General features: G+C 54.6%; 26 protein-coding genes across 40 annotated transcripts; 11 read left to right on the top strand and 15 right to left on the bottom strand.

The window, feature by feature from the left end:
* Window positions 1–1,594: 1,594 nt before the first annotated feature.
* LOC117646510 lies at window positions 1,595–3,211 on the bottom strand. Its single transcript, XM_034387518.1, has 5 exons — window positions 2,883–3,211; window positions 2,665–2,785; window positions 2,387–2,522; window positions 1,979–2,231; window positions 1,595–1,708 (listed from the first exon to the last, which is right to left on the bottom strand). Exons 1-4 carry the CDS (start codon window positions 3,000–3,002, stop codon window positions 2,186–2,188), a joined length of 423 nt encoding a protein of 140 aa, XP_034243409.1. The 5' UTR covers window positions 3,003–3,211; the 3' UTR covers window positions 1,595–1,708; window positions 1,979–2,185.
* Window positions 3,212–3,440: 229 nt separating this feature from the next.
* Window positions 3,441–7,455, top strand: LOC117646508 (engulfment and cell motility protein 1). The gene is made up of 7 exons (XM_034387516.1): window positions 3,441–4,277; window positions 4,364–4,548; window positions 4,649–5,042; window positions 5,133–5,411; window positions 5,491–5,666; window positions 5,746–5,876; window positions 5,963–7,455. The coding sequence occupies exons 1-7, from the start codon at window positions 3,441–3,443 to the stop codon at window positions 6,124–6,126; spliced, it is 2,166 nt and encodes a 721-aa protein (XP_034243407.1). The 3' UTR covers window positions 6,127–7,455.
* On the bottom strand, window positions 7,441–9,219 carry LOC117646509 (dehydrogenase/reductase SDR family member 4). Its single transcript, XM_034387517.1, has 7 exons — window positions 8,906–9,219; window positions 8,572–8,752; window positions 8,415–8,492; window positions 8,191–8,337; window positions 7,971–8,105; window positions 7,812–7,867; window positions 7,441–7,733 (listed from the first exon to the last, which is right to left on the bottom strand). Exons 1-7 carry the CDS (start codon window positions 9,064–9,066, stop codon window positions 7,619–7,621), a joined length of 873 nt encoding a protein of 290 aa, XP_034243408.1. The 5' UTR covers window positions 9,067–9,219; the 3' UTR covers window positions 7,441–7,618.
* Window positions 9,220–9,531: 312 nt separating this feature from the next.
* On the bottom strand, window positions 9,532–16,461 carry LOC117646507 (COPII coat assembly protein SEC16-like). 3 transcript variants are annotated; one of them, XM_034387512.1, is made up of 14 exons: window positions 16,089–16,461; window positions 15,296–15,342; window positions 15,087–15,214; window positions 14,844–14,999; window positions 14,616–14,717; window positions 14,143–14,238; window positions 13,933–14,052; window positions 13,542–13,851; window positions 12,786–13,450; window positions 12,345–12,711; window positions 12,120–12,267; window positions 11,777–12,032; window positions 11,406–11,692; window positions 9,532–11,297 (listed from the first exon to the last, which is right to left on the bottom strand). In XM_034387512.1, exons 2-14 carry the CDS (start codon window positions 15,333–15,335, stop codon window positions 10,955–10,957), a joined length of 3,018 nt encoding a protein of 1,005 aa, XP_034243403.1. In that variant the 5' UTR covers window positions 15,336–15,342; window positions 16,089–16,461; the 3' UTR covers window positions 9,532–10,954. The 3 variants fall into 3 exon arrangements, with proteins under 3 accessions (XP_034243403.1, XP_034243404.1, XP_034243406.1); XM_034387513.1 differs by lacking the exon at window positions 16,089–16,461 and adding an exon at window positions 15,664–15,992; XM_034387515.1 differs by lacking the exon at window positions 14,616–14,717 and having other exon boundaries at window positions 16,089–16,460.
* Window positions 16,462–23,656: 7,195 nt separating this feature from the next.
* Window positions 23,657–32,652, bottom strand: LOC117646506. The gene is made up of 8 exons (XM_034387511.1): window positions 32,417–32,652; window positions 28,670–28,996; window positions 28,178–28,455; window positions 27,584–27,840; window positions 27,269–27,497; window positions 26,933–27,168; window positions 26,666–26,839; window positions 23,657–26,584 (listed from the first exon to the last, which is right to left on the bottom strand). The coding sequence occupies exons 1-8, from the start codon at window positions 32,580–32,582 to the stop codon at window positions 26,281–26,283; spliced, it is 1,971 nt and encodes a 656-aa protein (XP_034243402.1). The 5' UTR covers window positions 32,583–32,652; the 3' UTR covers window positions 23,657–26,280.
* A 4,655-nt stretch (window positions 32,653–37,307) lies between these two features.
* On the bottom strand, window positions 37,308–49,506 carry LOC117646505 (nuclear receptor coactivator 6-like). 2 transcript variants are annotated; one of them, XM_034387509.1, is made up of 13 exons: window positions 49,373–49,506; window positions 47,858–48,083; window positions 47,532–47,620; window positions 47,313–47,441; window positions 47,054–47,220; window positions 46,636–46,937; window positions 43,236–46,543; window positions 41,698–43,071; window positions 41,442–41,598; window positions 40,956–41,332; window positions 40,620–40,773; window positions 40,121–40,542; window positions 37,308–40,030 (listed from the first exon to the last, which is right to left on the bottom strand). In XM_034387509.1, the coding sequence occupies exons 4-13, from the start codon at window positions 47,437–47,439 to the stop codon at window positions 39,972–39,974; spliced, it is 6,447 nt and encodes a 2,148-aa protein (XP_034243400.1). In that variant the 5' UTR covers window positions 47,440–47,441; window positions 47,532–47,620; window positions 47,858–48,083; window positions 49,373–49,506; the 3' UTR covers window positions 37,308–39,971. The 2 variants fall into 2 exon arrangements, with proteins under 2 accessions (XP_034243400.1, XP_034243401.1); XM_034387510.1 differs by having other exon boundaries at window positions 49,256–49,464.
* Window positions 49,507–50,365: 859 nt separating this feature from the next.
* LOC117646504 (cytochrome c oxidase subunit 6C-1-like) lies at window positions 50,366–51,429 on the top strand. Its single transcript, XM_034387508.1, has 4 exons — window positions 50,366–50,505; window positions 50,919–51,085; window positions 51,154–51,271; window positions 51,344–51,429. Exons 2-3 carry the CDS (start codon window positions 50,919–50,921, stop codon window positions 51,266–51,268), a joined length of 282 nt encoding a protein of 93 aa, XP_034243399.1. The 5' UTR covers window positions 50,366–50,505; the 3' UTR covers window positions 51,269–51,271; window positions 51,344–51,429.
* A 274-nt stretch (window positions 51,430–51,703) lies between these two features.
* On the bottom strand, window positions 51,704–53,811 carry LOC117646499. 2 transcript variants are annotated; one of them, XM_034387501.1, is made up of 2 exons: window positions 53,469–53,811; window positions 51,704–53,389 (listed from the first exon to the last, which is right to left on the bottom strand). In XM_034387501.1, exon 2 carries the CDS (start codon window positions 53,318–53,320, stop codon window positions 51,773–51,775), a length of 1,548 nt encoding a protein of 515 aa, XP_034243392.1. In that variant the 5' UTR covers window positions 53,321–53,389; window positions 53,469–53,811; the 3' UTR covers window positions 51,704–51,772. The 2 variants fall into 2 exon arrangements, with proteins under 2 accessions (XP_034243392.1, XP_034243393.1); XM_034387502.1 differs by having other exon boundaries at window positions 53,476–53,811.
* A 156-nt stretch (window positions 53,812–53,967) lies between these two features.
* On the top strand, window positions 53,968–59,373 carry LOC117646500 (mothers against decapentaplegic homolog 3). Its single transcript, XM_034387503.1, has 9 exons — window positions 53,968–54,325; window positions 54,679–54,714; window positions 54,809–54,987; window positions 55,075–55,383; window positions 55,562–55,714; window positions 55,793–56,017; window positions 56,100–56,244; window positions 56,337–56,469; window positions 56,551–59,373. Exons 1-8 carry the CDS (start codon window positions 54,129–54,131, stop codon window positions 56,458–56,460), a joined length of 1,368 nt encoding a protein of 455 aa, XP_034243394.1. The 5' UTR covers window positions 53,968–54,128; the 3' UTR covers window positions 56,461–56,469; window positions 56,551–59,373.
* Window positions 59,371–61,544, bottom strand: LOC117646502. Its single transcript, XM_034387505.1, has 2 exons — window positions 60,695–61,544; window positions 59,371–60,475 (listed from the first exon to the last, which is right to left on the bottom strand). Exons 1-2 carry the CDS (start codon window positions 61,023–61,025, stop codon window positions 60,381–60,383), a joined length of 426 nt encoding a protein of 141 aa, XP_034243396.1. The 5' UTR covers window positions 61,026–61,544; the 3' UTR covers window positions 59,371–60,380.
* A 729-nt stretch (window positions 61,545–62,273) lies between these two features.
* On the top strand, window positions 62,274–89,426 carry LOC117646498 (DNA ligase 3). Of its 4 annotated transcripts, XM_034387496.1 has the most exons (21): window positions 62,274–62,475; window positions 74,206–74,585; window positions 74,991–75,248; window positions 79,697–79,803; window positions 79,914–80,125; window positions 80,228–80,305; window positions 85,032–85,233; window positions 85,315–85,602; window positions 85,674–85,753; window positions 85,833–85,920; window positions 86,003–86,080; window positions 86,163–86,286; window positions 86,360–86,472; window positions 86,547–86,651; window positions 86,734–86,880; window positions 86,967–87,050; window positions 87,134–87,202; window positions 87,431–87,505; window positions 87,773–87,864; window positions 87,956–88,040; window positions 88,957–89,426. In XM_034387496.1, the coding sequence occupies exons 2-21, from the start codon at window positions 74,243–74,245 to the stop codon at window positions 89,056–89,058; spliced, it is 2,730 nt and encodes a 909-aa protein (XP_034243387.1). In that variant the 5' UTR covers window positions 62,274–62,475; window positions 74,206–74,242; the 3' UTR covers window positions 89,059–89,426. The 4 variants fall into 4 exon arrangements, with proteins under 4 accessions (XP_034243387.1, XP_034243389.1, XP_034243390.1 ...); XM_034387498.1 differs by lacking the exon at window positions 74,991–75,248 and having other exon boundaries at window positions 62,301–62,475; XM_034387499.1 differs by lacking the exons at window positions 62,274–62,475; window positions 74,206–74,585; window positions 74,991–75,248 and adding an exon at window positions 77,862–77,914.
* On the bottom strand, window positions 62,920–75,741 carry LOC117646501. Its single transcript, XM_034387504.1, has 4 exons — window positions 75,407–75,741; window positions 64,839–64,921; window positions 64,476–64,755; window positions 62,920–64,293 (listed from the first exon to the last, which is right to left on the bottom strand). The coding sequence occupies exons 2-4, from the start codon at window positions 64,917–64,919 to the stop codon at window positions 64,214–64,216; spliced, it is 441 nt and encodes a 146-aa protein (XP_034243395.1). The 5' UTR covers window positions 64,920–64,921; window positions 75,407–75,741; the 3' UTR covers window positions 62,920–64,213.
* A 68-nt stretch (window positions 89,427–89,494) lies between the features above and the next one.
* LOC117646503 (prohormone-1-like) lies at window positions 89,495–97,775 on the bottom strand. Its single transcript, XM_034387507.1, has 3 exons — window positions 97,694–97,775; window positions 93,284–93,410; window positions 89,495–90,183 (listed from the first exon to the last, which is right to left on the bottom strand). Exons 2-3 carry the CDS (start codon window positions 93,404–93,406, stop codon window positions 90,019–90,021), a joined length of 288 nt encoding a protein of 95 aa, XP_034243398.1. The 5' UTR covers window positions 93,407–93,410; window positions 97,694–97,775; the 3' UTR covers window positions 89,495–90,018.
* Window positions 97,776–113,000: 15,225 nt separating this feature from the next.
* Window positions 113,001–122,090, top strand: LOC117646277. The gene is made up of 3 exons (XM_034387118.1): window positions 113,001–113,231; window positions 120,159–120,293; window positions 121,047–122,090. Exons 1-3 carry the CDS (start codon window positions 113,001–113,003, stop codon window positions 121,137–121,139), a joined length of 459 nt encoding a protein of 152 aa, XP_034243009.1. The 3' UTR covers window positions 121,140–122,090.
* A 1,674-nt stretch (window positions 122,091–123,764) lies between these two features.
* LOC117646001 (dynein intermediate chain 2, ciliary) lies at window positions 123,765–127,779 on the bottom strand. The gene is made up of 12 exons (XM_034386604.1): window positions 127,664–127,779; window positions 127,177–127,326; window positions 126,683–127,097; window positions 126,343–126,611; window positions 126,140–126,268; window positions 125,898–126,042; window positions 125,350–125,511; window positions 125,010–125,266; window positions 124,703–124,883; window positions 124,401–124,629; window positions 124,075–124,308; window positions 123,765–123,961 (listed from the first exon to the last, which is right to left on the bottom strand). The coding sequence occupies exons 1-12, from the start codon at window positions 127,694–127,696 to the stop codon at window positions 123,781–123,783; spliced, it is 2,385 nt and encodes a 794-aa protein (XP_034242495.1). The 5' UTR covers window positions 127,697–127,779; the 3' UTR covers window positions 123,765–123,780.
* Window positions 127,780–128,001: 222 nt separating this feature from the next.
* On the bottom strand, window positions 128,002–131,046 carry LOC117646457 (probable cytochrome P450 6a13). Its single transcript, XM_034387392.1, has 8 exons — window positions 130,761–131,046; window positions 130,439–130,661; window positions 130,081–130,368; window positions 129,703–130,000; window positions 129,562–129,629; window positions 129,243–129,464; window positions 128,896–129,147; window positions 128,002–128,819 (listed from the first exon to the last, which is right to left on the bottom strand). Exons 2-8 carry the CDS (start codon window positions 130,659–130,661, stop codon window positions 128,635–128,637), a joined length of 1,536 nt encoding a protein of 511 aa, XP_034243283.1. The 5' UTR covers window positions 130,761–131,046; the 3' UTR covers window positions 128,002–128,634.
* A 576-nt stretch (window positions 131,047–131,622) lies between these two features.
* LOC117646456 (prominin-like protein) lies at window positions 131,623–147,604 on the top strand. Of its 2 annotated transcripts, XM_034387390.1 has the most exons (18): window positions 131,623–131,964; window positions 141,370–141,819; window positions 141,906–142,070; window positions 142,154–142,284; window positions 142,391–142,414; window positions 142,892–143,057; window positions 143,147–143,276; window positions 143,388–143,540; window positions 143,630–143,884; window positions 143,976–144,210; window positions 144,300–144,383; window positions 144,459–144,683; window positions 144,766–144,924; window positions 144,996–145,117; window positions 145,235–145,285; window positions 145,373–145,588; window positions 145,674–145,802; window positions 145,894–147,604. In XM_034387390.1, the coding sequence occupies exons 1-18, from the start codon at window positions 131,697–131,699 to the stop codon at window positions 145,907–145,909; spliced, it is 2,979 nt and encodes a 992-aa protein (XP_034243281.1). In that variant the 5' UTR covers window positions 131,623–131,696; the 3' UTR covers window positions 145,910–147,604. The 2 variants fall into 2 exon arrangements, with proteins under 2 accessions (XP_034243281.1, XP_034243282.1); XM_034387391.1 differs by lacking the exon at window positions 142,391–142,414.
* A 61-nt stretch (window positions 147,605–147,665) lies between these two features.
* LOC117646461 (60S ribosomal protein L27) lies at window positions 147,666–149,110 on the bottom strand. 3 transcript variants are annotated; one of them, XM_034387402.1, is made up of 4 exons: window positions 149,003–149,110; window positions 148,262–148,490; window positions 147,971–148,107; window positions 147,666–147,759 (listed from the first exon to the last, which is right to left on the bottom strand). In XM_034387402.1, exons 2-4 carry the CDS (start codon window positions 148,478–148,480, stop codon window positions 147,711–147,713), a joined length of 405 nt encoding a protein of 134 aa, XP_034243293.1. In that variant the 5' UTR covers window positions 148,481–148,490; window positions 149,003–149,110; the 3' UTR covers window positions 147,666–147,710. The 3 variants fall into 3 exon arrangements, with proteins under 3 accessions (XP_034243293.1, XP_034243292.1, XP_034243294.1); XM_034387401.1 differs by having other exon boundaries at window positions 148,945–149,080; XM_034387403.1 differs by lacking the exon at window positions 149,003–149,110 and adding an exon at window positions 148,791–148,809.
* A 154-nt stretch (window positions 149,111–149,264) lies between these two features.
* On the top strand, window positions 149,265–154,021 carry LOC117646458 (equilibrative nucleoside transporter 1). Of its 2 annotated transcripts, none has more exons than XM_034387393.1 (12): window positions 149,265–149,650; window positions 149,798–149,976; window positions 150,610–150,691; window positions 150,773–150,951; window positions 151,029–151,123; window positions 151,220–151,270; window positions 151,352–151,584; window positions 151,658–151,780; window positions 151,897–152,011; window positions 152,087–152,172; window positions 152,263–152,462; window positions 152,560–154,021. In XM_034387393.1, exons 2-12 carry the CDS (start codon window positions 149,813–149,815, stop codon window positions 152,669–152,671), a joined length of 1,440 nt encoding a protein of 479 aa, XP_034243284.1. In that variant the 5' UTR covers window positions 149,265–149,650; window positions 149,798–149,812; the 3' UTR covers window positions 152,672–154,021. The 2 variants fall into 2 exon arrangements, with proteins under 2 accessions (XP_034243284.1, XP_034243285.1); XM_034387394.1 differs by lacking the exon at window positions 149,265–149,650 and adding an exon at window positions 150,159–150,303 and having other exon boundaries at window positions 149,840–149,976.
* A 329-nt stretch (window positions 154,022–154,350) lies between these two features.
* Window positions 154,351–155,975, bottom strand: LOC117646460 (myosin-2 essential light chain). Of its 2 annotated transcripts, XM_034387400.1 has the most exons (5): window positions 155,843–155,975; window positions 155,718–155,745; window positions 155,095–155,235; window positions 154,831–154,995; window positions 154,351–154,741 (listed from the first exon to the last, which is right to left on the bottom strand). In XM_034387400.1, the coding sequence occupies exons 1-5, from the start codon at window positions 155,843–155,845 to the stop codon at window positions 154,635–154,637; spliced, it is 444 nt and encodes a 147-aa protein (XP_034243291.1). In that variant the 5' UTR covers window positions 155,846–155,975; the 3' UTR covers window positions 154,351–154,634. The 2 variants fall into 2 exon arrangements, with proteins under 2 accessions (XP_034243291.1, XP_034243290.1); XM_034387399.1 differs by lacking the exons at window positions 155,718–155,745; window positions 155,843–155,975 and adding an exon at window positions 155,433–155,634.
* LOC117646459 (probable U3 small nucleolar RNA-associated protein 11) lies at window positions 155,657–157,841 on the top strand. 2 transcript variants are annotated; one of them, XM_034387397.1, is made up of 7 exons: window positions 155,657–155,793; window positions 155,878–155,951; window positions 156,444–156,559; window positions 156,675–156,950; window positions 157,034–157,168; window positions 157,244–157,403; window positions 157,526–157,841. In XM_034387397.1, the coding sequence occupies exons 4-7, from the start codon at window positions 156,696–156,698 to the stop codon at window positions 157,735–157,737; spliced, it is 762 nt and encodes a 253-aa protein (XP_034243288.1). In that variant the 5' UTR covers window positions 155,657–155,793; window positions 155,878–155,951; window positions 156,444–156,559; window positions 156,675–156,695; the 3' UTR covers window positions 157,738–157,841. The 2 variants fall into 2 exon arrangements, with proteins under 2 accessions (XP_034243288.1, XP_034243289.1); XM_034387398.1 differs by lacking the exons at window positions 155,657–155,793; window positions 155,878–155,951 and adding an exon at window positions 156,222–156,246.
* Window positions 157,842–158,051: 210 nt separating this feature from the next.
* Window positions 158,052–159,723, top strand: LOC117646276 (uncharacterized protein C1orf158 homolog). Its single transcript, XM_034387117.1, has 6 exons — window positions 158,052–158,207; window positions 158,386–158,611; window positions 158,877–159,047; window positions 159,148–159,302; window positions 159,406–159,591; window positions 159,717–159,723. Exons 1-6 carry the CDS (start codon window positions 158,158–158,160, stop codon window positions 159,721–159,723), a joined length of 795 nt encoding a protein of 264 aa, XP_034243008.1. The 5' UTR covers window positions 158,052–158,157.
* Window positions 159,724–166,862: 7,139 nt separating this feature from the next.
* LOC117645963 (guanine nucleotide-binding protein subunit gamma-e) lies at window positions 166,863–184,723 on the top strand. Its single transcript, XM_034386539.1, has 2 exons — window positions 166,863–167,015; window positions 183,191–184,723. The coding sequence occupies exons 1-2, from the start codon at window positions 166,903–166,905 to the stop codon at window positions 183,294–183,296; spliced, it is 219 nt and encodes a 72-aa protein (XP_034242430.1). The 5' UTR covers window positions 166,863–166,902; the 3' UTR covers window positions 183,297–184,723.
* A 101-nt stretch (window positions 184,724–184,824) lies between these two features.
* LOC117645961 (dolichyl-diphosphooligosaccharide--protein glycosyltransferase 48 kDa subunit) lies at window positions 184,825–187,350 on the bottom strand. Its single transcript, XM_034386536.1, has 7 exons — window positions 187,127–187,350; window positions 186,563–186,727; window positions 186,164–186,489; window positions 185,943–186,077; window positions 185,691–185,849; window positions 185,381–185,614; window positions 184,825–185,296 (listed from the first exon to the last, which is right to left on the bottom strand). The coding sequence occupies exons 1-7, from the start codon at window positions 187,299–187,301 to the stop codon at window positions 185,138–185,140; spliced, it is 1,353 nt and encodes a 450-aa protein (XP_034242427.1). The 5' UTR covers window positions 187,302–187,350; the 3' UTR covers window positions 184,825–185,137.
* Window positions 187,351–187,690: 340 nt separating this feature from the next.
* On the bottom strand, window positions 187,691–190,174 carry LOC117645962 (ribosome biogenesis protein WDR12 homolog). Its single transcript, XM_034386538.1, has 9 exons — window positions 189,876–190,174; window positions 189,557–189,642; window positions 189,250–189,463; window positions 189,032–189,172; window positions 188,771–188,946; window positions 188,573–188,670; window positions 188,209–188,455; window positions 187,993–188,125; window positions 187,691–187,896 (listed from the first exon to the last, which is right to left on the bottom strand). The coding sequence occupies exons 1-9, from the start codon at window positions 189,938–189,940 to the stop codon at window positions 187,734–187,736; spliced, it is 1,323 nt and encodes a 440-aa protein (XP_034242429.1). The 5' UTR covers window positions 189,941–190,174; the 3' UTR covers window positions 187,691–187,733.
* Window positions 190,175–190,401: 227 nt separating this feature from the next.
* On the top strand, window positions 190,402–192,183 carry LOC117645891 (DNA-3-methyladenine glycosylase-like). Of its 2 annotated transcripts, none has more exons than XM_034386433.1 (3): window positions 190,402–190,509; window positions 190,642–191,218; window positions 191,552–192,183. In XM_034386433.1, the coding sequence occupies exons 2-3, from the start codon at window positions 190,681–190,683 to the stop codon at window positions 191,995–191,997; spliced, it is 984 nt and encodes a 327-aa protein (XP_034242324.1). In that variant the 5' UTR covers window positions 190,402–190,509; window positions 190,642–190,680; the 3' UTR covers window positions 191,998–192,183. The 2 variants fall into 2 exon arrangements, with proteins under 2 accessions (XP_034242324.1, XP_034242323.1); XM_034386432.1 differs by having other exon boundaries at window positions 191,466–192,183.
* The last annotated feature ends 10,939 nt before the right edge of the window (window positions 192,184–203,122 follow it).

Below are 203,122 nucleotides of genomic sequence, written 5' to 3'. Positions count from 1 at the left end.
GGAGAGTTGCCACGCACCAGGAAGAGAGGAGTTCTCTCCACACTGGGCTTGCACTGTTACCGGGTCAGAAAAGCCAAAGAATCCAGAGAAGCAGACTTAAAAGTTATTTCGATACCCGGTTTCGGCACGTTTGCTGCGCTTGGGGCGAGTGGGGCTGCGGCCCCTTTCTCCAGACAAAAGACCGGGCCGATTCCGAGTTCGTCGCTCCGTCTCTCTCGCTCCGCGCCGGCACGCCCCGCGAGTGCGAGAGAGACGGAGAGGCGGCACTCGGAAGCGGCCGGCTGCCCAATGGCGCGGCGCGTGACGGAGAGCGTCGTAATGCCCTGCTCAGCGCAGCTCAGCGTCTAATACAGCGGCGAAGCGGCCAACACTCCAAGAATGCATTCTGATCGGCCGCCGCCGCCAGGGCCGGCAGGGCCGGCCGAGTCTCATCTTGCTAAAAGCTTCCTCCCTCCTCCCTCTCGCTCTGGCACTCCTCGTCCTGCTTCTTGCCGTCCGCCGCGCTGAGGGGGCACGGCAAGCGGTGCTTGGCGGTGTGTGGCGGACCAGCCGCGCAGTGGATTTGCCAGTGGACTGGTGGAGGCGGGCGAAATCCCACGGCAGTCGGCACTGCCGGCACTGCCGGCACCGGCAGTCGCTTCATGAATAAATGCAGGAGCGGAAGTGAGATTACAGCCGCTGAAATCGCGGTTGCTTGTACACTTAGACATTTCAGACTCGCTCGCCTAAAACGAGAACAAGCGCACCCCAAGGCCTGCCGCTGCCTGCCGAGAGTCTTCGGGGGTAGCAGGGGGAGGGGAGGGGAGGGGAGGGGCCGCTTGCACCTCCTGCAGCCCGATTCCGAGAGGCGTTTCCGTCGCTCTGTCCCTCTCGCACCTACACGGAACGCCTATGAGTGCGAGAGAGACAGAGCGACGAAAGCGACTCTCTGAATCAGTCTACTGGCGTGGCCTTGGCTGTGAAAGTCACGAGGAACGCGTCGCCCTCGCGGGGGGTCCCTCTCCGTAGAGAAAGGCCTCTGGACTCTCCTGGCAGGGCAGGGGCTCGTCCCGGTTCCCGGTTCCCATTCCAGAGTCCAGACACGCGCCGATGGCAAACAGAACCGATATGAATGGCGATGGATTCATCCCGTGCGGTATCTTGAGTGGCCTGGGGGAAGGGGAGGGGGAAGGAAGAGGGGGGGCTGACGGTGGGGCCGTTAGCACGGCTACGCCGCCCTGCCACGGCACACTGATATTCCGAGGTCTGTCTCTCTCGCACTCGTGGGGCGTCCCGTCGGGGTGTGAGAGAGACAGAGCGACGAGATGGCAGCGTTCGGAATCACTCTGCTGGGCCCCAACCCCGGACCCTTCACCCCGTCACGTTCACAGTACTCTCTTCGTCGCGTCAGCGGTCGCCGTGCCAAACCGTAATGGCGGCCAGGTAGACGACGAACAGGTAGACGGCAGGCAGGTACGTAGACGGTGGCCAGGTAGGCCACGCATATTGTAGAGGAGTTACATCGAGCAAAGACGTCGTTGGGGATGGAAATTGAAACTTTATTGATTTTGGCGCCGACTTGGAACTTGTCTGCAGGCTGCGCGGGCTGCGCGGGCGCGACGGCGGGCGGCTGACTGTTCTCGTGCCGAGTCTCGGACGACTCGGTATGAAAATGCTGTGTATACGCCGAGTCGTTGCCTCGCCCATCCGCCGGATCCGCCCCTGTCCGCTATCAGCATCAGCAGGGCAGATTGAGACAGAATCAGGGCGCAGCGGCGCAGCGCAAACATCTCGTTAGACGATCCTGGTCCGGGCCGTCCGGGCCTGCCGGAGGAGGGGGCGGGGTGGGGGAGCCCCGCTACCCTTTCTGCGCGGCTCCGCGGCCCTCCAGCCTCCTCATCCGAAGGATCGTCGCTCTGTCTCACTCGCACTCTTGCGGCACGCTCCATGAGAGTGAGAGAGACAGAGCGGCGAAAAGACCCGCGGCGCGCCCACCGACCTGCGGCCCTGCGGCAAGCGTGCGGCAGCGCTCCCCTTGTGCGCGCCCCGTTCGCCGACATTGTTGCCACCATCCTCGCCATCCTGGCCGCCGCCGCCGCCGCCGAAAGGGGTCTCGCTCTGACCGTCAAGTTGTTGCACCTGGAAATTTGGACGCCACTCGGCCACTTGGCGGGCCGGGCTGCGGGCAGCGGCCAGCGGCCCGGGCTCACATGTTGCAGAACTTGTCGACTCGGCGGATGTGGTCCAGGAACCTGAAAGCGGAGGCCCTAAATTAAAGCAAGACGCGCTTCGAAAACTGCCAGGCGTAGTGCACTGTTCGAAATCAGCCTGCACAGTGCCTTGCTGTGAGACGGCTGGCTTACGACGTAACAACGATCACACTAGTGCGACTGGCAACGACAATGACCTCGTCATCTCAGACCACGGCCACGGGCTCCGCTTGCGCACCTCCATCCAGTCCTCGCCCTGCAGGGCAGGGTCGTTGAGGAACCAGCCCACGTCCATGGAGGACAGGACGGGCGCCCGGTAGACATCCCAAGGGCCTGAAACGATGTTGAGCATCCAATTTCAGTTAAACAATGTGTCCTTGAATACCAGATGACGTCATTTGGACAACGCTGCCTGGTTGGTATGCATCCCTAGATCGGGGGGATTTTGCGCTGCCGTTGGCTAAAGGACGCCTACCATAGGGCTTGAGAAACTTCTTGTGTTTGATCTGCTGCAAAAGATGCTGGGAGCTGTACGAATACCCGTCCAAAACTGGGTCGTAGATGTCCAGTCTTTTGGGAAAATTCCATGCTCGATCCTAGGAGACATGGTCAATAATGCTTGGATGAGGCAACAATAAGTCAGCAGCAGTGGTATCACGAATACTCATTATCCGAAATTATTGATTCATCTACCTCAGGTTTCAGCTTCTTCGGTACAAAGCTAATGAGTCTCTCTTCCTTAAAATCGTCTCGTTTGAAACTAGCAATCGGCTTCTTGTATCCGTGCAGCGTCACCCCAAATTGATCCACCATCTTCCGGCTGTGTCACTTTGACTCAGATTAATTTACTCCAAATCCGACCGAGAAAAGATAAAAACCACGCAAGTGTGGCTGATGGAGATACTCAGCGGAACGCGTTGTCCAGCGCAGCGCGTCCTGTCGTTTTTTCGCGCTGGCACTGCTAGCGCCATCTGACGACCGATCTTCCAACTCGAGCGAGGCGAGGGGGAGGCAGAGATGCGTTCATGACGGCATCCTTTGCATCCGGCGCTGCCCACCATCTCTGCCCGACGGCCCGGCCCATCCCCAGTCAGTTCCCAAACACAAACAAACCCGCGGTGGAGGGCCTGGAGGGTCTGCTTGTTTATTGGGTGAAATTGCCTTCAATGTCAATTGTGTAGTTCCTGTTGAAGCCCTCTGCGGACCGCGTTTCATTTCAGTGACCAAGGAAGAGGACTGCACACATTCAAGATGCCTGCAATGAACGACACGGCTAATATCGTGAAGATCGCGGTGGAGATGGCCGAGCAAGTGCCTCAACTCATAGGCTTCAACCAGAAGCACTCGCTGGCCGCGATTATCCAAGATTTGTGCAACGGATGGCAGCTCACGGACTCTGAATTGTATGCGCTACAATTCACCGAGAACACCAACAAAAATTACGTCACTGAAAAGAACAGAAATGAAATTAAGAACGGATCCATTCTTCGCCTAACCTTCTCTCCATCTAAGACAGCAGAAGATATTTTATTTAAAGTTAAGAATGGGAACTTGGACGAGAAGACTCAGGCTCTTCAAAAACTGTCACAACTGAGCACAGACATGACTTTTGCCTTGGAGTTCATCAACAAGCAAGGGCTTGCGCTTATCATTTCCATGATCGAGGACGGCAAATGTCAAGGCGCTACTTTGGCTTTCTGTCTTATGTCGTTTGTTGAACTTATGGATCATGGCATTGTTTCATGGGATATTCTTGAATCTACTTTTATGAACCGGGTTGCAAGCTATGTCAACAACCAAGGAAGTAATCAGGACAGCAAAGTAGTCCAAGCTTCGCTGTCAATCTTGGAGAGTATTGTTCTTAACAGCTCTGCGAAATACGCTCATTTAGAGAAAGAACTTACATTTCCAAGCTTGGTTGTACACCTCCAAAGTTCTAATCCTGTAACTCAACAAAATGCAATTGCACTCATTAATGCCCTCTTTGTAAAAGCTGATCACATTAAGCGGAAGTCCATTTCAGCCACTCTTAACTCTCAAAAAGTACGCAATGTCATCCTAACAAACATTCAGGCTGCATCTGGCCAGGTAAATACATTAATGCTTTACCATGTGTTTGCTTCAAGGCCTTCTATCTCATCTGTTATAAGCATAATAAAATTTTCTATTTTTAGGTTGGAACAGAAATGGCTCATCAACTGTATGTCCTGCAAACTCTTCAGTTAGCTCTGTTAGAGCAAAGAATGAATACCAAAATGGACTTACAAGACCAAGATGCTCATGAAAAAATTAAAGAACTTCGCAGAATTGCATTTGACATGGATAATGCTTCATCAGGTGGAGATAGCACTGCAAGAAGGTATATGTTGCTTCATTCTTGTTGAAAAAATATATTTTTTCAATACTAATGGATTTTATTTAATTCAGTGCATGTTTCAATTAATCTGATCTATTTCCAGGCAAGTCGGATTTGCCAAAGATTACAAGAAATTGGGATTCAAATGTGACATCAATCCAGCCCTTGACTTTGCTGAAACACCTCCTGGGATGTTGGCCCTTGATTGCATGATTTATTTTGCTCGAAATCATGTGGAAAATTACACCAAGGTTGTACTTGAAAATTCTTGCCGTGCTGATGAACATGAATGCCCATTTGGAAGGACAAGTGTTGAGCTTGTTCGTTTACTGTGCGAAGTCCTTCGAATTGGTGAAGCACCAAGTGAACAGGGTCATCACTATCATCCTATGTTCTTCACCACTGACCATCCCTTTGAAGAGTTTTTCTGTGTCTGTATTGTTCTTTTGAACAAAACATGGAAAGAGATGCGTGCAACTAAAGAAGATTTTGTGAAGGTACTCATACACACTCTCACATCTCACATCTTATCAAATCACATTTTCACTCCAATAATGATAATAACAATATGCTTGTTTTTTCAAAAGGTATTCAGTGTGGTCAAAGAGCAAATTACTCGAGCTCTTGCTGGGCAGCCGTTGTCTTTAGACAAGTTTCGAGGCCTTCTTCAGGTACTCACCTATTCTGAAATCACAAATCTATGGCAGCAAGAGCGAACAAGCCGTGAAGAATGGGAGTCTCATGCAAGGCCCATTGTTGAATTACGGGAGCAAATCAAGCCAGAAATAATTGAACTAATTCAACAACAGCGTAATGGCTTTCTAGTTGAGGGTACTAGATTCACCAAATACTCTCCTCGTGGCCAGGTATCAAGTATAACCCTATTGATTTTCCATTCTTACAAGTTCTGTTAAAAGTATTCACTGTTATTTTTGTATTTTGTAGAGAATTAAAGACAAGTTTTGGTACATACGCTTGTCTCCCAATCACAAAGTGTTTCATTATGGAGATTGTGATGAAAAAAGTGTACCAGCACTAGAAGAGCTCTCCAGTAAGTTACCAGTTGTAGACATTAAAGCACTGGTGATAGGAAAAGAATGTCCCCATATGAAAGATGTGCGGTGAGTGTCCTCTAAATTTCTCTCAGTATTATTTCTGAACGCAGAGAATTGCTCTCATATTTAAAGGTGTTGATTTCAGAGGGCGGAAAACAACTCATCAGCTAGCTTTTTCATTGTTGCTTGACTCAGTTGAAGTCTCTTCGTTGGATTTTGTTGCTCCAGATGAACAAGTTTTTGACTACTGGACCGACGGCATTAATGCATTGCTGGGTAAGATTATTATATTTGTATTTCTTGTTTTTGTAAAGGGAGTTCTCAAATAAATATATTTGTGTGTATTCTTTGTGTACTTTCAGGCAGCAAAATGACCAGCAAAGAAGCCCAAAATGACCTTGACACACTTCTATCAATGGATATAAAATTGAGGCTTTTGGATGCAGAAGGTGTTGATATTCCACAGGATCCTCCACCAATCCCAGCAGATCCCCCAAACTATGATTTTTGTTATGACGGCAAATAAGCAAATGTTATCATTATTTCCATCCATTAACTTAACATTATTCACTCACTTCATTTGTCATGAACTTTTCTTTCCAAAATTCTTCACTTTTGTGTTGTTTTTATGTTGTAGCATTTCCTTTAGTTTCAATTTTTAGCCAGTCAAACTTTTTTACAACTGCAGAACATTTTTATTGTGTTGTTTTTATTTCAATTTATAAATGGTTTTTATTTCATTTTTGATTGTACTGTACTCACTTGTATACTAGTCATTTTGTTTTATATATTATTGTATGTAAAGTTTGTTTTGACATGTGTCATGAATTTATGCATCAATCCTCACATGGATTGATTGATTTTGTAGAGTGATTCAGTTCTTATTTGAATGCAATTTCATGTGTCTGTCTTGTACCTAAGTGAAACCCATGAGATTCACTTCAGATCAAATCGTAACCAATAATGTAAATCAAGTTGAACATATAATATTTGTGAAAGGAATTTGGTTGTTTTTTTTATCCATGTGTACTATGTATGAATACATAATGTTAATCAATTAGTCTTGTTGAGGGAAGGGAAGCCAAGCCACACTCCTTGAATTGACTGCTTCCAACATTTTTGTATAGGATAAGCTAATGGCTGGTTTGTAGAATTTTCTCATCTATAAGCCATGCTTGTTATGTGATCTGGAGGACCAAGTAATGTTTGTATCTCAAAAAATTCATATTGCTGTTTGAATATTCCAGTGCTATGCAGAGTTGATTGGAGTGGTATTTTATTTACAGGTGGTCTGAAAACTAATACTCGTGTGGTCTGAAGCAATAGTAATAGGTAGCAATATAATTCCAAGTATTGTATACTCTTGTGATGTTTCCTATTAAATTAGTTGAAATTTTGTAAGCCAGTAATAATGAGTGCATGTCCTTTCTGAGGCTTCCTCCTGTCCAGTGCTCCAGTGACTTGCTGCTACATAGAATGTATTACGATATCAAGTGCCAAACCCGAGCAGTATTACTAATATCATAGCACTCTATGGAGATGCGCCTTAAAATTATGTGGTAAGTTTTGACAGGCTTATGATCCTGGACGGTATCTTAAACATCTAAATGTATAAATAGTATTTATTTGTTTTACTATCTCCAAAAACTCAATTGTTCTTTGAACAATGTTCATGACAAACTCATTGACTCTTATTTAGTGACCTGACAAAAAATCTCACTATTCTTTGTTTTGTAAAATTACCCATACCATTTAATTTCTGTTATTGGGAATCTCATGATGTTATCAATTTTGTGGAATCCAGGTGAAATAGGTGTGAATGTTTCAATCAATGTAAAGCTTGTGTTTTAAAGTTTTTAATTGCCTTCCTTCATACCATATCACTTGTAAAAACAGTTCATTATAAAAATATTACTTTTAAAACTACAGTTGAGCAAAGTCATAAGCAATATGTTTGTTGAAAACTGGCCAACGGACACATAAAAAAATAACAGAGCCAAAGCCAGAAAGTGCGAGAACTACAATCTGGACTGCATTCCTCCTGAAGCAACAATTGTTTCACCAGTAATGTAAGCTGCATCATCTGAGCATAAAAATGCTACAACTCCACCCATTTCATCAGGGGTGCCAAACCTGGAATCACAACAATCGGTGAATAGGAATTCTACAGAAAGTTATTCATTTATGTTAGGTAACACTCTTTATGTTTACCTTTGCATTGGAATAGATTGCAGAGCCACATCTCTTGATGTTTCAGGTTCTGTAATCTAAGCATAACAAACAAAATAGTAAAATTCAATTTTTAAAAGTGTCTTGTTATATTTTCAAAATTTTCAAATATATAATAAAGCATTAAGAACAACCACTCACTGCTTGTGCAAATTTAGTTTTGATGACTCCTGGTGCAAGGCAGTTGACTCTGATGTTTTCTGAAGCCAAAGTTTGGGCAGCAGCTTTAGTAAGTCCAAGTAATGCAGTCTTACTGACAGAGTAAGCCCCAAGAAGCTGCAGAAAAGAAAACACAAACAATACAGGGATAAACCTAACAAATACTCAAATTATGAAAAAGGGAATTTTGATGGAATCTTACCGGGAAAGGCTGCAACCCAGCAATAGAGGCAACATACACAATGGAACCACCCCCTCGTTTACGCAGAAGAGGCAAAGCTTCTTGGGACAATAGGTAGGCAGATTTCACGTTAATGTCAAAAATTTTGTCCCATGCATCCTCCTCACACTGGAATAAAGATAGAGAGATGTGAAAACCGTCTTTACTTGCAACAAGTACTTCAAGGACTTTATAAAAATTCTTACATCAAGAACCGGACCAACAGTTGGGTTGGCAGCAGCATTAGAAATTAAAATATCAAGCCCTCCAAATTTTTTCTTGGCCTAAAGGACAAAAAATAAGGTAAAAGCAACAGCAGGAAGTTATGTTCTTCCACAATTCTTTTCAGAAAGCAAATCATACCTCCTCAAATAATTTAGATCTGTCATCTTTCTTGCCCACATGACAAACAATTCCGGTGACAGACTTCAAACCCTCAGTTTGGAGTGCTTTTACTGCTTCGTCAACATTTTTTTGCTTGCGACTAGAGACAACAACACTGGCTCCTTCCCTCAGAAGACGGCGGGCTATACCAAAACCAATCCTGTAAACAGAATTAAGTGAGACTTTGTGACGGAACAAGGACTTGTGTGCCAGTCAAATGTAAACTAGCTAAGTTTGTGAGGTTAGGCATAACAAGTTTCTCACTTATAGTAAAACAATTCACAATTAGCTCCAAGCACACTTGGATACTTACCCATCCGTGGAAGCTGTGACAATCGCCACTTTGCCGGCAAGCCTCGGATTGGCCATGCTTGCTGCAGTTGAGTACTTTGAAACACTTGTTGTCAAGTTGATGGCAGCTTTGGCGTTTCTGCCTGTCATCGTTGACAGTATGGACAACTTGCCAACGATCATCGCAACACGCCGAGGTCGTTGACAGCTAATGTTTGTGATTTTCGCTCGGAGTGACCAGTGCGAGTGCGATGCGATGCGGCAACCCCTCGGTGAGCGCAAGCGCAAGCGGCAGGGCGGCCGGTGGCCAGTGTCTTCCCCGACTTCCCTCTCCCCCCGCCCCCACCCCCGCCCCCGCCACTCCCACTCAACCCTCGGAACATCATATGAGTTGAGTGGCGCTGCCGCTGGGCACCGTCATCAGGTGAGGTGCTTCACCAGCCCAGCCTAATCTAGGGATTGGACTCTAAACCCCAGTCTCTGATGATATGAGCGGCATCAACAAATATTACCCTTCCTTATCATTGCACTACCGACCGGAACACCAAAGGCACATTGACCCATGGATTGTGAAAACCACCACTGGATTTCTTTCTGTGGTTGAATTGCTGTCCATTCAGGTAGAAAACAATGTATGCAAAACAAAAATTTAATTCTTATACACATTTATTATTATTATTAGGGGTTATTTGGACAGTAAACACACTCTAAGTTTATCACAGTCTGAATGGCACAGGATACAACTTCTCAGTCGTTAACATTATTTTTAAAGAAACAATATGCCATGCTTGTGTAGAATGTATAAACAATGTTATTTACAGATGACTCATAAAAATATATTTGAGCCGTGCACTAAGCTGTACTTATCTTAACTGAGGACCACTAACAACAAACCTTGGAGGGAAAGATTCACTTTCCTTCATTGAAGTAACTCATGATTTTATAATCTTTTTAAATGCCACTGTCTGAAATTATGTATAAGGGGCAGATATAAGACAAAGGATATCTACAAAAAAAATGCATTAAGTAGCACATTAATGGACACTGAAGTAGCACTTCATTACACCTACTAATAAAGTACAGGTAAATTTGTTCAAGAACTAAAGAAAACACAAAACCTAAGGGCAAAGAAGTTGATACTGGTTATCAGTAAAGCAAATACAGTACACATGAACTACAGGCTGTAGTTAATTAAACCCTAAGTTTGAACAACAAACGTAAAATATTGAAAAATAAAACAACAGTTGTATTTCTTGACACAAAATATGGTACACAAATTGTAGAAAAGAAATGTGGGTACTATTCATGAGCCAAGAAAATGAAAGTATACAGCAGATCATTAAAAAATATTTTAAAAAGGAAACACAACCATTTCCGGTAAATAAATGTAATCTCAGGATTACAAAAATACTGAAACAAATAAAGAAGATACTGTAGTGGAAAGCCACTTATAACTAACATAACCCTTTGGGAAATTCATTACTCATAACATCAAGCACAATTTAAAAATTGTGAGTTTAAAAGACACAAACACATATACTACTACAGAACCAAATTTGATGACAAGACAAAACGAGTTTATCACCTACACAATTTGCTCATCAGCTCTTAATATTTCTGAGATCACACCAAACACACAAATTGTACGAAGAAGATTCAGGTAATACAATATCTTAAGGCATTGACTTCAGGCCAAATTTGTGCAACACTTATACCCACAATGAATGAGTTAAGAAGACTTCTTTAAGTAATTTGGTGCATGTTATGGGGAGGAATAGATCTTCATTCTTAGTGATTAAAAAGAGCACTAAAATAAGTCAGTCAGATAACAATATGCAGACACAGAACCAGCTACCATTATCAAAATGTATATCAACTCATTTCAGTTATCACTAGTATCTTTTTACATAGGAACCTTAAAAGGCCTTCATCAAAGGCCTAAGTATTTAATGCATATTTTTTAAAATGTACTTTGTGGCAGTTTGCCTTCCACTGAACATTAAAAAAAAAGTAATACTTTAAAATTTTCTTTGGCATACTAAAAGGTCAAATTTTGACATAGCCAGTATCCTTACTTAGGGACAAGCTTTATAGGACCAATAGAGAGAACCCCACTAGCACCAAGTGATCGCAAATTACCCGCTGCTGATTGGCGGGAACCATCAATGGAGACAACAGGAAGTGAGAAATATCCGTTGGCCTGATTGCCGAGGCCAGACAGGGGGATGCAGTGATGAATGCCCAAAGAGCTCAATCTTGAAGCAACTCCTGGCTGTTTGAGATCTATGAGAGGAATGACCATTTCCTCCCCAGGGGCGAGAGGTGCTGTCATCCCTGAAGCCTCCTTGTGATATGTTTGGCGATGCTGTTGAAGGCCTTGGCTGGTAGGGTACTGTGCATTGCATAAATTACACCTGGAAATTAAAAAGCTACAGTTAATTGATTTGTTCAAAACTTAACACCATAATAAATAAAATGATACTATTTTTCAAAAATTCCACAGCTTTCATTTTGAGACTGACCTAAAGGGCAGCTTTCCAGGGCCACGATGCATAGCCATGTGCTGGTTGAGCGCTTCAGGAGAGGGAAACACCTTGTCACAAATTTGACATGATGTGCGGGACATATTGGAGGGCCTTCCACCCCTGCCTCGATTGTAGGTGAGCCCCATTTGCAGCCTTGTTGAACCTGGTGGAGGGCCATCTCCAGTGAGGTCAACAGTTGGAGGACGAGGTGGTCTGTCGACATTTGTGGTTAAAGGCTGTCTCCCCGCTGATCGAACTTGTGGCACAGCAAACCCTGAGTTGTTCTGAAAGCAAAAATAATATAGGATAAGTTCAGATGATCCACATATAATTCCAAGTCCGATCGTCGCTGGATATGACAAACTTACTTGCTGCCTGCCGTTCCCTGAGCCAGTGGTGGGTATGATGGAGATGGCCGAGTTGAGGTTGAGTGTGGTGACCGGTGCAGGAGGGGCTGGGGCTTGCATGTTCTGCCGCTGCCGTGCGTGAGCCACTTGCGCAGCGGCTGCACTGGCCACGCCCCCGCCTCGGCCGCCGCCAGCGCCACTGGCAGGGGTGACGGTGATGCCCCTCGTGGCGAGGATGTTGGCCACCGCTTTCGCATCACTCTTCTTTCCCGGAATGCTGCTCGTGGAGGAGACAACACATTGGCTATTAGCAATACAACCTTCATTAAAGTAAGACATCAAGACATAAAGTCAAGGAACGTACTTGTCTTGTTGGGGTGGCAACATGCCCTCCACTCTCCGCTGCTTGGCTGCTGGAGGCACCATTCCTCGTCCTGCTTGTGGTACAGGACCTGGCCGCTTCTGCCCACGCATGGGCATGGGACCCATGCCTCTCGGCGGCATGCCAGCACCTATTGGCAATGACAATTGTTTAAATTAGATTTGAAAAGTTAACAATTACAAAATTAAAACAGGAATGAAGCTGTACCTGGTGGTAGTCGGCCTGGTGCCGGGCCTCTCACTGGAGCCTGAAGAGCGTTCAAGGGGCGTGGCTGTATGCCCCCAGAAAAGCCAGGTTGTGGCTGATTTGGAGACCCAGGACCATAGGGTTGCCCTGGCAACGGCATCCGGTAGCCTATAGGTGGTCTTCTCTGAGGCATCTGACCTGGTAGAGGCCCTGGTCCCATCTGTTGCATCATTTGGGGTGGCATTTGGGGTTGCATATTGGGTGGCATTTGGGGTTGCATATTGGGTGGCATTTGGGGTGGCATTTGCATTTGTGGTTGCATTTGGGGTTGCATTTGCGGTTGCATTTGTTGCTGTGGATACTGGCCACCCGGCATGGGATATTGTGCCTGCCATGGAATAAGCTATTAGAAAACTGAACAATAATTGCAACTAACTTAACATCACTTCATGATGGAATTACCTGTGGGGGCATTGCAAGTCTTTGGACTTGTTGTGCAAGCTGCTGTACTGGGGGTGTGCCAGGGGCACCTTGAGGAGAAGTCTGGGGAGGAGTGGAACGTTGTTGTGGTGACTGCTGAGACTGCTGAACTTGGGGCTGGCCCAACCCATGAATTGAAGTCTGATGAGCTGCCAGTTCCCCTGATGTCCTCCATATTGTTGAGCCACATTCAGGCATAATAAGACATTTAAAGTGGCCTGCCATGGTACGATGCTCTTCCAAACTTCTCCGATCTTGAGCACGTTCACCACATACATCACAGCAGAAGGAAGATTCCGCAAGTCGATCTAATGACATGTATTCAGTCTCACCTCCTGCCCCTCGATCAACATCTGGAACATCTGCTGTTAAATTCTGTAGGAGATTTAGGTTATCTTGTTCCCCTTCAGCAGAACCAGCATTGTCTGGTAGAAGCAATGGATCACTTTCAAGCAAGTTTGAGGCGACATTGGTGCTGTCCAACACTGCTGCTACATCATCGTGTGTTGCTGGACTTCCATGAGTGTCCCCATTCTCGTTTGAGGCAACTGATTCATTACTTTCATGTCCTGTGGACTCCCCTACTAAATCTTCCCAATCATATCTTTGTTGAGCTGATGAGTCTTCTTCGCCACCTGACCCCGTTCCTAAAGAGAAAAAAAATTCACAATTTCAAAAATGATGAAAATTTTGAACTGATAGACACGCAAACAGCAAAGGGAAAAAAAGAGAACAAACCTGTAAAGGTAGCAGGCGATCTAGAATGCCCACTGTCATTATCAGATCCCCCAATGGCCGAAGTTGAGCTATTCATTTCCACCATTCTTGTAGGAGAAGCTGGAGAATTTGGGTAACAAGAATCGTCATCAACCACCTGCTCAGGCGCTAGGAAACCGTGTGGCCTAAGAACTTCACTGGGAGTAGGTGATAAGGGTGAAGGTGAGGGCACAGGGGGTGGACTCTCAGCTTCAGCTTCGCTGTCTTCTTCTTCTTCTTCCTCTTGAGAGGTTTCCTCTGGATTGTCCTTGTTCTGAGGGTGGTCTTCTTCCTGAAATAGAGCATGATAAGTTACAAGAATGTCCATGAACTTGTGTGAGTTCAGAGAGAGGGAGCTAGATCAATGTCCAACCTGTTCTCTTTGATGGTCCCTATCAACCCTCTCCTCAGTAGGTGAGCTCAAAGTGGGCTCGTCCAGCTCGGAAGTAGTAACTGGCTCCCTTGCGGAAGGCCGCTGAGGTTCAGACGTTATCTGTAGGAGGAACAAGGATTTGATTAAATCTGAAACATTTGAATCTAGAACAGACCCAAAGGCAAGAAGTGATAGGTAGATTTGGCTTACACTGTTCTCAAGGAACTCTGTTTTCACTTCTTCCTCAACACCGTTCAAGCAATATACTCCCCCTGGCCCCAACAGAACTTTTTTGGAGTGCACTACCTGTTAAGAAAAGGATTTGAAAAACATTAATTTTCTTCCTAATTATGTGATACAAATTTTCTTTTCTAAATAAAATTTCTTGTACATAAATTATAACTACAAAAAAAACAAACAGTGAAAACACAAAAAATCTAAGAAAAGGCAAAACCAAACATAACAACAGAATACCTCATAAGAGTACATGCCAAACTCATTTGCCAGATACATCATTCAAAGCAAGCACACATTTTTCACAAAATTTGATCTGCATCTCCAGAATGTTAAGAAGAAACTAATAAAACTCTAAAACGAATTTTAAAAATAGAATTGGAATGTGATTGACTAACTCACAATATGAAAGCACACAAATTCTACACAAGACAAATAGAAGAATTTACCTCATCGTAAGGAAAATCATTTTGAAACAACTGGTAAGAAAAGTTTGATCTCAAGTCACCACTTTCTTTCAATTTCTTAATCCACGAGTTAGTTTGAAACTCCTGGCAGCAACAAAAAATCATGAATAATGTATCTGTACAAATTAGCAAGTACAGAATATTCTGACTGAATCCGCCACTTCACACATTGTTTACAAAATAAAACAATGAATGGTAAAAAAAACTCACCTCAAATTCAGGTTTGTTTGACCCTGCCTGACTTGTCAATTTCAATCGAACCTTCAGAGGTTCTTGTTTTTGTATACAGGTGCTGGCCAAATTTAGCCTTTTAACATTCACAGTTGGCAATGTAATATGGGTCAAGAGATGATTATGATGTTGCGCCTGCAATTTTTAAAATAAAAGATAATTAAGTAAACCATTTTGAGAAAAAATCTAAAGAACTCTAGGATTAATTTACATATTACTAACTTCACTGCTAAACTGCAAATGTTCACAACCACGTCTGAGACAGAGGAGGCCAGGAAGTGGACGTTTCTCAGCGAACAAATTATCGCTTATGCCAGTCCCAAAACTTTTGATTTCAGTATGAGTTTCATCTGTTGGGTGAAAAGACATGAATTAGTAATTACATTAAGTGTTTGTCTAAAATAAAGGAGTACAGTACAAAAGATACAAACCTTGAATATCAGGGAATTCACTAGAATGCAAGTTGTTCATTGCCAACCTGCAAACAAATTAAAGGAAAATAGGAATGATTAGAAACATACCCAATTTAGGACTTATGCAACTTAACCTGAAGTCACTGGAAAGGAAAGAAAAGAAATGGTGCAATAATTTAGCATTAATAGCACCATTCAGAAAGACACCTTAAGTGGAGGACCATCAGAAAAAAATGTAAACAAATTGTTGAGGTTAATTGGTCCCCATGATGAAGAGTAAGCACGGTACATACGGTGCTTGAAATACCATTATTTATATTATTTGGCGATTAAATCTCTCAATTAGATGATAAAAATAAAGAACACTACGATTGCTACACAATTACCTCCATCTTTATAAACCCAAATATAAACTTCCAAAGTCTGAGTAGCTCTAAAACGATTGTTTCATTTCAGTATTTTATATTCAGTATATGTTGTGGTTGTTTGATCACTGCCGTGAGATAAACTGGCTTAACGGCCTGAGAACCGAACTGTTCCAGACTCCAAAAACACCTGCAGTTATTGTTTGGCGCCGGGTTTGACAGCAGTCAAGACTTGTCTTGACTATGGGGAGGAAATTGTGACGAATGTGGTCAAAACGCTTTCATAATACCATTTTATTCTGCTTTTGCAGCTTTCAGCTATTTCGGTAAGAGTTAAAAACGAGTGCTAACTGCTTGCCGAACTATCAAATCAAACCACCAAAATAAATCAAAACATGAAAGACACGAAGCAGCAAGGAATCGGGAATCCAGTCACACGTACGTACCACTGTCAGAAAGGCTGCATACTCTTGCCGCTGTACTCGGCGTCGTCGCATACCCGTTCCTTGAACGCACATAAGCGCACAACGCATCACTGGACCCGCACTAATCGTCTGTCTCGCTCCCTCGCGTTGAGCGCGGCGCGGCGGCGCGTCCTGCGTGCCTGTGCTTTCTCGTGACGTGCGTGACGGCCTGTGACGCGCGTGACAAGACGCTGCGGGGGGCGATCAGCCGCCGTCGCACTGGGCACTGCACTGCTAATCGCGGATCGCGGCCGATGCAAAAGCAAGGCGGGACCGCGCGGCGCAGTTCCAGCGTTCCAGCCTGCGGCTCTTGCTCGCGACTTGCTCCGGGGCTTCGGCTTCACTTGACTGGCGGGCGGCGGCGGCGCGGGCGCGTCCGACGGGCTGGCGCGGGGTAGCGCGGGGCGGCGGACCTACACGACGCCTAGGCCATGCAGGACGACGACGGAGTGGACGGGGACGGAGGCGAAGGCGGCGCGAACAGGCGCGGCGAAGGCGAGCGGCAGAACAGCTCGCTCCTGCTGTCGCTGTCTCTGCTGTCCCGACCCGCACCCGCCCGGCCAGCCAACCGCGCCGCGGCATAGAACGGTCTCCTACTCCCTCCTCTCCTCTATCCTTCTATCCTCAAAGCCCCTATCCCGGGGGGGAAAGTGGGGAGTGGCGTGGCGCGGCGGCACCGGTCGGGTCGACTTCGGCTCGGCTCGGCAGCCACGCGCAGCCACTCGGCAGCCACTCGGCAGCCACGGAACAGCCACGCCGAGCCATTCCCCGACCCGAAGGCTGCAAGGAGCACGGCACCGCGCAGGGGTGGGGGAAGGGTATGCAGGACACGGCCTCGTCCCCTCCCCCTCCCCTCTCCTCTCCCCGCCTCGCTCGCTGTGCTTTTGTGCCGCCCGAGCGTGTTCACGCTCACCAACGGAAACGGCGCACGGAGCTCTGAAAACATGAAACATGTTTGTTTTCGCGGAGGTGGGGTGGGGTGGGGTGGGGAGTCGCGGCATTTACATTTTTGTTTGTTTGGCCCGCGGGCGATTCGCCTGTTACCATTTCCCGCCACGTTGGAACAAACAAGCTCTGCAAACTTGGAGATCCGCCTGAGCCTCTTGAGAGCGTGCTCCGCCAGTCACGCTGAAGCTCGAAGTCAGCTAAGCGTTGATAAGCGCGCTGACTGATAACGCCGTGACTGATAGCTCAACCGCCAGAGAGAAACCGCCATTGGAACTGTAAAGATAGCACTGTTAAGCACTAGGGCCATTAAGCATTCTAAGAACGTTAAGCACCGTCGCCGTTAAGCACCGTCACCGTTAAGCACAGTCAAGTTAAAGCTGTTCCAAGCACGTCATGTAAGTGCACGCCGTTGAACACCACCACGTTCTAGGATACGGCAAGGTCCTCAAACATTAGCGACCGGATGACGCGCAGAAGCTAGACAAAAGAATCCGAGAGTGCTTAATTAATGCTTCAGAGGGGGAGAGTACATTCACCTTGTAGGGGCCGTGCCCAATGCTGGCTGGCGGGAGCACACCCTCTCTCTCACACACACGCACAAAAGAACTTTCAAAAGGCCTGGGCGGACGGCAGGGAGGCCTTGTACTTCTTGTCCTCGTTTTGTGCCCCGTCCTCGAGGATCCTGCGGCCAGCACGCTGCCAGCACGCTGCCAGCGCTGCGAAGATGAGGGGGAACGGGACGGCAGAGAGAATGGTGAGGCTTGTGAGGCTCTTGTGCAAGGCTCGCACGGCAAGCAGCCCCAGCCGGCCAAGCCGGCCCCCCACGCTGGTGTATCGTGCTGGCATCATGCTGGCGCTGCAATGCGGGCAGGAGGGAGAGGAGAGGACTTTGTGCTTCGAGAAGCAGCGAAGTATACGAAGCACCCCGCTAGCTCCGCTGGCCGGCCCCACACCCACGCCGACGGCCTGCCTCGCACCTCGGAGCCTCATTCCGGTCTCTCTCGCACCTAGGGCCGCCTCATGAGGGCGAGGGAGACAGAGCGACGAAAACGACTCTCGGAATCGGTCTGCTGCTCGCAGCTGTCGCGGCACGGCCAGGCACGCTCGCCCCGCCCCGTTCTTGAGAGCGGGCAAGAAATACAGCGCGCTACAGCGTTCTCAATTCGCCTCCCCACTCCGACTCACTCAGACTCCCCGACCCCGTTACCATTACCGGGTCCACCCAACCGGTCCCTCGCCCCGGTCCCTCCTTCACTTGGTGCTTCATTTTCCAGCGCGTCCGCCCGCCTCGCCCCAGCCTCAAGCGCAGCAGGGAGCGAGAGAGAGAGAGAGGGGGAGAGGGGGAATCGAATGGTTGGCAGGCCCGGCGTGACTGCCTGTGCCAGTGGGAATATGAATTAACCACATTCACTCAATTCCGAGGCAGCCGAAGCTTGGCTGCTTTCCCGTTCCCGGCTCCGCGGCCTGGCGGTAGACCTGGCGGCCGGCCTTCGGGCCTTCGGATAGAAGCGGGGATAGAATGGGGAGGGACGGGAGGCGCGGCCAAAGCCACGGCAAAGCGCAGGCCCGCAGGCCGGCCGCGCCACAGGCAGCCACAGGCCAGCGTCTCTTATCGGCGTCTCTCCTTCACACGGCTGTCCGCTTGGTTCGCCGCCGCACCATCAGCGCGCTTCCACTGTGTTCACGCTCCGTGCCGCTCCGCGCCGCGCCATGCTTTGCCCCATGCTTCGCTCTATCACGCTGTCCTTCTATGCCGCGCTCCGGCCGCTTTGCCTCTCGCTTGCCTCGCTCCGTAATACGAGTTACAGTGACTCATGCCGACTGGCGTAGACTGGCGACGCCGCGCTGCTTTTAGCTGCGGCTTTGCCTCGCTTCGCCCGGCTCGGCTCGGGCTGCCGGAACGGCCGGAGCGGCCATCGGCGTGCCTGCGCGGCTGCGGCTTTGCTCGTCTCGTCTCGCCCGTCACGCGGCGTCAGCGTCGGCGGCGTCAGCAGGCCGTCGAGTGAAGGAGAGGCGAAGGACGCGGCGAAGCGGGGCGGAGCAGGGCGAAGCGGAGGAGGAATAATGGGGAAAAGGTAGAGCTTAATGGCCAAGTGGAGGTTGGGCAGAGGCCGCGGGGCAACACGGGTATGTAATGCCGCGTCGTTACACCACAGCCGTGCCTGCAGCCTGTGGTCATCGTCTCCGGGACTGCCAATAAAGTGCTCGCTGTTGGAAGTGTTTCCACCGCACTCCCCTCCTTTCCGCCGGCCCGAAAGCACTCTCGCTCAACTTTGCCCGAGCGGTGGAACTAGTTTCCGCACTAGCAAGCATGTTTCTAATGCACGAAATAATCGACAAGTACGGCGGCTAAAGTGCGAGAGAAACGGCGGCGGAAAAACCGGTTCCCAAGTTTGATGGGCGGCGATTAACATGGAAAAGACTATATGTAGTACGGGCGTCGAAAAACATTTTGCTATCGCAGTACGCCGTACTGCGTCCAAGACGCTTCGTTATGTACAGTACGACTGGGAAAAATTCCCAATACTGAAAATATATGCCCAAAAATTAATTGCAGTACGGCCTACTGCGTCCTACAACTAAATTATTATGTGCGTACGGCCGGAAATTTCTATACTGCACTACATGCTGAAATTAACGCAGTACGGCCATACTGCTTCCAGTGGCCATTCCTTTTTCCCAGTACGAGCGAAACAGCGCTGTTTACCTTTGGGTTTGCTTGTTTGCCATATCCGCGCTTGATTCGCGTATCGAGATATTGGGGTGTCATTGCTGCAGATTCTTTAAAGCACCGCTGATGAGTTCCAGTAGCAATGACGGTCTTCAAGCTTCAGGGCTGCTTTGCTCATCTATCCGTCGGTTCGCCCTACGCGACCTTCAGCGTCACAGCCGTACTGTACTGCGATTAATTTTTTTGAAAGGAGATGTAGAAGAGTTTTAACCCGGGGCTGCACAGAAATTGTATAAGAAGCAGTAGAGCTGCAATTAAATTTGGATGTATGTGCAGTGTGGACATTTTCCAAGCCATATTGTACATGTCAGTCGTCTAACGCCGTAGCCTGTACGGCATTAAGGTTGCAATTAAATGTGCAGTATGGAATTTTCCAAGCCGTACTGCACATATAATTCGTCGGCCCGAAGCTGTCTGCAATTAAGTTTGGAATATGTGCAGTAGGAAATTTTCCAAGCTACTGAAATAATCGGTCGTAGTACGCAGTAAAGTCGCAAAAGCGTGAACGCAGTTTCCGTACTGCAATAGTCTTCGAGTTAACATAGTTGGGAAAACACGGAGAGAGCGTGGCGGCGTGGCGGGGGGAAGTTCTAGCACGCAGAGGCGGCTGGCACTGGTTGACATGGCACAGTGCGGCACAGCGCGCCTCTCTTTTCTATCCATTCACTCCGCCTCCCCTCCACCCACTCGACGCTCCGTGGAAGTAACAACAACGCTCTAATCGTGGATATAAATTCTACGACCTCCCACTCCGCCGTCCGCTCGCCCGGCCGTCCGCCCCACCCCGCTCCGTTTTACAGCGAGCACTTAGAAACCTATTTTTGTTGCCTGCCGCGCTGCGCGCTGCGGCCTGCCTGGCCGTCCTGGCTCGCAGGCACTACCACCTCTACCACCACGGCGCGATCAATACCCCGACACAACCTACACCCCCTGCACTGCCCGCACCGCTCCTGCCGCTCCCCGTTCCCGCCCAAAGCTCCCGACCAATCGGAAGTTGTCGACCTAACTTCAGCCCGGGGGAAGGGGGCTGTCCGGGGGAAAGGGAGGGGGCTGGGCTACAGTGTAGTTTGCGGGGCCGAGGTGCCCCGCCCGAGGGAAGGGGAACTTTCTCGTTCAATACCCCCGACCGGCGTGCCGACCGTGCTGCGTGCGCCGCGCGCTCGGACGAAGCAGGCGAAGCCCGAAGCCCGAAGCACCACCACGCCGCGGGCCGGGAAGCCGGGAGGGAGGGGGAAGCCCCTTCAGCCCCTTCACCATCGATCCGGGCGAGAGAGCTTGTCCAACTTGGCGCGGCGCGGTGTTCGCGGTGTACGGCCCGCACACCCCCGGAGCACGCGGAGGGTGTGCTGGGTGTGCGCGAGGGGAGGGTGTACACTCAGCCAGCCGCCGCGCCAGCGCTAGCCAGCGCCCGGGGCCCCTGACGACAAGCCCGCCGAGCCATCCCATCATCCAGCCATCCCCGCCAACCCCTCCCACATCCTCTTGCTCTTGTCGCCCGGCGCTCTCTGCTCTCGACTCCACTCCCCCCGCGACTCCACCCTTGAGGCCGTGCCCGCGCCCATCTTGCCGTGCTCCGTGCGCCGTTCCGTCGAGGGTGCCGCCTTGCCGCCTCTTACGTCTTCGGCGATGGGGCGCCGAGTATAGTGCGAAAACTCGACTTGGCGCAAGTTTCGCTGCCTGCGGTAGACGGCCTTTCTCAGCAGTTTTCCCCCATTCATATGACTCGGCGTTTCCACCACGGCTCTCCTCGGCGCCATGATGAAGCAGTGCAGGACAGTGTTGAAAGAGGAGGCGTCGAAAGTGCCGGCGGGGCGATCGAGCGGAGCCAACAACAACTTCCCACATTCATTGTACAAGATTTCAGGTGGCAAAAACGCCTGTAAGTAGGCAACATGGGTGGCACATACACCGCAACTCTTCTTGCTCATTCTAGCACATTCCTACAATAATTGTACGGACTCAAAATTTTACAGTGGGCCATCCCGCGGAGACAGCTACAAAAGGTAACGAACGTCTGCAGGGTTGCCTAATCTGGGGCAGGCAGGCGTGGGTGAGGACATCAATGGTGCAGATTCGGGAGGGGAGGGAAGCACCATTCATTATTCATTCCGAGTGTACACCCCCGCAGCCATCGGGCGGAGGGAAGGGAGCCGCCCGGGCCTCTCGCCCCTTCTCAGTCACACCCTACTTCCGGCTTCCGGCGCTCTTTGCCTATTTATAAAAGAGCGGCTTCAGGAAACCCGATTCCGAATAACAAAGAGGAGGAGGATAATTATAATGAAGGGGCCTTCCTGTCGGCAATGCCGAGCGACTGTAGACTGATTCCGAGGGTCGTTTTCGTCGCTCCGTTTCTCCCGCACCTCTACGGGAGGCCCCACGAGTGCGAGAGGGATAGAGCGACGGAAAGGACTCTCGGAATGAGTCTACACTCTTCACCGACGCACACCCGTGCCTCTCGCGTGCCTCCATGAATAATCCGTGTCCTCGTGGCGCAACGGCGAGGCGGGAGAGACTTGTACAGTACAGTGCTTGGCAGTTGGCTGGGCCCGCTAGGCCCGGCGAGCCAGCGGCACCTACATTTATAAATTCCATGCATAATGAAGGAGGAGTGTCGAGCGAGGAGAAGGCAATGGCATTCCGAACAGTGTTTTCGTTGCTCCGTCTCTCTCGCACTCGCGCGGCGTCCCGTAGGATTGCGAGAGAGAGAGAGAGAAAGACGGAGCGCGGTCGCGAGGAATGCTCGGAATCAGCCAGCTGTCTACAGTGCTTACGGACTAATAAGGCTGACGGGCTGACGGCCCGCGGAGGACGGAGGCATGAGGAGAGATAGAGAGCGCGGGAGCGGCGACAACAAGGCCGCGAGGATAGAATGGATAAGGCGGATAGAATGAAGGGGGTGGTATAGATAAGAGGGCCACGGGGGCATTAAGGAACGCATACAGTGGCTTTTCTATTGGCCTTTCGCTGTTACATATTCATGTTTCTGTATCCCTTCTTATCTTATCTCAAATTTTGTTATCTCGGGACTTTGGCAAAAATAACAACCACAAACCCCAAGGCCCGCCTATTTGCCTATTGACAGTATTTACAGGGGCAGTCGAGGCCTTTTTGCTCTGCTTCCTTTGATTCGTCTGCGTGGTCTGAACCTGAACCATAGGACAGCACTACTTTAGCTGGGAAAAAAGGCTGCATTATCAGCAGACCGACAACATGTTGTTGACGGTGGCGTGACTTTTATGTTGAGCCGTAACTCGCCGACGAGCTGACGTGGCTGCGGCTTCGGCCTCCGCGGTAAACAAAAAATAAAGAAAAGAAAAAAAGACAGACGGGATTGCCTACGCGCGGCGCATTCGCACTACGGTACACTGTAGTGCTTGGCAAATATCCCGCGCCGTTTCTTTCCGGCTAACGTTCTAGCTGTGCTCGAAAGGCCAGGGGGCATGAGGTCGGATATTGCGCATTTTTGTTTTATTCAGAGAGGGGTGCACCTGGGCCCGCGCGAGTGTGTCTGCCGCCCGGGAGGCAGGCAACCCATTCGGCTCGCCCCGCCTGGCCCCGCCTGGCCCTGCTGGTCGTGACGTCACCAACGTGTACTTAACTTCGCTGACGGGCGAGCGTGGGAACGTGTCCGAACGTGTCCGAACGTGGCACAGCGTTGGGGCAGTACAGTAGTCACGCACACGGATGCCCGTCACGCGTCTGTCATGCCGTCGAACGCGATGCGAGTGGCAGGCCATGGCAGGCACCACAAAAGAATCTTTTATGCATTTGAATTTTTGTAATTTAGATACCGGTCGGGATGTCACCGATTCTTAATGCTTTGACCAGAGGAATGGGATTCAGGTCGGGTCACAATAAAAAAGGCCATAGATAAATTCAGGTAAATCTTGATTTTTATTCTTTAAAAGAATAGTAACTAACTAAAATATATTGAGATACATTAATAGTTATTATAAATAATTCATACACAGTAACAATTGTGAATACATGTGCGAGGCACAGTAACAAAACCAATCATAATGTAAAGAGGATGATGGAACCTTAAAGATGACATCCATTTACTCCATGCCAGGGAGATTATAGAAAACTGAAAATTGGACTAATTTCAGTCACTGAAGGAGTATGGATGATTGAGCAGGATGACTATACGATAAGTTCGAACACATTCGGAATTTTTAAGTCCTACCTCCATAAGAAATTGAAATTTTAGGAGATATACATATTAGATACTTCCCAAGGGACATGCATGCAAAATCAGATTATTTGCTTTTAAGTACTGTAAAAAAAAATTTGGTCATTTGTTAAGTACAGAAGAGTAATACAGTAAAAAGTTTTCTAAAATAAAATTAAATGCAGGGAAGAGACTAACTGTGAGTTGAAAATATCTGATGGACTCAAAAGGACATCCCAACAATCACTTTAACATGGTTTGAAAATATGGTGGCAGCGACAAAAATAGACCAATGATGTATTACCTGAAGAATTCAAAACAGAACTGTCTCTTTCGGATCTTGCATAAAAAGCTTGAAAGAAATGGACTAGATTTAAGCACAATGCAGTCTGAGACAATTTTCATTATTTAATAATAATAAGGCAATGAGGGAATTCCAACCCTTCAAAATAGTTTCTACTGACTACCATTAAAATATTGCTGAGAGCAATTTTAAAGAATCAGACAAACACAAACAAATATCATAGCGAGCGATAGTATGTCATTCAACAATAGATGAAACAAAGGTGAAGCACAAACAACAGTCTGAACAGAAAACTAGGAACCAATCAGGCAGAGGAAAGTGCTTAAGATTGAATAACAACAAAATGTTTGAGCGAATAAATGGAGTTCGAACAATATCTTAAATGGTATCATGACTAGAAATGAGCGATAAACAATGTGCTCATACCACAGCTCTCACGACACCCAAATCAGACAGGACTTGTACAAACACTCTTTTCCCAAAAGTACCAAAGACAAAATCACAATTTTCATAAGTTAAAAATAGAAACTGACACAGAAAAAATTGAGCTAAGAATGATAATGAAAAATGCATATAATAGGTGTCTACTTTGCGCTATTTTCTAGCAAGGAAATACCCTAGAAGATACAGTTTCCTGGGTATCATGAGCAAAGAAGAGGGAATGTAATTGATAACTGAGTTTAAGTAGCAAGTTGTGAGTGAAATGATATAATCAAATATGAGAAAAACTATCACTGTACACAAGTAATATAGGATTCTACGGCTACCCATGTGTCAGGTCTAGAGTAGAGAAACAGACTAAAGACTCTAACCAAATATTGTTTAGATAAGAATTGAGGATTTAGACTGCTACAAATAGAACAGCACTGCAAAAAATATGGACAGAGGTTATTGGTAAATTACTTCAAGTTTTAGGATAATCCCAGACCTTGAGTTAGACTACAGTTGCATTTGGAATGCAATTGCTGTTGTGCTACAACAAAACACTTTTTAACAGATTGGATTTTTGCATTTTATAGTGAGTAATTGCACACTTTATGGAATTTATCACAGTTATAATAATGTATTAAAAAATTGTAGAGTATACCTACGAGAAACAACAGTCAACGTAAATCAGTAGGTTTGACTTTTCCTCAGTCTCAAGACAGACACACGCACACAGCATTCATGCTCAGATGTGCTCATGTGAACAAAATAAGGCATCTAGACACTAGTTGCAACAGGGCAACATTATTTCATTAACAATCCTAAAATTTTACAGGAACCCTTCATGGGTCCAGGCATCAACGGTCTTTAAGAAAGGTCAAAAAATTAATAACAATCAATAAAGCAACACTTTGTCTTGGCGAAACCGACTTTTTTGCCCTATTCTGTGAGGATAGGACAAAATAAATTTGATATTTCAGCAGCTCGTCACAGAGTCAAAAGGACTAGTTACAATATAATAAAAATAAAAACAAAGTCAAAGCAAGCTGCAATGCTTGGTAGGCAGTCATGAAAGAAAGGATAACTAATGAGAGTAGCAAGAAAAAAAAATGTGTGAAATATAATCAAGTGACCCTTGTATTTTGCACTGCCCTGAGATTTTGGATGAAAGTTTTACAAAAAATGAATACGCTTACTGAAATTATGAAATTACAAGGAATGACATTAAAAAAGTTTTAAAAACTGAGCAAAGTAATCACAATTTTTTGAGATAGATGGGAACATAGAGTAAAATAGATAGTGGCTCAATAAAGAGAGATTCAACAGTTTTCAAAGGTACACTTTTACAGAACTAAATAGCCATTGATGACCAGAAGATTTTGTCTATCAATTCATCTAAGATTCCACAAAATTGACAGAAAGAAAAGAATACTTTTCCGTAACATGAAAAACGACTAAAGAATTATGACTTTGAAAGACCTATTGATGCCCTGATGCATTGAGCACCTACCACTATAAAAGAGTATCAGCATGTTAACAAGATACCTTAGCTAGTTATTGTTTGAAGAGACTATGACTTGGAATAAACAGCAGCTCAGCTCACATTGCCATTATCTAAAGATTGGTACATTTCTTTCTGGGCCTTGCGGCAATTGCACAGCCACTTGATAATGCGGGCATTACGTTCAACTATGGATGGCTGTTCAATATTCTTCCCACTATGACCACTGCCCATCATCCCACCAGGAGTAACAGCAGTGCCTCCTGCACTGCTTGAAAAGGCATTAGTATGAGACGACCAAGGTGCACTCCATCCAGCATTATTTGAGTCAATTGAACTGACACTAGAAAAAAATACAGGGGAATCTGAAGAGCTCGACCGGGTGCGAGACACATACCTGAAACAAAGAAATCAAATTGTGAATACAGATGTCAATAGCTGGCATCAATTCTAAGTTCTAACTCCTCATTAAACTCACTGAAATTCATTGTTGTCTAGGCCCAGTTGTTCAAAGAATTGTTCTAATTGGGCTGGATCTTGCAATGGTGGTGATAATGGTACATTCACAGAGCCTGAATAACGGTGGCTTATATCTGACTTGGATCGTAATATGGGTCTGCGGGGTTCAAAGTTCCAACACAACTCAGCAACCCTGCCAGTAGAGAAAACAAGATTAGATTTTTAAATGTTCCATAGGTATATTATACTGTGATACGATTCACCACAGCTTTTAATATTTGTTTACCTTGAACACTGAGGAGAAGAATAATTTTCATGATCACTTTTATGGCTGCTACCTCTGCTCCCGAGGCTGCCACGACTGCCTCTACTTTCACGACTTCCCTCTATTTCTTCTGCACTTGCATTTCGCATATTGAGATATTGAGAAGCTGCTCTCGATCTATTGTACCTCGGAGACCATGACGACATGCCACTTAGAGCCGCAGAAGATCCACCACTTCCCTGTCGCATCAACACCTCCTGAAGAGAATCAGAACAATGAATTTTGAAAATATTAGAAAATTAGAGAAACAAACTCTCACATTTTTAGAGGCGGAGGTGGGTTGCAAACCGCACTTACAGAAACTGTATTGGCCCTCGAGCGTCCCTCAGGGTGGCTACGGTGAGTGCGAGTCCCTGAAGATGAACCTGAGCTTCCAATCCTCCGCAGTTCGCCACTGTGTTCTCTCTCTCTCGGCCCTGCTGGCCCTGCTGGCTGGCTTCGATGGCTTTGGTGAGTGCGACCGCCGGACGAGACCACACTCATGGCATCAGAGTAGTGCAGCGTCCTACTACCCCTTTGACTGCCACTGAGAGGAAAAATTTTAAAAAAAATTAGCAGGTTTATTCAGGACTACAATGGAAAAGTTCCAGTGCAGCATGCGATTTTACAAACCTTCTCCGATGAATGTAATCCATGTAGCCGCCACCCTCTACACTTTGACTACTAGCAGAGCTGCCCCGGTTGCTGCTGTTGTCGGAGGACCAGCGGGGTACAGAATGGCGCATGGAAGTTGGGCTGGTATGGAGATCTGGTAACGATTTGTGGAGCGAACCGGACGCTTGGTTCGACCATGTTCTAGAAGAGTAGGAGTGGTGTGTCTGGGAATTTGAGCGACCGTAGGAGCGCGCTAGAACCCTTTCACCAGCAGCCTGAGGAGAGTAAGAAAATAAAAGTAAGGACCAATTCCCCCTCTTTCTTTTTTTTTTTTGTTTTTGGAGCAGCTGCAGACACAAACATTTTCACTACCACACATTAAATGCCTATGGAATTTCTGTTCATAACTATTGCGACATTTGTGAACATGTAAGTTATGTACAAGTTTGTTCATGAATTCGGAACAATTTTACTTAAGCAAAATATGAGAATATTGTCCCTAATTTATGCATTTAATTGTACAGAGCCTCTGCATGCACAAATTTGGCAATAGCTATGGACAATAAAAGCCCACAAACATCTGTGCGACATGTGTACTGTGCACACACGCACCGAAAGAGCGTGGTCGAGATCGTCGTCCCCCGCAGCGCCGGCAGCGCCGGCGGGAGAGTCGTGGAAGACATTTTCCTTCGAGTCGGCGTTGAGCAACCGCCTGAGCTTGGTCTGCAGCCGGTCGGACTGCAGCTGCTGCGAGGCGGCGCGCCGCTGTGCCCACGTGGTGCTGGCCGTGCTGCCCGTCCCCGAGCAACTGCCGCCCAGGCCCAGGCCGCCCAGGCCCAGGCGGGGGCTCTTGGGCAGCAGCAGCGAGCGCGGCGACACCGCCACGGGGCCTGCAAACACCAACAACGGCTCATTTCACTACACGGCTTTCCGTGGCGCCCTCGGCAGCCCTCGGCCTGGCAGGCAAGCGGCTCACTGGTTTGGCACATCGCTCTGTCCTTCTCGCACTCACGGGGCGGGCCGTGTGGGTGCGAGAGAGAAAGGGCGCTGCGTGCGGCGGGTCAGTGCTCCGCCCACGCGTGGCCATGGTGGCGCGCCACTTACTGGACGACTCCTGCTCGAAGCCGGGCGGCGCCGGCGGCATGGGCTCGACGCCGAGGCCGGCCGCCAGCCCCAGCCCCGCCCCCGAGCACGGCGACGACAGGGGGCTGGGGCTGGGCGGCGGCGACAGCAGCGCGCTGGACAGCGGCACGGCGGGCACCGCCACCGACGAGGCCGTGGTCACGACGGACAGCGCCGTGATGGGCACGGGCGAGCACGGCGGCGACGAGGTGGGGCGCTGCAGGCGCTGCTGCCGGTCCAGCACGCAGTCCGACTTGACGTAGAACGCCTTGGACTCCTGGAGCAGCTCCACGGCGCTCTTCCGCTTGGCTGGAACACAGGGACAGCGACAGCGGTTAGGCACGCCGATGAGGCAAACAGGGCCAGTTGTCTGGTTCCGAGAGTCGGTTTCGTCGCTCCGTCTCTCCCGCACTTCCGAATTCGGCGCGCCAGAGAGACAGAGCGATCAAGCACAGTTTGCAATCCGCGCGCGGAGAGATAGGCCGGGCGGAGCCGATCGCCGCGCAGGTAGGCAGCACGAGGACGCGCCTGCGTGCAGCAAGCGCATTGCCTACCTGCGCGGCGCTCCGCCTGGCTCGCCTGGCTCGCCTAGCCCCGCCGGGACGAGGGCGAGGGCGGGGCAGCGCGGCAGGTGGGGGAAAGGGGTCATTAGACCTCACGGATAGGTGACGAGGCAAGCGGACAGACAGACGGACAGACAGATGAATGACCGGACGAAACCGGCAGGGAAAAAAAAAAGAGGCGACAGGACGGGCCGGCCGGCCGACGAGCTGTACTGATGCAAAGGCCGCTGCGAACGCCACGCCGCGCTCAATTGCGCCGCCGAATTAGTGCCAGCGAATCCTCCCTCTCTCTCGCACTCGTCGGGCCTCCCGGGGGAGTGCGAGAGAGACAGAGCGACGGAGCAGCGTCGAGGGCGGCGGCGGAGCGCATCAGCCTTGTCGATGCTTTAATTCGACGCGACGCGTTTCGTTTCCCATGCCCCAGTCGGCGGACTCGCGCCCCGTCTCTCTCGCACTCATGAAGCGTCCCGTAGAGGTGCGAGAGAGACGGAGCGACAGTCTACAGCCCGGCGTCCAACAGCGGCCCACACGCCGCCCGGGCGCCGCGCCGCTCCAGTCCACTCCAAACAGACACAATAACACACATCGCGCTCGGCCCATGCAGCGCCATGCAGCGCCACACAGAGCTCCGTCTCCCTCGCTCTCACGGGGCGCGCCGGACAGTGCGAGAGAGACGGAGCGGACGAGGCGCTGTGCGGAATCAGTACCGCACCGCACGGGTGACCCCAAATCCCACCGCGCCGCGGGATGCGTTCACAAAACAAGAGGTGCGCGTGTGTGCGTGCGTCTGTGTGTGAGAGTGAGTTTTCGTTATACGCAGCGCGTAGCGCGTCGCTGTGGCCGGCCGCGCGGGGCGCCGAGCTGCAGACCGATTCCGAGAGTCTTTCTTCGTCGCTCCGTCTCGCTCGCACTCGTGGGGCGTCCCGCATCGGTGCGAGAGAGACGAAGAAAGACTCTCGGAATGAGTCTGCCGGCCCCGCCGCGCGCACACAACACACAAAGCGGCCCCGCTGCCCCGCGCGCGCGGTCTGGGAAACTTAAAGTAGTGTGGCCGGCTGGGCGCGCGAGGCTGGGCAGCCCACGGGCTGGAGGCTGGCCGGGGCGGCCCGGCCGGTAAAGGGCTCTGCTTTATCACGCGCAGCATCTCACGCCGGAGTAAGGCTTTAAGGCCACGAGCCACCTGACAAGACGAAATGAGGCGGGGCGGGGCGGGGCGAGAGGTACCGCGGGGAGCCGGACCCGAACCCCGTCCCGTCCCCGGCCATGTCTGACCCACTCTATCCGTCCGAGTTTTCCGGCCCGCCCGGCCCGGCCTACCGACCCACCGGCTCTTGTGGTCAAAACAATGGCGGCGACGGCGATGCGGGGCGATGCGGGGAGGCCCTGGCGAGGCGCGGAGAGGAGATTCATCTTTGACCAATATCGCGGCCTGGCCTGCACTCGCCGCCTCGCGGGCAACCAGTGGAGTGGAAGAGGAAAATTTTGAAAACTTAACAACAAGGGCTCGGTCTTAAAAGGCAACATGTGTGACAAATGCGTTATGAATCTTGGACATGCCAAGCACTTTCTCACAATTTTCACACAAGATTTTACAGTGGGTCACCCCTCGGCTCGGTGGACACGCTTGGCGTAGGCTTGCCCTTATTCCATCTCATAAGTCGAGCGACTCCTCCACTGCCTGAAGCCAGTCGGCACGGGCCAGCAGCCCTGCTGGTGCCCTGCCGCGGCGCCGTGGGAGCGTCCACACGCCCGGTGTCTTGTCTTTTGTCTTCGTCCCTCTGCCGGCATAGCTGGCACAGCCACCCCTTTGTGCGCGGCTTCCTGGCCCAGCGATTCCACAGAGGCTTCCCGTCTCTCTCGCACCCTCCCGCCCCGCGAGTGCGGACAGAGACGGAGCGACGGAAAGACTCCTCGGAACCCGTCTGCAGGCTTGTCGACGCCGTCATGGAGTCCCTCGTCTCAATCGGCCCTACTCTGCATAAAGGCGTAAAGGCGGCGGTGTTACGCCGCGCACTTCGCAACGCGCCAGTGTGCCGGCCGTCGCTCCGTCTCTCTCGCACTCATGCCGGACGCCCTACGAGTGCGAGAGAGACGGCACACGCGGAATCAGCCGGTCACCGCACCTGGCGCGGCAGGGGCCGAGGCGCCTCCAGCATCCCCGCAACATTAGCGTTCGCTTTGCCGGTCGATTAGGCGCGCGGCGCGGCTCCAGCAGGCGGTGCATGCGTCGCTCTGTCTCTCTCGCACTCACGGGGCGGCCGCTAGGGCTGCGAGAGAGACAGAGCGACGGTTGGGCATCAGCCCGCAGATGCTTTCACTGTTAATTTCGAGGCGGCGACGGGACGGTCCACCACACGGAACGGCCAAGTCATCGCCTCCTCCACCCGCACGCAGCGCAGTCGTCTTCGTCGCTCTGTCTCGCTCGCACCCATACGGCACGCCCCACGAGTGCGAGAGAGACAGGGCGACTCTCAGTGTGCAGCAGCACGCGTCAATGGGCATGGGCGATGCGCGTCAAGTGAAAGTGTCAGCAGCGCCCGCGGCGCCGTCAGCCTTTCAGGCAGATAAGGGTATCGGAGGCAGGCGCGCTGGCGCGCTGCGACTGCGACACTCGCGACGCAACAGAGGCTGGAGCTGGAGCGCGAGCGCGCCGGGCCGATAGCGCTGGAGGCGGTGGCGGCACACTCATTCCGAGAGTCGCTTTCGTCGCCCCGTCTCGCTCGCACCGACACAGGACGCCCCACGAGTGCGAGAGAGACAGCGCGAAACAGTCTCCAGCGTCGCCATGCGCCTCGCCAGCCTAGCCTTATCGACGCGCTGCGGCCCGGCTTCCGGCCCTGCGGTCCTGCAGTCCGATTCCGAGAGTCGCTTTCGTCGCTCCGTCTCTTCCGCACCTGTACGGGGCGCCGCATGCGTGCGAGAGAGACGGGGCGACGAAAACGACTCTCGGAGTCAATCTGCAGCAGGCTGCACGGTGCACACGCACAGAGGCACTGCCCGGAGGCACGCCGGAGGCTGTGGCCCGGACCGCAGAACAGCGCAGCCCTGGAGCAGCCAAAGCCAAGCGCAGCGTAACGCGTCACACGGTACAGTGGGCCAGAAGACCGGTCGAGGCGGCCAAAACTCTACGCACGCGCCAGGCCAGGCCAGGCACCGAGTCACTCACCTGCGGACAGCGAGTTGAGGGGTCGCAGCGCGCGGTTGGCGCGCGGGGTGCCGCTCCACGCCGCCTCCGCCGTCGCCGTCCTGGTGGGGCTGGGCGCGGGGCTGGCGTGCTGCAGGCCGTGCTGCAGGCCGTGCTGGTGCTGCATGGCGTACTGGTAGTGCTGCATCTGGCCCTGCTTGGCCGCGCCCAGGCCCGCTTGGTTGCCGCGGCCGGTGTGCTGGTGGTGCGGGTGCCCCTGGGACGCCGGCCCGCCGTGGCCGCCGTGGGGCCCGCCGTGGCCGCCGCACATCTGAAGCCTCTCCGCGCGCACCGCCATGCTAGCTCATCTGCAACGACAACAAGACCGCCGTCAGGGTGGACCGTGGTCAGGCAAGGCAGGCAATCGGCCAATGGGCGCGCAAAACAAAGGGCTGCCGCGGCGCTGGAGGCGCTAGAGCGGCGCGCCTGTCCGATTCGCTCCGCCGAGCGGGCTTTGGCTGCGCCGGGCTTCGCAAAGCCCCAATGAGTAATTCCACTTTCACAACAGACACCACAAACTGTCTCCGCATTTGCAGGCCAGCAGGTTGCGGTGCGTTCTTCCATGACCCCCTCCTCTCTCCCTGTCTCTCTCTCTCCCCCGCACAACGGTCGCGCACGCGTCCACTTCCTGCTTCCGTTCGTGGCGCCGCGTGGCCGCGTGACGTCACAGAGTGGACGCCGCCGTGGCGTAGCGTGCCGCCGTCCGCCGCGCGCACCAACGCACGTGGAACGCATCGCTATTAGCGTGTCGCCACGCTTGCAGGCCCATCCCGGACAGCGCGTTCGCCTGCCGGACAGCGGGCTGGATGATGTGGAATTGGGCGCTCGCGGCCAAAGGCGCCAAAGGCGCCAAAGGCCTCCACGACCTGAAAGGCCAAAGGGCGCCCCGGTGGTCCTAGTCATCCTAGTCGTGTCGGCGAGTCAAGGGTCGAGGCCGGCACGCCCTGGGCACGCCGGCAGGCCGTCCCAGTTTCCTGACAGAGCATAAAGCGCCGTCCTAATGGTGTCAAACCGAGCGAGTGACGCTACAGCCCTACAAGGGTGCCACACTCGTGCACTCTGCAGCGGGCGCACAGTGGGCCAGAAGGCCGGTGGAGGTGGCCAAAATTATAGACGCGTTTTGAGCACCAAATTTATGCACAGTCTCTAAGTCGGGCCTTCCTCGCTCGTTCAATGGCCCGAGAGAAGCTGCTCGCAGCCAATGGCACTGCATTACCATGATAAGAACAGATTCCCCCGCAGCTCCACGACGCGGCGAGACGCCGCGTTCGCTTTTCTTCAGCGGTTTTGGAACACGCAGCAGCCACTGTCTCCGTCGCACCCTCGCTGAGCCCCACGAGCACGACAGAGACAGAACGACTTTCCGAATCGCTCGGCAGCGGCCCCGCCTTGGCCCCGCCGCTCCGCCCGCGCGGCTCTGTTCATATTTTCTTTTTTTGGGGGGTTGCCCCTTTTCATCAAAAGCTCCGCTGCTGCGTCGTGGCCGTGCAAATGGAGTCGCGGGCATCGCGGGTTCGCCGTGCCCGCGTCCGTGGCGGGCCTGGGCAAGGGCCTGGGCAAGGGCCTGGGCAAGGGCCTGGGCAAGGGCCTGGGCAAGGGCCTGGGCAAGGGCCTGGGCAAGGGCCTGGGCAAGGGCCTGGGCAAGGGCCTGGGCAAGGGCCTGGGCAAGGGCCTGGGCAAGGGCCTGGGCAAGGGCCTGGGCAAGGGCCTGGGCAAGGGCCTGGGCCATAGCAGGCTCATTCCGAGAGTCGCTTTTGTCGCTCTGTCTCTCTCGCCCCTATACGGGACGCCCATGAGTGCGAGAGAGACAGACAGGCCTGGGCACGATCAAGCAGGGCGTCGCGAAGCAGAGAGAGGCGCGGCGTGGCGCGGCGACCTTGGGAGCGGACGGAGGGAGCAGGCGTCTCGGGCGTCGCGGGGCGTAGCGTCGGATCGATGAAAGCAACGCGGCCTATATGACCACGCAGCCAGCCAGCCAGCCAGCCAGGCCGGCAGGCGGACAGCCCAGCAGGCAGGCGGCCAACCACACAGGCGGGAGGCCCATGGCCCATCCCATCCCGGCCACGCCGGCCACGGCGGCCACACAGGGCGAAATGAGCCAACGCGTTGGTCGCCACTCCACGCCAGCCATGAAGCCAGGCCTGTGTGTGGCCCTGGGATAGGCTCCACGGGCTGCCCAGGCTCCAAGGGCCTCCGTCCACACCACAGCCGGCTGACCGTAGGGCAGGGCTGGCTAGGGCTCTTATCAGCACGCGGCATTCACACCCTTCCACGGGCACTCCGTCAGTGCGGCCCAGACCCTTTCTATACCTCTCCGGAAGACCTGTGGGTGGACAATGATGGAATCTGAAGGGTGGGCCATACTATCTCTTTAGCCCCTGCAGGGTAGGCAACACTGTCTCCTTAGCCCCTGCAGGGTAGGCAACTGTCTCCTTAGCCCCTGCAGCGTAGATAGGCAATGAAGTCTCTCAGCTCTGGAGTGCAGCAGCAGGAGAACAAGACTGGTGCCAAGCAACTTTTTCTGCTTCTAGATTGCACCGAGCTTCATTGTGGACAAATCCCTTTAAGACATGTTTAAGACCAGTTTAAGACCTTTAAGACCAGTTTAAGACATGGCAAGTTTGGTGAAAAGGGAGCTTTCATCAAATCCCAACCTAAGCACATAGTCCTTTGAGAAGGAGAGTGACAAAATGAATGTGACTTAACTAACGTAAAGCATATTGCTGACATAAAAAGATACGGAAAGTATTCTACACCTGATTAAGGCTTTAAGCGCACAGGGCGAGTCAGGTCACAAAACTAAAACAAACAATGTTCTTGAAGACAATACAATAAAGATGCCAGAATAATCTGATTCCAACACCTCCCTTGATTTCATTCCATGACATTAAAATGATATTAAAATAATCTGACCACATCGTAACCGGAAAAACCCACCTAACATTTTCCTTCATTCTCACATTACAGTGCACCCACCCAAAAGTTCTTACCTGACCATACCATTCATCAATGAAGCACAAGTGACAACTCACTGATAACGTGATGGACATCCCACCCCAGAACAAGGACAACAAGGAGAGTGAGCCAAGGCAGCCCCGTCCGCGGCCCCAGGCGTCACACGGCTCACTGGACGACGACAAAGTCAATCAGCTGCTCGGAGCGGGGCTGCGGCCAGTGCTGCCCGCGGGTCCTGCGGGTACAGGCTATGTGTGTAACCAGTGTACCAGCGCAGGCAAAGCAGCAAAGCGATGCACAGCGGCGAATCGATTGGCTGCCGCCCCGCGACCACTGTGCCACTGCGCCTCTGCCCTGCCCCGAGACAGCGAGCCTCGTTTTTCCAGGAGACACTCACCGAATGAGGCGCTGCGCTGCGGAGGGCCACTCGGATTTTCGATTCACTCCGTCCATTCACTTGGGCGCTGCCTGCGCTGCCTGCGCTGCTGACCGCCGAGTCCGTCGCGGCACATCACTGGCAATCACTGGCCCGTTCCAGCGGGGCCTAGCCAGGGGCGGCGGGCTGCCGGGACAGGCTGGACAGGCTCCAGTCCCATTGGCTGGGATTCACACGCGCCTGTTCAGGGTAAAGATCCAGCGGGCCAGCGCAGCCAGGGCGCCATGCAAACCATTCTTCTCCAGCTGGGCTGGCTGCTGGCTGTCAGACTGCCGTGCCGCGCTGTCGCGTCGCTGCCCGCGGCCCGCTCCGTTGCCGTCTGCCGCTGCGAGGCTGCCAGCTCGGGCTTCTGCCCCGCTAGCCCCGCTCCGCCCCCCCCCCTCTACCGCCCCCGCCTGCCTCCGCCCCCTGGCCTGCAAGTGAGCGGAAGGCTAGCGCACCCGCGGAGAAAGGGGGTGGGGTGGAAAGGGAAGGGCGGGGTGCACTGCGTAGCACTGCGTACGTGGTGCGGTGTGTGTAGTGCGTGGCGTGGCTGCCACACAAGGTCCTCGAGCTCGAGTTCTCGAGGCGTTCACTTGCACTCTCCGCCTCTCGCTGTGGGAAATTAAAGCACGGAAAGGGCATGGACGACACTGCGCCTTTTCCTTTTTGATTTTCCAAGGGCTTCTCCTTTCCTTCCTCCTCGATGACACCAAGCCGGCTGGACTTCCGCTTTGTCTCTGCCTGGCGGCGTGTGCGTGCGGTGCAGTGCGGTGCAGCACGCACGCATGGTGTGGTGCATTGGCCTTCCCCCGCGCGTGCACTCGAGCTGCGACGGGCCAGCCTAGGCCGGGCCGGGCGGACGCTGGGCGGCCTTCTCACTCAAACCGAGCGGCAAGAAATGATTTAATTCGGATTCTGCGATACGCTCTCAGTGTCAGTGCACGCACGAGTGAAAGCCATTCTTGTCACCATTCAACTTGGAGTTTCTCACACGGAAGCTCAACTCGGGCAGGTCCCACGGCCACGCCACATCATTGTGCGTGCCCGGGGCCGGGCCCGGTGCGTGTCCTGCACACGGCCGCACCCCGCACGGATGGGATGGCCCTGTATTGTTTACCAGTATCATAACCGGGTGAGAGTGACACGTCTTCGACGTTCCCTTCCAACGGAAGGGAATCGAAGTGTCGGTCGGATCGCGCCCGCGCCGGGCATCACTCCCAAGCCTTAACAGGCGTCTTCCCGTGGTGATCGTTTCCTCATTTGTATTAAACACACAAAATGAAGATAAACAGCATTGGTTATCTTATCGGCAGTCCCTACAGCGGGCGCCTCGTAGCCACTGGATAATCAAAATAAAATAAACAAAACCAAGACAGACTGTCAAGCTGACCACGTCCCTATATGGAGTACCCGTCTCGGATGAGTTCTTCGAGCGATTCTCTTAGATTTTGCGTTGGAATGAGAGGACATTCATTGGATCAATGAGTGAAGCGTCGGGAATTCAATGGCTAAGGAAGAAAGCCAGTCAATTTTCAATTTAATGACTTCCATTTGACTCCAATTCTACAATATTAATGCAACATATGTATGTACTAAAATACAAAGAGCCCTATTGTTTCAATAATATCTGTACAATATACAATATTCCTTCTGTTTAGAGGCATTTACCTTTGTTCTTTAACTAAACATAAAGTATGTACAGCAATATATACATATTATCTCACAAACATTTTCTATCCTACAACAGTAAAGGCTGCTAATTACACAGGTATGAATAAAATAAAACTAAATGTGTTGACATGTATGCATTCATTTTGGTATAATGTATGTTCCTAAACCGCAAAATGCACAAATACCAACACCTCTTTGAGTTCACAACTGTGCATTCACAACTCATTCCAATTTTTGCCTGTAATTTCATTAAAAACCCAAAATCTCAACAATGATTTTAACATCATGCCTATAAGCATACCATGTTCCTTAACAATAAACTATCAGTCTGAACAAAAGCAAAAAGAAGAAAAAAGACATTTTGTTTCTCATAGCAGTACAAAAAATAGACACCAGTTTCAATAAATAATCTCTTCACAGAAAAGTTATAAAAAACCAAATTTTGGTTTTAGTCAAGTGCAGCATTGTGTGAGTTGATTTATCACACTACTGGCATCTTCATACATCCACACTTAAAAACATTCATTCAACACCCAAGAGTAATTAAAATATATTTATAAAAAGATAAAACGCTGTACAAACAACAATGAGCCCTGTGCCCAAAGCTAGCATGGCACTTGCTCCATTATAATTTCATTTTCTTTGAACTGACAAGTGTAGTGGGGCTTCACATTGCACACGCACACACACTAACACATACACACACATCACTCGGTGATATACAACAATTATTCAACAACATTCAATGGCATACAAAACACTTAATCACCCACACATAGACACATACACGCTACACAGCATTGATCCATACCCTGGCCTTTGTGAAAAGCCGCTCTTTCAATGAGTTCACCCACTTGCATAAAATTTCATAGACTTAAAAGGAAAACAGCATTTCCACTTGTGAAGAGTTCTGCAATAACAAACATACACCAATATGTTTGGTATTAAAATTTCTTTCTACTCTGCATTAAGTTGCCAGAGCGACTTATTTGTGTAGACTTAAAACGAAATTAACAATTAAAATAAAAGAACTGAAGAGAAGAACATAACTGTTGACTTTGTTTTCATTTTTTTCTTAAAAAAAAAGTAGCATAAATCCCAACAAGTTACTTTTGCTTTAAAGGTGTAATTATAACAAGTTATTTACACTATAAAGATATGAGAGCTTAAAAACAGATAGACAAGTAAGATTGAAATAATAATTAAAATATTAATTTAAAAACTTATTGGACGGACACACAGACAAACAGACAGTTGATACTGTGAAGCTCAGAAAAAGAGGCAACCAAAAGGCTTCTCAACATTAATATCAGGCTGTCCTTCAGTGCACACCATACTCTGCGACAAGACAAACTAGCTAAGCAAACCACCTAAAACCAAACATAACATGTTTCATAAGAAAACAGCCACAAAAAGCATGCTGCTAATTTATTGCTCAGTCTTAGGTGGTGTAATGATTACAGATTCTACAGCGGTATACAACAAGATTCATGAACAGACCCAATGGGCACAGATGAAATATATTGTCACTCTTACATAAATTTAATTAACATGTTCCCTTTCCAACTCATGAATTTGCATACTTAAGTCAGTCCTCAGCAGAGCTCTGGGTTTCAAAACCAACTTATACTAGTCTCACATCTGCTTTGTACTAGGAAGTGTTGAGCTAGTAGGAATCATTTTACCACGTTTTACCTAAATAGTGAACAGCCTAAAAGTGAGATACATTTGCACAAGGTCACAGTTTCTTCAAGGAAACACAAATTAAGTGCAGTAGGAAACTAAAGTGTCCACATCAAGAAGATAAGGGACCTCAAGTACGGAGATATATATGCCTTGTCAGTTAACTTTCTTGAATATTAGCTGCTCCATTATAGCTTTAGCACAAGCATAGTCTTAGCATTAAATTTAATCGATCAATTTGAGAAAGTTCATTAGTGTGTCAGTGTTGATGAAAAACATTATAAAATTGCTTGTATTGATTGAAAAGAAAATTCAGAGGCTTACAAACGGCCAAATAGATAATTACAAACCACAATATTCATTAAAAAGAATTTGAATAAAGAAACTAATATTCAAGACAGTTGCACTAGTCAATAAAGAAAATTGATTCTCATGTCAGCTCATGGTGTGGGATATATGATACAAGCCTCAGATGGTGTTAATCAAACATATTAAAGTCTTAAACTTGTACTGATTACTCACTCAATTGGCATTAAAACAAAACAGTTATCAACCTAGCCGTGGGTCCCTCATGGGGATGGAAGCCATTTTCCAAATCATTCTCACATAACCTAAAGGCTTAACACAGTCTGAAAATGTCTGTATCTGGTGTCAGCCACAAAATTGCACTGCCCCATCAGAGCCTTGAAGAGCGACTGCCAGCACTGATCCAATACCATCATCCAATATGTCACTATCACACATCGAAGATGACTGCACGGACTCAGGAAGTGATTGCGTGGGTGGATCCTCCTCCACCCAATCCGATCGTCACTTGCCATCTTTGGATGCTCTCCGTCTCTTGCTTCCTGCTGTATCAGCTTCAGATGCTGCAAAAAAGGTTGAAAGAAACATGTAAAAATACAAAATCAAAATAAATGATCAAAGTTATCAGGATAAAGTTTATTCCAGCCACATACCATTAGCTACACTGCGCGTTTTGCGTCTAGTTTTCACCTCTTCCTGAGAAAGAGTGGTGACACTTGCTGCTACCGTTACACTTGTGCCAGTGGTATTGGGTGTAGAAGGTCCTGATTTGACTGCAGCGGCAGCGGCTCCCCTAGTGCCCGCAGCAAGGCCTGCATTGTTAGATGCATTCGTCTTGTTGGAAGGGGCAGCCCCTGAGTTGTTAGTGGTTGGGGTTGGTCCAGACGCAGTAGTTTGACGTCCAGAGCGTCTAGTTACAGTAGTAGTTGTATTCGTGCCATTACTGTTACTAGCTGAGGAAGAATTAGATCCTGTAGATGCAGTAGATGAATTGCTGCCCAGGGGAGATGCCTGGCTTTTATTGGTAAGGTTTGCACTGGACCGTCCTGTTTTGGATACTGAACTACTATTTGACCTGCAAATGCAATGAGAGTTAATGGCTGAAAGAGGAGCATGTATGAATGATGAATTTGCACAATGGCGACAACTTACTTGGATTCGTCATCCTTTGCAGTCCTGCTAGAAGTGCTACTAACAGACTGTGCACCGGGTGACACAGCACCATCATCACGACGCACTTTTCCTGCAATCTCTATGAGTGGTTCATCATCTGAAGACTCCACATCCACAGATGCGGAACTACCACCTGAAATGAAACCGTTACCATTAGAAACAGAAACGGGTGACAGAAGTTCACTAACTTTGGTCCTTGCGACTTAAGGGAACTCCTATATGTGACATTGTCAAGAAAATTCTCTTGACGTAGTGGCCACAACAAGAAGTGCGATAAGCTTTGCCTTCAAATGCAAATGAAAGCAAGAAACTCACCTCTTCGAGACTTCCGCATGGTTTGAGGAGGCACTTCTGCAGGAGCATCTCCCGATCTCAGTCCATCAACACCCATACAGGCCTTGATGAGTTCCGCAGCATTTTCAGAACACTTTCTCTTTCCAGGTCTAGGGGTGGAGGATGATGACGTCAGATTCAGATCATCTGTGACACTTGATGCAGCACTTGAGTCGGAGTTCTGACGTTTTCTCTTCATTCTTGGAACTGGGTTGGGGCTAGGTTTGTTAGAATTATGCCTGCCAGTGACTATTGGAGATGAAGATCGATCATCAGATCCACGTAAAACTGGACCTCCTCCAGGGCTAGATTTTGGTGTTTTCAAACTCAAAGAAACATCTGGACTTGGATGACCCATTCTAAAAAAGAGATAAGAAAGGGGCAAAAAATTAATAAAATGATTAGGGGCAGGGAAGGGGTTGAGAACCTAGAAGCAGAGAAGTATACAGAGAATAGTGACATAAGTACCTATTTTGAGAGCGGGTGCTACGTCCACTTCCTCTTCTTTCCAAACCATCGGGAGGTATTTCAATTTGAAGTTGCTGTAGCATAGTTTTAGGAACATTTGCTGCTTTCCCAGTAAGATCATTAACAGTCGATGCAGAAGACCCAACAGCAAGCCCTCCTACAGAAACAAATTTGAATTAAATTAAAAAGATAACATAAGTTATTTCAAATGAAAAATAATAAAATTTATTAAAAAATAAATAATTTGAGTACATACCATCTTCTTGTTCATCACCAGTAGAGGAGCGAGCTTTCTCAATGTTTCTCATTAACATTCTGCGCTTTCTCTCTCGCCTCCTTTGAATAGCACTGCCTGATGCTCCTCCCGGTGAGGGGCTGTCGAGCAATCCATCCTCTGTGGTGGGATCTCCTTCCTCATCATCCAGATTGGTTGGAGATGGAGTTTCATCTCTATGCTTTTCGGGATTGGAATAAGTGTACAATGGCGGTGTAATCCTGATGGGTATAGGATCATCTAATGTTGGCGATGCTATGGGAACAGGTGTCACATCAGCTGATTTTGGCAAGGAAGGCTCTGTCTTCACTTCAACTTTTGGTTTTAAATCAATATTTTTTGTTGGGCTGGATTCCATAGCAGACTTGACTTTAGCAGCCATCGCACTGACCAATCCACAATCTTTAAGGGGGCTTATTTTAGAAGGAGTAAGAGGAGTTGCAGGCTTAGATGAGGTTGGAATCACGGGTTTTGTTGCTAATACTGTCGAGATGTTGGTCACTTCATCTTCACTCTTTGAACTAAGTGAATTTGACTTGACTGCTGTTTCCTTCACTTCACTGCATTCCACTTTAGGTTCAGAGGGAGTGGTGGGAGTAACACTAGGTTTCTTATCTTGAGTCACACAGGATGATTCCAATTCTTTCTCTTCTTTCCGACATGGAGACTCGCCCTGGTTTGGTGATTTTTCAGATAAAGCATCCATAGATTCTATTCCTGAGTCCTCACCCTGAGTGTTTCCTTGCTCTCCTGTAGCATTGGCAGCTGCCTCTGCCTCAGGAGCCGGAGGAGCTTCAACCTTTTCCAAAACAACTGCACTCTTCCTAGGGTCATCTTCCAGAAGACGTTGTTTAATTTTAGCTTCTGAAATCACCAAGTCACCGACAGGGAGCGAACTAGGTACCTTAGAGGGAACTCTTTCAGCAATTATTTCACCCTTCTCAGCCAATTTCTTCAGAAGACGCTTATCATCATGATTAGCTATTTTCTGAATTTGTAGACAGCTTTCTATGATAGCCTTTTGGTGCTGAGAAAAACTGTCTTGAGTCTCATGTAATTCTGGTAGCATATGTAAATTTTTACGATGATTCAGCATAGTCTCATTAATTACTGCCGTCTTATTAAGTGCAGACTTATTAAGTGAGTTCTGCATCTTTCTTCCGTGTCTCAAGTGGTCCACTCTTTTCACTTTTGAAGCATTGACTGTCCTTACGGTATTTATCACAGGCTTGTTGTCTTGCTCAGCAGGCTTGGCAGTGACACTGAGTGGAGCAAGATCCGAATTATCCGGGTTGCAGCCAGAATCTGATGGAGCAGGGGCAGGTTTCACCTTGGGAGGCAGAACTCCTGGAGAATCTGTAACAAACAAAAAACATAACTCAGTATCAAAAGTTAGACTCCAACAAACAACAAGGTAAGTAATTTTTTGAATATGCAAATTAAACATATTTCAACCATATTTTATTTAAAAAAAAAAAAAGCATTCAGAGGAAAAGGGTGGATTTTAATGTACCACATACCTGGAAAATTGCCATCCTTTTCCTGTCCAACTGTTCTATTTTTCTTCTCTTCATCCCCATTTCCCACACCATTTTGTCCAATTTCACACACCCCATCATCCTCAGTACCCCACCTAACATTGGGAGAAGTTGAGGGGGAGGCACCAACAGGTCTGTCCTCTTCGGGCATCTTGGCACTTTCCTGGGCTGGCAGTGCCTCTTGAAAAGTCCCAGAGTTGGGAAGCACCTTCTTCTTGGTTTCTCGTTTGCGACTTTTACCCATGGTACGCGCACCCGCAAGCTGTTCAGAGTTGCTACGATTGGTAACTCTCACAGCAACATCCTTCTCAGAAAAGGATTTAACAGGGTTGTTAGAACTACTTGCAGGTGTGTTCAGATTAACTGGAACAGTGCCACCACTACCCGCAATCCCTCCTGCTTTAAGTTTCCCTAGAGCAGGATTTGGCAAGACAATCTCCCCTGGTTCCAATGCCTTTGCATGCACTGGTAAGTCCTCATCAGAGCGTTGCCTTGCCACTTTCACTTTAGTCCGAATCTTCTCATTTACAGTGCTTGTTCTCATAATGTTAACAGCATCAGTTGATGGTGAACCAGGACCTGTTCCTGGAACTTGACCAGAGCCTGGAATAAGATGAGGCTTTTTCACACGCATGACGTTATCAGGTGACGACGAGTTTCCAGTTCCCATCATTTTGGCAGATTTTAACTTCTTGGTAGAATCTACATTTACAGGGGCAGTTCCACTGTTTACAGCAACCTCTTTAATCCACTTCTTACTCTCTTTGCGGGGATTGACAACCATTGGCCCTCGACCTCTTAAAGAAATATGGAGGGGTGGAACCCGTGGCTCTTCAGCAGAAATGCCACTACTTGCTGAACCTGAGCCAGGCTGTGGTGAAGAAGTTGGTCCTCCAAAGGGAACAGCACCACTTCCTCCACTCGGACCAACCACCTTGTAGGCTGGTTCACTTTTTTCTAATTTCAAACGAAGCTTTATTTTCTCTGGAGCTGGGCTGTTGTTGGCATCTCTATTAGTCTTGATGCGAGCACGTCGGTTTGTTGGTTCACTTGCATTTGATCTAACAGTTGCTTCAGAATCAGATTGGTCAGTAGTTGTAGTGTCAGCTCTTCGGGATATTGTAGAACTTACATCATCATCATCATCTGAGTAAACCGAATTAGATCTATCATTGAGAGGTGAGGGGAAGCTGAAGAAGGAGTCTTCTTTAAGGGTATCAATAGTTTTGTCAGTCGTCTCCACTTCAGAGTCAGAGCTAGATTCGCTGGGCATCGGTTCTAACATCCCTGTGAGAGGGTTGATGAGGAACTGTCGTTCTTTCCCAGAAGACGTAAGGGCTGGAGGAGGAGTCGGTGGACTAGTAGCATTAGCTTGCTTCAGTGGTTCATCCGCACTTTGACTAGTTTGTTTACCTTCCACTAGTGGTGTTACACCCGGTATTGTTTTTTGCTCTTGAGATGGTTGGGGCATCATCATTTGCTGCTGTTGTTGCTGCTGCTGCTGTTGTTGTTGAGAAGGGCCGACAACTTGACTATTTGCTGGGTAAGGTGAACTCATGCTACTCACAGGTCCCTGGCCTGTATTTGGAACCAAACTTGGATTTATACTTTGGGTTGAGTTAGGATTGAGGTTTTGAGGGTTAGAAGAAGAGTTAGGCCACATGCCTGGTTGAGGCTGCCTTAGAGGTCCAGACATTCCAACTCCCATCGGATGTCTGACACCCATTGTACCAGGAACTGCAGGCTGGGCAGCAGGATTGGAAAGACGAGGGTCAACACTAGAAAATCGTTGGAACTCTGGTTGACTATACTGAGGTACCATTTGTGACTGCTGAGGCTGGGTTGGTGAATCTGAAGGGGAGTTCATTCGAGGGGCCATTGCACGCTGTTGATGAAACCTCTGTTGTTGAAGTTGCTGCTGCATTTGTTGATGTTGCTGCTGTTGTTGGTGCTGTTGCTGTAACTGTTGAATCTGAAGTTGCTGTTGCTGCATTTGCTGGTACTGCAATTGCTGTGGTTGTTGCAAGGATTGCTGCATGGGTACCTGTCCAGGTAGTCTCTGAGGTTGAATTGCAGCTCTCGCTTGAGGCAGAACTTGTGGTGGAGGCACTAATGAAGATTGGAGCATTCCGGGTGTACCCACAGGGGTGACTTGATTTAGTGGAGGAGGAGGGGCCGATGCCAACGATGACACTTTGACCGGCATAACAGAGGATTGTGATGGTGACTGAGGCGGCATTACAGGTGAGGGTAAGGCAGTAGATAATGCAGGGGGCATGACGGGAGGCGGTTGGGGTGTAGCTGAAGCCATCGGGGACGTCAGTCCTTGCCCGCCGACGCCCGGTGCCACTGCATGAGGACTCTGTGTCCCAATTAAAGATGCTCCATTTGGATTTACAGGTTTCTGGGCTACAGGTGGTCTTTGCCGCATTGCTTGAGCAGGATTTGCCACTGTTGGCTGAGGGACATTGGCAGGGCCCATAGGTCGCTGCATTCTGAATGGGTCTGCCTGTGGAATTGAAGGTACCAGGCTTGGTACTTGTTGTTGCATCTGAGGCACTGCATTCACTTGCAGATCCGCCTGAAGGGGGATTTGAGGAGGAAGACCAACTTGATGCGGAAGCTGCTGCTGCTGCGACTGCCCTGGGCTCTGAGGCACTGCCTGATGGCTGAACACTGTCTGTGGAGTTGGACTCTCTGTTGATAGCCGTTGCCGTTGCAAAGCATCCGGAGGGGAAGGTACAGTGCTCACAAAAGCAGAAGAGCCCACATGATGTTGTAGGTGATTGCCCACAACATCGGGAGACACCATTGCTGGGGAGGATGGAGCAGATCTCTTCAATTCTTGAGCAATCTCTGTGACGGAAGTTCTTCTGCGAGATTGAGTATTCTTTCCTTGCCCTCGAACTTTTCCCACAGGTTTGTCTGATGTGCTCACTCCAGGAGGGAGCATCTTGTTGAGGTGGTTTCCAACTGGTGCAACTGGACTGCCATCGTTTTGAAGCAGATTTACCAGAAGAGGACTGGACTGAGCAACATTGGCAGGCAGAGCAGTTTTGAAATTTTGGCCACTTGGGTATGGTGGTGGAGGCGGTTGGGGCACTGCAGCTGCTGTGGGTACTCCTGCTGCAGATGGTTGTACTGGTACTCCAGCCACTGCTGCTACTGCTGCCACTGGCACTGTTGCTTGAGGTGCTGACGTTGATGCGCCCTGCTGGACGTCTCTTCCTTGCATCACTTGGGCAGCTTGGGTCATACTGTTGAATGGGAACGGTCCCTGTCCTGTTGGCCTGTAAGACAACAAGATAAGTCAGTCAAATTTGTTTCACGTGAGTGCAAAAATTACAAGAACAAAACTATTGTTCCACTGATAGTAACAAACCTTGATCCTTGGGCAGGAGGTGTGGCTGGATTGGACGGTGTTCCCACAGCGGCCACTGTGGCTACGGTAGGCTTGGGAGGTGGAAATGGTGGTATGGGGTCTCCATTGCTTGGGGCAACTACATTTGGTGCTGATGGCACACTGCCCATTGCTTGAGCCATACTTCGCATGATACCACCCAATCCTCCGGAAGGAGTAGATGAACTCGATGTGGAGGCGCCATCGGAGTTTGCTGGACCAGTAGCTACACGTATTTCTTGTGGCTCTGCACCACAACGACTGGCAATTGTCAATGATATCACCTGGAGCAGGATGATTTTACAGACGGTTAAAGAAAGAACAACAGTGATGCAAAACTGAGATTTGAAAAGTAGTTGCAGTTAATGGTTAAGAATAATTTGAAAATAACGAGATTTACCTGGTCGCCTTGAACCTGAACTGACAAAATACCAAGAGCAGCGAGTGCCTGGCTCCCCTCCTCTGCCAGCTGGCGAAGCCGCTGAGCAGCTTCCCGTGGAATGTTGAATGTCACACGTACTGAGTTCCATGGTTCCACTTTAGAGACTCGAAGACTCTCTCCATCCCCTGCACAGCCGCCAAACAATAACAATAAATTGAATCTGATGTGAAACCCTATTAATTTAAGTGTTGTTCTTCTTTCCTCACAACACACTCACCTTTGCAAAGCAAACCATTTAGTTTGTCAACAATCTCCTGGAACTTGGTTGGGAAATCTGGGTCTGTGAGGTCTCCCTGACATGTGACCACAGTCTCAATCAGGTCTCCATCACTATCTGCTGCCATGGCTGCACAAAAGGAAAAAAAAATTAAAATAAACCAATATGCATTCAGTAATAATTTAGAAAAAAGTAAACTCACAAACCAAAGATGCCTACCAGATCAGTCTCACATGCTCTTGCTCCACATCAAGAGCTCATCGCACTTCACAAAGACCCCAGCAGAAGATCACTGCACAGCTTTGAACCTGCACACACAAAGTAAATGAGGATTGTCAACTTCATTGAACAATAAGGCAGCACCGTCAGCCTTGAACTGCGAACAATTGCTTACAGACAAACCTAATACACAAGTTATCAAAGAAAAAACACACTAAAATAAGGATTTGAAGCAACTGACAAAAAGCAATCAAAACAATAAAACTAATTTGAGGCATTAAAAACAGAAACCTAACCTCACTGATTGTCACATTCAAAATACTTACAAATCACACAATCCTTGTGCATTCTAAATGGAGCTGAGATCTGCACAATGGCCGAGACAAGTAGAAAGAGACATGGTCAGTTTTCTTGATTTAGACCTAAGTGTTGACACAGGTTAGGAGAAAGCCAAGTCTCCCAACACCTTAAATGTCACTATTTTCACTGTACTACAAGCACAGGCACGTTGAATCTCTCTTCATGAGATAGTCCTTGTCATAGTATCCACACCTGGAGACACAAAAATACACAAATGTTAAACCACTGCAGCAAATTAAAAAAAAAAAGAACATTGTCACTACAAAAAGTTGACTCAACAAAGTTGGCATTTCAATTTCTTTTACAAACAAAAGGAAAGAGGGAAAACCCCCACAAATGTTGCAAAAAATAATTATTCGATAAAGTTACTTCATAGATAACCCTAGAATGAATGAATGAATGAATGAATATGAATCAGTCTACATGATAAAAAGTTGAGGTTAGATTGTCCAGGTTGTATACAGTATTGATAAGGTTGATTCTCATACAAAAAAAATATCTAAGTGATTAAATAAAAATTAGAATGAAGTAAAGGGAAGTGAAAGATTATGCCGTTAGATAAGCTGTTCTTGTTTTAAGAAGCATATTCAAAACTAAACTGAAGAGGTTTGGAAATATTGATATAGGATACCAATCTATGCAAGTTAGAGTCAATCGGACCAACAAAATAATTAGTTGGGAGATGTTAAGAAATTGACAATAACAGAAAGTAAAACCTCAACAAACCATAACAACAAATGAATGATTCCAGAGCATGTACTGGAGGTGTGTAAAACAACAACATAACAGATGACAGGAATAAAATATGACACACTGAATGAAAAAAAAAACATGACCTGACAACAACTAGTATACAGATTTCATTAGGACCTCCGAATAATTTGGGGAAGGCTTGTAAAACGCCATGGAACCGGTGAGCAATTTTGAGTGTTGGTCTGGTGGCCTAGCCCAGGCCCGCGCGGGCACCGAGTGGGACGGGGTTGCCATAGCCGACACGAACGGCGTTAGCCCCTTCAAAATTCGGGGGCAAATTCCGTGGGGCAGTTGGAGTAAACGACGTTACAGCAGAAGAACAGAGGGTCCCACTTTAAGCTCTATTCTGGCACTTTTCTCCGACCAGTCGGCCTCCATTTTGAGCTGGGGGAGTGGAGACCCTTCCAGCATGCTCCCTCGGCCGTCAGTCAAAATTAGGTTACGCTGTCTTCAACACTTGGATTGGGATGGAACAAAACTTAACAGCTCTGTACTTAAGGCAACCCATGCCTCATGATTCACTCCTTCCAATTATACGCTGACAACGACACAATTAATTAGATACCGATTCAAAAAGCGATCTCCCGCAGTTGAGTAAAATCGGACGGTACCTATTTTCAGTGTGTTGATTATCCGTCTATTCTGGGAGATGCACTTCCCTCACATGTATGGTGAGGATGTAAATATGTTTCCACTCACAGAGTCACCACATTGAGCTCACTTCTTACCTAAATAAGAGCAAATCGGAGACATATTTTGAACAAATTTACAAACGCTATGGAACAATAACAAGGGCCGCCATTTGCAATGCTTGTAACTGACATGCGCAAATCGATGCAGGGAATTGTGGGTAGACTTCCCGCCACCCCCGCAACCCCTCGTCCGAAGCCGCGTTTTCATTGGCTGGAGGTTTCCTACACGAGGCGCTATTGGCTAAGGCTAGCCATGGGCATTTATACGATTTCCGGTGAGATAAGGCGCACTCTTTGTATTAATTTGAGGTACAACTGCTCAAGTTACCACACCGGGCCCAAGTTTACTTCTTGCATCAGCCACGTTGGCACTGAACTGTACAAATTGCTTATGTAGTTTCGGCAGACTTTATGAAGTGCTCAAATCAAGCCCCATGTGTCATAATAAAAAATGTTAAAGAGGCAATGATCGAGCACTTTCAGAACCACAATGAAAATTCCAATCCTACGTGAGGATTTGTTAAGTCAGACGTGTGCCTTTGTAAGGTGCTATCAGCTGAGATTGTGCAGCCGTTTCTTTGCAGAGTTTTGAAAGAGGTGATTAAATCAAATTAATAAAAGCCCACCACTCACTTGATGCCCTGTCCACGTCACCCGACTCGCATTTGCCTATGCCTCGCGTGCATGTGATGAAGAATTATTTTGTGGAGTTTTGAAAATGAAAAAAAATCATTCTATTTTTTTTTATGTTGCATGGTCTTGATCTTGTTCAAGTTCAAGAGTTGTACAGTAAAGAAAGACCTCACAGAGTGCGCTTAACGATTCGTATTAGTCGCGGGATCGTACAACCACTTTAGCCAACACTACTATTGCATGCCCCATGTCAGCGTTTGCCTTTGACTTCCAAAACCCATAAAAATTGTGATTAAAAAGCCTTCAGTAGATGAGAAAGAACTACTGCTGTTTTCGAAATCAGCTTCCTGCCTTAGTTCATGCATTTACTGATAGAGGTTTGTAGGATCTGTTGGTATCACACATTCACCTCCCGTCTCTTTTACAGAAGGCGCAGGGTGCAGGTTACTTCTGCTGCTGCTTTTCGTCTCGAGTTGGTGTCGTCGAAAGTGCTTGAATCCTGCGTTTGACGCTCGGTATTCCCAAATTAAAGCAAGGTAAGCGTTCGTGATCATGTCTTTGCATTTCTAGAGTGTTCAACTCGCCCAAATCCATCTGCAATCCCTTGGTGTTACACATTTTCGTCATTTCAGTCCTGAAAGCTTTCCATTCTTTTCTCTCCCTTTTACGGCTTGAACACCTGTTTTTCCGATTCCTCAGGCCTATCTTTTCTTACTGAACGTAACTATTAGATTCTCCTCTGTCCGCTTGAATGCCATCTTCATTTCTTTGTCCTTCTAAGTCCGTATTTCGTAGGACACCATAACCCTTGTTGAGCGACCTTGATGTGCATTTGCAGCAAACCAACAGAATCAGCTGATGCCCCTTTTAATTTGCTTTGTGTCAGTGTGTGCCACTTTTCCCCTGAGCTAATAAAAACTGTTTGTTAACCTCTTGTGCTTCTTCTCAGATGTCGTCTGCAGTCACCAAACTGGCGAAGCCACAGCTCCGTGGCCACTTTCAGAACTACCTGAACCAGACCTTCATTCAGGCGGCTATTGCCTCCGCTGTCGTTGGAGTTGGCTTTTATTTCGGCATCCTTGTTAAGCACCGCAACAGGAGAGAGGAGTTCTATGCGTAAGTATGCCTGCTGTCAGGTCCATTGTGTTGTTGCAGTTATGATATGTCACCTTATTTGTTGGCAGCACCTTCAATGCTGAGAAAGAATTCGAACGCCTCAGAGACCTGGGCTTCTTCTGGAGTGTTCCCTCCAAGGATCCTTCCAAGAACCTTTACAACATGCAGGGAGAGATGCCATAAGCAGTAAGTTTTGTTAAAATTATCTGAAGCATTTGCACTGGAATGAATTGTCTTAATTGCTGTCTTCTGTTACAGATTATGTTAGGAACTAGTTCAGTACACACCTATTTGTTTCAATAATATCAAAACCTTTAATAAAGGTCATTACCTCTAGTGTGGTCTTTTTGTCTTTGTTATTTCAAAGTGGTTGCATGTACCTTTTCACACTTGTATCTTTCTAAAAAACTACAACAAAGAATAACATGAAATTTTTTTTTTTTGGAAAATCATTACTTTAATATCCTTAAAAAATTGGATAATTAAAGGAAAGCATTGGCCCTACTCCGCAGCTGTTTCTCACCAGAGCACCCAGGAGTAACCCTTGACAATCTTTCAGTACCACATGACAATGACAGGTGTTACGTGCCACACATTAAAAAAAATTGATGCACTAACTACCCCTTTCATCAAACAAGTTTATTTTGGATCATCAACAAAGTAAGGATCGTAATGAACACAATTCTACTACATGGAAGTTCCTTCACCATCTTCAGTAGAGCCAGCTTTGTCAGTAATCAATAAATCTTGCACTGCTCTTTCTAATTTGTCTAACAGGTCCAAAGCGTTTTGTCTTGCTGGGGACTCTGTCATTGATTCAAGGAATAATTCTAATCTTGACAATGTAGGAAGCACTTCAGTTTTGCTCATCAATGAGAGCGCTCCATTCAAGGCGCACACTGTATCCTGTTGGTCAAATGGGACACTGTCACTTTCTTCTCCCTCGTCAGCATGGGTGAAGTCTTTGCTGTTTTCATCAATGGAATCTTGACTCAACATTTCTTCAATTTTGGATACTTCCAAAATGGGACTAGTTACATTTTCCTTTGAACTCTTTAACACCAGCACCAACTTTTGGATCTCTTCTAATAATTTATTGTTTATTGCTTGGCATTGTGAATCACGATCGGTAAAAACAGTGTTGCACTGGAAACTGAGTTCAATTAATCTGGATGATACATCCTTCCATGCTGATTGTACCAACTTCATAACTTTAGACATAGGCAAATTTTTAACTTTAAGACCCAGTCTGTTCCAATGATTAAGACTAGAGGCTGCAAGTGATGACATGAGTCTCTGGCAGTACAGTAATCGATAGTTGTTGATGATTTCCTGGATGTTGAACATCCAGGGCCATGTTCGAATCTCAATATTGGACATGTCCCGTTCTATTTCAGCAGGAAATTGGCTGTCATCGACATACAGGAGGATTTTTCTATCTGACTGACCCATCTTCTGGTTAAGGACATTGAGAGAGTGATGATAAACTTCAAGTGTTGCTTGGCCCATTGGACTTGAAAAGCAAGGGACATTGACATTCCAAAGCTCTCCTTCAACACATGCATTCTCGCTGAACACAAGACCAATAATTTCTTTCTCTCCAGATGCACTGACACAAAAGCACACAGTAATGTGATCCTGACTTTTTTGCCCTATACAAGGTAAAGTCCGATGGTAAAGTTCTGTAATGCCAAGATGAAATACGTCACTCTTCTTAAAGCCACTCAGCAGAGGGTTTGCTGATTCACCAGGAGTGCCGGATGAGCTATCACAATCGTATGAAAGAGGTAAATCTACATTAAATTGTGCTTTGAACTTTAGTAGCCACTCGTAATCTGCCTCAAAATTGTGAACGTTGAGGGAATTTGCCACTTGCTTTGCTCTTTCCAGCAACATGTTCACTGAAACATCTATGTCATGAGTGCTGGCTTTTTTGTAAAAGTCCCACACTAAACTGTTGATTTCGGAAGTAGATACTGTTTCATGTATTTTGGACCAATTACCCCCTTTTCGAGAACGCTCCCATTTAGAGAGCCACAGATCCTTTTGAGTTACGAGTAAATGGATCTGCGTCTTTCCACAATTGTACTGTGATGCAAGAGTTCGTTGAGAGTAGCCCATCTCTGCTGCTCGAATGATTTGGATCTTTTGATCCAAGGAGAGTTTTCCATAGCTCCGCTTTTTCCTCACGAGCGTGCCTCCTGATTTATTTTCCATCTTGTTCGAGAGAAGCATAACCTCATAGATTCACATTAAGTGATACGTTAGTCGTGACAATTCAGTAGTCGAGGTTCGATACAAAATCTGGAACAAACACAATGAAGGAACGTATAATGATAAATAAGCTAAAGCATGACTAAAACAAACGTAGAACATTACGAACCATGTACCGGTTTCAAAAAGCAGACCATGGTTAGCGACGACGCAACTTGCAGCAGACGGATCCGGTCCAAAAACGTTTTAACAGATGGTTGCGGCGAAAAATATGGCCTACTTCCTCTAAGAAATTCGGACTTATAGACTTACAGAGACGGAGGGAAATAGTCTTTACCGAATGTTAAGTAATTCATTTTCACAAGTCCCTCTAACCACCCACCACATACAAACAAATACAGCGGATGAATACATGTGTGGGTACCTTGCCGAAACGTTTCTTCGTTTCTTTGTTTTAAACTCGAGTCCTTCTCGCATTTTAAATAAACGGCCGCTGAAGCAAGTAACATTGCATGCCAAGCCGTTAATCTAGTGAAACTATTGGGAATAATACCCTCCTTACAGATGTTTTGGAACAGATCCAATAAGTTTTTGACCATTTACTGTGGGACTATTTTGAGAGGCGGAAACCTCTCATTCATCTGTCTTCAGCTTCAGCTTCAGTTTTCAGCATCGGAGCCAACATGTCGGACATCGGAAGTGTCGTCTAGTGTTGTGTGCCTGTTGTTATTTTGCATCGGGGGATGTTTTGATCTTTAACTAATGCTACGTGCTGGAACTGGACGTGAATCGCCTCGCATTACCACTTGGATGCACAATCAATGTAGATATGACGTCTATGCTCCCCTTCACTCCCCCAGTTGTGAAACGGCTATTGGGCTGGAAGAAAGGCGAAGGCGAGGATCACTATAGTGAAAAGGCCGTAAAGAGTCTGGTAAAAAAGCTCAAGAAAGGGGGCGGCTTGGAAGAGCTTGAGAAAGCAATAAGCAGCCAGGATCCCGCCACCAAGTGCATCCTTTTCCCCAGGTACGCTGATAGTATGTTTTGCCGGCAGGGCAGGGCGGCTGGTAGGCTCGGGCTCGCCTCTCGGCCTAGGGGGCTCGCGGGGTTGGGGGCTGCTTGGTTTGGGACCCCAGACCCCCGGGTCTAACCTGAAGGGGGGCAATTTGAATCATGTTTGTTCTGACCCCAGTCGCTTGAGTTAAATCGTTCGGAGCCTCAAGTTGCCCTGGTTCGGCCTTTGAAGTTTACTGGCAGCAAGAAAACATGCATTCAGTATACTGTTGCATCGATTGATGTTTTGTCAAAAATTCAATATATAACACTCTTGAAGGCTTTATATTTACTCTTATTTACTAATTATTGTGTTTGCTTAACAGTTTTCGTGCTGATCGCCCAGGAGACGCCAGCACAAGGTACATACTGTTATATTTGCATTGGATTAAATACCTGTTATGACCAAACGTTAATGTTAATTTCAAATTTTCTTGCTGTTTTTCTTTTCTCTAGTCGGCTTCAGCCTCATCGTAAAGGCCTCCCACACGTGATTTACTGTCGTCTGTGGCGTTGGCCTGATCTTCAGTCTCATCACGAACTACGAGCTATTGATACCTGTCAATTTGCATTCAGTTTAAAAAGAGACGACGTGTGTGTGAACCCATATCACTACCAACGCATTGAGAGTCCTGGTAAGGGTGCATTTTCTGTTATTTTTAAAAATTTGTTTCAATCAATATTGTAAATAAAATTTCCCTTAACTTTTCCTTTTATTTCAGCTTTACCTGCAATTTTGGTGCCTCGGCAGCCAATATCAGACGATTACTCTCCATATCCTCCAACTACAATTCAGTGTGAAGATTTGAGTTCATCAGTCCCTGAAAATACATCATTTCCAATTGGTTTAGGGCAGTCTTCTATCTTACCAGAATCACCGCTATCTCCATTGTCGACACAGTCACAGTTCAGCCCTTTGACGGGCCCACCTTCAAACAACCTGGAGTCCAGACCTTTGCCCACCACGGAGACCCCTCCTCCGGGGTATATGAGTGAGGATGGCGACAATATGGACCATAATGACAATATGAGTGAGTACAACTAATCAGTACCTTTTGGCCGAATATCTTTGCATTCAATTGTAATATATTCATTTTCATTCTAATTTATTATCAGGAGAAAGGAATCTTTTAATTGACTTGTACCCAAGCTGAGGGTAATTCTGTTAGTGTTCGGCTAACATCATTTTTATGTTATTGAATGTTTCAGGCTTGTCTCGACTCAGCCCTCCAGTGGACTCTCAACCTGTGATGTATTGTGAACCTGCATTCTGGTGTTCGATTGGATACTATGAGCTGAACACTCGTGTAGGAGAAACTTTCCATGCTTCTCAACCTTCTGTGACAGTTGATGGCTTCACAGGTTGGATTTATTAAAACTTCTATGATCTTTGTTGTTTATAATTATTGGCTAAATCATATGTCTAATTTTTGTTCTCAGATCCCAGCAATTCAGAACGCTTTTGTTTGGGTTTGTTGTCAAATGTCAACCGCAATAGTGTTGTTGAGCAAACACGCCGCCATATTGGTAAAGGTGTTAGGCTCTACTACATTGGAGGTGAAGTATTTGCTGAATGCTTGAGTGATTCAAGCATCTTTGTTCAGTCTCCAAATTGCAACCAGCGCTATGGGTGGCACCCTGCTACAGTTTGCAAAATTCCACCAGGTAAATTTTATGACCTATCTTTGTGTACTTAATGCATTTAAAAGAAGTAATTAAATTATATTGTGTAAATTCTTTATTACAGGTTGCAACCTTAAAATTTTTAACAATCAAGAATTTGCTGCCTTGTTGTCACAGTCAGTTTCTCAAGGATTTGAAGCTGTTTATCAGTTAACTCGGATGTGCACAATTCGCATGAGCTTTGTCAAAGGCTGGGGCTCAGAATACAGGTAATGAAACTCAAATATGTTTTGATGAAGCATCCCATTGGGCTACACTCATCTCAATATACCTGCTTTACTGTTTTTTATTGCTCCCATAGACGACAAACTGTGACTTCCACTCCTTGCTGGATAGAGTTGCATCTTAATGGACCTCTTCAGTGGCTTGACCGAGTACTCACTCAGATGGGCTCACCTCGTTTACCCTGCAGTTCAATGTCGTAATGTGGACAGGTGAGAAATTGAAGTATCTTATGATAATATTTGATCTTAAATTTATTGGCCTTTTAACCAATGGTTGAACCCCTTCAACAGGTTTTGTAACCTGCCTCTCAGCCGTGCGATATACTAGCCTGTACTATGCCTGTTGGCAATACAGAGCAATTTGAATGTATGACTTTGTGAAGAACTCTGCATTGGATGATTTTAAAACAGAATTGATTTAAAATCATGGATATTTAGTGTTTACCCAGACCATGTCAGGAGAGAAGGGAACTTCTTAACATTTTCTGATTTTTGCCTGGCAACGATTATCACCTTGAACTTCCTATTTTGTTCTAAATTTAACTTCTATTTCTCTTTCTTTTGTTTTCCTGAGTGTGTTTCCTCAACTTGCTGCCAAATTTCCTGCCCTGTCTCTCCTGAATGTTAATTGAGGTCTTTAATATTTTACAACTTTGACTTCAAAGTTTTCTATCTATGTCTAAGAAGTTACTAAGTGTTTAATGTGAGGAGTGACAAATTTTCAATGCTTATCTCTCTCTATCTCTTTTATCACCTCAGGTTTTTCTTTTTGTCATGGTATCTGCCAATCCTAAAATTATATTGTAACCTTCCTAGATTTTCCCCTCTAAATTCAAGATGGCTGTGAGTTATAAAAGTATAGAATTTTCTTATCCTAAGTAAGAGATTTTGTGAGACTGGTTAGATGTGAGATGTCTTGCAAGCTGACCCTCTAAAGTGTTGGGTTTTTTCATTCATTAAATTTTGCCTAAGTTAAGATTGGAGATAAGTTTGAGGACTTTTTAAGAGAAGAGATTTTTCTTTCTTTTTTTATTGTAAGGACATTGATAGGTCCTCAGTAAAATAGCAGAGGCATTCATCACTCTGCTGTTGTAGAGTGTGGAATGTCACCTCAGGAGCTTGGTTGAAAGTGAAGTTCCTTCTACATACACATACAAGTCACTGTTGTTAATTTTATGTCTGGTGTGTTGCAGAACAATTATAACATTTGAGTATCAAAAAGCAGGTGCATCTGCTATGCAATGGACTCACAAGTTGACTCACAGTCTTGTTTGCAAGGTCAGGCTTTGTATTGACATGGCAGGATAATGTTTCCACTTGTATGAATGTAAAATAATGTTGTGAATGAACATGTGTGAGGTTTAACTTGCATTGCCACTTTCATTCATTTACATGTTTTCACTCACAGTTATGTCTGTAATGTAGTGGTAGAATGAATACCTACAAGTTAGGTAATAGCACCAAAGGACATCAAGTAAATATGGTAATTTTATTTGGAGTTTCTTTTTTCATTTTTTCTTAGAAATGCTAGTTTCAACGACCATTCTGATGTGTGACACATTAAAATATTCCTTCTGTAACACATGGAGCCATTGATTTTTGTAGAAATGTGGCTCTGTCACTTGCTTTCTTTTTGAGAAATTTTAATGTATTTCCTTTTTTAGGAAAGTTACTATGGATGAGCATATATTCAGCTAAGCTGAATATTTCTGGCTTACTCCTATTTTTTTAATTACATAATTCTTATGGTTGTTTGTGTGTTAATGATGTTCTTTTTAATGATTTTGTTGTCTACAAGTTATATAGATGTTACCTATTGTAAGCACCTCTCCTCACATACCCATAGCAGTTATATTTTTGATTTTATGGCAAATTGTAGTGGAATAACTCATTTAAGAGTCTCTACAAAGTATCATACCGTATTATGCCATATTTATTGGCTGGCAATCTTTTTATACTTTGTATTTGAAGGGGCCCGTATTAGCAGGCAAGTCCTGCTAATATTGACTCCCATTATAAAGTGCAGGCATACTTGTATTTCTTAACTATGTCTTCTTTCCAATTTTTTAGTATTTCTATTTCTGTTATTATTTTACTAGCCCCATCAACTCTTCCTAATTAGGCAGGTTTCTTTGCGTTGTGAGTGTGGCTTTGATCAGAAAGACACAGGTCAGCTCTAGCAGTTGGCATGTTAAATATATTCTTTCAGTTAAAGTCAGTAATCACTGTCATCTTAGTGCTGTTTGTTTCACTTTATTTTAAATTTATTTTATTGCGAAGCTACATATGGTTATGATGAAATTCGTTAAGCAGTTTGCCTGTTTTGCTTACATATTTTTATTATATCATCTGTTGCATTCATTGTTATTTTGAAACGTTCTTAAACGTTTGGATTACTTGTTATTTTAAGCAAAGTTTTAAGCATCCGTTCTCTGTTTTGATGTTTGATAATTTCAGCATTCACTTTTTGTGGCCTTGTGATCAAATTCATCAGACTGGCTTAGTAAAATGAAATGTAGTTCTTTTACTATTTTCCTCTTCAATCTGGCAGAGATTATGGACAACAGCAAACCCTACATATAATTTAAGCGTCAAGAACCCATCTGTGTGATACTGTCAGATTCAGCTGGTCACATACCATTTTCTCTCATTGTGCACAGTACCCTTACTGGAAGTAAAATTTTGTTTTTATGTTTTCAACCTTTTGAGTCTGAAGGTTTGTTGCTTGAATTGATTTTTCTGCTATTATGACAGCTCTCAATGAACCAGGCACGTACATTTAGACTGACCTTAATTTGCTCATTTTACCACATCTCTTGTATATTGACCATAATATTCAACTAAAATGTCAAGTGACATGTTTTTTTTTCTTTTTACTGTTTTGAGCAATCAAATCTGAAACAAATTATTATATGTTTGGTTGTTGCTTGTGAAGGGAAATTAGACCCATCTACTAGATGTAAAGTACGATTTTTTAAAATCTTTGTAGTTGCATAAGGTAGTAACATTTTAAATACAATGTTCTCATCTTACTCAGTGTTTTCACATTAATCCTGTTTCCCTTGTTTAAACAAGATTCTTTGGATTTTCTGGTAATAAATTGTGAGGAACTCAGTTTTACCTATATCTTTATTCATCAACAGGGTGCAGTTCCAGTTTAATTAACATCTTTTTTGAGAACTCTGCTGACAACCCAACACAATTTTGACTGTTGCTAAGAAAGTAGGTAAGGGTCAATGACCTTTGTACACATAAGGTAGAGAATTCTTACTTGTGGAGAAAGAAAACACAAGAATGTAACCCAAACCCGAATCAAAATCAAAGTACCTACTGAGAGAAAATATCTAAGTTCACACCCAATTTAAGACAACTGCAAACTCTGATCTTTCTATTCTTAATCCACGGTTTTGTAACTTGTCTTAAAATAGAAAAACAAAAATCACCAACATAACATATAAATATAAACTGTCAACAGTCGATAACGATACATACAAAATAACATATGATTAAATTACCAATAGTGTTGAACTTCAAAAGAGACACAAAATTTGAGTTTCAGCATAAAGTGGAATGTGGGAGAAGATTGGAAGCATATCAAAAGTAGTAAACACATAATGAATGGAAAACATTCCAAGCAAGCAGCAGATATTGAATTATAAAATTGACATAAGAGGCAGGTGCCTAGCTTTTCTTTTTATGCAATCCACACAAATACTGCTTCTGCATCATTACCTGAAGAACATGACAAAAACTATTATTCTCTAAATATTAAGTACATCTAGAACTTGTCTGTGGGAAATTGTCACGATAATCACTCAATTTAGGAGGAAAATAATTCCCTGCAGCTTTTTGACTCATACAATGGCAACCCTCCTTTTCAGAACAGCAATGAACATTTTGCTTTGAGCTTATTGGTACTGATAACTTAATCTCTATCCAGACCTCCATTGATAACCAGTCAGTGGACACTTCAAAATCAGACTTCTGAATTGCTCATGTCTCTCCCTTTTCTAAGATGAAGAAGTGCCACAGAGTAAATAAATTTGTTTGACCTTAGGAATGCATTTGGAACGGAATGAGAAATTAAATAGGAACCTGAAAAGGACTATACTCAAGAGTGACTACTTCCTCTTCTTCTGCATCTTCAGCTTTCTCTTTTCTTCTCGTTTGCGCTCCTTTTCTACCAGGCTGCGATACAGCTTCAGTCCAAAGAATACTGTCAAACAGAGAAGGACACAATCTTTAAGCCACACACAGACTGTTACAAAAAAAAGAAAAAATAATCAATGAGTATGTAAGAGTAAACTTAAACATGGCTAGAGAATTTCAAAAACAAAATTAAAAATAAGGTTTCAATAAGGATGGATAAGCAGTTGCTCATGATGGAAAGGGGTACGGAGAGGGGCTTATGATGGACAGGGAAGATAAAACTCACCAAAAATCAAAGCAATGATAGTCAGCAAAGAGAAGAGGACAAAACTTTGATTGGCAAGAAAAGACCCGGCAGGAATTTCCCAGGGATGTTCCATTCCTTCCTCAAAGCTGCGAAGTCTTTGTTGGAGGAGTTGCGACTTTAAAGCTTCTTTATCTTCCAGAGACAAGCCTTGCATTCCTTCAAGAGCTTCCAAAATTTTTTCCACAGATGGTCCTTCAAAACCACCATCAGCTCCAATAAAATCCTTGGGAAGCTCTACACCATCGGCTATTTCTCCCAAACCATCAAGTTGGTCTTGGGTATCACCATGGCTAACACGAATTTCACTCATTTTCACAGAAGTAACTACTGCCACGGATGCAAATGAGGTAGCAGCCAACCAGGCACTGGCTCTGACTGGACACACATCAAGACTGCACGGCCACTGCCTGCCACGTTAGAGATAAGGGCGGACTCAGCAGACAACTCATCATACCAGTCAGCGCTTTATCAGCAACCATCTAGATAGGCCTGCAGATTGATGCCACCAGTAGAACCCAAAGAAATGCACGGGAACTGGTAAGAAATAAGCATTGAAACCAAGGAAAGGAGCAACTGTCACCCACAAACCACAAAATATGAAGGAACAAATCAGGTGAAGCATGTAGTATGAATGAGCATGGACTAAATGATCCTGACCAAATACAAGAAAAGAATAAATGTGAGCTTGCTACCAGGCTTTCAACAATAATTTCTAAGAAATTCGTGAAAAAATAAACTCTTTTTTATTTTGATTTTAAATAAAAGGATAGGTGGTAGGCTTCGGACATAGGAATTACCTGTGAGTAGATGAAAGCTGCACCCGAATCCCTATGGTAGGATATTCAGCGTGCAGCCCTCCTAACAGCTTTCACGCATGCTATCTTCAATAAAAGCCAAGCCGGTATTGGTACCGTACCCACCTGACAGACCAACGACAACTATTGCCGGGACGATGAAGACACTGTTGCTAAAGCCGTGTTGGATCGGCCCGTCGGATAAATCCACCATTGTTGCGTGCGCTGTGAACTCGGCTTCAACGCTTGGAATTCCCTTAACGCCTGCAAGTGCCACACAAGTCGCATACAAGTGCCACACACTCAAGTGACACGCTGTCGTACACTTCGTGATGCTGGCAAGGCAAAGTAAATAAATAATAACAATAATAAACGTCAACAACAGACGACGGCCACGTCATAACCAACATACCGGACACAATGTTGCCGACTATGTTAAGCTAACCAACAATTTTTTTGGATGATTCCTTTTCAAATTCAGAAGCCTCTATTCGTTTCTACGACATCCTTGCACAGTTTAGGTAGAAAGTAAATGAAAGTCCTGAACGCCACATAGAAAATTGAAAATTCGTGAGGTTGGCGTTGCACACCGCCTTTGCCAAGTGACCGCGCGGAACGTTGCCAACAAGAAAAATAAAAAGAAAGATCTTAATGAGCGTTTCAGGATTATACGGCTACGTCATCAATAGCAAAATGATGAAAATCCTCTCATCGTAAATCTTCAAATTTACGGGGGTTATTAAGTTATCGACAGAAGGAATCATGCATGACGTGGGGGTATCACTGAGGTTGTGGCGCCACTGTGTATATCTGCGTGCAACCCGGCCGGAAGTCGCTGCCGCCAATTTCAAACCATCTTTGAAATTTCGCCTTAAGTTCAAAGTTGGGGTTGAAACGTGCCCCCAACAGCACAAAGTAACTCAGCGAGACGCAATTTTCGAGACTTCAAGGGCGCCTTTTCTAAAGGTACGCGTTTTTATGACTGTCATTCATATTCTATCCTTCTGTGGCCTATTGTCTATCATTTCATGGCCTAACCTTAAAGTGAGTTGAGACATTGCGCAGAACTAGTTTATTTTCTCTATGAGGTTTAGTTTTACATAGTTTTCTTTTGCCATTTCATCAATGTATGTTTTTCTTTGCAAGCATTATGTCTTCTCTTGCACTATTTCGGTCTCTAAAAAGAGGAAGGGCTCGTTCAGTCTTCTTTTGACCAGAAACTGCATCTTACAGTGCATTTTATACATTTTTCTTTGACTCTCGGAAAATCTTCGGCAAGCTTGAACAATCATTCTCTCTTATATATATCAGGTATATGCAAATCCAGGCTTTGGCCTCAATGCTGGATGGAGTGTTGATCTTGGTTCTTCCTCTAACTCGGGTTGTCATTTGAACAAATTGGGATAAGAATGATTGTTCATAATAGAAACAAAATTTTATTTTTACAATGTACAATGGTAGTATGCAACATATTTATGCCTTAAGCAAACTAAAATTATATTGACCGATGTATTGGTGAAATGATGATGATTTTCAAATAAAACAAACAGGTTTGGATTCAAACAATTAGAAATCTAAATTAAAAGCTAATAATGCATGAAACGAAGCGTAAAATATATTTTTCATTCTATTCTGAGCACTATCCCTGCACAATTTCATTTGCTTTTTATTTGCAACACCATGAATCAAACTATTGAAGAGGGAAATGAATGTGAGGCACTGGGCGAGGTGATTGAGAGAAGGTACACGAGGGAAAGAGAGAGATCTGTGGACTATTAACTATTTCCAGATGAAAATTTATATTCAGATGGGAGGATTGGGGTACAATTTTATGTATTCCTAAATTAATACTATTTGAAAATACCATTTGAAAAGGAACATAAGAGTTTTCAAGCATTTCTCTTCGATTTTATATTACAACATTCTTGAGTGTGGGCAATCCTCAAATTACATCTCACTTTTAATACTATTTACTGCATTTTTACCATGCATAAATAAACATTACTTCATCTTGAATGTACCAGAGGTTTTCTAGGCTTCTATTCCTCCCTGATCTAATTTTTTTTTTTTGTATTTTTTGTGTTGTATTTTGAATGACTTGGTACACTATTGCCTACTGAAGCACTTCCTTAAAACTACGAATATTTATGCATTACCATAGCAGTCTGTCATTAGAAAATTAATTATTGTACATATAGTGTAGTAGATACGAAGGTAAAACTATATAAATTAAACGTTATCAGACCCCTTTGAAAAGTGAGACCGTGCTTGGCGCCTGTCGCGGAGAGGGTGCCGTGGCGTGGTGGTGGTGGCGGGGCGTGCGCGGGCGTGCGCGGCGCGTGCGGCACGGCGTGAGGCGATGTGGCGATGTACGAAATGAAAATGCGAACGCTAATGCTGCTAATAAATACAAAGCTGTCTAACTTTGATACGACCAAGGGGGACGAAAATAAACGTAAATGGTAACATATATAAGGGGCGAACGGGTGCACTGGTTGGTGCTGCCGACTGAGGTGACTCGGTGAGCCGGCGGGGCCAGGCGGGGCCAGGCGGGGCACGAGTTCTCGCGCCGAGGCGTGGGCTGGTGCCGCACTGGTGCCGCGCTGGTGCCGGCCGCGATGCCCTGGAAGGGGAGGGCTAGAATGCGCGAGGCTGCGCGGTGCTGCGCGCGGAGGTGGCGCCGGAGGCCATCATGTGTTGGCGTTTATGGCAGATCCTGGGGCTGGATTCTGGGGCTTCGCTTGCGTCCCATGTTGCAGATCTTGAAGTGACACAGCGCCATGTCTGCAACAACACAGGGTCGGTTAGGAGGGCGATCACGGCGGCGAGGATTCCGAAACAGTTTCGTCGCTGTCTCTCTCGCACTCGTGGGGCGTTCCATTTATGCGCGCAAGAAATAGAGAGAGAAAGACAGCGACGAACACTGCGGAATGAGTGTGTGGTGGGCCGAGACGTATGGTACTTACAGTTGCCTCGCTTGGGTTGCTGCGGCACGACCAGGGCCTTGTTGGGCTCCTCGGCCTCGGGGGCGACGGGGAGGCGCGCCAGCTGCGTGTCGAGCCACTGCTTGAACTGGTGGAGCTCGCTGGGCTGCAGCTGGCCGGGCTGCCCGATGGGCTGGCCGTCCGCGTCCCGGCCCTCGCGGTCGTCGCGGTACTGCAGGTCGCGGTCGCGCTGCTGCAGGTCGCGCTGCTGCAGGTACCACTCCAGCACGGACGGCGGGATGGCCAGTCGCTCGCTGGGCTGCTGCAAGGAGAGAGGCTGGGTCAGTGGCGGCCGGCGTTGTTGTTGTTTTTGGGCCCGATGTGTGAGCCTGTCAGGCCTCTTACCTCGGTCAGCATCGGCATGGCGGAGACGCCGAGGCTGCAGAACGCCGCGAGCACTGCGGTCCACAAGACGATGGGAGCCATGCCTGCAACAGACGAAAGCGGGACGCTGTAGTGTCTCCGTTGACTGCGTGCACTGCGTGCACTGCGTGCCAGGCCGACTCTCCTAACCTGACGTGGCCGCCCGGGATGCCGACGACAGACGGCACTCCGCTGACCGCCTCCCTTGACTACCTAGGTCATTTCTGCAACTTGGGTCGGACCCAAGCTCGAAATTCTTTAGTCGCGGCATGCTGGGGCTGTGCCGATTTTAAGCAGCCACTGCGTCTGATCCGAGGCGGGCATTTTGCTCCCTCAACGGGCAACGCTTGGACCTTCCTTTAGCATGCCTTGTTACGGAGTGCAATTATCATCTTAGTTTGGGAGCAGTATTGTCTCAAAGTTGGCCAAAACGCTCAGAAATGTCTTTGAAAAATCGTGTTTTGGCCGATTTTAAGCAGCCACTGCGTCTGATCCGAGGCGGGCATTTTGCTCCCTCAACGGGCAATCGGTCTTTGGACCTTCCTTTAGCATGCCTTTGTTACGGAGTGCAATTATCAGTCTTAGTTTGGGAGCAGTATTGTCTCAAAGTTGGCCGAAACGCTCAGAAATGTCTATGAAAAATCGTGTTTTGGGCCGATTTTAAGCAGCCACTGCGTCTGATCCGAGGCGGGCATTTTGCTCCCTCAACGGGCAATTGGTCTTTGGACCTTCCTTTAGCATGCCTTTGTTACGGAGTGCGATTGTCAGTCTTAGTTTGGGAGCAGTATTGTCTCAAAGTCGATCAAAACGGTCGCAAGTGTCTTTGAAAAATCGTTGTGACTATTTTGGTCAACTTTGAGACAATACTGCTCCCAAACTAAGACTGATAATCGCACTCCGTAACAAAGGCATGCTAAAGGAAGGTCCAAAGACCAATTGCCCGTTGAGGGAGCAAAATGCCCGCCTCGGATCAGACGCAGTGGCTGCTTAAAATCGGCCCAAAACACGATTTTTCATAGACATTTCTGAGCGTTTCGGCCAACTTTGAGACAATACTGCTCTCAAACTAAGACTGATAATTGCACTCCGTAACAAAGGCATGCTAAAGGAAGGTCCAAAGACCAACTGCCCGTTGAGGGAGCAAAATGCCCGCCTCGGATCAGACGCAGTGGCTGCTTAAAATCGGCCCAAAACACGATTTTTCAAAGACATTTCTGAGCGTTTTGGCCAACTTTGAGACAATACTGCTCCCAAACTAAGACTGATAATTGCACTCCGTAACAAAGGCATGCTAAAGGAAGGTCCAAAGACCAGTTGCCCGTTGAGGGAGCAAAATGCCCGCCTCGGATCAGACGCCGTGGCATGTTAAAGGAGGGGTCCCGTGGGGTCGCGAAATTTTTCCTGGGGGTCGCGGAAATTTTTGGCTTTAAATTTGGGGTCGCGAGCCGAGAAAGGTAGAACCGCTGACCTAGGTCTCTGCGGACTCGGCGCTCGGCTCTGAGTTCACTCTCTATTCACTCGCGCAGACACGCTCGCGCTGTGCCCGATGCAACGTATACACGGTGTGGCGCGCACCGCGCTCCTCAGCAGACCGATTCCGAGAGTCGTTGGCGCTGCTCTGTCTCTGTCGCCCCTCCATGGGACGCCCCATGAGTGCGAGAGAGACAGAGCGACGAAAACGACTCTCGGGATCGGTCTGCTGGGCTCCACGCTGCGGGGCCGTGCCTGCCGTGTCGCAGCAGTGCCCCAACTGGACGACTCGCGGCTCGCCCAAGTCAGTCCCAAGGCAGCTGACGGGCAGGACGCTGGAGCGTCGTCGGCGTCGTCGGCCAGCCCATACACTGCCGTTTAGCGTCCTCGAGGCTCGAACCACCGACCGGGCCGGCGGAGACCTTTCCATCAAAAAGTACAGCCTGCTGACAGGCCGACGGCTAGCCGACGGGCGGACGCAGCCGCGGCCGGTGACAGTGACGGCGGCCTGTCAAGTGCGAAGCGGAGCGGACTCCCGGCCCCGGCCGAGGCGAGCCGAGAGCCGGAGCGCCCGCGGAACCCGGGGTAGGCAACCCGGCGCACGGCCGCGCGCCCCGGCGCACTGGTTGCCTACGCCGCCCCTGACTGCTGCCTGTTTCCACTCTGCGCTGTGTCTCTCTCGCACACTCGCACACACGCGTGACGTCGCCGTGCCCGGCCGGCCACGCCCCCGCCGCCCCGCGGCCAATGAGCACGCCGTCATGGCGGCCATGCCGGCCAAGGCTTGGCTTGCTGGCGCCGTCTCGGCCGCCATTGTTGTCCGGGTTCGCCGAGGTTCGCGTGCGGTGCGACCTGTGCGTGTCGCGTCGCGTCGCGGGCCGAAGGTGGCGGTGCTCACGCCAGCTCACGCCTGCTCACGCCACTCCCCCACCACCGCGCCCCGACCAATGGGCCGGACCGACAGGACACGCCGGACAGGCCGGCCGTCCTATCGACCCGTTCATCTTATTTGCCTCGCGTCACGTGACGTTCGAAGGGAGTGCCGAAGGGACACACAGTGGGGGCGTGACCTCCAGGCTGCACCGCGGTGCGGGACGGCCTCGACGGCCTCCTCGGCGTCCTCGGGGCGCCCATCGTGGCGGCGCCAATCATGGCCGCGCCTTGTGAAACCCGAGTCGCCTCCGCGCCAGGCCGAAAGCCAAAGGCCAAAAGGCGAAGGCGGACCAAGGTACCGGATGCGCTCTGCCCCGACTCGGCCCGGCGCGACGAAACAACGTCTTTTGGCGTCGCCCCGTGGCGCCCCGTGGCGGTGTCGGGTGGCCGCCGCGCCTTGCGTCGCCTCCAAGGAGGCCCAGGCGGCGGCGGTGGTGGTCAACAGGTGCCGCGTCGCCCACTCGTCCCGGGGCTGCGCGCCGCCGCGCTGCGCCTGGCAGGCCCAGGCGGGGCCATGCGGGGCCCCTTTGGGGGTCTGGGCGGCGGTGGCACGCAGGCGACGCTAAGGGCAGCGCTGTCCGAATATAAAGAGGACGGCAACGCATGAATAGCGAGCGTGTCGCCGCGCCCCACGCGCCCCCATAGGGCGTCCGCCTCATTTGGTGTACTCCCCGAAACACAGCCCCCTTTTTAAAAACGGCCGTGCGGAGAGACGACCGCCCGTCGCTTCAAGACGCCCACGCCCCCTTCCGCCCCCCTTCCGCCCCGCTCCGCCGCGCCGCCCCTGGGACACTGGGCCACCGACAGACCCCGCGTGGCGCGATATCTGATCTGTCGTCGCCTGGCTGGCGGATCGGAAACCCCTGAGTCAGGGTTCGAACACCGGCCGCGCCCGCGAGTTTTCTGTTTCTGTTCCCCGCGATTTGCCTGCCGTATTTTGCCTTTCCTTCCTTTTATTGCCGCGTGCGGCGCGAGGCTGTACGACCCGGCGTCCGTTTGATGCCATCGTAAATGCAGCGCAGGTGGAGCAAGCAATACCGGCAATACGTACGGCCATGCCGAGGCAATGCCGAGGCAATACCCCTCGCGGGGCCTCGGGACGCCCCGCCCGCGCACTCCGCGTGTGCCAGTCCACTCATCCCCCGAGTCACTTCGCTCTGGAGGCGCCGAATGGCGGGGCAGGGTCGGACCAGTATGCCTAGAGTGCTAGAGTCCGGCAGAGACGAGACGGCCATCACTTTACTGCTGCACATTAGTGGCTAAGCCCAAGTCTCTCATCATGATGCCTGATTTTTCTTTTCGTGCACTGCGCACCTGGGCGATGCATGCCGCCACTCGTCACTCCACTGGCACGGCGAAGTGACGCGGGGCGGACAGAGAGGCGGAGCAGCCGCCGCGAATCGCAGACATATTGAAAGGGAACTAAGAACAATCCGGAGGACAGGGAACCAACGAGGCAGGTCGACAGACAAATAAGGGAGCCTTCCCGCTTGGAGCCCTTTAGGGTTCGTCCGCAAATGACGTAACGCCCTCTGTCCCTCTCGCACCCACTGGCCAAGGCATAAAGAGCGACAAGGACAGAGCTATGAAAAACGTTTGGTGATAAGTGGGCGGCCTCTTGGGGTCGGAGGCACCCCGTCACTCCCGACCCCCAGAGCGTCACTCGGCATCACTTTACTCACCGCGAGCTGTGCTGGGCGGGTCGCGGGTCGCGGTGGGGCGGGTCGCTGCCGGCAGCGAGGCTTGAGACCAACAGAGCTGCGGCCCTCCGGTCCCGGACGCCTTTATACCCCCTGTTCCCGTGGGCACCCCGAACGGGCCCGCCCGCCGTCCTCACCGCGCCCCGCCCCGCCCCGCCCCGCCGCGCCCCCACCCCTAACCTCCGCCGCGCGGCACTGTCATCGCGCAGGACGCAGGAAGTAGTGAACCGCATATTGCCCCCCTCCCCCTCCCCGCGAATGCTGTGCGGTCTGCCGGTGGCCGGACCGACAAACGTCACTGCGGTTTGGCGGTTCGTCGGTTCGAGGCCCAACAGGTGCGGCAGGACGACAACGCAGCGCGTGGGCCGCCAGGGCCGCCAGCCAGAAGACCGGCGGAGGCGGCCAAACTCCTGGACGCGTTTTGGGCTCCTGAGTCGCTCAATGGGACTCGAATCGAACGTGTGACCCCACCAATGGATTGCTCGCCGAACGAGGGATCCATTGGTGGGGTCACACGCCCGGTTCGAGTCCTGTTTAGCAACTCTGGAGCCCAAAACGCGTCTCGTGTTTTGGCCGCCGGCGGCGGTCTTCTCGCCCACCGTGCAGCGACTGCCTCGCCTCTTTTCGGACTTTCGGAGCGCTTTTCTCACGGCGCGGCGGTTGCGTAATGGGTGCGTCTTGTCGCGTCGCCCGCGGCAGTCTTTGGCTGCTCGCGGCCGAGATAACCACTTTGGCGACGCGAGAACCTTCTGGTCGGGGGGCTTAGAGGCGCAGCGCGTTGTGCCCTTCGACAAGGACCCGGGGAAGCAGGCCGGGGGAGTCGCCGTCGTCGGACGCGGGGGCTTGCGGTCGGCGACGTGGTCAGTTTGGTTAATTAACGTAGCTGCCCGTACTGCTCGGTGCGCGGCCCTTGCTTTGGGCTCCACGCCGTCGTCGTCGCCGTCTTCGTGCCCGTCAAGACGCCCCGGGTTCGAACCCCCCGCGTCTGCCGAGTTTGTTCGTGCCCGCCGCCCGGATGAGGGGCCATTGTTGCGGGGAAACTGGGGGGTGCTCTCGGGGCCGGGGTAATTACCGTGGCGTGTAACGCGATGTTCCCCCCTCCCCTCCAAATCGGCCCTGCCCCGCCCGCCGCCTTGTCTGCATCCCTGCTTGCCGGATGGCCCAGAGCGCCAGCGCCGCCCGCTGCAAGTCTCCCCGTCCGTGGCCGTGGCCGGCCGGCCGGCGGTCAGACTACAGGGCCAAAACGCCAAAACGCCCCGCCGCCGTTCCAGAAGGGAGTCGTTGTGACTGACGTCACGCCTCGCCGGCAGACGATTCCGAGAGTCGCTTTCGTCGCTCTGTCTCTCTCGCTCCTATGCGGCAAGGCGACTCTCGCAATCAGTCCGCGGGTGGGCACCTTGACGGGCACCTTGCCGCGTGGCTGCTGCTTGAGCCTTCAATGAATATATTAGCCAGGCTGGCGCGGGGCGGCCCGGAGCACAGTGGCAGGCCCGGAGACAGGCCCGGGGGACACGATTTGAACTGGACCGTCCTGAAATGGACTCGAATCGAACGCATGATGCCTCCGACAGATCGGAGCACGTGTCCCTCCTGCTAGCCGATTCCGAAACGGCGCTTCTCCCCACTGTCTCTCTCGCACCCCTTCGAAAACGAGAGAGAGAGAGAGAGAGAGAGAGAGAGAGAGAGAGAGAGAGAGAGAGAGAGAGAGAGAGAGAGAGAGAGGCCGGGCGGTCTCCGCCTGGACTCATCGTCTTGGCCCCAGCCTGCCTCCGCCCGCTCCGCTCCGCCTCCGCTGGGACGGCCAGTTACCCCGACACGGCACTGCGAGGCACAATATGTGCCGCGCTGCTATTTGCCCACCGCACGCGCGTGTCTTTGGAAGGCAGCGCCTCCCGCGGGAAGGCCGGACACGCACACTGCGAAAAAGCGTTTGGACTTGGACGGGGCGATGACGCGGCGCGGCGCTGACCGATTCGGAAGAGTCGTTTCATCGCTCTGTCTCTGTTGCACTCATGGGGCTCTCCGTAAGGGTGCGAGGGAGACAGCGACAATCCGGCCAGGCCGACCGGCGACGTCAGCCCGTCTGCGCGAGGCCGGCGAGGCTGACGAGACAGACCCAGTTGCATCCGAAGCGTCCCGAACCGAAGCACGACCTCGAAGGGCACGGCGCGGCGGCGCGGCCTTTCGGCGGCCGCGTCACGACGGCGCCGTGCTGCCGCACCGCGGCCCGGTCCTCGTTATCGGCCGAGCCCGGCCCAGGCAAAGGAGGACGAGATGAAACAAAAATTAAAGAGCGGTTTGGGCAATTTGGGCCACTTGACGCGATACCGGCACCGGAACCGCGGCCGCCGCGCCTTATCGGCGTGCCCCGGGGCGGGGCGGGGCGGGGCGGGGACCATCACCCCTCCGACTTTGTTGTAATCTCGGCGACAAGAAGGCCGGCAGGAAGGAGGCCCGCTAGGCCCGCGGACCGTGTTAGCCGTCGGGGTGTGTCAGGGTGCCTGCAGGTGTCCCCGGAGTCCCGGTGTGATGTGCCACGGGGCGGCCGCTCTGCCGCTCTGCGCCGCTCTGCGCCCTCCCTGTCCCGCAGGACCGCAGGGCAGGGCCGCGGCAACAGCAGCCGGGCCTGGGCGTTGAATAAACTGCATAGCGCTCACGCCCACGCCGCCGGGCCGAGGCAGCACCAAGGCAGCCCCATGGCGGCGCCTACAGTGTGCCACACACCCCCGGCAGAGGCCCGGCTGGGGATGTCGCCAGGGGTGCGAGCCGGGCTGCCTCCGAACATTGCTCCGTCGCTGTCTCTCTCGCACTCGTGGGGCGTGCCGTATGGGGTGCGAGAGAGACAGAGACAGCCCCACTGCAGAGTGTAACGAGTGCCTGTCCGCGCCCCGCCCCGCCACGCCCTTGCCCAAACTGACATACTTTTGCAATCACCGTATCACTCAGTGTAAGATAAAGAGCCCCACACGCCCACTCGATTTTCATTTTCTTTTTCTACCGGAGGTCCTCATTTTTTCCCCGCGGCCTGGTGCTGCTGGTCTAGCGGTCGCCCTCTGCTGGACCGCGGCCCCGCCCCGCCCCGCCCCGCCCCGCCCCGCCCCGCCCCGCCCCGCCCCGCCCCGTTCTGGGCCGCCTTGTTCTCGATTGCCGCTCCATTCACGCTGCTAATCATTCATTCACGGTGGACAATGGCTGCGCAAAAAACCGAATAAAATGCAGACCGTTTTTTTTTTCTCGCTGCCTCTCTCGCGTCGGTGCGAGAGAGACAGAGCGGCGGGAACGACTCTCGGAATGAGTCTGCCACCACCGCGGCGGCGTTCGGGACGGTCCCGGTGACGGCGTGGGCCTGATTTACACCGCCGACGAGAAGCCCGACCTGCAGACTGATTCCGGGAGTCGGTTCCATCGCTCTGTCTCTCTCGCACCTATAGGGAACACACTGCTAGTGCGAGAGCGACAGGGCGACGAAAACGACTCTCGGAGTCAGTCCCGGCGCGCCCACGCGGCCCGACCGCGACCTCGGGTTTTGTTCGCCAGGATCAGTCCAGTGGGAGCACATAGCGGCTGCATTTTCCCCGTGCGGGGGTGTTTGGTGTTTAACGCGGCGGGTGGGGGGGGAGGGGGCGGGCCGCGCCTGGCCGCGCCTACACTGAGAGTAGCCGCGCCGAGTGTGACGGAGGGCTCGGCGGCCCGGATCAGGCCGCCGAACGGAGTGGCGCGCTGTCACCGGACACCCGGAGGACACTGTTAGCGGAAAGGAAGGCGCCGGGCCAAAACTCTAGACGCATTTCGAGCTCCAGAGTGGCTGAACAGGACTCGAACCGAGCCTGTGATCCCATCAATGGATTGCTCTCCGAACGAGGAATCCATTGGTGGAGTCACACGATCGGCCTGGAGCTCAAAACGCGTCTAGAGTTGAGATGGAATCGTTGCGGGCAGCAGCAACGCGCCGCCCGGCCGCCTGCTGTCTATTTGTTGTTGTTGGTCATTGACTTTTAGGCGTGGCGGCGGCGCGGCTGCGCGGCTCGGCTGAATTAACGCGCGATACGCACCCGATTCGCCGACGGCGGGGCGGGGCGGGGCGGGGCGGGGCGGGGCGGGGACATTATCTGGGGGAGCCTTGGGGAACCTAGGCAAGTCACGGCTCTGGAATGAGGGACAAAGGCCTTGAACTATTGGGAGCGATGGGAGTCAAGTCAGACGGACGACGCGGCGGCGCGGCGCGACACTTTGTCGATAAGAGTGGACGGCGTGGCCGCGCACGCGACCGCCACTTGCAACCTGCGTGATGGACGCACTGCGGATGCACTGCGGACTCATCGCCCTGTCTCTCTCGCACTCGTGGGGCGTCCCGTTGGGGTGCGAGAGAGACAGCTGCTCTGCACCGCGTCCTGGCCGGCCAGACTGCGTGGCGGCAGTGGCGGCAGTGGCGGCCGTTCCGCGGTCAGGACCCGAAGTGCAGTGTGCCGGTGGCACTCTGTCACCCACTCGACGGACGGGCGGACGGCAGTGCTCGGCCGATAAGCAGGCGGCACTTGGCCACTTGGACTAACGTCCCGGAGTTTTCCACGCAACCCTTGACAATGGCCCGCGGCCAAATGATAGCGACGAGGAAAAACGACGACTCTTTTTAAAATCTTTGAGGCGTTTTTTATTTTTTGTTTTGAGTGGCTGAAAGTCGGGGCGAAGTGAGTGGACGGACGCTGAAGTGCGGCAGGCGGCCAATATGTCCCCTGTGGGCAGTGTGGGCGACGAGCGAGACAAGCGGAGCGACTCGGCTAATGGCAACGCTTCTCCGAAGCCGCGACACTCGAACGCTTACCTCACCTCGCCGCACCGGCGTCACACTGCAGGCTGATTCCGAGAGCCGTTTTCGTCGCTCTGTCTCTCTCGCACCTGCACGGGACGCCCCATGAGTGCGAGAGAGACAGAGCGACGAAACGCCCCTTCGGAAGCAGACGGCTGGCGTCACACTGGCGTCACCCCTCAGTACGTACTCGCGTCACGGAGGGCCCATTGCACAAAGGGGTCCCGGGGGGCGCGCCGCTCGTCCTCGCCTTCGAGGCCCTCACGGCGGCGGCCTGGTGTGCGCGCACGCACGCGCCAGGCCCACGCATCGCCTGCCGAGCGGTTCGACGTCGCGCCGTGCTGTCTCCCTCGCGTCCCCACGGGACGCCCCATGAGTGCGACGGAGACAGCGACGGAAACGATATGGCTAACGCGGCACGGCTTTTGAACTGTTTCAGGAGTGAGGCGGCCCGCGGCCTGCCCCAGCAGCCAGCCATGTCCGACGAGCTGCCCGGCCCCGTCGCGCCGCCGGAGCGCCCCTTCGCGGCCGACCGGCCCAAGGACAACCGCGCCAAGAAGGCCAAGTGCAAGCGCTGCAAGGAGACGACGGAGCCCAACAAGCTGCGCATCGGGCGCTACGTGGCCAACGCCTTCAACGCGTCCGGCGGCTGGACCAAGGCGTGGTTCCACCCGGCCTGCATGTGGGAGGCCTTCGCCAAGCAGCGCGCCACCACCAGGAAGATCGAGAACCCCGCCGAGGACATCGACGGCTGGGAGGACCTGCTGCAGGAGGACATGGACGAGATCGTGGCGTACCTGCGCAGCACGGGCGTCAAGGGTAGGGATGCGGAGGCCGCCGCCTCGGCCGCCTTCTCCCGCGGAGTGAGCTCCTTTCGAGGGGATCGCGTGGGCGAGACAGCGGCCGAGCCGACGGAAAATATTTCATTAAAATGGTGATTGCGGCAAGAATGTTTGCACCACTAACGAAGTCGGTGGCCGTGCATAGGGCCTTGTGGGTCACTGCCGCCGCGCCTTGCCGCGCCGTGCCGCGCTCTGCCGCGCACCAACCGGCCATGCGTGGAGTGGCGCTGTAATTGATAGGCCGGGCCAGCGGACCGGAAACGGGGCCGGAAGTAGCGGCCTCGCCGGCGCGCGTCCTCCAATTTAAATGGAAAGAAAATGTGGGCCTTCCCCGTGGCGGCTATGGCTGTGGCGTCACTGATTGTTCTGCCCCCTGTTACAGTGGCGTCGCCCAAGGCGACGCGGCAGCCCGGCGACGCGGCCACCCCCAAGCAGAAGGCCAAGAGGAAGGGCAAGGCGGAGGCCAAGGCGGAGCCCTCGCCGCCCGCCGCGCCGCCATCGCCGCCCCGGCCGCCGCCGCCCAGCAAGGACGACTACTTCAGGGCCTTCCGCAAGCTGTGCGTGCAGCTGAGCGACGAGCCCAGCTACCTGGCCAAGACGGCGCTCGTCGCCAAGCTGTTCAAGGAGGGCACCGACGGCGGTAAGCGCTGGGACTTCCCCCCGCCGTGGCGGCCAGAAGACCCGTGGAGGCGGCCGAAACTCTAGACGCGTTTTGAGCTCCAAGGTCGCGAAATGGGACTCGAACCGAACGTGTGACCCCGACCCCACCAATGGTTTGCTCGTCGTCGAGGTACTTACTGGTTGACGGGGTGAGCGTGCCGGGGGTGGGGCTGCCGCTGCTCTTGCTGCACTTGCTGCTGGGTTCCGCTGCACTGTCGGTGCGATCGCGACACGCTAAGTGGCGGCGGCTCGCTCCACGTATCCGTTTCGGCGGGTCTGCGTTTTTATTTGCCGCTGCTCCGTAGTTCGCCTGGCGCGCGGCGTGCCGCTCTGCTCCTTTTATTGGTGTGGGTGCGGCGGTGCGGCGGTGCCTCGGTTCGGTCCGGTGCGCTTCGGTGCGGCTGTGGCGGCGGGTAGAGACGTTGTGACTTTGTTTCGGTTTTGCGCGCCGCTTTGATTCGCCTTTGATTCCTGCCCTGCCTTCTCCGATTTGTCTTCTTATCGTCCCCCTGCTGCCTCCCCTCCCGCTCCCCCTCTCCTCCGTCTTGTGTCGCCCTCCCCCTCCACGTTCTCCTTCTCGTCCGTCTCCTCCTCCTCCTCGAGCCGTCCGCTCCCTCCGCGTTCGTAAATACGGGGGCAGCAGAACGTTATCGCCTATCGCCTGCTTGGCCTGCTCCACGTCATGTATCGCTTCGATTGTCCGCGCTGCCTGGCTGTGCCTCCTCGCTCCTCAAGGGGTTTGAATGGCTGGAAGAGGTGCACGCCTGCCGAGGGGCTCCGTGCAGCACCGCGCAGCAGCCCGTCGACGGCACGCCTCGTTCGGCCCGGCCGACGCACAGCCGCGTCGCTGCCGCCCGGACGGGCCAGGGTGGCGGCAGGGCAGGACTCGGCGTGCGGGGGATGCGGCGCGTGGCGCGGGGTGCAGCGAGGCGAGCTCGGCGCGCGCCTCCGCGGCCCTCTCTTCCCCCTCCCTTCCCCCTCCCCTCCCCTCCCCGTGCCCTCCTTGACCCGGCGGCAGGGCAAGACCGGCCAAGACAGCAGATGCTGCATAATGAGGGTCAGGCCGGCCAGGCCATTCGTTATCGCGGAGGTGCAATCAGGGGTTTATCAACATGAGGCCATGTAAGAGGGACCCCGTCCACGCCTCGCCGTCGTCCGCCCGCCGTCCGCCGCACGCCTCGCCGCGGGCCGCGCCGCCACGCCGCCACGCCGCGGCCATACGCTGCCGTCCACCCCGCCCGCGCCGTGCACCGCCACGGGGATGCCGATGAAGTCACGAAAGAATGGGGGTATCGTCCTCTGGGCGCGCAGCCGCGTACGCGATCAGGCGTCCGATCAGGCTGCCGATCAGGCTCCCGCGCAGATTGGGCATCGCGTCGACGGCGTGCTGCGTGCGCCGGCAGCGGCCGGCAGCGCGGGGGCGGCGTGGCGACGGTCGCAACTTGCCGCGGCCGAGGCGCCCCCGAAGGGCACCGAGCTGCAGTGAAGGTTGACCGAGACACTTGCGTGAATCCGAGTTTCAGCTTTTGGCGTATTCCGCGCGCGCGTGGGTAATACGATCATCGATTGAGAGGCGGCGCCCTGAATGCCTCTCCCGTGGTGCACAAATAACGGTGCTGGCCGACTAGCAGACTGATTCCGAGAGTCGTTTCCGTCGCTCTGCCTCCCTCGCACTCACAGGGGACGACCCACGAGGGCGAGAGAGACGGAGCGACGAAAACGACTCTTGGAATGAGGCTGCAGCAGGCGCCGTGCCATGGCGACGGCCCTGGGGACTTGCTGCGGGCGTGGCGGCGTGCCTCGGACAAGGCGAAGGCCCCGGTGCCGTGCCTGGCCATGCCCTGTGTGCGGGTGGGGCGTGGCGGGGAAGGGGCGCCGCTGTTGTCTTGCCGCTGTGTTGCGGCGGGTCAGTTTGAAGGTGGCCTGTGGTGGGTGTTCCTTGGCGGCCTCCAAGCCGACCCACGACTACCGAGCTGAGCTGTACTGTTCCGCGTTGGCGGGGGCCTGGCCGGGCCTGGCTCCGCGCCGAGTGGGTGTCGCTTACAGAAAGTGTCGCTGCCTGTGCTCCGCGCTGCTTCGACTTGACTTCCCTCGCCTGCAGACTTGTTCCGAGAATCGGAGAGACGGAGCGACTCTCGGAGTCAGTGTGCTGGCGGCAAAGGGGCGCGTCCCGGCCCGCTCGGCCTCCAGTCAGGCGTATCCGGTGCGGTCGCTTCTTCTCACTTTTCGCCCGAACGCTGCCCGCGGCTTTCCGACGACCTTGCCGATAAGCGACCTCAATTTTTTTATTTTTTAAAGGCCACTCCGTCACATTAAAAAAAATTAAAAAATTAAAAAAAAGTTTAGAAGTGAGAAATTTGATGAACACATGATTAAACTTAATACTCCACCATGAAGTGCGTACGGGAGTACTTTCGGAGCTGCGAGTCGCGGTCGTGCAAACAATGAATGGGTCATCTTGCCGCTGACAAGCCAATGTCACGATGCTGTACAGTGGCTCGGTGATCCAGCCTTTATGTAACAAGAAGGAAACCCTCTTGGACGTAGCCGTTGCCATGTTGCCATCCACACTCCACTTTCGGCACTCGCCGTCCCGTGAGGTGGCCGCTCAAAACACGACGATGTGGATCAATGACACTAAGGAGTGTAAATAAACATCACGCGTCCATCTGCTTTTTTAAAAAGTTTTATGTTTTGACTTTTTTTCTTTGACCAGTTTATTTTTTTGCCATGCACGTCACACCGGTTATTTCCCACTGCAACTCGAGGCGCGGCATATCGGCCGAAAGTGTACCAGCAGGGCGCCCTTTTTTGCCCGCCAGATCCGAGCAAAAAGGCGAGCCGTTAATCTCGTATTGTGAAACGCCGGCTTCCTTTTTCCTTTTGTTTTATCGCTGGTATTATTGTACTTTGGGTCCTGGTGGGCCGCGGCTAGTATCAAAGGTGGCCGGCCGGCTGGCTGTTTGTCGGATGGCCACCGTGCTGCTCTGCAGATGCTCCGGCTAGTATCAAAGGTGGCAGGGCGGCCAGCTGTTTGTCGGATGGCCACCGTGCTGCTCCGCAGATGCTCGCTGATGCCCTCCAGGAGCCCTGCCGATGACCTTGAGATGCCCAGCAGGAGCGGTGCAGATGACCTTGAGATGCCCTCCCAGGACCCCACCGGATGTTTTGGGCCCAGGATGCCCCGCCGATGTCATCGAGGAGGCTGTGGGCGTTGTTGATGTTGACGAGGTGCTCCCCACGGCAGAGACACGCCCCGGGCGGTACTGGGTACCGGGGGTACCGGGCCCCTCCTCGCGGACAAGGTCGACAACCCCCTGCTGGCCATGCTGGCCATGCTGGCCATTGTCTCGCTATCTGGCCGCCTCTGACCCCGCCCAGCGTCCAACCAGCGTGCGACACCTCGACGGCCAATCGCGGCCCCCGAGGCCGGCGTGCAGGTGGTGGTGGTGGAGGCCGCCGAGCCGCGCCGAGCACCTCCCCGTCAAGGGTGAGGCCACCCCGACCCGTGCACGTCCGTTGAAATTACTTTGTTTTTCGTCGGGAACACTATCGTAGGAGAAGGAGATTGACGTGGGCCGAGGCGGTTGGTGACAGGCGGCGGTGCGGCCCTGCCGTGCCGTGCCGTGCCGTGCCGTGCCGTGGCCCACACTTTCACAATAGCCCGAGTGCTATCGGCGGATACGATAGCGTGTCATTATTAAGTTGTGTGACGGGTCATCTTTTTGGGTTGGTGCCACGTCGGCCGCGCGCCCCGGCCGGCCCCGCCCATGATAGTCCCCGTTCGGCCCTGGGAGGCCCTGCGAGCCCTGCCCGCCAATGTAGGCCAGTGTTAAGGGGGCTGCTGGCCGGTTATCTGCGGAGCAGGACGCCGGCGAGGCCCTGACTGCCCTGACGCAGGCCAGGTCAGCCTTGCCAGCCTTGCCCCAGCCACCTTGGCCCACGTCCGACGAAGTTCCGGCACCAGAGCTCTCTAGACGCCTCGCTGGATCTCAAAACGCGTCCAGAATTCAGGCCGCCTCCACCGGTATTCTGGCTCACTGTGCGTCGTGCGCAGTTCCAACTGCAGCGAGGCACTGGCCGTGCTCCGTGACCCTTCAAGATGACGTACTCGGTGACGGAAGCGCGCAAAAAGGCGACCAAAATAATCCGCGCGCGGTGCATCGGTTCATCGCGAGAAAGCAGAAGTACTTTCCGCGACTCGGTGCGACGTGACGCGGTCTCGATGCGGTCCATTTGGTCGGCGGCGACCCCCGTCCGCATGCGGCCGCCCCGCCGAAGATTCGCGAACGGGGCGCGCGGGGCTGCCTTCTCTTCCTTGTTGGTGGGGCCGCTTCCCCCTCCCCCTTCCCCGCCCCCGGTTCCACTTCCGCCAGGGCTGTCTATGCCTTCGTCGGGTACACGATGACGGTCTTCTTTTTGTTCCAGGCGGCTTCCGAGGGAACCTGGACACGTGGGTGCGCCTGCTGCTGCCCATGGTGCAGCCGCGCGTCTACAACCTGCAGAGCAAGCAGCTGGTGAAGCTGTTCAGCAAGGTGCGTGCGAGGCAGAGGACCTGCCCACAGTGGAGTGGGCCAGAAGACCGGTGGAGGCGGTAGAAATTCCATCCCTCGTGTCCTCAAACGCACCTATCCTTGTTGCACAGATCCTCCAAACCAGCGAGGAGGCCATGCTGGAGGACCTGAAGCACGGCGACGTGGCCCACACCATTAGCTCGGCCTTCGAGGAATCCAAGGCCGTCAAGGCCGTGTCCAAGAGCAACATCTTGATCGCCGAGGTGGACGAGTTCCTGGAAAAGCTGTCCGGCATGACCAGGGAGGAGGAGCAGGGCCACCACTTCAAGCAGCTCACGCAAAAGTAGTTGGCCGGCGCCGCGGAGGGGCGCCTCTGTCCGTCAGCCTCTCTGTCTCTCTCTGTCTCTCTCTGTCTCGCAGCCTAACCGAGTCTCGCTCGTTGCAGGTGCACGCCCAACGACCTCAAGATGGTGATCCGCCTCATCAAGCACGACCTACGCATCAACGCCGGCCCCAAGCACATGTACGTAAGTCGGGGCGGGGCAGGGCGTGCGGCGTCCGTTGGCGAGGCCTTCTTCGTCTCCGCGGCGCGCACTGGCCGTTGTATCGGATGGCGGGAAGGGTCCACGCCAATTTTCTCGTTACGCGGACCGGCCCGAAGACTGCGTGGCCGGGAGGCTTAGCGACCCTTCCAGCAGGCCTCCGGGCTGAAGCTTCCCGTCTCTCTGTCTCTCTCGCTCCCATGCGGGCCGCTCCGTGAGTGCGAGGGAGAGGGCGGCATCAGTCCGCCCAAAGCCGGCTCCTGGAGGGCTGACTTTGAACTCCGAGGCGCGCGGCTCGGCGTGGCGGCCGTAACTACCTCGGCCTCCACGAGCTCCACGAGGGCGGCGTTGTGTGTCCGAGGGGCTCCGGTGCGCGCGTCCGAGGGGCGCCGGCTACTAGCGGCTACCGGGGGAAAAGGCCAAGGCCCGGCAGCACCACGTGGGATCCGGTTATTTCCTCCTTTCCCGGTGAAACGAAAAACTGTGCGGGAATTAATTGCTGCCCGTTAGCCGAGCAGCCGGGCCGGTGGGGTTGTCCGGCCTGTTGGCCTCTTGCGTGCTATCCGCTATCCGCGCTGTCGCCGCGGCGCAGTCCGCGCAGTGCGGAAGGCCGGCAACCTTGACTCTGGCGGCCTGGAACGGGTTACCCTGCGCAGTCTGATGCCGACTCTCTCTCTCTCTCCCACTCCTGGTGGAGCGTTCCGCCGGTGTGTGAGAGAGACGGTGCGGCGAGAGCCCCGTTCGGATGGAGAGGTGTCCGCGCGAAGGACCGCTCGTCTGCTTGACGTCGGGCCGAAGTGCAGCCGGGTGCACGGGTCCGCGAGTGCGAGTGCTGCCGCGCCTCCGCCGGGCCCAGCATGCTGCCTCCGCCGTCTCTGTCACTCTCACGGGCCGTCCCGGTGGAGTGCGAGAGAGACAGAGCCACTCGGAATGGCTCGGCAGCGTGTGCCAAACATCGCGAAACGAGCTCGTATCGCGCGAGGCCGCCCCGATAATGAAATTTACTGCAGCAGTTTGAAATAATAATACGCGCGCGGAGGCGGGCCTATCGGAGATCGGCATCGCGGCGAGCCTGCCGAGCGTGCGCCTACGGCCCGGCCACGCCAGCCAGCCGAGTGGGAGTTTCTCTCTCGCACTCACGGGGCGTCCCGTTTCGGTGCGAGAGAGACAGACCGACGGGACCTCAGTCTCGGCATCAGCCCGCAGCGCGGCAGTGCAGTGCCGGGCGCTCCTACATGAACGGCCTAGCCGCGAGTGGCGCTCGAGTGGTCGCCTCTCCTCGTCTTTCGCTGGCAATTCGCCCCCCGCCTGGCCGGGGGCGCGACCCTCCTTGTTTTGAGTGATGCGAGGCAAATACGCGAAATCGCAAACCGCGATCTGCAATCCGACTCCCAGAATAAAGTCGGACTCGGCCGAACCGAACCGAGCCTTCTCCCTCCCTCCGCCTCCTTGCAGTGTGCCCGTCTTTTTCGCCCGTCCAGCGGCCGCCTCTCGCGTCGCCTCCACTGCGCTGCGCTACGCTGCGCGCGCGGCTCTGTTTGTTTTGCAGGGCGGTTTTGCGGGGGCCGCGTTAGTGGCGACGTATCGCCACTAACGTGCCTCACTCACTCTCGCTCGCGCGGTTTGTTCCGGGAAGCGGCGGAAGATTTTCTAGTGTAATCGATACGCGGGGTTATCGTTCACTGCGGCCGGAACAAAAGACCTCCTCGTCGTCGTGGTGACGCCGAGCCGTCGCACGTGAGGACCGTTCTTTAGCGTTTTTTTTGTTTTGTTTTGTTTGTCAAATTGGGGAGAATCGGAGCTAGCTGGCATCGTACGACAACCTTGCGGACGGCTGTGGTGGGCACGATAACCCCGGCCTGCCTATTCGCGCTTTTGCTCTGTGTGTGTGTGTGTGTGTGTGTGTGTGTGTGTGTGTGTGTGTGAGTGTGTGTGTTTATCAGGGGGTGCCTCTATTCGCAACAGATAACGAGCCCTGCACTTTTTTATACTGATTTTCTCGAACCAACGACGGCGGCGAATCCGGTTTCGAAAAGGAGAAGGAGGAGGAGACGTGTTGACGTGGGCCATGTGCGTTTGGTAATCTGATGAAGATCAAGCGTCGCGCTGTTAGTGTCAATCGTCGCGCAGAGGCAAGGCTAGGTTAGGACGCTTGGGCTGTAGCGGGACAGTGTGGAGGTTAATTAGATCTTTTAAAAAATGTTGATAATTTTAGAATAATAGTTGCTTGGGAACCATGAGAATGCCTCTGGAGAAGCAAAGTCGGCAGCCCGTTCTGTCAGTGCTGCGGTGAGTGGTGCGGTTTGCGAGGTTGGGACTGCGGTTGCCCGCGGTTCGTGGTGGTGCTGGGCCGTCGGCGGGGTGCGCGGGACGGGGGCCCGTTCGCCGCGCGCCCTGCGGTGCCCTGCGGTCTGTTGACGCCGCCGCTGTGTCTTAATGCGATTGCGCGAAATTTGATTTGGAGCGCGGGCAAGTGGGCGGCCCCGTACAGAACCGCTTATGCCTTCTGAGAAACCTGGAGGAGATGCGCCCTTGTGTCCGACGGCCGGTCCAGGCGTTGACCTTTTACAGCGCCTCCGACGCAGACGTGGAGGCGTTACAGTGGTGGCGACGCTTCTTCTCCTGGAGCGCCTGGGAGGTGGGCCGTGCGGAGGCAGCGCTGTCGCCGGGACGGCCTACCCTGGGCCGCGCGGGCGCTCCAGCCGCCAGTAGCCTCCAGCCCGCGGGCGGTGGGGTGGGGCCGCACCTGAGTGGCGGTGTGTTCTGGTTTCTTGTGTGCGGGCGGGTTGTGAGCTGCGAGTCCCAACTGCCTGTCTCTCTCGCACCCACACGGGCCGCCCCGTGAGTGCGAGAGCCACAGTCGCACTTTCCTCGTCGTGTTTACAGCGCCGCGTCCTTTCTGCGTGTGTCTGTCTCCTTCCCGAGGCGCGGGGCCCGGGAGTGGGAGAGAGAGCGCTGCTTCCGCGAGTTGTGCGCGTCGCCTCTCGCTCGCTCGCGGTGTCGCTTGCGAAACGGTTCGCAGAAGATGCGCACTAGAAGCAGAGAGGCATGGTTAAGGGAGCAAACGCGGGGGGGGGGGGGGGTGGGGGGCAAGGGCAGGACCCGGTTCGAGACGACGACGTCAGGCGCGGCGGCGGCGGCGACCTGGTGGCCCCGGAGTGCATCACCGCGGTGCATCTCCGCCACGCGGTGCCCGACCCGCCCCGCCGACAAAGGCAGCCTAGGGCTGCACCTCCACTGCAAGGGCACGGAGGCCTCGACGACGGCGGAGGCAGCCTCCCCATGGGCCGCGCTGTCCGAAGCCGTTCTCGAAGTACCACCGGGTTCTTCTGTCGTAGTGGGCAGTAAAATTAGAGGCACATCGGCGATGCCCCCCGGGGTCCCGCGGCCCCGGGCCCCGGGCTCATGCCCCCAGGCCGGCACGGCGGCACGGCGGTGCGGCGCGGGCCCCGTCCAGTGCACCGCCACGCCCCGCGCCACCCCGCATCACGCGAGCGGCCACTATCGCCGCCTTTGTTTCTGCCCTCCTCTCCTTCTGCCGATGCTGTCGATGCCGGCCGATAGTCGAATACGCAAATATTTCGCAAGGTTGTCCCTTCGCGCTTCGCGGCTTCGCGGCCAATTTGCCTCCGCGGCTCATCCGCGCCCAGATTAGCGGCGCGGCCGCGCGTCAGCCGCCGTTTCTCATTGTTTTTCCTTTCTCTCGTGTCCGCGAGACGCCGAGTCGCTCCGTCTCTCTCGCACTCCCTCGGCACGCGCCGCCCGCGCCGGCAGTGCGACAGGGACGGAGCGATGACGCCGAGCTGTGCAGCGCGGCAGCAGGCCACTAGAGGGGCCGTGGCGCCGCTGACACAGCGCTTCGCTTTCCCGGGACGATAGTGTGTTGCGGTTCTCGGATTAGCTCATACGGCGGCGACGCTCAATGCCTTCAATCGCCGCGCTGGAAAAAGACATTATCGAACTGAATTATCTATTCCGATGCGTTTTTTTCCGCTGACAAGTCGGATGACGGTTAATCGAAAGAACTATGTTGGTCCGAGGTTTCTTCACTTTTTTCTCGAGTGTGTCGGACACACACTACCCAGTTGGCCAGAAGACCGTTGGAGGCGGCCGAAACTCTAGATGCGTTTTGAGCTCTACTGACGCCAAATGGCGCACGAACCGAACGTGTAACCCCTCCCATGGGTTCCTCGCTCGGAGAGCAATCCATTGGTGGGGTCACACGTTCAGTTCGAGCCCTGTTTAGTGAGTCTGGAGCTCAAAACGCGTTTAGAGTTTCGGCCGCCTCCACCGGTCTTCTGGCCCACTGTGCGTTGACTGTGCGTAGACAAACTGCTCGATGGCGCCATCTGTGGCTGTGGCTGCGGGGTGACGGCGCTACCCCGCGCTACCCCCAGACGCCGCCGCGGGCGCTACTCTCGCCCCGAGAGACTGCCTCTGCCTCGCACCAGCTTCCCGCACCGTCTGGTCGGTCGGATCCAGGCGGAGGCCGCCAGAGGGAGCCAGCTGCACGTCGCTGGCTAGTTTGTGTTTTTCACCCCTTTTAGAGGCCAGGACACGCGCTTTTTCCCGGTCTCCCGCCCCTTTTCCAAGCGTCCTTTTTCTCACATTTCACAAGTTTTTGTCTATCTGCCAATTTTGGTTGATCCCGAAAGATGCTATGTTATTGGAGCACCTCGTTGAAACGAAATGTCGTATGTCGCCCAGCCTCGCCGCCGTGCACCCCGACGCCTACGCCGCCTACCAGACATGCAGGGACCTCCGCGCCGTGGTCCAGAAGGCCGCCAGCGACGCCGGCCCGGGGGCTGCCGGTTCTTCCAGTGGCGCGAGCCTCGATGCCGGCGGCAGCAGCAGTGGCGCCAACCTCAGCATCGCCATCAACATCATGACACCCGTGCTGCCCATGCTGGTTCGTTAAAATCAATATCCGAAAAAAAAGAAGCATTTTCTACAAACATAAGTTTAATGTGAGGATTTGTTTGTGGCGCAGGCCGAGGCGTGCAAGTCGGTGGAGCAGGCGATGAAGAAGTGCCCCAACGGCATGTACTCCGAGATCAAGTACGACGGCGAGCGCGTGCAGGTGCACAAGAAGGGCGACGAGTTCAAGTACTTCTCGCGCGCGCTCAAGCCCGTCATGGCCCACAAGGTGAACCACTTCAAGGAGTTCATCCCGGACGCGTTCCCCAGCGGCGAGGACCTGATCCTGGACAGCGAGATCCTCCTGGTGGACAACAGGACGGGGAAGCCGCTGCCCTTCGGGTCCTTGGGCGTGCACAAGGTAGGCCGTCTCTTTGTTCGTGTGCTATTTTGTAGCAACACAGATTTATCTATGGCTTTTTATTTTTTCAGCAAACGGGTTACCAGGACGCCAACGTGTGTCTGTTCGTGTTCGATTGCATGTACTACAACGGGGAGTCCCTTTTGCACATGTGAGTACAGTGTAGCTTGTCGCCGATTTCGATTAAGACGTGTGACCTTTCAGACGATAATGCTTGCTGTGTACTATAGGAGCATGAAGCGGAGACGAAAGATCCTGGAGAAGGTGATGGTGGAGATTCCGAACCGCGTCGTCCTCTCGGAGCAGGAGGAGATCCACGTGAGTGTACCCTGTTGTCCTTGCCGCCCCCGGCACAGACGCGTCCCAAACGCTGCGCCTAAACGCCCCTTTCTCGCCGTAGGTCCCCGCCGACCTGACCGCCATGATGGAGAAGGTGTTCCGCCTCGGCCTCGAGGGGCTGGTGCTCAAGAACCTGGAGGTAAGCCGCTAATTAGTCACTGGCTTAGCAGTCCAGGTGCGCGACGAGTTCCTTTTACTCTCTTTATGTGTCTCTCCTGCAGGGGCCCTACGAGCCCGGCAAGCGGCACTGGCTCAAGGTGAAGAAGGACTATCTGTTCGGCGGCGCCATGGCGGACACGGCTGACCTCGTCGTCCTGGGCGCGTTCTACGGCACCGGCCAGAAGGGTGCGTCGCCGTCGACCGTCGTCTCAGTTTGAAGAGAACTGTGTCTCCATTCCGTCGTTTGTTTGCTTTGCAGGCGGCATGAAGTCCATCTTCCTGATGGGGTGCTACGACCCGAGTTACAAGCGGTGGGTGACCGTCACCAAGGTGCACGGCGGCCACGACGACGCCACCCTGGCCAGGCTGCAGGTACGTGCTGTTCGTCACCCCGGCGCCGGTGGCCCAAACTCTAGACGCGTTTTGAGCTCCTTTGCGGTTTTCAGACCGAGCTCAAGATGGTGGAGATCAACAAGGACCCCGGCAAGATCCCTTCCTGGCTCAAGGCCAACAAGCCCATGTTCCCCGACTTCGTGACCGTGGACCCCAAGGTACGTGCGCCGCGCAGCGTGCTGGCTGCTCGCGCTTTTGCCGCGGGTTCAAATCCCACTGAGCGTATTTTTACCGCTTCAGGAGAGCCAGGTGTGGGAGATCACGGGCGCCGAGTTCACGCAGACGGAGGTGCACACGGCGGACGGCATCTCGGTGCGCTTCCCGCGGGTGACGCGCATCCGCGACGACAAGGGCTGGGAGCAGGCCACCTCGCTGCCGGAGCTCAGGGTGCGTCTCAGCGTCGTCACGGCGCACACGAAAATAAAATTGTTGGAATATCAAGTTAACGCGCGTGCCTTTGTGCCCTGCTTTAGGAGCTGTACAAGAAGTCCAAGGAGACGTCCACGTTCTCGCTGTCCGCGGCGGCCAGCTCGGCGGCGTCCTCGCCGACTAAGACGGTGCGTGGTGTGAATCTCTTTATTTTCCCTCTGTTGCGGTGGACGGCCGTTTGTGTTGACTCGCCCCGTTGTGCTGCACACAGGACTCGCCCACGCGTCGCGGCAAGAGAGGCGCGGACGCTGCAGGCTCGCCGAGGGGGTCGCCCGCCAAGGTACGTGCGGGGGCGTGCGGGGGCGCCGGCCGCGCCGCGACGTGCGCTGCATGCCTCGCAAACGCCCCGGCGCCCCCCTCCCCTGCCCCTCCCCTCACCCTCGCCTCCGCGCGCCGAAAATGCGTTCATTTCCGGTTTGCCGGATGGCCAATCACGGAGCCAATCGCGGCCTGTCGCGTTGTGACTGGCTGACTGGTTGGTGACGCAGCGAAATGTTGATTGTTTCAGCGCGGGGCGGCCGCGGCCTCGACGGACGACTCCGACTCCCACAAACGAGCCAGAGCTAAAACGGGCCCGGCCAAGGTGAGCGGAGCGGCGGAGCTGGAGCGCGCGTCGGTCTGCCTCTCTCGCACCGGTACAGGCAGCGCCCCACGAGTGCGAGAGAGAGACCTGCCACAGGGCCGCGCTGTGGCGGCAGGCGCCGCAAAGTTTCGGGGCGCTTCGCAACACGCGTGTGCTCTCAATCCGAAAAAAAATAATTAAAATTTGAAATTTATTAGTTAGGCTGGAGTTGGGTGCGCGCGCCGAGCCTGTCTCCCTCTGCTAACGAGACGTGTCTGTGCGTTCCAGCCGCTGCCTGACGTGTTCCTGGGCGTGCAGCTCCGGATGCCGCGCGGACTCACCGAAGAGGAGGTGTACCACTTCAAGCGCTACTTCGTCGGGTACACCCACTTTCTGTTTTGTTTTTTTTAAACTTTCCTTAATTCTTTTTTCTTTAATTTTAAGTAATGTTATTTGATTGTGGCTTCGCAGGTACGGAGGCAAACTGCTGGACCGCCGCTCCAAGGAGACGCCCACCCACGTGCTGCAGTGCCCGGACGCCGACGGCGCCTCCGAGGTGAGCAAGTCGTTGACGCCGCCAAACGGCGCGGCGACACGGGGAACGAGGTGACCGACATTTCAAATGTGCCCCTCGGTGGCCTCTGCTTATCGTCCTCGTCGGGCCTAATTGAGAATCAATCCGAAAAGGTCATCCGCGGCTCTGTCTCTCTCGCACGGGTCGGCCTGCGAGTGAGACAGATCGCCCGTTGGGAGCCAGCCTGCCGCGGGGGCACAGAGACTTGAGCATTGGCGCGGCGCGGCGCGGCCCGCCACTAAGGAAGACGCCAGTCGGACGTCACTCCGTGACTTGTGGGAAACACGCACGGGGTCGCGCGACTTATCTAGTCGTCGGCAGACGGACGGCCGCCGTGGCCGCTGGGCCGTTGACTCTGGTCCCGGGGGCGGCGCGGGGCGGCGCGGGGCCGCGGCACGTGGAGGAGGAAGACTAGCGCTGCGCGGCGGACGGCCGACGCATGGCGGACCCCTCGTCATGTTTACTCATCCGCGTCGCCCTGGGCCGAGCCCTGCCCAGCCCGGCAGGCTGATTCCGAGAGTCGCTCTCGTCGCTCTGCCCCTCTCGCACCCATCGGGACGCCCTGTGAGTGCGAGGCAGCGAGCGACGCAAGCGACTCTCGGAATCAGCCTGCGGTACAGCCTGGGGTGGGGCCTGCGCCAAGGCCTGCGGCGCGTGCAGCAACGGGGCCAGCTTGCGCCGCTTGTGCGGGCGGGGCGGGGCGGGGCGGGGGGCGCCTGCTTCCGGAAATGTGAATGCGAATACGTCACGGTCCAGCGCCCCTTCCCCCTCCCCCAACTGCCCCCTTTCCCGGCCAAGAGGTCGTCGGTCGCTGTTGTTCGCGCGAGGGGGACCTTTCTTCTTGAATTTGACTCCGGTTGAACCGGTTTCCTTACTTTATTTTGTTCTCTGCCCGCAGAACACTCCTCGGAACGGGGACGCCGTGGTCGTGGACGTCAAGTGGCTTTGGGACTCCGTGAAGAGACAGCGGCTCCTGGCCACGGAAGGCTACACACTGTAGACGCGTGTGTTTTGCTTTTTCTCGTGAGCTAGCCCGTTTTTATTTGCTGTGTTCCGCCTTACAAAAAAATACTGTGCAACCCGTTTGTCTATTGACACAATAATGTGTGTGTACCTGACCAAACGGAGGCCGTAAGACGGTCTCTCAATTCACCCTAATTATTAGTAATACATTCCTAACTCTTTGTGATATGTAACGTTTGCTTCCCCCATGGACGCATGCGGAGTCAAGACTGCTCCACTCTAAGAGTGCCCTCTGCGTAGGAGACAAATTTTAGTCATGGGTGATGAAAGGTATATGATTTGGTTCGTTGTAAACTAACAACGTAATTAACTTATTTTTTTTAATAAATCACTTTAAACCGGAAACCCGTTTCTTTTCTTTTATCCGTGATCACTTGGGCCAGGGAGAAAGAACGAAGAACATTCAACACAGATTCAGTAAAGGCAAGTGATTTAATGGCCCCGCTCCAGGGTGTGACTCTTGCAATCCCGAGATGAATAACTTAAAATGAAAGACTAATGAATGGTAATTACAATCCTGCGGCACTATTTAACCAGGTTCTGTTTAAAGACACTTATCTACACCTTAATTAACTTAGTTAACTGAATTATTACACTGAAATACATCTTAATGACTAGCGCGCCAGATGCGCCTGACCAGCCGTCTAACAAAACACGCCGCGTAATACTATAGTTTCTTTCTTCTTTTTTACCATTTTCTTTCTTGTTGAACAGAAAGGTGAAACACGAGGGGCGAAACAACTTTGAACAATTGTGTACATTCTTATTTCAAAATCAAATTTTTTCTCGTCATATCCACGTTCTTTCTAAATTATTTTTCCGTTATTTCGACGTTATTTCAAGGGAAAACGTACACCAAAATTCAAGTTGTTTCTCCCTCGGCGAAACTTGAACAAAATGGAGGTGGTGGAAAGGGACGCGCCTACGGGCCGATGCTCTATTTGCCGAAGCAGGAGACGGCGTTGAAGGCGCACTGCTTCCAGTAGGAGCGCTTGCGCTGCAGGTCCGTCACGTCCATCTCCTTGCGCAGCTTGTTGACCATCTGCTTGGCGAACAGGTAGTTCATGAGCGCCGTCTCCACGCTGCCGTCGTCGTCCATGAGCTGCAAGAACACGCGGGGCATTAAAGAGAGAGGGAGAGAGAGAGAGAGAGACCCTTAATGAGCTCGGCCTGGTTCGACTTATTGTTGTCTCTGCGGGGCTGGACCCCGGCCACGGGACTCCGGCCACGGGAGCCGCTGCACTCCAGGGCGCCGCGTGCGGGAGGGAGCTCCAACCTGATCCCCCTTAACGCTTAACGCCACTCCTTGCCCCAGTTCCACCCTGAAATAGGAGACGGCATTTTCCCCCCAGAATATTTTGTAGACGCCTTAACTACCATCTTCAAAATGATTGCCTTTTAATTTTTTAATCCGCATACCACGTGCCTTATTTTCGGCCGATTTCTCACACACCATCCCCCGCGTACACTGGATAGCCCTTCCCATGTATAGGACCGTGCCCGATCAAAGACGCCCCCTCACACCCGAATCGAAATCGGGCACGTGGTACATGGAAGTCCCCTCATTAAGCCCTCCGTTTCGGCAGCCAGCGGTACGGACTGGCCCCGCGGATAACGGCTGCCCCGCCCCCGCGAGGGGCACGGGCGGGGCCCCCGCGGGGGCCTTGTTGCTCACCTGGAACACCGATAGAGCGACCCCTGTCTGCCTCACAATGACTGAGCACCGCCTCGCCGCGCCACGGCCACGCCACTGCGCGTGCAGCGCCCCCTATCGGGCGCGACGGGAACAATGTCCGGCCCGCGCCGCCCCACCGGGCACAGGGCAAGGGCGTGGGATTTCCAGAACGGTACTCCGAGAAAAGGACCCCAAGAATCTGCTGCGACTTACAGCAGTCTGATACGGAGCACTCTTTTCACCGCTGTGCCTCTCTCTCGCACTCCTTGGGCGTTTCGAGAGAGACGCAGCGACGCGGCTGAGCCGCGGCGAGTTGCTTCACCCCGATGGCGGTCTCGGCGTCGCGGGGCGTCGGGCCGGTGATGATGACGCACAGCCCTTAAATGGAAGAATTGGAAAAGGTCGCTGGAGGCAGTCTGCCCCGCGGGCCCTGCAGGGCCGCCAGGGGCGCCGTGCCGTGCCATGCCGTGCCGTGCCGCGGCCGCCGAGCCGGGCTCAGTCTTTACAGCGATCGTTAAGTTGATTCCCCGTCGCCTCCGCGAGATTGCAGAGGGGAGTGGGGAGGGGCGGGGCGGCCAGGAGGGCTGGGCCGGGGCCGGGGCCGGGGCGGCCAGGACAAGGAATTTCCAATTTTCGGCGCGCTGTCCGTTCGGGGCTCGTTACAAATACACAGCCGTTATTCTCCAGTCGCGCGGGCGGCGGCAGTGTGTCTGCCGGGTCCAGGGACTTCCAGGGAGCGAAGCCCTTCGCGACAAAAGGGCCCTGACTTTGAAGCGGGGATCCCTCCAAAGCTGGGGCCCTTTTCGGCGGGTCGCGGGGCTCCTCGACGAGGCCCGCATTGTGACCGGAAGCGCGCCGCACTGCCGGAAGTGGAGGCCGCCCCGATCCGACAAACTCGCCGCTGTTTTCGGCGGGGCTTCCGCTCATTCGCCGCTAATTAATGTCGCCGCCGACCGCACAATAAAATGACGGAAACAAAAGCAAATTGAATACGCGAATCGAGGGAAAACTCCGTCCGCTGCGCGGCCCTGCCTGCAATCTCCGTCGACTCCGCGCGCGGCCTGCCGGGGCCTGCCGGAGCATCCGTGCACGCTGTCCATCGGTCCGTATTTCTCTGGGGAGCAGCGGGAGCAGCCCACCCCGGCAGCCCGGCCTTCCCGGCCGGGCCTCGGCCGCCGTATCAAGAGCGAGGGGGAGCATGGTGGTCTTATCGCAGCGCATACACGAGGCGACTTTCCCAGGCCGCCTTTGCTTCCAGGGAAGGAAGGAACGGCAGCGCCGGGCATCGCGAACTGGAAAAGGCGAGGCGGGGCGCGCTGCCTTCGTTCTTTTCAACGCAGTGTAACTTTCTGCGCGGCAATTACGGATCTGGCTGAAAAGATGTTAATTCGGGCTGAAAAGAACCGAACGGCGGCTCGGCGGTTCGTCCACGTGGGAGCGCCACCGTCACCTCGATAATCGCACCATAAACCTGCCAGCGCCAGCCCTGGCCCTGGCCCCGGCTGCTTGTCTGTACCTTCGCGTCCAAACTGCGTCGCCCATGCAAGCGCGGCCCTGCTGCCCTCAACAGCAAGCCTGCAAAGCCCCCCGCCCCGCCCCGCCCCGCCCCCTGACGCGCGTGTCAGGTCCTTGGAGAGGACGGCGTCAGGCCTGGGCCGCGCCGCGCCGCCACGAGTAGGGCAAGGCCGCGGCAAGGCCGCCCCGAGGGCTATGCGCCGCGCTGCAGCTTCCTGGCGGGAAAGGCGTATCGAGAGGCTTTGAGCGGCCCCACTGTGAAACGCAGGCAGCCACGTGCGGCATGTGATGTATGTCGCAGGCCAGGCACGGCCAGACGGGGCCAGGCTGTACTCTGCTGCTGCAGGCGTCGCCGAAGGCTGCAGGGAAGGCGCGCTGCGGAGGCGGACGCTGGAGGGGGGGGGCGTCGGGGAAAATGAATTTTAAAGGAATCCTTTGAGGCGAGCGTGGCGTCCTTTACGGGCCGCTGGCGTGCCGCGGAAAAGAATGAAGCTCAAACGCGAGGGGGAATGACGTAGGCGCGACCATGCGCGCCGCGCGAGACCGCCGCGACGTGCCAACTTCGCAGCGCTGGGGTGTTCGTTTCTGTTGTGAGGGGTCGCAGGGGGTTTCATAAAACGCGTTGCGGGGACACGGTGCGGTCCGGCTCGGCGTGCAACAAGCTCGCCGAGGCCGAGGCCTGCCACGTGGGGGCCGCGGGGGCCACCTGTGGCTGTTGCTGCCCGCCTGTGGTGCCTGCCTGGCCGTGCCTGCGGCGGGCTGAGTGCCGCGCTAGGCCGCGCTAGGCCCCTTCAAGGCTAGGCCACCACGGCCGGGCCGCGCATCGCCGCATGCGGGTCGCCGACCCAGCACGGCGCTCCCCGCCGCCGGGGACACTGCGTGCCACACCGTGGGACTCTAGGACAGCCGACAGCGGCAGCGCAGACAGACTGCTGCGATGGAGAGACGTCCTTCGGCGGCCAATCTCGCTGCAAAAACGGGGTACACTGCGAAAGAAACGAACGATACTCACGTCCAGCTCGTTGATTATCCGCTCCTTCTCGCCGGTGGGCTGTGCGCTGGCCACCCAGCTGAGGGCCAGCACTGCCACGGCCAGGAGGACGAACCAGGAGGGCGCGAAGCGGCTGGTGGCCATGGCGCTGCAACACACACACAAACGTCACACCGAGTTCCGTGGACTGTGGGCGCCCTTTGACCCTCCGCCGGTAAGGCGAGGCGGGACAGGTCAGCCGAGAAGCCGGCCAGCTAGTTAGAAGTTTTGTAAGGGCCAGTCGGGCGTCGTGTTTCGCGGAGGTGGGGCCGGCAGACCCGCACGGCACAGGGCCGCCAGTCGCGAGGAAATCGCAGAGGAGAGAAAGAGTCGGCATTGGCCATAGGACACCGCGTGCGGGTTGGGCAGCCCGCCCCGCGCAGCTCAGACTTCTCCCTGTTTTCCCATCATGCTCGAACAAGGCCCCGCGGCCAACGCAAACACCCGGCCGGCTGCACTGTCAAATTCGGTCGTCTTTACCTCACTCTCGTAAGCCGAGGCGGGCAGGACGCTCATCAATAATTCGTCCTCCTGTCGAGCAAGCTCGCCAACTTGTTGTTTCTCCGCGGCAAAAGTAGTGAAAGTCCAGACCGCCTGCGGGAACACGTCTCTTGTTTGCTCGGCGCGGTGGTGCGCGCGGCCGCCTCCACGATGATGAGGTCTTGCTTCGAGTCCTCGCGGCGCCGCGCGGTGAGTTTACCGTCCTCGCAGGTGGCGCGGTCCAACGCCTGCCTTGGACGCAGCATTTAAGTAGCGTCCGTTTATTATTTTCGCCAGTGTCCGAGTGGGATATTCTGGTTGGCGCGCACTCTCTGTCCGGCAGAGGGCTGGTACGCCAGGCGTGAAACCCTCAGGGTGATGAAGTAATGATCTAATGAGAGCGTCCCGGCCCGGCTGCCTCCCCCCCTCCCCCCCTCTTCCTCGCACACCCTCGCCTCCCCGCCCCATCAAGAGCCACCCGTGCTTGTCTTTCCAGTCGAGCGGGCAGCAGCATGCCAGCCTCATGGCGTGCTTCCGGACTCCGGACCCACACTTTTTGCCCTGCGGGTCGTTTTCTTCGCTCTGTCTCTCTCGCGCATAGACGGTACGTCCCATGAGTGCGATGAGGCAGAGCGACGAAAACGACTCTCGGAATCAGTGTGCTGTCGATCGGGCCGAGACCGGGGGCGGGGACGAACCGGGACGGACACCCACGGTGCATCCCACGGCGACGATTCCCACAGTCACAGATCCATGAATGAGAATGAAGCTTGATCCACCGGCCGAGCGGTTGGCCAACTTGTCGATAATAACGGCCTGGCAATACTGCGTGGGAACGCTTACAGGCAGTGCATGACCACCAACTCGACCACCACCACCACGAGTACCACTAACGAACGCGAGTGGCGCGCAAAAAACGCGGCGGACACGGCCCAGGCTGATTGGCCGCCGTGTCGTTTTAATTCCCTGCACGGGTCAGCCACAAATAGTCCGCGGCGGTTGGACGACGGACATCGACAAAGAGGAAGCGAGCAAAAAGAACGCCCACCCCGGCACATGGCGGAAGATTTATTGTATTCACATTCTAGTTCTGAGGGGATTTATTTTCCTAGCGCCGAGGGTTCTATTTGAGCAGCGCGGCCACACGGCTGCACAAGACGTCAACTGAAGAAAAGCCAAACAGAAACAAACACAACAAAAAATGCGGCGTGGGTACTTGAACCCGCTCCGCCGCACCTTTCCAAAGCGTTCGCGCGGCGCGCGGCTCAAATCCGGGGCCTGCCTATGTATGAGATCCTCGCGGCCAAAGGGCGTCGAAAGTGGCTGGGATGGATTTGGCGTGTCGGCCGAGTCGAGTCGAGTCGGGGCGACACCGCACAGTGGGCCAGAAGGCCGGTGGAGGTGGACAAAACTCTAGACGCGTTTTGAGCTCCAGAGTCGCTAAACAGGACTCGAACCGAGCGTGTGACCCCACCAATGGATTCCCCGTTCGGAGAGCAATCCATTGGTGGGGTCACACGTTCGGTTCGAGTCCTATTTATAGACACTGGTGCTCAAAACGCGTCTAGAGTTTTGTCCGCATCCACCGGTCTTCTGGCCCACTGTGCACCGCCCTGCCTTGTTGCCTCGTTGGCCCAGAACACATTTTAAAGGCAAAGTCCGCGCCGCCCCACCCCGCTCTGCTCAGTCCGGCGACTGGCGCCGCGTTGTCATTCGCTTCGTCGCTTCGTCGCTCTGTCTCCGTCGCACTCACGGTGCGCTTCGTACAGTGCGAGAGACAGAGAGGTGGAGTGACTTTCGGAATCGCTCGGTATCTTCATTACGGCCAACTCGACCTGAACTCGGCCAGCACGGGCCAACGAGTCGGCTGGACTCCGGCACTGGATCCGGTGACAAAGTCAGCCATTCCGGCCAGTGCTTTCGTCGCTCTGTCTCTCTCGCACTCATGGGGCGACGACGCGCTGCCCGGAATCATACTGCTGCTTATCTGACGCCGGACTGGGCGCAACAGGACGGCAACTTTGGCGGCGCGTGGGTGTCGCCACTGTCGCCTCTCTCTCTCTTTCTCACTCGGGCGATTTTATCCTCGGCTAAATGTCGTTGCGCGCCGTTCCGGCAAAGTTTTAATAAGATGTAGCGCAGGCCTGTCCTCTCGGCGTCGAATGTGCACGCGCGAACGGCCGACAAGGCAGTGGAGGAGCCCCACCGGAGATACGCGGGCAACGCAATTGGTGGGGCCACAATTATCCGACCGCGTTTAGCGATTTGGAGCTCGAAACGCGTCTAGAGTTTTGGCCGCGCCACAGTGTCCTTCGCCCTTCGTTATGTTTGCCCGGAGTGCCTCGCGGCGCATCGGTTAGTTCGCAGCCCCGCCGCGCTGCCGCCGGGGGCGGTGCCGCGCCGTCCGCCCCATACGGGCCGGGCCGTCGGAGCGACGAGTGATTGCTTCGAGATGGAGAGAGATGGAAGGCGCAGGGCACAATGGTGGCCGTTCTGTTGTCTCGATACCAATCTCACGTCCATCCGTCCGTCCCTCCCGCGTCGTCTATTTTCCTTTCTATTTTTGTCGCCAGTCACGCGTTTTGAGAGCCAGCGAGCCAGGATGACGGGGGGGGGGGGGGCCTCAATCGGCCGGAGACCGGCGGTGGAGGCGGTCAAAAATCGCGGACGCGTTTGAACGAACTTGCGGCTTGAACGCGTCGAGAGTTGTTGCGGCCGCCTGAACGGCCCTCTGCAGGGCGTCCTCGGGGAGGCCCGGCACGGGGCCGCCCCGCCATAAGGCTAATAGGGTGATGGATGCTGCAGTGCGGGGAGGCGCGACCGGCCGCTGCACCAGTCTCGATCCCGAAAAGCCTCGTCGCCCCGTCTCTCTCGCACCCCCACGGAGCGCCCCGTGAGTGCGAGAGAGACAGACGCTCCGCCGCAACCACGGTACGGGGTGGGCAATGTAGGGCGTGTGGTCTAGATTGGCAAACTCGTTCGTCAACAGCTCCGCGCGAGGGGAGGGGGGGGAAGAGAGGGCAAACACAAAAGAACGCGATCTACTTTGTCGCGGACTGATTTGCATATGGGCAGCGCCCACATCTGTTGGAAAAGGATTAAGTAAAAATGCAGAGGCATTCATTCAACGTGTTTCGCGGCAAACAGTACAGTGTGCCGACGTCCGCACGGTGAACTCTTTCAAAGCGGGAAATTCTCCTGCTGGAACAAGCGATCCGAAACAGCGCTCGTTCTGTCTCTCTCGCTCCCCTACGGGGCGTCGTGCCACGAGTGCGAGAGAGACAGAGTCACGTGGCCCGCCACGCCGCGGCCGTCGCATCGCCTCGCATCGCCGAAACGACATGCCGACGGCGCGCAGATATTGCGTCGCGGTGCGCGGCGCGACGCCACACGCCGCAACCTTCATCGCTCCGAGCAGCCAGCAGCGAAAAAAAGCAGTGCGGTGCAGCTTGACCTGGCGGCGCACTGCTTGTGCTTGCTTTGGGCCGACAAAGGCTCAACGGCGACGCCCCACCCCGGTCGCCCGCCGCCGGTACAAAGTTGCAGGCTGCACTGTGCTGCCAGTCTTGCAATGTATGAGGCTGCGTAGCGAAATGTCCGCGTCCCATGTGAATCCAAAAGCACGCCAACACAACGACACCCACACAAGAACCAACTTTGTGTACTTGCCCGCGCCGCGACGCACTTTTCTCAAACGCCATTCCCGCGCGCTGTGAATAATACACATCACTACGTAGAACTCGCCTAACTCAAAGCTAAGAGACGACGAAAAACAACAACAGAACAACACATTGAATCCTGTTTGACCCCCACTCCGATCAGAATAACTCCACTATGGCTATCAGATCGACGTCCGGAGGTAATCACAGGGACGCACCGCTGCACCGCTGCACCGCTGCACCCGGCACTCACCTATGAGGAGGAGGAGGGCTGCCGAGGGCTGCGGGGGTCGCGCTGCTGCAAGGACGTGCCGTCGACAGAGGATTCCAGTCCGCCGGGGCGCCGCCTTTTATAAGCTCGACGCGCGCCCCACCACCGAGGCCCCCACCACGGAGCGCCGCGCCGCCCCCTCCACGCCGGGGGCCGCCACCGCCGCCGCCGCCACCGCCACCGGGGGCAGGACCGCCCCGTCCAGCCGCCTGCCCCGGTGCATGTGCAGCTGTGCAACAACCTCCACATGCGCACAGTGGGCCAGAAGACCGGCGAAGGTGATGGAAAATCTGGACACGTTTCGCGCTCCAGAGTCGCTAAATGGGACTCTAACCGAACGTGTGATCCCCTCAGTCGATTGCTCTAGGAACGAGGAATCCATTGGTGGGGTCACACGTTCGGTTCGAGTCCTGTTTAGCGACTCTGGAACTAAAACGCGTCCGGGATTTTGACTGCCTCCTCCGGCCTTCTGGCCCACTGTGCGACGTGGTGGGGCTTACACTACCCCCGTCCCGCTGAGGGCCCACGCCGCCACAGCACGCCGCGCTGCCGGCGCGCTAAATGTTTGCCGCGGGTTTGCTCGGAGCAATCACAAGGAAATGAGCTTTGCCAAGTGCTTTGCAACCCACTGCGGCCCCGAGCGGCACGCGCGTCGGTGGGTATCGCAATGCCGGCACACGCGGACGGCCAGGGGCGTAAACTGCATGGCCTGCTTGCTCAGGTGGACCCAAACTTGTCTCCGGCAGCACTCCCAGCCCTGTTTTGCGACTCCGGAGCTCAAAACGCGTCTTTAGTTTTTGCCGTCGGCGCCGGCCTTCTGGCCCACTGTGCGCCGCGCCGCCGCCACGCGGCCGGAACAAAAAGGGGCGTTCTTTTCACCTCCGAGCACCCCGCCGCCGTCGTCCTCCCCCTGGCCGTCGGCCTCCCCGCCGCCCTCGTGCAGGCTGTGCTCTTGTTGCCGGACGACGATGATAAGGTGCGGCGGGGGCTCCACTGGAGCGGCCCCCCATGGGGCCCCGTCTGCCGCCGCGTCGCGCTGTCTCTCTCGCACCGCTGCGGCGCGCGGCGTGAGTGCAAGAGAGAGAGAGAGAGAGCCCCCCGTGTTCGGCAGCGCCCCGGCGGACGCATGCCACGCGCGGGACGGCCGGGACGGCGCTATCAGCACTAATTACGATGCGGGGGCACACACAGGCCCTTCCCCCTCCCCTCCCCCCTCATCGTGCGCCGCTATTACCAAATCCTTTTCTCGGTTGTCCACAACCAAAAGAGATTCAATATTTGCGTGGTGGAGCCGCCCCCGGGGCCTTGCCGAGACTGGGGAAAAAATAGGGATCGGGGAGGGGGCGGGGGCGGGGGCGGCGAGGGGCCTCAGACGTCACCGCCCCCCTCCCACCCCCTCTCGTCGCCCTGGGCGCTCACCTCCAATCCGACGACACGACGTACGTATTCCCATATACCGAGTTAAACATCCTCCGAAATGACGCAGTCCTCGGATATGCAGCAGCACAGCCAAAAAAATGGGCGAAAAAACATAAAAAGAGAGAGAACAGACGACGACTCCGCAATCAAGGAAGACTCCGGTCCCATCGCGAGTCGAAACACGAATCTCATTGGGCTGCTCCTCCGCGATGTGTGTGTGTGTGTGTAAGTGGGTGCGCGTCGATCGGCAAAAGCAACAAAGGACTGGCTGGCGGCGAGGGCGCACAGTGGGCCAGAAGGCCGGTGGAGGCGACCAAAACTCTAGACGCGTTTTTAGCTGCTGGGTCGGTAAACGGGACTCGAACCGAACGTGTGACCCCATCAATGGATTCCTCGTTCGGAGAGCAATCCATTGGTGGGGTCACACGTTCGGTTCGTGTCCCATTTAGCGACTCTGGAGCTCAAACGTGTCTAGAGTTTTGGCCGCCTCCACCGCTCTTCTGGCCCACTGTGGGGCGGGGACACGTCGCCGTGATGAAGGAGACGACCTCCTCGCCGCAGAAAAGGAAAAGAGCAGCCAAACTCCGCAGCCGGTCGGTCGGTCGGGCGGGCGGGGAAGACGCAAAAAGATACCTGTATCGAGTGTCCTGGCGCGTACTACGCTGGGGTGGGACGGAGATAGACCGAGGTGGAGGTGGCGTCGCTGGGCGTCGCGAGGGCAGGGCAGGGCAAGGCGCCTCGGGCCGCACCTTCGTCACTTTGTTTTGAGCCGTCGCTGGAAATCCGGATCGGGACGGCTACACAGAAGACTGACTTCGAGAGTCGTTTTCGTCTCTCTCTCGCACTCAGCGTCCCGTACAGTTGCGAGAGAGACAAAGCGACGGAAACGATTCTCGGAATCAGTTTGCTGTCACGATGTCCGCGACGTCAGGGTTTCATTGAGAGGCTCCTCGCTGCGATCAGCGCCCACTGTCCACGCCACTCAACCAGTGCGGGGTCGGAGTGGCGAATCGCCTAGGTCGCGCCGCCCGAAACAAGTTGCCGAAAAAGGAGAATAGAGGGGTCTGTTCGCGAAGCGTCTCGGTGAAAGTTCTGTCTCTCTCGCACTCATGGGGTGCTCCATACCGGTGCGAGGGAGGCAGACCGATCAGCCTCCTGACGGACACGACCTACAGAGGCGGGCAACGGCCGCATCTGTCCAACAAATGAGGCTGCCTTAAAAAAAAATTGAAAACATTTGTGTTGTTGATCCTCCTCCTCCCCCCTCTGTCCGTTCCCAATATAACTGCCGGACCCGCCGGGCGCAGTGACGGCCGCCCATTTTGAGAGGCCGACAGGGAGGTTCATTTCCACTGAGCGGTAAAGTTGCAATAGCTAATCCGCAACTTTGGCAGCATTGCCGCCACCGCGCCGCCCACCTCGTCGCGCGCCGGTGGCTCACCCCTCCCCTCCGCCCCTCCCCTCCCCTCCCGGCAGCCCCGGCGGGGGCGTCCGAATGACGCGTTTGCCGCTTTATAGCCGACGGAAACTCCCGCCAAAAAGAGGCAAAATTGCGACGACCGCTCGCTCCCCCGGTCTTGTCCTCGTGCTGGCTGCTGCTGCTGCTGCCGCTGAGCGATTCAAAAGAGTCATATTCATGTTTCTCTCACACCCCACAGGACGCCTCATGAGAGCGCGACAGAGAGAGAGAGAGAAGAAGGAAACGACTCTTTCGCGGAATCAGTCTACCGCTGGCTGCCGCGCACTTTATTGAAACGGCGATATCAAATTCGAAATCGGATCGCGGCGGGACAGACACGTCTTGAATGGGCGGACGGCCAGACCTGTCTGTCTGCCTGCCTGCCTGCCTGCCTACCCGCCTGCCCGCCTGCCTGCCTGCCTGCCTGACAACGTCTCCATCTGAATCGCAATCAGAAACGAGGCCGGGGCGGAAGCCGAGCCGAGGAAGCCGAGCCAAGAGCGCGTAACGTCATTTTCAGCCTCGTTCGGCCAGATTTCACGGAGCATTACGCCCCGCTGGGAAACGCGCTGGAAAAGGGGGGGAGGGGGGCTGCAGTTAGCGCACCAGGTGGCGTCTGGGCCACGAGGATCCGATGCAACCGGCGGGGATAGAGCGCGCCGAAGCGCCGAATCTCAGCCAACACTGCCAGCGGGCCAGAAGACTGGTGCAAGCAAGAAACACTCCTGGACGGGTCTTGAGCTCCAGAGTCTCTAAACGGGACTCGAATGGAACGTGTTCGAGCGTGTTGCTCTCCGAACGAGGAATCCATTGGTGGGGTCACCAGTTCCAGTCCCAATAAGCGACTTGTCACCGCTCAAACTGGCCTCGCGCGCGGACGAGGTTCCGCGAGTCGCCGCGAGATGGCGCTGCGCGCGCCGAGCCGCCGCACGCTCGCGGTGGCGACCTAGGTTAGCGTAGTAACTAGGTTTTCAGCCAAGTAACGTCTGCGCTTGTGACGCAAGTACCGCACCCTCGGGTGCCTGCGGCACTTGCGTCACAAGCACTCAAGACAGATGCCTACGTAGGGACTCCAAGAGCGTCCCCCATTCACCCAGGACCCCGCACCCGAGGATATCCAACACCTCACAGGCGCGGGAAATCCTAACGGGAAAGTACTGCTGACTGAGCGGCACCAGCCCCTCCTCCCCACGGGGGAGGGCACAAACAACACCCTCCTGTCTCCAGAAAGTACTCGCAAGGGGAAAAGTATGGTGGCTGGAGGGAACACCGCATCAATGAAGAGCAGTCCCCCGGACTCAATGGACACAAAGTGGGCCCTCGGCCGAAGAGAAAAGACTCTATAGACTCAAGACTAGCGTTAAATGCAACTGTGGGCTACGGCCGAAGAGAAAAGACTCTATACTAAGTTAAGGACAGGCAACAATAAAAACAGGGTCGATCAAAGACTGAACCCCTAAAATTAAGCTAAGAATGTAGCTAGAGTTCAAATCAAATAAACACACATGGCACTCGCCATTAAAACAACAACAAAAACACGCAAGGCACTTGCACATCGCCAAAACAAAACCAGCACCTGCATAATGCACCTGCTCCAACAAGCACGCAAGACACTTGCCATCAAAATAACAACAGGTAGAACGTAGAATCGTGGGGGGGGGGGGCTGCCGCCCCCCCACACCCCCCCGCCAATAACCCGGGATCATTCCCCTCTCTTCATAAACGCGCTGGGAGTCTGGCAACTCCAAGCTACAACAGAATATAAACCCGAACCTTTTTCCCACCCTCCAAGGTGGTTTTTCAATCGGAACTACAGTCATAACCAGTGCAATCGCACCACTGAACTAATGAATGGACTAGCAGCCATTTCAGCTATAAATTAGCACATAAGTTATTTCTAGGCCGCAAGGTGGAAATAGTAAAATAAGACCCCTTAGTACTTAGTGAAACATTGTACTAAAAGAAAGCAAATAAAGCCATTTTGAAATCGAAAATCTTTGGGTTAACAGGGCTACCGGAGGTTCACAGGTTTGCACAAATCATCGGCCCCTCGGCCTGAGCAATTGGAGCGGAACGATAGGTCAACTGAAATATTCTCCGATGGCGGCGAGCACCACCCGGCTGTTCCACGAGGAGGGCGAGTGTCTGCTACGGCCTGCTTCTCTCCCGCACCTCCTCGGTGGGAGCTCAGACCTGATCGAGCACACAGGTGACCCGGTGGATTACCGCCACCTAGCGGCGACGGAATCGAAAGCCGCTTGCCTCAGGAACGCTCAGGAAGGGCGTGGGGAGGGGAAGGGGCCTTATTGGGGCTTGTTTGTTCGCGTACAATCTGAGCGAGCGCCCGCTTAAAAAGAAACCACGCGCATGCCGCGGAGGAGCGGCTCACACAGTGGCACACAAAGCTCTCTCTCTCACACACACTCACGCGCGCGCGCGCCAACACAGGTTCTCATGTTTTAGCCGTACGTTTACGCGAGACCGGAGCGCCGAGGCGCGCGAAGAACATGCACGGCGGCTTTGGACGCGAGAATTGCGTATCGCGCGTGTATTGCTCCCTGGGCGCCGCCGTGGCGGGGGAGGGGGGGGGCGTTCGAACACCGACGTCGGTGGCGCCAGAGAGCTCCGAGCAAATACCGTCCTCGTATTCACAGTGCAGGAGGCTTGCTCGCCCCGCCGCGCTCTGTTCGCGGCGACCGCGGCCACCTTGGCGACGCGCGGCGGCGAGTCCTTCCTCTCACTCGCCCCGTCCCGTGACGTGAGCCACGACTCCGAGTCGCCGTGACGCCACCCGGCCCCCTCGTCGGCCGTCGTCGGCGTCCTTTGAAGACCCCACACCCACGCGCCACCTCGCCTCGTCGCGCTCATGCTGCATATCAGGGCGGGCAGACTGATTTGTCAACATCGTGTCGCCGCTCTGTCTCTCTCGCACACCGTAGGGGAGCGACAGGGACAGGGCGACGGAACTGCTGTGCGGGATCGCGCAGGTGCCCCTTTTCCACGCCCCCTTGGTCCGCCTCGGGGGCCCCGGGCCGGGCGGGGCGGCCGGGCCAAGGGCCGGGCGGGCGATGTGCGATCCCTTGCTAACAGCGTAATCTGCATACGCCCCCGGGCCCGGGCCGCCCAGGCCGCGCAGGCCGCCCAGGCCGGGCTGTTGCGTGCCGGGATGGGAATTAGCCAAGTAGCCACAAGGCACCACGAGGCGCAGGGCGAGGAGCGGCAGAGGGGCGGCGGCAACCCGATAAATCCACTTCGGCCAGGTCGCGTTGCCCACGCCTTCGAGGGGATCACCACCGCTAGCACGTCGCACGTCGTGTCCGTCACCGTGGAGGAGGGCCTTCTTGGGCCGGGCCAGGGTGGCCGCCGACACCCATTTGCAGCGCGTGCCGCTAGAACCCCAAAGCCGCGGCGCCGAGACACCAGGGCCACTGCACTGGCCGCGCGTCGCATCAGGAAAAGCGGGAGGGAGAACGAGCGGGAAGGAGCGGTCCTGCTTGTCCTTAGCGGAGCTGCACGTGAGGGAGCCCCTGTGATGGAGAGGGTAGGCAACGCGCCGCGCACGCCGATCGCAGGGCTGCCTACCTGCACGGCGCTCTCCTCGACTTAAGAGGTTACTCCACGATGGGGTAAAACGACTCTCGGAGTCAGTCCACTGTCCGAGGCCGTAGTAGTCCGCCGGGCCGCCGGGCAGGCCGTCGGCAAACAGAATTACCTGCCGCCAAATCAGTCGCAAGTCAATTTCATTTAGGACGGCGCGTCGCGAAGCCGCGAATTGGATTTCTTCTTGTCGTTCTGAATGGGCGACCGTGGACGACGGACAGAGCCCCGGCCCGCAGGCTCGTTCCAAGAGTCGTCGCTCTGTCTCTCTCGCACTCACGGGGCGTCTGCGACAGGCGCCAGAGAGAGGAGCGACGAAAACGACGACTCTCGGAATCAGCCTGCCGGTTCTGCCGGCGACGGGCGGCGGTTTGAATGTTTCATGCATTCTTCTTCTAACTGCGGACTTCTTCCATTCGTCGCTCCTCTGCGAGATTGGAGGACGGCAATGCCCGAAAGCCGAAAAGCGTGAACCCTGAACCGTCGACCCGCGGATGGAACCAAAGGGACTTTAATTGGATGGAGGGGTGCGGGTGGGGGGGGGGGACGAGGATGCAACGCGTGTTGTGCCGTACACTGTGCCCTACAGGGCCGTGGGGGCCACCCGGGGCCACCCCTCCCGGCACGGAGGGTGTTGTCAAGTGAATTTGACGGGGACCGCGGGCTGAAGGGAGGAGGGGAGGGGAGGGGAGGAGGTCGAACTGTCGGTCCCGGCACGCGGCAGGTGGTGGTCGGGTCCGCGGTTCGAGTCCCATTTAACGACTTAACGACTCCGGAGCTCAAAACGCGTCTTGAATTTTGACCGCCTCCACCTGTCGTCTGGCCCACTGAAAGTCGTCCACGCGCGGGTCAGCATGTCCTCTGGTCTTTGGCGAGGGACTCCGACGGGAGCGCTGTCCCGGCGGCACGGCGGCAGGTGTGCTCCCTCACTGTCAGATTGACAACGGGGGGCGACGCGAGCGACGCGAGCGCGGACAGCGGCGCATTATGGAAATGGACGTCCCGTGCCGCCCTGTCCGTGACGGGCTGTCCTGGACGGGCTGTCCCTCCACATGCTCCGCCATGCTCGTCACGGACCGCCACTAATCTCCAAGGGCCGCGCGCTGCAGTGCCGGGCTGCGGGCTGCACCTGTAGACGGATTACGGTGGATTTGCCAGAAGACCGGCGGAGGCGGCCAAGACTCCAGACGCGTTTTGAGCTCCAGAGCCACTAAACGAACGTGTGACCCCACCAATGGATTCCTCGTTCGGAGAGAGTCTGTGTGTGTGCCAGTGTGTGAGTGTGTGTATGCGCCAGTGTGTGAGTGCGTGGACGTGGTGTGAACGTGGTCGCGCCGCAAACCCCGCAGGCCGCACCAGGACCAGGCTCACACGGGGACAAGCCGACCACCTGTTTACTATCGCCGGGGGTATCACACGGTCAATCCTCATCCCCGGCCCGTTCTGCCGCGCCTGGGCCGAGCCGAGCCGAGCCGAGCCGAGCCGAGCCATCAGCCCCGACGACCGGCGGCGCCCGAGGATGTGGAAGATGAGGACCGAGGGGCGTGCAGGGCGGGGCGGGGCGGGGTGCTCCGGGAAAGCAGTGCAAGATCAAAGGAAGGACACCTAACTTGATTCACCGGCTCGTGAGGCGAAGGTGATCGACTGGCCGCTTAATCGGTATCCTGTTGGTGCGCTGGGCTGGGACGTGGGGACAAAATTGAAGGTGTGAGGTTTGCGCTGCAAGAGGATAGCGGAGTAAAAGAGAGCGGTTGACTATGGTCGAGGAATGGAGTGAAGGTGAGCGGTTTGCGCTCTGAGAGGAATTCGACCGTGAGCTGAGGTGCCTGGTGGTGACAGTAGTGACCGCCGAAATGGAAATACTAGAAGCCAGTTAAGGCGGGGACGAAGGGCGGGGCGCGCCCTCTGGTTCTCTTGGACGGAGTTTCAATGAACCGGTCGGAACGGTGGCCTCGGTGACGTGCGCCTGCAGCTCCATTTCCGAAACAGTGCCTTCGTTCCTCTCGCACTCCTAGGGCAGGAGAGAGACAGAGCGACGCACTGCTCGGCCTGCAGGCGAGAGTCGGCCCGGAGCGACAGGGCGACTCTGCGTCGCCACGTCGTCGCCACTGTGGCTGACACTTGCGCGGCGCTCCTGGCGACAGCGGCAAGGAGCTGCTCTCTGATTGATATCCAAACCGGGCCGGGCTGCCGCGACCCGACCTCACAAAGGCGGCAGGGCAACCCAGTCCCCCCCCCTCCTCTCTGCCTCAGTCTTCGAGAAATAATACTGCCATCGCGATCCCAGGCCCACAGCCACGCGGCCCGCGCTGCCGCCTTTTCGCGGTAAGAAAAGAAATGATTAAACAGGGCAGAAAAAGGTATAACAATGTCTCCGCGTTGCGCAAGCCGCGGCCGAAGCCTCGGGGTCACGTTACAGCGTCACCCCATCCGGCGTGACGTCACGCCGTGGCGCCGTCCGTCGTCACGCGGCCAATCGCAGGGCGGCCTCATTGGCGCCGCATTCGGATTCGGATTCGGCGGCCCCGGCAGCGGAAAATACTGCATCACGGCGCACAGTGGATTTGCCAGAGGACCGGTGTCTCCAGAGTCGCTAAATGGGAATTAAATGCGATTAGCCGGCTTAGTTTGGGAGCGGTATTGCAGGAAAGTGGATCAAAACGATAAAACTTTACTTTACCCAACTATACCGTATAATACTGTAAAATTCCGTATTTTACCGTTATTTACGTAACTTTGAATCTTACCGGTATTTTCACATCCCTACGTGTGACCCCACCAATGGATAGCCCTCGGAACGAGGAATCCATTGGTGGGGTCACACGTTCGGTTCACGTCCTGCTTAGCTGCTCTGGAGCTCGAAACGCGTCTCGAACTTCAGCAGCGTGCGCCCCGCCGGTCTTCCGGCAAATCCACTGTGCGGCGGCCCTGCCTTTGATGTACTGCGGATGGACGGGACGGACTGGACGCGCGCCGCGTCTCCCCGCCTTCATGCCGTTCTCTAATTTCGCACTTTGGCGCAACTTTGGCGGCGGATTTTAATCACCGCGGCCAGATAACGATCGCACAACTTGAATGCGGGGACGCGACAAAAACTTTGCTCGGCGGCACCGCGGCTGTCCTCGTCGGCGGAAGGGTCGGCGGCGTCCTGGACGTGCAGGCTGAGGACGGGTTGCATCGCTCTGTCTCGCTCGCACTGCTTCGGGACGTCCGAGTGCGAGAGGGACAGAGCGACGACGAAAGCAGCTGCTGATACGTTTCAGCTGTGTCTCGGTGACAGAAAATGTTTGGAAGCGGGGGCAGTTCCATTGGGGCCGAGGCAGAGCCCTAATCTAATCCGGTCCACTGTTCGTCAAGCCCCGAACGAGGAGTGGTGGGTTCGGACGGTTCGACTCTGGAGACCCAAAACGCGTCTAGAGTTTTGGCCGCCTGCACCACCGGTCGTCTTGCCCACTGTGCATCCCAGTCAGCGGCCGCGTGGCCAGCGAGGCCAGCAAGGCCAGCAAGGTCAGCCCGTGCGCAGCAGCTGCAGTCCATAAAGACCGGACGCCAGGGCCGTTAAAACATAAAGATAAAGACAGGCGGCGTGCCCATGGTGCCCATCCACCTGTCCACGCCACTTGACTCGAACGCCCGCCGCGCGTGCCGCGTCCCTCGCGTCTCGCGGCCTCTGCCGGCCACGGCGCCCTCTGCCGGCGCGCGCCGCAACCCGGGGGCGGCGCGGTGGCGCGGCCGTGGCGGGACGGAGCCTCCGCGCCCCGCCGCTAGAGGGCGTGTGCCGCGCCGCTTCCGGTGGCGTGGCGCGCGGGACGGACGGACGGGCTGTGAGCAAACCACATCACGGGCCGCGACGTAAATATGTCAATGTGCAGCGCGGCCGCGGGCGCCACGACGTCAACTCATGGGTGTTTGTTGACTGGGGACAAGCAGGGGTTGATTGTGTTCGTGTCAGAGGGGGCCCGCCGTCCGGCGTCGCAGCCCTCATGGCGGCGCGGAGATGTGCTGCCGATATGCGGGACGGCCGCGACGGCGCGCGCCGAAAAACACGACCGCCACCAAAACAACGCCGTCGGCGGCCTCGGCCACCACCGCCACCGTCCACGGCTCGGGTGGCAGCAGTAGGCGGCTGACCGCCCCCGCCGCCCCCGCCTCAAAGAGCCAGCGCGGCCCCGCCGCCCCCGCGGACCGTGTCATCGTGTTGGCCCGGCTAATATAGCGCCTCCAGCCAAGCTCCATCACCCGCCCACACCAGCGGCTTACAAACGCCTCCGTCAGCCGAGCCGCGCCGATGCAGCTGGAGGAGAGAAAGAAGAGAGAGACGGGAATAAAACGGGCGGCTTAGCGGCGCGCAGCACTGCGACGCAGTGTCGCCGCCAGGCGTCCAGGAATAGGGCGAACAGGAGGTGCGCGTCGAGCGCGTCATCAGTGTTGTGACACGAACTCTCCTTTCGACACTGGTGCGTCGTGGAAATGTGTGGCTACCGGCCGGCCCCCGGGTGGCGGCGGCGGTTCGGGTCGGGGGTGCTGTGCTACACGTGCCCCCGCTGGTGCGGTGCGCCGCAGCGACGCATCAGGCGGTCTCATGATTACCGTTGGTTTATTCCAGGCAGATCGGGCTCGCAGGGACCGGGGCTGTCGCCGTCGTTGGGGGTCTCGTGCTCGTCGGCGTCCTCCTCGTTGACGTCGACGTCGTGGTGGCGGTGCCCTGCGGCGCGCGGCCACCCACGGTCCGGCACGTGCCTCGACTTACCGCCACCGCCCGCCAGGACGTCGAGCACCCCCACAAGACTGATTCCGAGAGTCGTTTTCGTCGCTCTGTCTCTCTCGCACCTGTGCGACACACCCCGTGAGTGTGAGAGAGACAGCGACGAAAGCGACTCTCGGAATCAGTCCGCTGATCGAGGAGAGAGGCGCACATTGACGTATGGCCGGGCGGCGGCGACCCAACCTTGCCCTCATCCGTCCTCGCTCCGCCAGGCTCGGCCTGGCCATGGCCTGGCTCGCCGTCGGACCGTCCCGGACAGCAGCGACAGCAGCACGGCCCACAATCAGAGCCAACACCATTCACAAAAGGTCAATTAAAAGCTTTCCGTTTTCTTCTTTTTTGGGGGGAGTGGGCGAGGGAGGAGTGGGAGCTCGTAATGGAAACGGAAAAATGAGGTTCTGCACTGCACATAATACTTATAGGAAGGAACGGCACGGGCCCAGAGTAGATACCCACCGTTTGTGGAGACGGTATTTTTCTGTTGCCGGCTCGAGTTTGCGCGGGCAGGTTGTTTTTCTGCTGCCAAAGGCCTGGGGAATGCGAAGGAATGACGAGCTGTGGCGTGGCGTGGCGTGGCGTGCCGTGCTGTTCCACTCCAGTTGTCCAGCGCTGTCGCTCCAGTCACGTCCAGTGGTTGCACCGCGCCCTGTCAGTCGGAGTGCTGCTAGGGCAGGCGGGGCGGGGCGAGGCGGGGCGGGGCGGGCCCAGCAGGGCAGCGACGCAACACGTGGGGAAGCCCCAGTGGCCGTCATCCTGATTGCGGGGGCGTACCGGGCGTACCCCACGCCCCACACCGACCGCTCTCTCTCTTCTTCTTCTTCCTCTTTCCCTTCCTACCTTTCCCCCGTCGCGAGGCCGCGGCACACAGGGCTCGATGCCCGGGCCGATGCCTGAGGCTGTTCTCATGTCGCCATAACAAAAGCACTGCAGCACCACTTAACGCCCTGCTGGGCCTGCCCCGGCCTTCCCCGGCCTGCCCTGCCCCCACCCTTGTTGGCCGGTCACTGCAGGACGCGTCCGGGTGGCCGGGGTAAGGAACTTGGTGGCGACACCCTCGTCGTCTGGGGCTACACCAGCTACACCAGCTACACCAGCTAGGCGCTGCGGCCGTGCTGGCCCTGTACCAGACTCGCAACCAATACTCGCCCAAACAAAAAAAAGAAGAAAAACATTCATGTAAGTGCTCGGGACTTTTTGACATTTCATTTTTTTACAGTGTACTTGAGTCCCCAGTCAGCCCCTCTGCCCGTGGAGCTGCACTGTGCGACTACTGCCTCGCTGCCGCCGTCCAAAGATCTCGGCTCGAAATCTTCCTCGAAATCGGATGAGACGACGCGCGGCGGCGGGAGGCGCGAGGCGCGCCCACGCAGCAGACTGATTCCGCGAGGGTCGTCTTCGTCGCTCTGTCTCTCTCGCACCTGCAGGGGACGCCGCACGGGTGCGAGAGAGACAGAGCGACGACTCTCGGAATCAGTCTGCAGTCTGGCGTGGACTTGGATGGCGGATCGCTCGAACCGCATCGTATTTGCTCCACATTTGCATTCATTAGTCGAACGAGCGCCATTTCGCGAGGCGAAACGCCTTTCTCTTTTCTTTTTTCTTTGTTGCTTTTTTTTTCAGTGCTGTGGTGGCGGTGGTGCTGGGTGCCGGCGGTGCGATTCAATTGAATGCTGGCGGACCAACATTTTGGATCGTTGAATGATACGGTTCTTACGAAAGCATAGCAGCCGTGGGAATGCGTGCGTGTGCGCTGATATTTAAATTGTTCTCTGTGCCGGTTTTCGGATTCAAGTGAAAATATCCTTTATTATGCCAGGTAGAGCCCAAAAACAAACTTCAAAGTGTTCTATTTATTATGCAGGGTTCTTTTTTTTTTGTTTTTTGGGGGAAGGGGGACGACGGAAGGCGATGATTGGACAACGCGCCGTGCACCGGGGGAGAAAGCTTTTGGCAGGCAAGGCAATCTGATTGATGGCGTGGCGTGGCGCTGCGCTGTGGCCTTATGGCGCTATGGCCGCTTCATCAGCACTAATGTGGAGGAGAAACAATTTCCGGCTTCCCTCCGCACGACACTGCAGGCCGCTGCCCGCCCGTCGCCCCGTCTCTCTCGCACCACTGCGGACCCTGCGGGACGCCCCATGAGCGCGAGCGAGGCGGAGTGAACGAAAGCGCGCTGTTCAGAATCAGCCTGCTGCCCCCCCTCTCCCCTTCCAGTGTGGAGCCGCCGCATCTGAAAAGGGAGTACGTTCGAGACTCGTCGTCGACGACATCGTTGTCGTCGATGTTTGTCTGTCGACGTCCGCGTTTCCTTTCTACCAGCCAATCGTGAGCGCTGCCGCCGCCGCCGCGCTTCTAATTGACAGCACAGTCGACGTATCCCAGTAGAACAGGCGTATCTGTGGAGCGACCGCAAGAAAAGGCGGATCTGTGGGAGGCCCAAGAAGAAGGGCGGATCTGTTTTTGATACCGCACAAAAAGGGCGGATCCAACTTTTTGGTCGATTTTGAGATTTGTTAAAAATACGTTTCAGAAAGTAAGGATTTTGTATAGTCTCAAAAAACCGACCAAGTGGATCCGCCCTTTTTGTGGTATCAAAAACGGATCCGCCCTTCTTCTGGGCTCCCAGATCCGCCTTTTCTTGCGGGGCGCTCCACAGACTACGCCTGCTTCTCGTGGATACGTCGAGGCGAGGCGTGCGAGTCCGAAGAGTCACCCGGTCGCGCTGTCTCCCTCGCACCCCTACGGCCCCACGGCACGCTCCGTGAGTGCGAGAGAGACAGAGCGACGCGGCCGCTCAGTCCGCAGGTCGGCACGACTCGGCACGACGCTCGACCGCCCGGGCGCGCCCCACCGAGAGGGAGAGCCGAAGAGGCCGCCTCCCTTTTTCGCTGTATCTGCTCGCCGGCCGATTCCGAACAGTCGCTCTGTCTCTCTCGCACTCGCGCGGCGTGCCGCAGGGCCGTAGGGGTGCGAGTGAGACAGCGCGACGGGCCCAATCGCGCCACTGATGGGCGCTATTCAGGCTCGTAATCCACTCGGGCGGGGAGCGCCACGGCCGGCGCGCGGCATTGGCGTCGTGTGACGTACGAGGCGCGGGCCTGACCTGGGGTGCCGCCCTCGCCGTCGACGCCGTCCTGCAGACTGACTGTCGTCGCCCTGTCTCTCGCGCACCTACACGGGACGCCCCATGAGTGCGAGAGAGACAGAGCGACGAAAGCGACTCTCGGAGGGAGAGCGAACGCGCGAGACAGAGCGGGGCGCGGGGCGCGGTCGTGGACGCCCCCTCCCCGTTTCGCCTCGCGGCTCGTCCGGTTCGTCACCACCGCAGCCGTTAGGAAATAAATGGCCTGGAAGTAAGAATGCGAAGCGGCCTCTCTGACGCGGCGGACGGCGGCCGGCTCCCAATGAGGTTCGCCTTCGCCGCCAGCACGGCCAGCACGGCCAGCACGGCCAGCACCGCGCGCCACGGAGAGCGGAGATGGCGTGTTTGAATGTCAGCGCCAAGGGCCCTGCCCGCCCTGCCAGCCGCTGCGGGTTAAGGGCCAGAAAGCCCCGACGCTGCAGTCGATGACGTCATCATCAAGGCCAGCGAAAAGAAAGAAGCTTCTCTTTTTCTTAATTTGCGGACGCAGAGTGCCGCGGCGCCCTTGCGACCGGAATGAGACTGCGTTGCATGGAGGCTGTCCAGCCCTGCTTCGAGCTGGGGATCTGAAAATGCGCGCCGCGCTGCCGGGGGCGAGGGGGGGGGGGGCAGGTGGCGGTGGAATGGCGTGTGTCCGCGAGCCGCCCGCGTTCGAAAGTCCCGCGCCGCGCGCGCTCCAGTGCGCAGGCGCGCTGCCGAGCCCGGCGGGCGAGGCGGCGCGGCGCGGACGCTGGCTGGAGCCACAAGACATAAAGCGACCAGGGTGCGCGGCGCGCGGAGACAACGCAGGAAGGGCCTGGCCATGACGGTCTCCAGCATGCTGTCCAGCACGGTGTCCGTGGCGGCGGCGGCGGTGCTGCTGCTGCTGGCGCTGCCGTCGGCCACCCCGAGGCCCGCGGCGCCCGACATGGGGCTGCTCAAGAGCCACGCGGCCGACGGCCTGGGCCTCGGACTCGGCAACGGCCGCTCCGGCCTGGCGCTGCCCTTCGTCGGCCAGGACGACGACGACCTCCCGCTCGTCGGCAAGCGCGCCATGCAGGCCCTGGGGCTGGTGGGGCCCGCCGCCAACCTGGTGGCGCGCCAGGACCTCGCCGGCCAGGACGACACGGACTACAGCAGCCGCTACGACGAGTACCCGGTGAGTGTCCGTCGAGCGGAGGTTCCAAGTTCGTTTGCCGGGGTAATTGGTCGACGAGTGTCTCGCGGGGTTTCGCCAAGCCGAGGCCGAGGGGCGTCCCAGTCCCCGCGCACCTCGGCGTGCTGCGTGTCGGGGACCGCCGCCTCCCAGCTCCCTCCGCGCCGCGGGCTGCCCAGGCGGAGCCCCTGTAATCGAGCAGGTAGGCAACCCGCACGGCGGAGGTGCCGGGACTTGGCCTACCCTCCAGGCGCTAACCGGGGTCACAATCCTGTTACTGCATCAATCTGAGTCCCTGCCCTGCCGTGCCGTGCCGTGCCGTGCCACGCCGTGCCTCGCCACACCACGTCACGTGCCGCCCCCGCCTCCACGCCCCCGCAGCCCGACACCGTGGTGGATCTCTTGAATGGAAATGTTTAAAAATATCGCCGTTTGGTCGCGGTGGTGATGGTCTCGAGGGCGATCGCCGAGCTCGCCGTGCGGCCGTGGCGCGGCGCGGGTCGGAGTGGAGCGGAGCACACTGTTTACTCTCGGCTCAATCATTCGCATTTTCGTTTCATTCGCTTTCATTCTGCAATAATTATATTCACTTCCACGGATCACATGGACGCTCTCCGTTTTATAAACATCCCCCTCCCCGCCGCCCTTCGCCCCTCGCCCCGGACATGGGACGCACGGTCACGCACACTCTCTTGCAAGCAAACACAGACACTGTCAGACGCACACAGACACACACAAACACACACAGACACAAACAGTCAAAAACATACAGCTCCTATCAAACGATTGATCAGCAGACGACATTTTTATAATGTCGCTCATGTGCTTAGGTGCGGACCAATTGTTTTTGAAACGCTTCCAGTGCGAGTTCAAAGTAGAGGATAGGTGTTTTCGGTGGAATTATCCCGTTTGCGTCTGAGTCTCTGTGTTCCATGTGGGTCCTGCCCCTGCCGATGGCTGATGGTCACCCCCAGAGGCCTCCTGCTGCCCCTATGCTGTCCGAACGACCTAGCACACCCCCGCAGCCACCCTCACTCCCCCTCCTAAAAAAGGCAATCAGACCCAAAATCAACAATTTTCTAAAGTTGCGCCAACCAATTCTGCCTCTATCTGCTGTGTGTGCCGCTGCATTTTTCATAGTGGGCGGTGCGTGGAGCGTGGGCGAGCCGCGGCGCGCGGAACCACGCCTGGGAAAACTCGTGGACGTCCGGGGAACCAGGGGAGCGGAGCGCTCTGTCTCTCTCGCACCCCTGTTGCACGCCTCGTGTGTGAGAGAGACAGAGCGACGAGAGCGCGGTTGGGAATGCTGGCGGCGCGCTCCACGCTGTTGCGCGTTGTGCGTGCCGAGGGCCTACCTGGCCTGCCTGGCCCGGTCTGCCTGACCCACCGCAAGGCGAAGGCGACTGAGAGGGCGAAGGCGGAAAGCCGAGCGGAGAGCCGAAAGCCTAGCCAGCCTAGCCTAATGGCGGGCAGTGGCGCTGCAGTCCCCGAGGCACCGAGGCCCCTTCGAGGTCCCCGACGCCCCGAGCGAGGCCCTAATCGCGGACGCCCCAATCCCTGCCTCGAAGTTGCGCTGGCCGGAAGTGGACTACCGCGAAGAAGGAATAAACAAACTGGGCTGTTGCACAGTGGGCCAGAAGACCGGTGGAGGCGGTCAAGACTCTAAACGCGTTTTGAGCTCCAGAGTCGGTGAATGGGACTTTTTTTTGCGAATTCTGCCCAGGCACCCCGCGCCCCGCACTCGCTCCGCTCAAGACACATGGCTGCAGCGCACCGATCTTGTTTCAGGCACGTGCCCAAATTTATATGTCTCCTTCCCCGGCTCTCTTTTCCTCTTTCTCGGCGCCCTCGTTACCGTTAACAGTGGCGGAGCCGGGCCAACCTTCTAAATCAAGCCAAGAGCATGGTCCAAGCGATTTTTCTAAAAGACGAGCTGATGTCAAATTTGGTTTATGCTTAGACTTTGAACCCCGTTTGGTGGCGCGCCTCCCCGTGGGCACCAGCCTCCACCAGCGGAGGGCCTCGCCCCGTGCCCCGCCTACCCTCCTCTGCAAATAAAATTAATGGCAGGCAGCGCCGGCAGCGCCTACAGGCGGCGCCCTAAACTCCTGGATTGGCGGAGAGGCCGCCCGCGCCGGACAGCCCCTGCGCTGGCAGGCAGGCATACGGCGACGGCCGGGCAGCCGGGCAGGCAGGGCTGGCAGGCAGGCATACAGGGATTAGCATGGGGCTCAGCTACGCTCCGGGGCCCCAGCACTTGAGGCAGTCCCGTTGAGAGGAACATTGACGCGGGGCGGGGGTTGGCCGGCGACTGCCGGCGACCGGGCACAGTTGATTTAGCAGCCGCGTTGCGCGCTGAGCCGAGAGGTGACCGGGCGGGCTGTGGGGGTGCGGGCCTTGTGCCGGCCCCAGCGCCCAGGGCCGGGGGCAGCCGGGGGCAGCCAGGGGCAGCCAGGGGCAGCCAGGGGCGGCCGGGGGCGGGACACGACATGAACACGTACGTAACGGTCGCCACCCGAAATACCCCCGGGCAGGCCGGGCCAGGCCACAGCGTCGTGTAGTGGTGCGTCGTACTTCGTGTGGGCCTTGCCGTTGGCCGGGGGCGCCCCATTCGGCCCCATTGCGTCTCGCGGCGCCGCAGCGCAGCGGGACAGAGCATCGTTGGGGCAGACTGGCAGACATAACCCTGGGCTAACTTTGAGCCAGTCCACAGTTGGGCCAGAAGACCAGCGGGGGCGGTCAAAATTCCGGACGCGTTTTGAGCTGCAGAGTCGCTAAATGGGACTCGAATCGAGCGTGTGACCCCACCAATGGACTGCTCTCCGAACGAGGAATCCATTGGTGGTGTCACACGTTCGGTTAGTCCTGTTTAGCGACTCTTGAGCTCAAAACGCGTTTAGAGTTTCGACCGCCACCACCGGCCTCCTAGCCCACTGTGCAGTCCGCGAAAACGTCAACTCGCGACACCGCCCCGGCCGCGCCGAGAAGTGGGTCAGGCATTACGCGTGCACGCGCCGCGACGCGCCGCGTCTGATTGGCCAGCCCGTCGGCGACCTCGTCCTCGTCGCCCTCGTCGTCCTCGCCCCAGTTTCCGTCAAATCATCGACTCTTGAATGCGACGCGCCAGAAATGGCCCCCGTTACCGCACCGCGCGGCACCGCTGCGCGAGGTGACGTCACGCCGGTGCACCTCGCGGTTCACCGAAACACGAGGACGGCGACGTAACTTCGAAACGTTTCGGAGCGGCGTCCCTCAGTGGCCTCCGCTTTAGAATGCGTATTGTATAGATTGCAACTGCCTCCGGCACGAACCCCGCCCCGCCCCCACCCCCACACACGCGCGCCCACATTTGCTATGCATCCATTCCGAGAGGGCTGATAACCCGGCATTGTTTCTGTGCGGAACCTCTCGACAAACCGCCGTCGGGCCCCTCGGCCTCCTCGACGTGCTCGACGACGTGCTCGGGGTAATTTGGCCAGAGTGCGCCGGAGCATGCGATACGCGGCAGTCATCTCGAGTTGTGTCGTTTTGCTGTGTTGTTGTTTTGTTTTCGCGTTTGTTTTCTCAATCTGACGCTTGGCCTGCTGCTGCTGCGCGTGGGCGTGGTGGGCGCGGGGCTGCGGCTGCCTGCGGCTGGCACGCCGGGGATTAGTCCAGCCCGCCTCCCGAAGAGCGCGAGCAGCATCCGCCAGAAATTTGTTATTGTTTTCTCGGATGGAAATGTAACGATGCGGTTCCCACCGCGGTTTCCGGACCGCGCTCCGAAGCCACCGGCGGCGAGGTACAGTGGGCCAGAAGGCCAGTGGAGGCGGCCAAAACTCTAGACGCGTTTTGAGCTCCAGAGTCGCTAAATTGGATTCGAACCGAACGTGTGACCCCACCAATGGATTTCGACCACCATTTAGCGACTCTGGAGCTCCGAGTTTTGACCGCCTCCACCGGTATTCTGGCCCACTGTACGAGGCCGGCGGCGGCCGCTCAAGAAGTCGTTGGCACCGCCAGCGCCGCGCGGGGCGTGGCGGGACGTCCACACCGCGCTACCCTACCCGTCGACACTCGATCCGACACGCCATCAGGCTTGCCATCAGGCGTCCCCGCGCCGTCGCCGCCAGACAGCGCGTCTCGTGTCGCGTCTCGCGTCTCGACATCCGCTTCCGTGCGCAGATTTCTTTTGTTTCGTTTCCCCATTTTTTCATTTTTTAAAAATATTTTTGGTCTGTCGAAATCCGAGGCGCGCGGCACCTCCCCCGAGACGGCGTTAATCGCGTGCTGTGGCGCCGCGGGGGTGGACGACACGCGTGGAGCGATTCGTCGCGCCCTCTCCCTCGCACCCCTCAAGTGCGAGAGAGACAGCGATGACTCTGCGGCCGCCGTAGTCTCGTGGGCTGCTCGGAAGGATTGGAAGTCGGGGGCGACTTCGAAAGACTCCGAAATGGACACAGCAGCCGTGTCGGCACCGTCGGGGCGTCGGGGAGACACGCCCCCGCGACGCACCAGGGCCCCGTAATGCCCGCGGGATTGCACTTCATCCCCCGAGCCTTCCTGACATTTTGATGAGGCGGGGCGGGGCGGGCCAGAAGGGAGTAATCCCCTGCCGGTAAGATCGCAGCCCCTCCGTCCGCGTCACCAAAGGCGCCTGCCTGCTGGCCCTTCTCTTCCTCTCCTCGATATGAGGGACCGACCGTCAACGCACTCCTAGCAATGCGTGCGCGGTGCGTCTGCCAGTGTGTGCGAGAGAGCGACTGCCCGGCCGCTGATTGCTCCACATAGTTGGCCTACTGGCTGCGGCGCCGCCCGCACGGCCCGCTGCCCTCTGTGCTATTTTCTTCATAGCGCTGGAAGGCGCGGACCCACGGGGCAAGCGCGGTGGTGGTGTCACCCACCTCAAGGTAGGCAACAAGTCGGGCATTGCCCCTGTAGCCAGGCAACTTTCGTGACCCCCCCCCCTGAACCCGTCTCTGGATCCACCCTGGAGTGCTGCAGGCCGGCGCGCCGCCACCCCGATCATACTGCCGGCGTTTTTGATGAATGTGCACACGCCGCGCCGCTCCTCGACGTACGGCGGGGGGCTGTTTGACACCAGCCCCCTCTCCCCGGGGAGTGTCTATCCATCTGTCAGCGACGCCCAGCGACGCCCAGCGACGCCCGGTCACGGCAGACCACTCTATCCCTCCCACTCGGCGGCGGCGCAGCGGCTCGCGCCTCCCAAGCCGCCAAGTGGTGCTTCGGGGAAGACCGCCACCGCCGCCACCGCCCCGCCGATGTTCGCGTCGCCGCCCCGCCGCTCGACGCCGCCGAAGAGGACCGCCTCCGCCACTCTCGCGGGGTGTTTCCCCTCCCTCTCCTCCCTCTCTTCCTTTCAGTGGGTGCATTTTTAATAGCAGCCGTCTGAAAATATTATAAACGTCGTGTATCCCATTGCTTGGCGGCGGAGTGGCGCTCAGTGCGGCGGAGTTTGACGCGTCGACGCCTCGCTGTGGCTGCTGTGCGGACTGCTTCCGAGAGTCTTTCTCGTCGCCCTGTCTCTCTCGCACCCGTAGGGGGCGTTCATGAGTGCGAGAGAGACAGGGCGACGAGAGTCTGCGGGCGGCCTGGCGGCCCGGGGCGGACAAGAAGGATGAGCGGCCGGCCGCCCAGTCGTTTGTCGCAGCTTTGCCGCTGTCGGGCCTGTCGTGCCGATGGACGGTCCGTGGACCCCGGGGCGGCGCTGGGGGCGGCCCTGTCCGACATTACAAACTACTCTAACCATTTACCTTCCCATATTTTTATATTTCGTTTTTTTTTATCGCCGCCTTCACGCGGCTTCCTCCGGGAGCAACAACCCCGAGTGGAACTTTTCCGGCCGAAATAAAGAATTGATGTGCCTTCGCTTCGCCCTAATCTGTCTTTCTCTCGCGAACGCTTGCTTTTATTGCCCACTGGTTGGTTGTAATGCCAATCCCCCTCGCGGCCACGCGGTCCTCGACACGCGGAGGTCTGCGCGCAAGGAAACCGCACGGTGTGTGTGTGTGTGTGTGTCTGTCTGTCTGTCTGTCTGTCTGTCTGTCTGTCTGTCTGTCTGTCTGTCTGTCTGTCTATGAGTGTCTGTGTGTGTCTGAGAGCGTGTGGAGTGTGTGGAGAATCGGTTTCTGGGCAGTAGCAGCAGGCCGTGGGAGAGGGGGAGGGTGAGGGGGTATCCTGAAGGAGTGGCGGCGGGGAGGGCGGTGCTGAATGGGCCATTTTAACAGTGGGGAGGAGAGAGGGCGACTCAACTTTTGCATTATGGCTGACTAACGCGTGCTTACACTCCATGCACCCCCGCGCCACCCCGCGCTCGGCGCCCCCACGCCCCCCACGCCCCCCACGCCCGGCTCGGTCCGGCAGTGCCGGCCAGTGCTGTGCGCAGCGCGCCCCGGCCGCCCCGGTGTGTGTGTGTGTGTGTGTGTGTGTAGAGACCCGAGATAAAAACAGAAATAAGTGCGAGCGGGATGCCATGCTCCCTTTGACATGTGCGGCGTGCGGCAAAAATGTCGGTGCGCACTCAGTCCGTGACTCAGTGACTCAGTCACACACGCAGCGCCCCGGCCGTCCCGTCGCGGGGGCGGCTGCGGGCCGCGGGGGCGTCGCCAAACCAGTCGGACCCCGGCCTCGGCTTCGGCTCATGGCGACAGATTGCCTCATTGAAGTCGAAACAAATCAACGGGGTGTTCTGTTTTCTCTTCTTTTTTGAATCGACGAGGACTGCTTCTCCGGGTGGCTGCGAGGAACACAGGCTGTGCCGCTGCGCGGTGCTTTTCCGGCGCTGGTTTGGTCTTTTTGGCGGCGGCCTCCACGCCCGCCCACCGCGACGCGCCGCGACGCCGTTGCCGCCGGAGATGACGACTCTGCGTCCCGCTTCCTGATTGATTGATTGGTTCCTCGTCATTCTGATTGCCTCCTCCTTGTCTCCAGATGATCGTGCCCCGCATGGCCCCGGAGAAGCGCTCCGCCATCATGCTGGACCGCCTGCTCGGCACGCTGGAGAAGGCCGTCAACGGGAACGCGCCGGCCCGCGACGGACTCAAGGCCGTGGCGCCGGACGACAGGGTGAGTCAAGGCCGCGGCCCTGCAGCAGCCTGCAGCTCTCTCTGCCTCTCTTGTGTGTGTGTGTGTGTGTGTGTGTGTGTGTGTGTGTGTGTGTGAGTGTGCTGATGATGCTGCCTGCCTCGGCGGGGCGGGCGGGCCGTCTTGGCGCTGCTGGCCCGTTAAATACGGTTAGCACATTATCACTAATGGCCCGAGGGCTGCTTGGGGCTGCTGCCGATGGATGGAGCGGCGGTGGACGGAGAGGTGACGACGCGGCGCTGCGGCCCACTGTTACTACAGAACACGCAAAATAGAGGTGGTTGGCACGACGAACCGCGGCAGGTTTGATAGTACTCCAATGCCATGGAGTACAACAACGACAAACACGACGCGCCTCTCGGCCACCCGGCCGCGGCCTTGCGAGTCCCAGCGAGGCATCTCTGGCGCGCGGACACGCACCGCCTTCCCTCCCTCTCTCACTCACGCTTCTTTGAGCGCCACGCCACGCCACGCCTCTGTGTGCGCGAGGACAAAGGGCGAAGCAGCATTCGGGTACAACTTTAATGCACACACTACAAAAACAAAAATAGGCCCAAATAGGCCCACAATGTAGAATAGAAGACAGCTGAATAGAATCGGGTGATGAAAATAGGGAGGCGTTCAGAGTGCCGATGGTCCAGTGAATCATAGAAGCACTGTTAAATTTTTGCAAAAAAAAAATCTCCCCCCAAATATGTAATTGTGTTAAGTTAAGAAATTGGATATTTTTTGCAGATGGACCTCCACCGGCGGGGCGGCAACGCCAAGGGCCGCGTGTACTGGCGGTGCTACTTCAACGCCGTGGCCTGCTACCGCCGCCGGAAGTGAGGAGGCGGCCTTCCAGGGCTCTAGGACTCCAGGACTCCAGGACTCCAGGACTCCAGGACTCCAGGACTCCAGGACTCCAGGATTCTAGGGCTCTAGGACTCCCAGGAATCCAGGACCCTAGGATTCCAGGACTCCAGGCTGGTGGGGCTCTTCTCGTCGACGGGCATGTCGCGTGCCGCGCGGCCGGCGGCGGCCTCCCTTCCGAGCCAAGCAGTCGTTTGGTCGCGCCCCCTCACTCTCGCACCCCTACGGCACGCCCCACGAGTGCGAGAGAGCTACCGGCGGCCCCACTGGCCCGGACTCGCTCGCGCGCACCGCTACTCATTAACGCGCGGCCGGTCGCGCCGGACAAGTTTCGGGTCAGCGAAGACGGAGAGAGACGAATACACGATCCGCGACAGACGCCCGAAGACAGGAGGACAAGACGGAGACGGAAGACGGCCTCGCGGGAGGAAGTTTGCAGTGCTCCTGCTTCGGTTTCGTTTTCGTCGCTGTGAAAGTGTGCGTTCTATTTTTGTAACTTCCAAGTGCTGCCGGCGATCCCCATCCCCGCCGTGTTCGTCACCATTTGCTTTTTTCGACAAGTCTCTCTTCATTACTGTGGTTCGACGTTTTGAATTATTTCTTCAACTTTCTTCATATGGTGGAGTTACATTTGTAGCATGGTTTCTACTAAGGACTTCGTGTTGTTTGCAAATCCTGGCGGGATTTTTAGGGCGCGTTTTGTGATGAGTACTTTGTAATCATCTGATAAGTTATATCCGCAAGTATATTGAGGAAGACTTTTAAATCGAGTCTTTCCTGCTAGTTCCTAATTCTTGAGATGTAAGAAATATGGTCTCTGGGTAATTCTTATATTCTATAGTACATTTATGTGACTTCAGTAACTACACCCTTTGTCGTCGGACTGGAATGTGGCAAGTGATGTAAATACACTTTGAGCTCGCCTAACCTTTACTTTAGTAGCCCGGTGTATACTCGTATAGCAATACTCGGTAAATACTAAATACTCAGGCAGTGCGTCGTAAGCGCTTCGCGTTCGCACGGATTCACAACCACACGCTGAGAGTGACTGTACTTAACTCGCAAAGTTCTACGAAAACTCGCTGGAAAAAAGTACACTTTCACTCAGCTTCATCCTCGTCCCGAGCAACGCAAGGGCCTAAGCGAAAACTAGTGTTCCCCACCCCCACCGTCGCACAGTGGGCCAGAAGACCGGTGGGGGCGGCCAAAATTCGAGACGCGTTTGGATCTCCAGAGTCGCTACACGCGTTCGGCTCGAGTCCTGTTTATCTACTCTGGAGCTCAGAGCGCGTCCAGAGTTTTGGCCGCCCCCACCGGTCTTCTGGCCCACTGTCACTGTGCGACGGGATGACGTCACCATGAAGTGCGGCGCTTCTTCTTCACTGTGTTTTGGTTTGGTGTATACTGTGTGTTTAAACAATTGTAAATTTAAAGAAAGAAATTAAAATAATACTATACAGGCTGAATAAAGAGTAGTTGGAAGCGACCCCCCGGTGTTACTTCTGGACCCTGGCGGCGAAGGATTAGCATAGCATCAGCGTGGTCCCACGGCAGGCCAAGGAGGGCGCGACTGCCTGGCCCCGTGGGCGGGGCGGGGCGGGGTGGGCGGGTGGGGCGGGGTGGGGCGGGGCGGGGCGGGGTGGGGCGGGGCGGGGTGGGGCGCGCGGGGCAGGGTGGGGTGCCACATTTCGGTCGCTGACAAATGTGGCCGCGGGCAGCCCGACCGACGGACCGATGGGCCGACGGACCGACACGGCTGGGGGCTAAATGATGAGGCGGGGTCGCTCTTTGGCGTTCTAATTGGCAGTGTAGGCCCTGGAGGCCGGAAGCGACCGCTCCCCCGCCATGTCTCGGTAAAGCATCCCAGGATGTTGTCGGGGCGGGTGGAGCGACTTTCAAGTCATTCCGATTAACCGCCGTGTGGGTGCGTCGCCGCGAGCTGCCGATCTCCGGAAAGGACGGGCAAGTCGAAAAAGTGGGCGGGCGGAGAACGGAAACGGAGCGCGGGGACGTCGCAACAGTGCCGAAGGCGGCGTCCGCAGTGCGTCGTCTGTCGGACTGCTGGCTGTGGGCGCGCGCAGCGCGTGGCCCGGCCTGGCGTCCTGGCGGCCTGGCCCGGCCTGGGCCCGGCAGGGGGTCGTTAGCAACTCTTCACTCGCCATCTCGACGGCCATCGCCTTGACCGCCAAGCCGCCACGTGTCGCTTTGGACGCCCCCGCGGTGCGGCTGCCTTCCGGACCGCGGCCACGGCCAAGGGTAGTTATCTCAATCGACGACGTGGTGAAAAGAAGGAAAGAACTCAAAGTGACCGACCGCCATTACGAAGAGAAACTTACTTTAATTTACTCCGCCATCCGGCTCGTCAACTTCGAAAGCAACTCCAGCGCAACTCGGCGCGAAGGACAAGGCGTGTCCACCTGGGCGCGCCGGGGGAGGCGCCGCTTTGTCCCGGGGATCGCCAAGTTTTCAGGGATTACAGGGCGACTGCAGGCGGGATAGGCGCCGAGTTCACCGGGCAGGTAAGCCGGGGGCTCGGCCTCGCCGTCGTGCACCGCGTTGTCGCATTGCTCCGCGTCGTCGCCGTGCTCCGGGTCACCGAGCCCCTGGCCGGCCTTGCCTACTCGGGGGGCTGGTCCGTGTCGGCGGGCCGCTGCAGGATGAAGGGCTCCCGGACCAGGGCCAGCAGCTTGTCCATCTTGAGCACCTCCAGCTCGTGCGGCGTCAGGTGCGCCTGCTTCTTCGTGGCCTTGGGCTTGACGCGCAGGTTCGGCGACAGCTTCAGCGATGTCACCGTCCCCCTGTTTCCAAAAAACAAATTCATTAATTAATCGGACATCCTGTTGTTTAGCGGCCCACGACGTACGGGCCTTGATGCTGGTATAGCCGTTAGCGCTGAACAGCCTTGACGCACCGTTCGTCGCCGACCACGATGATCGGGTGCTTCTTGTTGAAGGCGAGGCGCGTGAGCCGGTTCTTCTTCCGGGACACAATGTTCTGCACGCAGATGGGCTGGTAGCGGCTCACGTTGAGGTCGTAGACGTGCGCCTTGCCGTCCAGGGTCACGGCCGCGAACACGGTGGACGAGTACGGCGCCCACTGCACGTCCCCCACCGAGCAGTGCAGGTCGAACACGAACAGCGGCTCCCTGCGCGGCGCGGGTTCGAATACCCGTCGTTTTTATTTTTATTTCTCTTTGCTTTAGCTGGCTTTAGCAGTACCATTTGGCTACAGACTCACGTGCGACCGTCTTCCCAGATCTTGATGCGCCAGTCGGCCGAGCAGGTGATGAAGATGTCAGGCAGGTAGTAGTTGAAGTGGATGCGGTGCACGGGCATGTGGTGCGCGCCGTACGACAGCAGGTACATGGACGTGTACTCCGTGCTGCACTTGAACACCTGCCCCTCCTCCGTGCCCACCAGGAACACTTTGGGGTTGGTGGGGTGGAACGCGATCGCCGTGCCGCAGCCTGGAAGAGAAAAAAAAACAATTATTTTAAGACGCGGTGTTGGGATTCGAACCCGCAGTCGCCAGCCGCCGACCGGTGATGGTGAGGGTGGTCCCGTCCGGGCCGGCGACGGGCGCGCTCCGCTCCAGGACCAGGGAGATGACGGTGGTCTGGTGCAGCGTGCTGGACGTCAGCACCCAGTTGAACACCTGGCCGTCGTTGGACACGGAGTACAGGTTGAGCTCGCCGTCGGGGGTGTCCTGGCCCCACGTCACCTGGGGAGGGGAATAGGGGAGGCTGGTAAGGACTGAGTTTTGGCCGCCTCCACCGGTCTTCTGGCCCACTGTACTCTGATCCTGCCGTGAGTATAGGCTTTCGGGGACGAGCGAGAGCGGCCTCACCTGCCACACCATGTCGCAGTGCTTGTTGTGCACCGAGTCGGACCTGAAGACGGGCTCCTGCTGCGTGGAGGACAGCTGCAGGTCGTACACGGCCACGCTGCCGTCGTACAGCCCCACGGCCAGCAGGTTCACCTGCTCGTGGTGGAACTCGGCCGTCATCACGGAGGACGTGGTGTGCAGCACGTACTCGGGGTACGACGGGTTCTTCATGGTGAACACGCACACGGCGCCGGTCGGGGACTGCTTCATGAACTCCACTGTAAAATCATATTCAAATAAATGAAAAGAAGGCGGGGCTGGTGATTTTTTAACGCACGGCGCAAGGTTAAATGGGACTCACGGTAGCCCATGGTGACGGCGAACATGTCATGGTAGCGCGGGTTCCAGCAGATGTTGGTCACGTGGAACTTCTTGGTGGGCTCGTAGAAGAACTTCCAGAGCGGCAGCAGCGTGCCCGCGCCCTCGCGGAACTCATCGGAGCCGTCCTCGTAGTAGCGGCAGTCTGCACCGAGACAGAGAGCCAGGGTGAGGATGGGCAGGACTGACCGACTTGTCTGAAACGGGTGGTCGGGACCGCGGGCAGGACTTCCGGACGCTCGGTGGGACTTACGCAGCGAGGCTGCAGGTGTAACCACGGGCGCACTGGTGGACCAAGTGGTGGACCAGGACCTCCAGGACCATGGCCCACGACGGAGGCCGCTGGGGGTCGCGGGGGCGGGGCGGGGCGGCGAGCCAGCCTGCAAGAATCAAGTGTGCATGTCGGCGGGGCGGGTGGCCGGGGTGGTGAAGGGACGTCCTACATGGTGGCCTACATGGCGGCCTGCGTGGCTGCCGCGCCCCGCCCGCCACGCCCCGCCCCGCCGACCGTCTGCCACGCCGCGCACTCACCCTTGGCGATGTCGTCGGACGTGTTCTGGTTGAGCATGCGCTCGATGGTCTTGGCCGCGCGGATGGAGCGGTTCAGCGACGAGTTGGGGTTGGTGCGCTCGTCCAGCTTGCGCTCGGCCTGCCGCCCGAACTGCTTCGGCACCGCCTGCAGAGACAAGGCGCCGCGGCGCACCGCGTACACCGGTCAGCAAGGACCAAAAGCCAGACGGAAATGGAACGAACTAAGTGCCGTCAAAGCGCACCTTGACTTCCTTCTCCTTGCCGGCCTGCTTGTCCTCCCAGTCCTTGGCGTACGCGTCGTAGATGATCCACTGCATGACCTGCTCGGAGAACGTGTCTCTCGGCGGCGGCTCCGTCTGCGTGCTCAGCGTCTGCGGGCAGACGGCAGCATCCGCGTCAGGTGTCGCGTCCCTCTGACACGCCCTACGCTCGCACGGCGGCTTACCCTGTAGGGGTTGTTGTAGGTGAGCGCGGCGCGGTCGCAGAAGTTGAACTGGTTGGCGACCTTCTTGACGGGCCGGCTGGGCAGAGCCTCGGCCGCGGCGTCACCGTCCTCGGCGCCGTCCTCGCCGTCCGCCGTGGAGGCCTCGTCGCCCTCGCCGGCCTCGACGCCGGCCTCGTCGCCCTCCCCCGCCCCCTCGATGGCCTCGGTGCTGGCGTCGGCTTTGGCCTGCCCGTCCCCCGCCTCGTCCTTCTGGAGGTTCGTCTCGGACCCTGAGGCAACCGAGCCGCATGAACGGCGTCCGGGAGAAACACGAAGAACACGATGAGGTGGGCATAGGTACCTTGAACAGGAGCGTCGCCGGCGCCGTCACTCAAGCTGCCGGCGTGCTCCTTGCCCTCGCCCTCGCCTTCGCCGTCGCCGTCCCCATCGCCCTCGCCGTCGCCCTCCTCGTCCTCCTCCTCGTCCTCGGCGCCGCCCTTGCGGCTCTCCTTCTTGACGGCCTTGGGCACCGCCTTGGTGACGGTCATGGTCTCGGCCAGCGTGATGCGGCCCGCGCTGCCCAGGTAGGCGGCCTGCTCGCGCGCCTCGGCACTGTCGATGTGCAGGCACGTGGACGGCATGTCCAGCACCAGGACGCCGGCCGCGGGCACGGCGCGCTGCACGAACGCGGCATCCTTGTGCGACCAGATGACCAGCCCCTCGGACAGCTGCGGCGTCCGGATGGTCAGCACGCGGGCGATCTCCTCCTTGAGTTCCTGCGGGCGGAGGGACAGACAGTCACAGACACGCTCTGCGCCGCCGTCGCCAACGTGTTCCAGCTCTCCCTCGCCTTACCGCCTCGCTGAGCTCCAGCTGGTCGTCGGGCTTGATCAGGGTCCTCGCTCGCCCCCAGTTCTCCGCGTCCTCGAGGTCCACGCGGGACCCCTCGCCGCCCTGAGTGCCATGCAGCTTCACGCCGCTGGCCTTGTTCTTCAGGACCGAGGTCTGCGCAGAGATGCAAGCGTAGCGTTACGTGAGAAAGAAAAGCAGCGGAGCGCCTGCAGTCGTGGCGTAGGCCAGCCCGTCGAGCGCGCGTGGCGGCGGGTTGCCTACCCACGGCTACGCGGGCGCTGACGGCCTGCCGCCGCGCTGCTCTCCCCTAGACGCGTTTTGAGCTGCAGAGTCGCTAAACAGGGCTCAAACCGAACATGTTTCCCCACCAATGGATTGCTCTCCGAACGCGGAATCCATTGGTGGGGTCACACGTTTGGTCCGAGCCCCACAGGTCTTCTGGCCTACTGTGCGACATACTGCCACTGGCGCCAGAGCCAGAGCTACTCACCCCCGGCCGTAAGACCGGCTTGGAGCGCGGCATTGCCGTTGCTGGATGCGGCACGACGGCGCGGCACTTATGTGCAAAGCAGCATAACCACGATGGCGATTTGCGCCCTGGCGGGCTCTGCCATCAACAACTCGATCAAACGTGGCGGCCGCCGCGCGTTGCCATGGAAACGCCGCGGAGTATCGGCGCCCGCAGAGAGTGCGCGTGTCCATACCCCGCGCTTGTAGCGGGAGAGTATTTCCGGACCAATGCCAGTTCGGGTGACACTTTCACGTCAGCGAGCGAGTGTGATGGTTTAATTTGCTTGGAGAAAAGGGCGAGATACAACATAAACCAGCTTTCAATATGTGTTGTTTGTCTTTATTGTTTTTGGGTACATAAATTTTCACTGGACTTGTCTTTGGTCTAGTGTCAAAAAATCACAGACAAATTACAGTTCTCATAATACAGATCCCATGGTTTGAAAGAAACCAAACTTGTTTACTACAATATCCATTGTAAACATCGAAAAAACTAAAAACTAGCAAAATTTGAGTCACTGGCTAAAAAAACAGTTAGCCACCTCCTCAGAGGAAAAAATAGTTCAAAAAGTTGCCTGCCTTGAAGCAAGGGCTGGAAGGCAAGGCAACACACAACCACCCACCACAGCAACTTTGGCAAAAGGAACATCTAATGGCCTTGCTGTAAAAAGGAGAGGCCCATGGAAATTTGAGCCACATCTGAGGCCCTAATCTCATGTCTGGTGCAGTGGAAACAACACTAGACATAAAGCTAGTAATTTAAAGAGTAAAAAAATATCAAGCATTGTACATAATAAACTGGAATACTTTCCAGGTGCTCATTTTGTAGGATGATTACAAATACTGCTATACGTCAAAATTATCAAGGCGATTTCAAGGATAAACTAGAATTGAAATACAATTTCTAACCCTTGAAAGGATTGTGGCTAGACAGAAAATTTAACTACAGTACTATGATGGAGATGAAACTTCAACCAAACGTTTTAGATTCAACCAAACGCCTTTGTGAGCTTTCAGCATCATACTGAATTTACTGTACGTATAGGGAACCTCTGTCTTGCCACATGGTTCGACTTTGAAGTCTTGAAGCAAGTAAGCCATTGCCATCTTAGTGGATGTTAAAGCAAACCGAGCACCTGAATGAAACACATAAATAATTAGTTGATAAAAGACAATTAAAACTGATTTGATCTCACACATTTTGATGCTTACCAATACAATTTCTTGGTCCAGCACCAAATGGAAGGTATACATAGGGTGACCTCCTCGCTTTTTCCTCAGAAGAAAACCTCAAAGGATCGAACTTGTCTGGATCTGGGTAATACTCAGGGTCATAATGCAATCCCATGACTGGTATGGTGACGCTGGTCCCGGGCTCCAGCTTCAAGTTAGTGTCAGGAACTGTGTATGCAGCAGTACACTGACGATCCATCCTTGCAACTGGTGGATGTTTTCTCATAGACTCTGCAAAAATAAAAATTTTAAAAAATGAAATAATTATCTCAAATGATGACAAAAATAGCTGTTATGATAGTTGTAAACTCAATGTCTTTACTAACCATGTATAACCATATCCAAATATTCCATCTCCTGAACAGCTTCATAGGTGCATTTCCCTTGGTGTTTTTCCAAAACTTTGAAAATTTCCTCGCGGAGCTTTGATTGGATGTCAGGATTCAGTGCCAATTCATAGGCAGTGAATGCCAAAACTGTGCTTGAAGTTTCAAAGCCAGCCAATAGGAACAGAATTGACTGAGCAATCACAATGTCTTCTGTCAAAACTGCACAGCAAAAATAAAAACACAAGGCAAGACTCAAAACTGCTCTGCTGAAAAACTGGCTCTTTAATTTGTTGAAATAAATAGCATAAAAAAGTACCTGTCTTTTTTCCATCAGCTTTGTCAGCATCGGCAGTGTCAATCATTAGCTGCAAGAAATCATTCCTCCTGCACAGGAAGAAAAAATGTAAAGAACACATGAGGACAGGAAGCTTTACTGAGAAGGTTTAGTTATACATACCTAATTCCATTTTTTATTCTTTGAGCTTTGGTATCCCGCACAACTGATTCCAAGAATTTAGCTACGTCTCGGTTCAAAAATGACAGAGGGAAAAAGCGTGCCAGATTAGGAGCAAAGAGTAATATTGAGAAAATCATGATTCTCTCATAAATTGGTACATCATTGAATTTGCCAGCAAATGCTGCAAATTCGGCATCAGGCGTTGTAAGTGAATCACACTGAACTCCAAATGCACATGATGCAATAACATCCATAGTGAAACGGCCAAAGAAATCTTTCATTTCCATGTCACATCCATCTACATTAAAAAACAACAAATCAAAATTAGTAAGATGACTACATTTTGAAAACTGTTGCCTCAAGCCCAGCCATACAAACCTGGTTTGTCAATTGTTTTTTCAAGATATGAAACCATTTGCTTGCCAACGTCCGTGACAAGCAAAGACATTGCCTTAATTTTGCCTGATGTGAATGTAGGGGTTAGAGTGGCTCGTACTGACTTCCAGTGAGCCCCTTGCAGGCTTATAAGCATGTTGGCAATAGAAGGCCTCTGAGGGAATCGCAAAAAGGGACGATCCACAAAATGGTCAAAATCTCGCACCATGATGAGGCGAATTAATTCAGGATCACGGACCATCAGAGTTGGACGTCTTCCCTCGTAAATGCCTGTCAAATAATATTTATATATGACAAAAATCGTATTTGAAGAAAGTAAAGGGGAGGGCCGGTGTTGTACCTGCTATTTTTTCGCCAGGGAAGGCAAAGTACAGTTCCTTCTGAATTTCATGGAATGATTGCTGGAAAAGCACTCGCTTGCGTATGTTGCCAAAGAAGAATACAGGAGGGATGTGCTTTACACCATGCTTCCGCCAATGAGAAAAGTTTTTGGTCCCATGCCAGTAGAGCAGGGCTAGCAGAGCAGGTACCAAAATGTACCATTGCAGTATCAAGTACAGCATCTACAAAAAAAAATCTCCAATTAGAAATGTTAAGGTTCAAGACACCGTTTAGCCATTGTATTATATAACTAACACATCACTGTACTGATAATGGCTCACCTTGTAATCGGACGACAACCAGGGGGCTACCGCACCGCACTAGATAACTGCCACTTATAAGGCACAGGAGCGACTGCGCGAGGTTTTTGACTTGGAGGCCGGTCTGCTAGTTCATGCTGATAGCGAGGTGGGGGTTGATGCTGGGTGACAACGCAAAACTAAAGCTTGAAGTCAGATCCTAGATCACGCACGACCGTCCGCTTCCGTCGCTGAATGAGATGACGAGGTAAATAAATGCAAAAAGGATGTAATCAACGACGTTCGGAGCGCTCGCCAGATGGCAGCACCTATCGCTAGTATGGCAAACTTCCAAGCACGCTGTTCTTTGTCGTCTGCTTGTGCTGACACTTTGCGTTGGAAGGCCTTCTGGTTACATGTACTTTGAATTTGTTTCCGTCCGGAACACTTACGGTCCTAGTGACACTTTGCTACGTTTACACACTGCAAGATCGCACCATTTAAACAGATTCCCCACGACATTTACGTAGAGCTCACGGGAGATTGACTATTTCCAGCGTAAAATCTCTACCACCGTGGAGTATCGCCACCGTCCGCACTTCTCCATGAGCGAGCCCGCCGCAGATACTCCACGACACCACGGCCATCCTCCATCGCTGCCCTGCGCCACTGGTGCTCCGTCACTGCTGCCAACCTCCACGCTCTCAGCTTCCGACTTTCGTGGTCTCTCCGCGTCGCCCTCGCGTTAAAACTTGTCTGGAAAGCCGACGAGACTTCACTGCTTGTTATCACACGCATCTCGGCCTTCCGAAAGCGGCCGCAGGGGGGCTTCCTCCACCTCCCCCCTGCTCCCTCCCCCTTTGTGTTGTGCGCGACTGTGCGAGAGAGACAGAGACAGCGTGCGGCCGTCCCGTCCGTCGTCAGTCTGCGGCGGACTCTCGGAGGAGGAGGGCCGTCTCGTCGGCTTTCTCCGCCAACATGGCGCTCGCTCAAGGGGCCAGCCGTTGTTTTGTTTGGTGTTGCGTCGGGGTCGTGGTGGTTTTAAGCTACGCCGTGGCGCCGTCCCGCGGCCTGCAGCATGCCCTGCCCAACGTCATGCCCTTCCGCGAGATCCAGTACTCCCCACCAGTGTTGAACCACAACTACAGGTCGCCCGTTCGATTCGATGCCAGGGGCATGGGAAACCTGTACAACTTGACCAAGATGTTCATGAGGATTATCCAGCGCGAGGAGCCGTACCCGCAGGGTGAGTTTCCCAACCCGCTTGCTTTCGTGATTTCAGCCTCGATTTCAGTAACGGTTTCCGCCAGTCTTGTGCCTTTCGCCTGGCTCATCAGTGAATCAGCTGTGGCCCCTCAGCGCTCCCCACTCCCGTTACCCTAGTTCTGCTTGAATGGAATTGGTCATTAACCTGAATGAAAAATCCTTATCTAGGCGCCCTGGGCGCTCCCAGGAGCCTCCTGAGGGCTCGCCGTCCCTTGGCCCGCCCTGCAGAGTGCTTTTAGGCGCCCGGAAGCGCCTTGTTTTCGTTTTGGCTTGTTTTTGCAGTGCGCGTGCAGACAGCAAGCCTTTGTTTACAGACAATATTTGGCTGTCATGTGCACACATGACTTCGATTTTTAACGAGTTCCAAGTGAGCCGTAGCTCCTGGAGAGTCTCTTTCTCAATTTTACGTTCTTATCAAGATTTAAATGCTGGGTAATTTTGAATTGTAAAGTTTTGTTGTGATCAATAAGAAAATCAATATGTCTAATTAGTCAATGTTTGGCCTTTTTCTCCCTTGTAATTTGAGTTTTAGATGTTTCCTGGTATAATTGAGTGTTTTTCAATGAAATTCTTGGGCCCTTTTTTTCTCTTTTATAGTGAAATTAAGAAATTTAATAGGAATTATTTTCTTTGCTAGTAGCCTTACAAATATTCTAACAAATGTGGTGGTTTCAGTTGAAAAGAGGTAGTTCTGATCTGAAATTAATATAATTCTTGACCAAAGTTCATTTTTTGTCATCTTATCAGTTTACATGTAGGTGTTGGCGGCATTTTTCGGAGGTTTTAGGGCATCATAGTGTCTTACCCTGGGTCTTTCCAAGTAAAATCACCCACTGTATTCTATAACAGTTTTGAACTAGCAGAGTGTCCTGTGGGTTTTTGTTCCACACAGTGTTGCAGCCATAATGAGCGTAGAGAACAGGAAAAAGCGTTTTCCTACTCAGGCCAAGTGGACCTATCTCATCTCAAGTGGAATCGTAAAAATATTGCTGCCGGCGCGGTTGTGAGGTGGGGCGGGCCGCGGGCCCCGGTGCCAGCACTCGAAGCTTGGACCACTTGGCAGCGCGTAGCAGCCCACCTCGCCACACCGCGTTTCGCGTTTTCAATGTCAAGACCGACGCGCCGCGTGCCGCCACCCTCTTGCCGCTTCCTCGTGTTTATCTCGCTGGCGGAACGGCCAAACTGCGTGCCGCGTGCGCTGCACTGCGCACGCCACGCCACGCCGCACCGGGGCGGCACTGCAGCACGGCGCCACGGCACGGCACGCGTCGGCGCCCGGTGAGGTCACTGTTACGCGTTCCAAGGCTGCCTCGCCTCGCCTCGCGCTGGGGCCTGCCTGCCTGCCTGCCTGCCTGGAGATTACATTTGCCGGCCGGAGCTTTGTTGGTTCCGAGTTCCGGTGGCTGGGCAGGCTGATTCCGAACAGCAAGTTTCGTGGCTCCGTCTCTCTCTCTCTCTCTCACTCTCGAGGGACACCTCACCGGAGGTGCGAGTGCGAGAGAGACGGAGGCAGCCCGGCAGCCCCCCGCCGCGGAGATGAGCCCGTAATGGATGGCGCGCCGCGGCCGCGGCCGCACATGGGGGTATGGACCTCGCGACGCGCCGCCACGCCTCGCCACGCCTCCGCGGCGCGCCCGTGCGTTACCTCCCCTCCCCCCTCTCTCTCTCCTTCCAAATCCTGTGCCTAGTGAACGTGACGGGGCTCTAGAGCCCGCCCGCCGTGCCGTGCCTCGCAGCGGCCCAGCCCCAGCCTGCCTGACCCCTGCATGCCGCAGCATGTGCAGCATCCTCGTTCGGCGGCCTGCAGGCTGCGCGGGCTGCGCGGGCTGCGCCGCGTCAGGGAAGCCCCTCAGCCACCACACTGCCCGGGGCCCCGGGGCTGGGGCCGGCGCGACGGGCTGCAGCTTGCGCACACTCCGACGAGACGGAGGGAGAGAGAGGAAGCGTGTGCACGATAAGGACGCTGTGTTCTGATTGAGAGGATGTTCACTGCGTGTTGCCGTCGTCCCTGACCAATACCACCGCAGCTGCTGCCTGCTTCGGCCCGCTTATCGGCGCCATTGCCGCGCTCCGCTGCACCTGATGCCTTGGTCGCTCTGTCTCTCTCGCACTCGTGGGGCGGCCCGTGAGGGTGCGAGAGAGACAGAGCGACGAAAGCAGTGTTCAGAATGGAGCTGCGGGGCGCGACCGCCAGCCGACGCGCCTCGCCGTCGCGGTGCTCTAGACGGCGGCGCCAAGGGCGTTGCACCCACACGCGCGGTCGCGCCGTGGTATACAGTGTAGCGGCTCCAGGTGGCGCGGGGCGGGGCGCGTCGATACAGTGTGCCGCGTGCGTGCCGCGGAGAAGGCCTCTGTTCAGTCGAACCAACTCCAGCCCTCAAGGGACTTGAATCAAACGCATGACCCCACCAGTGGATTGCTCTTCACAAGTTCGATTCGGGCTGGAAAAAAGTTTCCAAAGCCGCGTCGGCCCAAACGGGTCTTCCGAGTGCCCCACACTGTAACCGCCACTGTACGCGCCGCGGCGCCGCGGCCCGCATCACACTTGGGCCCTGCATCGTCGGGTTAAAAATATATGCGGCCCGCCATGGGGTCCTGCGTTGCCTGCCCTGCGCAGCCCTAGGGCCGCGGGGCCGCAGAGCGCGCGGGGCGGGGAGAGGGGGGAGGCAGCAGCGGGGCCCGCGCCGAATCGTGTTTTGGACGGCCCCCGGCTGCCCGCGGCCGCGCGTTGTCATGACGACGGGGACCTCTAGCCTCCAGCCAGCGCGCCGCCGCCATCCTGGTCGCGCACCGCCACGCCAACGCCGACACGGAGTGCTTGGCGGCGCGTGCGCTTCGCCTTGCTTCGCTTTGGCACGGCCGTGTCCACCGCCCTGCACACTGTGTGACGGGACGGCGGGCTGCAGACTACTGATTCCGGTCGCTCTGTCTCTCTCGCGCTCATGGGGCGTCCAGACAGGTGCGAGTGAGACAGAGCTCCGGAATCATAGTCGGGGGCGCGGCGCGCGGCAGCCTCGTGCGTCACGGACTGGCCCGTCTTCCAGCAGCAGCCGGGTCTGTCTGCGTCGCGGCTGTCGCGGCCGGGCCGACCCGGCCAGTCTGGTGACTCTGCGGTGACTCACTGGTGGAAAAACGGTTGTCTGTGTACCGCTTGCTTTATGCCGTCATGTGTGCGGGCCGTGCAGGCACACTGCAAGCCGACGCGGGGGGCGTTATGCAAAAAGGACGGAAAGCGCGGCCGGCGCAGCCGTTTCCAAGAGTCGTTTGGTCGCTCTGTCTCTGTCGCACTCGTACGGGCCGCCCCGTGAGCACGAGTGCGACAGAGATGGAGAGAGCGCGACGACACGACTTCACCGCGGGGAGGTTGCCTACCTCGCGGGCGTGGGTTGGCCGAGCCGGGCTGGCGGGGCTGCGCGGCGGGTGTGTGTGTGGACTTGTGGGACTTGTCTCGACGCGTTGCAAATGAGTCGGCCGCGCCGGCCTCGGCCTTGCTAATGACCTAATGATCGAGGCGGAGAAAGTGGGCGAGGGGGAAAACGAAAATAAAAATATGAATCAAAATGGGAGAGTTTTATCGGTTGCGGCGCGCGTCATGGGATGGGCATGGCAGGCAGCGGCCTGCGGACTGATTCCCGAGAGTCGTTTTCCTCGGGTTGTCTCTCTCGCACCCACACGGGACGCCCCGCGTGAGTGCGAGAGAGACAGAGCGATGAAAACGACTCCCGGAATCAGTGCGCAGGCCGGTGGGGCCGTGGACGTGCCATGACATATCGACCTGGCAACGCCGTGCAACGCCGAGGGGGCGACGCTCGCTACCAGTGGAGTGGAGTGAGTGGACATGGACAGTCCAGTCCGGCCCGTCCGGCCTCGGCGCGAACCGCCAGTGGCCAGTCTGCGCTTCTTCACTCTTTCATTGTCTCTTTCTCTCTCTCTCTCTTTTTGCCGCCGCTGGGATGTGATGTTGCGCGCAGGCGTTGTTTTACTTGTTTTATCGGCGGCCGGCTGGCCGGGAGGAAGCCGTCACGATGGACAGCGGGACGTCGCGGCACACTGGCGGAGGAAGGAGTCCCCGGTGACACGAGTGACTCATTGAGGATTCTGCGAGTCGTTATCGCCGTGCTGCCAGTGTGCTGCCCGGACGGGGGCGCTAAGGGGCGGGCTCGTATCACCGGGACTTTTCCCTGGCCTGGGCGCCGCCGTCGTGGAGGAGGACTTGGGGCGCCCGCCCGCCGACTTTCGCCTTCGCGGCCGCGGACACACGAATCGTTATCGTGTAGTCCGGAGTCGCTAATCGGAACGCGTCACGTCTCCTGGCCGCGTCACTGCGAGTCTGTCTCTCTCGCACCCTCACGGCACGTTCTCACGGCACGTTCTGCGAGTGCGAGGGAGACGGAGCGTCACCGCAGCGTTTGGGCAGCGCGAGCGTCTGTCGGTTTAGCGTTGGCTTTGCTTTCCGCGTGCATTATGTAGGGAGGAAATCCTGCTCGCCGTGTCCCTGGACTTCTGCTTGCTGTGGCCTGGCGGGGCGTCGCGTGGCGAGAGGTGAAAGCAGCGGAGCGGTACGGCGCGGCGTCGCGGTGCCGTCCGGGGGTGGGGGGCCCACTGGGCCCGCTGGGGCCACTGGGGGCAGCGACGGGCAGTTTAGGACCCAGCGGGAAAGGGGAGGGGGTCGGGTCAAGTACTCGCGGCGTCGCTTCCTGGCCGTCGGGCTGACGGCCTGCATGATGCTACCGCCACCGCACCGCGGCTGCAGACTGATTCCGAGAGTCGTCGCTCTGTCTCCCTCGCACTCGTGGGCCGTCCCCTGTAGGTGCGAGAGAGGCAGAGCGACGAAAACGACCCTCGGAATCAGTCTGCAGGCTGTCCTCATATTCCTCCGCTGTCGAAACGCGCCGCGGCGCACCGCACCGTGGTTTGCACTTTCTGGCAGCGATAATTGGTCGCCTTGTGCGGCGCTGTGACGTCACGGCCCTTTGATGTGTGTGTGAGGAGAGAGAGGGAGAGAGAGGCTTTTCGCTAATGGCCCTGCCTGCGCTGCAGGCTGCATGACTGCACGGCTGCTCCGCCCCTCATCCTGCGGACTGATTCCGAGAGTCGTCGCTCTGTCTCTCTCGCACCCACACGGCACGCCCCATGAGTGCGAGAGAGACAGAGCGACGGCCCCGGATCCCCTAAACGACGACGTCCGACGGCGACCCCGCGCCTTGCAGTGCCTTGCCCGCCCTTGATGCCGTTCGCTGGCTGCTGCGCTGTTGGCGGTGGCTTCATGGACAGACTGCAGACTGATTCCGAGACTCGTTTCGGTCGCGCTGTCTCTCTCGCACTCGCGGGCTGTGCCGTCCGGTCGCATTGTCTTGCATTCAGTGCTGGCCAGACTGCGGCGGTATTGTCAACAGGCTTGGCGCCAGCAGACCGACTCCGACAGTCACTTTCGTCGCTCTGTCTCTCTCGCTCCTATACGAGACGCTCCACGAGTGCGAAGTGAGACACAGCGACGAAAACGATTCTCGGAATCGGTCCACTACTGCCTATGGTTGTCGTCCGTGGGCGGCGCTTGGCTCGACTCATGGCGCGGTGCTGGAGTGCTGGAGTAATAGTGTAAGCCTTTGACTCGGGTCTCGCTCGACAGACTGGAAGCGGATCGACGTTTTGCCCCCCTCCCCCCACCTCTTTTCTCTCTGTCTCTCAAACCAACGCGGCGGCTGAAAAAATTGTGCTCCAGGAGAGGCACTCTAGCCAGGCGAGGCGAGGCGGGCTGGCAGGGCTGGCTGCCGTTCCAGTGGTTCCAGGCACTCCAGGCAGCGTTTAGGACTTTGCCTCGCTTCCCCGCCTCCAGCGTGCCTCCAGCATGCCTCCAGTCCTTCCAGTGCCGGGCCGCTGCCTGCCCGGCGTGAAGGTCGCGGTGCCGGGGGCCAATTTGCTGTCGTCGTGGCGCGGAGTGTTTCGTCGCCCCGTCTCTCTCGCCCCTTGACGGGGCGCCCCGCGAGAGCGAGGGGGACGGACGCGGCGGCGAGGAACACTTTTCGGAATATCAGCCCGCTGGGAGTTTATCAGGGCAGCCACTCCGGCGTTTCGTTTCGCCACGCCGTGAGAGAGCGCCCACCAGAATTTCTGCCCCGGCATGTGACAAAACGTTTCTTTCTCACACGCTGCACGCCGCGCCGCAGGCCGCAGGTCGCGTGGCGGCTATGAAAAATTGCACGGTGCGCGCGTTGCCAAAGGCGGACTTTCGCTCTGGGGGCCAGAAGACTGCGTGGAGGCGGTCGAAATTCTAGACGCGTTTTGAGCTCCCTTTAGGTGCGAGTAGTGTCGATGCGCTGCCAGTGTAGGCCACGAGGTTGGCCGGCCGGCCGCCGCGCCGTCTCGCTCGCAAACCTGCAGCACGCCCCATGAGTGCGAGAGAGACAGGCAGCCGTCGAATTGGAGCAATACCCCCTCGGTCGGTACACTGTCCCGCTGTTCCGGCGTCGCGGCGTCGCGGCGAAGCGTCGGACTGGTGAACCGAGTGAGTCACTCCGCTCGCTTCGCGCTTCGCTATGCGGGGAAAGGAGGCCGGAACGTGCCGCGCGGTGCCGCGCCAAGCGGTGCCAAGTGGCCGCCAGGACAATGCCGGTCGCGGGTTCGAATCCCAGCCGCGGCGCACAGTGGGCCAGAAGACCGGTGGAGGCGGTCAAAACCTCGGACGCGCGCGTTTTGAGCTCCAGAGTCGCTAAATGGGACTCGAACCGAACGTGTGACCCCACCAATGGATTGCTCTCCGAACGAGGAATCCATTGGTGGGGTCACACGTTCGGTTCGAGTCCCATTCAGCGACTCTGGAGCTCAAAACGCGTCTAGAGTTTCGGCCGCCGGCGCCGATTGTGGCCCACAGTGCGGCGGCGCGTCGGCCCTTTTCTGCCGCTCTGCCTGACTGTGCTCTGATGATATTTATCGCCGCTTCCCTCGCCTTTGTTTCCTTCCGCCCTTCCGCCGGCCTTCCGCCCCCGATCGGAGAAAGTGTTCGCACAAGTCAAGTCAGGCTGAGCGCTGAGCCTTTCAAGCCCGTGGCTGCCTGGCTGCCTCGGCGGGCCGCGCCCTGACTTATGCAGTATCTCTCCTGTCTCGGACTCGCATCTCTCTCGAGGCGGGCGGAGCGCCGAGCACTGCTGGCGTACGCTGGCGTAGCGGTTCGAGTCACCATCACCAGGCACTACCTGTAGCTGACAGGATGGATGGCAGACAGACAGACAGCCAGGAGGATGATCGGCGTAGTGCCCGTCTCTACCGGTTGCGTGCGAGGCGCGCGACGCCTCCAAGAAGCGCGAGTGGCTGGCGTGCCACCACCGGCGTGGCGGGTAGCGCTTCGGACGCCGCCACCTGCCTGCAGACCTGCAGCCAGTTCTTTGGCCTCGCGCCGACCTGTGCGCCGGTCGGCCGGCAGCGCCGTGGCCGCCGTGGCCGCGGCCCCACGGCCCGTCGGCCAGGTCCCTCCAGCCCGGCCCGGCCCGGCCGGCTGGTGGCAGTGGCGTGGCGCAGGACTGGCAGTGTACTGGCAGCGTGTAGCGGCACTGGAGGGAAGGCCAGGCGGCCTAGGGCACAGGCACAACTGCACGGCGACCGCGCCACGCCCCGCCACGCCGACCGCGGCGCGGCGGACCGTTGGAACCGCGCTGGCTGGCTGTGCTGGCTGACTTGGCTTGCCTGCCTTCGTCGCTCTGTCTCTCTCGCACTCGTGGGGCGTCCCGTACAGGTGCGAGAGAGACACAGCGACGAAAGCAGTGCTCGGAATCGGCCTGCCGCCTGCTGCAGCAGTCCGGTCCATTTTGAGCCTCCGCTCTTGAGACGCGAACGATGCGCGCCTCGGCGTCTCCTTATCGTGGTCCTGCTGAACGGAGAGCGATCCCGAAGACGCGCTGCGCCAGCCCGGCCAGCCCCCACGGGTGCGACAGAGACGGACGACGCTTCAGAATCGCCGCCTTTATCGCATCCGCTGCCACCATGCTGCCGCCGGCAGACTGATTCCGAGAGTCGCTCTGTCCCTCTCGCACTCGTGGGGCGTGTACGTGTAGCTGCGAGAGGGACAGAGCGACAACTCTCGGAATCAGTCTGCTGCGGGGCTGTGCCATGGCTGTGCACTGTGCGTGCCTAATCGCGGTGTACACGCCGGCGCCTACATGCTCCATGTACTACATGTGCTGCCGGCCCCGCCGGCCGAACGTGGCCGCCGATTCGCCTCCCCGTTAATTTTCACTCGCTCGCCGCCTGCTTGTGGCTTTTGTTGTTGTTGTTGGCGCGGCGAGCGAAGAGGCGCGGTGGGAACAACGAGGTTGGAAATGCAGAAAGGCGAATTAATTAGTTTGTCCGGAGCGTCATCGCAGGGGCCTTTGCCTGCTGGGTGCATGGGAAGGCTAGGGAAGGCTCGCCCGCTCGTCCACGTCCGGTGCGGCACGGCGCGGCCAGATACCTGCCGCCCTGCTGCTGGCAGTCTGCTGGCAGTCGAGTGAAAGTATCAGGTTGTGCCGCTGAAATGCGAGATGGCTTTGCAAAGCCCTGGCTGGGCTGGCTGCCTGCTTGGCCTGGCCGCCTGCCGGTGGGTGTCGGTAGGTGTGTGCTGAGGGTGCAGGCAGGCAGGCAGGCAGCGAAGCCGACACGTGAGGACCATGTGAGTCCCCGTGTCGCTGCAGTTGCACCAGCAGTTGCACGGGCAGGAAAAGGGGGGGGGGGCTCTGGTTTGCGCGGCGTGACGCGTTGACGCGGTGCCCGATCATTGATTCGGCCTTGGTGGCGAGTGCGCTGAATAGCGCGGTGAACAGCCCATATGGGCGGCCAGCCTGGCCAGCCTGCATGGTCTCGCTCCGACTCTCTCGCACTCGCGGGCCGCCCCGTGAGTGCGAGAGTGACGGAAGCGCCGTTCGGAATCAGCCTGCAGGCCGGCGATGGCCGAGCGAGCAGCGAGCGTGCCGAGGCACTGGATGGCCGGGGCCCGGGGCCGCGGCGGCACCTGCGCGATGACGAATGTCGCTCTTGTTGCACCGCGGAGCCGTGAGCCCCGCCCGCCCCGGCCGCCGAGACGCACAGCTGTGGACGCAGACGCAACGACGCGACGCACGGCGTGTGTCGCCGAGGCGTCGTCGGCCTGCCCGCCCTGCACCGGATGCGTCCAATAAGGACCCGCCTGCCCCGCGCCGTGACGAGCTTGAGGTTTTCCCAAGGCGGGGCTGCAAGGGGGTGCGCGGTGGGGGGGGGGGGGCGTTACAATTTCGGTTCTGGTCCTGTTGACTCTGGAGAGTTTTGGCCGCCTGCACCAGGGTGCGAGGGATTGGGTGGCGGGGAGGGGAGGCGTGTCATTCCCTGCTTCTGGTGGACTGATTGACTGAAGGGCGTCGCTTGCCTTGTTGTGTTGCAGGCCTCGTCAAGGTGGAGGACGGGCGCGTGGAGCTGGGCCCCGTGGAGTGGCACTCGCTGGTGGCGTACTACGGCGGCCTGCTGGGCGTGGTGCTGGCGGGCCTGGTGCTGGCCGCCGTGCTGCCCGTGGCCGGCCTCATGTTCTGCTGCTGCCGCTGCACCGGCCGCTGCGGCGCGCGCTCGCAACCCTTCGACAAGCGCCACGACCCCTGCCGGCGCCACTTCTTCGGCGTGCTGCTGGCGGGCATCGCCATCGCCCTGCTGTTCGGCGTGGTGTGCGCCTTCGTCACCAACGAGTACATGGAGAAGGGCGTGCAGGAGCTGCCCAACAAGACCAGCAACCTGGTGGCGGACACGCGGCTCTTCCTCCAGAACACGCAGAAGGAGATCAACCACCTGCTCATCACCAACTACAACGAGCTCTCGACCGCCCTGGACCAGAGCCTCCAAAGTAAGGACCTGGACCGCACGTCCTGCTCAATTGCTCTTGTAACTCCATCATGATGCTATGTGAAATTTTGCGACTGATTCTTGCAGGCAGCGGAGAGAAAATGAACAGGCAGCTTGCTGAAATATCTCATGCAACTTCTCTGGACAATCTTACCCAGCTAGTGGCAGGTCTGGGTAATATTAAATCGGATTTAGCGGAGGTCAGCAGGCTTACAGACAAGTTGAGATCTAGTGCACGGGTGCTGAAGATAGGTAAGGTGTATCGGTACATAGATGAAGGCCATAGGATTAGCCAATGTCACTCGTTTTAAAACATGTTGCATGTCTATTTTCAGGTTTAACTAGGGTCAGAAATTCCCTTATTGAAATTTCAAGAAGGTGTAGAAGCATTCCACAATGTAAAGGGGTCATGGACTCTTACAGCGCGCAGATCAATCAAATTACCATCAAAGAACAGTTTGATGATGTAAGTATTCGTTGTGTTCTAATGCATTTGATCATTGTGCTGTCTCATTATTGTTCTTGTCATACATCTAATACATCCTTGTACCCCTCTTCCATGCCAAAAAAAGATGCTTGACAAATACTTTCCAAAGGTACAGTGTGAAAGACAGACTTTCGCTCTTTGCATCTGCATGGAATAGTGTCAATTTGTACAATTCTGTTGTTGCTTCTTTAACAATGTTTTTTTTTCTTTCTCAAAGCAATGTGTGTGTGTTTTTTTTTCTCACTCACAAAGTCTTAAATCTTTTATATTAGAGAAGGACTATGTGGTGTGACTACAAAAAATTGTAATGTTTCTGTTGTTTTTTTGCTTGTAGTACACTGGAACTGTAGTTTTATTGCATTACAGTACTTTTGGGTTCTGAATTTTCTTATTGTTTCAAGTTAACCTGCATATTTTTGTAGTGGATGATAAAATATGTAGTTTTTTTTTTCATATCATGGTTATCTTTCAATCACTTTGTACATCTAGTCCTTTCTTTTCTTAAAAAAAAAGAAGCATAGATTACCAAAATTAATGTGTACCAACTAAGTGTGCAAGTAACAATTTTTTATCATTGTTTTTCTAGTTACCAAATATATCAGAGAGCCTTCAGACTGTGTCAGGGCTTGTATCTGAAGACGTGAAAAATGAATTGCTGAATGGAAAGCGGCAGTTGGATAACATTCAGAGAGAGATTCAAAGAACTGTCAATGATACAGTCCCTTCAATTTCAAAGTCAATTGGGAAAACTGGTAAGATCTCCAGAATATTAGAATCGGTTGACTGTATTCTATTTGGTGCCTTTCTTAGTTCTTTAATACTAATGCAAATGTGTTAACAGGTGATGATGTGGGCCGAATCGCAAGAAAGATTACCCAACTCATGGAGCGGGCTGATCAAGCTGTGCTGCGATACTCAGAAGCCCCTCTTGAAGATGCCAAAGTTTACATTCCTCAATTTAGTCCTTACAGGTTTGTTATCTTTATGAATGAGATTTCCATTTTAGCTCATCTTTAATTTCACTCATTTCTTTTTTTTTACATTATTATATTTATTTTTTTATCCTTTACGTTATTCTATAGATATCACCTGGGACTTGTTGTGAGCTGCATTCTTCTGATGATACTGGCCCCTATCACATTTGGTCTGTTTTGTGGATTCTGTGGAAAGCGACCAGATGCCTCTTATAATGACGATAGCTGTACCAAGGGAACTGGCGCACGTCTTCTCATGGTGTATGTGATAATATATAATTTTTGATCATTTTTTTTTTACCCAGCTACACAAATGTATTTCTCTGACAATTATTTTATGTATTTTACAGTGCTGTGTGGCTGATTCTCTTGACGAGCTCTGCTATAATCTTAGTCATCCTCGTTCATTTTGTTGTCGGGGTTGTTGCTGAGCGCACAATCTGCGAGCCCTTGCGAGATCCCAGCGATAACCAAATCTTTGGTCTTATTGACGAGATAACCCCTCTGGAGAGCATGCTCCAGGGCCTGGTGCTTGACTCGTCACACCACCGAGGCCGCCATCGTCGCATGCCCGCGGTCCACACGAGCGTCAGTTCTGTTATTATGTAAGTTCCCTCTTAATAACTGCTATAAAATTTACCTACATACTTCCAAATGTGTACCAACTGAAATTATTGGTTTGGTCTTTGTTTTTAGCGCCTGTCATCAAAATCGCTCCATTTATGATGTTCTGGACTTGGAAGCTAGAGTTAATGTTAGCGAGGTGCTGTCGTATGCTAACAACCAAGGCCTTCAGAATGCTTTGGATAACATCAAGCAACGCTTGAGTGTTGAAGGCCAAATTGTCATTTTACCAGATCAAGCCAGGAGGAAACTGGCAGAACTGGCAGAGTCATCACCTAGTATTCCTTTTGACACATACACTGAAGTGGTATGGATCTTTTTTCTTCTCTCACCTCCAGTTTACTGCTAGACACAGGTGTAAAGTTACTAATCCTACTACTGTCTTTCTGTTTGTAGTTGGGTCAAAGGATCACAGAGCTAAATTTCACTGAGTTTGCTAATGTGCTCCAGACTGTTGCGAGCAACATCGATGACCAAAGTGTAAGTTGAGTTCATCTTTACATTTGAAGAATGTTTATAAGATTACTTGTTATCTCATGCTTCTATTCTTTATAGATTCAAGATGAATTGCAAGTGGAGGCACGAAACCTTATTCATTCCCAAAGAGACATTGAAGAGTTGTCTGGATTTGCTCAGAATTTAAGTGAAATGGTTAAACAACTTAAAGAACACTTAAATATAAATCATAACTCACTGAAAGATGCCATATACAGTCTTATGAATGAAGTCCTCAAAGCTCAAGACTACCTCAACAAAGATGGACCTCAAAAGCTCTTAGAGGTATGTTTATTTTAATGTTCAATGCATCTTTGTTCTCTACTTATTTCCCTAACACATTTATTAACTTCACTACCTGTTACAGATCGCTCAACAATTTGCTGATGAGTTTTTGAATCATGTTAGACATTACATGCAACGTGTTGTAGACCACACCCATTCAGAGGTGGGAAAATGTTGGCCCCTAAGTCGTGTTTACAATGCCACACTTATGGCAACTTGTGACGAAATCCTTAACCCATTTGTGAGTATCTCATTTACCTTCTTGTGCACACTTAAAAGCTGGCATTAATTAATTTTTTTCTTGTTTAACAGAATGGATTTTGGGCTAGTGTTGGTTGGTGCCTTTTACTTTTCATCCCGTCTATTATTCTCTCTGTAAAACTGGCCACACTCTATCAAAAGTCAGATCCTTATCCGGGACCCCTGGTTGAAGCGTAAGTTTTACTTTTGACTGTTCCAAGTGGGTGATGGAATCAGTGCATTATGCCAGGTTGATGTTGATTGGATACATGTTCCTACTTTGTTTTTATTATGAGATGGTTTCTTTGCAGAGAATACATGTATGATGCCTATGCTGATCGTGACAACATACCGCTAGCAAAGTAAGTCACATTTTAACCATGAAAACTGTTGCTGAAATATGTCCTCGATATTATCAATGTTTAACGCCAAATTTCTTTCTCTCGCAGTGTTAATGACAAAAAGCGCAAGAAGACTAAAAATAGTAGAGGCCGTAGTTACCAAGAAACTTACGACAACTCTAGTGGAGGCGGAGGCTACCTTGGCGACTACAGTGCTCATCTAGGCCGCGGGGAGCGTGAGCGTGAACGTGCGCGGCCAGAGCCGGAGAGAGCCAGTCACTCTCAAGCCGGAGGACAGCAGCGGTATTCCGACATGGCACCAAAGTGAGTCCATCGAGACCCCACAATATTGTGCGACGCACCGTCGTTTAAACAGACCACTAACTTGACTCTTTGTCCTTCTTTGCAGGCATTGGGATTTCCCCAACAACGGCCCGCCTCGTTACCAGAGTCCTCATGCTTCGCACTCCCACGCTCACAGTCCACCAATGTCTACGGAGTACGAACGGCCACCTCCTTATTATTTCCCTGGCCCTGGGTAGGTTGTCTTTGACATTTTTCGACTTGATTAAAATGCATTTGTTGCAATTAAATTTGACTTATGCTTACGTGTTTGAAATTTCTTGCAGTGAGAGCCGCCCTTGAATTGCATTTGACTGCGTCTCCTATGCTGTGATTAGCTGCTTTGTCTACCCAATATAAGCAGCAAAGCCTTTTCTTTTTAATTCAGAAACTCAACAAATTGTGGCAAAGATATTGTTGAAGCAAGATTATTAGATCGTACTAGGGATTCATTCATTAGTGGGCTATTTCTTCTCGTCATCTTTTATTGACAAGCTCTTGGTGACTGTGTCACCTTGCAGATTTCTTTCTGATTCGGGTGCCTATTTTATTTGTGATTTTGTGACTTTTGCTTGCCTGCTATGGTCAAGCTACCAAGCCATCTACTGCCAGTTACTGCCTTGATACATTCCTGAGCTCAGCCCACTCCTTTGCATACCCTGTCCTCTTTTACTGGATAATGTGTAAGACAGGCTTTCAAATGAAATATTCTGTCTTTCCTTGAGAAGTTTCTGAAGTACCAAGTACATCACTCAGTTGTCCCATTGTGGTCACATCATGTTGTTAGACGTAGGTAAAAAACATGTCATCACACTACTTTAGTTTAAAAATAAAAACATTTACTGCCAAGGAATGGGCTGAGAAGGGACCAATGACTTGAGTTGCATATTTTGATCCTTTTGTTTTCCCCCAGAGACTAATAGATAAGTTTCTTTTTTCCCCTTGTTCCTTGTTATGAGACTTACTTTTTCAACTATGATTATTTCTTTCATCTTATTGTAACTTGTATTTAAATTAGTCATGTGATGTGGTATGTTTGATTATTTAAGCTTTACTTCTGTGATGCCATGTCTCACATTCTGAGTTGAGTTTATTACATTGAAGATGCACATGCATTTCCATGCCCATGTCTTTTTTTTTTTTAATAAATTATTAAATGAATAATTATTGTATTTATAATATTGTATTGAATCTCTCTTGCCATAGTTTTTATTTTGGTTCAGATTGGCATTTTGTCTTTGTGTACGTGAATGCAGGTGTTAAGTTTTTAATTTTGCTGTGATTGGTCATTTTTCGAATTGAAGTGACATCATTACATCAGTGTGTCCATGTAGTATTAACGAACATGTCTATAGAAGTCATGATTGTGTAAATATTTTTAGTGTAAAATATATATTGCATATTTTTAAAACCTTGTGTGAATGTTATGATGCCTTAAAGTTTTAAGTAAGATTTTATTCAAGTGTTGGAATTCGTAGATTGAGGAGCATTTTAAAGACAGATGGATAGTGGTTGAAATCAACTTCATCTAGAAGAGAAACCTTATTTTGGAAACTGGTTAGTACAAAATGCCTGTAGACTTTGATTGGTTTTGGCCAAAGTGAATACGTTAATTTGCAAGTTGATATGCCACATTAGGATCTAGCAGTATAACTTTTCAAAGTGGTTGCCATATGTGAGCACTAGATTTACTATCAGCCACCTCAGGATATTACTGAAGGCATTTTCATAAATTTTGTCTTGTGAAATTGTAGCACTTAGTGACTTAAGTCCAGTAACTCCAACTTGAAGGATCAAATTGTGTGAGTAATCAACCACAAGCAGAGGCAAGACCTTTACTTTAGGAGAGAACCATCCATAAGGGAAAGATATTAAGATTATTTTTCACCCTAGATTTATTTATGTACATTAGCAATGCTCCAAAGTTGTACATATTGCATATTGACATTGAATCCTGTTAACTCTTTGAATGCAGAATACAATGTTCTCAACTCACTACTGTGGCCCTAATTGATTTCAAATACCCTCACAGAGACAGTAAGGAAAAGGAAACACAATAGATTTTTTTGGGTTTTATTGCACAAGTGCGTATACAAAAATGAAATTAGAACCTCAGCTTCTGGAAGAACCATTTGTTTTTGCCGGCCTTGTACCTGCAACACACAATTTGAGAGATTAGAAAGGAAGAACAACAAAGGTATGCAAGGGGGAAAGCTTAGTAAGATGTGACAAGCTGCTCTAAATCTGAATAACAGCTTGCTTTGGACTGGTAACTGGTCTAAAGAGACTGACATTCACAACAGAAACAGATCCAAACAAATAAGACAGGACCACAACACACTAGCTAATTTTAAAATTCCTCACCTTTCCTCGAACTTGCACCTAGTCTGGAAACGAAGGATTTTCCTCTTAGCGGGGTCCTTAAGGTCCTTGGGGGCAATCTTCTCCAAGGGAATATCTACGGTGTAGCGGGTGGGCATCAGGTGATTGTAGTTGACAATCTGTAATCAACAAAACAGGCCTCACAATGTAGAAACTACAATATGCCAAGGAGCAACAGCTCGAGATAGGGTGGTAGAACAGGTTGAGAAGTGACACAAAACCAACTAAAAACTCCAGGTAAGCGAACTAGGACATTGCATTGCCAATTCATACCTTGAGGAAAGGCTTGATCTTGGACTTCTTGTGGATGCGGGCCTTGCCCATGCGCTTGTGGACCTTTCTGGGATACCGGTCAATGCCGGCCACTAAGGCATGGCCGTACTGCTTGTCGTTGGTACCATCATCGTAGTTGCGGACGACTACAGCTTTGCGTCCAGCAAATCGGCCGCCGAGCAGCAGCACGATTTTGCCCGGTTTCATAATCTTCCCCATCTTGGATTATCTGAATCAAACAGAGACACCAACACATTACTCGACGGCAAAACGGAACGAGACAAAACAAGTTGCACTTCCACAGCAAATTTACGAGAAAGCATAGTCAAAATAAAAATCGGCATACGTTGCCAGGCCCTTGAGATAGGTTAAGTTTGGTACGTGGTTATGGGGGACCGTTAGTAAACAAAACTATGATGAAAGGACAAGGATAACTTAATTGTTACCCCTTAAACATAACAAAACTACGTTCGCACACAGAAAAAATTGAAAATGCGAAACAAGACTACAGAATAAGGAAACATTAAACCATAACAACGTGAAGAAAGCGCTCATGGACAGTCAACAGGGGCACTTTCGGCTCATCATTATAAGTGACCATCATCACTCAGTGAGGGAATAATAGTTCACACGCATAGTATGAAACAGGACGATACCGAAAGAAAACTCAGCCCTTTACGTACAATAATTTATCACAGGATGAAATAAGATAAAATTTGCTTTCTGCACTAACTCACTCACTTTCAACGTCGAACCGGAAAGAAGGTTCAGAGCGGATCACTGCCTTCTTCAAATCACGCCGAACGGACACTGCCTTTTAGATGAAGGAAGACGAGGGAGAGGACTGTACTAGAAAGTAAAATTTATCTATTTATTTCGAGAAACTAGTGTGGTTGAAAAGGTTTCTTTTTAGAAAAAAATCTTTAGGAAAAAGTTAGACAGAACCTTCTGTCAGAAAAATCATTTGGCGGCGGAGAAAAGCAAACGGGGGAGGAGGGGCGGGGGGACGGGGGAGGATCGAATGCAAGCAGACAGCAGAAACAAAAGCCAGAAAAGCAGGCAGATGGTTCAAATTCTATTACTTTTCTAAGAATATCTTACATATTTGCTGAAATCGTCGAAGTTTTTTGATCCGTGACCCACTTGTGCCCAATGGATATATCCAGTGCTGTGGGACAAGGACGAGCTAATGCAGAAGGTGGCCCATTAATCTTCTGCAAATGGATTTCGTAACCCCAGGTGTAAACAATATGCAAATTTCTTTGCAATCAAGGCCATCTTCTTGGTGAATCATAGGGTTGAGTCTGCATTGGAAATAGAGCGCACAGTGGTCAGTCTGAGGTTCAGGAGCACTATCACGACACCACGGACTTCTCAACAAGTTGAAAGGCGAGTTTCTTTGAGAGAATATCACCTACTGCCTCAGGGATTTCTGTTTACATTGTTTGAACCTGTGATGCTAAACCGTTTTGCATCTATTTTGATGTCTCTGTTCCTTGACTGTTACGATTATTTATATGAAAAGTAATATTTCAGATACCCTGTGGAAAAATGGAAGATTCCATCAACACCCAGCCACTCTTACAGGGTGATTCTGACAGTGATTTTGATGGCAATTTGTCGGACGACACCCCTTCCACTTATATGGTGGACGACCCAGTTGTAACTACAAAAGACACAAAGCCATTGTTCAAAGGCAGAGATCCTCAAGACAGGTATGTCCATAATATAGTTATGTAAAACTTTGTAAATGCCATACATTGTTTATTTCTTTGGAAGAAACTAGGGCTCTTTCTTATCCTCAGTTTTATCATTTAAACTTATACTATTTACAATTTTGTAGAATTTTTTTATGCTCTCGATATAGTGGAGGCATGCTCTGTTTTCATTATTGCAGATTTAACTTTATTGATTGAGCCAATAGAAAGCACCAGTTGAAATTTTTAAACTGCGTAGGAATCTAAGAAAATTTTGATGACTGAGACTGAGGATAGAAAGAAAGGGAACAGAAGTGAAGAATTTTTCAGGGAGGATGACCAGAAGTAAGTGTGTTTTTAATGGTGTTGTAGAGTTGGGGTAGATTTTTAATATGTTCGCTGGCTTCATGTATTCGCTTCTGAGCATGGATCTGGCCTCCATTTGGTTTCTCTTTACTGTTTGTCATTTGCAATTTTTTTCAATCAGTTACCTTACAGCCATTTGTTTTAGAAAATTCTGGAGGTATCCTTGTGATTCTTGCATTTTAGTTTCATAAATCATTGTAGGTAGTAGCAGAATTAGTTTCTATTGTGTGCATGATTTTACATCCTCCGCTTGCCTAAACAACATGTTTTCAATGTTTGTTTCAGGTTTAGCCTTGCATACATTATATTTTATTTTCTTGGAATGACGACTTTGCTGCCATGGAATTTCTTCATCACAGCAGATGATGTAAGCTTTGTTCAAAAATGAGCACAGGGGCATTCATTCTTGAGTTCCCCTAAAATTGTAATTTTTTGTTCTTTTTCCCAGTACTGGATGTACAAGTTTCGAGATGTCAATGCATCGGAACCAACTACCATGTTTCTCAACTCCTCTGTGGGTACAGTGGGCCGAACTCCTCTCCAAAAGAGCTTCACAGCATATCTTAGTGTAGCATCAACTGTTCCCAGTACAGTTTTTCTCATTTTAAACTCTGCTCTCTCTCACAAGTATGTATATGGACCTCTTACATTAATTAAAAAATTATCTTGGTTGAGGAAATACCTGAATCTGGTTTTGTTTCCAGGATATCTCTTCACTCTCGCATGCTGGGATCATTTGTAATGATCCTTCTTTTGTTTGTTGTCACAACTCTGTTTGTTCATATCAACACTGACGCTTGTAAGAAAACTTTCAGTCTCTTACATTATTGAAATATTTGACAGTGTTTCACAGAGGGTCTTACTTTCGACTATAACATCATCATTTTTTTTTCAGGGCAATATGACTTTTTCTACCTTACCATGGCAATAGTGGTGGCCCTAAACAGTGAGTGTAAATTGCTGTAAAATTATATTTTCATGTGTGGACACTTAATGTAACATGATTACTTTATCTGTTGTGATTCAGTTGCAAGTGCCGTGTTGACTGGTGGATTATTTGGCATGCTCGGAAAGTTCTCTGCTGCTTACATATCTGCCGCAAGTAGTGGTCAGTCTCTAGGTGGTGTTTTCGCGGCACTAGCTGAAATATTGTCACTGTGGCTTGGAGCTTCACCTCAGCTCAGTGCCTTTGTGTACTTCATGGTTGCCAATGTTTTTCTTGTTGTATCTATTGTCTGCTACTTGGTTCTCATTCGAGCAGTAAGTTTCAATTGGTTGTCTCAACTTGCTTTTCTCTTGGTAGGAAATTTTCTGACGAATTGTTCGTTTTTAGGTCTTCTTTAAATATCACATGGCACCCAGACCACAGCTGTCAGTTCAATATGAAGCTGATGGATGTGCCCCATCAGTAGAGGTTGACATGTTTTCCTTGTCCTATACTCGTGTGTTAAGCAAGGTCAGTATTTGTAAAGAGATCGTCTTATCATTTACAATTTGCAGAAACCTTACCAAAACTCTTTAATTTTTTTCTGATTGTTTTCTCCATTTTTCCCCCCTTATTTGTTTGTATAGATCTGGGTTCATGGACTTGCGGTATGGATGGCATTTTTTGTTTCACTATCGTTTTATCCAGCGGTCACTGTTCTTGTTGAGTCTGAAAACAAAGGCCACGGAAACCAATGGAACGGTAAGAATGAGGTAATTCATTTCATATTTAATGTTTCATTGACTTTTTCTAATATTATAGTTCCTTTTCCTGCAGATAAATATTTTGTTCCTGTGGTTGCCTACCTGATTTTCAGTTTGTTTGACTATCTGGGAAGAGTGCTTTCAGGGCTGCTTCTTTGGGTAAAGCCATCTTTCATGCATTGTAGTAAAATTTTCTGAATTAAAGTTTGTGTTAACATCGCTAATAAATTTCTTTAATGGAATGTTTAGCCAAGACAAAATGCAAGAGCATTGCTTCTCATGTCAGCAGCCAGAATTATTTTTGTCCCCTTGCTGCTCTACTGCAATGCTCAACCCCGTCAACATCTCCCGGTGTTGATTCACGGGGACGCGTATTACATTTTGATTGTGGTGCTATTTGGATTCACCAATGGTTACGTAGTCAACGTTACAATGATCAGTGGCCCAAAGTAAGTATTGTGTTTGTGCCTACATGTAGACTGTTTTGATCTCCATCATTTGCATTGAACTGGAACTTGACCACCACTCTTCATCCTGTTGAAACAGGGCCTGTGAGCATCATGAACAAGAGATGGCTGCTTCTATAATGTCAGCATTTCTAGGAATAGGATTAGCCTGTGGAGCATTACTCAGTATGGCCATTGTGTCCATGATATAATTATTTGGGAATCGATTCCCACCTAGATCAATGTTCTATTGTATAGTTAGTTTTGCTAGCCAACCCCTTGTTTGGGTTTTACTCATGCCTTCCATGTATCTTTATAAACTACAGCTAGGGAATATGTAGCTTGGGTATTTTTGTGCTGACATAGGCAATCAGTGCCATCATTATTGTTATCATTGGATTGTACGTATCAAATGTTTAGGAATGTTGACTTATGTTAAATATAATGAGCTCTATTTCTACCTGTAAAATCCTGAACATCTGGTTTTATTGTCTACTAAGTTTTAATAATAGTAATTTCACTATCACTGAACAGTATTTTTCATCTCGATAGACAACATTGTACTGATTTTTGTACAGTGTTATGGTTTGTGTTTTTGTAATTTGAAAGCTATAGTCTTAAATTTGTTGAAAATGAGTGTAAAATAATTCCTGAACCACCTGTGATTTTTACTGCTTTACTGCTTTTTTTTTTGAGTGATCATCATATCATGAGTGTTAGACTAGGCTGTTGGTGTCGTCCTTGTGTGATATTATTTTGCATGTTCTGTTTTTATGTTTGACTGTTTTGTATTTTTCATAATTTGTTTTATGGATCCCTTGAGACTGAGTGTAGTCATTTTTTAAAAGTCACTGAAAGAGGTGTAGAAATTGATCCAGATTTTACTTGTATGGACTTGACCTTACTAAGGCATTCTAACACTGTCAATCCTTCTTTCTTCTCTCTTCAGTCATGAGATGCAAGATATTTGCTGAAATGTTCATAAGCTCAAACATTAACTGCTTTGACTTGGTAAATGACTGACTTGATTCTCTGCATTCCTTTATGTATTGTTCTTGTGTGAAGTAGTAAACCTAGGCTTGAGTGTCTGGACTAGGACTTCCTGTGTCACATGACATGTCTTAACATTTGTATGTTGGTCTTTGTTTCTTTTTAGAAATGATCTCTTAATATTTTGTCTTTGAGAATTTTCCTTATTTTAAACTTTATATTTCTACTTATCCATATTATTATTATTTTATTGGTGAATCGACCAAGAAACATGCTTCCTTTATATTCAAGGAGAGCAGCTTCCTCCTTTTTGTGATGTAACTGATAAGATTGTTTTTTTTTTCATAGTACCCTCTGTTCTGTTTCTGTTTATTACTCTTCTTGTGTTAACATGGCTTCTTGCAAGAAGGCTGGTCCTCTTCACGGCTTTGTTCTAAAGAGCAGCATTTATAATTACATTATCTGTTCATCGTTGAGGGAGAAAACATGACTAAAATTTCCGAATGTAAGTGTGAGTTGTAGTGAATGTGTGATATGCAAATAGGAGGAAATAAAAACATATACCCACACAAGTTTTAGTATTTAATGAATGACCCAAATTTTACATCTCAAACTTAAAAATAAGCACATTCTGTAGGAAAAAAGATAAAGCAACATGGTATGGAATGAAGATACAAGAATATTAGAAAATATTAATAAAAATGCAACCTTAATACAAACCCATGAAATGAGAACTCCTAACACCTTACAATGTAAAATTTTTTAAAAAAGAGGAAGATCATGAATTGGAAAAAAACAAAAAGGGTAGTAGTAATAAGTACACTATCATGGTATCCCACCAATCTATGGGGCTCAAAATGGCTCATAAAAAATGGATATGGTCCCACCCACTCAAAATCTATACAACCTTACAGGATTTCATAAATTACTTGATCTTGCTCACAAGTTAAGAGTAATCAAATGATTTCAACCAATCACAAAACAATGAATAAAAATATAAATAATACTTCCAAATACGGTAACTAGACCATCTCATTCATATAACAGCACTCACAATTTTAAAGTACATGAAACCCACATGAGTGAATAAATTTGGAAATGCTGCCTAATCAAAGTAAATTCTTAAATAATAGATCTACTCGTAAAGCCCGTCCTTGGGACATATAATGCACTGCAATAAGATATTCATCCACACATCACCATCCGCACAAACTCCTCATAATTGATGTTTCCTTGAGAGTCTTCTTGGCCTGCCAGAAGTTGTTCCACTTCATCATCAGTCAGTTTTTCTCCTGTAAATAAGGAAATATCGACATGAGTTACAAATAAAATCAATCATAAAATTTTGACCATGGACACACAAAAGGACAAAGGCATTTACCAAGGGTTGACAACAGGTGGCGCAGTTCAGCAGATGAAATGAAACCACTGCCATCCTTGTCAAAGTGCCTCAGGCCCTCAATAAAGTCATCAGCAGTGTCGGAAGTGCGGCTTTTGGAGATAGCTTGGTAGATAGGAAGGAAGACTTCAAAGCAAATCCGTTCATCTATTGACAAATTAAGCAACAACAGGAGTAAATGACTGAGGATAAGTAATTGAAAGATAAAAAAACAAATAAAAGTGAAGCTTGAAACAAAATAACAACCTGGTTTGTGCTGATGGGTGAATTTTTTTACGTCAGATTCTGTGGGATTTTGTCCCAAAGCACGCAACACATCTCCGATTTGACCAACATTTATTTTGCCATCACCCCGGTTATCAAAAAGCTGGAACGCTTCCTGGAACTCTGTAAAAAATTCGGACAAACAATAACTATTAGTCACTTTTACAAGGTGGATGAAATCTAGACAAAATGTTCCTCAGAGTTACAACAACATTGCTTGAGATATTACGTGGACGAGATACATGTGTACAGAAACGATTCCCATGACACACTGCAGACACGAGCACCACCTGGCATTGCAGAACCGAAATGCTACAAACCTTCCACCGACGTCATGACTTTGTTCACTGCCTCATAGCCATACATTTCGGCGGCTTGTCTGGATTGTCAAACTCGCGACTTGGACACACCTCTGGCCCTGTCTAACGTACGGACTGGACTCTAACTACACCATAACGCGGCGCGCGCCAGCCCTTCCCCGCGGCGGCAAAATCTCTTCTCTCTCCCTCCATGAGACACAATTCTTGACCAAATAAGGCGAAGTCGGCTCGGGGTGTGTCATCAGGGGGGAGCTGGAACGTCAAAGTTGACCTCGATTAACTTACCAGCCAGCTGGTCCTCTGAGAATGAAGCCTGAAAAGAAAAGCAACAGTTAAATGAAATTCGACGTCGGTACACAAAGTAAGAGTGGAAATACCTATTAAAGACCTATCAACAAGGGAAAACTTACCATGATTCGTGACAACGGAATACCGTACTCTACAGGTTAGGAGGCGAGTGATTACTGATTCATCAATGAAGTATGGCCATAACAACGGCACCGCACCGAACGCTCTAAAGTGAGTGTCATACTCTTCAAAGTGGCAGTCTCAGGTGTTACATGTGTTTTCAATTGAATTGAAGGGCATTTTTGCCTCTTGCAGTGCAACATATGTAACTTGTCCATACTCTCTCGTCAAATAGTTTTGTGGTATTTTTGATAGTATCGGAGTGTTGGTATGATAAAAATGAAAAATTCATAAACCTAATTTTGACAGTAACGGATTTTCGGCAAAGCGTGTCTGTCAACCAATAGTACTTCATGTGATTGAATTCTTTTATTTCTGAATCTTTGCTGCTTTTTCAAAATCAGATGTAAGATAGTGTGTTTAATTCTACTGATCATGGAATGGTACTAAAACTTATGGCAGTTCAAACGCCATCGAAAATTGTCATATCAAAAAATGTAAACAAACGTGTGAAGGGGGAGGGGGGATACACGAGGACGACGACTTCATAACCTCAGTACATTGTGTGCCACAAAATTTTAATTTCGTATCTACGCATTCTAGATTGACCTAGAACATTGGCTTACAAGCTCTCTTTTCTGTACCCTGCAAGATACTGTCTCCCTCCTGCCTGCTTTGTTTACATCATAGACGTGGTGTCATTTCTTCTCAACCTCTCTGTAAGTATCTACTATCTTAAGATTTCTTTCTTGTGATTGAAAATCCCATTTGTTACCGTTGTTACCCAGTTATGACTCTGTTATTCACTGTTGTACCTTTTTTCTCTTTTTGCAGGGTCCTTAGCTATCCGTCACCATGTCGTCTTGGAAGTCAGTGTCCAAGTCGAATCAAAAGACCCACAGAGAACGACATCAACCTGAAGCTCGCTCACATTTGGGTCTTTTAGAAAAAAAGAAGGATTACAAAACTCGAGCAGATGATTTTAATGAAAAGCAGAAAACACTGCGCCTTCTCAGGAAGAGGGCTCTCAATCGTAATCCAGATGAATTTTACTTTCATATGATCAATTCCAAAACTGAAGATGGGGAGCATTTTGAGAAAGAAAAAGAGGTGGCTGGCTTTCCATCTTTATTATTTGAATTTTTTGTACTTGCTTTTTAATGCTTAATTTTTTTTTTTTTTTTTTTTCACAGGATGAGCACACTCCTGATCAAATAAAAATGATGCAAACCCAAGACATCCAGTATGTTACAATGAAACTCACTTCTGAAAAACGCAAAATTGAACGGCTTAAAGCAGAGCTTCATATGTTAGATGCTGCAGAAGAGGTACGGAGGAGAATTTTTTAGTCTTGTAGTATAATAATTTACTGTGCTCAATTTTAACTAATGATTTGCTTGCAGGTTACCAACTCTCACACTTTCTTTGTTGATGATCCAAAAGAAGTTCTCAACTTTGATGTTGCATCTCGGCTAGGGACGCACCCAGCACTTATGGGGAGGCGCACCAATCGTATGAAGTTGGAAACTCTTAAATCTGCTACTTTGCCTACTATTGACAAAGGTGTGCAATATTTCTTGTTTCTTCCCGCTCTCTTTTCCAAAAGAAAAACAAAAATCTCACCTGAGTAATGTTTTTTTTTTACTTTTCTGTTATATTTTAATTAACATTTCACAATTTTACAGCTGCTCTAGAAAAGGCTCAAAGACAGAAGGCACAGAAGTATGCAGTGCTGGCCAAACGTCTGGAACGAGAGAAACAGCTACGCATCATTCAAGAGAAGATGCTCCTGAAAAAGAATTTACTCATCAAGACCGAATCAAAACCAGAAAGGATAAAGCCTGCAACTAAAGATGCACCCCCTGTGTATCGGTGGAAAACGGAGAGAAAGCGATGATGTGATTCTTGATTTAGGCCCTATGTTTACTTGTGATTTCGGAGTGGTGTGTTGGTGAACTGAATGAATATTAATCAATAAATCTGTCTGTTGATACTTGCATATATCGGCTGTCCATCATTCATTCCCGTTCCAGCTCCTGGGAAGGGATGACGGTCGCTCGGGGATGTAGTGAAGTGAACCAGAGTGAAGTGAAGAAAGAAAGATGGTGGTGGATTGTTGCCCTCCCTGGCTGTCCCTGGCCTTCCCCACGTCCACCTCATTATTGGCAGTCGGCCCACAGCCAGCCTGCTGCATAGGCTGCATGGGCTGGGGGTGCGGAGGTGGAGGAGGCACCATGGCGTTGACGGGCTGCGTCGTCGGACACCCCATCGCGACCGCCATCGCCGTGCCCGCTAGCTGACCCGCACACCGTCAACCATGTCCACCAGAACCAGCATCGCGGACTCGATTCCCGCCATCCCCGTCAAGTACGAGGGGCCGTACTCTGATTCCGGAAGTCGTTTTCGTCGCTCTGTTTCTCTCGCACCTGCACGTGGCGCCTCATGAGCTCGAGAGAGACAGCGACGAAAACGACTCTCGGAAATGAGTCTGCTGAGGGCTCTCTCCGAGCGCGTTCCCTAGAAGTGACACGTTGGCCGCTCACAGGGAGCAGACGAGGGACTTGGTGGTGACGGAGCCGCGGTACAATGACGGCGTCCTGGAGGGCATGTGGCGCGACCGGCGCATCGAGAAGACCAAGCCGTGCCTGCCGCCCTTCCGCGGCTGCTCCATCTACACGACCTCGTTCAAGAGGCCCAGCCTCACCACCCCCGGCGTGTACCTGGACGACTACGCGTCGCAGGCCGCCTGGGAGCACCGGGCCAGCAGCGAGGTGGGGCCGGGCAGGCTGGGGCCGACGGCTTAGCCATGTCCGCAGGATCGTTTCGTCGCTCTGTCTCTCTCGCGCCCCTACGGGCCCTACGGCACGCCCCGTGAGTGCGATAGAGACAGAGCGACGAAGACGAAACGATCCTTCGGCATCGCACTCGGCAGCCCCAAGTTTTACGCTCGCTCGCGCTCGGCGCCCTTCCCCAGTTATTCATTCCATGCCATCATCCATCTTGCTCTCGCTGCCTTGGCTGCCTCGGCTCGGGCAGGGCGTCCACCGCGCCATCCTGATGGAGGCGAGCGGCCCCAAGTGCCGGGAGAACTTTACGACCACCACCGACCTGATGCACCACTGGATGCCGCAAGTGTGCCCCAAGTCGCGCGCCTTCAACTCGAGGCACTTGGAGTGGCTGCCGTCGCAGGACCTGCTGCCCTGCATTGTGAGGGACACGGCGCGGACCGGGGCGTGGACTCACGGCGCGTGTTTTGGCGGTGTCACTTGACGGCGTGCTGTGTTGGCGGCACACTGTGTCGGCGCAGGGCAACTTGACCCAGTACGGGCTGAAGGAGCTGATGGCAGCCCGCTGGGCGGCCGAGAGGGCCTCTGAGCGCGCCAAGCCCACCACCACCCACCGGGCGCACTTCCACGTGCCCTGCGCCTCGCACAGGGAGACCAGCCGGCGGGCCGTCTGCAGGTAGCCTGCACTGCGAGCCATAATGCACTTAAAGTAAGCAAAAATCCCCCGGTTGCGGTTCCGCCCATTCCTTGACTGCGCGCGTTCTGCGGTTCTGCGCCAGGCTCTTCTCCTCCAAGCTGCACGGCAACAACAAGATCCTCAACGACCAGCACCTCCGCGGCCAGCAGATCCTGGTGACGCCGAACGTGCTGATGGGCGAGTACCCGCTGGACGCGTGCCGCGACCGCCTGCCCATCGTGCCGGAGCTGCCCCTGGAGAGCCCACCAGTGCTGCGCGTGCCGGACAGGTACACTGTCGCGTCGGAAAGGGTTGCTCGTCCGCACAGTGGACCAGAAGACCGATGGAGGCGGCCAAAACTCCAAACGCGCCCAGAGTTTTCGCCGCCTCCACCGGTCTTCTGGCCCACTGTAGTGCCTGATGGCCTCCACGACCCCCCGCGCCGCAGGGCCCGGGGCGCGCACCCGTTCCCCGAGTGCTGCACCGGCGTGCAGCGGTGCCGCCGGGTGCCGGGCGGCGTCTCCAGCACCACGCCGTCAATGCCGTTCTACATGGCGCCGTGCCAGCGGCCGTCCGCCGCCGGCGTCGTGTGACGTCGGCGGCCTGCTGGCGTCGTGGACGTCGTCGCCGTCCTGCAGGACTCGTCCGCGGCCGGCGTCAACAACACAATAAACAGCGTTTTCCGAGAGCGGCAAGCAGTGCTCGGCTGGCGCGGCCCACGCCTCTCGAGGGACCGTGGGGCCGTGTGGTAATTGCACACTGCCCCGTCTTGTCGTGGCGGGGCTTCGCCTGGCTTCGCCGCTGACAGCTCGGTCTGGCCGGCCTCCGAAGGGGCAGCACCGGGCAGCGCGGGGCAGCGCCGCGGGGGGTGCCGTCCACATTTGGGGCTGCGGCCGACGGCGGGAAAGCGGATACAAATAATAAATAACAACAATAATAAGGGGGCGCCGCGCTGCCGTGTTATAAACCAGCGCCGCGGCCGGCCTGAGGCTCGGCCTGAGACTCGGCCCGCCCCCGCGAGACCCTCGAGAGCCCCGCCCTACAGAGGGCCAGAAGACCAGTGGAGGTGGCCAAAATTCTAGACACTTTTTGAGCTCCAGAGTTGCTAAACAGGACTCGAACCAAACGTGTGACCCCACCAATCCATTGCTCTCCGAACGAGGAATCCATTGGTGGGGTCACACGTTCGGTTCGAGTCCCATTTAGCCACTCTGGAGCTCAAAACGCGTCTTGAATTTTGGCGGCCTCCACCGGTCTTCTGGCCCACTGTGGCCCACGCCCTCCGTCGGCCTCGCCGTCCGCCCGCAGACGGCAGGATAGGCAACCCGCTCCTCCGCCGCGTCCGCAGGTTGCCAGTGGCGCGACGCACGGCGCTCCCCTCCTCCTCCCCCCGAGGCGGCCTGGCCTCCCGGTTTCGCGTGTTCTTGCTCCGCGTGCCTGCTTCCATGTTCGCCGAGGAGGCCGCCGAGGCCCTGGAGGCCGTGGAGGCCGTCCCGCGACACCGCGACACGTGATGACGCTCTCACTGAGGCAGGTGGGGCGAATCGACCCTCCGTCCTTCATTATTACCGAGGTGGGGGCGGGGCGCTCACTTCGCCTCGTCGCTCTGTCTCTCTCGCACCCCAACGGGCCGCCGGGACGCCCCAAGAGTGCGAGAGAGACGGAGCACCGTACGGAACCAGCCAGCGCCAGCAGCAGGCCCGCCCTGCCGGCGCCGCCGGTTCAAATCCACGCACCCAGCGTCAAAATCTAAAATAAAAATAAATTTAATGAGTGAAAAATTTGACACTTTGACACTGGAATTTTGACGGTCCTGTTCTAATTGCGTCCGGCAGCCCTTTGGGACCGCGCGTGCGTGGCGAGTCCCGTCCAAACAGAGCGGCGCGCAGGGACGACCGACTGCGTGTTTCGTTTCGTGTTCCCGATGCCCTTCCTCCCCCTCCCAGCGCTCCGCCCTCTCGGCGCTCTCGGCCGCGGCGCCCTAGTCCCTAATGCAAAAGGACGAGGAGAGACGGCTTTCTGCGAAGCGCCACGCGCTGTCGCACTCCCACTCGCAGAGGCAACGGACTGTCTGTCCATATGGCCGCGTTAAATTCGACCTGGTCGCGTACGACGACTACACTGCTGTGGACCGCGGCCGCTGCAAGGCGGTCAGGGTGGCGCGGATCAGACGCCAGTGTATCGCAGATCGGACAGGGGCAGTGCGACGGGCCACGCCACAGGTCGACTTGTGGAGGCCCGCTTGTCGCCTGCCACGGCTCTCCGGCTCCCCGGCTGCTGGACCTCCGGTCCCTCCGGTCCCTCCGGTTCTGGCAGTGTGGCGCCAGTGGGGGCGCGGTGGGGATGCGGGCCGGTCGAGGGCTGAGGGGGCTGAGGAGCGCGGGGGGTGCAGGTGGAGTGTCTGCTGTCGGCTGCAGCAGGTGAAATGTAATGGAAAGCGACAAGTCGGCCTCCATCAACTCGATACCCGCCCCGCCCCGCCCTGCCGCCCCGCCTCGCCCCGCCTCGCCCCGCCCCGCCCATGGCGCCCCATCGGCAGCCTGCAATCCCTGTGTGCTGCAGTCCGCGTCGCTTGCTCGACACCGGAGGAGCACCGCTCATCCCGTCCGAGTCACCCCGTGTCACCCCTGTGTCACCCCTGTGTCACCCCTGCGTCACTCCCGCGTCACTCCAGCGCCAGACGCACCGCAGCCAATAGGGGAGAGTAAGTAAGCGAGTTGTGACCGACGGCCGGCGGCCACGTCCCGGGTACGGCAGGCCGCCCCCACCTCCATGATGTCGGTGCGTCAGTCAAGACGCCGCAGAGCTGCGGTCGCTGGCGAGCTCGGAGGGGCTGGAAGGGTCAGCGGGCAGCGGACGCTGGGGGCACCGCCAGTGGGAATCATCCATCGTTCGGCTCGGCGAGGGTGATTAATTATGTAATGTACACTTCTCGCGAATATGTATATGCAAATGGCGCGCCGCACACAAGCTTGCATTCGTGTTCACTGTAGGGCCAGCATGCGTTCCTGGCAACAAAAAAAATAAGTAGATTATTTTTTTTTTCGAATCTGCGCAGGCTTGCAGAAACGCTGCAGTGGACACCGATGCGGATCGATGGCTCGGACTCCACTTTTAGACTCCAATTCTCTCCGATCCCTCCCTCTCCCTCCAGCCTTTGTCCAGGTGACATGCCGCTCGCGCGCGCTCGCGATGTCATGTCGGGACAAACGACTCCCCGTGCGGTGCACGTCGTGCACGTGCCGCACAGCCCGGGTCGGAGCCGGAGTCTTATTTTCGTCTTTACTTCGGCTTATTTGGTTTCCACATAGAGTCCGTTTGAAGCGCGGCAGAAGACAAGAGCAATGGTCATTCAAGGCGCGCGCAAGGGTTAAACGAGGCGAAACAAAGGTTGAGAGCAGGCGAAAAAAAGACGCTGCGCAAGCTTATCTTTTTCGTCTTGAAATTGTCTCTATCGCGTTTTGATTTAGGCTTGCGGAAGCCGAAAAGAAGGCGAAAAAGAAACAAGAAGACTCGTACGAGCCCGGTGAAGAGCCGAAAAAAAAGAGATTGAGCGCCGCCGGCCTCCGGTCGGGAAAGAGGGGTGGTGGGGCCAGCGACCGCACTGGCGAAAAGTAAACACAGCCTGCGCTTCGACGCAGCGTCGAACTATGACCATGAGACTCGGAAATCGGTGCCGCAAGCCGCTGGGCCAGGGCGACTTGTTGGAGGTTGGGTGTCTGAGCTTGAGTCCTGTCTCACGCTGCCGCGGCGGCTGGCTGTTGACGACAAACTCGACGGCTGTGTGGTGTGTCGGTTAATATTATTTTACACTTCTTAATTTTTTGTATCGCCTTTACGTTTGTCTCTCTATCACCGTTTAGCGAAATCATACGCATTGAATGATCGGACGATGAGTGAATGAATGGTATTGAACCGTCACACCACACAGCCGTCGAGTTTGTCGTCAACAGCCAGCCGCCGCGGCAGCGTGAGACAGGACTCAAGCTCAGACAGCCAACCTCCAACAAGTCGCCCTGGCCCAGCGGCTTGCGGCACCGATTTCGAGTCTCATGGTTCATAGTTCGACGCTGCGTCGAAGCGCAGGCTGTGTTTACTTTTCGCCAGTGCGGTCGCTGGCCCCCCACCACCTCTTTTGCCGACCGGAGGCCGGCGGCGCTCAATCTCGTCTTTTTTTCGGCTCTTCTGCCGGGGTCGTACGAGTCTTCTTTTCGTCTTTTTTTCGCCTTCTTTTCGGCTTCCGCAAGCCTAAATCAAAACGCGATAGAGACAATTTCAAGACGAAAAAGATAAGCTTGCGCAGCGTCTTTTTTTCGCCTGCTCTCAACCTTTGTTTCGCCTCGTTTAACCCTTGCGCGCGCCTTGAATGACCATTGCTCTTGTCTTCTGCCGCGCTTCAAACGGACTCTATGTGGAAACCAAATAAGCCGAAGAAAAGACGAAAATAAGACTCTGGCTCCGACCCGGGAGTGTACTGTCCGCAGGGCGGGGAATTTCGACAGGCTGTCTATGCCCGGACGTCCGCCAGCCCAAGCGCCAGCCCGCCCACCCGTTCAGTACAGTCAATAATTGTTTTCTCATTTTTCTCCGCCCCCGACACAAAAAAAGGGGCACCGTTTGCTTTCCCCGAGGGGCATAAATGGACGAATGAACGCCCCCGGTGTTAGGCTTGTCAATAGTCCTGTCCGGATATCCTCATCTCGTATTTCACCGCGCTCGGGCGGAAAATCCACAAGCGGTGGCGCTGCTGGAATATTTTCTCGTGTTGTTTTCTCAACCCCCGCCCCTCACCCAATAGGTAAAAAAATAATTTAAAAAAAAAATGAAATTCGTTTGGCCGCGGGATGTCGCGTGGCGTGCGTATCGTATTGCTGAGGCGGGACGCCAAGGAGGAGGAGCCACACATCGATTGCGCCCCTTGAGCCCCGCGAAGCCCCCCGGAGCCCCCGCAGCCCCTCCGGGCAGCCCCTCCGGGTGCCCCGCGGCCCCGCGCCGGCCAGCCGGCCAGCCAGTCCCTCACGGGGCAGTGCACACATTGCGTGCGGCTTGCGGCTCGCTTCCTCAGTCAGTCGGTCGACGCGGCCCTTGGCGTGTCCGTAGGTTCTCGTCGTCCTCGTCGTCCGCTTCCTCGGCGTGTGCAGGATGCCCCCCTCGTGCCGGCCGGGCGAGGCGCCGTCGGCCCGCCGCACCGCCGTGCCCGCCCTCGCCGTGCAGGCCGTCTGATTGGTTCTTCATCACTCACCCCTCCGGCCGTCGTCCGGTCGTTGGCGGCTCACCTTACGGCCTGACGGTCACGTGACGCGTCGGGGCGGCCGGTCGAGAGGCGGCAGTGACGTGACGCCGGACGCCGCCGACGGCCAGTCCGGTGGATACCGCGGATACGTGGGGGGCGTTTGCATGTGCGGCCCGCGGTGCAGTGGCGGCCTGTGACGGCCTGTGACGGCTGCGCGTGCTTCGTGACGAGGAGCAGTCCGTGACAGGCGTACGCCGGAGTGACGCTGCAGAGGTACGGTACCACGTCGCTCTGCCTCTCTCGCACCTCATGAAAGTCGAGCGAAACAGAGCGAGAGAGACAGAGCAACACGTCGCGTTGTGGCGTTGTGGCCCCGCGGGGAAGGCCGTCGTCGCGCGGTTTAAAAGCGTCCCGGGTCACGCCGTCCCGCCGTCACCCCGGTTTATTTGTAAACAAGTGTCTCCGCGATATTCCTTCCTGTACGGCGCGCGCGTGTGTGCGTGTGTGTGTGTGTGTGTGTGTGTGTGTGTGTGTGTGTGTGTGTGTGTGTGTGTCCAGCCCGATCAGTCAGCCAGTACGAGACCAGCGCTCGAGCGGCGGAAGTGGACAGTCGTTTCTGGCCGCCGTTACGTCTCCGTTAGATCGGCGTCGTCCGGGCAGTCAGCCCGCCGCCAGGCAGCGACTCCGAGAGTCGTTTTCGTCGCTCTGTCTCTCTCGCACTCATGGGCCGCCCCCCCTAGGTGCGAGAGAGACAGAGCGACGAAAACGACTCTCGGAGTCAGCCCCGCGTAGCTACACGCCGCCTGCGAGCCCGTCGCCAATTAAGCCTAGGAAAAGGATTACAGCCGACGTTGGCGGTCGCGTCCCGTTTCCTTGGCAGAGTACGATGATGGCGCTCTAGCCTCTTTCTTTTTGTGCGTGTGCGAGAGAGTGTGCCTGTGTGTGTGTGTGTGTGTGCCTGTGCCTGTGTGTGTGTGTGTGTGTGTGTGTGCGTGTGCTGAAGGAAAGGGGCAGGGAGCGGAAACGGGGGCCTGCATTAGCACAGGCGTACCAACGTGTAAACACACACGTCGTCTCGCCGCGCCGCCTCCACATCGGGATCCTGCAGACTGATTCCTCCGCGAGAGTCGTTTGTGTCGCTCCGTCTCTCTCGCACCTACAGGGGCACGCCCCATGAGTGCGAGAGAGAGAGAGAGAGAGAAGAAAACGACTCTCGGAATCGGTCTGCTGTGTCTCCCGGGCGGCGGAGCGGCGGCGGCGGCACGGGGCATGGAGCACACGCACGGCATGTACGCGTTTGGAAAACTGATCGTCGCGGGGGCGGAGAAGGGGGTGGGGAGGAAGGGGAGGGCGCGTCAAAACTTTGCTCGCACCGCCTGCCTGGCGTGGCGTGGCGTGGCGCACCGAGCACCACCGTCACGAGCGCAGACAATATGCTTCGTTCACAATGAGGGCGATGTTGTACAGTAGTTCTCCGGGGGGTAACTTGGCCAGCTCCGCCACTGTCAAATAGTTTCTTTGCCGACACGCGGCGCTCTGCTCGCGTTCTTACTGCATGCCCCCTTTCCTCTGGGCCTCGCGGCCTCGCGGCCTCGCATCGCGACGCGCAGCCTCGCGCACAGCGCCGAGCCAGCCGAAGAGTCACTTTCAATTTCCGCCGCCCTTTTCGTATTTCCGGCGCTGCAAGGGCTGACTCCGAACGGTGGTTTTCGTCGCTTTGTTTCCCTTGCACTTATGGCGCGGCTCGTGCGGGCGCGAGGGAGGCAGAGCGACGGCGCACCGAGCGGAGTCACCTCGTGCTTCGCTTTCGTTGCGTCCACAGCCCTCGGCCTGTGTGTCCCCGTCGAGGTCCCCGTCGAGGTCCCCGTCGCCCCCGCCCCCGGTGTCGTCGATAGGGGTGCCGGGATCACGACGATGGAAGGCCCTTCGGTCTTTGGGCCCCTCGGTCTTTGGGCCCTTCGCTTCGTCCGCGGGGCTAGAATGACCTCCTGGCGCGCCGCCTCGCCCGCCTCGCCCTAGGCCTGGGGCAGCGTGAGGCCGCCTGGAGGCGCTAGCGCCCTCGACCACCACCCCGCCCCCGCGCCGCCCCCACCCCGCGAAGCTACCCGTGTTCACTAGTGTAACCCCACCGTCGCCCCGCCCGCCCCACCCCGTCTCATGCCGGTTCGTTCTTTCCCGTTGTGTTGCAGGTGACGCGTGGCGCGGTACGCGGGGAGCGTTTGTCGTGGGCAGCCGAAGCGACGCCGACGCCGAGCCGAGCGGCGCCGAGCGCGAGTGCCGAGCCGTGCGCACGCGCGCCGCTCCCCGCACGCCTCCCCCACCCCGCCGTCGCCGCGCCGCGCCTCGCGCGATTCGCTACCGTTCCCCATGGACCCCAGTACTCTCGCCGCCATGGACAAGGACGCGTTGAAGAAGCAGATCGAGAACATGAAGTACCAGGCGACGATGGAGCGCTGGCCGCTGTCCCGGAGCATCGCAGCGTGAGTACAACACACGCACACGCCATCGATTCGGCGAGGCACGGCGGCACGGCGGGCACGGCAGTGCCGTGTCGCCGCATGCCGTGTCGCCGTCGCCGAGGGCGGTCCTTGGACTCGCGAGAAGACCCCGTGACGGCCTGACGGTGCTGCGGTACGCTGCGGCGGTCTGCGGGGGGTGGCGGGGAGGGCGGGGCTGGCGGGGGGCGTGGCGCGGCACCTGTCATTGTGACAGCGCGGACCTCGCGAACCCAGCCGCGGGCCGCGCAGCGCCGCGCCGCACGCCGCACGCACAGGTAGCGCAGATGGTACCCGAGCACAGCCGCCAAAGCGGCCCGAAGTGAGGTTAGAGGCCCCTCGCAGTCCGTGCACTCCGCGGCTCGGGCAGCAGACGCTGCTCCGCGAGCCAGGCCGCGGCCCCCACCCCCACCCCCGCGCGCACCACCCCCTCACCCCCTGGGCCTGCCTGCCACCGAGGGTGGCTTGGCCCGCCTCGCCTGCCTCGCCGTGGGGTGGAGGGCGGCCTCCCCTCGCCGCGTGCTGGCTGCCAGCGCGGCCTGGCCGCCTGGCCTCGCGACCACCCTACAAAAGGGAAGGGCTTTGGCGCTGGCGCGTTGGAAAAACAGAGAAACAACACGGGCCGTCAACACAGCGGGATACCAGACCGCGGTGCCGCCGGGCCGGGCGGACTGCAGACCACTGCAGACGCGCGCTCGTCTCGCCGCACGCACGCCCGGCTCGGCATCGGCACGGCTCGCCGTCGTGAACCTGGTGCTCTCCAAGTCCGCCGTGCGCCTCCTCGCGCACACACTCTGTCTTTTTCCAAGCCGGGTCGCCTCCGCCCCCTCCTCTTCCCCGACAGGTGCGCCGCTAAGCATCTCATCCATTTTCTTATCCGAACTTGCGTCCAAAATAAGAAGAGAGCGCGCGTCCTAGCCATTTTCCCATCCCAATCCCAAAGTTGTGCATAAAAGAGAGAGGAGGAGGAGGGGAGGCTGCGACGTCGCGGCTGCAGACTGGTTCCGAGAGTCGTTTTCGTTGCTCTGTCTCTCTCGCACTCCTGCGGCGTCCCGCACAGGTGCGAGGGAGACAGCGACGAAAACGACTCTCGGAATCAGTGCTGGCCGCGGCGCGCGGCCAGTCACCTGCAGCAGGACGCCGGCGTGAGGCGCGGTGGGGAATCTGGAGCGGATGCTGGAGTGACTGGAGACCGGAGCGCGGAGTGGAGCGGCGGCCGGCGGCGTGGGCACACTGTGTGCACTCGCTCAGACATTCACGGCGCCGGCCGGACACGGCACACAGCGTGGCGGCTGCAACCGCTCCGTCTCTCTCGCTCTCTAGGGAGACGGCGCGACGAGACGCTGCGCGGAAGAAGTCTGCTGCTAACGAAGAACAAGCCCCTGGCCGCACCGCCGCGCACCGCGCACTCCACGCTATCCATTTTTAACCTCGCGCGATGATGGCGCCCTCCTTGTGGGGGCGGCGGAACACGGAACGCGGCGGAACGCCCGAGATGCTATCGCGCTATCGCTGCGGCGCGCGCTCCTGTAGGCCGCCCAGGCGGCACAGTGGGCCAGAAGACCGGTGGAGGTGGACAAAATTCTAGACGCGTTCCAGCTCCAGAGTCGCTAAATAGGACTCGAACCGAACGTGTGATCCCACCAATGGATTGCTCTCCGAACGAGGAATCCATTGGTGGGGTCACACGTTCGTTTCTAGTCCCATCTGTGCCGCATGGCAAACCAATTCCGTTCGTCTGTTCATATGGAGATTCGGGTGAAGGGCGAAAGCCTCGCGCCGTCGAGTCGCTCCGTCTCTGTCGCACTCAAGGGACGAGGCGATCCGCGAGGGGTGTGTGAGAGTGAGAGCGAGAGAGCGACGAAACGACGCATGCGGCGGTAATTTTCCCCTTGTGTGGCCTGGCCGCCCCGGGCGAGGCCCTGGCCGCCCTGGCGGTCCGAAAAGAGGGCCAGCACTGCCAGCGGGGGCGTGGCGGCGGCGGTAGGGTGGCAGGGCTATTGCGGCGGCAGGGCGGTAACCTTTGCCCTGCTGGGCTCGGCCCTTATTACTACTGACTGTTCTCCCGTGGAGCCCGAAGGTCCCCGCGCCCCGCCCCGCCCCGCGCACCACCACGCTGCAAAGGGTGGCTGCAGACTCATTCCGAGAGCTTTTTCAGTCGCCCTGTCTCTCTCGCACTCATTGGGCGTTGGGTGCGAGAGAGACAGAGTGCCCTTTCTCTCTCCTCGGGCGATGAATGGCGCAACGCTTTGTACCGCTCGCTTTCAACCCTTGCTCTCCTTCCTTGTTTCCAAACTCCGCGCCTCGAACCTCGCGCGATGAATGGGCCGAAGAGCGGCCCACCCGCGGGGGGTGCGAGAGAGACAGGGCGACGAGACTACGAGACGAAATGGCTCTTTACTTAGGAATGGCTCCAGCTGGCCGAGCGCGCTGCAGGCCATGCTTGGCCGCTTCCTTTCTGCCCTGCACACTGAGAGTCGTTTTCGTCGCTCTGTCTCTCTCGCACTCATGGGGCGTCCGATACAGGTGCGAGAGAGACAGAGCGACGAAAGCGACTCTCAGTGTGCTGGCCGCCTTGATGAAGTGGATCGCGGGGATGCGGGGCCGTGCTGGCCGTGCTGGCCGCGCTTCACCGGCCCTAACTTTCTTGCGGGTGGCGGCCTGGCCCGGCCCGGCACGGCGGCGGCTTGCTCCAACTAGACTCAGAGCCCCGCCACCCGCCTCCCTCCCTCGCCCCTGCAGCCTGTCTGTCTCTCTTGCACCCCGACCATCGTCCCATGAGGGCGAGAGAGACAGAGCGACTGGGGCACTCCTGGCGCTGCTGGTGCTGAATTCTCCGCCCCTCGCGTTGCCCCGTTGCCGCGTTCCATCCTCCGGCTGGCATGCATGGATTAGGACGGCCCGGAGGGAGGGGGGGGGGCTCGCACTAAATATGCAGTGGCGGTAGCAAACGGCGGCAAAGCACGACGGCGGGCACCGACGGCACCGACGGCACACGCGAAAGGCAAAAGGAGGGAAGGCGCACGCCGCGGACAAAGGGGCCACCAGTTTGACAAAAGGCAGCGGGTTTCGCAATTAAAGGCGGTGGAGGGGGACGGGGGAGCGAAAGGCAAAGCTGGGCCCGGCCAAGCCGAGCCAGGCCGAGCCGGGCCAAGCGGGCAAAGATGGAACCGAATTGGATAACAAGGAAAGGGCCGTGGCCGTGCCGTGGGGCCTGGGCCTGGCGAGGCTAAATGAGGCGGCATGTCGCCGGCCGAATCCCGCGGCGCTGCTGCGTCGCTGCGCTGCGTGGGTGCCTACTTGACGTGCCCTCTTTCTCTGTCTCTCTCGCTCTCACTGGCCCTTCCGTGGGGGTGCGAGAGAGAGAGAGAGAGAGGCATGGCTCGCTGCAGCGCGAGGCTCCGAGGCGAGGGCGTGTCTGAGCCTCATCATCATTGTGCCTCCGTCTCGCGAATTTGTGCCGCCGAGCCGCCGAGGCCGCCGTCGTTCGCATTGCTGGCGAGGCGAGGCGAGGCGAGGCCGGCGGCGTCACGTACTCGACGACTCAACCGCAATACATTCTTGGTGTCCCATTCCGAGTCCGGCCGGCCGCTTGTCTGTCCGTCCGTCCGTCCGTCTGTTTTATCTGGCAGTCCACCAAGTTTCGCCATAAATGGGTCCGGGGCTCCGCCATGGCTCCGGTGCGGCACGTCCACGTCGTCCACGTCGCGCGGCCCCACACTGTTAGGGCCGGCCAGGCGCCGCTATCAGTGCCCCGCGTCTCTCTCTCTCGCACTCATGGGGCGCCCCGCATAGGTGCGAGAGAGACAGAGCGACGAACCGCGGGGCAGATTTACTACGTTGCATTTCCCCCGCCCCCCGATGACACTGACACATCGACGCGCGCGGCCGTGATATAATTTGACTGTCGGCGGCGCGGCCTCTGCCGGTGGGCGGCTTTAACGTAATCCCTGGCGCAGCGAGGCGTCGGAGGGGAGGGAGGGGAGGGGGGTTGTTTACAGCGCAAACCGCCCCCTGTAATATGACAGCCGCGCGCGCGGACTCCGCCGCCTGCTGCTGCCCGCCTGCTCACCTGCAGACTGATTCCGAGAGTCGTCGCTCTGTCTCCCTCGCACCTGCAGAGAACGCCCCACGAGTGCGAGAGAGACGCAAGCGACTCTCGGAATCAGCCTGCTGCCTGGCCCAGCCCGGCCGAGGGCCCGGCCCGGCCTCACCCAGGGGATCGTCCAGAATTTATGCGGATCCATTTTGGGCCACTTTGTGTGCACGCACGCCTCGCGCAGCGCCCTCTGCCGGGGTTTTCGCGCGCCACGCGCCTCGCCGCGCGGTGGCGGTGGCGGGCCGTGGCCGTGGCCGAGCCGTGCGTGGAGGGGATGGTCGTTCTGGGTCGTCCGCACGCGGCGCACGCGGCCAATCCATAGGCGTCCCAGCCACCGGCAAAGGCGAGGGGTGCGAGGCGCGCAGAGCAGGGTGGGTTTTGGCTGTGACGTCATTTCAAAATTGCGTTTAGTGCTAACGGCGGCGCTCGCGTGAGATACTGCGCCCTACGGTTATTCTGATCGCGCTGCCCGCGGACGGACTGACGGATTGACGGGGACGGGTGTGGCTATCGTCCCCCGCGGCGCTGCCTCGCCCACCGCGGTGCTTATCGCCTCCCGCCCCCGCCGCCCACCGCCTCCGCGCCGCCACTGCCGCCCTGGCTGGACTGGACTGTCGCACTCAAATTTATAGTGGCTGTAAACCCGCGCAGGCCGGCAGCGGAAAGGGTGGCAGCGCAGCGGAACGATCAGCAACCTGCATTGCGAATGAGGATAGCGTAGGCAACTTCGCGAGTGGCGCATGGGCCAGAGCACCGGTGGCGGTCAAAGCCCCGGACGCGTTTCTCCAGAGTCTATAAATGGGACTCAAACGGAACGTGTGACCCCACCAATGGATTGCTCTCCGAACGAGGAATCCATTGGTGGGGTCACACGTTCGGTTCGAGCTCAAAACGCGTCCAGGGTTTTGGCCGCCTCCTCCGGTTTTCTGGCCCACTGTGCGTGGTGCGCTTGTCGCTGCTCGGCACGACAGCCCTCCAAACTAACCCCTGGCGAGCCCTGGCGAGCCCTCGGCGCGGGGGCGTAGCCGCCAGGGCCTACACTGGTGGGCAGGTGTTTCCAAGGGCCGGGGGGTGCCTGGCCCTCGCCGCCCCGCCCCGCCCCGCGGCGCGGTGAGGCGGGGTGTGGCTGGCTTTGGGGTGCACTCATACGGCATCGGCGGCACGGAGCTCCGCTGGGTCCGCTAGCGGCGCGCGGCCGCGGATGGACATGGCCTACTTCTAGCATGCTTCTAGCGCGCGCCGCGTCGAGCCGCGTCGAGCCGCGTCCGCCCGCCGCCTTGCGAATACGGCCGCGGGGGGCGCTGCAGTCCGAACGGTGTCGCTCTGTCTCTCTCGCACTGGCGCGCGCCGTCCCCTAGCCCCGCCAGCCCCGCCAGCCCCGCCAGCCCCGCCGGGGTGCGACGGTGCGACGCAGACAGAGCGGCGCCGCTCGGAGTCGCGGCCTGCACGAGGGCCTGCAGCGCGACGAGCTCGACGAGCGAGGAGGCCGGACAGTTATAGCCCAATCTCTTCCCCTCTCTCTTTCCCCCGAGTCCCCCGTCGAGTACCTTGTGTGAATCGGGCCGTGTTAAACTCGCAGCTCGCGGCCACACAAAGGGGCCGCGCGTGTCTGTGTGTGTGTGCGTGTGTGCGCGAATGGGGCGCATAGCCTGGAAACACGCCATTATGCTTTGGGGTTTGTTCATTAATTTGTCGGTCTCTGTGACACACTCTCTCTCTCTCACACACACACACACACACACACACACGGCGCTGGCGGCTCGGCAGCGCGGCACAGTCGAGCCCCAGAGCCTCAGCGTGGGGCCATGAGGGTCGGGTCGATCAGCGACCGGGTATTTCGTCTCGCGGTGTTGCTGTGTTTCGCTGTGTTTCGCTGTGTTTCGTCGGGCTGCCCGTTTGTATACCGACTGTCAAAACAGCGGCCGGGCGGACAGCGCTCTTGTTCGCTGTCGAAACTATCCGGTTGGATTCCGGGCCGAATTTTCCCCGTGAGGAATGCCGGGTGGAACCGTTCCAGCGGCGCGGTTGGGAACCAGAAACCCGGTTTGTTATCTTGGGGTTCGGCGGCCAGCCCTCGGCCAGCTTGGCGCCAGTGGGCACCGCCTGTATTTTCCCTTGCCGCTACTTTTCTTTTTCCTTTTTTTCACCCCTTGATAACACGGAGCGCGCAGGCGGCGCGACAGTGGAGGGGCGGCAAATGAAATCACGCGACAGCGGAATTGAAAAAATATAAAAAGTAAAGAGAGAGTATTTTTAGATTTTCCGACGCGCATCTGGGCCGCCGTCGTCGTCGTGCTGGGACGGTTCGAAGCGCGGCGCGGGGGGCGAGGCCGCTGACGAGGGCATCGCTTACGGCCCCACTTAAGCCCCATTTGGGAGCCCTGCTACCCCCTCGAGTTCAATTTAATTAACATTCTAATGTCAGCCCGAACCTGGCGCGCGCCCCCGCACTGCGCGCCCCGCCGCTAGGGCCCCGCGTGGCCGCGACGCCGCTCGCACCTCGAGTTCCAGAGCCAGTGGGGCGCGGCCAGCGGCGACCAGCTCGGCGGGGTGCTTGGGGCGCCGAGGGAGATGCATGAAGAGGGGTGCGTGGGGGTGAGGGGCCGTGAGACGATCTGACCTGCAGGCTACCTTCTACCGCAGGCTCCCGCGGTCGGCGGTATGAAAGCGCGCCAAAATTCAAATCATCCCCTGCCAATACACACTCACACACACACGACATCAGCTCACTCACACGTAGACACGCATGATGGTGCTGGACCTGCGCTCCGAGTTTCGGTCCCCTATCACACGGCTGAGCGCTGCAGATGGAGAGAGACGCGCTGTATTGACTTGGTGCCCCCTCCTCTCTCTAACACACTAACGCACGCACACTCACACACAGACTCACACGAACTCACGCGCGAACGGCCGCCAATAGGTATGTGCAGTGCAGGGTCCTCGATACACACTCACAGAGAAGTTGGCCACGCTTCGCCTGGCGACGCCCCTCTCTCTTCCTCTCTCCCCCCCCCCCCTCTCCCTCTCCCTCTCCCTCTCTCCCTCTCTCCCTCTCGCCTTCTCTCTCTCTCTCTTGAAAGTTGCGATGTCTCTATACGACCCTCCCCGTCTAGCTTGCTGCTCCCGCGCGCAATCGCGGAAACGATTGGCGGGGCGGGGCGGGGCGGGGCGGGGCGGTCGAAGATGGCCCCGAGGATGACGATGGCGGCGGAAAGAGCGGCCTGAAAAGAGGATGAGACAAGCGGAATGTCTCCCCGTCGTCCACTTGTATCGCTCCGCTGGCGCGGCGGCGCGACGGCCGCTCTGCCCGGAGGAGACGAGCAAGACGAGCAAGACGTCGCGGCCGCCTCGGGATTGCGCAAGGAGGGTTGCTGGTGGGGGCGTTTATAATTATGAATAATTTGTTGGCCGCCCCTCCCCCTGTCCCCCCCCGGGCCGCAGTGTTTCTGCTGCGCGCTGCCATGGCGCTGCGCAGCCCCGGGCCGGAAGCACCCGGAAGCAGCGTGGCGCCGGGATCGAGTACCAGCAGCACAGCAGACTGATTCCGAGAGTCGTTTTCGTCGCTCTGTCTCTCTTGCACTCAAGTACGACAGAGACAGAGCGACGAAGACGACTCTCGGAATCAGTCTGCTACTGCGCGGGCTGGGCTGCTGGGCCGGGGACCGAGCCGTGACCCCCCGGGGCCTCGCTGTGCGTCTCCAACGCTGCTCGCGTATGGTCTGCACCGGGACCAAAATAAAGAAAACAGCGGAAAATCAAATAGTGAAAAATGCTGCGATGCTGCGTCAGCCCAACCGCCAGCCGATATTAGATCAGAGCGAGCTGCCATGCTGCAGCGGGGAGGACTGTGGGTAGGGCTGTGTCGGGCTGCCTGCCTGGCTGATGCCGTGTAGGATACAGAATCGCATCAGGCGAGCCGCCCCTAACCTAATAAGCTAGGGCACTGCTCTGCGCCATGCTGCCAGGCATGCTGCCAGGCTGCGGCGGGCCCTCTGCCTGTCCCTCTCTCTGCCCCTCTCTGCCTCTACCTCTACCTCTGCCTATGCCTCTGCCTCTGCCTCTGCCACTGCCACTGCCTCTGCCACTGCCACTGCCTCTGCCACTGCCTGTGCCTCTGCCACTGCCACTGCCGCTACCCCAGTGGTTCTCAACCTAAGGGTCGCGAAAAAAAAATTTAGGGGTCGCGGCGAGGTAGCTGGGGTCGTGTTTTGAGCCGATTTTAAGCAGCCACTGCGTCTGATCCGAGGCGGGCATTTTGCTCCCTCAAAGGGCAATTGGTCTTTGGACCTTTCTTTAGCATGCCTTTGTTACGGAGTGCGATTATCAGTCTTAGTTTGGGAGCAGTATTGTCTCAAAGTTGGCCGAAACGCTCAGAAATGTCTTTGAAAAATCGTGTTTTGGGCCGATTTTAAGCAGCCACTGCGTCTGATCCGAGGCGGGCATTTTGCTCCCTCAAAGGGCAATTGGTCTTTGGACCTTTCTTTAGCATGCCTTTGTTACGGAGTGCGATTATCAGTCTTAGTTTGGGAGCAGTATTGTCTCAAAGTTGACCGAAACGCTCAGAAATGTCTTTGAAAAATCGTGTTTTGGGCCGATTTTAAGCAGCCACTGCGTCTGATCCGAGGCGGGCATTTTGCTCCCTCAAAGGGCAATTGGTCTTTGGACCTTTCTTTAGCATGCCTTTGTTACGGAGTGCAATTATCAGTCTTAGTTTGGGAGCAGTATTGTCTCAAAGTCGATCAAAACGGTCGCAAATGTCTTTGAAAAATCGTTGTGACTGTTTTGGTCAACTTTGAGCCAACACTGCTCCCAAACTAAGGCTGATAATCGCACTCCGTAACAAAGGCATGCTAAAGCAAGGTCCAAAGACCAAATGCCCGTTGAGGGAGAACAAAATACCGCCTCGGACCAGACGCAGTGGCTGCTTAAAGTCGGCCCAAAACACGATTTTTCAAAGGCATTTTTGACCGTTTTGGTCAACTTTGAGCCAACACTGCCCCCAAACTAAGGGTGATAATCGCACTCCGTAACAAAGGCATGCTAAAGAAAGGTCCAAAGACCAATTGTTCGTTGAGGGAGCCAAATGCCCGCCTCGGATCAGACGCAGTGGCATGCTAAAGGAGGGGTCCCGTGGGGTCGCGAAATTTTTCCTGGGGGTCGCGGACCCTGACACTGCCCTGACTGGCGGCCCGGCGGGGCGCGCTGCGGCGTGCTCGCGCTTCCCGCACTCCCGCTTGCAAATGGCGCCATGGCGCCTCTGCCCGGGTACAACAGTCGCCCTTCCGCCCTCGCCACTCGCTGATCCCCCCCCCAAATCACCTCCAGCGCCGCGCCTCCCGAACCTCGACAGCAATTAATTTGGCCCCCAGCAGCGCCACGGCCGTGCCACGGCGGCCGCCACAGCCGCGGCCCCCAAAACGCAATAAACAGCCTTTTCCTCTTAGCCGGGACGGGGTAGGCGGCGGCTGTTGCTGTTGGCTCGCGTAATTGGCCGAGCGGAGTCGGTCCCGGTCGCGTCGTCGCCGAGGCTGCCGCCGTGGAGGCACGTCGGCATGATGCACGGTGGCACTGGCGGACTTTGGAGAAGCGTGGCGCACCGGGGAGCGAAACGCGAAACACACGCACAACTTTTTCCCGCGTAGTGGTGAGTTGTGGCCTCGGCGCGCCTCGGCCGCACCCCTTGCCGCTCTGCCGCCGTGCTGGCGTCGTGCCACTCGGCCCTCACGTCGGCGCGGTACTCCACCATATCCGTGTCTCCGTGTCCACTCGATGCTGCAGACACCTGCCGCGGCGTGCCGTGCCGTGCCATGCCGTGCCGGATAATGGTCTAATCGATAGCCACTGGGTCCCTGGAGTGCGTGGCGTGGCGGCCGTGCGTTCATCGCGAACCTGCAGTGCACCGTCCTCCCCGAGCCTCTTCGGCGACTGCAACAGGATGCGAGAAGTCGGCCGGCAGTGTAGGCTCGCGCACCAGCGCCCCGGGGATGGATGAACGGGGACGACGGGGAGGGTAGGCGAGGCGGCCCTGGGGAGGGGGAGGGGGTTGAGGTCGCCGGGAACAATATGTAGCCACTGGGCGGACAGAAAAACCAGAGAAACCTCTCGGCCGCTTTTCTTTTCCTCCCTTTCCCGATGGCGGCACAACGTTCCGCGCGGCCCCCGCCCCCCACGCGCGGCCACGCCCCTCGGCAGCCCCCGGCGCCCCTGTGACACTGGCCGGCCGTGTCTCGGCGAAACGGACACGGCGAAGACGACGTCGTTGCCGAGTGGGACGCTCCTCCTATTCTCTCGGCGTGGCGGATCGAAAGCTTCTTCGCCAAAGTGGCGGTGGCGGCAGTGCTCTCTCTTTCTCTCTCTCCCTCGCTCTCCGTTGGCCGTGGCGCCTCCGCGAGTTTGAAAAGGCGGCCGTCGACGCCAAAGTTGTCCGCGGAGTGATTCGGAGGCTCTCCGTCTGTCACGACACGCCAACTCCGTGCCCCCCTCTCTCTCGCTGATCCCGCCCCTAACTCTGCCGTCTCTCTGTTTTGTTGCAGGTAAGTGGGGAGCGTGCAGGAGGGAGGGCTGCTGCCACACTGGCGAGCCCGGCGAGCGGGAAGGCGTACCGGCAAAGTCCATAAGTACTCGCCTTTGAAGTGGCGCGCGTGGGATGAGGGTTTACTAGTTTACTTCGCCCGCCCCACTGCAGGGCATGCCCAGCATGCCCCCAGCCTTTAGCACGCCGTGCCGTGTTATGTGTGCGAGGAGGGGGAGGGCGCCTGGCCCCTCCCCCCAGCGGGCCCCAGCGGCCAGCGCAAACACACCCGGCCTCATGTGGTCATACCTAAACGGGTCATTATACAGCACACTCTTCTCCCCACCCCGTCTCTCTCTCTCTCTCTCTCTCTCTCTCTCTCTCTCTCTCTCTCTCTCTCTCTCTCTCTCTCTCTCTCCTGTGCTGCTTGGCTCATTTCCCGAATCCCCCGGAGCCACCCAGAGCAGCCGGAGCAAGCCAAGGAAATGGACGGGCAGGGCTCTCGCCTCGGCCCTCGCCTCGGCTCTCGCCGCTCCGTTCACTCAGTCCGGCCGGCACCGCACTCCGCACCCACAAAAAGATCCTCCTCTCCGGCCCCGCCTCGTTCTTCATGCAAATGAGTCTTGCTTGGTGGACGGAATTTTTCGCCTCGCGAATCAACATCCATAAACAAGAAAGCTGACTAAGCAAAAAGAACGCAGCACTTTCCTCCCTCCTTTTTTTCGGATCGAGGGGGATGGACCACGCAAACGGCTTAGCGCGGTCAGGGTCCGGTCCACGGGCCGCCGCGCACGGGGAGCTGGAAGCTGGAGGCCGGGCTGAGGCTGTACACTGTAGAAACATCTGGAGGATATAGTATGGAGGCCCGAGCGTCGGAGGCTCGCCGTGGGGTCCGAGGCGTGGGGGCGAGACGTAGCTGCAAGTGCACAAAATCCCTGGCCGACCCCCATGGAACAAGCAAGCTCAGGAGGCCGCAAGTCCTGGGATGAGCAGAACCAATATGGTGGCGGCTGTGACCGCTGTGCCCGTGGCCCCGGGGAACATCAGCAGTGTCGCGGGCGGGGCGTTGCGAACGGGACGCACGGCGGACGCGGCGGCTCAGGGGCGCTGTCTGTGTCAGTGCCGGCCGGTTTGAGCCAACGGCAGCACGCAAGCCCGGCGATTTCGGCCTCGAGCATGCTTCGTCTTCCGATCTTTTCCGCAACCCACCACCCAATTGTTGAGAGGGAAAAAGGCCAGTCTCCAAGATCAGTGTTTAGCCAGGCCCGGATTAATTGAGCGTCGTTCAGCCCGGGGAAAACCCGGGGGCCCCTAGGCCGAACGTCACGGCTCCGGCCGAGACTGGTGCGCCTCCGCCGAGGCCCCCGCACCCCCCACCCCCCACCGGCAAAAGCGCGCCCCTAACCTTTTTGTGCGCGGGACTGAGACCGCGGCGGCTTAGCGCGGCTCAGGTACCCACCGCACGTCCCTACGGTCCGCCGCCACGCGCACGGGGACGCTGGAAGCTGGAGGCCGGCGGCTGGAGGCTGTGGAGGCTGGAGGCGCTCTGGAGGCTCTGGAGGCTCTGGAGGCTGGAGGCGCTCTGGAGGCTCTGGAGGCTGGAGGCTCCGAGGAGGCAGGGGGATGAGACGATAAGCTGCAAGTGCACAAAACCCCTGGGGCCGACCCCCATGACCCCCGCAGCCTCACAAGCCCCGCAAGCCCGGCGGCAGGAGAGAAGGGAATATGGTGGCGGCTGTGCCCAGGCTGTGCCCGTGGCTGCCGGGGAACATCAGTCAGTGTCGTGGTGTCGGTGGCGTTGCGAACGGGACGCGGCGGACGCGGCGGACGTCAGGGGGCGCTGTCTGTGTCAGTGCCGGAGGCGGTCGTTAACCACCCTGCAAAGCACTGCAAAGCCCGGCGAGCAGTCGGACTCTGAGCACTGCTTCGTCGCTCTGTCTCTCCCGCACCCCGACGGCACGCCCCGAGAGTGCGAGGGAAACGGAGGCAGTCTCCAAGATCAGTGTAAGCCGGTCCGCGGTTTATATTGAGCGTCGTTGAGCACGGGCAATGAGCAACCGGAGCAGCCCCTCCGGGTCGCGTCACGTCACAGGGACCGCGGAGACGTGGCTGCTGCCTCCGCCGAGGCCCCCGCAGCCCCCGCCCCCACCCCCACCGGGCAAACAGCGCGCCCCTTAACCCTGCTATAGTCCGCCAGACCACTGAGGGCTTCACTCCGCTTCCTGATGATATTATTCCGACGACGTGCGGATCGAGCCCCCCTCCCCCCCCCCTCCTGCTTTTCCTTCTCAGCCCCAACGATCCCTCGCGGCACGCCAGGCTCGGGGGGCTCGGGGGACTCTGCGGACTGAGCGGCAGCCCAGCGGTCTGTGTCTCTGTCTTGCTCCTCCGCGACGCCCCTTGAGTGCGAGAGAGAGAGAGAGAGAGAGAGAGAGACTGCTGCGGAGGGCTGTCTCTCCGTTCCGCTTGCGTCTGCTGCGTCTGCTGGCTTTGTATCGCCTCTGCACCCCGCCTCGCCTCGCCTAGAGCCTCGCAGCCTCGCAGCGGCGAGGAGGGTGAGGCGTTTACGGCAAGTTTTCGCCCGGCCTCGGGGGAGGTATAGGCCGGCCGTCCTAGACCGTCCCGACGCCGGACCCCCTGCGCGGCGGTTTCCCTACCGCGCTATTGCTTTTGCTATTGACGGCTGGACCACATGATCGTATGCCTTCCGGGCGCGTCCGGCCACGCCGGCGGCGGCACATCAAACGTGACGGATCGTCCTTGGGGGAACGGATTACTATCGCGGCGGAGCCGGAACACTCGCCCACAGAAAATAATTTGCAGTGAAAGAGGTCTTTCGAACCATTCACCACAGCGAACCTTGGCAGAGTCCAGCACCCCCTGTTTATCTCACGGGGCTGCTTCACACCGGCGCCCGTGCACTCCTTCTCTCCTCCCTTTTCTCCGCCTTCTCCCGCGGCTCTTTGCTGGAGTGCGAGGAAGTATTGCACAGGAGCTCAACCCTTATCTCTTTCTCTCTCCCTTTCGTTTTTTTACGTTCCCTTCCCGCGCTTAACGTCGTCTTCCTCGCGTTCGCTCTTTATTCTCCGTTCCCTCCCTGGGGTAAATGCGGTACAATGTCGCAGAGAGCCTCCATTACGCGATGAAGCCGCTCGGGCTGCTGGCGCTGCCGCGGCGCGCCGTGGCCGGGCTTAACCCCGGGCCGCGCCCCCACCCTCTTTACTTTCTTTGCGGCCGGCCGATGGGTCGCGGACGCGGGAACGCAGCGAAACGATGTTGGAATAACGCGGCAGGGCCGTGGCGCACCGTGTTTTGAGCTCCAGAGTCGCTAAATGGGGCTCGAACCGAACGTGTGACCCCACCATTGGATTCCTCGTTCGGAGAGCTATCCATTGGTGGGGTCACACGTCCAGTTCGAGTCCACCGGTCTTCGGGCCGCTTCTGGCAAATCCACTGTGCCTCGCTGCCCGCCGCTACAGCCTGCCCCGCTACAGCTAGCTACAGCCTGCCCCGGAGCAGAGGCAAGCCAAGAGGCAAGCATTGCGGCGCTAAATCAAGGGGGGACTGAGTCAAAGTTCAGGGGGTGGGGGCGGGCGAGGCGCGCTGGCCAAAAAATCTCATTCAACGAACGTTAATGAAAGCAGATGATACTCGTTTGGTTTTCTTATACGGGGTAGTATGCGGGATCATTCCAAAGATCTTTGTATTTGTATTTGTATCTATAGTATTTAAAATTGTGTACGAAACAAAATACACTGACCCGAGTGAGCTGGCCGGTGTTGGTACTAGCCGTGCCGAGCTGTGGCCTGCACCGCACGCCGCCGAGCCCGAGCGAGCGCCAAGGCCGGGCCGAATCGGGAGGCATTGTTGGGCGATACTCCGCGCCGTGGCAGGCGGGAGGGATTGTCAATGCGAGGAGGAGGTGCCATTGTTACCCCGGTGCCGCTGGCGCTGTACCGCGGAGGCATTGTCGAATTCCGCGCAGGCTGCGCCTCATTGCAAGCCAGCCAGCCAGCCACACGCACCAGCCCGCCCCGGCCGCCAGCCCCATTATATGTTAGGATACGCGCTTGGTTCTGCACTCGAGATAAAAGCACGCTGACACTTCATTTGTGTATGGTAGTTTTAAGTATGTTTCAAGTGTGAAGGTATCATCTGCTAAAAAACCGCGCGCTCCCATTTTATTTCATCGGAACGCGCCGCCGCCATGCTGTGATGCCCGCCCGGCCCGCCACTGCCCGCCCGCGGACGGCCCGACCGCCCCCGCGCCCGCTTCGGGCTCATTCCGACTCCGAACGGAATGCTCCCGTTCCTCTGTCTTTCTCGCTCTCGCGGCGCGCGCCAGGGGTGCGAGAGAAACAGCGATATGCACCGCTCGGAAACAGCTTGCTGCCGCGATGCTTTGCTCCCGGGCCGGCTGCCATGCCCGCCCGCGGACGGCCCGACCGCCTGCGCGCCCGCTTTGGGCTCATGGCTGACTCCGAACGGCATGCCTCGCGTTCCTCTGGCTTCCTGGCTCTCGCGGCGCGCGCCAGGGGTGCGAGAGAAACGCGGCTGGCTGCCGCTCGGAACAGTTTGGGCTGCTCCGGCGGCTGAACTTTGGCTCCGGCTGGCTGCCTGGCTGGCTGCCTGGCTGGCTGCCTGGCTGGCTGCCTGGCTGGCCGCAGGGAAGTACCGCCACCGCCAGGCGCCCCGAATCCTGCCGGGCAGATTAATTGATTTAGAAGCTGGAGGCAAGTTCGGGGAAGTGGACGTCCAACCCAGAAGCAGGCCGGCACGCCTCGCCCGCCGCGCCGACATGATGCCACTCCGCCCTGCTGCTGCTGTTTCGGACCGGCGGGTTATGGCGGTATGGCTGTGGGAGGCCCAGTGGGGGCGCACCGTGCGGCCCGCCACTGGCCCGCCGTCGCCCGCTCTTCTCCGGTGGTTGTTTGTGTCGCGGCCCGGGGCAGCTAGGGGCAGCGGCCCGGGGAAAAGAGGTGTCACGTCGACACGGTAAATTAAGGCAACGCAGGCTGGCGCCAGCTAGCGCCAGCCAGAGCGGCGACCACGAGTCGAGCTGTTAGCACCCCCTCCCCGCTCGCCTCAATTTGCAAGCGCAGGGGATGTTCGCCCCGCCGCGCCCCGCCCCACCCCGCCCCGCCCCGCCCCACCCCGCCCCACCGCGAATTAGTACGGAATGCCCTCCACTTGGAGTTGGTGGCGCGGTGTTTGTCGGGATTGCCATGCCAGCTGACGACGGTCTGACGACGGCGGCGCGGCCCGCGGCTTGCCGGTGGCGCCACACCTGGGGACGCTCCCACACTATCACCGAACGGAAGGGGAGCTCATGGGCGTCGATCCGACCGCACGCATCGCCACGCATTGCCACGCACACCGCAGCGCGCCGACAATGCGACAAGTGCGCGGGGTGCGGCGCGTTCCAGAACTCTCATGCCGTCCTTGTCTCTTTCGCACCCTCACGGCAAGCTGCACGCGTGCGCGAGAGACAGCGACACGAAAGCAGTGTTCGGAATGGCTTACCTCACCTTGTCCCTCTCTGTGTTGCAGGATGCGCGAGTTCGTGGAGGAGAACGAGAAGAGCGACCCCCTGATCCACGCGCCGGACAAGAAGAACAACCCCTGGGCGGAGAAGGGGAAGTGCTCCATCATGTAAACGTTGGTGACGTCGTCCTCGCCCTCGTCCTCCTCCCCTCCAACCTGCCCACTCCCCTGCCCAACCCGCCACGCCACGCCGCGCCGCCTCTCCGCGCCCTCCGCGGCGTCCTCGGGTCCACCCTCATCATGCACTGCACCATGGCGCCATGACTTCGGTGCCATGACCACAGTGCCATGGCCTCGGTGCCATGATCACGGTGCCGTGACCACGGTGCCATGACCTTGGTACCTTGACCATGGTGCCATGACCTCGGTGTCACGACCATGGTGCCATGACCACGGTGCACCATGTACCACAGCGGTCAGCGCGGCGCGGCGCACCGACCAAGTGGTGTGTTCATAAAACATGTGCTTAAAAGTCGTTCCATGCCAACAGTAATGTTCAATATTATTGTTGTTTCTGATTATTAAAAAAAATACCAAATTGTTGTCATGTTAGAGTGACTAATACTGCAAGAGTTGCATAATAAACAATAATGCCATTTTCACCTATCTTTATAAGTTAAACATAATATTGTCATTTGTGCTAAGATTTATTCCATTGTCAAACTTAAGTGTGTATTTATGTGTTACTGTGTAAGACATGACTGGGTGTTCTACACTGGATGTCATGAGTGCAGAAGTGATTCTGATGAGTGATTTGTGAACCTGACTGTGAGGCCATGTCTCGACATCCTCTGGGACGCAGAGAATGAGCCCATTTCTAAACTCTAGTCCAGTGGCGTGTCAGTGAACCAGAAATAATTAGTTGCAGTTATTTATACTTCTTTGTCCACATACACGTCCCTGATTTTGTTTAATCCATAATGTTTGTCAATTTCCCAAACATTCCACTTTAGGTGTATTTGTTGTTGTTTTGTTGAAAGATGTTAATGTTTTGTTCTTTTTTTTTTGTTGCTTTGCTTTTGAAATGGTAATAGGAAGGTTGCACGCCACTGTTTTGTATTCATAGCCATAATCTGTAAAATGAAATCAGAGTAGATCATTTTTGTTACTTAGTGTTGATAATGCTATGTTGCTTAAAAGATGCTCCACAAGGCGTGGTTCTCCAATCTAGAATCAATGTGGCATATTGCAACGGCTCAATCTATCATAAAATAAATCAAACTTCTTCTTTAAAACCATTTTTAGATCAATTTTTTTTGTTCTGTAGATCTAATGAGTTCAACCATGTGCTCAAGGCAATGTAACACCTTGTCCCCTTTCCAAATTTTAAAAATTAAGTACTGTAACCCAGTTATTGAAACATATTTGGATTCTCAACCACTTCTAAACTTTTCAAGGAGGCAATAATGTTCAGAAAGGTAAAAGTAATGAAACTTCAGTCTAGTCATATGATATTTTCAATTGTATGTTGTAAAACATAGTTTGGGACACGTCTTAAATTTTATTTATCACATTAATCAATAAAAGCTGTGGAGAAAATATTGTGTTGGTTTCTTTCTATTCACTTTATCATTCATGTTAGTTTTCCAAAGTCTGGCTTGCTTGACTGAAGGGAAGGTGAAAATAAGATACTAGGGTTATTCACCTTTTATTAAGTTTTATTTTACAAAAAGGAAAACAAACAAAGAAACTGAGACGCTAGACTGATTTAAGTTTGTAGAGGCAAAGGAAAGCCACATCAACAGAATGACATTAATATTTTAGTGCGACAATTGACTTAACACTGGAATGCTGGCACACTTGTGGGAAAGGCAACAAGACAACAATTACGTCATTAAAACATAACGAAGACATGTTTTGTGATGAGAAAAGCCAAAACAGTTCTGTAATTTACTAAATAAGATCAGTTCATTTGATAAATTCAATTAACATATTTAACACTCAGTATAAAAATTATTCACTCTTGCTTTTCTTTGGTTCATCCTTGTAATGAAGGTACACAACACTAAGGAGAACAACACCAAGCATCATACTAAATGCACTAGTATAATAGGGGTAAGCACTTAAAATAAAGCGCTCATACTGAGTGTGCTCCAGAGGACGAACAGATACCTGGAAAGAATTTTTTAATCAATTAAATTATTAAGTACCATTTTAAAACTATTAAAGACAGCAAAATTTTGATATATTCTTTACCTGAGTTGTGCTGAATAATCTCGTGTATCCAATGCGGTTGTATTCAACCTTAAATTGATAAACACCATACACATCAGGAATTTTGAAGCTCACTTCATACAGGCCAGAAGATTGTTGGTACTTCAAAGTTGTCCTAACAAATGGGTCAATTCGAACAAATTCCAATTGCACATCATTTGCCTTAAATGGCACCCACTTGGTTCCATCGTACTGATCAATGCCAATGGAATACACCTGCAATTGGCAAAATAGCAATTAAATATGTGCCTTGCCTTTCTTCATACCTACACTCCTCAGAAATAAAACTTACTACAGTGTCCATGATAGTATAACTGGAAGGAGGACTAGTTTCACCCTTTTTGTGATGCTTCACAGACTTCACGCGCAGAACACCACTTTCCCTTAACAGCCAGCGGCTGATAGCAGTTGCAACTTGGAGATTCCCAGACAGCTGGTGTTTCTTGTTATCCTGGAAGCAATAGATTTAACATGAATCCTAGGTAACATCGAAAAATTGGCAACAAAGATTGTCCTTCCTTTAGATAAAGAGAGGGGAACTAACCAGAGCCCTCTGCACAGGTGATGCAAAAGCTTCATCAGAGAAAAAGTAGAGAGAGCCAGAGAACACCACACGGGCATTGTTCCGGGCTTGAAGGGCAGCAATCAGAGCAGTATTTTTGCCAACAGCATGAGGGTACTGCAATAAGAAAAGAAAATACATACAATGTGACTACAGCCAACCTAAAATTGCTATCACTTTTTTATGTTCAGAACACTGTTTACCTCATCAATAGCACTGTCTGGATTGTAGCTGTATGCTGAGCTGTCAGCAGACAACAAAGTCAGCACTAGAGGGTTCTCCCGATCAACAACCAAGCCTGTTCCTTGATACAGCAGGGGTGAAGAGGTTTTTGGACCAACAATGACAGGTGCATCAATAAGGTTTGCTGGGTTGGCAACAATAAGTGTGTGCTTCCCAGCGTCCTTGACATCGTAATTCAGATGATCAATCACAGCAGCTCCGTCATCATCAACTTCAAAACCACACTCAGATGCGATTTCTCGAATCAGGTCACTTGTGCTCGGGCTGGCAGCAACAAGCAGGTTACCTGAACAAATGTAAGGCAGAAATGAGCAAGGAATTATACTTAACTTCAAGCAAATAAAAGGAATGACACTCACCACCCCCATCAACAAATTCAGTGATGGCATCAACGCTTAAGGAGCCACCAAACTCATCAACAGAAGGGGCAAACAATATGAGATGCTCATACAGATATTCTCCATACTTCGTGAGGGATAAGCTGGCATCGTCAGCTGACTTGAAGGTGAGGACATATCCCCTTTCTGAAACCAAAAGATACAGCAATTAGTGACCAAAACAAACATGAAGGAGCTTAAGAATGTAATAATAGATACAAACAGTAAAAGGAAAGGATGGCTAGTTTTGCATGAGTTTAAAAATAGTTTATGGATGATCATGGACTGGTCAATAGGCAAAAAATTCCAAAAATTTACACTACTAGCAGACGCCAAGTCAATTTCATACATGGCCATTTCAATGAAGCCGGCGAGGCAGTACCACACAACTTGTAATAATGGCAAAGTATCACCAATAAAGTAGTGTAGGACGAACTAGCAGCAACCGCGACACGTGCCAATCGAGTTTTCACCAAACGCAGATTACCTTACTTTACAGAAAACTAAAAACTGACGTGTTGTTGCCATCAAGCCACCGGCACTAACCTTGCAGGGATTTGAAGAAAACGGAGTGAGTTTCCTTGATAGCTAAGTTATCCAATAATACCAATGTATTTCCACCAGCTTGAACACTGGCGAATAATGTTACTAATGTTGATAAAACGAATACATTCACTAATTTTCTTGAGGAAGTCATGTTTCTAGTTGACTGTACCATCATCGCCGGAGACGTTGGCACTTGGCAGATCGCGCAGTGTTGCCAGTTCGATCGCCGCCCCGTCGACAAGAAAGGAACACTAGTTGAGTGTTCTGCAGGGCAGTGGTTTAATCCGGATGTGACGTTGCCCCGCGAGTTTTAAACTCTATTCTCGTTCCGGACAGGCCCTGGACAGGCCAGTAAAGCTTTGAGAATCCAGTCTACTTTAGGAAATGCTCACGGCAAATAAGTCGCTTTGTGGAACCATGCCGTAAAATTGTGGTGCTGTGAATAACATACAACTTTTATTCAACAGTTTTTTAATTTAACAGGAAAAGTGTTGTTAGTTTTGAATTATTGTTTCTCTGCTTTTCTCAAATATATGTGGGAATGTACATGAAATAAATGCCTCATACGTAATACAGATTTATTTGCTCACAACAATGGAAGGGCTTTTTAGTCATCCATTCCTTCTTCATTTTTGTTGGGTGCGTTCCGAGATTTGAATATTCGGACGGTTTTGTCAGCACCACCAGAAACCATGTATTTAGGATTGCTCCAGTCACAGCACATAACTTTATCATCATGTCCTTCCAAGTTATACAATGGAGCTTTGGGGCTGAAAAAAAATTAATATAGTAATTATGGTTAATCCTTGATTTATCTAGTCAATTTAATGTTCAAACTTGCTTGGTTTAAGCTAAAATCCACTAACCTTCTAGAATCCCAAAGCAAAACTTGACTATCATGGGCTCCAGACAGGAAAAGGTGTTCATCTGTTGTGGACCATTTCACTGATTGCACCCATTTTGTGTGGGATGTGAACATGCTTTTCACTAAAGATCCTTCTGCAAAAATCAGAAGAAAACAAATCTTTACATTCATGGTACAGTTCACTGTAAACCCTTTTTACTTCATAAATTATACATACCAGTAGATCTAAGGTCATACAATCTTATGTGTCTATCAGCAGATGCAGTTACGACTGTTCCATTTAGAGCGGAATAGGACATATCAAAGAAGGGCTTATTTCCAGCAATTTCAGTTTTGATGCCACCTAGTTCACCATCCCACAGCCGGAGAGTATGATCCCAGGACGCTGTTGCTAATTCTTGAGTATCTGTCCATACAACTGAGGAAATGGCTTCTTTGTGTCCTTTAAGAGTCATTATAGGAGTCTGAGAAGGTGGGAAAAAATTTTCTGTTTAGTATCTTATTGAGGGAACATTCAAGAGACAACTTCAGTTTTAGAACTAGTTTCTAGACATCTAGTGGTTGTTTTCTAAAAGGTGTACCTTAATATGAGATTTTAATTCCAATTTAGCTCTCTTGGCATCAGATTCATCTGAATCACCAGTGGACTGAGCAGGCACTGCCACTGTTTCACGCATGGCTAATAAAAATAACAAATATATCAGTATACAGACAGGCAGTTGCAATTGGCAGAGATGAATAAAACAAAGAGAGTGTTCTGATAATTTTATCTAACTTACATGTTGTCCAAATTTTTAACAGGGTATCCCACCCTCCTGTAGCCATGAGTGTTGAGTTATGATTAACAGATACACATTCAAGAGACCGCTCATGACCTCGGCATACATGAATACAGTCAACAGAATTTTCTTCAATATTCCATTTCCATAGCATTGCAGTTTGATCATGTGATACACTAGGAAAGAAAAAATGAAGAAGATTACAAATTCCATTCTTGAAAATAAGCAAGGTCAAATTCATTTCTTTAGAAGCCAATTTACCTCACAAAAGATCCTACAGTGGGAGTTAAAGATACCCAGGCCACAGCTTTTACAGGACCTGAATGGCCAGGGATTGTCAAGTGATGGGTCCCAGATTTTGTCCACAGATGAAGTGTGTTATCATAGCAGCCTGTAAGAATCCTATGAACAGAGAGTATTTATGAAGTATTAAGACATTAAAGAAAATATAATTATAATGGAAAGGACATAAGTATTACCAGCCGTTGCGAACTTGAACAGCTGAAACCCAGTCATCATGCATGAGGCAATCCATAGGCTCAGGGGTAGGATGTTGCTCGACATACTCGACATCCACCACCTCCTCACTAGAAATGTTGCGTTCCTCCAATAACTCATTTAAAGGCTGAATCAAGAATTCTTTGCACACAATGAAGTCAAAGTCTACAGGTGTAGAAATATCTGTTCTGTTTTCTGAAAGCAGGAATATAGAATTACAGTACCTTGATACAAATCGTCTAAGGAAAGTAAAGTGTACAAATTGCTTATCATCAAAAGCATACTTACCACTTAGTAATTGGTTAAGTAGTGTGTTAAGCTCCGCCGGAGTAATTCCAGATGGTACGGCAAACGGTATGTCTGGAACGGCATACCTGAAAGAAGAATTGAAGAATTTCATATCTCCACACTACATGATTCATCTCACATGACAGAAAGGACACAAGTAAAAGACGTGGTTCACTCAGAATACAGACTAAAACTACATTAACGCAACTGGTGAATGGTAAATAATGTGCAACTGGATCCAACGCATGACACAATAAGAAATAAACAGATAAATGTTGATTCAACGTAAATAGGGGAACCACAAAATAATTCAACTTACTGTTCCTGTTTTGTACTAAATCTAATTTGAACCTGGCCCTGGCCAGACCCTTGTTCACTCGCCATGGTAAACAGTAGGTTAGGAACGTAAGTAAGCACCAACTTTAAAACAACAAAGCTTCACACTTTAAAGCTGGAACTGATCCATAGGAAATCGTTGTTCAAAACAAGTTTTACGTCAAATTGGGATTGATTGTGACAAAGCAAGAATGGGAAAAAGGAACAAATCTTGACTAATGAGTGAGAACGTGCACGAGTAAACGCCGTGCCGTCGACATACACACACACACACACATGCACACACACACACACACACGTCTAGAGTATGAGAAACCGACCGCTACACAGTCCCAAAATGGTCAGACTCCTGCACTTAAATAAAATAATTGTTTGATCATAAAACTTAAAATTTTTCAGCCCTTATGTAAAATAAAACCTTTTTCATGCGTGGAATATTTATCCTTAACTTTAATCAACCTGGTGTGCTTTCACTTGTTTGGTTTTTCAAATCTGTTTTGTTTTCGCAGTTGGTAAAAGGAGACCGGCAGCAGACGACGCGCGTGTGTTTGTTGATAGTTTGTTTGGTTATTTTGACATCTCTGATTTTTGTGAAAATCAGAATCAAATTGTTCGCTGTTAGTATAAAACTTTCGAAACCGGTGGACTTTCATACCCTCTCTTTCTTTTCCTGACATCTTAGATCCGTAACCTAAGCTGTCAATAACTTGGCAAAACGTTAGATTAATTTCCTTAATTTCTGGTTACAGGAGTGGAATAGGATATCACATTGTCCATGATCAAGCACAATGCCTGCTTTCCCAAGGATCAAACTGTCATCTCTCAGAAGGAGAAATGTTGATTTCTGTTCTGGAAATCCTAGTGCTTTTAGTGATAGTGCGGTTGATGACAATAAGCGACAGAAAGTAACGAAGAAAGATGCTGCTTGTGGTACAGATTCTCCAGTTGAAAGCAGGGTTGAAACCTCCCAAAAGACTATTGGCCAATCCCAAGAGGACGTCCGCAGTACTGTGCCTGCCACAGCAGCCTGCGGAGATGATTCATTCGTTGGACAGGAATGTTTAAAAGATTCATTCTATGATGTACCATGTGAACAGCTAGCTACGGCCCTCTTGGGAAAGGTCCTAGTCAGGCGATTAGAGAATGGTCAAATTTTGAAAGGCCGTATTGTGGAAACTGAGTGCTACCTTGGTGGAGAAGATAAGGCATCACACTCCTACCGGGGTAAAATGACAGAACGAAATGCTCCAATGTTTATGAAGCCTGGCACAGCCTATGTATACTTCACTTATGGCATGTACCATTGCTTCAATATATCAAGCCAAGGTAAGTTAAACCCTTTCAAAATAAATAAAATGAGCCCTTAATGGTAATGTCAATGGCGGGTAGGCAATTCGAGGGCAGGCGACATGAGTGCGTTCGGGTTGCCTACCCCGCCATTCGCAGGCGCTTTCAGTACTTCAGTCCGATTACGAAGGGTCGTTTCGTGGCTCTGCCTCGAAGTGCGAGAGAGACAGAGCGACGCAAACGACTCTCGGAATCAGTCTGCTGGAATGACGGGTCCTTGCTGCAGGTGCCGGCGCCGCGGTGCTGGTGCGCGCGGTGGAGCCCCTGGAGGGCGTGGACGCGATGGCGGAGCTGCGCGCGCGCGGCGCCAAGAAGAAGAAGGCCGCCAAGGACAAGCCTCCGCCGAAGGGCCTCAAGCCGCACGAGCTGTGCAGCGGGCCGTCCAAGCTGTGCATCGCCTTCGACATCGACAAGGACTCTTGCAACAAGCGCGACCTGACCAGCTGGCCGGGCCTGTGCGTGTGCCAGGGCGGCGGCGCGCACCGCCAGGACGACCAGGACCGCGTCGGCGACCACGGCCAGGACGCGGCGGTCGTGGTGACGAAGCGCGTGGGCATCGACTCGGCGGGCCGCGACTGGGCGGACAAGCCGCTGCGCTTCTACCTGATGGGCAACCCCGCCGTCAGCAAGCGCGACCGCGCGAAGGAGAAGGAACTCGCCGCCAAGGCAGCCAAGGCAGCCAGCCCGCAGCCCTGACCACCACCAACCCCCCGGCCCACCCAGTGCTGCCACAGGCATCGAACGGGTCGCCAACCTAAGCCCATCTACCCGCCAACTTCTCGAGGACAATCCCAGATGTCTCGTAGGCAGGCTGAGGTTGGCAACCCTTTCGGCACTGGTGCACCGTGGAAAACTTCGCCTTCCTATGTGGCCGCACGGGCCCAACCTCATCCTAGCAACTCACTCCGTACTTATTCCTCACTCTTGTCAATAAAGACCGCGCTGTGAACTGAAAAGTAGTTGTCGTTACTTTGTCCTTTAAACACGGCGTCTCAGGTCGTCAGCGTGGGCGGGGCAGCCTGCCGTCGATACTCCGCGACTGCGGGGAGGCGCTGGCGCGCGGGGTATCGCCCACAATACGCCGGCCACTCCCCGCCACGCCACGCGTGCTGCTCGGGGTGAGCCGCGAGCGGCGAGGCGCGCGGAGAGACTCCCAACAGGGCGGCCGTCGCTCTGTCTCTCTCGCACCCCTGGGACGCCCCGGGACGCCCGTGGGTGCGAGAGAGACAGCGCGACCGCAAGAATCTGTTCGGAATCAACCTGCAGAGGCGAACAACAGACGCGAGATGAAGGATGGGAATTTTTAATCAAGATGCCGTTCGCTGTTTCGAGAGTTCGTGCCCGGGCATGTAATGTACTGGTGGGACGAAACTCTAGCCGAGGCTTTGGCGGTGCGGTGCGCGTGGCTCGGTACAGTCGCTGCGCACAGTGGCACGGCCTTGTGAAGGTGGCGGCCGATCTGCGCTATCGACAGTCCGCAGAACTACAAGCCAAGCCCGGCCAAGCCCAAGCAAAGCCGCCTTCGAAAAAAAAGTTCATCTTTGTAAATTATTTAAAAGAGGGAGGCTGGAGAGAGATAGAGCGCGCTGCTGTCGGTCGGCACGACGCGAGGCACGACGGGTCCCTGGGAGGCGCCAAAACAAACCGCCGCTCCCATTGTGTGTGGATGCGTTCCCAATCGAGGAACAGAATTGTTTCCCTCTTTTTGTTTTTGCTTTTTGTTGGTCGCTTTGTTGCTCGACGCGTGACAACAACATGGGCCGGCCTCGGCATTGGCATTCCCTCGGACCGGAGAGAGCCTTGGCCGAGCCATGGCCGAGCAGAGCCGCGTTCTCTCCGTCTCCCTCGCACGCACAGGGCCACGCACAGGGCGCGTCGCGGGAGAGCGAGGGAGACGGCGCGAAGCAGCCTGCAAGTGGCGGGGGCAGCAGGGGGGCAGCGCGCCCCGTGAATCAGGGTACTCGGTGACGGCAGACTCGCAGACTCGGACGGCCCCATGTGTCTTTCCGAGAAATAAAACCGTCCGATGCCGTCACGTCCACCATTATTGCTTGCGGCTCCTCGCCGCCACGCGCCGCCTGCGCTGTAAAACTGCCTTTTTCCCCCCTTTTTTTGTGACTTTGCTGACGGTTTGAAAAGCATGCATGACCCGAGTTGAGGGCCCCTTATTCTCTTTTGTGATGCACTTTTTCCCGGCTTCATATGCGTGTACGCCCGTCTCGCCGTCCTTTTGAATCTGCTGAAGCGACGAGTTTCTGTTCACTTTTTTTTTGTGAGGTGCATTCGCCCTCGCTAAAACTTTTCTGCCTGGATATCCGCCCCGGGATGCTACTGGCTGCGCCGCTGAACGCCCACAAAGACTACTCTTTTCGACGTCATCAACAGGCGTTTCATCGCTTCGGAGCTATCTCCCCCTTTTCCCGCTCAATGGCTCAAAAGTTGAAAATTGCCGTTACTCGTGCAACTTTGCCGCCGCTGTGCCCTACGAGTGCGAGAGAGACAGAGCTCCGTTTGAGATCGGTCTGCTGCCGTCTGCTCCCGTCTGCTGCCGTCGTGTACAGCCCACAGGTGGCAGGTGGCTTCGCCTTCGGACGGGCCGGCATTGCCGAGTGTAGAACCGCACTTCGATTTCCCCGCCTCGGTCGCTGGCCCCGAATGTGCCCTACGCCCACGCACTCCCACTCACTCAAATACACACACACACACACACACACCGCACTCACACACACTCACAAACACACACACGCACGCACGCAGGGAAAGCGCGAGGGTGTCGCGGCAGGGAAAGCGCGACGGCTTCGCGGCAGGGGAAGCGCGACGGTGTCGCGGCAGGGGAAGCGCGACGATGTCGCGGCAGGGGAAGCGCGACGGGTCGCGCAGCCCGTGAATCCATCGGGATCGGACGGCGACTCGCGAGATACGACGTCGCCCACATGTGTCGCCAGATAACGCGATCGAAAGCCGTCACGTCCCTTATTGACATTGCGGCAAATGCCTCGCGCAAACGCGCGCTGCCTTAACTGCTTTTCCCCTTTTTCGTGCTTTCTCTTCTCATCGTTACCCTATTCTCTTGTCGACACAATTATTAAATCCGCTATGCGGTACGCCCGGCCAGCCATTTAATCTGCAAGTCCGATTTCTTTCATTAATGTTTTATTTCGAAGGTGATTCGCCATCGTACGACTTTTCCTGCCGTTGCCGGATGAGTGCGCGCGACGTCACGACTACTTTGCGCCGCATAGAAGGCGTTTATCGTTCGGCAGCCGCGCGTTCCCGCTCGCCGTGTTCGTACCTGCACGTGTTGCCCCCTGCGCCCTCTCAGGTAGGGCTCGTTAGGACGGTTGCTGCGCGCTGCTTCGCTCCTCGTACACACGGTCGGCAGGGGCTTGACTTCGGACGGGCCCATTGTCGGTTGCCGCTTCTTGCCCGGCGCTGCCGGGTAACGCACTCCCATATAATACCAATACACAACCACACACAGATCAACCCCCAAACCCCAGAGCACGGGGAAGCGCAGGGGTCGCCGGCAGGGAAAGCGCGACGGCTTCGCCAAGCGCGACGTGTCGCGGCAGGAACGCGACGAGTGGGAGGACGCGCGTGTCCGCAGGGAAGCGCGACGGTGTCGCGCAGGGGAAGCGCGACGATGTCGCGGCAGGGAAGCGCGAGGGTGTCGCGCCAAGGAACGCGACGGCGTCGCGGCAGGGCAGGAGCGCGACGATGTCGCGCCAGGGAGCGCGAGGGGTCGCGGCAGGGGAACGCGAGGGTGTCGCGGCAGGAAGCGCGACGTGCGGCAGGGAAGCGCGACGGTTCGCGGCAGGGGAAGCGCGACGGTGTCGCGGCAGGGAAGCGCGACGGTGTCGCGCAGGGGAAGCGCGACGGTGTCGCGGCAGGGAAGCGCGACGGTGTCGCGGCAGGGAAGCGCGACGGCTCGCGGCAGGGGAAGCGCGACGATGTCGCGGCAGGGGAAGCGCGACGGTGTCGCGGCAGGGGAAGCGCGACGGTGTCGCGGCAGGGGAAGCGCGACGGCGTCGCGGCAGGGGAAGCGCGACGATGTCGCGGCAGGGGAAGCGCGACGGCTTTGCGCACTCTCTTTTTCTCTCTTTCTCTCTCTTTCTCTCTCTCTCTCTCTAGTTATGTATCCTTTAAAATGCTATCATGCTCCTATAATCTCTTCCTTTTTTTCAAATCATTTTATTTTCTAAAAAAAATGTTTAAAGTAAAAAAAAACTAACAAATTGTAAAACACTGCATCATGCACCAAAGATACCTCAAGAGACAACAAAACAGCATGATTTTTTTGTGACAAATTTTCACACTTCCCCGTTTTTGCCCGCATTGTGAACTAAAACCCCCCCCAATAAATCCTGTATAAACTAAAAAAACTCTCTCTCTCTCTTTCTCTCTCTCTCTCTCTCTCTCTCTCTCTCTCTCTCTCTCTCTCTCTCTCAGACACACACACGTGGCTGGCATTGGACTGTAATCCGGCGTTGTCGGACTGTCTCACGTCCCGGCCAGCCAGATTTATCTGCATATCTGTCTCCGTGTCATTTTTATTCATTAAATCCGTTTTATTCTCCGAAAAAAAAGGAGGAAGGGGAGCAGGCGCACGACGGGACCGCCGCTGCGTTGGAGCCGATGAAAGTGCGAGCGACGTCGACGACGCACTTTGGCCGGGAGTTAGTGGCCCTTTCCCCGGCAGCCGCGCGTTCGCCGCGTTCGCCGCGTTCGTCCTGCACGTGTTTCGGCCCCACCTGCGGCCCGTCTCAAACCGGTGGGCTGTTAAAGGGGCGGGTTGCCTCCGAACGGGAAGCTAGCTTCGGTCTCCATCGCACACCACGCGTAACGCCGTGACAGTGCGAGGGAGACAGAGCGCGACGAGAGCACCGTCGTCGTTCGGAAGCACGCCGGGGGAGCCTCTGTTAAACAGCGTGGAGCGGACATCGCGTGGCCGCGGCACATCGTGGGCCGATTGCGGAGCTGTGTGTGTGTGTGAGAGAGAGAGAGAGGGGGGGGGGCAGGGGGTGCTGGGAAGATAGGGGGGGGGGCCTTCTATTGGTCTCACACACAGTGCAAAAGTACAGTGCACACCTACCTTTCGAAGTCCACTGCCAGCTCATCCCCTTACGACGTGTGTGTGTGTATGGGGGGGGGGGCAGCAGCGAGGCGAGCCGCGAGGCCAAGAGGCACTCAATGGCGGCTGGTTGCGTCCCAAATGAAGACGTGAGCGAGTGGTTCGAATTGGATGAAATTAGACCCCCCGCGCCGCCGCCTAGCGCGCCGGGGTGGAAGTGGCGGTGGTGGAGGCCGTGGTGGTGGTAACCGTGGAGGGAGAGCTTTGGGCAAGTAATTGAGTGGGATGTAGCGCTATTACGGGGAGTCTTGGCCTGCCGCGCGCGCCCACATGCAATCCGTTATCGTGACCCCGAAGCGATGCCGAAGCGATGCCGAAGCAATGCCGAAGCGGTGCCGAAATGGAGTCGAAGCCTTTCTCTGGTGCCAATTATCCGCTCGTGTTTACCACCGCGTGCTGCACCTGCGATGGCCATTTGACTCTCCGACGCCGTGGACGCCGTGCTGCCACCGGCTTTCTCGTCCTGTTTCGCGGAGTTTGCCACGCGGTGTGGATACAGGCCGCCGAACAGCGGCATAGCCCGGCACAGGCGCGCGGGGATCCTGCGTACCTACAGGGGTTGGCTCAGCATGCGCCGTGTGCTCTGCGCGCTCCGAGGCCCCCCACCGCACCGCGCACCGCGTCCCCAAGGGCCATCGCTGTGTAACTCTACCCCGGACCCGGCCCGGCAGGCCCGGGTTTCGTCGCTCTGTCTCTCTCGCACTCATGCGGCGTACCGCACAGGTGCAAGAGAGACAGAGCGACGAAACCGACTGGAGTCAGTCCACAGCACGGCACGGCCCGGCCGCCGCGGAGGCAGGCCGCACGGGGACACGAGTGCATTACTGTGTTGCCTACCTCGCAGGCGGTCTCCAGCCTCCAGCGCTCCAGCACAGGCCGGGGCGGGCAGCCCTAGGGCAGGTCAGCGGGCCGTGCGGCGTGCGCGCTCCACCGTCGCATCCCACCATCCCTGCCTCGAACGCGCGCCAAGACACAGCCGAGGGAAGCGGCTTCTCGCACCCTCACGGAGAGCGCCACGAGTGCGACAGAGACAGCGCGACGAAACGACCCTCTGAATCGCCCGGCAGGGAACCGCGCTCCTCGCAAAGCTAATCCGCCTTGTGTGGCGACGCGGCGCGACGAGGATGTGAGAACAGTAATCGGTCGGAAATCCCAAACCGTACGCGGAGCTGCGGCCGCGCGCTCCGTGGCACGGCAGCAGGCAAAGCGAGCGCGTGGCTCCACCGGGTTCAGCCTGGCCTTGAGAGCGGTGGCGACATCGGACGAGAGTCGTTTTCGTCGCCCTGTCTCTCTCGCACTCATGGGGCGTGCCCTAGAGGTGCGAGAGAGACAAAGCGAGGAAAACGACTCTCGGAATGAGACTGCTGGTTTCCCGGACGGCGCACTCCTCCTCATTGGCCGTCGTTGGCGCGATGTCAAAGCCGACGTCCACCGGAGCGGTTTGGCGCCGCCACTCCTCTCCACTCGACGAATCGAATCTCTTCCGCTTGGCCGGGACGGCGGGGGCGGGGCGAAGCAAGGGGCGAAGCAAGGGGCGAAAGCGTTTCACGAAGTTGGCTCCAATTATGACTGCGTGTCTCGCTGTGTGGTGCCGCGGCGGGGCGCCGCGTACGTCACATCAAATCAACGGCTAGGCAAAGTTGGCCACGTAATGGGAGCGTGGCTGTCTGGCTGGCTGGCTGGCTGGCTGGCCGCCGCACGGCAGAGTGCAGTGCAAAGTGTGCCCGCAGGGAACAGACTTACCCCAATGAAAAGCCGGGCACGAAGAGTACAATAAAATCACAAGTCCTTGTGTTGGATGCACGATTTTTTTTTCGAGGAGAGTGCCTATTTTTTTTTTTTTTTTGAAGACTAGTATGCGCTGCCGATGGCGATGCGAGGTTCATGCTGCTGCGACTCACGACGGGAGGTCCCAGTCCGTGATCCAGTTGTGCCCCCGCCCCCTCCCGTTTCCCTCTGCGTTAGCGCCGCGCCCGCCTCGCCCGCCTCGCCCCATCGAGATTATTTGTCCCTTTAATTGTCCCACGCCACGCCTCGCCGCGCCACGCCCCGCCACGCCCCGCCATGCCCCCGCGCGTGGTGAGTACTTGCGCCGCGTCCATTTGTTTCAGAGAGGGCAACTCTTTTCGGCCTCCAGAGGGGCGCTAGGCGCTAGTGGCGCTCCATGAACGACGAGCCATTGCGACCACCAGCAGACTGCGTGGGACTGGGCTGGAGAAATCCCGACAGATCCCCCGAGGCCTGTGTTTTTTCGGTCCTCTCCACGAAATCAATCTGCCTCGGCCCTGCGCCGCCCCGCGCCGCCCTGGGCACACAGGCAGGGGCCCCCTGTTAATTACTGGAGGGACCTTCACCGGGGCTTTTGCAACTTTCATAGATTTGTCGGAATTTTGACCGACTTATCGTAACGAAACCGCGCCGCGCATGCCTACATGATTCTACATGATTGTGTTGTTGTGATACAGTGTTGGTGCACTGACAGTGTAGATGCACATACGGTACGTTTTGATAATGGTTTTGATATTGACACTCCTACATTTGTAAGTGCTCTTGCAGTGTGTGAAACATTGAACCACAACAGTGTATAGATACCCTGTCCAGCGTGCACTTTTGAAGGTCTTCAGAGCAGCACTCCGTGGAGAGAGCAAACCACCCAAAATCGAGGCAGCAGGAAGCAGCCGCCCAAAGCCAGTCCATTCCGTTCTTGGCGTCGCTAAAAACACCCTTTGACGCGGGTGCTCTTCTTTCATTAAAAATAAAAAAAAGTTTATTTTTGTTTTCAAGAGAAAGGGAAGCGACGAGAGCGCTCACTGAAAGCCCTTTCGCTCGAATAACGCTTCATCCGCGCTGTAATTGTTCCTGAGGGACCTACAGCCGGAAGGAGTGATCAAGGTCGCCAGGAAACAAAATATTTAGAAAACCAGCGGGTAAGAAAATTGGTTGGAGGGGCGAGGAAATCAAAATGCGGTTCCGACATGGCACCAGGCCGCACCAGGCTTCCAACGCCCTCCGACTGGTTCTGCGTGGTACCGCAAAAAGCGTACTATATCTGCGCCGTCGCACATGTGGTCCGTTTCTTTTTATTCCCCTCCGAAACAACTGAAACAAATATAAGATTTTGCGGCCCCCTCTGTGGTGCCGCAAAAGGGGTGAAAAACGGGGACTTTGCCGCGCCGCCGCGCCGCCAGGCTCATTCGGACGTGGATCTCACGCTGCATGCTTTGCATGCATTGGCATTCATTGCCCAGTGGGGGCGACGGAGAGCGCCCTGGAGACGGGGAGGCCAGACGGGCAGAGACAGCCGCAGCGTGGTCACTCCGGGACACAGTGGGCCGGACCGGTGCAGGCGGCCAAACCGGCGAAAACCCGGGACGCGTTTTGAGCTCCAGAGTTTGTAAATGGGACTAGAACAGAACGTGTGACCCCACCAATGGATTCCTCGTTCGGAGGGCAAGCCATCGGTGGGGTCACACGCTCGGTTCGAGTCCTGTTTAGCGACTCTGGAGCTCAAAACGCGTCTAAAGTTTTGGCCGCCTCCACCGGTCTTCTGGCCCACTGTGCGGGACGTCATCACCATGCCGCAATGAGGCTCTGACGACATCGTGACGTCATTGTGACCACTTCCCTGCAACTGCGACGACATCGTGACGACATGATGACGATCGCGCGCGAAGAAAGTGTGACGACATCGTGACGGAGCGTGACGCGGTGTTTTACGCGACGCGTTCATGTATTTTCATTAAGGCGCGACAGAAAGAGAGGCACGTTCGGAGGGAGGGGGTCCAAGGGCGCAGGGGGTGCGCATGACGGAGTGGGTCGGAGACGTGCGGGCCTGGCACGCGGCGGGCTGCGCGCCGCCATGGCGCTGCACTGGTGTGCCTGACGTTAAATTATCCCTGCGCAAACGCTCGCCGATCGGCCTGGAGGTGTCCTCGCCCCCTTTCCCCCTCCCCTCCCTCCCTTGACCGCGGCGGAGTTATGCCTCGCATTCGTCTCTCTCCCCCCCCCCCCCCCCGGGCCGAGAAGGCCAATCGTCGGATGGGACACGTCGTTAAAATGGGGCGTTGTGTGCAGTCCCACTTCCTGGAAACTGGAAATGCCCTCGGGTTTGTTATATTTTGCGAGGCCTGCAGACTGATCCCGAGAGTCGTTGTCGTCGCTCTGCCTCTCTCGCGCTCATGGCGCGTTCTGTGTAGGTGCGAGAGAGACAGAGCGACGAATCAGATTGGTGGCCGGCCTGGCGCCTGCCTCTCTGCGTGGATGCATGCCAAGCCGCAACAGTAGTTGGGTGAGGCCCGCCCCCGCCCGCACCCTCGGGCAGGCAAACTTGTCCAATAGCGTCGTGGCGTGCTCGGCGGCGTGCACGGCGTGGTCGCGTGCCGGCCGCGTCGCCATGGTGACGGCGTGCCCCAAAAGTGCGCCGAAAGTGGTGCCTGCTGCCGAGCACTGTCACCCCACTATTGCGCCTCTAAATCATCGGGATTTGGCTGGAAACAGCCGAATAGGTGACATTCGGAGAATTTGGGCTGCGATAAGCGGTTCGCACTGGACTCGGCTTTTTTTCTCAGTGTGTTGTCGGTGTGCTCTGCGGAGCGTGCGGTTCGGCCAGGGCCTCGGCCAGGGCCTCGGCTAGGGCGGCGCGCCTCGCCTCGAAGGCCGTCCCGCGCGTCTCCAGCCAGCCTCGCCCGAACCCATATTTTCCGATGACCGGAGCGAGAGGACCAAGTTTATAAGCCGCACCAGGCCGACGACGGAGCGGGGCACCCGAACGTTGAACGGGCTGCGAAGGGGGTACGTGTCGAAGGGGGGGGGGGGGGGGGGGGGTAGTTTCCGGGGGCTGAGCCCATTTCGGGGCGCTGCTGCCGCTGCTGATGCCGTGCTCATATCGAAAAAAAATAATCATTACAGCATGTCGCAGAGGGCCAAGCTGTTTCACGGGTGTTGAGCAATTACAAAACCTTGGCCGGGCGAAGTCAGCCGGCCCGGTCCTGGCCTTGCCCCCCCCCCTCCCCGCTCCCCTCGGTCCGCCCTTGTAAAGAGATTGTCGTTTTACGGGCTTCGGAGAGCACATTAAGCGGCCGGCCATCGAACAACACACGCGCGAGCGCGCACACACACACCCACCCGCACGCACACACCGCCGGGGGGGACACACCCACACACGTGAATCTGCAGGGCACTAACTTGTTCGACTCCAATCCAGAATGTGCAACAACGACGCGAGTAGTTAATCCGGCGGCCGCTGCGCTGTTTGTGCGTCCGTGCAGCTGCAACGTAACTTTAAGAGAGAGAGGGAGAGAGAGAGAGAGAAAGAGCGAGAAAAACAAAATAGGTGGAATCAAGTCTGGAGCGACGACACCAGCGTGTCCTTTGTCTCGTACTTTCGAACGGCGGGCGGGCGAAGACAAAGGCGGGGAAGCAGTCGTCTATTCATTCCTCCAGTCTCGTAATTAGTCCCATTACCTGCCGTCGCGTCGCGTTGCGTCGCGGTGAGGCCCGCCAATGCTTTCCCAAACTGTTGGTTCGTTTGTGATGGCCGGCGCATACCGCCACGCGCACTCTGCAGACTCATTCCGAGAATCGTTTTCGTCGCTCTGTTTCTCTCGCACCTGTACGGGACGCCCCGTGAGCGCGAGAGCGACGGGAGCGGCTCTGGGCATCAGTGTGCTGGACCCAATCCGGGGCGATCTGGAAAGCGAGGGCATTTTTGGAGATGGGACTGCTATGCCACGGTGGTGTGCTCCCCCCTCCACCTCGCAAACGCTCTGATTGGGAGACCAGTGTCACCAGCGGCGGGGATATTAAAATGCAGCGACTGCAAACCAACACAAATGCCGCGCAACCCAAAAGACAAAAACGGGGAAAAACACAGCGAGAGCCGAAAGATGGCAAGGGTTGGCTGCACTGCGGCGACGCCTGGCGACGCCCTCTCAATGCCGAAAAGTGCCCCGGCATAATGAAGGGGGATGACGAGACAGTGCTTCCGTCTTGCTCTTGTTGACAGTGGCGGAGAGGGGGACGGTTTGTTGTGGTTGCGCTTGGAAGGCAGTCATGTTATCGTCGATGTTGGGGTGGCCAAAGCACTGCCCACATTACCCGCTGGCCTTGTCAGTGTAGTGTGGTGCCACCAGTCCATCGCTTCTGTTCCATTGTGCACTCGTCGAACGCTGCGCCACTGCGAGCACAATGTCCAAGCCAATAAATTAGCCTGGTTAAAGTGCCGGCAAACATTAGGCTGCTGCTGCGCTAGGCCGGGCACGCGTAGTGACCCCACCAATGGATTCCTCTTTCGCAGAGAAATCCCCTGCCTTTTTGTGCCGCTGCCGTGACGGGAAGTAGCAGAAGGATGAGAGATGCGGCCGAGTAGTGCGGGAAGAGATTGCAATTTAATTTGCGGAAGTGTCACCCTGTTCCCTGCCGCCCGCTGCCGCCTGCCCTCCCCGCTGCTTGCTGAGTCGGCGCACACACTGCCCCCTCCGGCCCCCTCCCTTCTCCCTGTCACTTTCTACAGCCAAGCCCCCCCCCCTCCCTCTCCCCCGCTCTCTCTCTCTGTCTCACTCGCACATGAACACACACTGTCTCTCTCCCTCTTGCCGCGCGCGGCGGAGATGACGCGCCTAAATCCCCAAAAAAGAAACAGGAAATGAAAAAAACGAGCAAAAAGAGTATGGCGCACGGGGAGATCAGGTGATGTATGGGGACTGGAGGGGGACTTCCAAGGGACGTACCCCGCGCGGGAACGGCGAGGCCTC

Source organism: Thrips palmi, unplaced genomic scaffold, assembly GCF_012932325.1.
Source record: "Thrips palmi isolate BJ-2018 unplaced genomic scaffold, TpBJ-2018v1 HiC_scaffold_19, whole genome shotgun sequence".
NCBI lineage: Eukaryota > Metazoa > Arthropoda > Insecta > Thysanoptera > Thripidae > Thrips > Thrips palmi.
The sequence above is the reverse complement of the archived record's forward strand: the minus strand, read 5'-3'. Positions and strand labels throughout refer to the sequence as shown.

Coding starts and splice junctions, on each gene's coding strand:
- LOC117645961 (XM_034386536.1), bottom strand. CDS start 187,301: ATGATGGTACAGTCAACTAGAAACATGACTTCCTCAAGAAAATTAGTG. Junction 185,850..185,942: donor CACCTGTGCAGAGGGCTCTG/GTTAGTTCCCCT, acceptor TATTGCTTCCAG/GATAACAAGAAACACCAGCT. Junction 185,615..185,690: donor ATACTATCATGGACACTGTA/GTAAGTTTTATT, acceptor TGCCAATTGCAG/GTGTATTCCATTGGCATTGA.
- LOC117646508 (XM_034387516.1), top strand. CDS start 3,441: ATGCCTGCAATGAACGACACGGCTAATATCGTGAAGATCGCGGTGGAG. Junction 5,043..5,132: donor CTAAAGAAGATTTTGTGAAG/GTACTCATACAC, acceptor TTTTTTCAAAAG/GTATTCAGTGTGGTCAAAGA. Junction 5,412..5,490: donor AATACTCTCCTCGTGGCCAG/GTATCAAGTATA, acceptor TGTATTTTGTAG/AGAATTAAAGACAAGTTTTG.
- LOC117646277 (XM_034387118.1), top strand. CDS start 113,001: ATGGGGCTGCTCAAGAGCCACGCGGCCGACGGCCTGGGCCTCGGACTC. Junction 113,232..120,158: donor GCCGCTACGACGAGTACCCG/GTGAGTGTCCGT, acceptor CCTTGTCTCCAG/ATGATCGTGCCCCGCATGGC. Junction 120,294..121,046: donor CCGTGGCGCCGGACGACAGG/GTGAGTCAAGGC, acceptor TATTTTTTGCAG/ATGGACCTCCACCGGCGGGG.
- LOC117646498 (XM_034387496.1), top strand. CDS start 74,243: ATGTCCGACGAGCTGCCCGGCCCCGTCGCGCCGCCGGAGCGCCCCTTC. Junction 74,586..74,990: donor GCGCAGCACGGGCGTCAAGG/GTAGGGATGCGG, acceptor CCCCTGTTACAG/TGGCGTCGCCCAAGGCGACG. Junction 75,249..79,696: donor CAAGGAGGGCACCGACGGCG/GTAAGCGCTGGG, acceptor TTTTTGTTCCAG/GCGGCTTCCGAGGGAACCTG.
- LOC117646499 (XM_034387501.1), bottom strand. CDS start 53,320: ATGCTTCTCTCGAACAAGATGGAAAATAAATCAGGAGGCACGCTCGTG.
- LOC117646460 (XM_034387399.1), bottom strand. CDS start 155,478: ATGTATGGCTATGAGGCAGTGAACAAAGTCATGACGTCGGTGGAAG. Junction 155,236..155,432: donor AGTCATGACGTCGGTGGAAG/GTTTGTAGCATT, acceptor AATTTTTTACAG/AGTTCCAGGAAGCGTTCCAG. Junction 154,996..155,094: donor CACCCATCAGCACAAACCAG/GTTGTTATTTTG, acceptor ATTTGTCAATAG/ATGAACGGATTTGCTTTGAA.
- LOC117646505 (XM_034387509.1), bottom strand. CDS start 47,439: ATGGCAGCAGATAGTGATGGAGACCTGATTGAGACTGTGGTCACATGT. Junction 40,774..40,955: donor CATGCGGAAGTCTCGAAGAG/GTGAGTTTCTTG, acceptor GTTTCATTTCAG/GTGGTAGTTCCGCATCTGTG. Junction 40,543..40,619: donor GCAAAGGATGACGAATCCAA/GTAAGTTGTCGC, acceptor TTGCATTTGCAG/GTCAAATAGTAGTTCAGTAT.
- LOC117645962 (XM_034386538.1), bottom strand. CDS start 189,940: ATGGCGAGTGAACAAGGGTCTGGCCAGGGCCAGGTTCAAATTAGATTT. Junction 189,173..189,249: donor GTTCAAGTTCGCAACGGCTG/GTAATACTTATG, acceptor CTCTGTTCATAG/GATTCTTACAGGCTGCTATG. Junction 188,456..188,572: donor AATTAAAATCTCATATTAAG/GTACACCTTTTA, acceptor CCACCTTCTCAG/ACTCCTATAATGACTCTTAA.
- LOC117646509 (XM_034387517.1), bottom strand. CDS start 9,066: ATGATCGTTGGCAAGTTGTCCATACTGTCAACGATGACAGGCAGAAAC. Junction 8,753..8,905: donor GTCACAGCTTCCACGGATGG/GTAAGTATCCAA, acceptor TTCTGTTTACAG/GATTGGTTTTGGTATAGCCC. Junction 7,734..7,811: donor CAATCTATTCCAATGCAAAG/GTAAACATAAAG, acceptor TTGTGATTCCAG/GTTTGGCACCCCTGATGAAA.
- LOC117645891 (XM_034386432.1), top strand. CDS start 190,681: ATGCCTGCTTTCCCAAGGATCAAACTGTCATCTCTCAGAAGGAGAAAT. Junction 191,219..191,465: donor CTTCAATATATCAAGCCAAG/GTAAGTTAAACC, acceptor TCCTTGCTGCAG/GTGCCGGCGCCGCGGTGCTG.
- LOC117646457 (XM_034387392.1), bottom strand. CDS start 130,661: ATGCTGTACTTGATACTGCAATGGTACATTTTGGTACCTGCTCTGCTA. Junction 129,465..129,561: donor AGCTGATGGAAAAAAGACAG/GTACTTTTTTAT, acceptor TTTGCTGTGCAG/TTTTGACAGAAGACATTGTG. Junction 128,820..128,895: donor TGGACCAAGAAATTGTATTG/GTAAGCATCAAA, acceptor TGTTTCATTCAG/GTGCTCGGTTTGCTTTAACA.
- LOC117646500 (XM_034387503.1), top strand. CDS start 54,129: ATGACGTCTATGCTCCCCTTCACTCCCCCAGTTGTGAAACGGCTATTG. Junction 55,384..55,561: donor GGACCATAATGACAATATGA/GTGAGTACAACT, acceptor TGAATGTTTCAG/GCTTGTCTCGACTCAGCCCT. Junction 56,018..56,099: donor AGTTTGCAAAATTCCACCAG/GTAAATTTTATG, acceptor TCTTTATTACAG/GTTGCAACCTTAAAATTTTT.
- LOC117646456 (XM_034387390.1), top strand. CDS start 131,697: ATGGCGCTCGCTCAAGGGGCCAGCCGTTGTTTTGTTTGGTGTTGCGTC. Junction 142,415..142,891: donor TTGACAAATACTTTCCAAAG/GTACAGTGTGAA, acceptor TTGTTTTTCTAG/TTACCAAATATATCAGAGAG. Junction 144,384..144,458: donor GCAACATCGATGACCAAAGT/GTAAGTTGAGTT, acceptor TATTCTTTATAG/ATTCAAGATGAATTGCAAGT.
- LOC117646504 (XM_034387508.1), top strand. CDS start 50,919: ATGTCGTCTGCAGTCACCAAACTGGCGAAGCCACAGCTCCGTGGCCAC. Junction 51,086..51,153: donor AGGAGAGAGGAGTTCTATGC/GTAAGTATGCCT, acceptor ATTTGTTGGCAG/CACCTTCAATGCTGAGAAAG.
- LOC117646507 (XM_034387512.1), bottom strand. CDS start 15,335: ATGAACAACTTGCATTCTAGTGAATTCCCTGATATTCAAG. Junction 13,451..13,541: donor ATCGCCTGCTACCTTTACAG/GTTTGTTCTCTT, acceptor TTTTCTCTTTAG/GAACGGGGTCAGGTGGCGAA. Junction 12,033..12,119: donor TTGCCACCCCAACAAGACAA/GTACGTTCCTTG, acceptor CTCCACGAGCAG/CATTCCGGGAAAGAAGAGTG.
- LOC117646501 (XM_034387504.1), bottom strand. CDS start 64,919: ATGGCTCCCATCGTCTTGTGGACCGCAGTGCTCGCGGCGTTCTGCAGC. Junction 64,756..64,838: donor CCATGCCGATGCTGACCGAG/GTAAGAGGCCTG, acceptor CTCTCCTTGCAG/CAGCCCAGCGAGCGACTGGC. Junction 64,294..64,475: donor GCAACCCAAGCGAGGCAACT/GTAAGTACCATA, acceptor GTGTTGTTGCAG/ACATGGCGCTGTGTCACTTC.
- LOC117646502 (XM_034387505.1), bottom strand. CDS start 61,025: ATGAGTGAAATTCGTGTTAGCCATGGTGATACCCAAGACCAACTTGAT. Junction 60,476..60,694: donor TATCATTGCTTTGATTTTTG/GTGAGTTTTATC, acceptor TCTGTTTGACAG/TATTCTTTGGACTGAAGCTG.
- LOC117646510 (XM_034387518.1), bottom strand. CDS start 3,002: ATGGTGGATCAATTTGGGGTGACGCTGCACGGATACAAGAAGCCGATT. Junction 2,523..2,664: donor GAAGTTTCTCAAGCCCTATG/GTAGGCGTCCTT, acceptor ACATCGTTTCAG/GCCCTTGGGATGTCTACCGG. Junction 2,232..2,386: donor CCGTGGTCTGAGATGACGAG/GTCATTGTCGTT, acceptor CTCCGCTTTCAG/GTTCCTGGACCACATCCGCC.
- LOC117646459 (XM_034387397.1), top strand. CDS start 156,696: ATGTCGTCTTGGAAGTCAGTGTCCAAGTCGAATCAAAAGACCCACAGA. Junction 157,169..157,243: donor TGTTAGATGCTGCAGAAGAG/GTACGGAGGAGA, acceptor ATTTGCTTGCAG/GTTACCAACTCTCACACTTT. Junction 157,404..157,525: donor TTTGCCTACTATTGACAAAG/GTGTGCAATATT, acceptor ACAATTTTACAG/CTGCTCTAGAAAAGGCTCAA.
- LOC117646461 (XM_034387402.1), bottom strand. CDS start 148,480: ATGGGGAAGATTATGAAACCGGGCAAAATCGTGCTGCTGCTCGGCGGC. Junction 148,108..148,261: donor AGATCAAGCCTTTCCTCAAG/GTATGAATTGGC, acceptor TGTTGATTACAG/ATTGTCAACTACAATCACCT. Junction 147,760..147,970: donor AGGTGCAAGTTCGAGGAAAG/GTGAGGAATTTT, acceptor TGTGTGTTGCAG/GTACAAGGCCGGCAAAAACA.
- LOC117645963 (XM_034386539.1), top strand. CDS start 166,903: ATGGACCCCAGTACTCTCGCCGCCATGGACAAGGACGCGTTGAAGAAG. Junction 167,016..183,190: donor CTGTCCCGGAGCATCGCAGC/GTGAGTACAACA, acceptor TCTGTGTTGCAG/GATGCGCGAGTTCGTGGAGG.
- LOC117646506 (XM_034387511.1), bottom strand. CDS start 32,582: ATGCAGCACTACCAGTACGCCATGCAGCACCAGCACGGCCTGCAGCAC. Junction 27,498..27,583: donor GATTACATTCATCGGAGAAG/GTTTGTAAAATC, acceptor TTTTCCTCTCAG/TGGCAGTCAAAGGGGTAGTA. Junction 27,169..27,268: donor CGAGGGCCAATACAGTTTCT/GTAAGTGCGGTT, acceptor GATTCTCTTCAG/GAGGTGTTGATGCGACAGGG.
- LOC117646458 (XM_034387393.1), top strand. CDS start 149,813: ATGGAAGATTCCATCAACACCCAGCCACTCTTACAGGGTGATTCTGAC. Junction 151,124..151,219: donor TCATATCAACACTGACGCTT/GTAAGAAAACTT, acceptor TTTTTTTTTCAG/GGCAATATGACTTTTTCTAC. Junction 151,781..151,896: donor ATACTCGTGTGTTAAGCAAG/GTCAGTATTTGT, acceptor TTGTTTGTATAG/ATCTGGGTTCATGGACTTGC.
- LOC117646276 (XM_034387117.1), top strand. CDS start 158,158: ATGTCCACCAGAACCAGCATCGCGGACTCGATTCCCGCCATCCCCGTC. Junction 158,208..158,385: donor ATTCCCGCCATCCCCGTCAA/GTACGAGGGGCC, acceptor GGCCGCTCACAG/GGAGCAGACGAGGGACTTGG. Junction 159,303..159,405: donor AGCCGGCGGGCCGTCTGCAG/GTAGCCTGCACT, acceptor GTTCTGCGCCAG/GCTCTTCTCCTCCAAGCTGC.
- LOC117646503 (XM_034387507.1), bottom strand. CDS start 93,406: ATGGCCACCAGCCGCTTCGCGCCCTCCTGGTTCGTCCTCCTGGCCGTG. Junction 90,184..93,283: donor GGATAATCAACGAGCTGGAC/GTGAGTATCGTT, acceptor GTGTTCTTGCAG/CTCATGGACGACGACGGCAG.
- LOC117646001 (XM_034386604.1), bottom strand. CDS start 127,696: ATGCCGCGCTCCAAGCCGGTCTTACGGCCGGGG. Junction 127,327..127,663: donor AGCCGGTCTTACGGCCGGGG/GTGAGTAGCTCT, acceptor ATCTCTGCGCAG/ACCTCGGTCCTGAAGAACAA. Junction 124,884..125,009: donor ACTGCGACATGGTGTGGCAG/GTGAGGCCGCTC, acceptor TCCCCTCCCCAG/GTGACGTGGGGCCAGGACAC.